Source organism: Anomaloglossus baeobatrachus, chromosome 5 (assembly GCF_048569485.1).
Source record: "Anomaloglossus baeobatrachus isolate aAnoBae1 chromosome 5, aAnoBae1.hap1, whole genome shotgun sequence".
Taxonomy (NCBI): Eukaryota; Metazoa; Chordata; class Amphibia; order Anura; family Aromobatidae; genus Anomaloglossus; species Anomaloglossus baeobatrachus.
Window position 1 is genome coordinate 27,624,726 of NC_134357.1, and position 288,358 is coordinate 27,913,083.

Genomic DNA, 288,358 nt, shown 5'->3' on the forward strand with positions numbered 1-288,358 from the left:
CACTTGCAAACGTGCTCCATCCGCCATGCTGCGCACTCCTAAACGTGCTCCATCCGCCATGCTGCGCACTCCCAAACGTGGTCCATCCGCCATGCTGCGCACTTCTAAACGTGCTCCATCCGCCATGCTGCGCACTCCCAAACGTGCTCCATCCGCCATACTGCGCACTCCCGATCGTGCACCATCCGGCATGCTGCGCACTCCCAAACGTGCTCCATCCGCCATGCTGCGCACTCCCAAACGTGCTCCATCTGCCATGCTGCGCATTCTCAAACGTGCTCCATCCGCCATGCTGCGCACTCCCAAACGTGCTCCAGTGCGCAGTATGGCGGATGGAGCACGTTTGGGAGTGCGCAGCATGGCGGATGGAGCACGTTTGGGAGTGCGCAGCATGGCGGATGGACCACGTTTGGGAGTGCGCAGCATGGCGGATGGACCACGTTTGGGAGTGCGCAGCATGGGGGATGCAGCACGATGGGGAGTGCGCAGTATGGCGGATGGAGCACGTTTGCTCAGCCTCTCTTCTTCCAGCCTCCCTCAGCATCAGCCTCCCTTCCTCAGCCTTCCTGAGGATCAGCCTCTCTCGTCCCAGCCTCCTTCCTCCCAGCCTTCCCATCCCAGCCTCCTTCAGCATCAGCATTCCCCTCTTCCCCATGATCAGCCTCTCTGTTCCCAGCCTCCTCCAGCACGGCCTGCTCCTCTGCCGACACTCACACACCCGATCGCATCCACTCACACACACACCCGATCGCATCCACTCACACACACACCCGATCGCATCCACTCACACACACACCCGATCGCATCCACTCACACACACACCCGATCGCATCAACTCACACACACACCCGATCGCATCCACTCACACACACACCCGATCGCATCCACTCACACACACCCGATCGCATACACTCACACACACCCGATCGCATACACTCACACACACCCGATCGCATACACTCACACACACAGACACTGACGATATCGCACTTACGCGCTCATACTCACAACATCCGGGGATATCACATGCTTCTGGCCATGTGATCCTCCGTCAGGTCCTGGAAGATCACAACAGCACATTTTCGCCGCCGAGAAGCAAGCGATATCCCAGGATGTTGTGAGTATGTGGATGCGATGTGAGGTGTGTGTGAGGTGTGTGTGAGGTGTGTGTAAGAGTGAGTGTGAGTGTGATCTGATGTGTGTGTATGTTTGTGTGTGTGCGTGTGGATCTTCTGGCGCAGCAGGACCTTGATGGGCTTGATACCAACGTATCCACACCACTCCCACCACTGCCGTGCGAGCGGGGGCCGGGGGGGGGAGGGGGGGGGGGGAGGGAGTACAGTACTCACCTCCGTGACAGCGCTTGTAACCATGCGAGCATGGTTAGCAACGTATCCACACCAGTCCTGTGCGAGCGGGGGCGGGGGCGGGGGCGGGGGGGGAGGGGGGAGGGGTGGGCAGGGAGTACCGTACTCACCTCCGTGACAGCCGTGTCAGTTCGAGAAATGCGCGGGAGGAGGGAGGGGGTGGGGCCAGAGCTAACGTGCATTGCGTGAGGGGGGCGGGGCGTGGCGTGGCCGAATTGCCAATGCCTGCAGGGTGCCGGGGCGAGAGGCCAATCTGTGGGGGGGGCGGAGCCTGGGCGAGCGGCTGGCCAATCCGTGTGGGGGCGCAGCCTGGGCGAGCGGCCAATCCGTGTGGGGGGGCGGGGCCATGGCGAGCCCAGCGGCCAATCAGCTTTGTGTCACCGTAAGGACACAATTTCGGAGCATGACAGACAGACAGACAGACAGACAGACAGACAGACAGACAGACAGAATAAGGCAATTATATATATAGATGGAAACAAAAAACAATGTAACCTCAGCCCTTGTGTCCTGTGTACAATCTCCTTCTCTTCCCTTCCTGTTGGTATCACTAACACCGAGAGGAGAGAGAAGCAGACAGTAAGTGACATAAACACTAAAGAAGGAGGAGAACGCTAATGGATCTGGTGTAACAGTGCCATACGAAGATGCGCTACATCTACTAACTTGGAGCACGGAATGTTCGTATTTACGTTGTGTATGTTCTGCGAAAGCCCTCTACCCAAATAGTGTAGGCACACTACAATATCACCACAGTATACCGCTGCCAATATCCATGTCACAATACAGAATTCAGTCACTATGGCTTCACACAATTACCAATGGGTTATTAATCATGTATTTTTGGGCAGAAAACAACTTATTTCTACTCATGAATTTATTTCTTGGTCATGTTCTTTACCATCATCTCCATCGATCATTCAGTACAAGATAGACTATGCAGAATTATTTTCGGTTTTTATTTTAGGTTTTACAATTTTAAGACAAACACATTTAAAATATTGAAAAATATAAAATTAAAAAATATATAAAATTATGTGTAAAGAGAGGTGCTTACTTTTTTAACATGAGGTTCAAAACAATGGAAAAGGTTCCAAAATTAATTAAAGTGTATTTAAAGGTAATCTTTCACCAGGTTTTTGGTACCTCATCTGAGAGCAGCGTAATGTAGAGACAGAAACCCTGATTCAAGCGATGTATCACTTAATTTACTGAATGCAGCCAGTGTGACACAATTGGACTTTTTAGATGTGTCAGACATCAGATTGATAACCTCACTCACACTACAGATTTCTATGTACATTGTCTATTGACAGTGAGCTGATTATCAGAGGAGGGGTGTGGTTAGACTAACAGGCACGTGAGCTATAGTCCAGGCAGTCATAATGGCAGTGATAATGAAAACAACAGTACTGTCATGCACTGTCAGACTCCGCACCCATGGAGTACTACTACAGCATCGGACTCTGTTCACATAGCAGAGTCTGACATGCAGCCTTGTCTCTCTTAAGTGCTCAGCTTGACAGGGTGTCGGCTGAGTTGTTACACTGTACACTGCTCCGAGCTGTGCAAGAGTTAATCCTTTTTGGAGCAGTGTGCAACTTTTCTGAGAGCTAGGCTTCTAATTACCATCTCCAGCTGGTCTCTGCCTTTTTAAGACTGAGAAGTGTAGTAGGAGACCGCCGAAGATAGATCCTGTTTCAGTAACAAAATCCCGGTGTCCAAGTCAGTCTTTAGTTGGTGACCAGTGACTTGTTGTCTGCTCTGTTTGAGAGTGCCCTGGTGTGAATTACTCCTTCCCCTTTTGGTTTATTCCCTCTGGTGTCATTTTATCTCTCCTCTGTGGTTGTTTGCAGTTTGAGTATGTTTTGTTTTATCCCCTTTTCTATGTCTTTTTGAAGTGGTTACTGTTAGTATATGCAACAGATCAGGACTTCTTTGGCTGTGTGAAGGAGGACTTTATACTGATCTAACAGTAGATGGCCATGTTGTGTAATGTTTCCTTACTCTGTATCTGTAAAACGTCTTTTATTTTCTAGTTTTGCTTTCTCTTCCTGATGTATTCTGTATGACTGCATACAGTATTTACGTCATGTTCCAGAAGTAAAGACCTTGTTAACCCATGTAAGCTGCTCTGTGAACTTTCTCGTGCAACTGGGAAGCTAGAAGCTGTGCAACAGTTACTTGGTGTCCTACCCTTCCTGGAGTTGGTGGTGCTGGGAGTACTAGGACAGGGTCGGACAGGAGACAGGGTCTAAGTTGGTGACCTGGACCTCCCTACCATCAAGGGTCAGGAAGAGCGTAGGACCCCAATATTAGGGCCAGCATAGCACCCCCGTGTAAAGTACACAGCCTGACAAGTGAAACATAGCTGAATTCAGTGTCTTAACCCCTACATCATGTTGTCCTCAGATTACTTAGCTAAAATCTGCTGACATATTTCACGTCTCCAGATTGAAAACAATTAGAAGCACTTTGTATATTTATATGCACAGATAATGACTGGTGACTGGTTCATGCAGCCTTAAATAATACCTTTACTATACTGGTGGCTGGATTGTACATGACAAGTCCATTTATTTTTACCTTTGTGTCAACCCTATTTCTTGATAGATTATAAGCTTGAGAGCAGGAACCTTAGGCTGGGTTCACACATAGCGACAGCGACGTCGCTGTTACGTCACCATTTTCTGTGACGCAACAGCGACCTTGTAAGTCGCTGTTATGATCGCTGCTTAGGTGTCAAACACAGCAGATGCAGCAGCGATCATAATGACACACGTCGCTGTGCTACTTGTGCAGAGAGCAGGGAGCCGCGCACACTGCTTAGCGCTGCTCCCTGCACTCCTAGCTACAGTACACATGGGGTTAATTACCCGATGTGTACTGCAGCCACATGTGCACAGAGCAGGAGCCGGCACTGGCAGCGAGAGCGGCGGACGCTGGTAACGAAGGTAAATATCGGGTAACCAGGGAAAGGTCTTCCCTTGGTTACCCAATGTTTACCCTGGTTACAGCTTACCGCAGCTGCCAGATGCCGGCTCCTGCTCCCTGCTCGCTTCATTTCGTCGCTCTCTTGCTGTCACACACAGCGATGTGTGCGTCACAGCGGGAGAGCGACGACCAAAAAATGAAGCTGGACATTCAGCAACGAGCGGCGACCTCACAGCAGGGGCCAGCTCGTTGCTGGATGTCACACACAGCGACAGCGACGGGACATCGCTGCAACGTCACAGAAAATGGTGACGTAGCAGCGACGTCGTTGTCATCGTCGCTGTGTGTGACACCACCCTCACTCCTTATATTAATTGTTGAATTATGTGTTACTCTGTAATGTCTTTTTTGTCTGTATATGCCCTGTCTGAATTGTACAGCGCTACAGAATATGATAGCTCTATAGAAATAAAAGATTATTATTATCCTATTAGATATCATAATTAATAATAATATTCCTTATCTTATACCTTTTTCTATATAATATGGAAATAAAGGGCACAAAGTCTGACGCATCTTCAGCAGTAATGTAAATACTACAACCCCTGGCAAAAATTCTGGCCTCCCCTGGCTGAGGATGTTCATTTAGTTGTTTCCTTTTTTTAAAAAAAAATCAGATTACAGGCGGCACAAAACTAAAGTCATTTCAAATGGCAACTTTCTGGCTTTAAGAAACACTAAAAAAAAAATATATCATGAAAACATAATGTGCAGCCAGTAACTGTTACTTTTCAAGACCAAACAGAAAGAGACAAAAAAATATGGAATCACTCAATTATGAGGAAAAAATTATGGAATCATGAAAAACAAACAAACAAAAGAACCCTCCAATACATCACTTGTATTGTGTTGCACCACCTCTGTCTTTTATAACAGCTTGCAGTCTCTGAGGCATGGACTTAATGAGTGTCAAACAGGACTTTCCATCAATCTGGCTCCAACTTTCTCTGATTGCTGTTGCCAGATCAGCTTTACAGGTTGGAGCCTTGTTATGGACCATTTTCTTCAACTTCCACCAAAAATTTTCAATTTGATTGAGATCCGGACTATTTGCATGCCATGTCATTGACCTTATGTGTTTTCTTTCAAGGAATGTTTTCACAGTTTTTGCTCTATGGCAGGATGCATTATCATCTTGACAAATGATTTCATCATCCCTATATATCCTTTCAATTGATGGGATAAGAAAAGTGTCCATAATTTCAATGTAGACTTGGGCATTTATTGAAGATGTAATGACAGCCATCTGAGTGCCTTTATCGGACATGCAGCCCCATATCATCAATGACTGTGGAAATTTACATGTTCTCTTCAGGAAGTCATCTTTTTATTGTTTAGCTTTTCTGTATGTATATCCCATTTCCTTTAGGCGGTTTCTTACAGTTCGGTCACAGACATAGACTCCAGTTTCCTCCCATTCGTTCCTCATTTGTTTTGTTGTGCATTTTCTGTTTTGGAGACATATTGTTTTAAGTTTTCTGTCTTGACGCTTTGATGTCTTCCTTGGTCTACCAGTATGTTTGCCTTTAATAACCTTCCCATGTTGTTTGTGTTTGGTCCAGATTTCAGACACAGCTGTCTGTGAACAACCAACATCTTTTGCAACATTGCGTGATGATTAACCCTCTTTTAAGAGTTTGATAATCCTCTCTTTTGTTTCAATTGATATCTCTCATGTTGGAGCCATGATTTATGTCAGTCCACTTGGTGCAACAGCTCTCCAAGGTCTGATCACTCCTTTTTAGATGAAGACTAATGAGCAGATCTTATTTGATGTAGGTGTTCGTTTTGGGAATGAAAATTTACAGGATGATTCCATATTTTATTCCTCATAATTTAGTGATTCCATAATTTTTTCCCCCTGTTTAGTCTTGAAAAGTAACCGTTACTGGCTGCACATTATGTTTTCATGATTTTTTTTAGTGTTTCTTAAAGCCAGAAAGTTGCCATTTGAAATGACTTTAGTTTTGTGCCGTCTGTGATCTGCTTTTTTTAAACAAAAGTAAACAACTCAATGAACATACTCAGAGCCAGATGAGTCCATAATTTTTGCCAGGGGTTGTATACATAGAGATGAGTAGATCTGGATAGATTTGAATTCTCCAAATTGTGCAGATTTTAAATGGAAAAGAAAATTCAAAAGCCACAAAGTCCTAGATACTGTCGTGCAGTGTTTTGCGTTGCACTCGCTAGGTGTGATGGCGTCATCGGACTATGATCACACTGTAGAGTCTAACAAACTGCCTTCGATTCTTTAGTTGCGTAGCCTGTCTTGGGTGTCAGCTGGTTCTGGCTTTACTGCTCTCCAGTTCAGTTAATTTCTGCTGGCCTGTGATCATCTGCTGGAAGTTCAGGCTGCTGATTACCATCTCCAGACCTTATAAAGTTCTGGATCCTGGGGCTGTTTGCCGGATATAGCTCTTTGTTTCCTATTGCTATCCAATTATATGGTGATTTTCAAGTTGCGGTCCTGCGTGGTGTGAGTCCTTCAGTTGAGTAGTTATTTTCTACCCTTTTTTCGTTACTCCCCAGTTCACATATTGTTCCTCCTTTGTGTTTAAGTGCAGTGTGCACGAGTTTTCGTTTACCCTTGTCTGTGACTATTTGTGGGGTGTTGGTTACTGAGTTTCCGGCCTGCTCCCAGGGTGGGGGGAAGTAGTATCAGGGCTTTGACAGAAGACAGGGCCATGTTGGAGGCTTCAGCCTGACTACCATCAAGTCTACCCTCAAGATTAGGCACAGCGCAGGGGCCACAGTCTTACGATCAGCCTAGGAGCCCCTGTTCCATCCATACACCCCCATGACAGATACAGAGAGAAAACTGAGAGCATCCAATGTCACCGGTAGTCCAATGCTTGTCCGGCTTTCAGAGAACTAGTCAAAGACAACACAATGCTCAGGGGATGAACTGATTTTTTGATGTACAATGGGTAAATCATAAGATGCATTCTGCATGAGTGTTCATGATATTATAATTTCTTGTGTGACTGCCGGTGTAAGAAATATAATTCTTGTATCCAAGTTATTGGGGTCATTCTAATCACTGAAACGAGGAGCCGAAGAGTAGAGTTGAGCGCGGTTCGCGGTTCGAGGTTCTCCAGTTCGAGGCTCGAGTGATTTTGGGGGCTGTTCTAGATCGAACTAGAACTCGAGCTTTTTGCGTTCTAGATACGTTCGAGAACGGTTCTAGCAGCAAAAAAACAAGCTAATTCCTAGCTGGCTTTCCGCTGTAATAGTGTAAGTCACTCTGTGACTCACACTATTATGAAATTTCAGTTTATAGTGTGCGGGAACAGCGCATTCAGATCACTGCTTCGCCATTTTTTTTTTTCCTTGTCTTCCTTCCCTAAGCGCGCGCGTGTAGTGGGGAGGGCCAGCATGTCAGCCAATCCCAGACACACACACAGCTAAGTGGACTTTTAGCCAGAGAAGCAACGGCATGTGTGATAGGATGTCCATGTCACATGTCCCTGCATTATAAAAATGGACATTTTCCTCCAGCACGCCATTATCTGCCTTCTGCGTCCTTGGTGTCAGACATCACTGGCGCAGCTCTGTCCTGAGTCCTATCGCCGATACTGCTGTATGCGCGATCCATACACAGTGCTGTACAGCATAGGGATAGCACTTTCTATCAGTCCTTTTAAGGGCTCATACCGGCAGGGTCAGAGCCATAGGTGACAGGTCCTGAAAACAGAGTTTAACAGCTACACAAGATGACAGTGTCTGTGTAGCTAAGGTCAGGGATTTCCTCGCTGCATTTCCCCATTAGGAGGGATAGAAAGGCAGGCTTCCTTTCCTCTACCCAGAGCCCCACAACCTTGACACTGTACCCTCCTGCCCTTTGCACACTCCAACTCATTGTTACTAAGCCATTATACTAGCAAACACTGAGTGTACCTAGTGGCATCCTAAATGTGGCTATTGGACTTCTGTATAGTCCCACTAGTGCACAGATATTTGCAGCACGTCTGCCTGCATTGCACACTCAAACTCATTACAACTAAGCCATTATACTAGCAAACACTGAGTGTACCTAGTGGCATCCTAAACGTGGCTATTGGACTTTTGTCTAGTCCCACTAGTGCAAAGATATTTGCAGCACCTCTGCCTGCATTGCACACTCAAACTCATTATAACTAAGCCATTATACTAGCAAACACTGAGTGTACCTAGTGTCATCCTAAACGTGGCTATTGGACTTCTGTATAGTCCCACTAGTGCAAAGATATTTGCAGCACGTCTGCCTGCATTGCACACTCAAACTCATTGTAGCTAAGCCATTATACTAGCAAACACTGAGTGTACCTAGTGTCATCCTAAACGTGGCTATTGGACTTCTGTATAGTCCCACTAGTGCAAACATATTTGCAGCACGTCTGCCTGCATTGCACACTCAAACTCATTGTTACTAAGCCATTATACTAGCAAACTATGCTGCCAGTTTAAGGGCCGTAGTTGCATTGTCAGTGATAATTATTGTTGTTTATTCTGCTGTTAATAAAGATAGACCACCGCTGCAATCTAAACCACCTCTCAATTTTTACTACCACATTTTAAGTGCACAATCTTGTCGCAATCAACATGAGTGGCAAAATGACAGATGCTGGTGGAAAGGGTAAGAGGCGTGTTGGAAAAGGAAAAAAAGGGTTTGTCCGTGGTGAAGGTGGCAAAGCTCCATTAACATCTGCTAAAGATAGACCATCTTCCAGCAAAAGTAAGATGTCTACTACTTACCGTGGACAATCCGATGTGCTCCCTTTTTTACGGACACGGACAACTGGAACAAAGGCCAAATGATGATGGCCAAAAAAGGAAAATGCTTGAATGGATCTCAAGTGGTCCAACAAGTGCCCTCTCCGCCACCTCAACTACCGCATCCAAAAAACACCAGTCCTCTGAGTTGTCATCCCAATCAAACTTGCTTTCTCCCAGCTCTGAAGTCTCCATCCGCCCTGCACAGTATGGTAGAACTGAGATGGCTGAGTCTGCAGAGCTGTTCAGTCACACTATAGCCTGGGAATCAGAGGTCTGCTCCCAAAGCTACAGTGAGTACAGACCAGGAAATGTTCTGTAGTGATTCCCAGAACCTTTGTGACTCTGATTCAGGCCGTGAGGACCAAGTTTCTGAGCATAATGTTGACCCTTTTTCACCAACTGTAACACCTGTTGTTATAGACAATGAGGAACATACTGATGATGATGAGACGCAGATACCAGATTGGGATGACAACTTAAATATTCGGTCAGGGCAAGAAGAGTCTCGGTCTGAGGGTGAGGGGAGTGCAAACACAACAATTGATGAGGAAGTTCTAGATCCCACCTACTGTCAACCCACAGTCAGGCACTCGAGGAGGTCAACAGAGGTGGTGGAGGAGGATGCAACTGATGACGAAGTTACCTTGCGCCTTCCTGGACAGAGTCGGAGTACTGGTAGCACGTTTACAACTGCATCCTCAGCCACCACTCTGCCTCTGAGCACTAGTCGATGTGGATCAACAGGTCGCATGCCCTCTAAGCCTTGCCTAGCCTGGTCCTTTTTTGACATAGCAAAAGATCGCCCAAATTATGTGATCTGTAAAATTTGTCATGGTTCTCTTAGTAGAGGTCAAAACCTCAGCAGTTTGACAACTTCTTCCACGAATCGTCACATGAATAAATATCATATGTCCCGGTGGGAAGCTCACCGTGCTGCAATGCGGCCTAGCGGAGCGAACCATCCACCGCCTGCCCCTTCCAGTGCATCCGCGCGCTCTTCATCTTCTAGGACTGTGGGGACAGCTGTCACACCTGGTTTTCCACGCACAACTTCCACCACTGTAACCGCAACAGGCAGTTTGCTTGGTAGGTCGTCAGTTGGTTTGGAAGGGGAAACAAGTGCGTGTGTACAGCTCTCTGAGACATCGATAGCACCAACGTTGGATGAAGGCGACATCATGTCTCCGCCTGCACTTTCCTCACAAAGCTGCATTTTTCCAGGGACACCCTACTCAACAACGTCTACACACAGCAGCCAGATCTCTGTCCCTCAGATGTGGACAAATAAAAGGCCATTTCCTGCGACCCATGACAAAGCTAAGAGGTTGACTTTATCCCTCTGTAAGCTCTTGGCTACCGAAATGCTGCCTTTCCGCCTGGTGGACACACAGGATTTTAGAGACTTTATGTCTGTTGCTGTGCCCCAGTACCAGATGCCCAGTCGCTACTACTTCTCTAAGAAAGGTGTGCCTGCGCTACACCAGCATGTCGCACACAACATCACCGCTTCCTTGAGAAACTCTGTGTGTCAACGGGTGCATTTCACCACCGATACTTGGACCAGTAAGCATGGACAGGGACGTTACATGTCGCTGACTGGGCACTGGGTAACTATGGTGATAGATGGTGAAGGGTCTGCTGCACAAGTCTTGCCGTCCCCACGACTTGTGTGTCAATCCTCTGTCTGTCCAAGTTCCGCCACTGCTTCTGCCTCCTCCACCTCATCTGGGTCCTCCACCTCCGCTCAAGCCTGCCTGGTCAGGCCACCAGCGTTTGCACTGCGCAGAAGGAATCACGCACCCCTCATTACTATGCTGGCAGCAGAGCGCAACGGCATCAGGCGGTCTTTAGCTTGACATGTCTTGGGAATAGGAGTCACACAGCTGAGGAGTTGTGGTCAGCTCTGCGGTCCGAGTTTAATAAATGGTTGTCTCCACTCAACCTGCAGCCTCGTAAGGCCGTGTGCGACAATGCTGCAAACCTGGGTGCGGCCCTTCGCCTGGGCAAGGTGACACACGTGCCTTGTATGGCTCACGTGTTGAACCTTGTTGTCCAGCAATTCTTAACACACTATCCCGGCCTAGATGGCCTTCTAACCAGGGCACGAAAACTGTCTGCTCACTTCCGCCATTCAACCGCCGCAGCTGAGCGACTTGCATCGCTCCAGAAGTCTTTCAGCCTGCCGGTTCATTACCTGAAATGCGATGTGCCGACACGCTGGAATTCGACTCTCCACATGTTACAGCGACTGTGGCAGCACCGTCGAGCCCTGGTGCAATACGTCATGACGTATAGCCTGGGCCAACGAGATGCAGAGGTGGGGCAGATCACCCTGATGGAGTGGTCTCAGATCAAGGACCTATGCACCCTTCTGCACAGTTTCGACATGGCGACGAATATGTTTAGCGCTGACAATGCTATAATCAGCATGACAATTCCAGTCATTTACATGCTGGAGCACACGCTAAACACTATTCGGAGTCAGGGGGTGAGACAACAGGAAGGGGAGGAACTACAGGAGGATTCATATGCGCAAGACACAACAACATCACCAAGGTCCAGACGTTCATCATCACCAACACGGCAGGCATGGGACCATGGGGGACAGAGATCAACAAGGGCGCATGGTAGCAGGCGAGATGTTGAGGAAGGTGCAGGAGAACATGAAGAAATGGAGGACGAACTGTCCATGGACATGGAAGACTCAGCGGATGAGGGAGACCTTGGTCAAATTTCAGTTGAAAGAGGTTGGGGGGAGATGTCAGAGGAAGAAAGAACGGTTAGCACCTCTATGCCACAAACACAGCGTGGACTTGGTCCGCATGGCCGCGCAAGACACATGAGCGCCTTCTTGTTGCACTACCTCCAACATGACCCTCGTATTGTCAAAATTAGAAGTGATGATGACTACTGGCTTGCCACACTATTGGATCCCCGGTACAAGTCCAAATTTTGTGACATAATTCCAGCCATAGAAAGGGACGCACGTATGCAGGAGTATCAACAGAAGCTGTTACTCGATCTTAGCTCGGCTTTTCCACCAAACAACCGTGCAGGTGCAGGGAGGGAATCTCCCAGTTGTAACTTGACAAACATGGGACGGTCTCGTCATCTTCAACAGTCTACCCGTACCAGTAGCACCGTATCTGGTGCTGGTAACAGCAATTTTATGGAATCTTTTCATAATTTTTTTAGACCGTCCTTTGCAAGGCCACCAGAGACAACAAGTCTGACACATAGTCAACGGCTGGAGAGGATGATACAGGAGTATCTCCAAATGAACATCGATGCCATGACTTTGCAAATGGAGCCTTGCTCATTTTGGGCTTCAAATCTTGAAAAATGGCCAGAGCTCTCCACTTACGCCTTGGAGATTTTGTCATGTCCAGCTGCCAGCGTTGTCTCTGAACGTGTCTTCAGTGCTGCTGGGTGTGTGCTGACAGATAAGCGCACGCGTCTGTCCAGTGACAATGTGGACAGACTAACGTTCATCAAAATGAACAAGTCATGGCTCAACAAGGAATTTACTACCCCTGTGTCATCCTGGGGAGAGTAAATGCTTGTGGATTTGGAATGTGCTTGATGCAAATCAAAACATCCTGTTTGCAACTAGGGCACAAGTGCTGCCACTGATGGGGAGTATGTGTGGCCCAATTTTTGGAAAAAAAGGGAGACTCCGCTTGGAGTAACCCTTGATTGCTGTGTTTTTTATAAATGATCCAAGATGAACAGAGCTGGGATCAGGAAAGACTTTGCTACCTACCCCGGTGTCATCCTGGTGACGGTTAATTATGGCGTATTTTTGAATGTGCTTGATGCAAATCTAGCTGTGAAGTGTACAACTGGGGCACAACTGCTGCCACTGAAGGGGTGGGTGTGTGTAGGGCCCAATTTTTGGAAAAAAAGGGAGACTCCGCTTGGAGTAACCCTTGATTGCTGTGTTTTTTATAAATGATCCAAGATGAACAGAGCTGGGATCAGGAAAGACTTTGCTACCTACCCCGGTGTCATCCTGGGGACGTTTAATTATGGCGTATTTTTGAATGTGCTTGATGCAAATCTAGCTGTGAAGTGTACAACTGGGGCACAACTGCTGCCACTGAAGGGGTGGGTGTGTGTGTGGCCCAATTTTTGGAAAAAAGGGAGACTCCGCTTGGAGTCACCTTGCGGTGTTTTACATGATTTTAGAAGGGCGTGCTGTGTCTCCTCCTCTTTTTCCTTGTCCTGCTCTTTTGTTTTCGCATGAGTATATGTCCTTGTCACTTTCCCATATGTTTGTGTTGTGTTTTGAGTTGTTTGTCACCTTTTGGACACCTTTGAGGGTGTTTTCTAGGTGTTTTTATGTGTTTGTGAATGCCTGCCATTGTTTCCTATGCGGTTCGAGTTTGGTTCGTCGAACGTTGGACGAACCGAACTCGAACGGGACCTCCGTTCGGCGAACCGACCTCGAGCCGAACCGGGACCGGTTCGCTCATCTCTACCGAAGAGCAGAACAATCGTCTGTGGTGGTCAAATTGTTACACTCTATTATATCCGGCTGCTGTGCTCACACCTCTTGTGTCATTCTTCATTTTAAATTTTATTTTGCAATATTTGTGAGTTCTGAAAGCATAAAACCGTGAATAGCCAGTGTATAATAGTCATGTTTCAAACTAACCCCAGATGCCCATATGTCTATGGTGTTATGCCAATGTCCTGGTATACACCCCCCTTTAGTTGCTCCTATTGCGAACGTTTCCACTGACATTAGACAATCTTCTATTTTTCACAATGTGACAATTATACTGATGTCATATCCTCACGGCTTTCTTTACACAGATCCATCTTTTAGTATAATTACAGTGATTTTGATAATAATCTGATCCAGTCATTGTTACGCAGCCTCCTGATGTCCATGTCTTTATCTGGAACCTGAGGAACAAGAGAAGGAAGCAAGAGGAAATGATGAGAAATCAGTGATTATAAGGGAGGTCCAGACCCCGGTGATCAGATGTATCACACAGTAATGACCGGTGAGTGCTGGTGTCAGGAGTCACTTACAAGCTGCTGTTATATTGTTCTCCATCCACCCATCTCCAGACGTCTCCATCACGGTGAAGTCCGATCCAGTATGTGTTATCTCCCCATTTTTTGATAGATCTCTGTATAATCTCCTGTAACAAAGAAGAACATTCATCATATCAGATAATATCATCTAGTCCATATTATCCTTGTAAATGAGGCCAGTCATCTAGTCCTATATTATCCTTATATATGGGGCCGGTCATCTAGTCCTATGTTACCCTTATATATGGGGCCGGTCATCTAGTCCTATATTATCCTTATATATGGGGCCGGTCATCTAGTCCTATATTATCCTTATATATGGGGTCCATCATCTAGTCCTATATTATCCTTATATATGGGGCCGGTCATCTAGTCCTATATTATCCTTATATATGGGGCCGGTCATCTAGTCCTATATTATCCTTGTATATGGGGCCGGTCATCTAGTCCTATATTATCCTTATATATGGGGCCGGTCATCTAGTCCTATATTATCCTGTATATATGACCATAGACATCACACCTGTTGTTTCCGGTCCTTTATGACCAGTAGATCGGCTCCCATCATCTTACAATCCTCCCGGCTCTGGCTCCAGGTTCTGTCTGGTATATCTGAATAGTAATAACACTGATCTCCATGAAGACGCCAATCAGGAGGACACAGGAGACAACCTGAAATACAACAAACACAAAGTGCACACGTTTCCAGCTCATAATATATAATAAAAGAAAGAAAAAATAATACTTGTCAGGCACCATTCTTCACACTGCTAAAGCATCAGAGAGCGGAGAAATGTCTTTTCATGTGAGAACAGTGTGCACAGTAGAGTCACTGAGTACATTTCTCTCTCCTGCAGAGTGTAAGCTCTTTTGGGCAGCGGGGTTCTCTCTCTCTCTCTCTCTCCTGTATAATGTAAGTTTAGAACCCACGGGGCAAGGGGTTAAATATACTCGTCGCCGGGCTTGATGATGTCAGGTCTGGGGATGTAATGGGTGGCTCTGCCCGGTTCCGTGGCCCTGAGGCGTACAATAAAAGGGAAAGTTGGAAGGATGGTGGAGGATAGGGGTACTAGTTGGAGGTGAACATTGTCGTGATGCCACCTGTGGTATGGGGCCAGGGATTTGGACGCCGCTGCTGTCGCCATCCTACAGAGGTGATGGTAGCCCAGATGTTTTTGCTCTCCACAGGTGGAGCGGGCCCTGGGGGAGGATGATGAGGGGAGTAATAATGGCGGGCACTGAAGTGCGAGGCGCCGGCGCTGGCAAGGAAAAGCGGACACAGTCTCTGCGGGTCCAGGGTCTCTTTACTTACAGTCCTGGTCGTTACCCGGAAGATGCCGGTCACCGCCGTGGTGGGCCGCAGCCAATCCCGAATCTGTTAAAGGTCAGAACCGATACAGTGGATCCTTGCGTGCCTAAATGTGGATCCCCGTGGCTTGAAGCTTCTTGGGGACCCTGGTTCTTTGTAAGTGTCTTTTCCCCTCGTCCCGTATGCAGGTGCCGCGGTTCCGATGTGGGGCCTGCCTTTCAGCACAACCCCGGATCCTATATGGCACTGTCCTCCGGGATCTCTGTGGTGGCCGGAGGGAAGTGAAATCCCTCTGGCCCGCAGATTTTGATGAACAACCTGAAGTAATGTCCACCCTAGGTTTCTGCACCCTGCTGTGTGTACCGTAGAAACTCCTGTGTCCCACCGGAGAAACTGGTAAAATCGACTGTTCCTCACCTCTCCTGATGGAGAACTCTCTCTAACTGTTGTGTTGGCTCCTAACTCCCCCTGGTGGATGCCTGCCCCTCCCTTCCCAGGTTCCCGCCACTAGTGGGCTGGGGGCATCATGTGTGGTGGCATCCTATAGATCCAACCACGGTAGTAAACCCTCTCTGCCCAACTAGCCTGGTCCACGGTAAAGGAGGGGTCAACTGGCTGTTGTGTGTGAATGATGTGTGTGATGGAACCGGTACCGACCTCCTCCGTATTCAGGATGAATACTGCACCTTAAATGAGGTGCAGTACCCTGTGGCGACTGAAGCCTTAGGGATGCCACATAAGCTCTTATGGTCAGCGGGGTCCCCTCTCTCCTGTAGAGTGTAATCTCTTATGGTCAGTGGAGTCCTCTCGCTCTCTCTCTCTCTCCAGTAGAGTGTAAGCTCTTATGGTCAGCAGGGTTCCTCCCTTTCTTCTGTAGAGTATAACCTCTTGTGGTTAGCGGGGGTCCTTTCTCTCCAGTAGAGTGTAAGCTCTTATGGTTACCGGATTCTTCTCTCTCTCTCGTAGAGTGTAAGCTCTTATGGTCATCAGGGTCCTCTCTCTCCTGTATAATGTAAGCTCATATGGTAAGTGATGTCCTCTCCCCTGTAGAGTGTTAGCTCTTATGGTCAGCAAAGTCCTCTCTCTCTCTCCAGTATAATGTAAGCTCCTATGGTCAGTGGCGTCCTCTCTTTCTTTCTGTAGAATGTAAGCTTATGGTCAGCGGGGTCCTATCGCTATGCTGTAGAGTGTAAGCTCTTGTGGTTACCAGAGTCATCTCTCTCTTGTAGAATGTAAGCTCTTATGGTCAGCGCTGTCCTCTGTCCTGTAGAGTGTAAGTTCTTATGGTCAGCAGAGTTCTCCCTCTCTCTCCAGTATAATATAAGCTCTTATGGTCAGTGGGGTCCTCTTTTTCTTTTCTGTAGAGTCTAAAGCGGGGTTTACATGCTGCGACATCGCTAGCATCGGCTAGCGATGTTGAGCGCAATAGCACCCGCCCCTGTCGTACGTGCGATATTGTGTGATCGCTGCCGTAGCGAACATTATCGCTACGGCAGCATCACATGCACATACCTGCTCTGCGACGTCGTTCTGGCCGGCAAACCGCCTCCTTTCTAAGGAGGAAGTTCGTGCGGCGTCACAGCGACGTCACACGGCAGGCGTCCAATAGAAGTGGAGGGGAGGAGATGAGCGGTACGTAACATCCCGCCCACCTCCTTCCTTCCGCATTGCTGGTGGAGGCAGGTAAGGAGATGTTCGTCGCTCCTGCGGTGTCACACACAGCGATGTGTGGTGCCGCAGGAACGAGGAACAACATCGCTAATTAATAGAAACGATTTTTTGATTCAGGATGACCTCTCCGCGGCAAACGATTTTGCCCACTTTTGCGATCGTTTAAGGTCGCTCAAAAGTGTCACATACTGCGATATCGTTAATGACGCCGGATGTGCTTCACAAACACCGTGACCCCGACGATATTTCATTAACGATATCGTAGCGTGTAAAGCCCGCTTAAGATCTTATGGTCAGCAGTGTCCTCTCTTTCTTGTCTGTAGATTATAAGCTCTTAAGCCTGCTTTACACGTTACGATTTAGCATACGATATCGTATGCGATCGTAACCGCCCCATCGTATGTGCGGCACGTTCAATTTGTTGAACACGTCGCACAAACGAGTAACCCACTGTCACACGTACTTGCCCGTCCATACGACCTCGATGTGGGCGGTGAACATCCACTTCCTGAAGTGGGAGGGACGTTCGGCGTCACATCGACGTCACGCGGCAGCCGGCCAATAGAAGCGGAGGGGCGGAACTGAGCGGGACGTAAACATCCCACCCACCTCCTTCCTTCCGCATAGCCGGCGGGAGCCGCGGGACGCAGATAAGCTGCAGTTCATCGTTCCCGGGGTGTCACACACAGCAATGTGTGCTACCCCGGTTACGATGAACAACCTGACGTTCAATTTTTAGGAATTGAACGACGTGCATGCGATGAACGTTTTACCGTTCAATCGCACGTAGCTGTTACACGCTACAATGTAACTTACGATGCCGGATGTGCGTCACTGACGACGTGACCCCGCCAACACATTGTAAGATATATTGTAGTGTGTAAAGCACCCTTTATGGTCAGCGGCGGTCCTCCCTCTCTCTATCTGTCATCTCCTCCACATGTATATTCTGAGCAATTACAAGCTTCTAGTATCGAGGTTTCTGTAAATTTATTTGTCACAAATCAAATTCGAATTTCAAAAGATCTGCTTATCTCTAATTACATTTTATCAAAATTGTATTAGAGAACCCTTTTAAAGCAAATGATCTGTATCTGCAATTTACATTTTATAATTTAATTTTGCTTAAGTCAGTAATATATAATTCATCTTGTAATATATCTTATTATTACATGGAAGCTCTTCTGTATTCTAGGAATCCATGGATGTAATGAGAAAACCCTTTCATGAATAAGGTTTTTTTTTAATTTTCCTTTGACTTTAGTCTGTATTTGTGATAATAAGAGATGTAGCGTTACTTTATTGGTGGTTGGTTGATATAGCATCATATCTTTTCCTTTTGCTCAGGCAGGCGCTCATGTATTTCCTATGAGATTAGCCACGCTGCACAAATAGCGCAGGGTCCAGTGTACAGGAGACGCTTTCTACATCTGTGAGGTCTTTTATAACAGGTTTTAATACTCTCTTACTTTATCACTAAAGTAAGTTATCAGATCACTGCTTAATTTAAGCACTTTCTGAGCGATCACACAGATAATTTTTTACTCACCTGAAGAATTGTCAGTCTTCCCCATACAAAGCTCCTTAGATAATTCTTTCCTATATTTCTCTAGGTCCATGCGCTGATTACCTGAAGGAAACAAAGGGAACCTGAACATGGAAAAGTGAAAATAACTGTTCCTCAGTTGTTGTTACAAAGACTCAATAAAATAAAGTAATGTTCCATTGATAATATGAACAACATTTATGAACTCTTAAAGACAAAAACGTCTCTCTCTCCTGTAGAGTGCAAGCTCTTATGGGCAGCGGGGTTCTCTCTCTCTCCTGTATAATGTAAGTGTTGCATCCATGGGGCAAGGGGTTAAATATACTTGTTGCCAGACTTGATGATGTCAGATCTGGGGATCTCACGGGTGGCTCTGCCTGGTTCCGTGGACCCGAGGCGTACAATAAAAGAGAAGATTGGGAGGATAGGGGTAGTAGTTGGAGGTGAAAGTTGTCGTGATGCCACCTGCGGTACGCGGCCAGGGATTTAGCTGTCGCAGTCTTCTGAAGCTGATGGTTGTAGTGTGACGCCCTGGCCTATCAGGTCGTCACAGGGTATTGTGCAATCTGCCCTTCTGTGCAATATCCACCTCCTCCTTGGTTATGGGTTCCCAACTTATGGTGTTGCCAATACCAGCCAATCGAAATCCTAGGTACACTCTGCACCACACCCACCAGACACACCAGTGGACGGCCTAAGGGGAATAGGGTCGCCCACTTGGGGGGTTGGTAAGGGGAGGTCAGGAGTGTCAGGAGTAGGTCAGTGAAGTGTAGGAAGTAAAGGAGAGAGAAGGTCAGGAGCCAGGTTCCTTGGAAGTAACTAGGTGGCAGACGGTGGTCTGGGCCTAGTAGGAGCTGGACCCCCGGTTTCAGGGGGTCGTGACAAGGAACACGGAACTGTCGAGGAGGAGAGCCGGCAGCCTTGTACCATCACCGGGCTGGGACCAGGGCACGACGGGGTACGTGGACCCTAGGTCAGGGAGTAGTTTCAGGCAACCTGACAATTCACCCGACGAGGATGGAGCCTTCAAGATCCGCTCTCCACCCGCTCCAGAATTGGGATACTAGCGCAACGAGGGGGATAGGACTATCCACAAAAACGGTCCAGACAATCCCAAGCATGAACCCTGAGAGCAAGCTCCCACAGTTAGCCACACTGGGGAGCGGGACCCGACTAATTTTACACTATAGGGGCCAACTAGCAAGAGAACTCAGTGCCAAGGGAAAGGTCACAGATCATCGGGCAACACCAGTGAGAGCGGGACCCAAACTAGCTCCCCTCGGCGGCAGCGGTGTCCAGAACTTTGGTTTACCAAGTTGTCGTGTAAGCTTTATGGACTGAGTGAGTACGCAATTGACCCTTTCACCCCCAACGGCACTTCCCAACTACATCACCGAGTCTCGGGGCTTCCCCCCCCGTACCCGTGGAGGGTTGCAACACCTGGCTGCCCCCGTCATCACCCCGGGTACTCCCCAATGGCAGCGGTGGTACTCCACCTTACCACACACCACGGGTGGCATCACGAACTTTAACTATACAACCCCCTGTAAATATCCCCTTTATTTGAGTGGCCGCATGACCCCCCCCCCCCCTCCTTCCTATTTGGCACCCAGCGTCCCTTCGTGTGGCGCCACAGTGAGTATATATACTGTTTGTCTTGATTATGGTGGGAATCTTCCCAGTTATGTTATATGTACACGCAGGGCTATGGCACGGGGTGCTCTAGTGACATCTAGTGGACCCTCCTGATATTTCCATAGTAAAGGTGCCTTATCATTTAGCATGTCTAGCAGCTATATATTTGTGGGTTCTGTGACCTTGTTTGGGGCTTTTAAGTCCTGTATTATTCCTGTTTCACCCTTTACATGTGCACTTTTCTAAAATAAACTCTTTATATATAAAAATTATCTGGGCGTTTGGTCGTTTGTCCTCCTTTTGTTTTCTGTTAAATATTGCGACTAGCCCTTAAAAGTCCATATCTGCACAGTGGTAGTTTTTTCATATATCCACTAATCCTATGTACTATTCATGTACTGGGCAGCAGTATACTATCTACCATGTGTAGTAGGTTGTTGGTAATTAATTATAAGGAAAGGCGGACACAGTCTCTATGGGTTCAAGGTCTCTTTACTAACAGTCCTGGTTGTTACTGGAAGATGCCGGTCACCGCCGTGGTGGACCCCAGCCAATCCCAATCCGTTAGAGGTCTGAACCGATACAGTGGATCCTTGCGTGCCTAAATGTGGATCCCCATGGCTTGAAGCTTCTTGGGGACCCCGGTTCTTGGTAAGTGTCTTTTCCCCTCATCCCATATGCAGGTGCCGCAGTTTCGATGTGGGGCCTGCCTTTCAGCACAACCCCGGATCCTATATGGCACTGTGGTCCGGGATCTCTGTGGTGGCCGGAGAAACGTGAAATCTCTGGCCCGCAGATTTTGATGAACAACCTGAAGTAATGTCCACCTTAGGATTCTGCACACTGCTGTGTCTCGGTCCCAAGTGAGCAATGAAGCTCTCCTTTCGGCGACCGTAGAAACTCCTGTGTCCCATCGGAGTCACTGGTAAAACCGATTGCTCCTCACCTCTCCTAATGCAGAACTATCTCTAACTGTTGTGTTGGCTCCTAACTACCCCTGGTGGTTGCCCCTCCCTACCCAGTTCCCACCACTAGTGGCCTGGGGACCCCATGTGTGGTGGCATCCTATAGACCCAACCACGGTAGTGATCCCTCTCAACCCAACTAGCCCGGTCCACGGTAGAGGAGCAGGCAACTGACTGTTGTGTGTGAATGATGTGTGTGATGGAACCGGTACCGTCCTCCTCCGGATTCAAGATGAATACTGAACCTTAAATTGTTGGTATATGCAACAGATGAGGACTTCTTTGTATGTGTGAAGGAGGACTTTATGCTGATCTAACAGTAGATGGCGATGTTGTGTCAAGTTTCCTTACTCACTGTATTGTAAAAAGTCTTTTGTTTTCTTCCTGGTTTTAGTTTCTCTTTGTGATGCAATGCTGAATGACTGTGCATATTTTTACCTCATGTCCTCAGAAGTAAAGAGCTTGTTATCTCATGTAGTCTGCTCTGTGAACTTTCTTCTGCAACTGGGAAGCTAGAAGCTGTGCAACATAAATGAGGTGCAGTACCCTGTTGTGACTGAATCCTCAGGGACGCCACATAAGCTCTTATGATCAGTGGGGTCCTCTCTCTCTCCTGTAGAGTGTAAGCTCTTATGGTCAGTGGAGTCCTCTCTCTCTCTCCTGTAGAGTGTAAGCTCTTACGGTTAACAGGGTCCTCTCTCTCTCCTCTCCTGTAGAGTGTAAGCTCTTGTGGTTTGCGGGGTCCTCTCTCTCCAGTAGAGTGTAAGCTCTTATGGTCACCGCTGTCCTATCTCTAGTAGAGTGTAAGCTCTTATGGTCAGTGGGGTCCTCTCTCTCCTGTATAATGTAAGCTCTTATGGTCAGCTCTGTCCTCTCTCCAGTAGAGTGTAAGCTCTTATGGTCAGAAGAGTCCTCTTTCTCCAGTATAATGTAAGGTCTTATGGTCAGGGTGTCCTCTCTCTCTTTCTGTAGCGTGTAAGTTCTTATGGTCAGCGGGTTCCTATCTCTCTCTATGCTGTAGAGTGTAAGCTCTTGTGGTTAGCAGTGTCATCTCTCTCTTGTAGAATGTAAGCTCTTATGGTCAGTGGGGTCCTCTTTCTCTCTTCCGTAGAAAGTAAGATCTTATGGTCAGCAGCGTCCTCTCTTTCTTGTGTAGATTATAAGCTCTTATGGTCAGCGGCGGTTCTCCTTCTAGCTTTCATCTCCTCTACATGTATATCCTGAGCAATTACAAGCTTCTAGTATCGAGGGTTCTGTAAATGTATTTGTCACAAATCAAATTCAAATTTCAAAAGATCTGCTTATCTCTAATTACATTTTATCAAAATTGTATTAGAAAACCCTTTTAAAGCAAATGATCTGTATCTGTAATTTACATTTATGATTTAATTTTGCTTAAATCAGTAGTATATAATTCATACTGTAATATATCTTATTATTACATGGAAGCTCTTCTGTATTCTAGGAATCCATGGATGTAATGAGAAAACCCTTTCATGAATAAGTTTTTTTTAATTTTCCTTTGATTTTATTCCATATGTGTGATATGAGATGTAGCATTACTTTATCGGTAGTTGGCTGATGTAATATCACATTTACTTTATCTAATTTAAGTATTTTATGAGCGATCACAGATAATGTTTTACTCACCTGAAGAATTGTCAGTCTTCTCCATACAAAGCTCCTTAGATAATTCTTTCCTATATTTCTCTAGGTCCGTATGGTGATTAACTGGAAGAAACAAAGAGAACCTGAACATGAAAAAGTGAAAATGACTGCTTCTCAGTTGTTGTTACAAAGACTCAATAAAATAAAGTAATGTTCCATTGATAATATGAACATTTATGAACTCTTAAAGACAAAAACTTTCACCTACCAGAATTGTCAGTCTTGTTCTCCTGATTGTTATAATTTCTTATGTTGTTTTCTTTCTCCATGTGGTGATAAACTGAAAGAAATAAAATAAACCTGAGCATTAAAAGTGAGACTGTTTGTCATGGTCGTCTCTCTGCTGTCTTAGAGACTAGTGACAGCCTCAAGCGGGCTTTAAACGCAACGACATCGCTAACGAGATGTCGTTGGGGGTCACAGAATTCGTGACGCACATCCGGCCTCGTTAGCGACGTCGTTGTGTGTAAAACGCACGATGATCAAAATTACTCACCTAATCATTGATCGTTGACCGGTCCTTCTAATCCCGATTATCGTTGCTGTTGGATGCATGTTGTTCATGTGACAGCACACATCGCTATGTCTGACACCGCAGGAAGGAGGAACATCACCGTACCTGCGGCCACCAGCAATGAGGAAGGAAGGAGGTGGGCAGGATGTTCCACCCACTCATCTCCGCCCCTCCACTTCTATTGGGCGGCCTCTTAGTGACGCCGCTGTTACGCCGCACGAACTGCCCCCTTAGAAAGGAGGCGGTTCGCCAGCCACAGCGACGTCGCTAGGCAGGTAAGTATGTGTGACGGGTGTTAGCGATGTTGTGCGCCACAGGTACCGATTGGCCCGTGACGCACAACCGACGAGGGCAGGTGCGATCGGCAGTGACATCGCTAGCGATGTCGCTGTGTGTAAAGCCCGCTTTAGGACCGGAGCCTCGCATTTCCATCTTGACTCCTCATTTAAATGAGGTTTCCTTTCCTTTGGCGTCTCATGAGTTAATGTTAGTTTTTGTTACCAGCAGCTCTGAGCAGTGCAGGTCAGCTATAGCTGCTTTGAGCCCACACCAATTTAAGTCTAAATACTGGAGCTTTCCCAGCACTCCTTGCTGCTGTTAGAATTCATTCTACTCTGGCCATCCTGGTGGAAGGAACTGCTGAGGAATTTTCCTGTGCCCATCCCTCTGCTACTTTGGAGTCTGTCTGCTGCCGTGATGTTCGTTGTTTGTATCCTTCTGTTTATCCCCCTGTCTGTCTTACTTTACCTTGTGTCTAGTTAGTGCACTGGTGGGGTACAGTGAACCTCACTGACCCTTCACTAGCCAGAGCATCTATAGTGTCTTCTCAGGGTTTCAGGTTCCTGTTCAGCTACAATTGCGGAGACTGTATAGGGACTGGCTAGGAAAGTAGGGTCAGCTGCAAGTGAGGACAGGAGGTGTCCCACCTACCCCTCTCACTAGTTCCAGGGCCCCCCGCTGTTATTGTGTCCCCCTTGTTTGTTGAGTTTTTATAGTGCATCAGACGCCCGTCAGTCTGAACGCATGTATCATGTGATACATATGGACATCTCCTACTCCATGGGTGACAATGTTTGTCTGGTGTCACAATGACTCTTTAAACTGTTATGTGAACAGCTTATAGGCAATTAGCAAAACACTTCCGGGGCACGGTGGGCGGAGTTTTTAAAAAAATTCTTTTGGGGGGGCAGTTTGTATATGTACACTACATCTGATCACGCTGATTTTACCCCAAATGTGAGCCGATCAAACACTAAACATGGCTCACACAGGACTGAGCATCAGTCATACCCAAGCACAGCGCTGCTCGCATGAGTGGTTCATACTCGTCACTCACTCGAACCTCGAACCTGAACCTTTGTTTTTTTTTAAGTCGGTTTCACAACCTAAACCTCGAACCTCAGGTTCGCTCATTCCTATTTGCAAGCTAAAACCCGGAGCCTTCCAGCAATGATGTCAGCAACACCCCCATTGCTGTTTGAGCTGCTCATAGAGTAAAAGTGATGGCAGCCGCCAATGGAGACAGATGGAACAAGACTGCACCCAGGTAAATATGGGACAGAATCGTACCTATCAATTCATTTTTTTTCTTAAATAATTAGTGCAGGACAATATTTGAAATTGAACTATATATCTTTTGGGAGGAAAGTGACATCTTCCTCACAATCCAGCAGCCTGTAATTCCTCAAAACTCTGCACAAGGTTCTTTATAAATGTTCCTAAACCTAACTCAAAAATATGTCTATAGTAGAACAGTAGATTATAGACAAGAACAATGGGAGGAGGGGGAGGAGTAAGATGCAATGGTGAGATTGTTCGCTGAGAGAGGGGAGGAGGAGGGATTACAGTACAGAGACTGTGTGCTGAGAAAGGGGAGAAGAAGGGATCATGTTACAGAGGCTGTGTAATGTGAGAAAGGAGTAAGAGGGATCATGTTACAGAGACTGTGTGCTTTGAGAAGTGAGGAGACGGGACCATGTTACAGAGGTTGTGCGCTGTGAGAGGGGAGGAGGAGGGATCACATTACAGAGACTGTGCGCTGTGTGAGGGGAGGAGGAGGGATAATGTTATAGAGACTGTTCACTGTTAGAGGGAAGGAGGAGGGATTACATTACAGATACTGTGCTCTGTGAGAAGGGAGGAGGAGGAATCATGTTACAGAGACTATGTACTTTGAAAGGGAAGGAGGAGGGATCACAATATAGAGACTGTGCGCTGTGAGAGGGGAGGAGGAAGGATCACATTACAGAGACTGTGCACTCTGAAAGGGAAGGAGGAGGGGTTACAATACAGAGATTGTGCACTGTGAGAGGGGAGAAGAGATCATATTACAGTTTTTCAAAGTCAGCCTGTGTACGAGTCAGATAGGAGGAGGAGTAGGGCAGACTTCACTAGGATTAGAGAATGAGCATTATCTGCATAATAACATGTGTATATGGTAGTTCTTGTCAATCAAAGCTTCATAATTGCAGAACACTCAGATTCTGAAAGTGAAAATAATAAAATCTGACAATCTCCCTTCCATAAACCAGGCAGGAAAAAAATACACGAAGATCAGACAAACTTTTTGAAGATGAGACACACTTTTTGTTTGTGACATTTCCAAGAAACAAATAGAAATCCATTGGGTAAAAATGGAGCACAAAGTGCAAGTTATCTGAAGGACATGTAGCGCCCCTGAGATCCTCAGGGCAGTACAGGGAACTGCATCCTCTTGGGGATGCAGGACCTACCACCTGGGACCTGGAGTATCAGTGCCTTTTCCATCCAAACACAATCTAAATCCTAGTTCTCCACTACACACTGGGCATAGAGGGTTAAACACGTAAGGGGATGGTCACCATGGGAACGAGCCCCTGGGTATAGCCAGCCTGGTGGGAGGGGTCAGTCAGTCAGTGGGAGCCAGAGGAGAGTGAAGCACACAGAAGAGGTGTGCGGATGTGCCTGAGCTCGGTCCGTGTAACGGTGACCCTGGGGACACAGGAGAGAGGTCACCAGGACGGGTACCGAGTTACCGCTGGGACAGGAGCACGCACGGGGCACAGGGCCCTAGGTCAAGCGCAAGTTTTAGACTGTTTGGCAATTACCTGCCCGGTGAGGACACCTTCATGTACTTCACCGAACCAAGTAATCCAAAAGCATCAGCAGTAAACTAGGATCGGGGTTCGAACACTTTCCTCCCCGCAGGGTCCGCACTGCCTGCCGTACGGAGAAGGAGACTGTACCCCAAAAGGGACAGTCGGGGTCCCCAAACACTCCATGCTACGGGGACTCAATCTACAGAGAGTGCCTTGGACAGAGCAACCTGGGTCACTACATTGGCACTGATACTCCTGGGACCTGAACCAGCAAGCCGAGGGTCCACAGTGAGTAGAGACTGTTGAAGACAACCTGGTGTGGTCGCCATTATTGCCCCTACTACATCTTCCAAGCACAGCCCTACCTGCGGTACTCCCACTACCATCAGCCCTGGGAGTACCTACATTCAGCAGCGGCGGTTCTCCATCATTAACCGCAACCTGCAGGTGGCGTCACATGACAAAAACTCTTATCTCCCCTGTAATTACCCCCCCATTAACAAAAGGGGCCCAGAGCACGGACCAGGCAACGGCCACCAGAGTGACATTCCCATTTGTTACCGCCCGGGACCGAGTACCCTCTTCTCTGGGCGCTACAGACATTTATAAAAGCTGCTGTGCCAAGAATCGTGAGTGCTCTCAGTAATACCGTGCATAGCGATAAAATCAGTCTATAAGAGTTGTCATACATACCAAGTGCTTCAGTCATGCGGACGAGAATAATCATGACTCCTAAGACAACAGTGACAATCAGAACTTTCCAGAAAGGCGTCCAGATCTTCTGCTTATCTGTAAGAATGAGGAAAAAATGTAATCCTTATGAAATCTGTGGTGCTGGACTCACAGTTACATTGCTCATTACTGCTATATAATGTCCTCCATGCTATTGCTGCTTTTCTGAGCTTGTGCTTTATGGGCACAAGGGAGCAGGAATCCCTCATGTCTGTGTTATGGAAAAAGAAGCAATCATCAGTATAGGCCCCGTCACACGCTACGATATATCTAACGATATGTCGTCGGGGTCACGGATTCTGTGACACACATCAGGCATCGTTAGAGATGTCGTAGAGTGTGACACCTCCGAATGACTGTTAACGAGCAAAAATACTCACCTTATCGTTGCTCGTTGACACATTGTTCATTTTAATAATGTCGTTCCTCCTTCTGCGCGCCGGTTGTTCGTCGTTCCTGAGACAGCACACATCGCTACGTGTGACACCCCGGGAACAACGAACACAGCTTACCTGCGTCCCACCGACAATGTGGAAGGAAGGAGGTGGGCGGGATGTTACATTCCGCTAATCTCCGCCCCTCCGCTTCTATTGGGCAGCCGCTGTGTGACGTCGCTGTGACGCCGAGCGTCCCTCCCCCTTCAAGAAGAAGATGTTCGCTGCCCACAGCGACGTCGTAAGGGAGGTAAGTACGTGTGACGGGGGTTAACGACATTGTGCGCCACGGGCAACGAATTGCCCGTGACGCACAAACGACGGGGGCGGGTGCGATCGCTCATGCGATCGCACGATATATCGAAGCGTGTGACGGGGCCTTTAGTCTCCACCCAAGAAAAACTTATACTGCACCCAGCAGTTAGAATCCCTTCTTGAAGTGTGATATACATGTACATTACACCCTAGATGTAGATGTATGAAGATGGCTGATGAGCCAAGCCCTTACATACCCAGCAGATGCCAAATGTGTGATACAGCCGCCATGTGCCTGTTACAGTAGTGACCAGAGCTGTCAGACATTTTTTTGTCATCGCAATTTTGCACAAAATGCAATACCAGGTGATCAAAACGTAGCATCTGCGCAAAAATGGAACCATTAAAAACATCAGCTTGAGACACAAAAAATAAACTATGATTGAGCCCGGTATCCCAAAAAATGAGAATGCTACGGGTCGCGGAAAATTGCTCAAAAACTGTGCCACTTTTTTAACAAACTTCTGAATTTTTTTAACCCCTTAGATAAAAGTAAATCTATATGTGTTTAGTGTCTATGAACTCGTACCGACCTCAGGCATCACACTCACACATCAGTTTTACAATATAGTGAACACGGTGAATAAACTACACCAAAAACAATTGCAGTTTCTTTGCAATTTTTCCATACTTGGAATTTTTTTTGCCGTTTTCCAGTACACTATATGGTAAAACTTATGGTTTCATTTAAAAGTAAAACTCATAACGCAAAAAAAAAAGCCGTCATATGGCAAGATTGACAGAAAAATAAAAAAATTACGGCTCTTCGAAAAGGGGAGTAAAAAAGCCCACCAAAAAAATGGAAAATCACCAATGAAAATCAAAGCCCTCATATTGCTTTGTTGATGGAAAGGTTAAAAAATAGTTTCCTGTTCTTAAATGAATGGGAGGAAAAAAAGAGTTCAAAACTCTAAATTGTCCTTGGATAAAGAGTTTAAAACAGCACGCTGATAAACATGTGGAGAACCATCTACAAATCGAATATAATGGGTGATATATTTTGGATCCAACAGCGAGAATACATGATTTCTCTGATGACATGTGATCGTCAGCAATAGTATGTAGGATGCAGGACACCGAAAAAATATCTACTGTATTTCAAATACTACATAGCAGAGAGATCTGGATTTACAAGACTGAAACCAACCACGAACTATTGAATGAACTGACAAAAGGCTGACTTGTAACATTAAAGAACTGGTGAGTGATACAAATATGAAGGGTAAGAACTAGTGATGAGTGAGCTCTCAAATGCTTGAGTGCTTGTTACTTGACTTGAGCAGGTCGGACACTTGGACAGGCTTGTCTTGCGTACTGAGCATAATAGAAGACAATGGGAAGCTCGAGCATTTTTCCGGAAACTGTGTTTCTCATCTCCCGCGTGGGAAGTCAAGCAAGATACTCAATCGAGTGCCAAGTCTTTCGAGCACCCTGATTCTCATTTGAGTTTCAAGCAGTGCCGAGCACGCTCACTCATCACTCGTCAGAACATCTAATGAACTTTTATATAGATGATTGAATAGCTGTTTCGATTTGTTTTCTATCTGTCAACATTGCCTTGAACATCCCCATCCTTTCCCTCCATAATTTCCGATTGGCCTGACTTCCAATCTCTGTTTATCCGATCCTCGTACATTAAAAGTCCAACTTGTATAATGTTACCTTGAACTTAGCTAAGAAGCATCAACCTTTGCACATCTTTATCAGATTAGTTAAGAAGTAGACTTTCTCTTTTCATCCTCACTAGCTAGACGAAGAACCCAAAAAGAAACGCATTGCTAACTCTTTTAACCACAAGGCTTAGTGCTTAGTATATCTTTTCATTTGTCGTAAAAACTCCATGTTTTTGTATATTTTTTTAGATTGTACTAAAGAATAAAAATAAATAAGTTTTTTGTTAACATACCTGTTGTCTCCATGTATTTAAAAAGTTCAGTGTAATTCTCTGTGTGCTGTAAATGTTCTGGTCCTTCTCAGCGTAGTGACTGTGGTCTATCGGTCAGTGTGGTCTATCGGCCTGCTCTTCCTGTGTAAGGTCTCAGAATAACATGGTGCTACACAGGATATCTGAGAAGTGGTCAAAGACCATGTTGCACCCTTAAAAACCAGTGACGCTCACTGAGCACAATGTTTTAAGTGGCTTAAAGGGAACCTGTCATGTCGGGGGGTTTTTTTATATTAAACCACATGTAATGTGTTTTAAATGATGCAATGTGCATCACTAACATGGTTTAAAAAAATAAATTCCAAGTATTTATCTTAAAAAAAGACTTTATATGTTTTTGTTAATACAGTACATACCTGAGGTTTCAGTCATAGGGGTGGCACATTTGTTGGGTTCAGTCACTGTCACTAAAGTTCAGGCATAATTCTTTTTTGAACTTAGTCACACCCTCAGCATTGTAATTGATTACACCAGAGATTCTTCACACCACTTCTCTGCTGAACTCCACCCATTATGGTCACATAGTCATGACATCACCCCGGGTCCTTCACCACCACTGCTCTGCTGAACACCCATTATGGTCACATAGTCATGACATCATCACAGGTCCTTCACCACTACTTCTCTGCTGAACTCCACCCATTATGGTCACATAGTCGTGACATCACCATAGGTCTTTCACCACTTCTCTACTGAACTCCACCCATTATGGTCACATAGTCGTGACATCATCACAGGTCCTTCACCACCACTTCTCTGCTGAACTCCACCCATTATGGTCACATAGTTGTGACATCATCATGGGTCCTTCACGACTACTACTCTGCTGAACTCCACCCATTATGGTCACATAGTCGTGACATCACCCCGGGTCCTTCACCACCACTTCTCTGCTGAACTCCACCCATTATGGTCACATAGTCGTGACATCATCACAGGTCCTTCACCACCACTTCTCTGCTGAACTCTACTCATTATGGTCACATAGTCGTGACATCACCACAGGTCCTTCACCACCATTTCTCTGCTGAACTCTACTCATTATGGTCACATAGTAATGGCAGCACCCCAGGTCCTTCACCACCACTTCTCTGCTGAACACCACCCATTATGGTCACATAGTCGTGACGTCACCACAGGTCCTCCACCACCACTTCTCTGCTGAATTCCACCCATCATGGTCACATAGTCGTGTCATCACCACAGGTCCTTCTCCACCTCTTCTCCTCTGCTGAGCTCTGCCCATTATGGTCACATTTGCCTCTTTATACATAAGGGTCCTCTTAAAGGAAAATAGCTAGGAGGACACTGGCACTCGGATATTTGCACATCTGGAGGTGGGCACAGAGAGCATCACTCACACATAAAACTACAATACAACTTGTGATGATGATATATTATATTAAGTGTAATGTTTTCCTGACCTCCACCACACATTAGAACGAGGTAGGTGGACAAACCCTTTCAATTCTTTTAATTAACTAATTACAAAATCGTACCAAAGCCGGATCTGATTTCAGATGAGCTTAAAGGCTTTATTCACTTTCACACAGAATTTTTTTATTGTTTGGCCGTGATTTTTTAACTATGCTGGTTATCACAAATAAGTCAAGACAAGAGAGAAAATTGATCCCCAGATGATCAAGTTTGAGTCTAATTTTCTAATATTTGTGGTTCCATGCAAAGTCCAACACTTTGAGGTCGTAACAAAAACAAATTTGCTCGGCACAGTTTCTCACACGGCTGAAGCATCAGAGAGCGGCTAATGAATTGTGTTAAAATAGCAATAAAAAAGTACAATTCTGCAATGCTTTTTTTATTTTTTTTATTTACAGCGTTCATTTTACCATAAAATTGACCTGACATGATCACTCTCCAGGTAAGCATGAATACACAGATACCAAACAATCATGTATTATTGTGACGCCCTGGCCAGGCCAGGTAGTCACAATTAGGCCCCTGCACTACACCGTTCCCCCACTAGGTGACACACAGCCAACCATTAAACCCTAGTCACCCCCCCCCCTTAGGGAAAGACAGACACACCACTGGGCTTGACCAGGCGGTTGGGACACGCCCACCCAGGGGTCTAGACAGCCCGGGGTGGGAAAGTAGACAGTTCATTCCAGAGTTGAGTGTTGAAGTTCAAGTCTGGAGAGGAGTGTGGGCTGGAGCTAAGTGTAGCTCCAGCAGGAGAACCCAAATTGAATGATACCAGGGTAGGAGCCCTGGTGCCACTGGCTAGGAGGCAGATGGTGGTCTCCGTCAGCAGGAGCCGGGAAGACGGCTCGGTGGAATCGAGGTGGACCGGGAAAGGGTTGTAGCCCGCCGGTACCGACCTGGGGAACCGACCCGGAAACCGGAGCACAAAGGGGGGTACTCGGACCCTGAAGCCAGAAACCGGAATCAAGCGGACTGGTTAATAAACTGATTGAGGCCAGGATTATAGGTCCTGTCCAACCCAAAATCCCTCATAGAAGACAACAGCCCACCGATTCGGGATAAGAGGTCACCGGCAGGGCCCATAGATCCCACGGGCAAGCGTCTGCGGGCACGGCTCCTTAGGCCACATCCAGCCGGGAGAGGACTCCTGAAGTTTCACACTAAGGAAGTCCACCTTACACAAACAGTGCAGGAGAAGGATAGAGACCACCAGCCGGGTGGGGGACTAGAACGCAGCCGGCTGCGGGCACCGACCACCATCACCTTGGCTTACCAGAGACTTGTGTGTTTTACTAACAGTGAGTACACCAGCACCCCCTGTGGTCGCCATCCTCCTGCATCAAGCCATCGGGTCCCGGGGCCACCATCCCTGCCCACAGATGGGTTAACAACTTGCTGCACAACATCTCCCCAGGTGCCCCGTCACAGCAGCAGTGGTGTCCTACCTCACCACACACTGTGGGTGGCGTCACGAACTTAATATGGCCCAGCCTTTACATATACGTCTCCCCATTTATTCGGCATGTCCGCGAGACCCCTGGGTCCGGAGACCCTCGAGTCACCAGTCCCTGAAGGTCCGGATCCGAGCAGCGGCGGCTGCTGGCACGGGGACGGCACATTATTAATACTTTTTTTTTTTTTGCTTGTGTCACGACTTTCCGAGAGCAAGGGCTTTTTTGTGCCCTGAACCAATATTTTTACTAATTTTTATTTAATTTAATTTTAATTTTAATTTTTATATATCATTTTGGGACATATACGATGTTTGGATCGCCTGTTATCATATTAACTTAATTAATAATTAAGTTAATCCGGGTGTTTTGATTTTATTTCTCTTTGTGCTGCTAATCTGCTGATCAGATTTATTTATTTTAGATTTTGATAGATCAGAAACTTCCAAAAACAGCGATACCAAATGTGTGTATTTTTCAGTTTTTTATTTGTTAATTTTTAATTGGATATATAAGGGTGATTTAAACCTTTATATATATATATATATATATATATATATATTGTGAGGTAGCGTGGTCGGCTGCGCAGCAGAAGACACGGGATCCAGGCATTAAGGTTCACAGCACACGGTTTAATGTCCAAACAAAAGTCCACAACAATATACATGTGCCTCTCCAGCAGAGAACTCAGGGAGTTCTGTTCACTCCCTCACACCCGGCACACCTGCCCTTGTTCCTGTTTCCATTTAACCCTTCCTTCAGCCTGTAGGGAAACAGCATTAACCCTAGAGTGGATTTACTTTCTATCATGGAGTGAGCACAACCGGGGCGAGACATACCGGCCGTCATAGATAACCCCGGTCACAGTCTCACATACCCCCCCCCCTCAGTTCAAGCGTGCGGGGTTGAACTCCCGCCATCAAACACGGTCCACGGGACAAGGCATCGGCGTTGCCCTGCAACCCACCGGCCCTATGTTCAACCGTAAACCGGAAGTTCTGCAGAGAAAGGAACCACCGGGTAACCCGGGCATTCCGTTCCTTGGCGGACCTCATCCAGACCAGTGGAGAGTGATCCGTCACCAAGCGAAACTGCCGTCCCAGCAGGTATTAGCGTAGGGACTCCAAGGCCCACTTGATCGCCAGGCACTCCTTCTCCACTATGCTATAATTCCGCTCGGGAGGGGTGAGCTTCCTACTTAAGAAGGTGACGGGGTGTTCCTCCCCCTGAACCACCTGAGACAACACTGCCCCCAGGCCGACCTCTGAGGCGTCAGTCTGTACTATGAACTCCTTCCGGAAATCAGGGTGTACGAGAACGGGCTGTCCGCACAGGACCCCCTTCAGGGCCCGGAAGGAGTCCTCGGCCTGCGGAGTCCAGCGCACCATGACGGACTTCTTGCCTTTGAGAAGGTCCGTCAAGGGGGCTGATAGTCCTGCAAAATCCTTTACAAACCTCCTGTAGTACCCCACGATACCCAGGAAGGCCCTAACCTGCTTCGTGGTCAGGGGTCTAGGCCACTTCTGGATCGCCTCAACCTTGTTAATTTGGGGCTTAATCACTCCTTGGCCTATCACGTAGCCCAAGTAGCGGGCTTCCGTGAGTCCCAACGCACATTTCTTGGGATTGGCTGTCAATCCGGCTGTTCGAAGCGCGTCCACCACCGCTTGTACCTGTTCCAAGTGGGTCTGCCAATCGGAGCTGTAAATAATGATGTCATCAAGGTACGCTGATGCATACGCCTGGTGGGGTTCCAGCACTAAGTCCATCAACCTCTGGAACGTGGCCGGAGCGCCATGTAACCCAAAAGGCAAGACAACATAGTGGAAGAGACCCTCCGGCGTAACAAAAGCGGTTTTCTCCTTGGTGGACTCCATCAGTGGCACCTGCCAGTACCCCTTGGTCAGGTCGAGCGTGGTAAAATACCGCGCCTGTCCCAGCCTATCAATCAGCTCATCCACCCTGGGCATGGGGTAGAGATCGAACTTGGATATTTCGTTCAATCTCCTAAAGTCATTGCAGAACCTTAAGGAGTCATCGGGTTTTGGTATTAGGACAATCGGACTAGCCCATTCACTCCGGGATTTTTCGATGACCCCCAGGCGTAACATTGTCTTTACTTCCTCCGATATGGCTTGTCGTCGAGCCTCCGGTACCCGGTATGACTTCAGGCGTACCTTCAGGTGGGGCTCGGTGACAATATCATGTTGTATCAGACTGGTCCTACCGGGCAGCTCGGAGAAGACATCGAGGTTCTGCTGAACCAACCGTCTGGCCTCTCGCCTCTGAGTCTTGGTGAGGGCTTCTCCAATCCTTACTTTCGGTTCGTCCTCTCCGGAGGTCGCTGGAGCCGGAGGTGAACGACCCGAAGAGGAGGGAGATGGGGAAAAAACAGCCATCAGGCTTTCCCGTTCCTGCCAAGGTTTTAATAGGTTGACATGGTATATTTGTTCAGGTTTCCGCCTACCGGGCTGCAATACTTTATAGTTAACCACCCCGACTCTTTCCTTTATCTCGTAGGGGCCTTGCCACTGAGCCAGGAATTTACTCTCCGCCGTGGGGATTAATACCAACACCCGATCCCCGGGTTTAAAGGTCCGCACGGTGGCTTGTCTATTGTAGCGGCCGCTTTGCGCGGCCTGAGCCTCCTGTAAATGGTCCTTCACAATTGGCATGACCGCGCTTATGCGGTTCTGCATACCCAAAATGTGTTCAATCACACTTTTATGGGGGGTGGGCTCTTGCTCCCATGTTTCCTTTGCCAGGTCCAACAATCCCCGGGGATGTCGCCCGTATAACAATTCAAAAGGCGAAAACCCCGTGGATGCCTGTGGCACCTCTCGTATGGCAAACATCAAATAGGGAAGCATCATATCCCAGTCTTTCCCGTCTTTGGAGATCACCCTTTTGAGCATGGTTTTCAGGGTTTTATTGAAACGCTCGACTAAACCGTCCGTTTGAGGATGATACACAGACGTACGCAACTGCTTGATCTGGAGTAGCCGCCATAGCTCTTTGGTCACTTTAGACATGAATGGGGTCCCCTGATCCGTAAGGATCTCCTTGGGCAACCCCACCCGGCAGAACACAGCAAACAACTCCCGAGCTATAAGCTTTGCTGCAGTATGTCTGAGAGGTATCGCCTCGGGATACCGGGTGGCATAGTCAACAATCACTAGGATGTGTTGGTGCCCTCGAGGGGCCCCACCAGATCCATCCCTATCCGTTCAAAAGGGACTTCTATAATGGGTAACGGTACCAACGGACTGCGAAAATGGGTCAGGGGTGCGGTAAGCTGACACTCCGGGCAGGTTTCGCAGAACCGTTTTACCTCCCCAAAGACTCCGGGCCAATAGAACCTTTGCAATATTCGCTCCTGCGTTTTCTTGACCCCTAGGTGGCCACTCATCAGGTGTTTATGAGCCAAGTCGAGGACCCGCCGACGATGCGGCTGGGGCACCACCAACTGCTCTACCCCCACGCCCCGTATTTCATCTACCCGGTAGAGTAAAACCTGCTTAAGAGCGAAATGGGGGTACCTTACCTGGGCACCGGGCAGCTGTGCCACCCCGTCAATTACTGTCACCCGACTCCGGGCATGTATTAATGTAGGGTCCTGGAGTTGGGCAGTCCCAAACGTATCCGGGGACGCCTCCAACTCCGGGATGGGTTCGACCGTCTCAGCCTCTCCTGCCAATACCTCTAGGGGCGACCTATCGGGTTCACATTCTGTCCCTATCATGGGGACCCCTACGGCAGGTGTCCCGGATTCAGGATTGTAGGGCTCAGGTCCCGGACTGACCAATATCTGAGGAGACTTAGGGGGTCCCTTCCATAAAGTCCAAAAATAGGGCAGATCCCTTCCTAGGATCACGTCATAGGGAAGAGTGTTAAGAAGTCCCACCTCATGTTGCACCTGACCGCAAGGTGCTGTGATGGTGACAATCCCTGTGGGATAGTCTCGGCGGTCCCCATGTATGCAAACCACCCCCACGGTACGTCCTGTGGCCTTTACTTTAGCCCTCAAGGTGGATCGCACAAGGGTCACTAAGCTTCCGGAATCCAACAATCCTGTAACCGGACATCCATTCACCTGTATTTGGCACAAGTGGGGCTCCGTCTCTGGGGAGACCAGGTCAGCGGTACACACCACCTGAGCATACATTGAACCCCGCCGGGTAACCCCACAATCCATGGGCTCCGTGGTGAGTGGACACTGGGCTTCCATATGTCCCACCCGCTGGCATCGCCAACATCTAATGGGGACGGAAACCCCCTTGACGGGTTGTCGTTTAGGGTACAGAACCTTCCGGACCTCAGGAATGGCGGCCGCGGCCTCAGACGGGACGGTAGGGGACTCCTGCACCGTTGTCAGCGGTGGGTCCTTGGCCCTAGGCTTGGAGGGGCCGGACCGACGGGCGGTATGCAAAGTCTCAGTGTCCCGTATCAAGTCCTGCGTAGCCACATGCCGCTCTACCAGGGACACTAATTGGTCGAGGGTACTCGGGTCACCCTGTCCTACCCACCGTTGAACGGTGACGGGTAAAGTGCGCACAAAACGATCCACTACTACCCTTTCCACCATTTGTGCCGGGCTCAGAGTGTCAGGCTGCAACCACTTTTTTACAAGATGCAACAAGTCATAGGCCTGGGAGCGTACGGGTTTGGCTTCCTCATAGAACCACTGATTTACCCGCTGAGCCCGTACATAGGTATTCACCCCCAACCGAGCCAGTATTTCGGCTTTCAGGGTCACATAGTCAATGGCGTCCTCGGTACAGAGTTCCAGGTACGCTTTTTGGGGTTCCCCCGTCAGATAGGGTGACAATACCTCAGCCCACTGGGGGGTCGGCTGCTTTTCCCACTCGGCCACCCGCTCAAACACCGCCAGGAACGCTTCCACATCATCCCCCGGGGTCATCTTTTGCAACGCTTGTCTCACCGCTTTCCGGACGCTGCCGTCGTCACCCGGTCCCGGGGTTGTTGCTGCCGGTCCGGCCCGGATCGACTTGGCCAGGAGAACCATCTGTTCTTGATGTCTTTGTTCCTGCAATTGCAAGGCTTGCTGCTGACGTGCATTGGCCTGAACCAGCTGTTCTTGGTGCCTTGTGTCCTGCCCTTGCAAGGATTGCTGCTGACGTTCCAACGCCCGGAGCAGGTGTGCATTGGTCTGTTGCTGCTGTGCATTAGCCTGAGCCAGCTGCTTTAGTATGTCCTCCATGGCGTCACCGGGTTTGGGCTGTAGTATAGCCGCTCGAATCCAGGACATGTGCTACTGGGTCACCAGGGATGGATGCTACACCTCACCGGCTGGCATGCCCACCGATTCTCCACCATATGTGAGGTAGCGTGGTCGGCTGCGCAGCAGAAGACACGGGATCCAGGCATTAAGGTTCACAGCACACGGTTTAATGTCCAAACAAAAGTCCACAACAATATACATGTGCCTCTCCAGCAGAGAACTCAGGGAGTTCTGTTCACTCCCTCACACCCGGCACACCTGCCCTTGTTCCTGTTTCCATTTAACCCTTCCTTCAGCCTGTAGGGAAACAGCATTAACCCTAGAGTGGATTTACTTTCTATCATGGAGTGAGCACAACCGGGGCGAGACATACCGGCCGTCATAGATAACCCCGGTCACAGTCTCACAATATATATATATATATATATATATATATATATATATATATATATATATACATATAGATATATATATATATATATATATATATATATAGATATATATATATATATACAGTCATATGAAAAAGTTTGGGCACCCCTATTAATGTTAACCATTTTTCTTTATAACAATTTGGGTTTTTGCAACAGCTATTTCAATAACCTGCAAAGCAAATGTACTAAACAATTGTGGTCACAATTAAAAAGTAACTTTTAATATCCAAGTTAAAATTTTTTACCACACAACATAAACGGTTGTAAAACCAACCAAAGATTGGAGCTAATATTAGGCTCCTGTCATTACCCAGTTCAGGACACTGTATATCCGGTAGTTACAACTCTACCGAAATAACATTAGTTGAGACAAGTAAGAAAACTGTCCCATATATAATGTGTATAGTTAGTAATCCACAGCAAGATGTACATTCGGTAAGAGTCACCCCACCGAAATAATAATTGAGACCAAAGTGTGAAATTGTCTCATGAATAGTGTGTACCATCTGTAATTCACAGCGATCAATAACAATAACAAAGGTCTCACTGTAAAAAATGAAGCAAAAATAGTTGTCCAGTAACAGGGGGGGGCACCAATCAGCCTCACAATACCCCTTAGCTGGCAACAATCTGACCTGATACTTTCTTAGACCTCCCGACGCGTTTCTTAATTTAGCTTAATCCTCAGGGGACTGTGGTCAAGAAATTACAGCTTCATTTAGAAGACGGACATCCAGCATACTGTGTCCGGGCTGGCATAAAGCTGGCTGGCTTTATGCCAGCCCGGACACAGTATGCTGGATGTCCGTCTTCTAAATGAAGCTGTAATTTCTTGACCACAGTCCCCTGAGGATTAAGCTAAATTAAGAAACGCGTCGGGAGGTCTAAGAAAGTATCAGGTCAGATTGTTGCCAGCTAAGGGGTATTGTGAGGCTGATTGGTGCCCCCCCCTGTTACTGGACAACTATTTTTGCTTCATTTTTTACAGTGAGACCTTTGTTATTGTTATTGATCGCTGTGAATTACAGATGGTACACACTATTCATGAGACAATTTCACACTTTGGTCTCAATTATTGTTATTTCGGTGGGGTGACTCTTACCGAATGTACATCTTGCTGTGGATTACTAACTATACACATTATATATGGGACAGTTTTCTTACTTGTCTCAACTAATGTTATTTCGGTAGAGTTGTAACTACCGGATATACAGTGTCCTGAACTGGGTAATGACAGGAGCCTAATATTAGCTCCAATCTTTGGTTGGTTTTACAACCGTTTATGTTGTGTGGTAAAAATTTTTAACTTGGATATTAAAAGTTACTTTTTAATTGTGACCACAATTGTTCAGTACATTTGCTTTGCTGGTTATTGACTATTTGGTAAGCAACGACACATCTTTACTTCAACAGCTATTTCAGTTTCATATATCTAATAACTGATGGACTGAGTAATATTTCTGAATTGAAATGAGGTTTATTGTACTAACAGAAAATGTGCAATCCGCATTTAAACTAAATTGACTGATGCAAAAGTATGGGCACCTCAACATAAAAGTGACATTAATATTTTGTAAATCCTCCTTTTGCAAAAATAACAGCCTCTAGTCGATTCCTGTAGGTATTAATGAGTTCCTGGATCCTGGATGAAGGTATATTTGACCATTCCTGTTTACAAAACAATTCCAGTTCAGTTAAGTTTGATGGTCGCCGAGCATGGACAGCTGCTTCAAATCATCCCACAGATTTTCAATGATATTCAGGTCTGGGGACTGGGATGGCCATTCCAGAACATTGTAATTGTTCCTCTGCATGAATGCCTGAGTAGATTTGGAGCGGTGCTTTGGATCATTGTCTTGATGAAATATCCATCCCCTGCGTAACTTCAACTTTGTCACTGATTCTTGCACATTATTGTCAAGAATCTGCTGATACTGAGTTGAATCCATGCGACCCTCAACTTTAACAAGATTCCCGGTGCCGGCATTGGCCACACAGCCCCAAAGCATGATGGAACCTCTACCAAATTTTACTGTGGGCAGCAAGTGCTTTTCTTGGAATGCCGTGTTTTTTGCCTCCATGCATAACGCCTTTTTGTATGATCAAACAACTCAATCTTTGTTTCATCAGTCCACAGGACCTTCTTCCAAAATGTAACTGACTTGTCCAGGCTTTTGCATACCTCAGGCGACTCTGTTTGTGGCGTGCTTGCAGAAACGGCTTCTTTCGCATCACTCTCCCGTACAGCTTCTCCTTGTGCAACGTCCGCTGTATTGTTGATCGATGCACATTGACACCATCTGCTGCAGGTCTTTGGAGGTGGTCTGTGGATTGTCCTTGACTGTTCTCACCATTCTTCTTCTCTGCCTTTCTGATATTTTTCTTGGCCTGTCACTTCTGGGCTTAACAAGAACTGTACCTGTGTTCTTCCATTTCCTTACTATGTTCCTCACAGTGGAAACTGACAGTTTAAATCTCTGAGACAACTCTTTGTATCCTTCCCCTGTACAACTATGTTGAATAATCTTTGTTTTCAGATCATTTGAGAGTTGTTTTGAGGAGCCCATGATGCCACTCTTCATAGGAGATTCAAATAGGAGAACAACTTGCAAGTGGCCACCTTAAATACCTTTTCTCATGATTGGATACACCTGCCTATGAAGTTCAAAGCTCAATGAGGTTACAAAACCAATTTAGTGCTTTAGTAAGTCAGTAAAAAGTAGTTAGGAGTGTTCAAATCAAGAAATTGATAAGGGTGCCCATACTTTTGCACTGGTCAAATTTTGTTTAAATGTGGATTGCACATTTTCTGTTAGTACAATAAACCTCATTTCCATCCAGAAATATTACTCAGTCCATCAGTTATTAGATATATGAAACTGAAATAGCTGCTGCAAAAACCCAAATTGTTATAAAAACAAAAGGTTAACATTAATAGGGGTGCCCAAACTTTGTCATATGACTGTATATATATATATATATATACAGTATATATATATATATATATATATATATATATATATATATATATATATATATATATATACAGTACAGGCCAAAAGTTTGGACATACCTTCTCATTCAAAGAGTTTTCTTTATTTTCATGACTCTGAAAATTGGAGATTCACATTGAAGGCATGAAAACTATGAATTAACACATGTGGAATGAAATACTGAAAAGTGTGAAACAACTTAAGATATGTTTTATATTCTAGGTTCTTCAAAGTAGCCACCTTTTGCTTTGATTACTGCTTTCCACACTCTTGGCTTTTTCTTGATGAGCTTCAAGAGGTAGTCACCGGAAATTGTCTTCCAATAGTCTTGAAGGAGTTCCCAGAGAGGCTTAGCACTTGTTGGCTCTTTTGCCTTCACTCTGCGGTCCAGCTCACCCCAAACCATCTCAATTGGGTTCAGGTCTGGTGAGTGTGGAGGCCAGGTCATCTGGCATGGCACCCCATCACTCTTCTTCTTAGTCAAATAGCCCTTACACAGCCTAGAGGTGTGTTTGTGGTCATTGTCCTGTTAAAAAAAATGATGGTCCAACTAAATGCAAACCGGATGGAATAGCATGCCGCTGCAAGATGCTGTGGCAGCCATGCTGGTTTAGTATGCCTTCAGCTTTGAATAAATCCCCAACAGTGTCACGAGAAAAGCCCCCCACACCATCACAGCCCCTCCTCCAGGCTTCACAGTGGGAACCAGCCATGTAGAGTCCATCCGTTCACCTCTTCTACAAAGACACGGTGGTTGGATCCAAAGATCTCAAATTTGGACTCATCAGACCAAAGCACAGATTTCCACTGGTCTAATGTCCATTCCTTGTGTTCTTTAACCCAAACAAGTATCTTCTGCTTGTTGCCTGTCCTTAGCAGTGGTTTCCTAGCAGCTATTTTACCATGAAGGCTGCTGCACAAAGTCTCCCCTTAACAGTTGTTTCCAGAGATGTGTCTGCTGCTAGAACTCTGTGTGGCATTGACTTTCATCTTTAATCTGAGCTGCTGTTAACCTGCGATTTCTGAGGCTGGTGACTCGAATAAACTTATCCTCTGCAGCAGAGGTGACTATTGGTCATCCTTTCCTGTGGCGGTCCTCATGTGAACCAGTTTCTTTGTGACACTTGTGGACACTTTCAAAGTTTTCCCAATTTTTCGGACTGACTGACCTTCATTTCTTAAAGTAATGATGGCCACTCATTTTTCTTTACTTAGCTGCTTTTTTCTTGCCATAATACAAATTCTAACAGTCTATTCAGTAGGACTATCAGCTGTGTTTCCACCAGACGTCTGCACAACACAACTGATGGTCCCAACCCCATTTATAAGGCAAGAAATCCCACTTATTAAACCTGACAGGGCACACCTGTGAAGTGAAAACCATTTCCGGTGACTACCTCTTAAAACTCATCAAGAGAATGCCAACAGTGTGCAAAGCAGTAATCAAAGCAAAAGGTGGTTACTTTGAAGAACCTAGAATATAAGACATATTTTCAGTTGTTTCACACTTTTTTGTTAAGTATTTCATTCCACATGTGTTAATTCATAGTTTTGATGCCTTCAATGTTAATGTACAATTTTCAGAGCCATGAAAATAAAGAACACATTTTGAATGAGAAGGTCTGTACTGTATATATACTGTATGTATATATATATATATATATATATATATATATATTTTATTTATTTAAAGCATTTATTTCTTACTTTTCACTGTATTTAATAGTTCCCTCAGGGGACGTGAACTTGCGATCATCTAATCACTTTTACTATATACAGCAGTGCCACAGTATTTCGATAAATAGCAGAAATCTGGCTCCTATGAATGTCAGCCATGGGCTGGCTTTCACAGGACCATGATGACAGACACAGGGGGTTTCACCAGATCTCTTGCTGTCATGAAAAAACACATCGGCGTCCTGCAATCACATCGTTGGTGTGCTCATAAAGGGAAAGAACAGCATGCCCGATGGCGCACATTAAGTGCTGCTGTGAGAGACTGACAGTGACATTTAACAGATTAACATCTGCAAACAGTGTTGTTCCACCGGTGGCTGTTGGATAATTCAGCCATCATCTGCTGGAAAAGATGTGGGTTCGGTGTGTGTGCCAACATCAAAGGCGGGGAGACAACTAATGACAGACATAGAAAGTCATGAGTCATTAAGGAGCTAATATGGCGCCCCTGAGGCTTCAGTCGCCACAGGGTACTGCATCTCCTTTAAGATGTAGTACTCATCCAAGGTAAGGAGAGGTTAATCGCTGGTGATCCTCACATTCACACACCACAAACAGTCAGGTGCCTTCCCACTGGGGGAATGCCCTGGGGTAGATAGGGGGGTGGCCATCACGAAGCATGGGACTTTCCCGGCAACTGGGACAGCCACCTGGGGGGCGGGCACCACTTGGGGAAAAGGGAAGGCGCATCTTCACACATACTCAGTTAGCCCCGGGCACAGCTTGGGGTGAGTGGCACCTAGGACCTTCGTCCAATCTTCTTCTAGTTACACTTCTGGGAGCGCCATAGGACTGGAGCAGGCTACTCAGCCCGGGTTCTCTATAGCTACAAGGGATTCCAGAGTTTACGATGAGTGCAGGAAACACCCGCGAACCGTTTTATATTATTTTATTATTATTATTTATTATTATAGCGCCATTTATTCCATGGCGCTTTACAAGTGAAAGAGGGTATACGTACAACAATCATTAACAGTACAAAACAGACTGGTATAGGAGGAGAGAGGACCCTGCCCGTGAGGGCTCACAGTCTACAGGGAATGGGTGATGGTACAATAGGTGAGGACAGAGCTGGTTGCGCAGTGGTGTACTGGACTGAGGGTTATTGTAGGTTGTAGGCTCGTTGGAAGAGATGGGTTTTGAGGTTCCTCTTGAAGCTTTCCACGGTAGGGGAGAGTCTGATATGCTGAGGTAGAGCATTCCAGAGTATGGGGGAGGCACGGGAGAAATCTTGTACGAGATTGTGGGAAGAGAAGATAAGAGAGGAGTAGAGAAGGAGATCTTGTGAGGATCTGAGGTTGCGTGCAGGTAGGTACTGTGAGACTAGGTCACAGATGTAAAGAGGAGACAGATTGTGGATGGCTTTATATGTCATGGTTAATGTTTTGAACTGGAGTCGTTGGGCGATGTTAAGCCAGTGAAGAGATTGGCAGAGTGGCGAGGCTGGGGAATAGCGAAGGGTGAGGTGGATTAAGCGGGCCGCAGAGTTTAGGATAGATTGGAGGGGTGCAAGAGTATTGGAAGGGAGGCCAGAGAGCAGGAGGTTGCAGTAGTCGAGGCGGGAGATGATAAGGGCATGCACTAATGTTTTTGCTGATTCTTGGTTAAGGAAAGCACGGATCTGGGAGATATGTTTGAGTTGTAGTCTGAATGAGGTGAAGAGGGCTTGGATGTGTGGCTTGAAGGATAGAGCAGAGTCGAGGGTTACTCCAAGGCAACGAGCTTGTGAGACTGGGGAGAGTGAGCAACCATCAAGTTTGATGGAAAGGCTTGTTGGAGGAGATGAGTGAGGAGGAGGAAAGACAATGAACTCTGTTTTGTCCATGTTAAGCTTTAGGAATCGCGCAGAGAAGAAGGATGAAATAGCAGACATTGTGGAATTTTGGTTGGTAGAGAGGTAATGTCAGGTCCAGAGAGATAGATCTGTGTGTCATTGGCATAGAGATGATACTGAAAGCCATGGGACTCTATGAGCTGTCCCAGGCCAAAGGTGTAGATGGAGAACAGCAGGGGTCCAAGAACTGAGCCTTGGGGGACACCGACAGATAGAGGGCGAGATGAGGAAGTGGTGTGAGAATTGGAGACACTGAAAGTTCGGTCGGCTAGGTATGAGGAGATTCAAGATAGGGCCAAGTCTTTGATGCCCAGAGATGAGAGAATCTGTAGTAGGAGGGAATGGTCTACTGTGTCAAAGGCAGAGGACAGGTCCAGGAGGAGGAGGACAGAGTAGTGTTGCTTGGCTTTAGCGGTAGTAGTCATTACTACTTTAGCGGTAGTAGGTCATTGGTGACTTTGGTTAGGGCAGTTTCAGTAGAGTGATGTGGTTGGAAGCCAGGTTGTAGCTGGTCAAAGAAGGAGCAGGAGGAGAGGTATGAAGACAATTCAAGATGGACATACTGTTCCAGTAGTTTTGAGGCATAGGGGAGAAGGGATATGGGGCGATAGTTATTCCACATACACCGTGATTGGAGGGACCCCAACCAGAAAGGACTCACAGTGGGAACACCGGTGGTGACCTAAAATTGCTTGAGATCGGTTGGGGCCCATCACAGCGGTGGCCAGTTTTTCGGAAGCGGCAACTGGGTTACTTAAAGAACTGTGAGTAAAACACCTGGAACCCGCAGAGACTGTGTCTGCCTGTCCTTGCTGATGCCGACGCCCCGCGCTTCGGCGCCTGCTGTTTCTACTCCCCTCATCATCCTCCCTGGGGCCCGCTCCACCTGTGGGGAGCAGAGACACCTCGGCTGCTACTACCATCCACCCCGGAGGACAGCAACAGCAGCAGCGGCTATTCTTTGGCCACATACCGCAGGTACCTTTATTGTACAACTCGGGGCCACGAAACCAGGCGAAAGGGCCACCCTGTAACATCCCCAGACCCAACATCACCAGGCCTGGTGACGAGTAATTTAACCCTTGCCCCGCGGGTGCTACAACTTGATGTCATGAACAGGATAATGTGCCCAGGCTAAATGATTACTGTGCACCTTACAAAACTGTGTTGAATTTGTGTTTCTTGAAAAAGGACAGTCACCATTACTCACGCAGAGCGGGAAATGAGGGAGCGTGCTTTTGTTGGCGGAGTCCCAAAAGCATGCGAAAAGAGAGCTCCGCTGCCGGAAACCAGCTGGAAACCCTGTGCCTGCAAGGACATGTCCATTAAGGAGGAAGATCAGCTTACCACAGACACTGCCCTCATGACACCGGAGATGCTGTACTCAAAGCCTTTGCAGAGAGTTGTACCAGAATTTTGCTCAGGAGCGGCCCCTGAGGAGCAACCTGCTCCTGACACTATGGTCAACCTAATACCGGTTTGTCACTGCTTTAAGAAAGCTGGAAATTTTGCCAGGGCATGTCTCATGAGTGTCCAGAGCAAGGGGATGGGACCAGCTCTCTGGCACCACCAGCAGCCAAGCAAGAATAATTGTTTTTCTATGCAATGTTGATGTTTGTATTTCTTGATGCACTTGATAATTTTGCTAACCAGTACATGGTTGAAATGTTTTATGCTGCCTCCCATAAAGGGAAAATTTGTTAACCTGTTATTGCATACAAAAATTGCGATGTACTAACTTTGTTTTTTTGCAGCCCGGGAGTGCTGCCATTTACTGTGGGGGAATGTGGCACCCCTTAAGCTTCAGTTGCCACAGGGTACTGCATCTCCTTTAAGATGTAGTACTCATCCCGGGTAAGGAGAGGTTAATCGCTGGTGATACTCACATTCACACACCACAAACAGTGAGGTGCCTTCCCACTGGGGGGATGGCCTGGGGTAGATAGGGGGGTTGACATCATGAAGCATGGGACTTTCCCAGTCACTGGGACAGCCACCTGGGGGGCGGGCACCACTTGGGGAAAAGGGAAGGAGCATCTTCACACATAATCAGTTAGCCCCAGGCACAGCTTGGGGTGAGACGCATGTAGGACCTTGGTCCAATCTTCTTCTACTCACACTTCTGGGAGTGCCATAGAATCCATGGCTTGGAGCATCCAGCACAGCCCGGGTTCTCTACAGCTACACGGGATTCCAGGGTCTGTGGTGAGTGCAGGAAACACACGCGACCTGTTCCATATTCCACATACACTGGGATTGGAGGGACCCCAAGCAGAAAGGAGTCACAGTGGGAACACCGGCAGTGACCTCAAATTGCTTGGGATCGGTTGGGGCCCATCACAACAGTGGCCAGTGCTTCAGAAGCAGCAACCGGGTTACTTAAAGAACTGTGAGTAAAACACCTGGAACCCACAGAGACTGTGTCCATCTGTCCTTGCCGGCGCCGCCACCCTGCTCTTTGGCACCCACCATTACTACCCCCCTCATCATCCTCCTTGGGGCCCGTTCCACCTGTGGGCAGCAGAGACACCTCGGCTGCTACTACCATCTGCCAAGGAGGACATCGACAGCAGCGGCGGCTATTCCTTGGCCGCATACCGCAGGTGGCATCATGAAATCAACCTCCACCATCATCCATCACCACTCCCTCCTTTATTGTACACCTCGGGGCCATGAAACAAGGCGAAAGGGCCGCCTCGTGAAATCCCCAGACTCAACATCACCAGGCCCGGCGATAAATAATTTAACCTTTGCCCCGTGGGTGCTACTTTAACCATCACTTTGTTGGTACTAAGCATAATTAACAATACCCATGTCTTAATTAGGGTCACCACCCCCCGACTGCTGAACCACATGCCCACCCGGTGTTCACATCAGGGAGGCCGGTGCCAATAAAATACCTGCATTCATAATTACTAACATTTAACATATACTTATAAACTCTCTCATCATAATATTATATTCCCCGCTCTTTCTGCCTCAATTATAGCAGTATTCTCATAAGGCTGGGGCCACACGGGGATTACTGCGATCCCCTCGCATGACACTCGGCTCATGCTGGCAGTACAGGAGAGCTGAGTGTCATGCGAGTGTCCCTGCGACTGAGGTCCGATCGTGCGAGTGGACCTCAGCTGCGTGGGGCAGGCCTGCACTGAGGAGGGGCGGGCTGACGCTGAGGAGGGGAGGGATTTATCTCCCTCTCCCCTACATTGCCGACTATTGCCATTCTCACCCTGCACTCGCGGTACACCGGTGTACCGCGAGTGCAGTGCGATTTTTCTATCGCCCCATAGACTTGAATGGGTGTGAGAGAAACAAAGATCGCATTACAGTCGCAGCATTCTGCGACTGTTTTCTCGGTCCGATTAGGGCTGAGAAAATAATTGCTCATGGGTGCTGGCACATAGGCTAATATTGGTCCGAATGGAATGCGATTTTCTTATCACATGCCACTCACTCCAATTTTCATGCCGTGTGTCTTAGGCCTAATACATCAAAACATGATGAGAGCTGCAATTCTCCACATCCATCACATCTTCTTGGTGCCCCACATACTCCACTGCTCTGTTCCTCCGCTCCTTGGGTGCAAACAGAAACATAATGTCCCCACAGACCCCACACCCTTCCACAATCCTTTCTTCTTCGTAATTACCCAGCTGATATTTAGTTATAGGAAACATGGCAACTCTTTTCTTAGTACTAGAATATAAATCTGATCCAAGGAAAATGGAGCTACAATTCTGAAGCATTTTACTTAGCGAACCTATGTAATAATATCCAACTGCCTAAAGTGATGACAATGTTGATCAACAGAAAAGATTCATATTAATAGGATGTGGTCACAAATTGAGGAGCATCTTCGGGAGGCCTTTGAGTCTTCCTTCAAATGAAAGATGCAAGAGGGTCCATGCAGAATATTCAGTACAACTTTCTTAATACTCATGACATATGGGTCAAGATTCATTTTAGAAGTTGGAAATCGTTGACCTTATACAAAAGCAAGAAAAACAACCAAAGAAAATAAGCTCAAATAAAGTCAAGAAGCAAAGGAACAAAACAACTGACTGATTTAGATATATTCCTAAATTATCCGACTGCTTTGGTCAGATGTGTTCCAATGGTTTTCTTTCCTTCAAATTTAATTAACCTGTTCCTATGTGTCACTTATATTTGTGAGCCCCATGTACAGGAGAAATGTATGCGCTGAACTCTCTGTAGAAGCCCATATTACATTGCCACAATGTCCATTCACTTTTATATAATGATTTAGAGGAATGTACTGTTCTTTTTGGTGATTTGAAATGTGGGAAATTCCTGATAGAATGTGTTCAACTCTATATATTTATCATTGTGTTACTCAGATCCTCACGGCTTTCTTTACACAGATCCATCTGTTAGTAGAATTGCAGTTGCCCTCGTAATATCCAGATCTTGTCATTGATACACAGTGTCCCAAGGATTGTGTCTTTATCTCGAACCTGATTAACAAAAGAATAAAACAGGAGGAAACGATGAGAAATCAGTAAAATTACAGTGGAGAAAATAAGTATTTGATACACTCCTGATTTTGCAAGTTTTTGTACCTACAAAGATTGGAGAGGTCTGTAATTTTTATCATAGGTAACGTCAACTTTGACAGACAGAATAAAAAAATAATCCAGAAAATCTCATTGTATGATTTTTAAACAAATAATTTGCATTTTATTACATGACATAAGTATTTGATACAATAGAAAACCAGAACTTAATATTTGGTAGAAACTTTCGTTTGCAGTTGTAGAGGTCGGACGTTTTCTGTAGTTCTTGACCCAGTTTGCACACACTGCAGCAGGGATTTTGACGACTCCTCCATACAGATCTTCTCCAGATCTGTCAGATCACTCCTCCATACAGATCTTCTACAGATGTTTCAGGTCCCTCCTCCATACAGATATACTCCAGATCTTTCAGGTCACTCCTCCATACAGATCTTCTACAGATGTTTCAGGTCCCTCCTCCATACAGATCTTCTCCAGATCTTTCAGATCACTCCTCCATACAGATCTTCTACAGATGTTTCAGGTCACTCCTTCATACAGATATACTCCAGATCTTTCAGGTCACTTCTCCATACAGATATTCTTCAGGTCTTTCAGGTCACTCCTCCATACAGATATTCTCCAGATTTTTCAGGTCACTCTCCCATACAGATCTTCTCCAGATATTTCAGGTTCCGGGGCTGTCGCTGGGCAACCTTGAGTTTTAGCTCCCTCCAAAGATTTTCTATTGGGTTCAGTACAAGTGACTGGCTTCGCCACTCCAGGACCTTGAAATGTTTCTTATGGAGCTGCTCATTTGATGTCCTGCCTGTGTGTTTCAGGTGATTGTCATGCTGGAAGACCTAGCGATGACCCATCTTCAATGGTCTCACAGAGGGAAGGAGGTTGTTGGCCAAAATCTTGCGATACATGAACCCCTCCTTCCTTCAATACGGTGCAGTCGTTCTGTCCCCTTTGCAGAAAAAAAACCCTCAAGAATAATGATGCCGCCCCCATGCTTCATGATTGGGACAGTGTTCTTGGGGTTGTACTCATCATTCTTCATCCTACAAAAACAGCGAGGGCAGTTGATACCAAAAAGTTCTATTTTGGTCTCATCTGAACACATAACCTTCTCCTATGCCTTCTCTGGATCATCCAGATGGTCATTGGCAAACATCAAATGGGCCTGGACATGTGCTGGTGGGAGAAGAGGCCCTTGCGTTCCCTGCAGGATTTTAATCCATGATGGTGTAGTGTGTTACTAAAGGTAATCTTTGGGACTGTGGACCCAGCTCTCTTCAGGTCACTGTCCAGGTCCTCCCATGTAGTTCTGAGCTGATTCCTGACCTTTCTCTGAAAGGTCATCCTTACCCTACGAGGTGAGATCTTGTATGGAGTTTCAGACCCAGTAAGATTGATAGTCATCTTGTGTTTCTTTAATTTTCTAATAATTGTGCCATCAGTTGTTGCCTTCTCACCAAGCTGCTTGCCTACTGTCTTGTAACCCTTCCCAGCCTTGTGTTGGTCTACAATCATATAACCTGGTTTCCTTAGACAGCTCTTTGGTCTTGTCCAAGGTGGAGAGGTTTGAGTTTCATTTATTGAGTGTGTGGACAGGTTTAGTTTATACAAGTAATGAATTCAAGCAGGTGTCATTAATACAGGTAATGAATGCAGAGCAGAAGAAACAATAACAGGTCAGTAAGAGCAGAATTCTTGCTGGTTGGTAGGTGATAAAATATTTATTTCATGCAATAAAATGAAAATTAATTATTTAAAAATCAACTATGTAATTTTCTGGATTTGGGGGGGGGATTCTGTCTTTCGCAGTTGAAGTGCACCTATGATAAAAATGACAGAACTCTCCATTCTTTGTGTGGGAAAACATGCAAAGTTGGCAGTGTATCAAATACTTATTTTCCACACTGTTTAAGGGAGGTCCAGATGTGTCACAGTAATGACCGGTGAGTGCTGGTGTCAGGAGTCACTTACAAGCTGCTGTTATATTGTCCTCCATCCACCCATCTCCAGACGTCTCCATCACGGTGAAGTCCAATCCAATATGTGTCCTCTACCTGCTGCCTGAGAGATGACTGTATAAACTCCTGCAACAATTGAAGAATGTCCATCATATAAGATATATAATAGATACAGAATGAAGATACAGCCGACCGCGGTCATTGGGTCCTATATTATCCTTATGTATGGGGCCGGTCATCTAGTCCTATATTATCCTGTATATATATTTGGGGCCGGTCATCTAGTCCTATATTATCCTATATATATATATGGGGCCTTTCATCTAGTCCTGTATTATCCTTACATATGGGGCCGGTCATCTAGTCCTATATTATCATTATATATGGGGCTGGTCATCTAGTCCTATATTATCCATATATATGGGGCCGGTCATCTAGTCCTATATTATCCTTATGTATGGGGCTGGTCATCTAGTCCTATATTATCCTGTATATATATTTGGGGCCGGTCATCTAGTCCTATATTATCCTGTATATATATTTGGGGCCGGTCATCTAGTCCTATATTATCCATATATATGGGGCCGGTCATCTAGTCCTATATTATCCTGTATATAAGGACACAGACATCACACCTGCTGTTTCTGGTTCTTTATGACCAGTAGATCGGCTCCCATCATCTTACAATCATCCCGGCTCTGGCTCCAATTTCTGACCGTTATATCTGAGTAGTAATAACACTGGTCTCCATGTAGCCGCCAATGATAAGGACACAGAAGACAACCTGAAATATAGCAATCAGCAAAAGTACAACATTTTTACTATAAATATTAAAAGAAGGTCCAGTATCCAACAATAAATCACATTAATAGGCAATTTGTCAGAAAAACCCCACAGGGTTAAAGAATCTAAAGACCGTTGATCTCCCGCTTTATAGCAATGAAGATGTTTGGAAAAAGTAATAATTTAAAGACCTGTCACTTGGTATAAACACGTAATTCAGGTGATAATATGGCTGTTTATCTTTTGTTCTTGCACCTCCAGGTCCCGGAGACATTGCCTCCTCTTTACTATCTATAAATCTAGTCTTGTTGGACCAAGGAACGTGGTCTTCAGATCCTCTGTGGCGGGCATCTTTTTTAGGACCACACCCCATTGGCTAAAAAGACTGGATTTATATATAGGGAAGAGGAGACCATGTCTCAAGAACAGAAAGGAACAAAATAACAACATTGTCAGGTTCAGGATTTAACCAAGTGGAAAACATATTTAGAGAAAGTGACACGTACTGCTTAAAAAACATTTTGCCAAAATATAGAATAAAAATATATAAATGATAAAGAAAATCACTATAGAAAGAGCCCTTAACTGGAACTGGTTTCAGTCTATACAATGACTATGGGGGCTTTGGGAATATGATAGAAGTCACCAAATCAAACAAACATTTTATTCTATGTTTTATTTTCACATTTATATTTGACATTTATACTCTTACTATTATACTATTTTCCTTTTGGTGGGATCTATCTCTATCAATTAAAAACAGGGGCTTCTGATGATGGCAGCTCCTTCTTAAGGTCTTGGTTCTCAAATGTTTAAAAGAGTTGACCCTTTTCTTAACTGGAAGTTTTGCTGTTATTCTGTTTCTGGGAAAAGGAGAAACCTTCTCCCCACCCATAGTTTATAGTAAATTACATAAACACGCATGTCAACAGGTTTGTTGGTATCTGGATCGGCAAATGCACATGTGCTATTTTCTTCCTCCTACTGGTCTAGCATATGTGAGGATACACTGACACTGGGATTGAGCTTCCGACCATTACTAACTACACTTGTCCTGGTCCACGACAATTAGGAACATCTCAACCTCATATCCAGCCTATTTTACTGGCAGAGACATGCAGAGATCACATCCAGCCTATATTACTGGGAGAGACACACAGACCTCACATCCAGCCTATATTACTGGGAGATATACACAGAGCTCTCATCCAATCTATATTACTGGGAGAGACACACAGAGCTCACATCCAGCCTATATTACTGGGAGATATACACAGAGCTCTCATCCAATCTATATTACTGGGAGAGACACACAGAGCTCACATCCAGCCTATATTACTGGGAGATATACACAGAGCTCTCATCCAATCTATATTACTGGGAGAGACACACAGAGCTCACATCCAGCCTATATTACTGGGAGATATACACAGAGCTCTCATCCAATCTATATTACTGGGAGAGACACACAGAGCTCACATCCAGCCTATATTACTGGAGAGACACACAGAGCTCACATCCAGCCTATATTACTGGGAGAGACACACAGAGCTCACATCCAGCCTATATTACTGGAGATACACACAGACCTCACATCCAGCCTATATTACTGAGAGACAAACACAGACCTCATATCCAGCCTATATTACTGGGAGAGACACACAGACCTCACATCTAGCCTATACTATTAGGAGAGACCCACAGAGCTCACATCCAGCCTATATTACTGGGAGAGACACACAGAGCTCACATCCAGCCTATATTACTGGGAGAGACACACAGATCTCACATCCACCCTATATTACTGGGAGAGACACACAGAGCTCACATCCATCCTATATTTCTGGGAGAAACACACAGAGCTCACATCCAGCCTTTATTACTGGGAGAGACCGACAGAGCTCACATCCAGCCTATATTACTGGGAGTGTCAATCCAACCTCCAGTCCAGCCTATATTACTAGGAAAAACACTCCTACAAGAGAAAAATCTGAAACTTTCATCAGGCTGCAAACTGAATATCAGGAGGACTGAAAATGAATGAAGAAATTTATATACCAGACAACAAAAATGTCAATGTCAAAGGTGTTCATAGATATTTTATTATGGCAAAGTTTTTGTGCCAGTTTTATGTCCGAACTTGGAAACGTATGACTTTAATTAACAGCATTGTAGGCATCTTATTAGCTGTTTTTCCAGTTCACAGTCAGACCAGGATTGGTGAACTTTTCAAGCTTAGACCCACAGACAAGAATATTTGAGGTGCGATCAAATTACGCTTCACCATGAAAGAACTTCAAAGCCTTGTACTCACCTCCAGACGTGTCTGTCGTTTTTATACAGAGCTCTTTCCTAATTGTAGAGCGCTCAACAAAAAGTTCAAGATCATAACCTAGAAGTAAAAACATAGAAGCTAGGACACTAATATAATTAAGGAACAGATCCTCGCAGCCTACAAGAGTCCATAGTACCCATCAGCAGGAAAACTTCACATCTGGGTCTAGTCAATTTTCCTTCATTGGAGCAAAGCAATGACATTTTGGCAATGCCTGATTGTCACATGACTGACGCTAGTGTGCCGCCCCCGTGCCAGCAGCCAGGCTGTTCGGATTCGGATCCACGGTGGCTCGAGGGGTCTCCGGACCCGAGGGTCGTGCGGCCACTCAAATGAAGGGGGTATCTACAGGGGATTGTGTTAGAGTTCGTGACGCCACCCGTGGTATGTGGTAAGGTGGAGTACCACCGCTGCAGTTGGGAGTACCCGGGGTGATGGAATGGGGCAACAAGGTGTTAGAACCCTCCACGGGTAGGGGGGGATGCCCCGGGACTCGGTGATAGTGTTGGGGAGTGCCATGGGGAGTGAAGGGGTCACTTTCGTACTCACTCAGTCCATTAAGCTGACACCAACAAATGGATAAACCAAAGTTCTGGATACCGCTGCCGCTGAGGGAGCTAGTTTGGGTCCCGTTCTCAGTGGTGCTGCCTGATGATTCGTAACTGTCCTCCTGGCACTAAGTTTACTTCTCTGTTGGTCCCGGTAGTATGGAACTTGCCGGGTCCCGCTCCCCACTATGGCTAAGTCTGGGAGCTTGCTCTCAGGGTTCACACTTGGGATTTTCTGGACTGTTTTCAGTGGAAAGTCCTATCCCCTTCGTTGCGCTAGTACCCCGATTTTGTAGCAGGTGGGGAGCGGATCTTGAAGGCTCCGTTCTCGTCTGGTAAATTGTCAGGTTGCCTGAAGCTACTCCCTGACCTAGGGTCCACGTACCCCGTCGTGCCCTGGTCCCAGCCCGGTGATGGTGCAAGACCGCCGGCTGTCACCCTCGACAGTTCTGTGCCCCTTTCCACGATCCCCTGTGACCGGGGGTCCAGCTCCTCTAGGCCCAGACCACCGTCTGCCACCTAGGTAGCTTCCTAGGAGCCCGGCTCCTAACCTCCTCTCTTTTTCACTTCCAACACACTTCTCTGTACTACTGACACTCCTGACACTCCTGACCTCCCCTAACCAACCCTCCAAGTGGTCAACCCTATTCCACTCAGGCCGTCCACTGGTGTGTCTGGTGGGTGTGGTGCAGAGTGTACCTAGGATTTTGATTAGCTGATGTAGGCAACACCATGTAGTTGGGGACTCATAACCAAGAAGGAGGTGGATATTGCACGGGAGGGCAGATTGTACAATACCCTGTGATGACCTGATAGTCCAGGGGCGTCACACTAGCAGCGCCCAGTGGACCTAAATTGCTACTCTCATACTGGACTTCCACCGTGGTGTCTGTCATTTTACTGGATACATGTTGATCTGTTTAATCCTATATCCTACTTCGATATCTGTGACAGAAGTTCTTGGAGATGCTGGTATGAACAAAGACCTAGTAGTAGGAGTACTCACCTTTGGTAACGTTGGTGCTGTTTGGACAAAGATCCTTCCTAATTGCATGGTGCTCAATATTAGAAAGCTTGACATTATAAACTAGAAGAGGAAATTTAGAAAAGAATACAGGATTATACTCAAGGACAACGACCAGGCCGGGGTAATCTATAAGAGCAGTCATACTTACGAAGTGCTCCAATAATGCGGATGAAAACAATATTGCTTCCTAAGAGGGAAACTATAATTACAGCTTTCCAAGATGGCGTCCAGATCATAGTGCAATCTGTGAACATCATGAGATTAGAAAATGTACATATATTAGTATATATTGAGGTAATAGAGTAGATCAGGAACCTGATCTCCTAGTCAGTGTGTAGAGCGGCTACACGAAGCACCTCCTGCTGTGGAGGACCTAACAAGTCCATGTACTACACTATCAGCCTATTGTTTCCAGTGGTATTTACTGTATATAATTATTTCCCCCTGTTGGAGAATAGGGTACTTTCTGCAGTATTAAAGATAATTATTCGGGGCTACTGAAGCACTCAAGAAAGATGAGCAAATCTCTTTGACCTCACTAGATTTAGTGATTTTTTACCAAAAATGTGATCGCAAGTACTCGAATTCCCCTGAAAATGCATGTCTAAAACGGCGAAGCCTCCAAGGACTGCGTCTGACCCCTTTCAGGTTCTTTAATGCAAACTGCAGCCTATCTGGCCATGGGTAAATGGATGGTCACCATTTGCCCAGTTTCTTTACTGTTTTATGGTCATTTTACTCCATATTTCTATAACTGAGCGTTAATGTTTTGATGTTCTCTCACTATCCAGATTCACCATAAAATGGCTGCTGCATTCCCTGCCTTGGCTTTTATACTGTTAGGCTATGTATGGGGAAGTTCCATGCGTGCGGTGACAGTGAAGGGAAACCCTGTGTATAAGGAAGGGGGAGATAGTAACCCCAGATAAAACCTTCCGCTAGCTCCTGGCTCCCCTGGCCAACCTAGATAGGCTCCTCACCTATGTGCCGAGCAAGATACCTAACCCTGGCCGACCCCGACCTGGTTCTTAGGCAGGGAATGGATGGGATGGATGCCTAGTCAACCCCACTATGTTCTAAGGAAAATACAGGGAACACACACAGGGGAAAGTGAACAAACAACTTATATCCAGGATGACTCAGGAAGAGTAACTGCAACAAACAATATTTCTTCCAATTAATACAAGCCAACTGCTTTCATCCAAGGACTGTATAGGAATATAACTCTATCACCAGCAAACACCAAGGGGAAATGCGGGTATTTAAGGACACAAGTGGAAGTGAGGATAATTAATAGCTGCAAGGTGAGGGTATCTGCAGGGTCCTAAAAGGAAAGGAATTACCCCAAGCAGAGAAGAAAGATAGGATACCATTTACACCACAGCAGGAAGAATGTCAGGGAGCAGTTTGTGCAGCCAAATGATGCGACCTTCTACAGCCGGACACCACAGCACTGTCTGTCAACCGTGACAATACAGGTTTTTATAGTCCCTCTTGATTTTCTGTGCTATCTCAAGTGATGTAATAGTGGCATGATGACATTATGAGAAATACGACGTGTCTTTGTTCCATGGCATGGAATTTTCTCTGGCTGATGCAATGACATTCACATCAATTCGATTTGCTCCTCTCTAGCAGACATCATGTAATAACTGATTGTTAGCAAACCTATTAAAAAAAGGGATTATCCATAATATTTTAGAATGAATATCTGGTTGGACTAGGAGCTTGAGAATGTTGCACTTACTTTATAACTATTTCTATCACCTGAACACTGAAGATAAGCTATTAATTGATCCGCTATCATGTATTTCTGGCCAGAACTTTGAGCATGTTTGAGTTGACCCATTAAAGGGAATCTGTCACCAGGTTCTTGTGACCTCATCTGAGATTATCATAATGTAGGGGCAGAGATCCTGATCCAAAAATGTGTCACTAAGTTTACTGGTTGAAGCAGTTGTGACAAAGTCAGAGTTTTTAGATGTAGCATGCAGCAGAGCTCAAAAAGCTAACCTCGGCGACATGACAGCTCTCTATGTACATTGTTTATTGACACTGAGCTGCTTATCAGTGAAGGGGGTGTAGTCAACCAGAGCTCACCTGGACACTAGTCCAGGCAGTGATAATCTCCTGCTAATAAAACACTTATTGTATTGAGACAACAGCATAAACCCTAATCCTTAAGAGGCCCCTACTTTATGCTTCCCTCAGCAAAAACCTGGTGACAGGTAGCTGTGAATTCTTTAATACTCCTTAGAATGAAAAGGAACCTGATAATGGGTACATTTGGCTCAATATATATATACCACGTGTGACCGAGCCGCTCAGGGGACTAGTTGGAAAGTACGATCCCCAGTGTCTTCTCTCCAACTGACAGGTCTGAAAACAAAGGTGAGCGCAAAATAGGGCTTTACCAGATAAATGGTGAGTTACGTAAAATTGAAACCACTCACCTGGCAGGGTTGTGGCAGGCACAACTCCTATATAAGGTATAATTTAATGGCGGTTGCTGCAGCTCCACGTGAATAATCTGGAAGGTACTGGAGAAAGAATGGATGTATCACCGCGCTACCACCAATGCGAAGAAGTATTGATTAACATTAGTAATTTATTTTCCAGGTTGACGTGTTTCTGGGATCAAGTCTCCTTCCTCAGGACCATGGACACTGTTGTTGATTTCCATAGCCCTGAGGAAGGTGACTTGATCCCAGAAACGTGTTGACCTGTAAAATAAATTACTAATATTAATCAACACTTCTTCGCATTGGTGGTAGTGCGGTAATATATCCATTCTTTCTCCAGTACCTTCCAACTGACAGGTCTGTTACTACACAATCATGCTGGGAGAAACCTGTCAATCCAGGGAAATGGGGGGGGGGGAGCCTGTCCCATAGTCTCTTGTGCGGCTCGGTCCCTGGCAACATTTAAAGTGTGTTTTTCTCTGAAACGCGCAGCATATGGCTGAGATAACCAAGCCAGTGTCTGATACATGCAGCTCGTGGATTGAGCTGTCAGTTTCCCTTTAAAATCCATCAGTAATTAGATCAGTAAACAGCAGCTTTAAGGGTTGGGACAAGTTTATTTCTTTATTTTTAATTTTACAAGTAATATAAACTAAAAAATATTTTAAAACAGAAAAGGTAATGAACGGACAGTGCAAGGAGACTAACAAATATTGAGTGTTGCTGACTATATTCCCAGCTTTGGCCTCTTGCATGCGGCGGCACATGTTCATGAATTGTCCTACTTACACCCGCAGCTGTCCTACCCTAGGTCACTGGCTTTCTTTGCTCTTGTACATATGCCATTGGATGAAGCATGGCATATTTTTTTTTTACTGTTAAATTCTAAACAAATTTAAATGAAACCCCCCTTGCTTAAATTTAGAGGGTAACAAGGTACAGAAAATGCCCTTTGCAGCTTTATCGGTGCACTGGACATTAATAAAGGGGCCGTAATGTCTAACAACATTCTTTGAACTCTTCTATTAGTCTTTGGGTATAAATTATTTTCTTTTTTCGAAGACGTCAGTTACTGTTTGTATAAGGAAACATCCAGAGGCCAAGTACAAACCTATCCCAATGATGTCCTGCGTGGTCGTGACAGTGCACTTGCTATAATCTTTTCCATATGCCCATTGATCTCCTGATTAACAAGTTTAAAGTATTTTTCAAATCACTAATGCAAAAATCAATCTTACCGGGTGTCGCCATGTATGTACCGGTCCACTGTGATTCTGGAGATGCTGTGACTGGTGTAAGGTGTTACCAAATGTAGAGAGACAGGCGGGTGCAGGTCCGTGCCCAGGACGTCTGCCTTTCCTGTGTTTGGTTTATACTGAAGGGCATCTTGTCATGAACATCTGAGACATAAGACCGTGGTCAGCCGTTATTCGTCCAGCAGTGCAGTGAAGGCTCAATGACCACAGCTTCTTTCCACTTCTTATTATATGTTTATAGTTAGTTCTAATGTTTAATTTATCAGGGTGTAAATGACACCAGAGACAATAAAAATCACAACAGGTTTGAAAAAAGACTGGAATTCTAGAGTGCAGCTGTATATGTTTTGCAGTTATATTGTGTTTTCAGCTAGCGCCTGTTCACACCTATTGGATCTGCAGGTCAGTCTTTTTTTATATATTTGTAGTGCGTTTATTTGTGACTGAGCACTTCACCCTGTATCCAGGCTGTGTTCATCCTCCTTTATAGCTGCATCCTTTCTGCCCAGACATGTAGGTTTTTAACCCAAATAGGAGCATTTCAAGTTATGGCCCGATATATATAGATCACCTTGGAGGGGTTATCGGGCTCACATGTATTGGCCAATAATTAAGCTAAGGATCTCTTTTTTCAAATATTCTTTTTATCATATATATATTATTTATTCAAATATTATAGCAGTAATGCAATGCCAGAGTTCCCTTATTAATTATTAGCATTCTAGCCTGCAGCTGTAGGTATTTTTGTAGTTCACACAGCAGAGTCAGACACTCAACTTTTGAGTTCCACAGACAGGCTCGGGAGAGACAATAAAAATCACATCGGATTCCAATATTTATTCATTTTATTCTAAACAGTTAAATCTGATGTAACAAACCAAACGGCAAAGACAGGGTTTCAGCTCATAATTTATATAAGTATAATATTGCGTTAAAAGAAAAAAACTAGCAAAGATATAAAATAAGATGGTCTCTTTGGTCCCAGAAATACATGCCAAACCTTGTTTTGAATTAGTTCCTTGACATTATCTAAATAATATAAATGTAATATGTTATTTCCGAATGTGTTTATATTCTGTGCTAAATGAATATGAGTTTATAATCTTGCTTGACTTTGAAACTTAACAAATTGCCTCAATGTCTTCCTCCTTCCCTTTCTCCTCCCCCTTTATATTCCCTAACTCCTTCCATTCCCACTTCCCCTCCAATACCCCTTCCCATCCACTTTTAGCCTACCCTTTCTTCCCTTCCTCTTCCCTTTCTTTGTTATTTCAACAATATTTTTAAGAATGCATTTTAAATACTTCAATTACCCCCTCCCCTGTTATTGTAAACCCCTTAAAATTTAATAAAGTATACAAACCAAACGGCAAAAAGTGAGTACACCTGTCACATGTTGTTTTGCTCAAAACTCATCTGACCCTGTTTACACAGCATAGTCAGACACTGCACATGATGCTGCTTTTGAGTTGCACAGAGAGGCTCAGTCGTCGACCAGCAGTTCTCTTGTTAGTAATCGGGCTTGCAGGAGTTTATTTCTGCTAGCCTGTGGATTGCTGCTTATGTCAAATATTCTAGGAGACCTATCACAGTTGCCTTAGCCCTTTTTAATTTGGTGGAGCCTGTTCTCCCCCCTGCTGATGATAGTTTTATGCAATCCCGGTCCTTGTGCTTTGATTCCAATTGCTGGTGAACTTCTGTGTGCTGTTTGTTGTGTTGTGGAAATACTGTTATCTGATTATTTGCTTTGTGAGTGATTGCTGTGAGTTTAAGTTTTGATTTTTCACCCGTCTCCATATTTGAGTTGTACTGAATAAAAATAAAAAAAAAGTATTTTTAAAAGTCATTGGGCCCTGAACTTCTTAAGTAGAATAGTAGACATACTGTAGTTATCTGGGTTCATTTTGCATAGTGGAAAGTCGTTTGGTGGTATACCATCACTTCGCTTCTGTATGAGTCCAAATCATCCCCAAATTATAATAAGTCACAAAACATTTCTTTGGTATATCAATTAATTTACTACTTGTGGTCAATGAGTTTCACTGCTTTGTTAGGGCGGATCATGGTCTCTGACCGATGCACTTATTTCCTGTGTAATATCTGTTCTGAGACAACACACAGGAAGAGTAGACAGTGTGCGCACTGACCATCACCCACAGTCACTGTACTATCAGAAGGAGCACACCAGATACAGCCGAGAATTACATTGTGTTGCTACATACATGGAGGCAAAATGGAGGCAAAAGGTAAGAAAACAGAAAATAATGGAAATAATTTATCAGAAAAATAGTAAAAATCATCATAAAAGGGAAATTTAAAGTTCTTCTACATTCTGCAGCATTTTACATATTTGTAAACGGCATAAATTCTAAATTCTAGAATTTAATTAAGGCAAATGAAGCAGGTTTTGGATGGTTTTATTAATCAGATACGAGAAAATGCAAAAAGCTGAAATAAGTATTTTCTAAAACAAATTCACTGGAAAAGTAATCAGGATTCGGTAGGTTTGGATGATAAAAATTAGGATTTATTAAATAGATCACAAAGGAAACAATTGAAAAAAGTAAAACAACATTAAGATATTATGGAAATCCATACAGTATCGTTGAATATTAATCATAGCAAATATGTTACATTTAAATTCATTGATAAAGATTGATGGGATTAGATGATTAGAAAACTTTGAGCGTAAATTGATTTTTCAAAGTTGAATTACTCTGCATTTTTATAAGTTTTTAAAATATTTTAAAAGTCTGGCATCTAGAGAACATTTATCAGATTTTTTTTATTAATCTATACTAATAATATGATTAGAGGCTCATTCTGAAATCTGTTTAATGCATAACAATGATAACCTTGTTTTCACGGATAGCCCTCGTACCTATAATAGTGACTAGGGCTGTTCACATTTCTGTGATTTTTCGTGGATCAAGCACAGAGACAAGTCCGATATTGATTTGAGTGTAGGATAAATATTGGCATTGCAAGTCTATGGGTTCATGAAAAAATTGGGCATCCCTCCATTGCCATCCAAGTCCGGTCTTATTTTCACAGACTGTAAAGGGTACTTTACACGCTGCGATATCGGTACCGATATCGCTAGCGAGCGTACCCACCCCCGTCGGTTGTGCGTCACGGGCAAATCGCTGCCCGTGGCGCACAACATCGCTAACACATCGTCACACGGACTTGCCTTCCCTGCGACGTCGCTCTGGCCGACGATCTGCCTCCTTTCTAAGGGGCGGTTCGTGCGGCGTCACAGCGACGTCACACGGCAGCCGTCCAATAGCAGAGGAGGGGCGGAGATGAGCGAAACATGCGCCCACCTCCTTCCTTGCTCATTGCTGGTGGACGCAGGTAAGGAGATGTTAATTGTTCCTGCGGTGTCACACATAGCGATGTGTACTGCCGCAGGAATGACGAACAACATAGTACGTGCAGCAGCAACGATATTTGGGAAAGGAGCGACGTGTCAACGAGCAATGATTTTTCACGTTTTTACGCTCGTTGATCGTTGCTCCTTGGTGTCACACGCTGCGATGTCTCTAACGGCGCCGTATGTTCGTCACTAAAGACGTGACCCCGACGATATATCGGTAGCGATGTCGCAGCGTGTAAAGCACCCTTAAGACAGGAGAAGATTTAAAAATTTATTGTTTTAACTTTCAAGGAAAACTGATGAAAGTCGGGCAAAAACTCTGGTGAAACTTTTTCTTGTATGTGAAAATACCGGAGCATTAATGAGCCCTTATTCATGAGAATACAATTTTTAAGCATTAGAAGACAACTATTTTTTGTGAAGACGATGAAATGCAGTTTTTAATTACAGAACAGCAAATTAATTAGCGTTATGATGGTTTTAATGAATTCAAAAAGAACAATGGAATTAAGTGAACCTATCAGGTGCAATATCCAGCCAGAACCACGAGCAGCTCTGGGTGCATATTACCGTGTTTCCCCGAAAGTAAGGCCCTGTCTTACATTAATTTTACCCCCAAAAGTCCCACCCTGCCTTACTTTCGGGGGAGGTCTTACATTGGAAAAAAAATGACAATCCTCCCCCCTGCAGCCTCCCCATTGTTTGAGATCCGGCATCCACCCCTTCCTCCCCCCTGCAGCCTCCCCATTGTTTGAGATCCGGCATCCACCCCTTCCTCCCCCCTGCAGCCTCCCCATTGTTTGAGATCCGGCATCCACCCCTTCCTCCCCCCTGCAGCCTCCCCATTGTTTGAGATCCGGCATCCACCCCTTCATCCCCCCTGTAGCCTCCCCATTGTTTGAGATCCGGCATCCACCCCTTCCTCCTTCCTCCCCCCTGCAGCCTCCCCATACAGTGGTTCTGCCCCCCACTCTGCCACCACACACACTGACACATACGGTACCGGTACAGCCCCACACGGCACCCACACACATATCGTACCGGTACCGTACACACACACACACACACACACTGACACATACAGCCCCATACGGCACCCATACACATACCGTACACACACACACACACACAGAGTTTCGGAACTTACCGAAATCGGAGCGAGCCTGCAGGCGGTGACGTCGCGGCTGATTTCGGCCAATCAGCTGCGAGCCGGCTGACTGGCCAATCGCAGCTCGAGCTGAGGGCCAATCAGCTGCGAGCCGGCTGACTGGCCAATCGCAGCTCGAGCTGAGGGCCAATCAGCTGCGAGCCGGCTGACTGGCCAATCGCAGCTCGAGCTGAGGGCCAATCAGCTGCGAGCCGGCTGACTGGCCAATCACAGCTCGAGCTGATGGCCAGCAGGGAGCCTTGCGGGGGCCATTCACCGGAGGCGGACCACGGGTGGCACGAGACTGGAGAAGGCCTGGATGGAGCGAGGGAACAGCGGCAGCGGTAAGTTCCTGTACTTTCCCCAGGGACCCCCACCCATATGCGGCCTTACATTACGCCGCGACCACCACCCATAGGCGGCCTTACATTCCCCGGCTCCCCCCGCTACCCTGCCTTACAATCGGGGGGTGCCCTACATTGGCGGACCCCCCCGAAACCCCCACCCTGCCTTACTTTTGGGGGGGTCCTACTTTCGGGGAAACACGGTAGTAATCCCTGCCTAACTGTCCCTGTATCTAGTAGCACGGATAAAGGGATCTTTAGAAAAAGTATTTGTAAAGATTCTATATACTATGCTAATGAGGCCAGTGATTTGTCATAAGGGTGTTAGTTTCCTTGACTAGTCGTCCTCCTTAGCATGTAAGCACTACCCTGTGGACGTACTAACTTCCTAATGAATGCACAGCATCAGAGGTATGGTTGCTCTCACCTCAGCTGCCACCTCTGGTTTTTAAGGCTCCGTTACACGCAACGACATTGCTAACGAGATGTCGTTGGGGTCACGGATTTGGTGACGCACATCTGGCCTCGTTAGCGACGTCATTGCGTGTGACACATACGAGAGATCGCTAACGATAAAAAATACTCACCTAATCGTTGATCGTTGATACGTCGTTCATTTCCATAAAATCGTTGCTGGTTCAGGACGCAGGTTGTTGGTCGTTCCTGAGGCAGCACACATTGCTACGTGTGACACCTCAGGAATGACGAACAGCAACGTCCAGCCAGCAACGAGGTGGGCGTGACTTTCATGCGGCTGCTCTCCGCCCCTCCGCTTCTATTGGACGCCTGCCGTGTGACGTCGCTGTGACGCCGCACGAACCGCCCCCTTAGAAAGGAGGCTGTTCGCCGCCCACAGCGACGTCGCTAGGAAGGTAAGTCCGGGGGATGGGTTCTAGCGATATTGCGCACCACGGGCAACGATTTGCCTATGACGCACAAACGACGGGAGAGGGTGCTTTCAACAGCGACATTGCTAGCGATGTCGCTGTGTGTAAAGCCCCCTTTAAGCTCAGTGCGCATGATCAGAATGTGCCAGTACTTCCGGTCATGCACACTACACCAGTTTGAAGCCGGGCCACATACACCCGGTTTCATAGTGTGCATGACTGCAAGTCTGGGACTTCTGATCAAGCACTCTGAGCAGAAATCCAGCATTGGGGGCGGTGAGATTGACCATACCTCTGACGCTGCACATTCATTAGCATGTTAGCATGCCCACAAGGGAGTGCTTACATGTTAAGGGGGCTGACTAACCAAGGGAGGTAATGCCCTTGTGACTAGTCCCTGCGCTCATTAGCATATGATAAAATATCTTTAGGAATACTTTTTCTAAAGGTCTCTTTATCTATGCTAGTGTATACACGGACAGTTAGGCAGGAATTAGCAATATACACCCAGAACTGCTTGTGGTTCTGGGGGCACATTGCACCTGACAGGTTCCCTTTAAGGAATTAGATCACTGGAAAAAATTGTAAATGTAAAAAAAAAAAGTGAATTTGGTTATTGAACACTAAAAAAAATAGGTTTTTTTTTCCAGTTAATATAGCAAAAAATACTTGTAACATCCAAAAAAGTAAATCTTGTAGGGGGTTAAGGAGACCCTGGTGCTTATTAATATTACTTGGGGTGAAACTATAGTCAATGTTATATCCACCATAAATATTAATCACAGAGTTCACAATTATTGCGTTATCTTCACAATCCTCACAGATAAGCGGAGGGTCTGGACGCCGTCCTGGAAAGGTGCGATTATTACCGTCCTCTTAGGAGTCATTATTATCCTCATCCGCATTATTGAAGCTCTTGGTAAGTGACAGTTCTTATTATTTCTTATTATTCACACCAATTATTGTCAATTTTCTCTTAACTGACCTGCATTTAATCTGCGATTCATTTTTTACCTATTAGTGTGATTGGTACCTGGATATCTCATATAAGCTGCAACTAAAAAACAGGTATTTGGCTGTAGATTACAATATCTCTATTTTTTTTTCTCCAGTTTATAGGATTGGAGATTATAAATCTACACTTTCAGAATTGAAGAGCGCTCCGAATGAGGAGCTGTGTGTGCCCAGAATTAACATGTCCATAGGTAAGTAAAGGATAAATCTTATTCTCTATTTATACCCGAGTCTCCCCTGCTTCCCCTCACCTCTCATGATATTGCAGTTTCCTCTTGATGCTGATACACATAGACTGTAACGTGATCCCTCCCAATCACTCAGTCTCTGTAATGTGATTCCTCCTCCTTCCCTCTCACAGCACACAGTCTCTGTAAGATGATCCCTACTCCTCCTCTCACACAGCACACAGTCTCTGTAATGTGATCCCTCCTCCTCCCCTCTCACAGCGCACATTCTCTGTAAGATGATCCCTACTCCTCCTCTCTCACAGCACACAGTATCTGTAACATGATCATTCATACTCCTCTCTCATATCACACAGTCTCTGTAACATGATCCCTTCTCCTCCCCTCTCACAGCGCACAGTCTCTGTAATGTGATCCCTCCGCCTCCTCTCACACAGCACACAGTCTCTGTAATGTGATCGCTCCTCCTCCCCTCTCACAGTGCACAATCTCTGTAATGTGATCGCTCCTCCTCCCCTCTCACAGTGCACAATCTCTGTAATGTGATCGCTCCTCCTCCCCTCTCACAGCACACAGTCTCTGTAATGTGATCGCTCCTCCTCCCCTCTCACAGTGCACAATCTCTGTAATGTGATCCTTCCTCATCCCCTCTCACAGTGCACAATCTCTGTAATGTGATCCCTCCTCCTCCCCTCTCACAGTGCAGTCTCTGTAACATGATCATTCATCCTCCTCTCTCACAGCACACAGTCTCTGTAACATGATCCCACCTCCTCCTCTCTCACAGTGCACAGTCTCTGTAATGTGATCCCTCCTCCTCCCCTCTCACAGTGCAGTCTCTGTAAGATGATCCCTCCGCCTCCTCTCTCACAGCACACAGTCTCTGTAACATGATCCCACCTCCTCCTCTCTCACAGTGCACAGTCTCTGTAATGTGATCCCTCCTCCTCCCCTCTCACAGTGCAGTCTCTGTAAGATGATCCCTCCGCCTCCTCTCTCACAGCACACAGTCTCTGTAATGTGATCCCTCCTCCTCCTCTCTCACAGCGCACAGTCTGTAATGTGATCCCTCCTCCTCCCCTCTCACAGCGCACAGTCTCTGTAATGTGATCCCTCCTCCTCCCCTCTCACAGCGCACATTCTCTGTAAGATGATCCCTCCTCCTCCTCTCTCACAGCGCACAGTCTGTAATGTGATCCCTCCTCCTCCCCTCTCACAGCGCACATTCTCTGTAAGATGATCCCTCCTCCTCCTCTCTCACAGCACACAGTATCTGTAACATGATCATTCACACTCCTCTCTCACAGCACACAGTCTCTGTAACATGATCCCTCCTCCTCCTCTCTCACAGCGCACAGTCTCTGTAACATGATTCCTCCTCCTCCTCTCTCACAGCACACAGTCTCTGTAACATGATCATTCATCCTCCTCTCTCACAGCGCACAGTCTCTGTAACATGATTCCTCCTCTCTCACAGCGCACAGTCTCACTACTGCATTTCCATCTTCCCTGTATTTTTATGTATCGTTGATTTTTTAAAAAAATAAAAACAAAATATAAGGATAAGTACACTTCAAGATTGGTTGTAACCCCTCACTTGCTGGAGGGACAGGCATTTCCTCTTTTCCCTATTCAGGTTTACTTGTTTCTTTCACATAAAGAGAAATATAGAAATGAGTTATATGAGGAGCTCTGCATGAACAAGACCGACAGATCTTCTGGTAAGTCAATAATTATCATGTAACAGCTCATAAATATTCACAAGAAATAGTGAAGTGGTAATTTACATTAAAATGATTGTCCAGCTGCTTTGCTGAAGTGAATAAAAGTTGACTTGCAATACCAAGAATGGCCACTACGTAATGTATGGCGCTGTGATGTTAAAAAATTTGTAGTCCTGCCTTTATTTTCAATTAATTCTTTAAAATAACATTGCTATCTATACTCATCGTTCACCTGTAAATGTCAGTCTACAATTAAAGTTTGGACATTTGTACATTATGGGCCCGATTCATTAAGATTGGCGTTTTATACTCTAGTTTTAGTGATGGATGCGCCAGACTAAGATGCGCTCAATTCATTAAAAGGTGCACCGCAGCTAATAAATTAGGTCCATCTTATCACTGTTGTGTGTCTATGTGCACAGTAAATGATTGGAGTACATTTCTAGCCTAAGTAACATTTGACGAATATTCTTGGTGGGCTTCCCCTCGCCAGTCCTGGTTAAATCTGTCAATGGGGCAAAATGTCACAAGTTGCAAAATTTGTATGAAAATTTGAGTTGCACAAAAGTTTTGCAAATTTTCAAAGTGTCATACATCAGAATTCTGACCAATATATCTTGATAAATTGGGGTCTTTATATTTGGTAAATTTTAGGTTGTCTTCTGTGTCCTTATCTTTGGCATCTACATGGAGATCAGTGTTATTACTACTCAGATGTAACAGGGAGAACCTGGAGCCAGAGCCGGGAGGATTGTAAGATGATGGGAGCCGATCTACTGGTCATAAAGGACCGGAAACAGCAGGTGTGATGTCTGCGTCCATATATAAGGATAATATAGGACTAGATGACTGACCCCCATATATACAGATAATATAGGACTAGATGACCAGCCCCAAATATAAGGATAATATAGGACTAGATGACCGGCCCAATATATAAGGATAATATAGGACTAGATGACCGGCCCAATATATAAGGATAATATAGGACTAGATGACCGGCCTCATATATAAGAATAATATAGGACTAGATGACCAGCCCCATATATAAGGATAATACAGGACCAGATGACCAGCCCCAAATATAAGGATAATATAGGACTAGATGACCAGCCCCATATAAAGGATAATATAGGAACAGATGACCGGCCCCATATAAAGGAAAATATGGGACTAGATGACCGGCCCCAAATATAAGGATAATACAGGACTAGATGACCGTCCCCATATATAAGGATAATATAGGACTAGATGACCGACCACATATATAAGGATAATATAGGACTAGATGACCGGCCCCATATATAAGGATAATATAGGACTAGATGACCGGCCCCATATATAAGGATAGTATAGGACTAGATGACTGGCCCCATATATAAGGATAATATAGGACTAGTTGACCAGCCCCATATATAAGGATAATATAGGACTAGATGACCAGCCCATTATATAAGGATAATACAGGACTTGATGACCGACCCCATATATAAGGATAGTTTAGCACTAGATGACCAGCCCCATATATAAGGATAATACAGGACTAGATGACTGGCCCCATATATTAGGATAATACAGGACGAGATGACCGGCCCCATATATAAGGATAATATAGGACAAGGTGACTGGCCCCATATATAAGGCTAATATATGACTAGATGACCGACCCATATATAAGGATAATATAGGACTAGATGACCAGCTACATATATAAGGATAATATAGGACCAGATGACCGGCCCCATATATAAGGATAATATAGGACTAGATGACCGGCCCCATATATAAGGATAATATAGGACTAGATGACCGGCCCCATATATAAGAATAATATAGGACTAGATAACTGGCCCCATATATAAGGATAATATAGGACTAGATGACCAGCCCATTATATAAGGATAATACAGGACTAGTTGACCAGTCCCATATATAAGGATAATATAGGACTAGATGACCAGCCCATTATATAAGGATAATACAGAACTAGATGACCGGCCCCATATATAAGGATAATATAGGACTAGATGACCAGCCCATTATATAAGGATAATACAGGACGAGATGACCGGTGCCATATATAAGGATAATACAGGATTTGATGACCGACCCCATATATAAGGATAATTTAGCACTAGATGACCAGCCCCATATATAAGGATAATACAGGTCTAGATGACTGGCCCCATATATTAGGATAATACAGGACGAGATGACCGGCCCCATATATAAGGATAATATAGGACAAGGTGACTGGCCCCATATATAAGGCTAATATATGACTAGATGACCGACCCATATATAAGGATAATATAGGACTAGATGACCGGCTACATATATAAGGATAATATAGGACCAGATGACCGGCCCCATATATAAGAATAATATAGGACTAGATAACTGGCCCCATATATAAGGATAATATAGGACTAGATGACCGGTCCCATATATAAGGATAATATAGGACTAGATGACTGGCCCCATATATAAGAATAATATAGGACTAGACGACCGGCCCCATATATAAGGATAATACAGAACTAGATGACCAGCCACATATATAAGGATAATATAGGAACAGATGACCGGCCTCATAAATAAGGAAAATATAGGACTAGATGATCGGCCCCATATATAAGGATAATACAGGACTAGATGACCGACCCCATATACAGTATAAGGATAATATAGGACTAGATGATAGAGATCTGCTGTATCCTCATATCTATTATATGTCTGATATGAGGGACGTTCTTTATTTTTTACAGGAGTTTATACAGTCATCTCTCACACAGCGGGGAGAGGACACATATTGGATTGGACTTCACCGTGATGGAGACGTCTGGAGATGGGTGGATGGAGGACAATATAACAGCAGCTTGTAAGTGACTCCTGACACCAGCACTCACCGGCCATTACTGTGATACATCTGATCACCGGGGTCTGGACCTCCCTTATAATCACTGATTTCTCCTGATTTCTTCTTGATTTTTTCTCTTATTACTCAGGTTCCAGATAAGGACACGGAGATCAGGAGACTGCGTAATAATGACCGGATCTGATTATTATCAGGTCACCTGTAACTCTACTAACAGATGGATCTGTGTAATGAAAGCCGTGAGGATCTGACATCAGTATTATTGTCACATTGTGAAAGATGTAAGATTTTCTATGGTAATGTTCACACAATGGACAAGAAGCAGATGATTCATGCCAGGAAATGGGCATTATACCATAGATCAATGCTCCACAACTCCAGCCCTCGCGGCCCCCAACACGTCATGTTTTCAGGATTGCCTCAGCATTACACAGGTGTAGGCATCATCACTTTTATTAATATATTTATTATCATTTGTACAATATTAAAGAGCTCCTGAAAACATGATCTGTTGGCAGCTCTTGAGGACTGGAGTTGGGGAACACTACCATAGACAATGGGCAAAAGACCAGGAAAATATAATCAATGTTTTAGAGTGTAGCTTTGATATATGGGCCTTTCCTTCTGCTAAACTTTATGCTTTAAGCCAGAGATTACAAACATTGGAAAATAAAAAAGGAATATGCATATAGTTTATAGAAGAATGACATGACGTGATGTGACCACAGCGGCCAGATATTATATGAGTGTCGCTATTTCACCAGCACTGACTCCGGTTCTGCTCCTCGGCTCCATGTGTCAATGCCGAAAATGACCCCAATCATTTATATACGAGGCACAATATCTCTAACATCGGCAATCACACATCAAGAAGTTAAAAGACTGTGATACTAAACATATCGTAGTATTTTCTTGACAAAGACTGAAACGATTCAATGTTTCCCCCATCCCTCATCAGTAGAGATGAGAGAATATATTCGAGTGGAATTTATTTTTATTGGAATGTACAAAAAGATTGTTGTATTTTTGAAAATACAGAATATTTTAAATTTACTTTGTTGTCGGTCATCAGTTTTCTGAACCATAGATGGTTGAAAAAAGTTGTTTTTTAAAAAAAAAAAACCCTTACGCTAATCTGTCCGGCCGTTCTGCATCTCGTCTGGTCCTTAGAGCCCCCTCATTTTCCCCCCATCATGAGCTGCATCCCTTTCACCCTGGGATGGCTATGACCAGGCCTCAGAAGAAGACATCCTTATACGGGCATCACACGATACGATATATCGGGCAATATGTCATCGGGGTCACGTCGGTAGTGACGCACATCCGGCATCGTCTGATATATCGTAGCGTGTGACAGCTACGTGTGACGGTGAACAAGCAGGAATACTCACCTTCTCATTCATCGTTGACACGTTGCTCAGTTTAAAACTATCGGCCGTCCGTTTGTTCATCATTCCCGTGGCAGCACACGTCGCTCCGTGTGACACCCCGGGAACGATAAACACAGCTTACCTGCATCCTGCCGCTAATGAGGAAGGAAGGAGGTGGGCGGGATGTTTACGTCCCGCTCATCACCGCCCCTCCGCTTCTATTGGCCGGCTGCCGTGTGATGTCGCTGTGACGGTGAACGTCCCTCCCCTTTCAGGGAGTGGATGTTCGCCGCCCACAGCGACGTCGCCTGGGAGGTAAGTACGTGTGACGGGGGGGTTAACGACTTTGTGCGCCACGGGCAACTAACTGCCCGTGACGCACAAACGACGGGGTTGGGTACGATCGCTCGTGCAATCGCACGATAGATCGGCTCGTGTGAAGCCCGCATTAGGGCCTCTTCCTTTTGCCATCGCTTTTTTGACCGAGAGTGAACAGGCCAGGAGAAAGAAGAGGTAACTTTGACTACCGGCCGGCAAAGGGGGTTGAACAGGTGAGCTGAGGATAGGTTCCTTTTTGGGGGTTTTACATATTATGTTTATTATGCTCCGAGGTCTTCAAAGATTCAGTTCAAAATGTGTAGAATAAGTTTCAATATTTTTCTAGAAACTGGGAATGTTCTGTTTCATCTAATTCTACAAATAACATTTTTGACATTTTTTATCCAAAAAATGGGATATCCTTACCTCCTTTCTAAGTGATGTGTTATGTGTCATGTTAGGTTTTGCTACATCTTTATGTAAAGGGAATGAAATCCATAAATGTTTGTCAGATCGCGGGTTTCATACAGTCATGTGACAGATCGGTCACAGAACGTTAAAAAATGGAATTAGGTAAATCACTGATATACATCAATTTTGCTGACTATAAGATAATGTGATCTATATGAATTTTAATGTACTGAATCCAAAAATCACATCCGTTTCTTCCAGTCATGCCCATTTTTCTTGCAAAAAGCTGTTTACAAAGGAACTATCACAGTAATAACATAACATTATATATAATTTTAATTTTATGATATAGATATTGTGAATACGCAATAAGAAATGCTGAATATGCATAACTATGGTATAACTATTAAGCAGTTAAAAACTGACGACGTTGGAATTTCATGGCATATGTAAGCCACGTGAAAACTGTCAGCAGCATTCAGTTATTCAAGAGGCTTACAAGCTGCAGATGATTCATCTCTTTTATAAAGGTTGACTATGCCATCCGACACTGGAACAGTTTGTGGATGGTACATGAATGATCCTAATGTATTCTGTTACATTTGTGGTTGTTTGACAAGACCCAAAGACAGGACGAATAGGTGACTTTGTGCGCAAATATTATATTTCGGGGTTAAACTGAGTGACCAGGAAAAATCTCAGACACCAAATAAAGTGTGCAGGACTTGTTGAAAACGGGAGACATAGAAGTAAGGGTCAGAGAAAAAGTCTCAGCTTTGGAGTTCCAATGGTGGCGAGAGCCTCAAAACTGTGTCAATGGCTTCTACTTCTCATGGTAAACATTACAGGTATGAGCACAAAGACGAAATCTTCCATACAATTCCCAAACCTCCCCTGAACCGGAAACTTCTACACTACTTTAGAAAACCCTGATCATAACTGTTACAAAGCACCCAAAAAGAGAAAATTTCTCCCAAACAATTAAAATGTACACAACTGTTGCTCTCTTGGATAGATGATAGACTAGTTATTTGCATGTACTGTATGTGTATATGTAATATGTACCATACTTTTTGTTTCATAAGACGCACCAGATCATAAGACACCGCCCAAACTTAGAGGAAAAAAAAGCAGGGGGGAATATGGGGTCCGTGTTTTGTAATCTGGTGGTGTCTTACCGGAGGGAGGGGGGAAGCAGTGGTAGAGCGGGGTCACAGGAGGCAGGGGCAGTGATGGAGTAAGGCGATGCTGCAGGCAGTGCTGTGGGTGTCCGAGATGCTCACTGCTGGCAGTGTGAGGCAGGAGGAGCATCCAGAAACTGTCGACTGTGCCGGCTACAAAGAAATAGTGCCCGGAGTCGGCGCATGCACATATGGAGCTCTCAGCTCAATGACAAGCAGAAACTCCTCTGCTCACGCGCCACCTCTGGGCGCCATTTTCCTTAAGTCCACTGCAGGGAGATCAATGGGCCAGAAGCGGTGCGTGCACAGATGAGATCCTGAGCCAAGAGCTCCATCTGTTCACACACTAATTCCAGGCTCCATTATTTGAAGCCCTCACCGCTGACATTTTCAGAATGGTGGCCCTGCCTCACAGCCCACAGCACAGCCCGCGACCCCTGTACACCTCCCCGGTAAGCTATATTCGTATTATAAGACGCATTCCTCATTTTCCTACCAAATTTTTCAGAGGGAAAGTGAGTTTTATAATCCAAATAATACGGTATATTACCTGCTATCGCTTGTTCTGAATTTATTATTACCCTTTTATATGCTTTATGTATGTAAACCACTCAATTGAGCATCGCTGTGCTCATCCAGGATCAGAGCTCAGCCCGCTTGCAGTATTTGATTGGTTCACACTGGGGTAACAACAGTGTGATCGGATGTAGTGTGCACCAAACAAAAAAGTGGAAAAGCCTCACCTACCCTCCTTCGGAAGTGATCTGTTAATGGCTGGCTGCATGTGGGCGGAGACCTAAACTGACCAATTAATGACTTCTATTGGGGTTCAGGTCAAGTCCAGGTCCAAAACGGACCTTTTCCAAAAGTTTGGCTGCACCCTCTGAACTGGACTTCCATGGGTCACGGGCCTGCTCATCTCTACCTGAGACACCGGGACTGTAGAGCTAATCATTGGGACACCATGATCTCACTTATGAAGATAAACTCTGCTAAAAATGTTAGATACTAATAATGTCCAAAAATAGTGTTATTTCTCCTATGCACTCATGTGTCGCCCTGGGCAAGCCAGGGGACACAGGTCATCACACCACCACACCCTACATCCCAGTTAGGAACACCAAAGCTAACCAAAAATCCTTGTTGCCTTCCTCCAGAGGCTGATGATTCACACCAGGGGGTGGGCCAGGCGGTTGGCTCCGCCCACCGAGGAGTTCACAGCTCTGGAGGAGGGAGAAACCAGGCAGATTAGCTCAGGGGGAGCTAGAGTGAGGAGCTAAGTGGAGGAGTAAACAAGTGAAGTAAAAGAAGTAAAGTGGTAAAGGAGGAAAGCAAGAGTGGTGACAGAAAGAAAGCCTGAAGTAGTCCAGCTGTGTGCAGGAGAGGTCAGCAAGGTCAGCAACGGCGGTGACTGTCTGGAGGGGGACCGTTTGGAAGTTCCTGGAAGGACCGCGGACGGGTAGTGGCCCGGCGGTCTAGAGCAGTGTTCCGAAGGACAGTCAGCACCAGAGCAGGGGCCTCTCGGACCCCGGCAAGGCTAGGAGTCACCATAATTTGCCTAATCCGTCAGTGAAGGGGACGTAGATCCCCCAACAACCAAGTCCCAATTGAAGGCAACAGTCCAACCAGTGTAGGAGAGACACCGCCACCGCCAGGGCACCAGTCTCTCAGGGCCAGCGCCTGCGGGCAAAGAGTAGAGCTCCTCCGGTCCAGCTTGAAACCGGGGAGCGGGTTACCGGTGGGAACCCATCGATACCAACACAGAACAAAGGTGCAAGGAAAAGGGACATCACCGTCACCTACTGGGAGAGCAAGTGCAGCCGTCCGTGGGAACCGTCTTTCCAGCCGTGTGGTTTACCGTAAAACTGTGTCAACGTCTCAGGCTGAGTGAGTACCACAGTGCCGCAAGGCACAGCGCTGCCCCCGCGTCCCTGCGCCCACCAGGCCCTGCACCTCCCTCACCATCACCGGGCCCCGGGATCACCAACCCCTACCCACGGAGGGGCAACGCAACATCTCGCTGCTACACACCATCGTCCCCGGGCCTATAGAGCAGCGGTGGTGAAATCACCACAACCGTGGGTGGCGTCACGGACAATAATCATCCCCACACCCGACAACCCCCTTTCACTCACGGGCGAGGAGTGTCGCTCGAGAAACCCCGGGATCCGGCCCACAGCTCGAGCCACCACTGAGCAGCAGCCACCGGACCCGAGCAGAAGGGGTGAGTGTAGTGTGCTGACACCCTCCTCCCCGCCCGCGACAACTTGGCGTCACGAACAGGATCTTACCGCTCTGCCGTTTGGTAGAGGTGCGCCTTGTGACCGCCGGAGGTGTCCGGCAGAAAAATTTCAGAAGTCGCCATCTTTGGCGCGAAAAGTTCCCGCTCGAGCGTCTTCTCGAGTAGCAGAGGCGCGAAGGCCGAAACCCCGCCCCGAGAGAGGAGGGGCCGGAAAGAGCTAAAGGGGACGCGATGGCGGCTGGCTGCATGTAGCTGCAGCTATAAAAGCAGGGACGCCAGGACTCTGCAGCAATACCAGGTTCCTGGAAGGCACAATTGCCAAGATGTACGACCCAGCTCCCAACGAAGAAGGCCCTGCGCCCGGCACGGCGACGTGGTTGAGGGACCGGACTGTCCCGCTGAGTAATCGTCTGCAGGCCCATATGCAACTCCTCTTGGAGTAGTGGGAGACCGACATGGCGGATGTGGTGGCTGCTATGCGGAGACGCGAGGCTGAAGAGGATTTGGAGGAGCGGGTAAGCGACCCACGCCCCTGTATTCCTGAAGGATCAGCCGTTGGAGCTGAGGGGCCCGGCCGGCTTCCGCTCACCCTGCCTCTCTCCCTGCTACCCGTAATAGCTGCTGCCGCCCCGCCATTAGGCCCGCTACTTGCCCAACTGGTAGCGACACCCTGCCCAGCCGCTCCGGCGGACCAGCCGGCTGCAGACGTCCGGGACGTCCCTGAAGTATACCAGGGGGAACCGCTAGAACCGCGGCCCCTCTACAGCATGGTGCCAGAAGTCCCAGTGGAGGCTGTGCCAGACCCTGAGCCCGAGACCGTGGCCTGGATGAAGGCCCGGGTGATGCAATTCCACCAGCGTCAGCAGGATCAGATCTTCTGGATGATGGAGCAGTGGACCAACGAGGTGGAGGAGCTGCTTACAACTGCCCCGATGTACGGAAGGGGAATGGATGTAGCAGAACCGACTGGTGACCCACGTCCCTATGTCCTACCAGGAACGGCCGCTGCGGCTGAGGGGCCCGGCCTAGTCTCGGCCTATGCATCACCCTTGCCGTTCCTTATGGGGCGCCTTAATGTAAGCTCGCCTAATCTGCTGCTTCGTGCTACCACAGAAGGGGCTGAAGTGCTGGATGTTGGAGGCCAGGAGGCTGCGACAGCTGGCGGCAACCCGCCTGACGCAGGAACACGAGATGACGACTCCGGCCCTAGTCCCGGGTCTGCTGCTGAGTTGGAAGAGGCAAGTGAGCGTTCCCGCTATGTAGAAGACCCCGTGGTTGTCCATACCCCGCGTGTAGGTGGAAATGGGTACCGGGTGCCCCTGTCACCGCAGGCATGTCAGTGCATGTTTGATGTGCCGGTGGCAGAAGACGGGTCCGCCTCAGTAGAAAAGTACGAGTAGGGCAGTGGATGCCCGCTGCAGCAGTCCCCGTTGGGACCACCCCTTTTGTTTGTTTGACAGTTCTGCTAAAGTTTTAAAGAATGATAAGAAAATGATGACCGAGTACTTTACCTGATTTACCGAGATTTGCAACCGGCTGGAGCCGGCACCGTTGTCCCCGTAGGGACCGTTCAAAAGTTGTTTTGCATGGGAACTATCCATGGACAAGCCCGTGAACTTGCAGGGCAACCACAAACGTTAAGTGGCTTGTAAATAAGTTGTTTGCCGTTACCGTTTTCCGCAATGCCGCCTCCGGAGAGGCAGGTTGGAGGGAGGGCCCTCAGCAGAGCAGGCTGGGGCCCAGCCACCAAAGGAACCGGTGGCTACCCTCTGGAGGGAAAGGACAGATCCCGCTCGGGTGACTTGTGCTGGACTGTGGGACAAGGGGTACTGCCTGGGCTTTAGGGGCAGTGTGGCGCCCCAGGACCTGGTCGCCACAACAGCATTGCCCTCCCAAAGGGTTAATGCTGAGCCTGGAGGTAATTGGGAGATCTATTGGCCAGTAAGTTAACACTCAACACAATTCTCCCTCCGGCCAGCAGAGGGAGCTCTGAACCTGGAACTTCAGGGAGGATTCCTTAAGTCTGGCTGAAGGGAGGAAGTAGTGGTTAGTCTGGAGACAGGAGTGAAAGAGTGCAGACGCAGGGTAGTGCTGCCTTGTGAAACTGGGGCCTAGAGCTGGAATAGCTTGGCCCAGTGAAGCAAGGGGAGCAGAGAGGCACAGCAGAGACTCGGACATCGGAGTCTGTAGTTGCCAGGGCATAAAATCCATCCCTGGTAGCTGAATCCGGAGGGCAGGAGAGCTGCAAGCCCCCTGTCCCAGAAGCAATCTGAAGGTACAACTGCATCCCAAGGGCCTGGTGTGGGCTCCAGCAGAGAAGCACCAGAGAGGGCCTGCGCAGTCTACCACACAGAAAAGGGTACGAACAACAAGTCCCAGCAGCAAGAGGGCAATTGCCAACCTAAAGTGCAGTGTCCTAAAACAGCAGAGAAAGATTAAGGAGTAGGCCTCATACTCAACTGGCCAAAGATCACCCCAGGCACTTCCAGGCCGGCCGGATCATCTATACCATCTGTGACGGTCTCCCTGGACTAAGTTTCTGCCGAGTAAAAGAGGAGAAGGTAAAGAGACTACTGTTTGTGCCTGTTTCTTTCATTGCTTGTCGGCCCTGCACCGTGTTAGTCACACAGCACCATAGACTTCCACAAGCACCAACTGTGCCCCGGGCATTGCTCCACCTGTGGGGAGCAGTACCACCATTGCTGCTATAACATCATCCCGGTGGCCTCACACAGCAGCGGCGGCTTAATAGCCGCAGACCACAGGTGGCGTCACGAATACAAACTTAAAGTCATCCGCCACATATTCAACTGACACCCACCAGGGCCACGGAGCCGGGCCCAGCCACCACTGACCACCACCGGACTAGTCCGGCCCGGCACCGGGTGTCCCATAGCCCTGGGGTGGGCGAGTCAACTTTTGGCGTCACGAACAGGATTTCGTGCCCGGTCACACCGGGTACTGTGCGCCTGCAGGAATTGTGCTTCAAAGACTGTGTACTGTCTGTAAACCGCCGCCGCCATTAGCCTCGCCGAGCGCAGGAAGAAGGGGGGCGTGCCTGAAAAAGAGCGCGAAGGGAGCGCGCCATCAGAGCAGAGCGCTGTTAACCCCGCGCGACCCAGAAGGAAATTTGAAAAGTGAACGGAGCCTGGTAAGGTTCACTAAGGGGGAGGAAGATGTCCGACTCAGAGGGAGAGCAGGTGGCTGCCATCGCCCAAGGCGCCGCAGCACCGGCCGAAGCAGTCCCAGTCGCCGTCGCCCCGGCCCCCACTGTAGCGCCGGTAATGCCGATCACCATGCCGTACATACCGGGAGCAGAATGGCTGCCGCAGTACTCCGGGGAGTCCCATACCTTGAGTGACTTCAGAGAAAGCCTGCACAGCTTATTCCGGGTGTATCCGCTGACTGAGAGCCAGAAGGTGGGCATATTAATGGGACAGCTAGCCGGCGCGGCCCAGCGTGAAGCGAAGTCCTGGCCTGATACAGATAAAGGGACAGCAGCCCAGATACTGGCCAAGCTAAAGAGTACGTTTGACACCCGCACCGCAGCAGAGATAAAGATGAGATTCTTTGGGTGCAAGCAGCGGGCCACAGACAGCATAAGGGACTATGCCTTAAACTTGCAGGAGGCCCTGAAAGCAGTTAAACAGGTGGACCCAGAGAGTGTACGTGAGGAACACAAACTCCTAACTGAGCAGTTCATAGAGGGGCTCCTGTCAGATGCCCACAGGACCCAGCTGCGTATCCTGGTCCTGCAGAACCCTGCTCTGGACTTTGCCAAGTTTAAGGACCAGGCCATCAGGGTACTGAGAGAATCTACACCGAATGACCCAGTACCCCTCCGGCCTCTTGCTATCACGTACCCCGGGGTGGTGCCTGCAACCCGAGCCACTGCAGGGGCTGAGGCGCAGTCCCTGGATAAGGATCCCACTGCAGAGCTCAGACAGCAGTTCCAGGAGCTGACCAAGACTGTGGCTGCCCTTGCCAAGACCGTGCAGTCTCTACAAATGACCCCCTCGCCTGCAAAAATCGAGTTGGCCTCCAGCCCAGAGGACGTCCCATGGATGCGACAGAGGAGGATTCCGCCGACCCGAGGCAGAGACACAGACCGGTATGATTCAACAGGACAACCGATCTGCCGCCACTGCAACCAGGCGGGCCACATTGCACGACGCTGTCCTTTAAATGGGCTGAGCCTGGGGCCAGGAGCCAACCCCCAGGTGTAAGGAAGCCCGGCTCAAACCCCAGCCGCAGCAAGTATGTGGGAGGACGACCGGTCCTTCCCATTGTGCTGGATGGGATCCCTTTGAATGCCCTCCTGGATACGGGGTCCCAGGTAACAACCATCCCCCACAAACTGTACAAAAGATATTGGGCTGATTCAGACATTGACCATGGCCCAGATGATGATTTAACAATTGTGGCCAGTAATGGTCAGCCCTTACCTCAAATTGGGTACAAAGAAGTAACCATTAAAGTGGGGCGGGTGGAATTGCCATGTCAGGGGATGATAATTGTAGATATTGATCGCAAAGAATCTGACCCACTGCTAACCATTGGTACAAATGTGATAGAAAATTGTATTGCCGAAGTGATAATTTTGTTGCAACAGGCGTCTGAAACTGCCAGCTCCGGGCAGCAGCGTGTCCTACAGAGGGAGATCAGAGCCCTGATGAGGAGGCAGCAGGTAGAGCTGGCCGGAGGAGAAATTGGCAGTGTGAGGGTAAGTGACCCCCTCCCCATTGTAATACCCCCAAGAAGTGAAATGTTGATATGGTGTCGGGCAGCAATAGGCCTCAAGGGTCAGGATTACCATGCCTTGGTAGAACCGGTGTATTCAGACAGTAGGCCTGGAGTCCTGATAGCCAGAGGGGTAGCGGACGTCCGCAAGGGGAGAGTGCCCGTCCGTGTCTTGAATTGTGGGGAGGAGGAGGCCAAATTGCCCCGGTACGCCACTGTAGCAAAACTGTACACTGTCAGCAACAATACCATTAAAGCAGTGGAACCCTTGATCCCGTCCGACCAGGCGGAAGACAATGGCTCCAAGGGGCAGCCGGAAGACTGGTGCCAAAAATTACATGTAGGCACCGACTCCACCCCCTCGCACCAAAAGCATGGGGTTTACCGGGTGGTACAGGAGTACGAGCGGGTCTTCAGCAAACACCCCCTAGATTTTGGGCAGGTGAAAGGGGTTAAACATCAAATCCCCACGGGTGATCATCATCCCATTAAAGAGAGATACCGCCCTGTACCCCCCGCACAGTATCAGTGTGCCAAGGAAATGTTACGGGAAATGAAGGAGGCTGGGGTTATCAGAGATAGTTGTAGCCCCTGGGCAGCTCCACTAGTGCTCGTAAAGAAAAAAGATGGTACGATGAGAATGTGTGTAGATTACAGGCAAATTAACCGCATTACACATAAAGATGCTTATCCACTGCCCAGAATAGAGGAGTCACTAACAGCCTTAAAGTCAGCTAACTATTTCTCCACCTTGGATCTCACCAGTGGGTATTGGCAGGTTCCCGTGGCAGAGGCGGACAAGGAGAAGACTGCATTCACGACACCAATGGGCCTCTGTGAGTTCAATTGTATGCCATTCGGGCTCTGCAACGCCCCAGGGACATTCCAAAGGTTGATGGAGTGCTGCTTGGGCCACCACAACTTTGAAACCGTGCTGTTGTACCTGGATGACGTCATAGTCTACTCCAAGACTTATGAGGACCACCTGAAGCACTTAGCAGAAGTGTTTGAGTCCTTGTCGAAATATGGCCTGAAGATCAAGCCGTCCAAATGTCACCTCTTGAAGCCAAAGGTACAGTACCTGGGTCATGTGGTCAGCGCAGAAGGTGTGGCACCTGATCCGGAGAAAGTCACTGTAATCAAGGACTGGCCAAGACCCACCACAGTGAAGGAGGTGCGGCAGTTCCTTGGACTGGTGGGCTACTACCGAAGGTTCATTGATGGTTTCACCAAGATAGCAGCGCCCCTTCAAGATCTCCTGGTGGGCCAGCCAAAGCAGGCTAAGAAGCAGAGCCCTCCATTTGAATGGAGCAGCCAACTGGAAACATCCTTTGTCCGGCTGAAAGGGGCTCTCACGGGAGAAGAAATTCTGGCCTACCCTGACTACAGCCAACCGTTTGTACTGTATACAGACGCCAGCAACGTGGGACTGGGAGCAGTTCTGTCCCAGGTACAGGGAGGCAGAGAGAGGGTGATAGCGTACGCCAGTAGGAAGCTTCGGCCCACAGAAAGGAATCCAGAAAACTACAGTTCCTTCAAGCTGGAGTTCCTCGCTATTGTTTGGGCAGTGACTGAACGCTTCAAGCACTATCTGGCATCGGCCAAGTTCACCATCTTCACGGACAACAATCCATTGACACACCTGGCAACAGCCAAGTTAGGTGCGATGGAACAGCGATGGATGGCCCGGCTGTCTAACTTTGACTTTACCATCAAGTATCGGGCTGGCAAGAAGAATAACAATGCTGATGCGCTGTCCAGAATGCCTCACTTACCCGAGTCTGGAGAAGACCTGGATGAACTCGAAGAGATAGAGTTACCGGCTTTCCATCACCAAGGTGTTTCCCAGTGTGAGCATGCTGTGGGAGTGAAGCGCTCAAGCCAGCACGAGGTCTCGGTCAACCCATTACTCCACCATAATTGGGAAGAAACACAGAATGGTGACCCGGCCGTGCGATTGGTCAAAGAGAAGCTAGCGCAAGCTGAGACCCATCTTGGCCCAGACGCTCCAGAGGAAGCCCAGCAGCTGTGGAAGGAGAGGGGACGACTGTTCACCTACCAAGGCAAGCTCTGCAAGAGATATGTCAACTGGCGAACAAATGAACTTGTCTGGCAGATAGTGGTTCCGCAGAGGGATGCTCCAATGGTCCTAGCAGCGTATCATGATAACGCAGGACACTTCGGGTGGAAGAAGTTGGAGGCCCTACTCCGTGATCGGTTCTATTGGGTGCACATGAGAAAGATGATCGAGAAGTGGTGCCGAGACTGTGGCCCGTGTAACCTGAGGCGGAAGGATGATGCCAGCCAAAGGTCTCCCCTACAGCCAATTGTCACGAAGCAGCCCCTGGAGTTGGTGGCCCTGGACCACGTGAAGCTAACACCAAGCCGGGCAGGCTATGTGTACGCCCTCACCATTGTGGACCATTACTCTCGTTTCCTGGTAGTAGTGCCTGTGAAGGACCAGACAGCCAGGACAGCAGCTAGAGCGTTCCAGGCATCCTTTTGTCGACCTCACGGCTATCCGGAAAGGGTACTGACTGATCAGGGTCCTGCATTCGAGGCTGAAGTGTTCCAAGAGTTCTGTAACATGTACGGTTGTAAGAAAATCCGAACCACACCGTACCACCCCCAAACCAATGGACTGTGCGAGAAAATGAACCATGTGGTTATTGATATGCTGAAGACCCTACCGCTGGAGGAAAGGAACCAATGGCCAGAAAAGTTGCCAGATCTGGTAGACCTGTACAACCATATCCCAGTGAATTCGACCAACTGCAGCCCCGCTTACCTGATGCGAGCCAGGCCTGGCAAGTTGCCTGTAGACTTTGAGATGGGGACTGTGTCGCCTGAGGCGGTTCAAGAAATAGAGGATTGGGATACAGAACGGCAGCAGCGGTACCGTAAGGTCCAGGAGTGCGTAGAGAGGAGCCTGTCTCAAGCAAGAACGAGACAAGAGCAGCATTACAATCAAACAGCCCCAGCAACTCCCTTAGCACCTGGAGAACAAGTCCTCAAGAAGAAGCGGAGGACGCATAAATTGGATGATCAGTGGGAAAACGAGCCCTACACCATTATCCCCTCCAACTTTGACAATAGTAAGGTATGCCTCATAAGCAAGGATGAAGGCAAGACCTATCAAGCAATTTCCCGAGACCGCCTGAAAGCGTGCCCTGAACGGTGCAGAATCCAAAGAGAAATGGAAGGAGTACAAGGAAGTCCCCAAAGTCAAGAGAAAGAAGGGGAGATGATTCAAACCATCCTTGGAAAGTTCCCCAAAACTTGGACCCGAATAAACAATGCTATAGTGGTACCAGTTTTGACGTTTCCGCAGTTGGTCGAGCCAGAAACAGAAAAGGTTCCGGATCCACCTAAAGAACCGTCCGCGCCAGCACGAGATGACACGCCAGCAGTGGAACAGGAGGATCAACCCCCTGTCAGTGGTGAACCTGTCATACCCTTGGCGACTCTTAGCCCACAAAGGCAACCATCACGCTTACCTATTGGGGTTAGGCCCACCTGTAGTGCTGAGATAGAAGACGCACCACGTAGTCAGGGGCAAACACCAGAGCTACGTAGGTCCCAGCGCAGCACTCGGGGACAACCCCCTCCAAGGTATAGAGAGTCAACTGTATAAGGGAAAAAGACGGAGTATTTATTAGAATGTACATAGTTATGCAAAATGTCTGTAAGGTTGTGTACAAAATGTTTTTCTTTTCTTTGATTGCGAAAATGGACAATTGGGCCACTGGACTATGGGTGGCCAACACCTAAATTGTTCATAGTTAGCACCAGTGTGCTCGACACCCCTGAAGAAAAACCCGTCCGGCGTGCATAGAGTGGGGTCATCAATGCTCTGACGCACGCCCAGAGCCTACGTTGGGGGTTTGATCGCGGCGGGTCCCCCATGGAGCAGTGTAATGGACACCCGGCAGGGAGCCACACTGGACTCTTATAGTAATGTTTAAGTTTGTAACGTTAAAGTAATTGCGCCTCCCATAATGGGATGAAATGTTCTAACATGTCATGTTTGTTTCTACAGTCCGGGAGTACTGAAATTAACTAAGGGGGAGTGTGGCGCCCCAGGACCTGGTCGCCACAACAGCATTGCCCTCCCAAAGGGTTAATGCTGAGCCTGGAGGTAATTGGGAGATCTATTGGCCAGTAAGTTAACACTCAACACAATTCTCCCTCCGGCCAGCAGAGGGAGCTCTGAACCTGGAACTTCAGGGAGGATTCCTTAAGTCTGGCTGAAGGGAGGAAGTAGTGGTTAGTCTGGAGACAGGAGTGAAAGAGTGCAGACGCAGGGTAGTGCTGCCTTGTGAAACTGGGGCCTAGAGCTGGAATAGCTTGGCCCAGTGAAGCAAGGGGAGCAGAGAGGCACAGCAGAGACTCGGACATCGGAGTCTGTAGTTGCCAGGGCATAAAATCCATCCCTGGTAGCTGAATCCGGAGGGCAGGAGAGCTGCAAGCCCCCTGTCCCAGAAGCAATCTGAAGGTACAACTGCATCCCAAGGGCCTGGTGTGGGCTCCAGCAGAGAAGCACCAGAGAGGGCCTGCGCAGTCTACCACACAGAAAAGGGTACGAACAACAAGTCCCAGCAGCAAGAGGGCAATTGCCAACCTAAAGTGCAGTGTCCTAAAACAGCAGAGAAAGATTAAGGAGTAGGCCTCATACTCAACTGGCCAAAGATCACCCCAGGCACTTCCAGGCCGGCCGGATCATCTATACCATCTGTGACGGTCTCCCTGGACTAAGTTTCTGCCGAGTAAAAGAGGAGAAGGTAAAGAGACTACTGTTTGTGCCTGTTTCTTTCATTGCTTGTCGGCCCTGCACCGTGTTAGTCACACAGCACCATAGACTTCCACAAGCACCAACTGTGCCCCGGGCATTGCTCCACCTGTGGGGAGCAGTACCACCATTGCTGCTATAACATCATCCCGGTGGCCTCACACAGCAGCGGCGGCTTAATAGCCGCAGACCACAGGTGGCGTCACGAATACAAACTTAAAGTCATCCGCCACATATTCAACTGACACCCACCAGGGCCACGGAGCCGGGCCCAGCCACCACTGACCACCACCGGACTAGTCCGGCCCGGCACCGGGTGTCCCATAGCCCTGGGGTGGGCGAGTCAGCAGCATCAGGGCCAGGTTGCTTGGGTGGGAGAGAGCGGAAACCGTAACCATAAACCGTTTGCAACGTTTAAGAAATGTGCCTCCCATTGTGGGAAGAGTTATTAAAAATGTGAATGTTATTTTACCCTGTTATCTTTTTCAGAAAAATAAAACCGGTGTTGGACGGCAACCCGCGGACGGTCTGCATTTTGCTAAGGGGGAATGTGTCGCCCTGGGCAAGCCAGGGGACACAGGTCATCACACCACCACACCCTACATCCCAGTTAGGAACACCAAAGCTAACCAAAAATCCTTGTTGCCTTCCTCCAGAGGCTGATGATTCACACCAGGGGGTGGGCCAGGCGGTTGGCTCCGCCCACCGAGGAGTTCACAGCTCTGGAGGCGGGAGAAACCAGGCAGATTAGCTCAGGGGGAGCTAGAGTGAGGAGCTAAGTGGAGGAGTAAACAAGTGAAGTAAAAGAAGTAAAGTGGTAAAGGAGGAAAGCAAGAGTGGTGACAGAAAGAAAGCCAGAAGTAGTCCAGCTGTGTGCAGGACAGGTCAGCAAGGTCAGCAACGGCGGTGACTGTCTGGAGGGGGACCGTTTGGAAGTTCCTGGAAGGACCGCGGACGGGTAGTGGCCCGGCGGTCTGGAGCAGTGTTCCGAAGGACAGTCAGCACCAGGGCAGGGGCCTCTCGGACCCCGGCAAGGCTAGGAGTCGCCATAATTTGCCTAATCCGTCAGTGAAGGGGACGTAGATCCCCCAACAACCAAGTCCCGATTGAAGGCAACAGTCCAACCAGTGTAGGAGAGACACCGCCCCCGCCAGGGCACCAGTCTCTCAGGGCCAGCGCCTGCGGGCAAAGAGTAGAGCTCCTCCGGTCCAGCTTAAAACCGGGGAGCGGGTTACCGGTGGGAACTCATCGATACCAACACAGAACAAAGGTGCAAGGAAAAGGGACATCACCGTCACCTACTGGGAGAGCAAGTGCAGCCGTCCGTGGGAACCGTCTTTCCAGCCGTGTGGTTTACCGTAAAACTGTGTCAACGTCTCAGGCTGAGTGAGTACCACAGTGCCGCAAGGCACAGCGCTGCCCCCGCGTCCCTGCGCCCACCAGGCCCTGCACCTCCCTCACCATCACCGGGCCCCAGGATCACCAACCCCTACCCACGGAGGGGCAACGCAACATCTCGCTGCTACACACCATCGTCCCCGGGCCTATAGAGCAGCGGTGGTGAAATCACCACAACCGTGGGTGGCGTCACGGACAATAATCATCCCCACACCCGACAACCCCCTTTCACTCACGGGCGAGGAGTGTCGCTCGAGAAACCCCGGGATCCGGCCCACAGCTCGAGCCACCACTGAGCAGCAGCCGCCGGACCCGAGCAGAAGGGGTGAGCGTAGTGTGCTCACACCCTCCTCCCCGCCCGCGACACTCACATTAAAACTCATTTTGTGAAGTCACCAGAAAGTGAGTTACTTTTTGAAGGAAGTTTAGAGCTTCTGATGACATCTCCATATTTGTAGTCACATTCTAATTGTATGTACTTGTTGGGTGATTAATCTTCTATTAATCATCATTGCTGTATTATATCGTAGAACATTGCAGTGTCCAGAATGACTTCCTCCATTGTGATGACTCTCAAATTGAAAAATGAATAATGAAGCACATGACTTTTCTTAATGTATTTATATTTTTGGACTATAAATATACAAAAAGACTGACCCGCACATGCAACAGGTGTGAGCAGGTGCTAGCTGAAAACACATTATAACTAGTGATGAGCGAGTACTAAAAAGCTCGGGTGCTCGAAGCTCGGGCCGAGCCTCCCAAGATACTCGTGTACTCGGGCCGAGCAACGAGCCCAATGTTATCCTATGGGAGACCCGAGTATTTTTGTGAAATGACCCCCCGGCAGCATGGAGAAACCCTAAAAATGTCACAAAAATCTCAGAAGAGTGCTCAAATGACATGGCAACAGCATGGGGAAGACCCCTTGAAGCATTTATCACTGAAAAGTCACAGCTGTGAACAATTTTGTCCGCGTTTTACGCCATTTTTACGGACTCACCAGAAAACCTTCCAAAATGACCCCAAAATGATTTTTCATGGCAGAAATGTTAAGGGCACATACGCAATAGTGAGATAGAGCTGGTGTATGTTACTTTTTGAGATTAATACATGAAAGATTTTACGTGAAAACATTGTGTGGCACTCCGATGTCCCTGAGAAGAGACGTACATGAAGGCCTCTTGAGTCTAATGTGCCCATTTTGAGGAAGTGAGTCTTTGTAGTATTTTCCTTTGCCAGGGCAGTCCAAAATTGTGAGGTTCACCAATGCCCCTGCATACAGACGTGCATGAGGGCCTGTAAACCTGAAGTGCCCATTGTAAGGAAGTGGGTCTATTTTAGTATAGCCCTTAGGCAGGGCAGCCAAAAATTGGGAGGCTCCACGTTGTCCCTGGATAGAGACGTGCATGATGGCCTGTAAACCTGAAGTGCCCATTGTAAGGAAGTGGGTCTATTGTAGTATAGCCCTTAGGCAGGGCAGCCAAAAATTGGGAGGCTCCACATTGTCCCTGGATAGAGACGTGCATGATGGCCTGTAAACCTGAAGTGCCCATTGTAAGGAAGTGGGTCTATTTTAGTATAGCCCTTTGCCAGGGCAGCCAAAAATTGGGAGGCTCCACGTTGTCCCTGGATAGAGACGTGCATGATGGCCTGTAAACCTGAAGTGCCCATTGTAAGGAAGTGGGTCTATTGTAGTATAGCCCTTAGGCAGGGCAGCCAAAAATTGGGAGGCTCCACATTGTCCCTGGATAGAGACGTGCATGATGGCCTGTAAACCTGAAGTGCCCATTGTAAGGAAGTGGGTCTATTTTAGTATAGCCCTTTGCCAGGGCAGCCAAAAATTGGGAGGCTCCACATTGTCCCTGGATAGAGACGTGCATGATGGCCTGTAAACCTGAAGTGCCCATTGTAAGGAAGTGGGTCTATTGTAGTATAGCCCTTAGGCAGGGCAGCCAAAAATTGGGAGGCTCCACATTGTCCCTGGATAGAGACGTGCATGATGGCCTGTAAACCTGAAGTGCCCATTGTAAGGAAGTGGGTCTATTTTAGTATAGCCCTTTGCCAGGGCAGCCAAAAATTGGGAGGCTCCACGTTGTCCCTGGATAGAGACGTGCATGATGGCCTGTAAACCTGAAGTGCCCATTGTAAGGAAGTGGGTCTATTGTAGTATAGCCCTTAGACAGGGCAGCCAAAAATTGGGAGGCTCCACATTGTCCCTGGATAGAGACGTGCATGATGGCCTGTAAACCTGAAGTGCCCATTGTAAGGAAGTGGGTCTATTTTAGTATAGCCCTTTGCCAGGGCAGCCAAAAATTGGGAGGCTCCACGTTGTCCCTGGATAGAGACGTGCATGATGGCCTGTAAACCTGAAGTGCCCATTGTAAGGAAGTGGGTCTATTTTAGTATAGCCCTTTGCCAGGGCAGCCAAAAATTGGGAGGCTCCACGTTGTCCCTGGGTAGAGACGTGCATGAGGGCCTCAAAACATTAAGTGTCCATTGTCAGGAAGTGGGTGTATTATAGTATAGCCCTTAGGCAGGGCAGCCAAAAATTGGGAGGCGCCACGTTGTCCCTGGGTAGAGACGTGCATGATGGCCTGTAAACCTGAAGTGCCCATTGTAAGGAAGTGGGTCTATTGTAGTATAGCCCTTAGGCAGGGCAGCCAAAAATTGGGAGGCTCCACATTGTCCCTGGATAGAGACGTGCATGATGGCCTGTAAACCTGAAGTGCCCATTGTAAGGAAGTGGGTCTATTTTAGTATAGCCCTTTGCCAGGGCAGCCAAAAATTGGGAGGCTCCACGTTGTCCCTGGGTAGAGACGTGCATGAGGGCCTCAAAACATTAAGTGTCCATTGTCAGGAAGTGGGTGTATTATAGTATAGCCCTTAGGCAGGGCAGCCAAAAATTGGGAGGCTCCACGTTGTCCCTGGGTAGAGACGTGCATGATGGCCTGTAAACCTGAAGTGCCCATTGTAAGGAAGTGGGTCTATTTTAGTATAGCCCTTTGCCAGGGCAGCCAAAAATTGGGAGGCTCCACGTTGTCCCTGGGTAGAGACGTGCATGAGGGCCTCAAAACATTAAGTGTCCATTGTCAGGAAGTGGGTGTATTATAGTATAGCCCTTAGGCAGGGCAGCCAAAAATTGGGAGGCTCCACGTTGTCCCTGGGTAGAGACGTGCATGAGGGCCTCAAAACATTAAGTGTCCATTGTCAGGAAGTGGGTGTATTATAGTATAGCCCTTAGGCAGGGCAGCCAAAAATTGGGAGGCTCCACGTTGTCCCTGGGTAGAGACGTGCATGAGGGCCTCAAAACATTAAGTGTCCATTGTCAGGAAGTGGGTGTATTATAGTATAGCCCTTAGGCAGGGCAGCCAAAAATTGGGAGGCTCCACGTTGTCCCTGGGTAGAGACGTGCATGAGGGCCTCAAAACATTGTTCCCATTGCAAAGGAGCGGGTCTCCTGTCGTTGTAATGTCCATTCTGCAAAGAATGGGCGAAAAAATTTACCACTGGGGGTATACCTGAAACAAAGGCCTAAGTATTGCAATTTGTAACGGTCATCATCATGGTGGCGCATGAGGAGAAGGAGGAGCAGTCCAGCGATTATCCAAAGTCCAGAAGTGTGTACCCATGGGTGAGTGGAGGTACATGGCAAACTTTAAATTCCGCTCTCATTTGCTGGTGGTGTGGTGAAGTCTGGCCCAATCCAACCCTTGTTCATCTTGATCAGAGTCAGCCTGTCAGCATTTTCAGTTGACAGGCGGGTGCGTTTATCTGTAATGATTCCACCTGCGGCACTAAAAACACGCTCTGACAAAACGCTAGCAGCAGGGCAGGCCAGGACTTCCAAGGCGTAGAGAGCCAATTCATGCCACGTGTCCAGCTTGGATACCCAATAATTGTAAGGCACAGAGGAATGTCGGAGTACAGTTGTTCGATCTGCAAGGTACTCCTTCAGCATCTGGGCAAACTTAGGATTTCTTGTGGCACTACCCCGCACCTCAGGGGCTGTGGTACGTGAGGGGCTGAGAAAACTGTCCCACATCTTAAAGACTGTTCCCCTACCTCTGGCGGATTGGACTTGTGCCTCTCTCGGCTGTACGCCTCGGTTGTCCACTGATTCCTGACCTATGCCGCTAGCGTTTTGTGAGGGGAATGCTTTGCCTACTTCCGTGACTATGGCCTTCCGGAACTGCTGCATTTTGGTTGACCTCTCCTCCACGGGAATAAGAGACAAAAAGTTCTCCTTGTAGCGTGGGTCTAACAGTGTTACCAACCAGTAATGATTGTCGGCCAAGATGTTCTTAACGCGAGGGTCACGAGACAGGCAGCTTAACATAAAGTCAGCCATGTGCGCCAGACTCTTAACAGCCAGGACTTCAGTAGCCTGACCAACAAGATGACTGAACATGCTGTCCTCCTCCTCCTCCTCCTCCTCCTCCTCCTCATCTACCCTGTCCTCTGGCCAGCCACGCTGAACCGAGGATATGACTGGTGTGCATGTCATATCCTCAATTTGGCCGGAGAGTTGCTCCATGTCTTCATCCTCCTCCTCGTCATAGTCCTCCACTGCACGTTGTGATGAGACGAGGCTGGGCTGTGCGTTATCACCCACACCCACTACTGTTTCTTGCTGCAACTCATCGCGCTCCGCCTGCAATGCATCATGTTTGTTTTTCAGCAGAGACCGTTTTAGAAGGCAGAGTAGCGGTATGGTGACGCTAATAATGGCGTCATCACCACTCACCATCTTGGTGGAGTCCTCAAAGTTTTGGAGGATGGTACATAGGTCTGACATCCATCTCCACTCCTCAGGTGTTATGTGTGGAGTTTGACCCATTTCCCGACGGCTTAGGTGATGCAGGTACTCAACAACTGCCCTCTTCTGCTCACATATCCTGACCAACATGTGCAGAGTTGAATTCCAACGCGTGGGGACATCACACACCAGTCTGTGAGCCGGAAGATGCAAACGGCGCTGAAAGCCGGCAAGGCCGGCTGAAGCAGTAGGTGACTTTCGAAAATGTGCAGACAGGCGGCGAACTTTTACCAGCAGATCAGACAGCTCTGGGTATGACTTTAGAAACCGCTGAACCACGAGGTTGAGCACATGGGCCACGCATGGAACATGTGTCAGCTGGCCTCGCCTCAAAGCCGCCACCAGGTTCCGGCCATTGTCACACACGACCTTTCCTGGCTTTAGGTTCAGAGGTGTGAGCCAGTGATCTGCCTGCTGTTTCAGAGCTGTCCACAGCTCTTCTGCATTGTGGGGTTTGTCACCTATGCAGATTAGCTTCAGCACAGCCTGTTGCCGCTTTGCCGAGGCAGTGCTGCAGTGCTTCCAGCTTGTGACTGGTGTGGAGGGTACAGTGGATGAGGATGCGCAGGAGGAGGAGGAGGCTGAAGAGCATGACATTCCGGAGCTGTAGAGTGTGGGTGAAACACTGACTGAGGTAGGGCCTGCAAACCTTGGTGTGGGAAGGACGTGTTCCGTCCCTCGCTCAGACTGGGTCCCAGCTTCCACAATATTAACCCAGTGTGCCGTCAACGAGATGTAGCGGCCTTGCCCACAAGCACTTGTCCACGTGTCTGTGGTTAGGTGGACCTTGGGTGAAACAGCGTTGTTCAGGGCACGTGTGATGTTTTGTGACACGTGGTTATGCAACGCGGGGACGGCACACCGGGAGAAATAGTGGCGGCTGGGGACCGAGTAACGTGGGACAGCTGCCGCCATCAGGTCACGGAATGCTTCTGTCTCCACCAGCCTAAAAGGCAACATTTCCAGCGCAAGCAGTCGCGAAATGTTAGCATTTAGAACTGTGGCATGTGGGGTGTTGGCAGTGTATTTGCGCCTGCGTTCAAAGGTTTGCTGAATGGATAACTGAACGCTGCGCTGGGACAAAGACGTGCTTGATGATGGTGTTCTTTCTGCGTAGGCAACTGCAGGTGCAGGAGTGGAGGAGGCTTGTTCGCAGGCAGCATGGACAGGGGATTGGCTCGCATGCACAACCAGCGAAGACGTAACAGTGACATCAGCAAGCACTGCTCCTCGACTCTGTTGTACTTCCCACAAAGTCGGGTGCTTGGCTGACATGTGCCTGATCATGCTGGTGGTGGTCAGGCTGCTAGTTTTGGTACCCCTGCTGATGCTGGCACGGCAGGTGTTGCAAATGGCCTTTTTTGAATCATCTGGATCCAACTTAAAAAACTGCCAGACTCGGGAAGACCTAACATTTGTACAGGCACCTTGTGTCGTCGTGTTGTTCCGGGGAACGGTTGCCTGACTTCTGCCTGGGGCTACCACCCTGCTTCTTACTGCCTGTTGTGATGCTACGCCTCCCTCCCCCTGTGCACTGCTGTCCTCGCTCTGCATATCCTCCTGCCAGGTTGGGTCAGTTACTGGATCATCCACCACGTCGTCTTCCTCTTCCGCACCCTGCTCCTCCTCCTGACTTGCTGACAATTGTGTCTCATCATCGTCCACCACTTGTTGAGACACGTTGCCAACTTCGTGAGAACGTGGCTGCTCAAATATTTGGCCATCTGTACAGACGATCTCCTCATGACCCACTTCAATATGAGGTGGCGAGAGGCCAGAATGTGTGAATGGAAACGTGAACAGCTCTTCCGAGTGTCCAAGTGTGGGATCATTAATGTCCGAGGAGGACGTGTACTCAGCCTGGTGGTAGGAAGGAGGATCAGGTTCAGAAATGTGCGGTGCAGTATCACGGCTACTGACACTTGACCGTGTGGAAGACAGAGTGTTTGTGGTGGTGCCAATCTGACTGGAAGCATTATCTGCTATCCAACTAACAACCTGTTGACACTGGTCTTGGTTCAAGAGCGGTGTACTGCTGTGGTCCCCAAGAATTTGGGACAGGACGTGCGAGCGACTAGATGTGGCCCTTTGTTGTGGCGAAATTAGAGCTTGCCCACGACCTCGGCCTCTGCCTGCACCACCATCACGTCCACTTCCTTGTTCCTTGCCAATACCCTTGCGCATTTTGCAATGCTGTGCACTGCTGACGTGTATATTCACTACTTGTGCGTTATATCAAAGTTTGTGGAAATTGCACACAAGTGCACCTGTACGCTGCCACCGACAGGCACACACGTGCGGTTTTAAAAACCAAGCACGGACGCAATAAGAACCTAACAGGTTTTTTTGGGGAGCGACAATTACAGACAAGTCAGACACTATCTGGACTGTTTTACACTGTGTACACCAGCCCCAGATATGATGAAGGCTGGTATACGGTCACCACTACCCTGCCTGCCTGCCTGCCTGTATACTGGTACAATAGTCCTGACAAGGACTCTTTTGGTCACTAGCCTGTATTCAGACCTGGCTATACCCTGCCTATATATAGCAACAATAGTCCTGAGAAGGACTCTGCTACTGTACTCCGACCTGGCTATACCCTGCCTGCCTGTATACAACTAGAATAGTCCTGAGAAGGACTTTTGGTCACACTGTTTGCAGCCCTGCAACTGAAAAAGCTATAAAGGGCCGCAAAGCTTTCCCTGAATCAGCGACACTCTCCCTGCACTGACAGTCTGGATAGCTGTGAGCAGAGCACAGCGCGCCGGCCGATATAAAGGCTCGGTCACGCTGTGCAGGCCGGCCAATCACTGCAATTCCACAACTAACAGGGCTGTGGCATTGCAGTGGTCTGCCAGCCAATCCCTGCATGAGGGCTGGCTCTAAAAAGAGCGCCAACATGCAGAAATGAAGACCACGAGTACAGCACGAGTATCGCGAGATTACTCGGTCCCCGCCGAGCAGCCCGAGTACAGCGATACTCGTGCGAGTACCGAGTAGTTACAAGCATGCTCGCTCATCACTAATTATAACTACAAAATACATACAGCTGCACACTGAAATGCTAACAATGAATAAGGGAACTCTGGTATTGCATTACTGATATAGAAATATTTGAAAAAAGAGAGAAATTTAGCTTATGTATTGGCCAATGTATGTGAGCCCGGTCACCACGGCAAGGTAATCTCTGGGTACTGGGAACCTAACCTGAAATGCCACTATCTGGTTTAAAAACCTCAATGTCTGGGCAGCTAGACTAAAAACCTAACTTGAAATGCCACTAACTGGGTTAAAACCTCCATGCCTGGGCAGCTAGATTCCAGCGATAAAGGGAAGTGAACACTGCCTGGTTATAGGGCGGAATGCTCAATCAGAAAGAAACGTGTTTTTCAGCTGACACCTGTTCACACCTGTTGGATGTGCGGGTTAGTCTTTTTAATATATATTTGTAATGCATCTCTTTCTGATTGAGCATTCCGCCCTATAACCAGGCTGTGTTCATTCCCCTTTATAGCTGGAATTAAGCTGCCTAGACATGGAGATTTTTAACCCAGTTTCGTTCCCGGTATACAGAGATTACCTTGCTGTGGTGACCGGGCTGACATGAATTGGCCAATACATAAGCTAAATATATCTCTTTTTTAAAATATTCCAATTGCAGTAATGCAATACCAGAGTTCCCATATTCATTATTAGCATTTCAGTGTGCAGCTTTATATTTTTGGATTTTTTGTAAAATTGTAAAAGCCTAAATTAATCCTACCAAAAAAATCCTGCATGGAGACGATGATGAAGAAAAAAGACAATCACATATAGAAATTGATAAAAATGATTGGTATGATAGGAATAAGGGGGACTAAACAATTGATGAACTGATCAGTAGGAGTCCAACTTTCATCAACCTCATTGATCGGCAGAAATAGGTCATCAATTATTTAGTGTTGGACAAACCCTTTAAGCATGTCCTTTCTCAGTCTACGTGATGATGTTAGATAACAGGTAATCTTATAAAAAAAAAAAATAACGTCACCTATCGTCTCATGGTGACACCTCCGAACAGAAACTCTTATTTTGAGCCTTGGAGCATGTCATTAGTAGGGAGGTTAATGAGATCATAAACAACATCACAGAGATCTGCTGTGCAGAGCAGACCCAGGACCAGGCAAAGAAGACGCCTCCTGCTCTTACTATTTACAGTATTTGCTGTTATCGTTGATCTATATGTACAGTCATCAAAGATAACAAGTTCTTTGCTCTCCTGAGCCCCTCTAATTCCATATCAATATATTTGGTTGTTCCAATGCAAAAAAACCCATCAACCTTCCAAAAGGCCTAAACTCATCTGCACCAGAGGAGAACATCCAGCATAAGACAAATGCCTCTTACATGGGCGTTACATGTCCTCAGTATTATTATGGATGGAATATAGGTTACCCTAAAACATACTATACAGTTTCTCCACCTATGATTTTTTTTACAGCACTGACGTATCTGCCTTTGCTGCTTCACTAAAAATTTCTATCCATACGAAGACAATTAAATTATGTTGTGTTTTTGACTAAATTCGTGAAAAAGAATATCCTTCACATTATAGGAATTTTAGCTTCAATTTTAGTTTGTTAAAAATTCATATGACTCACACCAAAGGGAAAAAAGACGTTGAGGTGCAGATACCCTTGGACTACAATGGGTTAAATAGAACTTAATTTTCGGACTATCTAGTGATTTTAAAACTTGAGGTCAGTGAGCCTCACTGCTCTGACAGGACGGAACTTGGTCATCAACCACGGCACAAATATCCTGTGTAACATCATGTTCTCCGACAGTGTGCGCACTGACCGATAGACCACAGTCGGTGCACTCCGAGGAGGGCGACACCAGATACAGCAGAGAATTACATTGTGCTGCTAAATACATGGAGGCAAAAGGTAAGAAAATGGAATTTATTCATCAGGAAAATAGAAAGAAATTCATCATAAAAGATAAATTCATAGTTAGTCGACGTTAGAAAGCATTTTACATGTTTGTGAAGGGCGTAAAATCCAATATTTAATCAGGACAAATTAAGGAGATTTAGGATGATTTTATTTGAGCAACACAAAGTTATAAGATTTATTAACCACAAGAAATAAATGTGAAAAGTAAAATAACTCTGTATATCATAAAAGAAATCCACATGAAACCTAATCAGTGTCAGATACATGCTAAGGAAGATATAATGTAGATGTTTATTACAGAGTAATGTAAAGTTTGTGAACAACAGGCGAATTCAGATTTAATTAGAGAAAATTAATTAGACTTAAATAGCGTAATTAATAAAGATTTATGAGATTTATTCTTTTGATAATACGAGGAGCAAAATCATTTTTCTTAGTTTAATTAATTCACAATTTTACAAATTTTTTAAATTTAAAATAAAAATTATAACAAGTGAACATTTATCGGACTTGCAATTTTACAATAAACAAATAATATGATTTATTCATCAGAATGCAATTTTTTAAGTAAAAATTAAAAAAAACAAAAAAACACTTTTTTCTTTTGTGAAGATGACTAATCAGTTCTATCCTCACAGATGAGCGGAGGGTCTGGACGCCGTCCTGGAAAGGTGCGATTATTACTGTCCTCTTAGGAGTCATCATTATTCTCCTCCGCATTATTGAAGCTCTTGGTAAGTGACATTTCTTATAGGGCCTGATACTGACATAACTTGTAGCTTGTGAGCCGCAATACCAAATATCCAACAGGGTCCAACTATCACATATCACAGGGCTTATAGTTATATTATTTACAGTATATGGGGCAAAGGGATATTTTTGGGCCCCCTCGTCTTCAGGACAGTATATGATTGTGCCCCCTGCACTTATAGATAAACCCTGGGACCTGACCCCAGTCCCAGATATCACGTGTCCTCCACTCCTCGGACTATGCACTTACTCTAGAGCAGCAGCTTTCACTCTCCTGTACATGATGTACATGTAACTTGCCCTCCATACATTTATCTTATATATTTTTATATTTATATATTACAATATCTGTCTGGCTCCAAGCTACACTGCCAGTGTCTATGTTTTTTTCTAGTTTATAGGAGGGGAGATTATCAGATTTGTGAGTCTTCCTTTTCCGAATTCGAGCGCTTTCCAAATGAGGAGCTGTGTTTGATCAGTATCAACAAGTTCACAGGTAAGTATAAGATGTCATTCTCTATTCATACCGGGGTCTCCCCTGCTGCTCCTCTCCTCTCTGTCCCCGCTCACAGCACACAGTGTGTGTAATGTGATCCCTCCTCCTCCCCTCTCACAGTGCACAGTCTCTGTAATGTGATCCCTCCTCCTCCCCTCTCACAGCGCACAGTCTCTGTAATATGATCCCTCCTCCCCTCTCACAGCACACAGTCTCTGTAATGTAATCCCTCCTCCTCCTCTCTCACAGCGCACAGTCTCTGTAATGTGATCCCTCCTCCTCCCCTCTCATAGTGCACAGTCTCTGTAATGTGATCCCTCCTCCTCCTCTCTCACAGTGCACAGTCTCTGTAATGTGATCCCTCCTGCTCCTCTCTCAGTGCATAGTCTCTGTAATGTGATCCCTCCTCCTCCCCTCTCATAGTGCACAGTCTCTGTAATGTGATCCCTCCTCCTCCTCTCTCACAGTGCACAGTCTCTGTAATGTGATCCCTCCTGCTCCTCTCTCAGTGCACAGTCTCTGTAATGTGATCCCTCCTCCTCCTCTCTCACAGTGCACAGTCTCTGTAATGTGATCCCTCCTCCTCCTCTCTCACAGTGCACAGTCTCTGTAATGTGATCCCTCCTCCTCCTCTCTCACAGTGCACAGTCTCTGTAATGTGATCCCTCCTCCTCCTCTCTCACAGCGCACAGTCTCTGTAATGTGATCCCTCCTCCTCCTCTCTCACAGTGCACAGTCTCTGTAATGTGATCCCTCCTCCTCCTCTCTCACAGTGCACAGTCTCTGTAATGTAATCCCTCTTCCACCTCTCTCATAGTGCACAGTCTCTGTAATATGATCCCTCCTCCCCTCTCACAGCACACAGTCTCTGTAATGTAATCCCTCCTCCTCCTCTCTCACAGTGCACAGTCTGTAATGTAATCCCTCTTCCACCTCTCTCACAGCGCACAGTCTCTATAATGTAATCCCTCCTCCTCCCCTCTCACAGTGCACAGTCTCTGTAATGTGATCCCTCCTCCTCCTCTCTCACAGTGCATAGTCTCTGTAATGTGATCCCTCCTCCTCCCCTCTCACAGCACACAGTGTATGTAATGTCATCCTCCTCCTCCCCTCTCATACTGCACAGTCTCTATATCGTAATCCCTCCTCCTCCCTTCTCACAGCACAGTGTGTGTAATGTGATCCCTCCTCCTCCTCTCTCACAGCACAGTGTGTGTAATGTAATCCCTCCTTCTTCCCTCTCACAGCGTATATTCTCTGTAATGTGATCCCTCCTCCTCCCCTCACACAGCACACAGTGTTTGTAAAGTGATCCCTCCTCCTCCCCTCTCACAGTGCACAGTCTCTGTAATGTGATCCCTGCTCCTACCCTGTCACAGTGCACAGTCTCTGTAATGTGATCCCTTCTCCTCCCCTCTCACAGTGCACAGTCTCTGTAATATGATCCCTCCTACCCTGTCACAGTGCACAGTCTCTGTAATGTGATCCCTCCTCCTCCCCTCTCACAGTGCACAGTCTCTGTAATATGATCCCTCCTCCTCTCTCACAGCACACAGTCTCTGTAATGTGATCCCTCCTCCTCCTCTCTCACAGTGCACAGTCTCTGTAATGTAATACCTCTTCCACCTTTCTCACAGTGCACAGTCTCTGTAATATGATCCCTCCTCCCCTCTCACAGCACAGTCTCTGTAATGTAATCCCTCCTCCTTCTCTCTCACAGCGCACAGTCTCTGTAATGTAATCCCTCTTCCACCTCTCTCACAGCGCACAGTCTCTGTAATGTGATCCCTCCTCCTTCCCTCTCAGAGTGCACAGTCTCTGTAATGTGATCCCTCCTCCTCCCCTCTCACAGCGCACATTCTCTGTAATGTAATCCCTCCTCCTCTCCTCTCACAGTGCACAGTCTCTGTAATGTGATCCCTCCTCCTTCCCTCTCACAGCGCACAGTCTCTGTAATGTAATCCCTCCTCCTCCTCTCTCACAGCGCTCAGTCTCTGTAATGTAATCCCTCTTCCACCTCTCTCACAGCGCACAGTCTCTGTAATGTGATCCCTCCTCCTCCCCTCTCACAGTGCACAGTCTCTGTAATGTGATCCCTCCTCCTCCCCTCTCATAGCACAGTCTCTGTAATGTAATCCCTCCTCCTCCCCTCTCACAGTGCACAGTCTCTGTAATGTGATCCCTCCTCCTCCCCTCTCACAGCACAGTCTCTGTAATGTAATCCCTCTTCCTCTCTCACAGTGCACAGTCTCTGTAATGTGATCCCTCCTCCTCCTCTCTCACAGTGCACAGTCTCTGTAATGTGATCCCTCCTCCTCCCCTCTCACAGTGCACAGTCTCTGTAATGTGATCCCTCTCTTCCCCTCTCACAGTGCACAGTCTCTGTAATGTGTTCCCTCCTCCTCCTCTCTCACAGCTCACAGTCTCTGTAATGTGATCCCTCCTCCTCCCTTCTCATACTGCACAGTCTCTATATCGTAATCCCTCCTCCTCCTCTCTCACAGCACAGTGTGTGTAATGTGATCCGTCCTTCTCCCCTCTCACAGCGTATAGTCTCTGTGATGTGATCCCTCCTCCTCCCTGCACACAGCACACAGTGTGTGTAATGTGATCCCTCCTCCTCCCCTCTCAAAGCGCACAGTCTCTGTAATGTGACCCTCCTCCCCTCTCACAGCGCACAGTCTATGTAATGTGATCCCTCCTCCCCTCTCACAGTGCACAGTCTCTGTAATGTGATCCCTCCTCCTCCCCTCTTACAGCACAGTCTCTGTAATGTAATCCCTCTTCCTCTCTCACAGTGCACAGTTTCTGTAATGTGATCCCTCCTCCTCCTCTCTCACAGTGCACAGTCTCTGTAATGTGATCCTTCTCTTCCCCTCTCACAGTGCACAGTCTCTGTAATGTGTTCCCTCCTCCTCCTCTCTCACAGCTCACAGTCTCTGTAATGTGATCCCTCCTCCTCCCTTCTCATACTGCACAGTCTCTATATCGTAATCCCTCCTCCTCCTCTCTCACAGCACAGTGTGTGTAATGTGATCCGTCCTTCTCCCCTCTCACAGCGTATAGTCTCTGTGATGTGATCCCTCCTCCTCCCTTCACACAGCACACAGTGTGTGTAATGTGATCCCTCCTCCTCCCCTCTCAAAGCGCACAGTCTCTGTAATGTGATCCCTACTCCTCCCTTCTCACAGCATATAGTATGTAATGTGATCCCTCGTCCTCCCCTCTCATAGCACACAGTGTATGTAATGTCATCCTCCTCCTCCCCTCTCACAGCACACAGTTTCTGTAATGTGATCCTCCTCCTCCCCTCTCACAGCACACAGTCTATGTAATGTGATCCCTCCTCCCCTCTCACAGCGCACAGTCTCTGTAATGTGATCCCTCCTCCCCTATCACAGCACACAGTCTCTGTAATGTAATCCCTCCTCCTCCTCTCTCACAGTGCACAGTCTGTAATGTAATCCCTCTTCCACCTCTCTCACAGCGCACAGTCTCTATAATGTAATCCCTCCTCCTCCCCTCTCACAGTGCACAGTCTCTGTAATGTGATCCCTCCTCCTCCTCTCTCACAGTGCATAGTCTCTGTAATGTGATCCCTCCTCCTCCCCTCTCACAGCACACAGTGTATGTAATGTCATCCTCCTCCTCCCCTCTCATACTGCACAGTCTCTATATCGTAATCCCTCCTCCTCCCTTCTCACAGCACAGTGTGTGTAATGTGATCCCTCCTCCTCCTCTCTCACAGCACAGTGTGTGTAATGTAATCCCTCCTTCTTCCCTCTCACAGCGTATATTCTCTGTAATGTGATCCCTCCTCCTCCCCTCACACAGCACACAGTGTTTGTAAAGTGATCCCTCCTCCTCCCCTCTCACAGTGCACAGTCTCTGTAATGTGATCCCTGCTCCTACCCTGTCACAGTGCACAGTCTCTGTAATGTGATCCCTTCTCCTCCCCTCTCACAGTGCACAGTCTCTGTAATATGATCCCTCCTACCCTGTCACAGTGCACAGTCTCTGTAATGTGATCCCTCCTCCTCCCCTCTCACAGCACACAGTCTCTGTAATGTGATCCCTCCTCCTCCTCCTCTCTCACAGTGCACAGTCTCTGTAATGTAATACCTCTTCCACCTTTCTCACAGTGCACAGTCTCTGTAATATGATCCCTCCTCCCCTCTCACAGCACAGTCTCTGTAATGTAATCCCTCCTCCTTCTCTCTCACAGCGCACAGTCTCTGTAATGTAATCCCTCTTCCACCTCTCTCACAGCGCACAGTCTCTGTAATGTGATCCCTCCTCCTTCCCTCTCAGAGTGCACAGTCTCTGTAATGTGATCCCTCCTCCTCCCCTCTCACAGCGCACATTCTCTGTAATGTAATCCCTCCTCCTCTCCTCTCACAGTGCACAGTCTCTGTAATGTGATCCCTCCTCCTTCCCTCTCACAGCGCACAGTCTCTGTAATGTAATCCCTCCTCCTCCTCTCTCACAGCGCTCAGTCTCTGTAATGTAATCCCTCTTCCACCTCTCTCACAGCGCACAGTCTCTGTAATGTGATCCCTCCTCCTCCCCTCTCACAGTGCACAGTCTCTGTAATGTGATCCCTCCTCCTCCCCTCTCATAGCACACAGTCTCTGTAATGTAATCCCTCCTCCTCCCCTCTCACAGTGCACAGTCTCTGTAATGTGATCCCTCCTCCTCCCCTCTCACAGCACAGTCTCTGTAATGTAATCCCTCTTCCTCTCTCACAGTGCACAGTCTCTGTAATGTGATCCCTCCTCCTCCTCTCTCACAGTGCACAGTCTCTGTAATGTGATCCCTCCTCCTCCCCTCTCACAGTGCACAGTCTCTGTAATGTGATCCCTCTCTTCCCCTCTCACAGTGCACAGTCTCTGTAATGTGTTCCCTCCTCCTCCTCTCTCACAGCTCACAGTCTCTGTAATGTGATCCCTCCTCCTCCCTTCTCATACTGCACAGTCTCTATATCGTAATCCCTCCTCCTCCTCTCTCACAGCACAGTGTGTGTAATGTGATCCGTCCTTCTCCCCTCTCACAGCGTATAGTCTCTGTGATGTGATCCCTCCTCCTCCCTGCACACAGCACACAGTGTGTGTAATGTGATCCCTCCTCCTACCCTCTCAAAGCACACAGTCTCTGTAATGTGACCCTCCTCCCCTCTCACAGCGCACAGTCTATGTAATGTGATCCCTCCTCCCCTCTCACAGTGCACAGTCTCTGTAATGTGATCCCTCCTCCTCCCCTCTTACAGCACAGTCTCTGTAATGTAATCCCTCTTCCTCTCTCACAGTGCACAGTTTCTGTAATGTGATCCCTCCTCCTCCTCTCTCACAGTGCACAGTCTCTGTAATGTGATCCCTCTCTTCCCCTCTCACAGTGCACAGTCTCTGTAATGTGTTCCCTCCTCCTCCTCTCTCACAGCACACAGTCTCTGTAATGTGATCCCTCCTCCTCCCTTCTCATACTGCACAGTCTCTATATCGTAATCCCTCCTCCTCCTCTCTCACAGCACAGTGTGTGTAATGTGATCCGTCCTTCTCCCCTCTCACAGCGTATAGTCTCTGTGATGTGATCCCTCCTCCTCCCTTCACACAGCACACAGTGTGTGTAATGTGATCCCTCCTCCTCCCCTCTCAAAGCGCACAGTCTCTGTAATGTGATCCCTACTCCTCCCTTCTCACAGTATATAGTATGTAATGTGATCCCTCGTCCTCCCCTCTCATAGCACACAGTGTATGTAATGTCATCCTCCTCCTCCCCTCTCACAGCACACAGTCTCTGTAATGTGATCCTCCTCCTCCCCTCTCACAGCGCACAGTCTATGTAATGTGATCCCTCCTCCCCTATCACAGCGCACAGTCTATGTAATGTGATCCCTCTTCCCCTCTCACAGCGCACAGTGTGTGTAATGTCATCCCTCCTCCTCCCTCATTATCTAATATCTATTTTCCATCTATAGACAGATTTGTGAATCTATGAAGAGGTTTAGGAAATGCTGGTTATCCTTAATAAAATATATTGTAAAGTTATCTGTATTTACTTGCATTGATTTAGAAGAATGAAATAAAAATACAGCTTCACTTGTGACACCTTTATGTGGCGGTAGACAGACGTTCACATTCTATTCATGCTCAGGTCTTCTTTTTTCTTTCAGTTTATCACCACATAGACAAATCCAGAAATAAATTATATCAGGAGCTCTGTCCCTACAAGACTGACAATTCTCCAGGTAAGTAAATACAGTGCTGGCCAAAAGTATTGGCACCCCTGCAATTCTGTCAGATAATACTCAGTTTCTTCCTGAAAATGATTGCAATCACAAATTCTTTGATATTATTATCTTCATTTAATTTGTCTTCAATGAAAACAAATAAAAAAAATTGTCATAAAGCCAAATTGGATATAATTCCACACCAAACATAAAAAAGAGGGTGGACAAAAGTATTGGCACTGTTTGAAAAATCATGTGATGCTTAACAGGTGCTGGCAATAATAAATCACACTTGCAGCAGGTGACATGGATTAAAGTTGACTCAACCTCTGTCCTGTGTCCTTGTGTGCACCACATTGAGCATGGAGAAAAGAAAGAAGACCAAAGAACTGTCTGAGGACTTGAGAATCCAAATTGTGAGGAAGCATGAGCAATCTCAAGGCTACAAGTCCATCTCCAAAGACCTGAAAGTTCCTGTGTCTACGGTGCGCAGTGTCATCAAGAAGTGTAAAGCCCATGGCACTGTGGCTAACCTCCCTAGATGTGGAAGGAAAAGAAAAATTGACGAGAGATTTCAATGCAAGATTGTGTGGATGGTGGATAAAGAACCTCGACTAACATCCAAACGTTCAAGCTGCCCTGCAGTCCGAGGGTACAACAGTGTCAACCCGTACTATCCGTCGGCGTCTGAATGAAAAGGTACTGTATGGTAGGATACCCAGGAAGACCCCACCTCTTACCCCGAGACATAAAAAAGCCAGGCTGGAGTTTGCCAAAACTTACCTGAGAAAGCCTAAAACATTTTGGAAGAATGTTCTCTGGTCAGATGAGACAAAAGTAGAGCTTTTTGGGAAAAGCCATCAACATAGAGTTTACAGGAAAAAAAAAGGCATTCAAAGAAAAGAACACGGTCCCTACAGTCAAACATGGCGGAGGTTCCCTGATGTTTTGGGGTTGCTTTGCTGGCTCTGGCACTGCACTGCTTGACCGTGTGCATGGCATTATGAAGTCTGAAGACTACCAACAAATTTTGCAGCATAATGTAGGGCCCATTGTGAGAAAGCGGGGTCTCCCTCAGAGGTCATGGGTCTTCCAGCAGGACAATGATCCAAAACACACTTCAAAAAGCACTAGAAAATGGTTTGATAGAAAGCACTGGAGACTAATATAGTGGCCAGCAATGAGTCCAGACCTGAACCCCATAGAACACCTGTGGAGAGATCTCACAATGGCCGTTTGGAGAAGGCACCTTCAAATCTCAGGGACCTGGAGCAGTTCGCCAAAGAAGAATGGTCTGAAATTCCAGCAGAGCATTGTAAGAAACTCATTGATGGGGACCGGAAGCGGTTGTTCACAGTTATTTTGGCTAAAGGTTGTACAACCAAGTATTAGGCTAAGGGTGCCAATACTTTTGTCTGGCCCATATTTGGAGTTTTGTGTGAAATGATCAATGATTTGATTTTTGTTTCATTCTCTTTTGTGTTTTTTCACTGCAAGCAATGAAGATAATAATACCAAAGTATTTGTGATTGCAATCATTTTCAAGAAGAAACTGAGTATTATCTGACAGAATTGCAGGGGTGCCAATACTTTTGGCCAGCACTGTACTTGTCTCAGGGGCCAATCATAAACATTCACATTAACTGACAAACTGATCATTTACATTGAAGGCTCCCGCACCCAAGTAAATAAGTGATGAGCTGCAATATTGGGAACGGCCACTACACAGTTAATTCCCCCATTTATTTTCAATTTTAAGGGAATTTGTCAGCAGTTTTTTTGCCACATATTGAGAAAGCAGCATAATGTAGGAGAAGAGACCCTGATTTCAGCAATGCTAGGCTGCTTGATTTAGTTTTTATAAAATCACAGTTTTATGAGCAATAGATAATCAGTAGAGGACTAGTAAACCTGCTGCCATGTAGTCCTCTATATTCATGAGCTCTGTATAACCCCACCACTGATTGTGCATAGAGAGAAAACTGCCAATCAGTGGTGTGTTATACAGAGCTCAGCAGAGAAATGCTAGATCTTCATCAGAGAAAACAGGGATTTATCAAAACTACAGGAACCTGCAAAATAAGTGACACATCGCTGTGATCGGGGTCTCTTTCTACATTATTATGCACTTAGATGGGGAAGCAAAACCTGATGACAGATTCCTTTAAATTCAATAAATTACATGAAAATTCATAATCACGTCTCAGCTGTCAGGATCAGTAATTGTAGTTTTTAATATTGCTGCATATAATTATATAAGAAAAACTTAGAAAATTAACATTTTTTTGTGCTATTCCAGGTTGTCTTCTGTGTCCTCATCATTTGCAGAAACATGGAGATCAGTGTTATCACTACTCAGATGTAACAGGAAGAACCTGGAGCCAGAGCCGGGAGGATTGTAAGATGATGGGAGCCGATCTACTGGTCATAAAGGACCGGAAACAGCAGGTGTGATGTCTATGTCCTTATATACAGGATAATATAGGACTAGATGACCGGCCCAATATATAAGGATAATATAGGACTAGATGACAGGCCTCATATATAAGGATAATATAGGACTAGATGACCAGCCCCATATATAAGGATAATATAGGACTAGATGACAGGCCTCATATATAAGGATATTATAGGACTAGATGACCAGCCCCATATATAAGGATAATATAGGACTAGATGACCAGCCCCATATATAAGGATAATATAGGACTAGATGACCTGCCCCATATATAAGGATAATATAGGACTAGATGACCTGCCCCATATATAAGGATAATATAGGACTAGATGACCGGCCCCATATATAAGGATAATATAGGACTAGATGACCGGCCCCATATATAAGGATAATATAGGACTAGATGACCGGCCCCATATATAAGGATAATATAGGACTAGATGACCGGCTCCATATATAAGGATAATATAGGACTAGATGACCGGCCCCATATATAAGGACTAGAAGGTGGCCTGATTCTACGCATCGGGTATTCTAGAATTTACGTATTGTGTAGTTAATGTATGATTTTTGTTATATATATATATATGTTGTTGTGTGTAGTTACCAAGTGTTTGTGTAGGGCGCTGTACATGTTCTGGGTGTTGTCTGGGTGTGACGGGGGGTGAGAGCGGTGTTGTATGTGTGTTGCGTGTGTTGCGTGTTTGTGGAGCGTTGTGTGTGTGTTGCGCGGTTTGTGTGGGTGTGGTGTGTTTTGGGGGAGGTATGTTTTGTGCAATGTGTGTGTTGTGCGGTATGTGCGTATATTTATGTATGCCGCGGTGTTCGTGTGTTGGGTGTTGTGTGTGTGTGTAGCGTTGTCTGTGTGTGTGGGTGTCTGTGTATGGCGGTGTTTGTGGTTCCCAGTGTGTGTGTGGTGTGTTGTGTGTGTGTGTGTGTGTGTGTGTGTTGGGGGGAGGTGTGCACCTCCCATCGTGCTCCATCCCCCATGCTGCGCACCCCCCATCATGCCCCATCCCCCATGCTGCGCACCCCCCATTGTGCCCCATCCCCCATGCTGCGCACTCCCCATTGTGCTACATCCCCCATGCTGCGCACTCCCCATCGTGCTACATCCCCCATGCTGCGCACCCCCATCGTGCTACATCCCCCATCGTGCTACATCCCCCCATCGTGCTACATCCCCCATGCTGCGCACCCCCCATCGTGCTACATCCCCCCATCGTGCTCCATCCCCCATGCTGCGCACTCCCCATCGTGCTCCATCCGCCATGCTGCGCACCCGCCATCGTGCTCCATCCGCCATGCTGCGCACTCCCCATCGTGCTACATCCCCCATGCTGTGCACTCCCCATCGTGCTACATCCCCCATGCTGCGCACCCCTCATCGTGCTCCATCCGCCATGCTGCGCACTCCCCATCGTGCTACATCCCCCATGCTGCGCACTCTCCATCGTGCTACATCCCCCATGCTGCGCACTCCCCATCGTGCTACATCCCCCATGCTGCGCACTCCCCATCGTGCTACATCCCCCATGCTGCGCACTCCCCATCGTGCTACATCCCCCATGCTGCGCACCCCCCGTCGTGCTACATCCCCCATGCTATAATAGTTCTCCTATTATACTCAGAGAGGAGTATAATAGGAGGACTGTAATAGGAGGAGTAGTCCTGGGGGGAGAGGAGTATAATGCCGGCTCCCTGCACATGTGTACCGGGAGCCGGTGTACGCTGGTAACTATGATACACATCGGGTAACTAAGGGACCTTAGTTACCCGATGTGTATAATGTTGCCAGCGCTCACCGGCTCCGTCACGATCCCAGCATCGCAAGTTTATGTCTGGCGAGGCATGCGGAGGGCCGGGGCGAGCAGCCAATCCATGCGGAGGGCGGGGCCAGGCCGAGGCGAGCGACCAATCCGTGGGGGGGCGGAGCCGAGGTGAGGCGAGCAGCCAATCCGTGTGGGGGGGCGGGGCCATGGCGAGCCCAGCGGCCAATCAGCTTTGTGTCACCGTAAGGACACAATTTTGGAGCAAGACAGACAGACAGACTCCTTCGTCCCAGCCTCCCCCAGCATCAGCCTCCCCCTCCCAGCCTCCCCCAGCATCAGCTTCTCTCCTCCCAGCATCAGCCTCTCTCCTCCCAGCATCAGCCTCTCTCCTCCCAGCATCAGCCTCTCTCCTCCCAGCATCAGCCTCTCCTCTCTGTCCCCAACATCAGCCTCTCTCCTCCCAGCCTTCCCCAGCATCAGCCTCTCTCCTCCCAGCCTATCTCCTCCCAGTCTCCCCCAGCATCAGCCTCCCCCAGCATCAGCCTCTCTCCTTCCAGCCTCCCCCATCATCAGCCTCTCTCCTTCCAGCCTCCCTCAGCATCAGCCTCCCTCTCCCAGCCTTCCCCAGGATCAACCTCTCTCCTCCCAGCCTCCGTCCTCCCAGCCTTCCCCAGCATCAGCTTTCCCCTCCCAGCCTCCCTCAGCATCAGCCTTCCCCAGCATCAGCCTCTCTCCTCCCAGCCTCAGCCTCTCTCCTTCCAGGCTCCCCCAGCATCAGCCTCTCTCCTTCCAGCCTCCCTCAGCATCAGCCTCCCCTTCCCAGCCTTCCACAGGATCAGCCTCTCTCTTCTCCCAGCCTCCTTCCTCCCAGCCTCCCCCTCCCAGCCTCCCTCAGCATCAGCCTTCCCCTCCCAGTCTCCCCCAGCATCAGCCTCCCCAAGCATCAGCCTCCACCAGCATCAGCCTCTCTCCTTCCAGCCTCCCCCAGCATCAGCCTCCCCCAGCATCAGCCTCTCTCCTCCCAGCCTCCCTCGTCCCAGCCTCCCCCAGCATCAGCCTCCCCCTCCCAGCCTCCCTCAGCATCAGCCTCTCTCCTCCCAGCATCAGCCTCTCCTCTCTGTCCCCAGCATCAGCCTCTCTCTTCCCAGCCTTCCACAGCATCAGCCTCTCTCCTCCCAGCCTCTCTCCTCCCAGCCTCCCCCAGCTTCAGCCTCCCCCAGCATCAGCCTCTCTCCTTCCAGCTTCCCTCAGCATCAACCTCCCTCTCCCAGCCTTCCCCAGGATCAGCCTCTCTCCTCCCAGCCTCTGTCCTCCCAGCCTTCCCCAGCATCAGCTTTCCCCTCCCAGCCTCCCTCAGCATCAGCCTTCCCCTCCCAGCCTCAGCCTTCCCCAGCATCAGCCTCTCTCCTCCCAGCCTCCCTCAGCATCAGCCTTCCCTTCCCAGCCTCCCTCAGCATCAGCCTTCCCCAGCATCAGCCTCTCTCCTCCCAGCCTCAGCCTCTCTCCTTCCAGCCTCCCCCAGCATCAGCCTCTCTCCTTCCAGCCTCCCTCAGCATCAGCCTCCCCTTCCCAGCCTTCTCCAGGATCAGCCTCTCTCCTCCCAGCCTCCTTCCTCCCAGCCTCCCCCTCTCAGCCTCCCTCAGCATCAGCCTTCCCCTCCCAGTCTCCCCCAGCATCAGCGTCCCCCTCCCAGCCTTCCCCAAGATCAGCCTCTCTGCTCCGTGCCTCCTCCAGCACGCCGTGCTCCTCTGCCGACACTCACACACCCGATCCCGACACTCACACACACCCGACCGATCGCATACACTCACACACACCCGATCGCATACACTCACACACACAGACACTGACGATATCGCACATACGCACTCACAGTCACAACATCCGGAGATACCACATGCTTCTGGCCATGTGATCCTCCGTCAGGTTCTGGAAGGTCACAACAGCACAGTATCGAGGCCGAGAAGCAAGCGATATCTCCGGATGCTGTGAGTGTGTGGATGCGATGTGTGTGTGAGGTGTGTGTGAGGTGTGTGTGATCTGATGTGTGTGTATGTTGCCAATGTATGTAAAGTGCTATGGAATTAATAGCGCTATATAAATGAATAAAATTATTATTATTATTATGTGTGTGTGTGTGTGCTGTTATGTGTGTGCGTTTGGATCTTCCGCCTTTGCAGGACCTTGATGCGCTTGTAACCATGCTGGCATGGTTACCAACGTATCCCGTCCCCCGCTCGCACGGGAGCCCACACCACTCCCGTGCGAGCGGGGGACGGGGGACGGAGGGAGTACAGTACTCACCTCCATGACAGCCGTGTCAGTTCGGGGAATGCGCGGGGGGGGGGGCGGGGCCAGAGCTAGCGTGCATTGCGTGAGGGGGGCGGGGCGTGGCGTGGCCGAATTGCCAATGCCTGCAGGGTGCCGGGGCGAGAGGCCAATCTGTGGGGGGGCGGAGCCTGGGCGAGCGGCTGGCCAATCCGTGTGGGGGCGCAGCCTGGGCGAGCGGTCAATCCATGTGGGGGGGCGGGGCCATGGCGAGCCCAGCGGCCAATCAGCTTTGTGTCACCGTAAGGACACAATGTCACCGGAAGGACACAATTTTGAAGCATGACAGACAGACAGACAGACAGACAGAATAAGGCAATTATATATATAGATAGGACTAGATGACTGGCCCCATATATAAGGATAATATAGGACTAGATGATCGGCCCCATATATAAGGATAATATAGGACTAGATGACCGGCCCCATATATAAGGATAATATAGGACTAGATGACTGGCCCCATATATAAGGATAATATAGGACTAGATGATCGGCCCCATATATAAGGATAATATAGGACTAGATGACCGGCCCCATATATAAGGATAATATAGGACTAGATGACCGGCCCCATATATAAGGATAATATAGGACTAGATGATCGGCCCCATATATAAGGATAATATAGGACTAGATGATCGGCCCCATAGCTGGAAATACATGTTATACAGATTGAAATACACGGGTAACTATTATTTGTGGCGATCCAGGCACAGAAAACCACACTATGGTGCCCCATAATTTGTATGTACGCCGCTGTCTGATATGATGGACGTTTTTCTTTGTTACAGGAGATTATACAGAGATCTATGATACAGCAGGTAGAGGACACATATTGGATTGGACTTCACCGTGATGGAGACGTCTGGAGATGGGTGGATGGAGAACATTATTCCCATAGCTTGTAAGTGACTCCTGACACCAGCACTCACCGGCCATTACTGGGATACATCTGATCACCGGGGTCTGGACCTTCCTTATAATCACTGATTTCTCATCATTTCTTTTTTATTTTTGTTCCTCAGCTTCCGAATAAAGACACAAGAATCAGGAGGCTGCGCAGTAATGACTGGATCTGGATATTATGAGGATCACTGCAATTCTACTAACAGATGGATCTGTGTAAAGAAAGCCGTGAGGATCTGACGCCACTAATGTCACAATGGACGTCACTTGTATCCTGTAACATCCACATATTTGGTGCCGGCTGGAGAATGGGCGACACTATGGAGTCTGGGCCTCCGCGGATATTGCAGGATATAACTATTACACACCGGATCTTCTCTCACAGTTTTATAAGGTCCCAAATATAAGAAACTAATAAAGAAAATAAGAAACTCCTGAAAAGAAAGGGAACTCCAGCTCCGATTATAGAGGAATGTGATAATTTGTGACCAAAGCAGCCGACATTATACACGCGTCACTGTCACTATCAGAATATTTCTCTGATCTTCAAATCCTCGTTTCAATGATTGAAATAACCCCTAATATTCTGTATATATGGAAAATACAGCAAGAAATTAAACATGATAAACATAACATGGTGTTAGTCTGTGTGAGGCGGCAGAGCTGAGACTGATGGGAGATAACAGCGAGTGATGATGTCACAGCTGGAGTTTATATAGGAGATATAGCACGAGGTCGGAGGTCCTGTTCTCTGGTATCAGGGGGACTCGCATCTGTCACCGATGCCATTAATGACCAGAACGTGAACGATAAGAGCTGAATCGATCCTCTGTGATTAGCTCCCTCTAGTGGTGGCTGATGGCAACACAATATTATTCTGCTCTTTGCCCATAGTAATATCACGCGGTTCTATCCTCCATTGGGCGTCATAAAAAGGGTAACAACAACAAAACAACACTAAACCTAGATGGATTTTTTTTCTCATTTTTTAAAACAGCATATAATAAAATAAAAAGTGTCATTTAAAACCACAACTCATCCCGGGAAAAATAACACTTCATAGGTTTTTATGTCTTTGGAAAAAAAAAAAGAAAAGTAAGTAAATATATATATATATATATATATATATATATATATCAGAAAATACAAAAATATATGGCAATTGAAAAATATTGGGAAAAAAAGCGAAAAGTCAAATACAGAATAGAGTTAAAATAGGAGACTCCCTGTAAATGATGAGTCCGGTACAGGGGACAATCCACCACTTTGATAACCTGCTGACCTCACCTCCAAACCGGTCACTGGACGGAGCAGGGGTGCCGGAGAAATCCTCTACCGTTTTCCTCTGTAACGGGAATAATAGGAGATAAGACATGTAGAGGAACATTTACACAGGATCCGTCATCTCTACTGACAGGTTGTAGCAGATATTTCTATTCCTTGTCAGTTATCCGTTAACTCTGTTGTTCCTCCTGGAATTTTATCAATTAAGTGACAACTGGGTGTTACAAGTCAGGGGTGTGTCCTTGCACATAATGACACTGGCCAATCAGTAAGTACAGACACGCCCCTTTAATAAAGGGAATGGTAATGCCCAGTTGTCAATTTATTCAGAATTATTCAGGAGGAATAACAAAGGAATATAAAGCACAATTTTTCTTCTGCAGCCGAATATTTTATTACACAAGACAATAGACAGCTTTCCTCTTTTCAAGAATTTATTATTTAAAGAGTTTCTAGACTCCTCCGAGGTGGTGATAATAAAAGACGTTTACTGACAAGAGAGGCGTTTTAGATTTTTAATTTGGGTCTAGAGTTCCAAATGGCATGATTTTAAGGAATGAATTAATGTATCATTATTAGTATGTAATTCTCTAGATTTAATGTTCATGTTTTTTATTGTATTCCTATTGTTCGTATTTTAATATATTGTTTTCATATGTGTATTACATTCTTTTTGGCTATCTAAACTATTTAAGTTAGTCCGGAAGTTTGTCCCATCAGGCTCTGCCAAATCACGCTGTGTTCGAAATGCATCGTCATATTCCTACCCCCACGCTTGTTTTGCTGGAAATTTTAATCTCAGAATCCTTTAGAAAATAAATTATTTTATGAATTTTTAATTAGTATCTGGACCTGGAATGTATGTTTGTCAAGCTATGTTTGGGGAAGTACCACATGTACAGAGACAGGGAAGGAAAGAGAAATCCTGTGTTTGGGAAGACGGAGATGGTGACCCCCAGACCAAACATTCAGCTGGCCTCTAGCACACCTGACCACCCTAGACAGGTTCCGCACCTATGTGTCGAGCAGATTACCTGGCCTTGGCTGACCCTGAACTGGGCCCTAGGTAAGGAACGGATGGGATAAGCACTTTGTCAACCCCATTAAGCTCTAAAGAGGACACAGGGTGCACAAATAGGGGGAAGTGAACAAATAAGTTATCTCCATGAAGACTCAGGGAGAGGAAGAGCAGCAAACAAAAATGTTTCTTCAGATGAATACAAGCCGACTGCTTACATCTAAGGACTGTATAGGAATATAATTCTATGATCAGAAAACACCAAGGGGAAATGTGGGTATTTAAGGGCACAAGGGGAAGTGATAATGATTAAAAGCTGAAAGGTGAGGATATCCACAGGGTCCTAAAAGAAAAGGGATTAAAACCAAGAAGAGAAGATATATAGGATACCATTTACACCACAGCAGGAAGAATAAATTGTCCGGGAGCAGTTTGTGCAGCCGAATGCTGCGACCTTCTACAGCCAGACACCACAGGACTGTCTGTCAACCGTGAGACACCTGGGAAATGTTAAAGTCCAAGTTCTGCAGCATTTTTCATGTTTGTGAAGGGCGTAAAATCCAATATTTATTCAGGGCAAATCAAGTAAATTTGGGATGGTTTTATTGGAGCAACACAAAGTCATAGGATGTATTAATTCGATTGCTCGAATCTGATTTCATTGAAAGATTAAATTATACCTGATGCCTTTAGAAGTCTATGGAGAGGTGGTAAGAGCTTGAGGAACATGGAAGCAACACTTGAGACTTATTTATTTTACTTACTTAATTAGCACCATCATATCCCGCAGGACCACAGCACTTCTCACACATCATCATCTCTGTCCCCATTGAGGCACACACACTAAATTCCCAATCAGGATGTCTTTGGAGTGTGGGAGGAAACCAGAGAACCAAGAAAAAACCCTCTCAAACACGGAGAGAACATACAAACTCCCAGGACACCAGAGCTACATTGCTAACCACTTGGTTATCAAGCCTTTTAATCTAAAGGGGAAACACTGCTAAATGATAAAATAATAGTTATAATGGGGCTGTCGAGGAATAAACAACTGATGACCTGATCGGTGGGGGTCCAGCATTTGCCAACCTCATCGATCAGCAGAAATAGGTCATCAATTGTGTAGGGGTGAACAAAGCCTTTAAGCATCTTCTCTCTTAGTCTACATGATGATGTTAGATGACCGGTAATCTTGTAAACCTACAATAACATTGCCTGCCTGCCTCAGGACGGCACCTTTGCACCTAAACTCCTTATTTTAAGAAATGTGTATCTGGAGCCTGTGGTTAGTAGGGAAGTTACATAGATGACATCACAGGGATCTGCTGTGCAGAGGAGACCATGAATCATGCTAAGAAGATGCCTCCTGCTCTTGCTATTTGTTTGCTGTTACCATTGATCTATAGGCACGGTCATCATAGATAATATGTTCTTTGCTCCCCTGGGCGCCTATAGTTCCATATCAGTATATTTGGTTGTTCCAATGAAAAAAAAGCCTCCACTTCCTTCCAAAAAGCCCAAACTCATCTGCATGAAAGTAGAACAACCAACGTAAGACAACTGCCTCTTACATGGGCGTTATATGTCCTCGGTATTCCCTACGAAGATGATTAAATTATGTCCTGTTTTTGACTAAATCCCTGGAAAAAAAAATATCCTTCACATTATAAGAATTTCAGGTCCAATTATAGTTTGTTAAAAATTCATATGAATCTCACACCAAAGGGAAAAAAAAAATCCATACGGTGAAATTTCACTCAAGTCGTAGAGGTCCACATACCCAAGGACTTCAACAGGGTAAATAGAAGTTAATTTTTGGAGTATGTAGTTTTTTTAAAACTTGAGGTCAGCGAGTCTCACTGCTATGACAGGACGGATCTTGGTCACTAACCACGGCACAAATATCCTGTGTAACATCATGTTCTTCTGAGACAGAAAAAGCAGACAGTGTGCGCACTGACCGATAGACCACAGACACTGCACTACGAGGAGGGCGACACGAGATACAGAGGAGAAATACAACGTGCTGCTACATACATGGAGGGAAAAGGTAAGAAAATAGGATTTATTCATCAAAAAAATAGAAAATATCATCATAAAAGATAAATTTATAGTTAGTCGACGTTAGAAAGCATTTTACATTTGTGAAGGGTGTAAAATCCAATATTAAATTAGGGCAAATTAAGTAGATTTAGGATGATTTTATTGGAGCAACACAAAGTTCTAAGATTTATTAATCAGATTACACAAAAAATAAATGAAGAAAGTAAAATAACAGTATATTATAAAAGAAATTCACATGGAACCGAATCAGTGTCAGATACATAGTAAGGAAGATATAATGTAGATGTTTATTGCAGATTAATGTAAAGTCTGTGAACAACAAACGAGATCAGATTTAATAATTCATCAGAATGCAAATTTTTAAGTAAAAAATAAAAAAAAAAACACAAAACACTTTTTTCTTTTGTGAAGATGACAAAAATCAGTTCTATTCTCACAGATGAGCGGAGGGTCTGGACGCCGTCCTGGAAAGGTGTGATTATTACTGTGCTCTTAGGAATAGAGTTGAGCGCGGTTCGTGGTTCGTGGTTCTCCAGTTCGCGGCTCGAGTGATTTTTGGGCTGTTCGAGATCGAACTAGAACTCGAGCTTTTTGCTAAAAGCTCGATAGTTCTAGATACGTTCGAGAACGGTTCTAGCAGCAAAAAGCAGGGCTTTTTACAGCTACAGTGAGCAGGAGCCATCGCTGGCAGCCTGCCACAAGCTGGTAACCAAGATAAACATCGGGTATCCAAGCAAAGCGCTTTGGTTAGTAACCCGATGTTTATCTTAGTTACGTGCAGGAAGCCCACACTTTCCCGCTCAGCTCGCTCCACCCCCTCCTGCCCGCGGCATGTACACATACATACACATACACAAACACACACACATCCACCCGCCCGCCCGCCCGCTCGCTCGCTCGCTCGGCTTACCTGCGGTGATGAAGTCCCGCCATCCCGACCTCAGCGCTGTCACTGTCCTCCATGGCCGCCGCTTGTCACATCACCTCTCGCTTCCGACCCGAGACTGACACTGGCGGTGACGTCACGGACCTCTCGCGATACTTGATGTGAAGGCGCCGGTCATTGACCTCAGTGACAGGGGCTGTCAGTGTGCTGGAGATCAGCGCAGGTAATGTACCTCGCTGACAGCAGCACTTGTCATGCCCTGCAGTGACCTGGGCTGACCCATTGATGTTAGCTCAGGTCACTGCACTGCTCTCCCAGCCAATGGGGAACATCCTGCTCTTCATTGACTGGGACAGTGTGCATCGTCATGGCAACCCCTTGGATTTCACCAGACCTGGATTTGTTTTTCAATCTAATAAATTGGTTAAAGAGGGAATGTTTTGGGGAGTGTTTTTTCAAATAAAAATGTGTTTGTCGTGTATTTTTTTTTTATTACTGACTGGGTTGGTGATGTCGGGTATCTGATAGACGCCTGACCTCACCAACCCCAGGGCTTGATGCCAGGTGACATTACACATCTGGTATTAACCCCAAATATTACCCCGTTTGCCACCGCACCAGGGCGCGGGATGAGCTGGGGCGAAGCACCAGGATTGGCGCATCTAATGGATGCGCCACTTCTGGGGCGGCTGCGGCCTGCTATTTTTAGGCTGGGGAGATTCCAATAACCATGGACCTCCCTAGTCTGAGAATATCAGGCCCCAGCTGTCTGCTTTACCTTGGCTGGTGATCCAATTTTGGGGGACCCCTACGTGTTTTTTTTTTTTTAATTATTTATTTAATTTAAAATAACAGCGTGGGGTGCCCTCAGTTTTGGATTACCAGCCAAGGTGAGGTTGCCAGCTGTGGTCTGCAGGCTGCAGCCGTCTGCTTTACCCTAGCTGGCTACAAAACTAGGGGGAACCCTATGTCATTTTTTTTTTCATTTTTTTGGCTAAATACAAAGCTAAGCACCCCTTAGTGCCACATGAAATGTACCAAAGGGTGTTCCACTTTTTCTCCATTTTTTTCTCCACTTTCTCTCCACTTTTTCTCCACTTTTTCTCCATTTTTTTCTCCACTTATTCTCCACTTTTTCTCCTCTTATTCTCCACTTTTTCTCCACTTTTTCTCCACTTTTTCTGCTCTTATTCTCCACTTTTTCTCCACTTTTTCTCCACTTTTTCTCCATTTTTTTCTCCACTTTTTCTCCACTTTTTTCTCCACTTTTTCTCCTCTTATGCTCCACTTTTTCTCCTCTTAATCTCCACTTTTTCTCCACTTTTTCTCCACTTTTTCTCCACTTTTTTCTCCACTTTTTCTCCTCTTATGCTCCACTTTTTCTCCACTTTTTCTCCACTTTTTCTCCACTTTCTCCACTTTTTCTCCACTTTTTCTCCACTTTTTCTCCTCTTATTCTCCACTTTTTCTCCACTTTTTCTCCACTTTTTCTCCATTTTTTTCTCCACTTTTTCTCCACTTTTTTCTCCACTTTTTCTCCTCTTATGCTCCACTTTTTCTCCTCTTAATCTCCACTTTTTCTCCACTTTTTCTCCACTTTTTCTCCACTTTTTTCTCCACTTTTTCTCCTCTTATGCTCCACTTTTTCTCCACTTTTTCTCCACTTTTTCTCCACTTTTTCTCCACTTTTTCTCCACTTTTTCTCCTCTTAATCTCCACTTTTTCTCCTCTTATGCTCCACTTTTTCTCCACTTTTTCTCCACTTTTTCTCCACGTTTTCTCCACTTTTTTCTCCACTTTTTCTCCTCTTATGCTCCACTTTTTCTCCACTTTTTCTCCACTTTTTCTCCACTTTTTCTCCACGTTTTCTCCACGTTTTCTCCACTTTTTTCTCCACTTTTTCTCCTCTTATGCTCCACTTTTTCTCCACTTTTTCTCCACTTTTTCTCCTCTTAATCTCCACTTTTTCTCCACTTTTTCTCCACTTTTTCTCCACTTTTTTCTCCACTTTTTCTCCACTTTTTCTCCTCTTATGCTCCACTTTTTCTCCACTTTTTCTCCACTTTTTCTCCACTTTTTCTCCTCTTATGCTCCACTTTTTCTCCACTTTTTCTCCACTTTTTCTCCTCTTATGCTCCACTTTTTCTCCACTTTTTCTCCACTTTTTTCTCCACTTTTTCTCCTCTTATGCTCCACTTTTTCTCCACTTTTTCTCCACTTTTTCTCCACTTTTTCTCCTCTTATGCTCCACTTTTTCTCCACTTTTTCTCCACTTTTTCTCCATTTTTTTCTCCACTTATTCTCCACCTTTTCTCCTCTTATTCTCCACTTTTTCTCCACTTTTTCTCCACTTTTTCTCCTCTTATTCTCCACTTTTTCTCCACTTTTTCTCCACTTTTTCTCCATTTTTTTCTCCACTTTCTCCACTTTTTCTCCACTTTTTTCTCCACTTTTTCTCCTCTTATGCTCCACTTTTTCTCCACTTTTTCTCCACTTTTTCTCCTCTTAATCTCCACTTTTTCTCCACTTTTTCTCCACTTTTTCTCCACTTTTTCTCCACTTTTTTCTCCACTTTTTCTCCACTTTTTCTCCTCTTATGCTCCACTTTTTCTCCACTTTTTTCTCCACTTTTTCTCCACTTTTTCTCCTCTTATGCTCCACTTTTTCTCCACTTTTTCTCCACTTTTTCTCCTCTTATGCTCCACTTTTTCTCCACTTTTTCTCCACTTTTTTCTCCACTTTTTCTCCTCTTATGCTCCACTTTTTCTCCACTTTTTCTCCACTTTTTCTCCACTTTTTCTCCTCTTATGCTCCACTTTTTCTCCACTTTTTCTCCACTTTTTCTCCATTTTTTTCTCCACTTATTCTCCACTTTTTCTCCTCTTATTCTCCACTTTTTCTCCACTTTTTCTCCTCTTATTCTCCACTTTTTCTCCACTTTTTCTCCACTTTTTCTCCATTTTTTTCTCCACTTTCTCCACTTTTTCTCCACTTTTTTCTCCACTTTTTCTCCTCTTATGCTCCACTTTTTCTCCTCTTAATCTCCACTTTTTCTCCACTTTTTCTCCACTTTTTCTCCACTTTTTTCTCCACTTTTTCTCCTCTTATGCTCCACTTTTTCTCCACTTTTTCTCCACTTTTTCTCCACTTTTTCTCCTCTTAATCTCCACTTTTTCTCCTCTTATGCTCCACTTTTTCTCCACTTTTTCTCCACTTTTTCTCCACTTTTTCTCCTCTTATGCTCCACTTTTTCTCCACTTTTTCTCCTCTTAATCTCCACTTTTTCTCCTCTTATGCTCCACTTTTTCTCCACTTTTTCTCCACTTTTTCTCCTCTTATGCTCCACTTTTTCTCCACTTTTTCTCCACTTTTTCTCCTCTTATGCTCCACTTTTTCTCCACTTTTTCTCCACTTTTTTCTCCACTTTTTCTCCTCTTATGCTCCACTTTTTCTCCACTTTTTCTCCACTTTTTCTCCACTTATGCTCCACTTTTTCTCCACTTTTTCTCCACTTTTTTCTCCACTTTTTCTCCTCTTAATCTCCACTTTTTCTCCACTTTTTCTCCACTTTTTCTCCACTTTTTCTCCACTTTTTTCTCCACTTTTTCTCCACTTTTTCTCCTCTTATGTTCCACTTATTCTCCACTTTTTCTCCACTTTTTCTCTACTTTTTCTATGGTCGGTCTACCCATTAGCTCTGCCATGCATAGTGTAGCTCTACACCTACTGCACATGTTACTTTATGATTGACATCTCTTTCGTACCAGAGCTGTCTAAGTCTACTCTGACCCCATATTTGTCATTACTATATTGTCCTTGTACTGTATTATGACATTTGTATCATGTGTTTCATTTCTTGCTGTGTTGCAATTTTTTTGCTGCATCCCAATTGTACCTCTACATTGTTCGAGTTTATGTTATTGTTCTCTCACTCTTATGTGATACTGATTATTGTCATTTTTCATGATTACATGCAGATAAGTCCAATCTGACGAAGGCTCAGGCCGAAACGTCATTTGTAACTTGTTTTGGACAAAAACATATATGCTTATGAAAAAAAAATTTTCTTAATACGGACCAATAAAGAGTGATTTTGCATTACTATCCGTTGTGACTTACTGACTTAGTCTGGGAGATATAGAGTGCCGAGGTTACTCACTAATTTTATCTATTATTACCTCTGAGCACCTATATACCAGTGAGCAGAGCTTCCTCTACAGTAGTTCTCCTGATTAGGCATGCCCTTACCTCATGAGCAGGGCATTGCAGCTTTGGTAGCAACCATTACGACATGGACTCTGCTGCTGTGGACCCGGGGAGAGTGAGTGCAGATTCATTGCACCCACACTCCTCACATGAAGGGTCCGCACTCCTAGAAAATGGGGGATACGTTCCCTGAGTGTCTCCCCCCCATATTCTAGACGGTCCAGAGTCGTCGTGGGACCCCTTTATTTTTTTTCTTACAATAAATTGGTGAAAGAGGAAATGTTTTGGGGACTGTTTTTTCAAATAAATTTCTTTTGTCGATTTTTTGTTTTTGTTAGTACTGACAGTTTATGATGTTGGGTATCTAATAGACGCCATGACATCACAAACTGCTGGGCTTGATCTCAGGTGACTTTACAGCTAGTATCAACCCGATTTATTACCCCGTTTGCCACTGCACCAGGGCACGGGATGAGCTGGGGTGAAGCGCCAGGATTGGCGCATCTAGTGGATGCGCCACGTCTGGGGTGCCTGCGGCCTGCTATTTTTAGGCTGTGAAGGCCCAATAACTATGGACCTTCCCACCCTGAGAATACCAGACCACAGCTGTCCGCTTTACCTTGGCTGGTGATCCAATTTGGGGGGTCCCCTACTTTTATTGTGTAATTATTAATATTTATAAAATAATTATAAAAAAGAGCCTGAGGGGACCTCCACATTGGATCCCCAACCACGGTAAAGCTGCCAGCTGTGGTTTTCAGGCTACAGCCGTCTGCTTTACCCTAGCTGGCTATCAAAAATGGGGGGACCCAACGTAATTTTTTTTTTTTAACTATTTTTTAAATAGAAAAAATTAATGGGCTTCCCTGTATTTTGATTGCCAACCAAGGTAACGGCAGGCAGATGGGGGTGGCAACCCATAGCTGTCTGCTTTATCTGCGCTGAGAATCAAAAATACCGCGGAGCGCTACGTCATTTTTTTAAAGATTTATTTTTACAGCACTGTGATGTCCAGCAATCAAAATACAGGGAAGCCCATTTTATTTTTAGTTATTTAAATAAATAATTAAAAAAAATATATGTTAGCTCCCACTGCATTTTTTGTATTGCTAGCTAAGGGTAATCCAAGCAGCTACTGGCTGCTAACCCCCACTGCTTGGTGTTACCTTCACTGGCAATGGAAAATCCAGGGAAGCATTTTTTTTTTTTTTTGCCAAAAAGCTACAAAAAAAGGACGTGAGCTTCGCCATATTTTTGTATGCTAGCCAGGTATAGCAGGCAGGTGCTGGAAGAGTTGGATACAGCGCCAGAAGATGGCGCTTCTATGAAAATGCCATTTTCTGAGGTGGCTGCAGACTGCAATTCGCAGCAGTGGGGCCCAGAAAGCTCAGGCCAACCGGTGGTGCGGATTCCAATCCCAGCTGCCTAGTTGTACCTGGCTGGACACAAAAATGGGGCAAAGCCTACGTCATTTGTTTTCTAATTATTTCATGAAATTCATGAAATAATAAAAAAAGGGCTTCCCTTTATTTTTGGTTCCCAGCCGGGTACAAATAGGCAACTGGGGGTTGGGGGCAGCCGTACCTGCCTGCTGTACCTGGCTAGCATACAAAAATATGGCGAAGCCACATAATTTTTTCAGGGGGCAAAAAACTTCTGCATACAGTCCTGGATGGAGTATGCTGAGCCTTGTAGTTCTGCAGCTGCTGTCTGTCTGTATGGAGAAGAGCAGACAGCAGCTGCAGAACTACAAGGCTCAGCATACTCCATCCAGGACTGCATGCAGAAGTTTTTTGCCCACCAAAAAAATGACGTGGGCTTCGCCATATTTTTGTATGCTAGCCAGGTACAGCTGGCAGCCACGGGCTGCCTCCAACCCCCAGTTGCCTATTTGTACCCGGCTGGGAACCAAAAATATAGGGAAGCCCGTTTTTTTTAATTATTTCACTTATTTCATGAAATAATTAAAAAACAAATGACGTGGGCTTCGCCCTATTTTTGTGTCCAGCCGGGTACAACTAGGCAGCTGGGGATTGGAATCCGCAGCACAGGTTAGCCCGAGGTTTGTGGGCGCCTCTGCTGCGGATTTCAGTCCGCAGCCGTCCCAGAAAATGGCGCTCTCATAGAAGCGCCATCATCTGGCGCTGTATCCAACTCTTCCAACAGCCCTGGAGCCGGGTGGCTTGTTGGGTAATCATGAGTTAATACTGGCTTTGTTTTACCAGCCAGTATTAAGCCAGAGATTCTTAATGTCAGGCACGTTTGACCCGGCCATTAAGAATCTCCAATAAAGGGTTAAAAAAAGACACCACACAGAGAAAAAATACTTTAATAGAAATAAATACACAGACACATTAGAGACTCCATCTTTATTACCCCCTGTCAGCCCTCCACGATCCTGCTCTTCTGTCTTCTTTCTTTCTAGTGTAGTAGTAGTGACGATTGTAGTGAGGGGCATCACTTGGGGCTGGGGAACCTCCATCCTAACTACAATGCTCACTACAATCGGGAAGCAGCGTGCAGCCTTCACTCCGTGAGTGATCACTGCTGGCTGCTAGCGGTAACAGCGGTAACGCTGACAGACGCGTTACCATAGCAACGGTGCTCCCGGAGCCGCGGTTAGCGGTGACGTCACCGCTAACTGCGTTGCTATGGCAACGGTGATCTCCGTTAATGACCGGCTGTGTCAGCCGGTCCCTAACGGAACGGGGAGTCGACCGTGTGCTAGAGCATGTCGCCGGTACACGGCGATACACATATGTGCACCGTGTACCGGAGAGATGCACTCGCAGGTCCTACATGACGTGTCATAGTCATGTGACCAGTCTGTAGCCAATGAGATAATAGCCACGTGACTGGTCACATGGCTATTTTGACGTCACGATAGGTCCTGCTTCTCTGCTGGCAGTGCAGGTCACCGGGAGGATTCAGCGATCATCGGATGGAATAGCGGCAGGAGACAGAGTGCAGAAGGGATCGCGAGGACCGGTAAGTGTTATGGCAATGTTTATTAACTGTTTGTGTACATTTATAATGCATTTTTATGTGTTTGTGATTGCCTCCCATTATAGCCTATACGTTCGAGTTCGGTTCGTCGAACGTTCGACGAACCGAACTCGAACGGGACCCCCGTTCGGCGAACCGGCCTCGAGCCGAACCGGGACCGGTTCGCTCATCTCTACTTAGGAATCAATATTATCCTCATCCACATTATTGAAGCTCTTGGTAAGTGACATTACTTATAGGACCTGAGAGTGACATAACTTGTCGCTTGTGAGACGCAACGCAAAATCTCCAACCTCAACTATCACATATCACAGGGCTTATAGTACTATTATTTACAGTTTATGGGGCAAAGGGATATTTGTGGCCCCCTCGTCATCGATGCTCAGTACGATTGTGACCCCTGCACCTATTATAGTTAACTCCCTGGGACCTGACCCCAGTCCCAGATATCACGTGTCCTCCACACCTCGCACTATGCACTGACTCCTTTACAGCAGCAGCTTTCACTCTCCTGTACATGATGTACATGTAACTTGCCCTCCATAAATTTTTATCTTATATATTTTTACATTTATATATTAAAATATATATCTGACTCCAATCTACACTGCCAATGTCTCTTTTTCTAGTTTATAGGAGGGGAGATTATCAGATTTGTGAGTCTTCATTTTCAGAATTCGAGCACTTTCCAAATGAGGAGCTGTGTTTGATCAGTATCAACAAGTTCACAGGTAAGTATAAGAATACGTCATTCTCTATTCATACCAGGGTATCCCCTGCTGTTCCTCTCCTCTCTGTCCCCTCTCACAGCGCACAGTCCCTGTAATGTGATCCCTCCTCCTCCTCTCTCACAGCGCACAACCTCTGTAATGTGATCCCTCCTCCTCCTCTCTCACAGCGCACAACCTCTGTAATGTGATCCCTCTTCCTCCCCTCTCACAGCGCACAATCTCTGTAAGGCTGGAAACACATCTATGCGAGTAAAATCGGTCCGACTGGGCTGAAAAATACTCGGCTAATTTTAGTTCACGTTAGGTGCGAGTGCAATGCAACTGCGATGCTTTTTGCTCGCGTGTGTGTCGCGTTTGCGATGCTAGTTTCATGCAACATCTTAATTATATAAAAGCTATTACACATGTGTCATTTAATTTACCTTTGGGAATGTGATGTCACATTCATTTGTTGAATATTTCATGAGCGAAGTTACTGCCACACTCGCAAATGTGAACGCTGGTGCGCGTGTGTGATCCTACTTTTAATTCCCTTCCATAGGAAATCATTGGGACAAATGGTGCAAGAAACTCGCAAAAAAGCAGCATGCTGCGATTTTTTTCTCAGTCCGATTTGGACTGAGAAAAAGATCGCAGATGAGAGCTGAATCATTGACTAACATGTGTCCGATTCCAATGCAAGATTTTCTCGCATTGCTCTACTGCGAGAAACTCGCAAGTGAGAAGCAGCCCTAATGTGATCCCTCCTCCTCCCCTCTCACTGCGCAGTGTGTGTAATGTGATCCTTCCTCCTCCCCTCTCACAGCGCACAGTATGTGTAAAGTGATCCCTCCTCCTCCCCTCTCACAGCGCACAGTGTGTGTAATGTGATCCCTCCTCCTCCCCTCTCACAGCGCACAGTCTCTGTAATGTGATTCCTCCTCCTCCCCTCTCACAGCGCACAGTCTCTGTAATGTGATTCCTCCTCCTCCACTCTCACAGCGCACAGTCTCTGTAATGTGATTCCTCCTCCTCCCCTCACACAGCACACAGTCTCTGTAATGTGGTCCCTCCTCTTCCTCTCTCACAGTGCTCAGTCTCTGTAATGTGATCCCTCCTCTTCCCCTCTCACAGTGCACAGTCTCTGTAATGTAATCCCTCCTCCTCCTCTCTCACAGTCTCTGTAATGTGATCCCTCCTCCTCCCCTCTCACAGTGCACAGTCTCTCTGTGATCCCTCCTCCTCCCCTCTCACAGCGCACAGTCTCTGTAATGTGAATACTCCTCCTCCCTTCTCACAGCGCACAGTCTCTGTAATGTAATCCCTCCTCCTCCCCTCTCACAGTGCACAGTCTCTGTAATGTGATCCCTCCTCCTCCCCTCTCACAGCACGCAGTCTCTGTAATGTGATCCCTCCTCCTCCCTTCTCTCAGTGCTCAGTCTATGTAATGTGATCCCTCTTCCTCCCCTCTCACAGCGTACAGTCTCTGTAATGTGATCCCTCCTTCTCCCCTCTCACAGCGCACAGTCTCTGTAATATGATCCCTCTTCCTCCCCTCTCACAGCGCACAGTCTCTGTAATGTGATCCCTCCTCCTCCCTTCTCACAGCGTAGTTTCTGTAATGTGATTCCTCCCCCTCCCCTCTCACAGCGCACAGTCTCTGTAATATGATCCCTCCTCCTCCTCTCTCACAGCGCACAGTCTCTGTAATATGATCCCTCTTCCTCCCCTCTCAGGGCGCACAGTCTCTGTAATGTGATCCCTCCTCCTCCCTTCTCACAGCGCACAGTCTCTGTAATGTGATCCCTCCTCCTCCCTTCTCAAAGCGCACAGTCTCTGTAATATGATCCCTCCTCCTCCTCTCTCACAGCGTACAGTTTCTGTAATGTGATTCCTCCCCCTCCCCTCTCACAGCGCACAGTCTCTGTAATATGATCCCTCCTCCTCCTCTCTCACAGCGCACAGTCTCTGTAATGTGATCCCTCTTCCTCCTCTCTCACAGCGCACAGTCTCTGTAATATGATCCCTCTTCCTCCCCTCTCAGAGCGCACAGTCTCTGTAATGTGATCCCTCCTCCTCCCTTCTCACAGCGCACAGTTTCTGTAATGTGATTCCTCCCCCTCCCCTCTCACAGCGCACAGTCTCTGTAATATGATCCCTCCTCCTCCTCTCTCACAGCGTACAGTTTCTGTAATGTGATTCCTCCCCCTCCCCTCTCACAGCTCACAGTCTCTGTAATATGATCCCTCCTCCTCCCTTCTCACAGCGCACAGTCTCTGTAATATGATCCCTCCTCCTCCTCTCTCACAGCGTACAGTTTCTGTAATGTGATTCCTCCCCCTCCCCTCTCACAGCGCACAGTCTCTGTAATGTGATCCCTCTTCCTCCTCTCTCACAGCGCACAGTCTCTGTAATATGATCCCTCTTCCTCCCCTCTCAGAGCGCACAGTCTCTGTAATGTGATCCCTCCTCCTCCCTTCTCACAGCGCACAGTTTCTGTAATGTGATTCCTCCCCCTCCCCTCTCACAGCGCACAGCCTCTGTAATATGATCCCTCCTCCTCCTCTCTCACAGCGCACAGTCTCTGTAATATGATCCCTCCTCCTCCTCTCTCACAGCGCACAGTCTCTGTAATATGATCCCTCTTCCTCCTCTCTCACAGCGCACAGTCTCTGTAATATGATCCCTCTTCCTCCCCTCTCAGAGCGCACAGTCTCTGTAATGTGATCCCTCCTCCTCCCTTCTCACAGCGCACAGTTTCTGTAATGTGATTCCTCCCCCTCTCACAGCGCACAGTGTGTGTAATGACATATCTCCTCCTCCCTCACTATCTAATATCTATTTTTCAATTATAGACAGATTTGTGAATCTATGAAGAGGTTTCTGAAATGCTGTTTATCCTTAAAAAATATATTATAAAATTATCTGTTTTTACTTGCATTATTGATTTAAAAGAATTAAATAAAAAAATAGTTTCACTTGTGACCCCTTTATGTGGCTGTAGACAGACGTTCACACTTTATTCATGCTCAGGTTTTCTTTCTTCTTTCAGTTTATCACCACATAGACAAATCCAGAAATGACTTATATCAGGAGCTCTGTCCGTACAAGACTGATAATTCTCCAGGTAAGTATATACTTGTCTCAGGGACCAATCATAAACATTCACATTAACTGACAAACTGATCATTTACACTGAAGGCCGCACCCAAGTAAATAAGCAATGAGCTGTAACACTGGGAACGGTTATTAGGCTAAGTTCACACTTCAGTTGTTTTGCATCAGTCACAATCCGTAGCCTTGAGGAACTACGGAATCCTGCAAAATATTTTGCAGGAATCCAGTATTTTCCCATAGACTTCTATTAGTGACGGATTGCGACTGATGACCCTGCGTTGCATCCGCTGCATCGCAGTCCGTCGTTTTTGACTGACCGCCGAGCGGGGAGCAACGCAGAATGTAACGTTTTTCGGGCCGTCAAAATAAACGCGCCCTGCAGGAATCCGTTGCCATCCGTCAAGCTTGTAATGTATGTCTATGGTGCTGGATTCCGTCGTAATCCGTCTTACGACGGAATCCAGCGCAGGATTCCGTCATGCTCTACTGAGCATGCCCAGCATGTTTGGCACACCCCCTGGGCTGTCCCAAACACATACGGATCATGACTGATCCGTCAAAAAATGGACGCATAACGGATGTAACGGACACAACGGATCAGTTTTTTCACAGGATTCCTGTGAAAGGAATCCTGTATAAAACACATCCGTTGCATCAGTTGACATCTTGAAAACGACTGATCCGTTGCTGACGGACCTGACGGATTTAAAACAACTGAAGTGTGAACTTAGCCTCACACAGTTAATTCCCACATTTATAGTATACTAGCTGTACTACCCGGCTTTGCCTGGGTTAATAACTGTTGTTAACAAAATAGAATGTATAAATAGAATGTATTAACGCCCGGGATAGTAACTGTCTCTCTGTTTCTCTCCCATTCTCTCTCTGTCTCCCCCTCTGTATTTATCTCTTTGTCTCTCTCTCTCTCTATCTCTTTGTCTCTCTCCCTGTCTGTCTCTGTCTCTTTCTCCGTCTGTCTATCTATCTCTTTCCCTGTCTATCTCTGTCACTTTCCCTGTCTGTCTCTTTCCCTCTTTCCCTCTGTCTCTTTCCCTGTTTATTTGTCTGTCTCTTTACCTGTCTTTGTCTGTCTCTTACCCTGTCTGTCTCTTACCCTGTCTGTCTCTTACCCTGTCTGTCTCTTACCCTGTCTGTCTCTTTCCCTGTATGTCTCTTTACCTCTCTTTCCCTGTCTCTTTCCCTCTGTCTCTTTCCCTGTGTCTGTCTCTTTGTCTGTCACTTTACCTGTCTTTGTCTGTCTCTTACACTGTCTCTTTCCCTCTTTTTCCCTGTCTGTCTTTTTCTCTGTCAGTCTGTCTCTTTGTCTGTGTCTGTCTCTTTGTGTCTGTCTTTTACCCTGTCTATATCTGTTTCTTACCCTGTCTGTGTCTGCCTCTTTCCCTGGCTGCATTGTGACACGCCAACATTCCATATAAGGTCGTGGCTGCGCATTCTTGTGAAGTTCTGGCTGCACTGTGGCTCCCAGCTCCATTCGCTTTAATGAAGGCAGGTTTTTTGGCGAATAACTGTAAAGCGCGGGGTTAAAATTTCCCCTCAAAATATAGCCTATGATGCTCTCGGGGTCCAGACGTGTGAGTGTGCAAAATTTTGTGGCTGTAGCTGCGACGGTGCCAATCCCGGACATACACACATACATACACACACATACACACATTCAGCTTTATATATTAGATTAAAGGGAATCTGTCAGTAGGTTTTTGCCACATATTGAGAAAGCAGCATAATGTAGGAGAAGAAACCCTGATTTCAGCAACGTATCACTTACTTGGCTGCTTGCTGTAGTTTTGAAAAAATCACAGTTTTATCAGCAATAGATAATCAGTAGAGGACTAGTAAAGCTGCTGCCATGTAGTCTTCTATATTTATGAGCTCTGTATAACCTCACCCCCACCACTGATTGGCAGTTTTCTCTCTATGCACAGTGTAAACAGAAAGCTGCCAATCAGTGGTGCGTTACACAGAGCTCAGAGAAATGCTAGATCTGCATCAGAGAAAACAGGGATTTATCAAAACTACAGGAACCTGCAAAATAAGTGACACATCGCTGGAATCAGGGTCTCTTTCTACATTATCCTGGGGAAGCAAAACCTGGTGGAAAAAATTATATGAAAATCCATAATCATGACTCAGCTGTCAGGATCAGTAATTGTAGTTTTAACTATTGCTGTATATAACTATATAAGTAAAAACTTAAACAAATTAACATTTTTTTGTTCTATATCAGGCTGCCTTCTGTGTCCTTATCATTGGCGGCTACATGGAGATCAGTGTTATTACTACTCAGATGTAAGAGTAAGAACCTGGAGCCAGAGCCGGGAGGATTGTAAGATGATGGGAGCCGATCTACTGGTCATAAAGGACCCGGAGCAGCAGGTGCGATGTCTGTGTCCTTATATACAGGATAATATAGGACTAGATGACCGGCCCCATATATAAGGATAATATAGGACTAGATGACCGGCCCCATATATAAGGATAATATAGGACTAGATGACCGACCCCATATATAAGGATAATATAGGACTAGATGACCGGCCCCATATATAAGGATAATATAGGACTAGATGACCGGCCTTATATATAAAGATAATACAGGGCTAGATGACCGACCCCATATATATGGATAATATAGGACTAGATGACCGGCCCCCTATATAAGGATAATATAGGACTAGATGACTGGCCCCATATATAAGGATAATATAGGACTAGATGACTGGCCCCATATATAAGGATAATATAGGACTAGATGACCGGCCCCATATATAAGTATAATATAGGACTAGATGACCGGCCCCATATATAAGGATAATATAGGACTAGATGACCGGCCCCATATATAAGGATAATATAGGACTAGATGACCGGCCCCATATATAAGGATAATATAGGACTAGATGACCGGCCCCATATATAAAGATAATACAGGACTAGATGACTGGTCCCATATATAAGGATAATACAGGACTAGATGACTGGTCCCATATATAAGGATAATATAGGACTAGATGACTGGCCCCATATATAAGGATAATATAGGACTAGATGACCGGCCCCATATATAAGATAATATAGGACTAGATAACCGACCCATATATAAGGATAATATAGGACTAGATAACCGGCCCCATATATAAGGATAATATAGGACTAGATGACCGGCCCCATATATAAGGATAATATAGGAGTAGATGACTGGTCCCATATATAAGGATAATACAGGACTATATGACTGGTCCCATATATAAGGATAATATAGGACTAGATGACCGACCCCATATATAAAGATAATACAGGACTAGATGACTGGTCCCATATATAAGGATAATAGAGAACTAGATGACCGGCCCCATATATAAGGATAATATAGGACTAGATGACCAACCCCATATATAAGGATAATATAGGACTAGATGACCGGCCCCATATATAAGGATAATATAGGACTAGATGACCGGCCCCATATATAAGGATAATACAGGGCTAGATGACCGGCCTCATTTATAAGGATAATATAGGACTAGATGACCAGCCCCATATATAAGGATAATACAGGACTAGATGACCGGCCCCATATATAAGGATAATATAGGACTAGATGACCGGCCCCATATATAAGGATAATATAGGACTAGATGACTGGCCCCATATATAAGGATAATATAGGACTAGATGACCGGCCCCATATATAAGGATAATACAGGGCTAGATGACCGGCCTCATTTATAAGGATAATATAGGACTAGATGACCAGCCCCATATATAAGGATAATACAGGACTAGATGACCGGCCCCATATATAAGGATAATATAGGACTAGATGACCGGCCCCATATATAAGGAAAATATAGGACTAGATGACTGGCCCCATATATAAGGATAATATAGGACTAGATGACCGGCCCCATATATAAGGATAATATAGGACTAGATGACCGGCCCCATATATAAGGATCATATAGAAAGATGAGTGGCCCCATATATAAGGATAATATAGGACTAGATGACCGGCCCCATATATAAGGATAATATAGGACTAGATGACCGGCCCCATATATAAGGATAATATAGGACTAGACGACCGGCCCCATATATAAGGATAATATAGGACTAGATGACTGGCCCCATATATAAGGATAATATAGGACTAGATGACCGGCCCCATATATAAGTATAATATAGGACTAGATGACCGGCCCCATATATAAGGATAATATAGGACTAGATGACCGGCCCCATATATAAGGATAATATAGGACTAGATGACCGGCCCCATATATAAGGATAATATAGGACTAGATGACTGGCCCCATATATAAAGATAATACAGGACTAGATGACTGGTCCCATATATAAGGATAATACAGGACTAGATGACTGGTCCCATATATAAGGATAATATAGGACTAGATGACTGGCCCCATATATAAGGATAATATAGGACTAGATGACCGGCCCCATATATAAGATAATATAGGACTAGATAACCGACCCATATATAAGGATAATATAGGACTAGATAACCGGCCCCATATATAAGGATAATATAGGACTAGATGACCGGCCCCATATATAAGGATAATATAGGAGTAGATGACTGGTCCCATATATAAGGATAATACAGGACTATATGACTGGTCCCATATATAAGGATAATATAGGACTAGATGACCGACCCCATATATAAAGATAATACAGGACTAGATGACTGGTCCCATATATAAGGATAATAGAGAACTAGATGACCGGCCCCATATATAAGGATAATATAGGACTAGATGACCAACCCCATATATAAGGATAATATAGGACTAGATGACCGGCCCCATATATAAGGATAATATAGGACTAGATGACCGGCCCCATATATAAGGATAATACAGGGCTAGATGACCGGCCTCATTTATAAGGATAATATAGGACTAGATGACCAGCCCCATATATAAGGATAATACAGGACTAGATGACCGGCCCCATATATAAGGATAATATAGGACTAGATGACCGGCCCCATATATAAGGATAATATAGGACTAGATGACTGGCCCCATATATAAGGATAATATAGGACTAGATGACCGGCCCCATATATAAGGATAATACAGGGCTAGATGACCGGCCTCATTTATAAGGATAATATAGGACTAGATGACCAGCCCCATATATAAGGATAATACAGGACTAGATGACCGGCCCCATATATAAGGATAATATAGGACTAGATGACCGGCCCCATATATAAGGATAATATAGGACTAGATGACTGGCCCCATATATAAGGATAATATAGGACTAGATGACCGGCCCGATATATAAGGATAATATAGGACTAGATGACCGGCCCCATATATAAGGATCATATAGAAAGATGAGTGGCCCCATATATAAGGATAATATAGGACTAGATGACCGGCCCCATATATAAGGATAATATAGGACTAGATGACCGGCCCCATATATAAGGATAATATAGGACTAGACGACCGGCCCCATATATAAGGATAATATAGGACTAGATGACCGGCCCCATATATAAGGATAATATAGGACTAGATGACCGGCCCCATATATAAGGATAATATAGGACTAGATGACTGGCCCCATATATAAGGATAATATAGGACTAGATGACCGGCCCCATATATAAGGATAATATAGGACTAGATGACCGGCCCCCTATATAAGGATAATATAGGACTAGATGACCGGCCCCATATATAAGGATCATATAGAAAGATGAGTGGCCCCATATATAAGGATAATATAGGACTAGATGACCGGCCCCATATATAAGGATAATATAGGACTAGATGACCGGCCCCATATATAAGGATAATATAGGACTAGATGACCGGCCCCATATATAAGGATAATATAGGACTAGATGACCGGCCCCATATATAAGGATAATATAGGACTAGATGACCGGCCCCATATATAAGGATCATATAGAAAGATGAGTGGCCCCATATATAAGGATAATATAGGACTAGATGACCGGCCCCATATATAAGGATAATATAGGACTAGATGACCGGCCCCATATATAAGGATAATATAGGACTAGATGACCGGCCCCATATATAAGGATAATATAGGACTAGATGACCGGCCCCATATATAAGGATCATATAGAAAGATGAGTGGCCCCATATATAAGGATAATATAGTCCGAGTGGCGATGTGGCTTTACCGGGCGTGTGCGACAGGCTTTTGTGATAGGGGTTAAAAAAATTATAATAAAAAAGGGGAGAGGAAAATAAAAAAATAAATAAACAAACAAATAAAGAGTTTGTGATGCCGGTTGGGATGTTTGGCTTTGGTATGGTCGGGCACTGCTGGAGTTAGGTGGTGATGCACAGTGCCAGAGGGATGTCCCTTCACACCCCCAATTAGGACTGGTTCCTGGGGATGGTGAGATAGGGATGGCTCAGCAGAGAATAATTCAGCCAGAGACAGGACAGGGAGCTATTACCTGTTACTGAAGTTCTGCAGAACAGTCCGGAACATTTTTTACAGCCTTCACAATGATGGTGGTTCTTCCTGCGCCAATGAGAGTTTGGTTTCTCTGCTGTGTGGTGGTCGTGTATGACTTCTGCCGCTACTTCCCTACCTGGGAAAAGGAGTCTTGGAATCCTGGGATTTTCAAGACAAGAGAACTCTGAATCTTTAAACCCCTTCAGTAAGCAGGCGACTTGAATCCTGAAGGAAAACTCACTATTTCTTCTAGAAGTTTCCAGACTCAAATGTGTCACTGTGCTCAAAGACAACTCACTGCTCCTTATAAAAATGCCAATAGCAGTATGCCACTGACCTTGAACATCCTGGTGGCCTAGGGACTGATATCCTGCCAATATGTAACTGTCCCCTCTAGAGGTATAAGCAGTCACCTCAGCACAGGACGTCTCCATATTACACTCCTCACTTCACCTCACTCCGATTTCAACTTCAATTTACACTGTCTGAATTTACCTCACACACAAGCTCCTCCCCTTTGTTTTTCTAGGGCGCACACACAAGCCTTGTTATTATCTCATGTGAACAGCCCCAGTAAGGGAGTGTAGGAACAAGTGTGTATGTGGCGAACAGCAGAGAAAACCGGATGTCATTAATTACAGCTGGCAATACTTGTTATGTAGACTGAAATACACAGGTAGCTATTCTTTGTGATGTCCCAGGCACAGGGCGCCACACTATGGTGCCCCATAATTTGTATGTACGCCGCTGTCTGATATGATGGTTGTTCTTCTTTGTTACAGGAGATTATACAGGGATCTTTCACACAGTGGGGAGACACATTTTGGATCGGACTTCACCGTGATGGAGACGTCTGGAGATGGGTGGATGGAGAACAATATAACAGCAGCTTGTAAGTGACTCCTGACACCAGCACTCACCGGCCATTACTGTGATACATCTGATCACCGGGGTCTGGACCTCCCTTATAATCACTGATTTCTCATCATTTCTCTTTATTCTCATGTTCCTCAGATTCCAGATAAGGACACAAGAATCAGGAGGCTGCGTAACAATGACCGGATCTAGATATTATCAGGATCACTGTAACTCTACAAGAACATGGATCTGTGTAAAGAAAGCCGTGAGGATCTGACGCCATTAATGTCACAATGGACGTCACTTGTATTCTGCAATATCCACATATTTGGTGTCGGACGGAGAATGGGCGACACCATAGAGACTGGGCCTCCGCGGATATTGCAGGATATAACTATTACACACCCGGATCTTCTCTCACAGTTTTTTAAGGTCACAAATATTAGAAACTAATAAAGAAAATAAGAAACTCCTGAAAATAAAGGGAACTCCAGCTCCGATTAATGACAGAATATGTGACCAAAGCAGCCGACATTATACACGCGTCACTGTCACTATCAGAATATTTCTCTGATCTTCAAATCCTGGTTTGAACTATTGAAATTAACCCCTAATATTCTGTATATATGGAAAATACAGCAAGAAAATAAAACTGCTAAACATAATGTGATGTTATTAGTCTGTGTGAGGCGGCAGAGCTGAGACTGATGGGAGATAACAGTGAGTGATGATGTCACAGCTGGAGTTTATATAGGAGATATAGCACGGGGTCGGGGGTCCCGTTCTCTGGTATCAGAGGAAATCGCATCTGTCACCGATACCATTAATGACCAGAACGGGAACGATAAGAGCTGAATCCATCCTGTGTGATTAGCTCCCTCTAGTGGTGGCTGATGGCAACACAATATTATTCTGCTCTTTCCCATAGTAATATTACGTGGTTCTATCCCTCATTGGGCGCCATAAAAAGGGTAACAACAAGAACACAAATAACACTAAACCCAGGGGATTTACAGTCCATCCATGTAGACAGATCTGGTTTCACCAATATAAACCGTGAGGACACAACATACAATATAACACTGAGTATTTATTAGTACAGGGGATATTATACACAAGTCTTCAGGAGCTGGCGGCCATCAGGGTGAGGTCATGGAGGCAGGTTTTTGTATAAGGTCCAAATCTAGCAGAGAAGAAGCTTCTTGTTCAGCTGTGGACAGAAACAGAAACACATGATTTACTATTAATACCGATGTAAAAGGCCAGAATCTGCCACAGTCCAGACTATACCGGGGGCTAAAGTGGCCGAGGTCAAAATATTAACCCCCCCAGGCAAGAGGCGTAACTACCGCAGTCACAGAGGTCGTCACTGCGACTGGGCCCCAGCCCCTGATTCAGATGGATGTGTGTCTGTGGGCACGCATCCAGCTGAAATGCATCGCGGCACAGAGATCCGTCAGGTCTCTGTATTGAGATGTGCCGGCCGCCAATTAAAGCCAGGAATATTCATTGCTCCCCACGCACTCAATCCTGCGCATGGGGAGAAGAGAATACGCTGACAGCTGCCAGTGCTGTAAGTGGCTGCGCATGACACTGACGTCATGCACTGCGCCGCTTACACCCTGGTCAGTTCCCAATTCCCAGCGTCGCAGGAGGATGCCGGGGGAACGCAGGGTAGGGGAGTACCATGGCCACCAGTGGCACAGGGACCCTTCCGGCAGACAGCAGATGGGGCGCCGCAGGGAGCAGCAGTTCATTGTCATTTGCTCCTTCTGCGGTGCACAGGTGCTCCTCCCCCCTCTCTCTGTGGTGAAGTCGGGAGCAGACAGTACACAGAGCACACAGGAGGGGACGGTGCGATGTATCAGGTCTGCTCCCGTCTTCACCACAGAAAGGGGGGGGAGGTGCGCCTGCACTGCTGTAGACAGATGAATGGGGGAGGTGCGCCTGCACTGCTGCAGACAGAGATGAAGGGGGGAGGTGCGCCTGCACTGCTGCAGACACAGATCAAGGGGGGAGAGCGTCTGCACTGCTGCGGATGGAGAGATGAAGGGGGAGGGGCGCCTGCACTGCTGCGGATGGAGAGATGAAGGGGGAGGGGCGCCTGCACTGCTGCGGATGGAGAGATGAAGGGGAGGGGCGCCTGCACTGCTGCGGATGGAGAGATGAAGGGGGAGGGGCAACTGCACTGCTGCAGATAGAGATGAAGGGGGGAGGTGCGCCTGCACTGCTGCGGATGGAGAGCTGAAGGGGGAGGGGTGTGACTCGCCCACCCCAGGGCTATGGGACACCCGGTGCCGGGCCGGACTAGTCCGGTGGTAGTCAGTGGTGGCTGGGCCCGGCTCCGTGGCCCTGGTGGGTGTCAGTAGAATATGTGGCTTGCTTGTTAATGGTGGTGTTCGTGACGCCACCTGTGGTATGCGGCTAATAAGCCGCCGCTGCCGTGTGAGGCCTCCGGGATGATGTTATGGCAGCAATGATAGTACTGCTCCCCACAGGTGGAGCAATGCCCGGGGCACAGTTGGTGCTTGTGAATGTCTATGCAGAGGAATTCAAATTGTCTCTCCAGTAAAGGAGACAAACTCTAGCACAGCGCCACCTATTGGAAGTAGCGATCCTAAAAGTCACAAGTGGATTTTCGACAATCCTTTGCAATATGACTCAGGATATATAAGCCAGATCAGAATCCCAATTTGCAGACACGGTGTTTCGGGGTGCTTGCCCCTCGTCAGTGCAAAGTATGGGGGGTGTCTGATCTGGCTCATGAGAAAGCTATGTGGGGACCACGGGGGAACACTATTCTCCTTAAGGAGACTTTGCAAGCCAGTCTGGCTGCCAGGTAAGGGGACTTATAGCTGCAATGCCCCTAAAATTCCACGGGGGAACACTATTCTCCTTAAGGAGACTTTGCAAGCCAGTCTGGCTGCCAGGTAAGGGGACTTATAGCTGCAATGCCCCTCTGGGAAATATTCAAATTGTCTCTCCAGTAAAGGAGACAAACTCTAGCACAGCGCCACCTATTGGAAGTAGCGATCCTAAAAGTCACAAGTGGATTTTCGACAATCCTTTGCAATATGACTCAGGATATATAAGCCAGATCAGAATCCCAATTTGCAGACACGGTGTTTCGGGGTGCTTGCCCCTCGTCAGTGCAAAGTATGGGGGTGTCTGATCTGGCTCATGAGAAAGCTATGTGGGGACCACGGGGGAACACTATTCTCCTTAAGGAGACTTTGCAAGCCAGTCTGGCTGCCAGGTAAGGGGACTTATAGCTGCAATGCCCCTAAAATTCCACGGGGGAACACTATTCTCCTTAAGGAGACTTTGCAAGCCAGTCTGGCTGCCAGGTAAGGGGACTTATAGCTGCAATGCCCCTCTGGGAAATATTCAAATTGTCTCTCCAGTAAAGGAGACAAACTCTAGCACAGCGCCACCTATTGGAAGTAGCGATCCTAAAAGTCACAAGTGGATTTTCGACAATCCTTTGCAATATGACTCAGGATATATAAGCCAGATCAGAATCCCAATTTGCAGACACGGTGTTTCGGGGTGCTTGCCCCTCGTCAGTGCAAAGTATGGGGGTGTCTGATCTGGCTCATGAGAAAGCTATGTGGGGACCACGGGGGAACACTATTCTCCTTAAGGAGACTTTGCAAGCCAGTCTGGCTGCCAGGTAAGGGGACTTATAGCTGCAATGCCCCTAAAATTCCACGGGGGAACACTATTCTCCTTAAGGAGACTTTGCAAGCCAGTCTGGCTGCCAGGTAAGGGGACTTATAGCTGCAATGCCCCTCTGGGAAATATTCAAATTGTCTCTCCAGTAAAGGAGACAAACTCTAGCACAGCGCCACCTATTGGAAGTAGCGATCCTAAAAGTCACAAGTGGATTTTCGACAATCCTTTGCAATATGACTCAGGATATATAAGCCAGATCAGAATCCCAATTTGCAGACACGGTGTTTCGGGGTGCTTGCCCCTCGTCAGTGCAAAGTATGGGGGTGTCTGATCTGGCTCATGAGAAAGCTATGTGGGGACCACGGGGGAACACTATTCTCCTTAAGGAGACTTTGCAAGCCAGTCTGGCTGCCAGGTAAGGGGACTTATAGCTGCAATGCCCCTAAAATTCCACGGGGGAACACTATTCTCCTTAAGGAGACTTTGCAAGCCAGTCTGGCTGCCAGGTAAGGGGACTTATAGCTGCAATGCCCCTCTGGGAAATATTCAAATTGTCTCTCCAGTAAAGGAGACAAACTCTAGCACAGCGCCACCTATTGGAAGTAGCGATCCTAAAAGTCACAAGTGGATTTTCGACAATCCTTTGCAATATGACTCAGGATATATAAGCCAGATCAGAATCCCAATTTGCAGACACGGTGTTTCGGGGTGCTTGCCCCTCGTCAGTGCAAAGTATGGGGGTGTCTGATCTGGCTCATGAGAAAGCTATGTGGGGACCACGGGGGAACACTATTCTCCTTAAGGAGACTTTGCAAGCCAGTCTGGCTGCCAGGTAAGGGGACTTATAGCTGCAATGCCCCTAAAATTCCACGGGGGAACACTATTCTCCTTAAGGAGACTTAGCAAGCCAGTCTGGCTGCCAGGTAAGGGGACTTATAGCTGCAATGCCCCTCTGGGAAATATTCAAATTGTCTCTCCAGTAAAGGAGACAAACTCTAGCACAGCGCCACCTATTGGAAGTAGCGATCCTAAAAGTCACAAGTGGATTTTTGACAATCCTTTGCAATATGACTCAGGATATATAAGCCAGATCAGAATCCCAATTTGCAGACACGGTGTTTCGGGGTGCTTGCCCCTCGTCAGTGCAAAGTATGGGGGTGTCTGATCTGGCTCATGAGAAAGCTATGTGGGGACCACGGGGGAACACTATTCTCCTTAAGGAGACTTTGCAAGCCAGTCTGGCTGCCAGGTAAGGGGACTTATAGCTGCAATGCCCCTAAAATTCCACGGGGGAACACTATTCTCCTTAAGGAGACTTTGCAAGCCAGTCTGGCTGCCAGGTAAGGGGACTTATAGCTGCAATGCCCCTCTGGGAAATATTCAAATTGTCTCTCCAGTAAAGGAGACAAACTCTAGCACAGCGCCACCTATTGGAAGTAGCGATCCTAAAAGTCACAAGTGGATTTTCGACAATCCTTTGCAATATGACTCAGGATATATAAGCCAGATCAGAATCCCAATTTGCAGACACGGTGTTTCGGGGTGCTTGCCCCTCGTCAGTGCAAAGTATGGGGGTGTCTGATCTGGCTCATGAGAAAGCTATGTGGGGACCACGGGGGAACACTATTCTCCTTAAGGAGACTTTGCAAGCCAGTCTGGCTGCCAGGTAAGGGGACTTATAGCTGCAATGCCCCTAAAATTCCACGGGGGAACACTATTCTCCTTAAGAGGAAATAAGTGAGGCGACTTCAAAGGTGCAGTTCCAGTTCTTTACTCACAGTTCTCGTCAGGGCAGAAGGACCCTTGGACTGCTGGAACCTCTGTCAGGGACCTCCGTCTTCTGGGTGATTCAGAGTGTGAAATCCGGTACCCTTCTCTTAGTGTCTCCTTCTCTGCTGTCTTCACTAGCCTTGCCTTAGTTAAGATGGACCTGGCTCGGCCTCCACTACAGCCTCCAGGCTGGGGGGTCACCTGTCGGCTGATTACCCCTTTTCTGAAGGTCTGCTATGGGTTCTGGCCCTGGGAGCTTACAACGTCCCTGGGCCTCGGTTTTTACTGTTTGGAGATTGTCTTTGCACTCCTCCAGTCTCTAGGGACCGTCCCCTGTCGCAGCTTAATCACTCCACCGATGTCAATGTGGACCAGGCCACCGCAGCCTGCAACTACTCGTAGCGCCTCTAGGCCCTCGGCTTCGGTACCCAACAAGGACTGCTCGTGGTACCTACAGGACTACCCGCGGCCCTGCAACCCTTTCTGTCTCCTACGTGGTGTCACCTGGACCTCTGGGTCCCAGGGTCTTCACCAGGAAGCGTCTCTTTCAGTTCCTCTGCTCCTGGCTGACTTGGAGCTTTCTTTCCTTCTTTCTTTCTTTCTTTCCTCCTCCTTGCCTGCCTCCAGCAGGCCTCCTCCTCCCTCCTTTCTCTCGTTCTTCTCCTCCAACTACATGCTGCTTCTCTCACTCCCTGAGGTAAACTGAAACTAACTTGACCTTCCTTTCTCTATCTGCTCTCTGGTGGCTCCTCCCACCTCCCCAGTTGCTAAGCTACCTCCCTATGGGAGCAGGGATGGGTCTTACAGCCCCTCTCAGCATGCAGCATGGGAGGGTTGCCTGCCACTTTCCCTGGTCCCAGTATGTACCTAACAATGGGTGTAGTGTGGATTTACCAGGGGACCGGAGTTCACTCTCTTCCTCTCCCAGAATGGGGCATCACACCGCTGGTGGGGTGCAATGACCTGTGGCGACGGAAGCCTCAGGGGCGCCACAGGTGCCTGCACTGCTGCAGACAGAGATGAAGGGGGGAGGTGAGTCTGCACTGCTGTGGACAGAGATGAAGGGGGAGGTGCGCCTGCACTGCTGCGAACGGAGAGATGAAGGGGGAGGGGCGCCTAATCTGCTGCGGACGGAGAGATGGAGGGGCGCCTGCACTGCTGCGGACGGAGAGATGAAGGGGGAGGGGCGCCTGCACTGCTGCGGCCGGAGAAGCTTCTTCTAAACAACCTCTGAACTCCAGGAGGCCAAGAAGGAGGTGAGTGTAATGTGAATCATGTGTTATGTATAAAATGTGTGCGTCCTGTATAGTGTGCAATAAGTAGCTGTCTGTCTGTGTATGCTGTCTGTATGTGTTATGTATAAGATGTATGTGTGCCCTGTATACTGTGCAATATGCAGCTGTGTATACATTCTGTCTGTCTGTCTATCCATCCTATCTATCTATACAGAATTCCATATGCCTCATTATGAAAGTGAACACATAGTATAATCATATTTATTTATTTTTTTACACTGTGCAGAGTGATGGAGGGCTAGATACCAGGATGGGGGACTATATACCACTATGGAGGGCTATATTCCTGGATGAGGGGGCTATATACCAGGATGGGGGCTATATATCAGGATGGGGACATGCTTGGGACATATAGCAGAATGGGGCTATATACCAGGATGAGGACATGATGGAGTCATATAAACTAGGATGGGGCCATGATGGGAACATACAGTATATACCAAAATGAGGCTATGATGGGGAATGTAATAAACAGAAACGGTTCCGCACTGAACCGTGCAATACCTTACACCGAAAACCTTAGAACAGCCTCAGTCCTCCTTTTAGAAGAAATGGTAATGGGTGCACCTGGACAAGAAGAGGAGATATCCAGAACAGAGGTCCATAATGTAGAAAACCACGGCATACACCATCCAAGATCCAGAAAGTGATTTTATTCCATATAGCATGCAGGTAAAATAACGGGGAAAAGAGATTCGTAGAAGCACATGTGGCGCCCCTGAGGCTTCCGTCGCCACAGGTCATTGCACCCCATCTGCGGTGTGATGCCCCATTCTGGGGGAGGAAGAGAGTGAACTCCGGTCCCCTGGTAAATCCACACTACACCCATTGCTAGGGACACACATGACCAGGGAAAGTGGCAGGCAACCCTCCCATGCTGCATGCTGAGAGGGGCTGTAAGACCCATCCCTGCTCCCATAGGGTGGTAGCTTAGCAACTGGGGAGGTGGGAGGAGCCACCAGAGAGCAGATAGAGAAAGGAAGGTCAAGTTAGTTTCAGTTTACCTCAGGGAGTGAGAGAAGCAGCATGTAGTTGGAGGAGAAGAACGAGAGGAAGGAGGGAGGAGGAGGCCTGCTGAGGCAGGCAAGGAGGAGAAAGAAGAGAAGGAAAGAAAGGGTCACAGGGCCGCGGGTAGTCCTGTAGGTACCACGAGCTGTCCTTGTTGGGTACCGAAGCCGAGGGCCCAGAGGCGCTACGAGTAGCTGCAGGCTGCGGTGGCCTGGTCCACAGTGACATCGGTGGAGTGATTAGCTGCGACAGGGGACGGTCCCTAGAAACTGGAGGAGTGAAAAGACAATCTCCAGACAGTAAAAACCGAGGCCCAGGGAATTGCAAGCTCCCAGGGCCAGAACCCAGAGCAGACCTGCAGAAAAGGGGTAATCAGCCGACAGGTGACCCCCCAGCCTGGAGGCTGTAATGGAGGCCAAGCCAAGTCCATCTAACTAAGGCAAGGCTAGTGAAGACAGCAGAGAAAGAGACACTAAGAGAGAGGGTACCGGATTTCACACTCGGAATCACCCAGAAGACGGAGGTCCCTGACAGTGGTCTCAGCAGTCCAAGGGTCCTGCCTGCCCTGACAAGAACTGTGAGTAAAAGAACTTGAACTGCACCTCTGAAGTTGCCTCAGTTATTTCATCTGCATAGACATTTACAAGCACCAACTGTGCCCCGGGCATTGCTCCACCTGTGGGGAGCAGTACTACCATTGCTGCCATAATATCATCCCGGAGGCCTCACACAGCAGCGGCGGCTTATTAGCCGCATACCACAGGTGGCGTCACGAACACAAACTTTAACTTAAGCCACTTATTCTACTGACACCCACCAGGGCCACGGAGCCGGGCCCAGCCACCACTGACTACCACCGGACTAGTCCGGCCCGGCACCGAGTGTCCCATAGCCCTGGGGTGGGCGAGTCAACTTTTGGCGTCACGAACAGGATTTCGTGCCCGGTCTAACCGGGTACTGTGCGCCTGAAGAACCGTGTGACAGACTGTGTACTTTACTGAGAAACCACCGCCATTAGCGCTGCTGAGAGCGGGAAGAAGGGGGGCGTGCAAGAAGAAAGGGCGCGAAGAGAAGCCCCGCCCCCTTGTCCAAGAAAAGCGCGCGAAGCGGTGCCCGCCATAGAAAGCGGAAGAAAAAGAAATGGCGACTAGATAAGCTGGCAGGCTGGCAGAGAGAGTCTAAATGCCAGACCAGCAGATAAAGAAAATGTACCTTATCGCAGCGAAGGTGATGCAGCAGATCCGGCAAGCGACGCGCGGAGCAGCGACCGCCAGAACACCGGAGATGCTACTGAGGGGTGAGTCATTTAATGCCCCTGCCGGCGCGGGTGCCCCAACCCCCGCTGCCATGCCCGCGGTCCCTGGAGGGACGCCCGGCGCGGCGACGCCGATCCGGGCCGCAGCCACGCCAGGTGCGGCCCGCCAAGATTTTGCCGCCGGAGCGGCGCCCATCCACACCGCAGCAGCGACTCCAATACAGGCCGCCGCCATGCCAGGCGCGGCCCGCCAAGACCAGCAGACGCAGACTGTGCTGACCGCTGTCTACCTGCTGCCAGGTGGGGAGCCGGAGAAGAATCCCTACAAGTAAAGATGAAGAGATGCTGAACTGTAGATAGCCCCTGTCTGCCCCTCAGTCTTTTCGAAGACGACACCCTTTCCTGCTGTGTTTTGCCCCTTATTCTTTTTGAAGACGTCACCCCCCATGTTATGTGCTACCGGGCCACTGAACTGGAATGTGGGCCCCGGTGGAAGTGTATGTGGCATGTCATACCAGGCCACTGGACTTAGTGGCTGGTATGTTGTTTATGTGTCCTATGTAACCAGGCCATTGGACTTAATGGCTGGTTGATTATGTCATTTTGTTTGATTGAAAGAAACGAACTGCCGGGCTACTGGACTTGTTGTAGCCAAAAATGTAATTAGTTGCACCTGTTGTGCCCCCTACCAGAATTATGGGGGATTTGCCAAACCGTGCAATGGACTGGAAGTGCACACTTAGAGTTTTCTTTATAAGAAGTTCGCAACGTTCATGATATGTGCCTCCCATAAAGGGAAGAAATGTTTTACAGTTTATGTTATTGCATACCAAAAATGTTTTGCAGTTCTCCATATGTTTTTGTTGTTTTTCAGCCCGAGGACGTGCTGGGATTTGCTGTGGGGGAGTGTGGCGCCCCTGAGGCTTCCGTCGCCACAGGTCATTGCACCCCATCTGCGGTGTGATGCCCCATTCTGGGGGAGGAAGAGAGTGAACTCCGGTCCCCTGGTAAATCCACACTACACCCATTGCTAGGGACACACATGACCAGGGAAAGTGGCAGGCAACCCTCCCATGCTGCATGCTGAGAGGGGCTGTAAGACCCATCCCTGCTCCCATAGGGTGGTAGCTTAGCAACTGGGGAGGTGGGAGGAGCCACCAGAGAGCAGATAGAGAAAGGAAGGTCAAGTTAGTTTCAGTTTACCTCAGGGAGTGAGAGAAGCAGCATGTAGTTGGAGGAGAAGAACGAGAGGAAGGAGGGAGGAGGAGGCCTGCTGAGGCAGGCAAGGAGGAGAAAGAAGAGAAGGAAAGAAAGGGTCACAGGGCCGCGGGTAGTCCTGTAGGTACCACGAGCTGTCCTTGTTGGGTACCGAAGCCGAGGGCCCAGAGGCGCTACGAGTAGCTGCAGGCTGCGGTGGCCTGGTCCACAGTGACATCGGTGGAGTGATTAGCTGCGACAGGGGACGGTCCCTAGAAACTGGAGGAGTGAAAAGACAATCTCCAGACAGTAAAAACCGAGGCCCAGGGAATTGCAAGCTCCCAGGGCCAGAACCCAGAGCAGACCTGCAGAAAAGGGGTAATCAGCCGACAGGTGACCCCCCAGCCTGGAGGCTGTAATGGAGGCCAAGCCAAGTCCATCTAACTAAGGCAAGGCTAGTGAAGACAGCAGAGAAAGAGACACTAAGAGAGAGGGTACCGGATTTCACACTCGGAATCACCCAGAAGACGGAGGTCCCTGACAGTGGTCTCAGCAGTCCAAGGGTCCTGCCTGCCCTGACAAGAACTGTGAGTAAAAGAACTTGAACTGCACCTCTGAAGTTGCCTCAGTTATTTCATCTGCATAGACATTTACAAGCACCAACTGTGCCCCGGGCATTGCTCCACCTGTGGGGAGCAGTACTACCATTGCTGCCATAATATCATCCCGGAGGCCTCACACAGCAGCGGCGGCTTATTAGCCGCATACCACAGGTGGCGTCACGAACACAAACTTTAACTTAAGCCACTTATTCTACTGACACCCACCAGGGCCACGGAGCCGGGCCCAGCCACCACTGACTACCACCGGACTAGTCCGGCCCGGCACCGAGTGTCCCATAGCCCTGGGGTGGGCGAGTCACACACAAGGTGCGAAACGGCCGTCGTCCTTGGGGGGCCTGCATCCGGCTCTCTCTTCCCTGCTATTTTATCTTAGATGGTGTATGCCGTGGTTTTCTAATTTATGGACTTCCATGATGGAGAATATCTACCAGGATGGGGCCATATATACCAAGATGGGGCCATAAATACCAGGCTATTTTCATGATCGGGGTCATACACCGGGATGGGGTCATGATGGGGACATATACCAGGATGGGGCCATATATACCAGGATAAAGGCATAATAGAGGTCATACACCAGGATGGGGCCTTGATGGGGATTTATATACTTGGATGGGTTCATGATAGCGGACATATATACCAGGATATAGCCTTGATGGGGTCATACACAAGGATGGGGCCATGATGTGGACATATGCAGGATGGAGGACATAGTTACCAGGAAGTGGCCCAGGATGGGGGACATAACTACGCAATGAAGGGTGAGGGGTGACAACGTGTATGTTTTTATAGGAGATATTAGAATGCTACAATAGCCCATACATGTGACGGGGGCGGGGGGCCCTCTCAATCTCTGCACCGGGACCCATCAGACTTTAGTTACGCCACTGCCCCAGACCATATTATACCCCCATCAGTAGCACTGAGTGATACACACAAGAATTACTGAATTTTTCAGCATTTTATTGTGGATTCAGCTTTGTCTGGTAATTTACGTGATCTCAGAAGCCGCTCAGAGTCTCCCATAGTTGTCAGAACTGGAAAAAGTTTGGTGTCATCGAGAGAAACAAGTCCCAATACATAACATTACCTATGCACTGATGGGACAGAGCCACCTACTGGCAGCTCAGTGTAAGCACTGGACAATTTTATACCCTCTGGTATAGAGTTTACCCCCGGTGTATACTGTGGCCTGGGCCAGACATACCCGGGTTCCACATTAGATGGGTATATTCTGGCCTGGAGGGGTATAGTTTGGCCTAGGACATGGTATAATCCGGCCTGGGGCAAACTATAGCCGGGCTTAATCTGGGAAGGGGTACATTTGGCCTGAGACCTGGGAAAAACAAACATTCTCACAGGTATTACAGACGGGACTGCCCCCCAAAAAATGCACCAAAAAAGATCAAAATATTGTACATAGATCCAAAATGGTGTCGATAAAATACAGCTTATCACACAAAAAACATGACAGGTCTCGGAGAATACAGAAAAACCCTCCACCACTTTGATCACCCACTGAGGATTTATCGCGTGATCTCACCTCCAAGCCGGTCACCGGACGGAGCAGGGGTGCCGGAGAAATCCTCTACCGTTCTCCTCTGTAACAGGAATAATAGGAGATAACACATGTAGAGGGACATCTACACAAGATCCGTCATCTCTACTAATTACCCATACTTATCAGGTAACTCTGTTGTTCCTCCTGGAATTTTATCAATTAACTGACAACTGGGTGTTACAAGTCAGGGGTGTGTCCCTGCACACACTGACACCGTCCAATCAAGGCGGAGTAATTGTAGACATGCCCTTTTAATTAGGCTGGAGTCACACTTATGAGACACTTGCGCGAGTCTCGCATTGCAACACCTGGCACGGCCGCACTCTCTAACAGGAGCGGGTTGGATGCATGTATTTCTATGCAGCTGAGACGCTCCTGTCTGGGCCATGCCGGGTGATGCAATGCGAGACTCTCGCGAGTCTCTCACAAGTGTGACTCCAGCCTTAGGGGAATGGCAATGCCCAGCTGTCAATTTATTTATAATTAATCAGGAGGAATAACAGAGGAACGGCACAATACAGAGTCATGAGAAAAGATGATTCAGAGTTGTAATTCCATGCTTCTGTTTACTAAAACTGCTTATTAAGATGTTCTGCAGCAGCTGAGGCCAGCAAGGGAGCGGCTCTTACCTTTCTCATAGTAGTCCCAGACTAGAACAGATTTTGGTTGATAGTTCTGCACCCGTGTGGTCATCTCTAGCGTCATTTTCAAGGACATAATATCTCTGGAGACCTGTCCGCGGATAGAAGAGAGATGTCAGTGCGGTGTACAGGGCGCGCGGCCGTGAGACAGAGGAGGAATCTGTAGCGCTACTGAACCCCTTAGAGCACTACTAGGTACTGCATCCTGACAAAGATGCAGGGCCTACCCCCAGAGACCTGGAAGACCAGTGCCGGTACCACCAAAACACACAACATCCCCAGTTTCCCACTCCCAATTAGGGGTGACTGACTAGTCCGGGACCCAATGGATGGCCGCCCAGAGGTGGAGCCAGTCCACTAGACGACAGCCCAGTGGGAGGGGACAGACAGACACACAGACAGATCGACAGAGGAGTCCGGTAGTAACAGTTGAAGGGGATGGACATGTCTCCAGACAGGGTTGTGTCATAGTGACCTACAGTGCCTTGCGAAAGTATTTGTCCCCCTTGATTTTTTCAACCTTTTCCCACATTTCAGGCTTCAAACATCAAGATAAAAAATTTAATTTTATGGTGAAGAATCAACAAGTGGGGCACAATTGTGAAGATGAACGATATTTATTGCTTATTTAAAATTTTTGTAACAAAGAATAAACTGAAAATTGGGGCGTGCAATATTATTCATCCCCTTTACTTTCAGTGCAGCAAACTCACTCTAGAAGTTCATTGAGGATCTCTGAATGATCCAATCATGTCCTAAATGAATGATGATGATAAATATAAGCCCCTGTGTGTAATCAAGTCTCCGTATAAATGCCCCTGCTCTGTGATAGTCTCAGGGTTCTGTGTAAAGCACAGAGAGCATCATGAAGGCCAAGGAACACAACAGGCAGGTCCATGATACTGTTGTGGAGAAGTTTAAAGCCGGATTTGGTTACAAAATGATCTCCAAAACTTTAAACATCCCAAGGAGCACTGTGCGAGCGATCATATTGAAATGGAAGGCGTATCATACCATTGCAAATCTACCAAGACCCGGCCGTCCATCCAAACTTTCATCTCAAACAAGGAGAAGACTGATCATAGATGCAGCCAAGAGGCCCATGATCCCTCTGGATGATCTGCAGAGATCTACGGCTGAGGTGGGAGAGTCTGTCCATAGGACAACAATCAGTCGTACACTGCACAAATCTGGCCTTTTTGGAAGAGTGGCAAGAAGAAAGCCATTTCTCAAAGATATCCATAAAAAGTGTTGTTTAAAGTTTGCCACAAGCCACCTGGAGACACCAAACATGTGGAAGAAGGTGCTCTGCTCAGATGAAATAAAAAAAAAAAAATCGAACTTTTTGGGCACAATGCCAAACGATATGTTTGGCGTAAAAGCAACATAGCTCATTACCCTGAACACACCATCCCCACTGTCAAACATGGTGGTGGCAGCATCATGGTTTGGGCCTGCTTTTCTTCAGCAGGGACAGGGAACATGGTTAAAATTGATGGGAAGATGGATGGAGCCAAATACCCAAATACAGGAACATTCTTGAAGAAAACCTGTTGGAGTCTGCAAAAGACCTGAAACTGGGATGGAGATTTTAAAAAGTGTCCCCAGGGTCACGGAACCGGGCAACAGCCATTACACAACTGTGATACAGCATCCCAGTACATATACAGCCTGGGACCGAGTACCCCATAGCTCTGGGGCATCACAATTGCAGCAGGAATACGGAGGAAACATTAGTCAATTGGGCAATTCATGCAGCTGAGAAACGAACAGCGCCGCCGTTGCACAGTGACCGTGTCTAGTATTGCAGCTCAGCCACATTGGCTTAAAAATTGCAATACCTGACTCCTCCTGTGCATAAGTGTGGCGCTGTCTTAAACAGAGTTGTATCATAAAGGCAAACCCTTTAGTAAAATGTACGGGCTGTCACTTTACACTGCATTGTGAAGGGCAGAGGCAGCAGGGAATCCACAGCATCTGTGCAGGTCACCGGTATCAGTTGGTGGAAGTCTGACACATGGCATTCCTGCTGGTCAACTGTTTGCAGCCAGAACAGCACAGCACTGTAAACTGTGTAGTGACCATTCCGGGTACTGAAGCTCAGCTCCTATTTGTCACGCTGTGACTACTGAGGTTCTCCCAGATATAAGGGAATTCCCATCAAGCACCGCAACACACAGGCTACACCAGGAACATGATACAAAGGTGAGCCCTGGCGCTATGGAGAGGAGAGCGGTCACCTCCTAACACTCACCTGAAGCTGATCCCTGCAGTCCCTAATGTCCCTATATGGATCCTTTCCCCTTTCACCGATTCCATGCCTAGGTCTTTGCTTACCCTGAACTGACCCTCACTAGTGAGAAGGCCAGTGAGAGTACTAGTCTCACACTGCAATTATACAACAAAAGCGAAGGCAGACAGTGGAAAATAGACACAAAATGATAACTCTCAAAGCTCCTCTAATGCAGTTAAACATCACAGCTGCAATTGCCACAACTCCTCAGCTTCTTCCAGAGACTGACCCCTTCAAAAATGGTCAGCATAAGAATGACCGGCATCAGATGGTAAGACACGTGACTTTTTATAGTGAAGGGGTGTGATCACAAAGAGCTGCACCTGAGATTAAGGCTACAAAGGACAGCCAGATAGGAAAGCTCCTTTAACCCCTATAGCACCAAAGAAGGTAGATTCCCTCAAACACAAGCTGCAGACCTACGCGTAATAAGGCGTTGTGACCTTCTGGACCAGACTCGCCAGAGATCTCCCCAGAGTGTAACACACTCCTGACACTATTCACTTCCATAAGAGCTGAGCTGCAGTAAGTGAGCACTACGCAGCACACAGAGGTGTACTATTCCACCGGAGGATCCTATGGTTCTCTGATGGACAAGTTTGACCCATTTACTGGAAAAGGAAGGAAACTTACGCTGTCCAGATACATGATGATGAGATTGTTCTTCTCTTCCACTTTGGGCACTATGCTTCTCAGCTGTAAGAAAAGAAAAGTAAAAAATATCAGGTGAGAAACAAATACAAAATATAGTAATTCTTGCTCACTGGTAGAGTCCATTCAATCTGCGAGGTGGCGTCAGGTCTATGTTAGTGGTGCCCTCTGCTGGACAAGTGAAGTAATGAATAATGATAAGCAAACCTACAAAAATTCTAATTTGCAGATTTGCTTTATCTGTCTAGGAAATTTGATTTGGATTAAATTTATTAGATGCTAAGAAAATATTTCTGTATCACATCCTGGGATCTCACATTAAAGAGTATTGAGTCTTCACCTGTGTTAGAGACTGGTACTCCAGCTTGTATCCAGATGGCAGCGATAGCGATATAAGAGCCATGTTGGACTGATTGCGGAGGCCATTATAACTGCGGAGAGAAAAAACAAAATAGGAAAAATGATGTCGGACCTCCCTACCTTCAAGAGTACTTCCGGGTTTTAGGGTGAGTGCAGGGGCCCCAGCTTTAGGGCCATAATAGGTTTCCCTATGTTCCCTTGGCACCCGTGACCAATAACTAATTTATGAAGATAAGAATTAACCTTTAAGTATATTATAGTCATGGAAACAGCCAAAAAGACCGGCACATTTGTGACCACAACCCCCATAGAGCTGAATATAGAAGTCAGTGCCAAGATGTGGCCGTCAACGGCCGACACTGAGTTGCACCGGAGTCAACATTTCACAGATTTCACTGGATCCGATGGATATGTCATATCTCTGGGAGGGGAAGATGTGCCGCATACCTGAGATTCAAGTGCACAGGGAAGGTAAAGGCCACCCCATCCACACAGCTCTCCGGAGGGGTATATACCGACAGAAGGAAAGCGGAGTCTTGCTCGTCCACAGGAATATTGAACTCCACAGTGGACTGCAGGAAAAATCAGAACATTAGTGACTCGATTGTTGGCTATATGCCCCCAATTCAGTTTTTTGAGTTAATTTGGAGGTCAACATCAGAATAGAGCAGGCACGCATAGCAGCCAGTGTAGTCCAATCCAACCAATGTTCTCCTGCAGTGCTCAACCGAAAACATCACTAATAAAGAAGTTGACCAATATTGTAATGGCCTAAGATGTGTTTTATATATTATAAGAGCTTGGGAAATCCATGGTCACGTCACCATTTCTGGTCTCCTATGAAGAACCTTTCCTTACCTGCAGCAGGACACAGCCTTTCCCACTGACGCTCAGACTGTAATCTCCGGGGATGTGGGGCAGAACTTGGGTCTGCAGCAAGATCTGGTTGTCAGAGTTGATGATGAACTCGTTGACCAATTCATCTCCATAATTGACTTCCACTGTATAATTGACATTTTTTTGGTGCACCAAGGCTCCGTAACTACACAAGGCTTGTAGAACCGCCACAGTGTCCTGAGGAAGGCAAAAGTAGGAGATGAACAAGAGCGATGGTGGCCATGCACATCAAACTGAGGTCAGGACAGGGCAGCCAGCTAATGGCCGTTAGCTCTTCAGACAACACATGTTAAACTTAAAGGAGATACCCCGAGGAAACAAGTCTGACCTATACTCATCCAAATAGAGCAATGTGCACGCTTAATATACCAGGAAGGGGCCCAGGATGGGGGACATACAGTGTCCACCCATATCCTGTTCACCGCCATTAACTTGAGAACGTTGGCAGCTATAGGCATAGAAGCGGTGTCTAGGTATAGTAAAGTAGCCATGCGCTACACAATGAAACCACCTATAGCGCCACCTGGTGGAAAACAACGGAGTTAGCATTATTATCTTGAAAATGGAACGAGATAGAGAAAAATAAGTGAATTACAAAGTGGCAGGGCATCATCATCTGTGATAGATAGACCATTATTTTTAATTTTCTCAGATTCCTTAATAACAGGGTCGGTACCGCAGGACTGGCGCATAGCAAATGTGGTGCCAATATTCAAAAAGGGGACAAAAACTGAGCCGGGAAATTATAGGCCGGTAAGTTTAACCTCTACGGTTGGTAAAATCCTTGAGGGTTTCTTGAGAGATGCTATACTGGAGTATCTCAAGAAAAATAACCTTATGACAGAGTATCAACATGGGTTTATGAGGGATCGATCCTGTCAAACTAATTTGATCAGCTTCTATGAAGAGGTAAGTTCAAGCTTGGACCAGGGAAATGCAGTGGATGTTGTGTATATGGACTTTTCAAAAGCTTTTGATACGGTGCCACACAAAAGGTTGGTACATAAAATGAGAATAATGGGGATAGGGGAAAATATGTGTAACTGGGTTAAAAACTGGCTCAGTGATAGGAAAAAAAGGGTGGTTATTAATGGTACGTACTCGGACTGGGTCTCAGTTCATAGTGGGGTACCACAGGGGTCAGTATTGGGCCCGCTTCTTTTCAACATATTTATAAATGACCTTGTTGGGGGCATGCGGAGTAGAATTTCAATATTTGCAGATGATACTAAACTCTGCAGGGTAATCAATACAGAGGAGGATAATTTTATATTACAGGGAGATTTATGTAAATTGGAGGATTGGGCTGAGAAGTGGCAATTGAAGTTTAATGTAGATAAATGTAAGGTCATGCACTTGGGTAGAGGAAATAACATTTATGATTATGTACTTAATTGTAGAACACTGGGTAAAACAGACACAGAAAAAGACTTGGGTGTATGGGTGGATGGTAAACTTCACTTTAGTGGACAGTGTCAGGCAGCTGCTGCCAGGGCTAATAAAATAATGGGATGTATTAAAAGAGGTATAAGTGTTCATGAAAAAAATATAGTTCTACCTCTGTACAAGTCACTAGTGCGACCGCACTTATATACTGTGTACAATTCTGGTCACCGGTATATAAGAAGGACATAGCTGAACTGGAGAGGGTGCAGAGAAGTGCGACCACGATTATTAGAGGAATGGGTGGGCTGCAATACCAAGACAGGTTATTAAACTTGGGGTTATTTAGTCTGGAAAAACGAAGGCTTGGGGGGATCTAATCACAATGTATAAATATATGAGGGGACAGTACAGAGACCTTTCCAAAGATCTTTTTACACCTAGGCCTGCGACTGGAACACGGGGGCATCCGCTACGTCTTGAGGAAAGAAGGTTTAATCATAATCACAGAGGAGGATTCTTTACTGTACGAGCAGTGAGACTGTGGAACTCTCTGCCGCAGGATGTTGTAATGAGTGAGTCAGTACTAATATTTAAGCAGAGCCTGGATGCCTTTGTTGAAAAATTTAATATTACCAGTTATGTATATTAGATTTTATGACAGGGCATTGATCCAGGGAACTAGTCTGATTGCCGGATGTGGACGAAGGAAGGAAATTTTTTCCCCATTGGAACTTGTTTGCCACATTGGGGTTTTTTTGCCTTCCTCTGGATCAACATGTTAGGCTAGGGGTTGAACTAGATGGACTTAGAGTCTCCCTTCAACCTTAAAAACTATGATACTATGATACTATCAATTCAATACGAATCGACACCTTGCATACAGAAATGCTATGATATGAAACCCATGACCCCCCCAAAACATTGAATGCTGGTCACGCATATGGCGCTCATTTAACTTTGATGCTCAAAGTTGCCACCGTCAGCTGCAATGCACATCTGGACTCTGCACAGCATACTGTATCTTGCGGCACGCTGTGCAATATGGTAGGTGACACGTTTGCACAAGCATCTGTGATACGTCGTCGTAGGTCCTGCAATGTTGGTGGAGAGGTCGCATACACCTGCTGTTTATGTGACCTCACAGAAAGAAGTCCAATGGTGGTCAGGTCAGGTGAGCGTGGAGGCCACTCCACACAGCCACCATACCCAATAACTTGTAGGAAGGTCTCCATGAGGTATCGCTTCACGTCCGCAGCCTTGTGAGTTTTACACGTTCTAATCATACCATTTCTGTATGCAAGGTGTCGACTTGTATTGAATTGATGATGCTCTACAACTTTGTAATTTACTTTTTTTCTCTATCTCGTTCCGTTTTCGAGATAAAAATACTAACTCCGTTGTTTCCACCAGGTGGCACTATAGGTGGTTTCATTGTGTAGCGCATGGCTACTTTACTATACTTAGACACCAATTCTATGCCTATAGCTGCCGCCGTTCTCAAGTTAATGGCGGTGGACAGGATATGGGTGGACACACTGTATATGGGCTCCTTCCAGGTATACATGTCCCAAATTGTAGACCCCTTCCTAGAGATTGGTACAGGATGGAGAGCATTAATACATAAAGGGGAGGTAGAGCATGGATGTCTTGGTAGGACTGCTTTAAGGACCTTTGGTGATGTGACCATGATGTCACCAAAGGTCCTTTAACTGCAGGAGTCTAGAAGAATTGAGGAGGAGACAGGCTGGTATGTATGGGCTGTGTGCATATGTGAATTATGTTTATCTTACTCCAGCTGTTCCATCCATTAAGACGGACCTGCACGTCTCCAGTCTTAATGAATAAGGGCCGCTGTTCTCAGTAGCCTATGGCTCGGTGTAAGCAGGAGATGTGCTGACATGATATGTTTGGGGGCAGAATGATCTATTGATGATCGTTCTAACCGTATCATTCTTCATCAGCTTACATAAAGGGATCAGCTTGATTAAAGGTCTGAAATCGGCTCCTGTAAATGCAATCTTTTTGTGTGAGACGGTGCAATATGTTACCAGTTGGGGCCCCACTTTTTAGTTTTGAATAGGGCCAAACTTTGTCTAAAACCGGCTCTGCCGGCACTTCCAATAATCAGATGATTTTTCTTCTACCATTGGCCGGATATAAACCCTTTCAATGGAGCTGCTGAGCCACAGCACAGCTTCTATGTAAAAGAACAGGACCAGCAATGGCCACGACACTTTGATCGGAGCTGCACTCAGCTGCTCCATCCAAAGTATCTACATCCTGCCACCATCGAAGCAGAAAGCAGCTGATCAGTGGGGGCCACAGGTGTCGGACCCCCACCAATCTATTATTGGTGACTTATCCTGCAGATAGGTCACCTATACTGTATGCCTGGACAACACCTTAATTGATAAATTCTGAATGCCTGCAGCCACTAGGGGGAGCTCCTTGCAGACTGTGTATCCTTACAATTCAATAATAAGCTCCTGAGCGCCCCTAGTGGTGGATAAAGGAAGCGTAAATCTATAACTATGGAGGGGATTCAGAGCTTTTTGTCCGAAAAATGATCTCTATACCTAGTTGGCTTCAGTGCCCCCTTCAAGAAGCAGCATATGAGATCACAGAGTGTGAGTCAGTGTCTCCACCATGTCTGTGAATCATCAGAAGCACATTACCCCTCCCAGCAGGCAGGAAACAGTGAGGCAGGGGAGCGGTGCGCTCCTGAAGAATGATCATGAGAACAAACACTTTATTTATACTTTACATGTTTTTAAATCCTCATTTTAACAATTACGTCATCCTTTCCCAAGCTCATGTCTTACCGCCGTCGTGCTGTACGACCCTTGTGCATTCTGCTGCCTAGTGAACCATTTAGCAACCTGAGACGTGTAGCTGAGATTCACCAGCTGAGGTGTTCCAATAATTAAGGACTCTAATACATAGGCCGTGATCTCTAAATCTGCAGATGCAGCGCGTGCCGGGAATATGTAGGACGTGGGCTTGTTTGGTTTGATGGGACGCTCCCAGTGAATGGTCCCCTCTGTAAGATACAAGTTACAGAGGGTAAGTGAGTAATTTATTTTGTATATAACACTTTTCAACATTATTCACAATAAGTCTATATAAATATCATAAATGAATAGTACACATAATAATGAGCAACTTTGTAATATATCTTATCAGATAAATCTGCTTCTTTCTCCTTCTGGACAGATTATTCCTTCTTAATTCATGGGTAAAATCTGTATTCAGTGAAGACAAACTTTTCCATTACTAAGATAGGAGATGATACTTGGTGCTCATAAGATTCTATGGAGAGGGGAGGAGGGAGGAGCTAGAGGCAGGAAACAGACATTCTGCTGCAAGTTCTCCTAAAATGACAGTTACAGTTTAATTCTATGGTATAAAAAAGTTAAACTGTAACTGTGATTTCAAGAGAACTTGCAGCAGAATGTCTTATGTTTTTATAATGAATTTCACTAAATGAAATTTGCAATATGATAAAATATATGGTCGTTATATTTTTTGCATTTTTATTACTGGGATAGGTTTGTTGGGTTTGCAGAGCAATATCTGTGTCTATTTCTAGCTCCGCCTTCCATAGAATCTTATGAGCACCAAGTATCATTTCTCTATCCTATCTCAGAAATGGGAAAATCTGTCTTCACTTAATACATATTTTACCAATTGAGAATGAAAAATCAGTCCAACAGGAGAAAGAAGCAAGTTTATCTGATAAGATATATTGCAAAGTTTCTTATATTCATGTGTACTATTGATTTATGGAGAAAAAAAATGAAAATTATAGTTACACTTTTAGTTTAGGACCTGCAGTGGAACACACACTCACACATCCGGTGATTTCATACTGCTCTGTGGACCTGCGATGTGTTCCACTGCAGGTCCTCAAGCGTTCCACCGCAGGTCCTCAATGCATTCCACCGCAGGTCCTCAATGCGTTCCACCGCAGGTCTTCAATGCGTTCCACCGCAGATCCTCAATGCGTTCCACCGCAGATCCTCAATGCGTTCCACCGCAGATCCTCAATGCGTTCCACCGCAGATCCTCAATGCGTTCCACCGCAGATCCTCAATGCGTTCCACCGCAGATCCTCAATGCGTTCCACCGCAGATCCTCAATGCGTTCCACCGCAGATCCTCAATGCGTTCCACCGCAGATCCTCAATGCGTTCCACCGCAGATCTTCAATGCGTTCCACCGCAGGTCTTCAATGCGTTCCACCGCAAGTCCTTAATGCGTTCCACCGCAGATCCTCAATGCGTTCCACCGCAGATCCTCAATGCGTTCCACCACAGGTCCTCAATGCGTTCCACCACAGGTCCTCAATGCGTTCCACCACAGGTCCTCAATGCGTTCCACCGCAGGTCTTCAATGCGTTCCACCGCATGTCCTCAATGCATTCCACCGCAGATCTTCAATGCGTTCCACCGCAGGTCTTCAATGCGTTCCACCGCAGATCCTCAATGCGTTCCACCGCAGATCCTCAATGCGTTCCACCGCAGGTCCTCAATGCGTTCCACCACAGGTCCTCAATGCGTTCCACCACAGGTCCTCAATGCGTTCCACCGCAGGTCTTCAATGCGTTCCACCGCATGTCCTCAATGCATTCCACCGCAGGTCCTCAATGCATTCTACAACATCCCAGGTCCTCCTGCCGGCCGGAAGTAGTGCTGTATCACCAGAAGTATGTCTGTATGCTACTGTAAGTGGCTGTAATGCGCAGCCACCGCAGACCTGCAAATCCACTGTGTGCAAACTGTGATGTTTGAAGTTGAAAAATTGATGTATTGAGTACAAATGGCCACAATGTGTAAACTGCTTCCATGGTACTCTCGGGCTAGGGAGAGCTAATGGCAGGGAGGAGTTTAGGTAGTATAAAGGTTAGAAACACAGGTAGTAGGAGGAGTGTCCCCAAGGGAGAGTAACAGACTGCGTCTGTGTGAGATGTGGTAGAAGGAGAACCCAGTTAGCTTTAATTTGGCGTGACCTTCGGGTCAAATCCGGGCAACGGACATGCAGGGTCCTAGTGAAAAGAGCACTGTTCTAACTGTGTCCGAAGGTGTGGGTCGAGTCCGTGCGGCCCATGTGGTTGCCATTCCATGGCGGATACCCAACGAACCCCCTTAGTCAGCAGAAGGTCAGTGGGCTCTTAGGAGAAGAGTAGGTCCTGACGAAACCAGGCAGAAGAGTGCTGTCACAGAAGGCCCCATCTATAGCTACCAGCTAAATCCCTGTGGGTGGGATGAGGGGGTGTACTTATTGATTCTGCCATTTACAATGAAGCTGAAGGAGAGAATGAGGGGCTCAGGGACTCCAATGGGAGCCGGTACCGGAGAAGTGGTCGATGGAAAAATAAAGTATATTCCTGTTGCTATCGGTAACCCTTTTTGGGGGTCAAAAGTGTGCCCGTTTAAGGCGCGATGAAAGATTGTGTTTGGAGTTTACAAGTAAAGGCATTTTGTTTAAGGAACCTGTGAACGTGTCAGTGTTTGTGTCACAGCAAGAGAAAATACCCTTAAGGCCGGAGTCACACTTGCAAGTGACTCGTGCATGACTCGCATCACCCAGCACGGCCTGATGCTCTTCGTACACAAGCGTCTCAGCTGCACAGAAATACATGCAGCCGACCCGCTCCTGTCAGGAGAGTGTGCGGCGGTACCAGGTGATGCAGTGAGAGTCACGTGAGTCACTCACAAGTGTGACTCTGGCCTCACACTGAGTTGCACTAAAGCGGCAATCAGGGTGCTGAGGTATGACACCGGGCTGTGGTGAAGCCGAACTGCAGTCTCTGCCAACTATCAAGGCCCCCGACCGTCCCTTTAATATTACTGCGATGTGATGTGATGTGACTGTGTGTGAGTGTCGGCTGGAAACAGGTTAGAACCGCTGTGGAGCACACAAGGACCTGCTGGAAGCATCCGCTGTGGATCGCAGGAGGACGTGGGAGCGACGCAGATGTCCGGGATCTGGTAAGTATGATTCTCCTGGGGTTGTCTGCCTTTTTGAGGGGTAAACTTATCCCAACCTGAGTTTTCTCAAAGATAAGCCCTACCCCAAAAATAAGACCTAGCACATTTTTCAGAGCAAAAAATACTATGAGGCTATGTGCGCACGATGCGTTCTGCCATGACAAATATTCTGCAGCATTATGTCACTGCATGTGCGTTTCAAAACGCATCCAAAACGCTGCGTTTTGGATGCATTTTGAATGCATTTTTGACAGTGCGTTCCCACTCGGCTCTGCTACTTCCCCATAGAGCCGAGTGTGAATGCTCTGTCTAGCTGGCTGCTAGACTGAGCCGTGCGATCAGACTGAACTCGGATGAACTTCACCCGACTTCATTGTGATCACGCGGCTCTCTGTGGGTGCCGCGGCCTGATTTGCAGTCACCGGTGACCGCAAATCCCCTGAGTGACTGAAGTGAGCCACGTGATCAGCTGTGCCATCACTTAGGTTACCCGCGGCCAGCTGGAGTCCTCCGCCCGATCACCACAATTCATTTGAGTGAGGGCACCGCTGATCACGGGTCTCACTTCAGTCACTCGGGCAACTTGCTGTCACAGTTGGAGGACTCGAGCTATGGCCACCCACGGGTCAGCTAAGTGACTGAAGTTAGCCGTGCGATCAGCGGCACCCATCACTCAGGTGACCCGCGGCCACAGCTGTATTCCTCCACCTAGCCGCGGGTAACCTGAGTGACGTCATCGCTGACAGCATGACTCACTTCAGTTGCTGTGTGGAGCTCACAGCTAGTGGTCGTGCTCTACGGCCGCTCCTGTCAGCTCCCGATGTAGCAGAGCTGGATGCGTCGTGGGACCTCGTATGGATTACGTCGGACCTGGAGGGCTGTTTGGGGATTTTAATAAAGTGGTGAAAGAGGGTTATTTTTTTGTCTTTTATTCCAAATAAAGGATTTTTTTGGGTGTATGTGTTTATTTTCTTTAACTTACAGGTTAATCATGGGGGGTATCTCGTAGACGCCTGCCATGATAAACCTAGGACTTAGTGGCAGCTATAGGCTGTCATTAACTCCTTATTACCCCGATTGCCACCGCACCAGGGCAATTCGGGATGAGCCGGGTAGAGTCCCGGGACTGTCGCATCTAATGGATGCGGCACTTCCGGGCGGCTGCTGGCTGATATTTTTAGGCTGGGGAGCTCCCCATAACATGGGGCTCCCCATCCTGAGAATACCAGCCTTCAGCCATATGGCTTTACCCTGGCTGGTATCAAAATTGGGGAAGACCACACTTTTTTTTTTTATTATTTATTTATTTTACTGCACGATATAGACCCGCCCACTGGTGGCTGTGATTGGTTGCATTCAGAAGAGCCCCCACGCTGAGTGACAGCTATCTCACTGCAACCAAAGGTGGGCGGGGGAAGCAGGGAATATGAGATGGAATAATGAGCAGCCGGTATTTTCAAAAGCAAGAGAAGCCGCCAGAGCAGTGTGACAGCCGTGCAGCGCCGCGCCCGTGATCAGTGAGTATGAAAGAGAGAGGGAGAGACCGACTGACAGAGAGAGAGAGACCGACATCGACAGAGAGCGAGACCAACCAACAGACAGAGAGAGATTGACATCGATTTCAATGGGTGGAAAATGCATCCAGAAATTTCTGGTAAATGGCAACGCTGGAATCATTATGAACCAGAGGAATCAGACTCTGTCTGATCGTCTAAAATAAGATATGAGAATTCAGCATCACTTGGGGTCTTTGGGGCGCTGGCAATGTGACAATTTTGGGTACTGGACTCCAGAAGGTGCCAAAAAGCCTAAGCCAGAACATTTAGATATCAGGAACTAGATCTTTGCCACAGGTGAAGGAAAGCCTAAGATCAGGTCTTGGTGATGGACGGATTGGTGACAGTAATTTTGGACGTACCTTCCTCAATCTGCAGTTCTTTCAGCTTGTTAAACATTGCGTTGCTCCTCTCCTCATTCCCAGCCACCCGGAACACATAGAGCAGCATAGCCAAATTGTAGACACTTTGTTCTTTCTCAGACTCGGCAGCCAGGTAACTCATGGCTTCACGGAGCAGAGTAGGCTTCATAAAGATAAAAAAACAATGAAATTCAGTGTCATGATGTCTCTACAACTGTGTAATACAATTATTAGGCTATGTGCGCACTAGAGCAAAATACCCGCGGATTTACCCGCGGATTTGCCGCGGAAAATTCTTGAGAAATGTCTGCAATCTTTGTGCAGACATTTCCCATGAAATTCTATGAGAAAAAAAAAAAGCTGTGCGCACTGGTGCGGATTTTTCTCAAGAAAGTTTCTTGAGAAAAGTTTCTCGAGAAAGTTTCTTGAGAAAATGAACATGTCCATTAAATCCGCAGGTATCCCGCGGATTTCTGCAGTACAGACTGCAAAAATCCGCAGGGAACCACCCGCGGGAAAATCGCGGCAAAATCGCGGCAAATCCGCGGTAAATCCGCGGCTAATCCGCGGCAAATCCGCATGCGGTTTTGCCGCGGATTTTTTCCGGAGGTCAGCAAATCTTTCACTCCCAGAAGTTTCTCGAGAAGATTTTCTCGAGAAACTTCACATCTCTAGTGCGCACATAGCCTTAGAGGGTTAAGGCCATCTTCCTGGATGGATATAGTCAGAAAGCGCTGGAAAAACAAGTACTTTTGCAATTTACTGCTTGTTAAAATTTGCAATCATTCGAGATTTTAACATTTTTATTTCTTATTGTTTATAGCTTGTTGCCTTGGAGACCGACCACCGCTGTTGTGTAGCCTGTAAGCACTGCGTTATAAATGGATTAGGAGGTCATAGTGTGCGCCAGCGATCCCAGACAGTTTTAAAATACAAAATTTCCTGCAAGCTTAAGCTCATAAACACTGCACATTTCTGCTGTTTAGCCGCGGTGGTCGGTCTCAATGGCAAAGAAGGTAAAACAATAGCAAAGTGCTAATATCTCAAGAACGACTGAAATTTTTAAGAAGCAGTAAATTGCAAAAATGCTTTTATTTACAAGAGCTATCTGACAATTTCCATCTTGAAGATGGGACTAAAGGCCCCATCACACAGAGATAAATCTTTGGCAGATCTGTGGTTGCAGTGAGATCATGGACATATTGTTCCATTTGTACACAGCCACAAACCTGGCACTGATTGTCCACAATTTCACTGCAACCACAGATCTACCACAGATCTACCACAGATCTACCACAGATCTACCACAGATCTACCACAGATCTGCCACAGATCTGCCACAGATCTGCCACAGATCTGCCACAGATCTGCCACAGATCTGCCACAGATCTGCCACAGATCTGCCACAGATCTGCCACAAGGCCCCTTTACACACTGCAACATCGCTAATGACATCGCTGTAACGTCATCGTTTTTGTGACATAATAGCGACCTCCCCAGCGACATTGCAGTGTGTGAAACGCATCAGTGACCTGGCCCCTGCTGTGAAGTTGCTGAACGCTACAAATCTTTCAGGGCCATTTTTTGGTCCTTTGTTTCCCGCTGCGCAGCATGTATCGGTGTGATTGACACCATTACAACGACTTCGTTAGCTACTTCCCTTTCAAATAACTGCTTTGACACGTCCCCAATGACCAGCTAGGTCGTTCTGCAGGTCCAGGATCGCAAGAAAGACTCTAAACGCTGCTGCGTCGTTGGCCAGGTATGCCTGTTTGACAGCTCACCAGCGACTCACTAGAGACTTTGTAGCGATCCCGGCCAGGTTGGGATCGCTGGTGGGATCGCTAGAAAGTCTCAGTGTGTAAAGGGGCCTACAGATCTGCCACAGATCTGCATCAGATCTGCCACAGATTTATCTGTGTGTGACAGGGCCTTAACCCTTTAAAACAGAACAGGTACAATTACAAACTCCAGAACAGATGTCATGCCGTGTAATGGCCAATATTTTTGGTGACACTGGGATGAGCAAGCACTACCATGCTCGGGTGCTCGGTACTTGTAACTAGTGATGAGCAGGCACTACCATGCTCAGGTGCTCAGTACTCGTAACTAGTGATGAGCGGGCACTACCATGCTCGGGTGCTCAGTAATCGTAACTAGTGATGAGGGGGCACTACCATGCTCGGGTGCTCAGTACTCGTAACTAGTGATGAGTGAGCACTACCATGCTCGGGTGCTCAGTACTCGTAACTAGTGATGAGCGGGCACTACCATGCTCGGGTGCTCAGTACTCGTAACTAGTGATGAGTGGGCACTACCATGCTCGGGTGCTCAGTACTCGTAACTAGTGATGAGCGAGCACTACCATGCTCAGGTGCTCAGTACTCGTAACTAGTGATGAGCGGGCACTACCATGCTCGGGTGCTCTGTACTCGTAACTAGTGATGAGCGGGCACTACCATGCTCGGGTGCTCTGTACTGGTAACTAGTGGTGAGCGGGCACTACCATGCTCGGGTGCTCTGTACTGGTAACTAGTGATGAGCGAGCACTACCATGCTCAGGTGCTCAGTACTCGTAACTAGTGATGAGCGGGCACTACCATGCTCGGGTGCTCAGTACTCGTAACTAGTGATGAGCGAGCACTACCATGCTCGGGTGCTCTGTACTCGTAACTAGTGATGAGCGGGAAACCATGCTCAGGTGCTCAGTACTCGTAAGTAGTGATGAGCGGGCACTACCATGCTCGGGTGCTCAGTACTCGTAACTAGTGATGAGTGAGTGCTCAGTACTTGTAAGGAGCAGTCAGACGCATGGATGGACGCTTTTGAGTGTAAATCTGTACTAAATATTATATCAGATTTAATGCTTTTGGGATTTTTGTCCCTGGTTCTAGAATCTTTGCATTTTCTTGCTACAGTACAAGACACATAAACATCTAAAAACTAGGGAAAATGTAGTAACTTACAGCGGCGCTGTATTCGGTCCGGAGCAGGAAAGCGGCTGTAGCTGCGGTAAAGCTGACATCATCTTCAGCCCCACCCTGAATAATGACACATAAGTAAGATATGGAAACTCTCTGGTGCACTGTACTGAATCTACTGCTCTCATATAAAGAAAAGTGTCTATGACCTCCCTGGAATATGGTCACTGTTTTCTGCACCCAGTTATGGCTCGTTACCTTCCCTCTTAACATAAGGAATATCCTGAACTCTATCAAATTACCCTCAGTCCATTGTTAAACAGGGTCCCTTGTGGTTTGAAGCCCCCGGTTCTCCTGTCCCTCAGGCTTTCCAGGTACACCAAGGCTCCCTGTATTATTCTGTCTTCTACAGGGTAGTACTTCTTAATACGCAGCAAGGTTTCCAGAACCTTAAGAGTCAACCTGAAGACAACAGAAACCAAACAGACGTGTGAGGACTGGATTTAGAGGGTAATTCCATCCAACATTATATTTTCCATTATGTATTTAAAATATTCATCTCATCTTAATGTTTACAGAGGACCTGTCACTTCTCATAAATATGTAACTTTTTAAGTCACTTTTTTAGGTATTATTCCAAGTCATTATTTTCCCTCCGGACTAGTCAGGAATAGCTGAGACGCCATCTTGGTTTCCAAAATCTTTTTCTCCACTCATGGTTAGTGGTTGGTGAAGCCATTTATTGTCAAACTACTGTGTTTTCTCTTTTTAAAATCATAATGACAACCAAAAACATCAAAATAACTCTGATCAAAAGTTCACACACCCCAGTTCTTAATACCGTGTATTGCCCTTTTTAACATCAATGACAGGTTGAAGTCTTTTGTGGTAGTCGTGGATGAGGCTCTTTATTTTCTCAGATGGTAAAGCTGCCCATTCTTCTTGGCAAAAAGCCTCCAATTTCTGTAAATTCCTGGGCTTTCTTGAATGATCTGCGCCCTTGAGTTCTCCTCAGAGTGGCTCAATTATATTGAGGTCAGGAGACTGAGATGGCCACTCCAGAACCTTCACTTTGTTCTGCTGTAGCCAATGACAGGTCGACTTGGCCTTGTGTTTTGAATCTTTGTCATGTTGGAACGTTCAAGTACGTCCCATGCGCCTGTATTTGCTGATAACGTGCTGCATTCATCTTTCCTTCGACTTCGACCATGTTTCTCCCCATCATCAGCGATCCACCTTTGTGCTTTATAGTAGGAATGGTGTTCCTTTCATCATATGCCTCGTTGACTCCTCTCCAAATGTAATGTTTATGGTTGTGGCCTAAAAATTCAATTTTAGTTTCATCACTCCAAATTACCTTGTTCCAGAAGTTTGGAGGCTTGTTTCTGCTGTTTGAAGTATTGTAGGCGAGATACTTTGTGGCATTTGTGCAGTAATGGCTTTCTTCTGGTGACTAGACCATGCAGCCCATTTTTCTTCAAGTGCCTCCTTGTTGTGCATCTTGAAGCAGCCACACCGCTAGGTTTCAGAGAGTCCTGTATTTCAGCTGATGTTATTTGTGGGTTTTTCTTTGCATCCCGAACAATTTTCCTGGCAGTTGTGGCTGAAATTTTTGTTGGTCTACTTGATCATGGTTTGGCTTTTACAAAGTCCCTGATTTTCCATTTGTTAATCACAGTTTGAACACTGCTGATTCCTCAATTCCTTGGATATATTTTTGTATCCCTTTCCTGTTTTTCACAGTTCAACTATCTTTTCCCATAGATCCGTTGACAATTCTTTTGCTTTCACCATGACTCACAATCCAGAAAAGTCAGTGGCTGGATAAAAGATGCAAGAATCTGTCTGGATCCCAGAAACTCACTCAGCTTTTATGCACACACACTGATTACAAGCAAACAGGTCACAGGTGAGGGTGTCCATGTGTGTCAACGTCTCTGCATGTTATCAGGCCACAATCACCAGGGAATATGAACTTTTGATCAGGATCATTTGGATGTTTTTGGTTGTCATTATGATGTAAAAAGAGAAAACACAGTAGTTTGACAATGAATGGCTTCACCCGATCACTAACCATGATTAGTGGGAAAAAAGATTTTGTGTTATCATTCATATTCTCTGAAAAAAGGCCAAGAAAGCAAAAAATCTACCTGGGTATGTAAACTTTTGAGCACAAATGTACGTTCCTTTGACAAGATGGACAATCTACTTTCTGTCTTATGCTCTCACCATGAACTCGGTTGTCCGTGTGGGAATGCGCTGAAACTTCCATCTGGATTTCGGTACCGCAGCTGCTGCCTGTAACCTATAATAAATAAGGGAAAAGGACTATAATTTTGTTTCATTTTGGCATATGGCGGCCGAATTGTTGGCATTACTTTTCTCCTACTATGGAATAGTACCTGTAATGCATGCCTGGATCCACAGACTTAGACGGGCTGTAATGGACAGGCTAGAAGGAAGCCACTCACCAAGCAGGACCCCTAGAACCCTGAAACCCTTTAACCCCTATACATGGATTTGGATGATCACTACCTGTGGAAGGCTGCAGTCCGATGAGAGTAGTAGTCAGGCAGGGTCAAACCGGGAAATGCAAAACAAGGACAGAATCACGCAGGCAAGGATGTAATCAGAAAACAAAGCAGAGGTCAAATCCGGATCGAGCAACGAGATACAAAAATAGCAGACAGGAGGGTAGTCAGGAAACAAGCAGAAGTCAGAACACCAGAATCACTAAACAGAACAGGGCGGAACAAGAACCAGGAATACAGAACTATCTCTGGCAGTGGTCAGCAGACAGGAGGGGAAATAAGAATGGTGTGGTGTCTTCCCATTGGTTGTAGCTGAATCATGGAAGACACACGCCACCTACAGTCAGCCGGTGGTACTGCAGATCATTAGGAAACCCAGCCCAGTGGATGAGCGGAGCCTGCGCCCACCAACGCCGCTGGCTTTGACTCCTCTCGCATCACCAGCACAGTCCACGGCAGGAACACGGCGCCACCTGGTGATCGAAGTAGAAGTCGCTGGAGCGGACGTAACAGTACCTAAAGGGGGCTTTACACGCTACGATATCGTTAATGTTTTATCGTCGGGGTCAAGTTGTTAGTGACGCACATCCGGCGTCATTAACGATATCGCAGCGTGACACTGACTAGCGACCTTAAGCGACCTCAAAAATGGTGAAAATCGTTCACCATGGAGAGGTCGTCCCAAACTCAAAAATCGGTAAGGGTTGTTTATCCAGGTGGTTCATCACTCATGCGGCAGCACACATCGCTATGTGTGACACCGCATGAGCAAGGAACGTCTCCTTACCTGCCGCCGGCCGCAATGCGGAAGGAAGGAGGTGGGCGGCATGTTACATCCTGCTTATCTCCGCCCCTACGCTTTGATTGGCCGGCCGCTTAGTGATGTTGCGGTGACGTCGCTGTGATGCCGAACGTCCCTCCCCCTTGAAGGAGGGATTGTTCGGCAGTCACAACGACGCCGCCGACCAGGTAAGTGCGTGTGACGCTGCCGTAGCGATAATGTTCGCTACGGCAGCGATCACAAACAATCGCATGCGTGACGGGGGCGGGTACTTACACGCTCGCTATCGCTACAAATTGCCAGCGATATTGCTACCGTGTAAAGCCCCCTTTAGTCTATGCCAAAACATCCGAAAGTGAATGTATAATCCAACACAACTATTTTTTTTTTTACCAGCGAGACATATTCCATCCACTGCAATGGTTTTGTGGCGCCCTGGACAAGCCAGGTCGTCACAGGTACTGCAACAATACAACCCACACCCCGGCTAGGCACACCTAGGTCAAAACACAAATCCTTGTTGCCTTTCTCCAGGAGCTGATGTCCACACCAGGGGGTGGGCCAGGCGGTTGCCCCCCCCCCCACCGAGGAGTTCACAGTCCTGGAGGCGGGAAAAGTAGTCAGATCAGTTAGAGAGTTGAAGAAGTGAAGTAGTAGAGGAGACTGACCGTGTCCGGGTGCATGGCCCGGGCACATACAGCAAGGTTGGCAGACAGTGGTGACCGTCTGCAGGAGAGGCTGATTGAAGTGAACCGTAAGGACCGAGAACGGGCGGTGGAGTGAAGAGAAGCCAGCACCATTTGGCAGGGCCTACGGACCCCGACCAGTCTAGGAGTCGCCGTAAAACTGGTCCGTTAGCAAAGGGAACCTCCGGGGTTTCCCAGCAGTCAAGACCCGATTGAAGGCAACAGCTCAACCCGTGAAGGGAGACACAGTCACCGCCAAAGCTACAGTTCCCAGGGCCAGAGCCTGCGGGCAAAAGGGGCTCCCTCAGCATCCATCTAAGCTGGGGAGCGGGTTACCGGTGGGAAGCCACCAGAACCGAGAACACAACACAGGTGCAGGGAAAGGCAGTCACCACCAACCTACCGGGAGAGGAACAACCGCAGCAGTCTGTGGGACCCGTCCATCCAGCCGTTTGTTTTACCGGAGACTTTGTGTTCATCATTAGCTGAGTGAGTACCACTGTGCCGTGCGGCACCGCACTGCCCCTGCGACCCTGCACCTCACCAGGCCCCGTAACCCGCCTGCCATCCCTCCCCTCACTGGGCCCCGGGACAACCAACCCCCCTACCCACGGAGGGGAAAAACAACATCCAAGCTGTTCCCTGTCATCGCTCGTGGGATCCCTGTTCAGAGCAGCGGTGGTGTCACAACCTCACCACAACCGTGGGTGGCGTCACGGACAATATCCCTAAACCAAAACCACCCCCCCTTTCACTCACGGGCGAGGAACGCCGCTCGAGTCCCCGGGATCCAGCCCACCGCTCGAGCCACCACCGAGCAGCAGCAGCAGCCGGACCCGAGCAGTGGGTGAGCGCAGCGTACCCTCCCCACCCGCGACAACTTGGCATCACGAACAGGATCTTACCGCTTTGCCGTCTGGTAGAGGTGCGCCTTGTGACCGCCGGAGGTGTCCGTCCGAAAAATTTGAGAAGCCGCCATTTTGGGCGCGAAAAATCCCCGCTTAAGAGTCTCCTCGAGCAGTGGAGGAGCGAAAGCCGAAACCCCGCCCCTGTAGAGGAGGAGCCGAAAAAAGACTAAGGGGGACGGAAACAAGATGTCCGCGCCCGACGGAGCCGCTGGAGGAGCGGCGGTCGCAGCCACAGCGGCACCCGTGGACGGGAATGGGCCCGCCCAGGTCCCGGCCGCCCTGGCGGGGGGGCGCCGCGGTCCTAGCTGTCGCTCAGGTGATGCCGTTCTCCTTGCCCTATGTGCCCGGAGCTACCTGGCTGCCGCAGTACGATGGGAAGCCTGACGCGTTGCAGGTCTTCCGGAAGAAGCTTAGCCCGCTGTTAGAACTGTACCCCCTGACTGATAAGCAACGGCAGCGGTATTGCTAGGGCAGCTAACCTGCGCAGCTGAGCAGGAGGTGGAGACCTGGGCCGAGGGGGACCGGGCCTCTGTAGCCACCATCTTTGAGAAGCTGCAGACTGCCTTTGAGACCCGTACCGAAGCCGAGCTGCGGATGCAGTTTTATCAATGCCAGCAATGGCCTGCGGATAGCATTCGGGACTACGCCTTGCGTCTGCAAACCGCCCTCCGCACACTAAAGCGGGTAGACTCCATTAATGATGCGGACAGCAACAAAATGTTAGTTGAGCAGCTTGTGCTGTGGGCCCTAGAACACCCTGATGTGGACTTTGCCGTGTTAAAGGAACGGGCCATTAAAGTGCTGCAGCCCCCAGCATCGGAAGTCCTTGAGACAGCCCCATGGCCAGCTGAGATGGCTCCCGTCGTGGTGGCCCCTGCTCTCTCAACGCCCCCAGTACCTGCAGCCCCAAGTGGAATGATGGAGGAACTGGCTGCCCAGGTACGCCGCATGGATGGGGACCTCGCCAAGATCCTCGCCGCACTCCAGCCTCCGACCAGGTCCCAGCCCCCGGGGAAGATGCAGCTCGCCGACATCCCCGAGGACGTCCCCTGGATGCAGCGGAGAAGGGCCAATGACTCACGGTATGGACCTCCGATTTGTTACAAGTGCAGCAAGCCCGGCCACTACTCCCGACGGTGTCCGTTAAACGAGCAACCCCTGGGGCCACGGGCCAATCCTCAGGAGTAGAACCCAGTGGCCCCCCTGACTGGCGGGACCGGTACATCGGAGCCCGGCCCATCACCTCACCCTGGCAGTGGACGGCATCCCGCTGATGGCTCTCCTGGACACTGGATCTCAGGTAACCACAATACCATATACACTGTATCAACGGTATTGGGGGAAGGACGAACTAGCCCCAGATGGCAGCATGACACTGATTGCCGCTGATGGATTCCCATTGACCCAAGTGGGGTACAAACAAGTGGCCATGACTGTGGGACGAGCTGAACTGCAACACCAGGGGTTGATTGTGATAATGAATGAACCCAGTGATCATAACCCAAAAGTAGTGCTAGGGACTAATGTGATGGAGCACTGTATGAGTGAGGTGCTGACCATACTGCAGCAGCTGGCTGCCACAGCGGCGGGGAGCCGACAGAGAGCTGTGCAGCGTGAGATCCGGGCCCTGATGTATCGCCAGCATGTGAACTCGACAGGAGGAGAGATTGGAGGAGTGAGAGTGATGGATGCGGCCCCTTTGCTTGTGCCTCCCAGGAGTGAGATGATGATTTGGTGTAGGGCAGCGGTAGGACCCCAAGGGCGAGACTACCCTGCCATGATAGAGCCCATGCCCTCCGAACACTGGCCCACAGTAATGGCCGCCCGAGGGGTGGTAGACGTCAAGAAAGGGAGAGTGCCCGTAAGGGTGTTGAACTGTGGGGAGGAAGAGGTTAGGCTTCCCCGGTACGCTACCCTTGCCAAGTTGCTCACTCTAGATCCCCACACCATCCATGAGGCCGTCCCCCCGATCTCACCGCCTACCGCCAATTCTCACCCATCCCTGGGGAAGTTAGACGAGTGGTGTCAAGAGCTACACGTCGGCACTGATGATACCCCCACACATCACAAGGAAGGGGTATACCGGGTGGTACAGGAGTATGAGCGGGTTTTTAGCAAACATCCTCTAGATTCTGGGCAGATTAAAGGGGTCCAACACCACATCCCTACCCCCTACATCCCCCTATTAAAGAGAAATACAGGCCTATTCCCCCTGCACACTACCAATGCGCCAAAGACATGTTGAGGAACATGAAGGAGGTGGGGGTTATTAGGGACAGCTGTAGTCCCTGGGCCGCCCCGTTGGTGCTGGTTAAGAAGAAGGATGGCACCATGCGGATGTGTGTTGATTACCGGAAGATTAACCAGATAACGCATAAGGATGCATACCCTCTGCCCCGTATTGAAGAGTCCCTGGCCGCGCTGAGAACCGCTACCTACTTCTCTACCCTTGACCTCACCAGTGGGTACTGGCAGGTGGCCGTGGCACCTGAAGACCGAGAGAAGACTGCCTTCGCCACTCCTATGGGACTATGTGAGTTCAACAGCGTGCCGTTCGGGCTGTGCAATGCCCCCGGAACCTTCCAACGGCTGATGGAATGCTGTCTGGGGCACCAAAATTTCGAGACCATCTTGCTGTACTTAGATGATGTGATCGTGTACTCACAGACATACGAAGCCCACCTGGAGCACCTAGCCGAGGTGTTCGCGTCCCTTGCCAAGTATGGGATGAAGTTGAAACCCTCAAAGTGTCATCTGCTGAAGCCCAGAGTGCAGTACCTTGGACATGTCGTAGGTGCGGAAGGCGTCGCCCCCAATCCCGAGAAGATCACTGCCATCCAAGACTGGCCGAGACCGACCACAGTGAGGGAAGTGAGGCAGTTCCTGGGCCTGGTGGGATATTACCGTCGCTTCATTAAGGGGTACACGAAACTGGCTGCCCCCATGCAAGACCTCCTCGTGGGACAGACCAAGGGTGGTAGACCCCTAGGAGCCCCATTGGTGTGGGAAGAAAAGGATGAAGAATCCTTCCGCCAGCTGAGAGCGGCTCTGACCGGGAAGGAAATCCTAGCGTTCCCCGACTACAGCCGCCCATTCATCCTCTACACCGATGCCAGCAATGTGGGCTTGGGGGCTGTTCTATCCCAGGTCCAAAACGGAAGGGAGAAGGTGATTGCTTATGCTAGCCGAAAACTCCGACCGACTGAAAGGAATCCTGAGAACTACAGCTCTTTTAAGCTTGAGCTCTTAGCACTGGTGTGGGCTATCACCGAGCGGTTCCGCCATTACCTGGCGTCAGCCAAGTTCACCGCTTACACGGACAATAACCCGCTAACCCATCTAGATACAGCCAAGCTGGGCGCGCTGGAGCAGTGGTGGGTGGGTGGGTGGCCAGGTTAGCCAACTATGATTTTGTTGAGGATAAAGAATTGAGTATCCAAAAATACTTAATTCAGCCATTTCATAGACTCAGTTATATAGTTCAGTAGATGTGAACTAACACACATATTTGTGAATGCTTTTGTTTCTTATTAATATGTATATATGTATATTGCATATTCAGTGTATTTTCCTTAAACTCAGTATATACTAGGATATATATGTATAGCTTGAATATGGCCACCATTTCCTGGTTTACACCCAAGACAGATGGACAAAGAGAAATTCCTGGATCCTAGACTGACCAATCAACGGAGAATATGTAGATCTCTCTACGTCATGAAGCCCTGACTTACGATACTTGATTGGACTAAAACTTTTGTTCACACCCCCTTACTGTTTGGTCTAGAGTCTCTTTCAAACAATAAAGAACACACTTGGTTAAGAGCCGGTCATGGAGATAGATGTAACTGACTTGCTGTGCAGTTATTTTTCATTCTCGTGTGCACCCATGACATTTTAATTAGAAGCAGCAGCCGGATATCAAGAGATCCTTTGAGTCTCATCATCATCGTCATTCTGACCTTGACAACTGGCGACTCTGGTGGGACTACCGTAAAGGGTGAGTCAGAGCTTCCATTTTCCGGACGTCTGGGGGCTACTCCACAAGTATCCAGGTGTCGCTTGATAGGATTGATCACCCTTCATTTCGCAGGTAACCATCATATACATTGTGTGTGCTGTTTTACCTGTGGATCGAGAGACGCCTGGCGAAAGTGGGTGGTCACTAGTCCGGAGAATGGTAGTGCACCGGAGACCTAACGGTGTGACTGTCACCCGCCGGTGGGCTAGAAGGACCCAGCTCCCATAGGGGCTAGGGGTAGGTTGTAAAGTATCCGGCTGTCTGTAATTAGAAATGGGGTGTTTTCTTGAGTAGCTGTTTTTATCTGTATATAGGTGTATGGTTAATCAAGCTTGTGATTTCTCTGTTTGGTTCTCGGAGAGTTAATTGCCTGTAGTTTTTTTCTTCTTCGCTGTGAACAAAGGGAGAAGGGGGGTCTGGTTAAGCCCAGGGATATCCATGACAGTCTTTCTATTGAGAACAAGGAATGCGAGAGGGGGGAGCACATCCTTACATTCTTACACTCAGAGGAAGCAAAAAGGTGGGGGCTATATGTCCACCAGCTGCTTGAGGCAGAGCGGAGATCAAATTGCATAGCTATGTCCCTGCTGTCTTTTAGCTAAGAAACAGGGGGGTGGAGGGTGAAGAGGCAGATACCGGGAGGTAAAACAGCGCAGCTCTTTGGAGCGAAGAGAGAGGAGGGGTCAGTGGGCTGATATACAGGAGGTGGCTGCAGTCTTTGTATAGTACATTAAGTTGTAATGATTTGAAAGAAAAACAAGTGTTATTTCGGTTTGTATTAGAGAGATATTAACGGGTTCATGCATTTTTCAGTTTTTTTAACTTGTTTGTTTTTGAACAGAAGTATGAGAACTAGCGATTCCCCTGTGTTGCGGACACAGCCACTGTTTGTTAGATATTAGACATCAGATATTAAATATTGAATATTAAATATTAAATGTTGAATATTGAATATTGAATGTTGGATAGATAATAAACGAGGCGGGAAGGGTTCTGTTAACTTAAAGTGGATTTAGCGTATTCCTCTGCGTTTTAAACGCGAGCCACTGTTATGAGCAGGTAGGTCTTCATAACGAGGCAGGAAAGAAACTCACTTTAGTTGAGGTAAGGGTGCTGGAGTTAGCGGATTCTCATGCGTATTAAACGCGAGTCACTGTCAGCGTGTTACAAACGCGGACGAGACGAGAAAGGACTCCATTGGAACGGCCGATCCAATTAAGCACTGTATACTCTGTTCAAAAGATAAATATGTTGTTTTTTAGTAGGAGCTGAGAACGCTGTCGCCCTAGTTACAAAAAACGGAAAAAATATAAAAGATTGCAAAAAAGTTGTGTAATATCGTTGGACTACCACTAGATGGCAGGCTGCAACCCATGTATTGAAGTTCAGATTAATCTGTAGTGAGTTTATAATGAAGAACAAAGACCTCATTCACTGTCTGTTGCTGTTTGTAGAATCACTAAATGTGTTTCTCTAGCGGTAAACTCATTGTTCTTCTCTAGAAGTCATTATATCTGGTGCTAATCATATCTCTCCTTTGTATGCTGAAATGCAAATTTACAGGCATCAAAAGTATCCCTGGTTTACTACGTAGTTACAGCCACTCCCAGTACACCCAGGGAGTCACAACATGGATGCTGCACCCGGAAGTCAGGTGCCTGGAACTTCCTGTGGCAGCCGTCTTGCTACACCCACTGATGGCAGTACACCTCATAAGCCACACCCCTCGCAATGGCTCTTTGTTCAAAGCTCTCCACCCATCCCCGGTGGGAGGTGTTCTCTGGTATATATGACTAACACATTTGAATAAGTATAAATTGTATATTTGTTTACTCAGTTATCCCATAAGTGCAAGTCAAAGATAAGTAAGTGAAACTTTTACAGAATTTTCTGTTCACATAAAATCAATTGGTATTTTAGAAGTCCTGCAGTATTATATCATAAAATAAAATAGAGGAAGGTAAATATATATATATATATATATATCTTTGTACTGTGTTAGTTAATTTAAAACAAAAATTGTAAACGACTTACCCCTACTGATGTCAAAATATATCAAATCCATTTGTAAAAAAGGAATTAGGAAAAATGTATAATGCATTCAATGTAGAGATGGGTAATGAATGTGTTCACTGCTACGTCTTTGTTATAACAAAGGATGAGTTTTTTTTTTTTTCTTTTCTTCTTCCTGTCTCGCTTTTAAAGAGACAGGGATGGAATGTGTCTTGATGGAATGTGTCTCTCTCCAATAGTGACGTAAGTTTGGTTTAACCCTTAGAGTTCAGGATTTCACATTTTTAGTTTGCTGTTTATACCGGAATAGGGAATATTAAATTTTATGGGATGTGCGATATAATTTGTGTTGTTTTGTGTTTAATGGCGATTTATTTGAACAATATATTTTTATTTTGTGACTCTATCACCTTTTCTGTTTTTACGATTATTTCTAAACCATTCATATATTTTTTGCCAGTTAGTCGCCCAGTCACAGCTGTCATTTCATCATGTCTCAGTCGTTTCTACTATGAAAGGTTTTTCTTTTCTTTATGGATACAGTGTTGTTTATTGTAAAGTTTTAAAATTCCCCAGTAATGTATATTGTTGTGAGATGTACGTTATTTTCAGTGTTTGTTCCTTTTAGTATGTGGCTAATTTATTACCTGCTATTTTATTTTTTTTTTTTTTTTTTTTTTTAGGGAATACCAGTATACAAATGCTGAATTTTGCCATATTGGTAAATAAACAATTAAACAAGGGGGGAATAAGGTATTAATTATATTCTCCAGTTTCTTGGAGGGTGCAGTAGGTATATTAGATAGGTTTTGAAGCTGACCTTTTTTCCTTTTTTCCCATAGGTTATGTTTATTAGATTACTATGAGGTATATCTGTTAACTGAAATAGGAAAGTCTTGTCTTATATGTTTATTTGTTTATTTGTTTGTTTATTTATTTAGTATTCTCAGTCATGTGAGGTATAGATGACCACTAACTGTATTATGATCAGAGATGAAGTTATAAGAATGATCTAATGTATATTTTTTAGTTTTTGTTTTTATAGATGAAACCAGATGGTGGTCGATTCTGCACTGGATATGCTGCTGTTTACACCACATGAGGTAGATCTAAATTCGACCACTCCCTCCAATCCTATTGATACAGGAGACAGTGATGCATTAAATGCCCTCTCTAGATGGGTAGAACAGGAGTGGGTAAGAGTCTTTAGAGGTGTATGTAGGTTGTAGATTTTCTTCCTGTTGTCAAATGAATTAGGTATGCCGAAAAGAAAGTCTAGATCTGAGCTGATGGATTCGGATGGAGATCCTCGCACAGGTGCAGCTGACCAAGAAGCAGTGAACGGGCCTAGAGTTGAGAGTCTTTCACCAATACCGACCATGCCTTGGTGACATTGGTCACGTCAGTGACTTCTGTTACTCCTTGTGTTCTTACATCCCTACAGGAACAAGCGATACAACAAGGAATGGAGTGTGACATGCAGGGAGCCAGCTGACTGAGGAAGGTCTGTGGACAAAGGGTGGTAAGCTTTCTCTGCCATGAGAGCTCTTCTTAATGATGGCCCAGGTAACATCTGTGAAAGACAATTGTCAGCGTGTGCTTTGGTGACACCGGGTTCAGTACCCAGGTGGGCAGATTCACCCAGTCTTGTGAGACAAGTGCCTAGAACGAAGTGAGAAAAAAACTGTAAAGAGTCCGTAGAAACACCCTGCACCTGCTCTACCCATTCTTAGAGACTGCAAACTGATTATAGATGTATATCATGAGCACGTTGTATGCAAGTCTGTGCGTGTTGTGTAAATTTCTTTCCAGGTTTGGTCAGAGGTATTCCAGTGCAGAAAACGACATTATTGTTGAGAAGCACATGAAGGTGGTATGTAAAGGAAAATGTGTTTACAAAAAGTGTATATTTTATAGAAAAGTGGAAACTAGTAAATGGTGTATAAAATGTATATGTTCTGTTTTCTTTTTGCAATAAGCAGGTCTTTATGTAAGATGTTTTTTGGTTTAGCATAGACATGTATATTTTTATATAATTGACTGAATAGTGTGCTAAACAGGTGTATTCTCCAATTCCAGATCTTAAATCAGAGCTATTAGCATATGGTCTCCAGGCAGGAGACTGATTGATCCTAAAGGACAAGCGAGAAAGAGCTATGAGTCAACACTAGAGGAGCTGATCCAACCACAGAAACATCTATGGATCCACACCTCGCATTGTAGAAGGGTTAATCAACCAGAGCTGCACTGAGCGTTCTGCTCATACTTATCCTTTCCAGAAAACCCTGTACAGTTTTAGACCAGTATTGCCAGAACAGTTAGAAGAGAGGACTTAGAGAACCTTGAGACATGGGAAAGTCCAACTACAAAGGGTGAGGACTCGCCTAGGAGTCCTTGGTCTCAAACTGGTGAAGAAAACCCCTTTCCCCTTTCCGCCCATGTTTCAACGTTCAGTTAGGCAGGTTTTTCAACAGATCTTTCTACCTCTCTTCCTAAGGGAACACAGTACCCTTAGAATTTAGAAATGGCAGAAGTAAGTTTTTAGGGGGGACTGTTGAGGATAAAGAATTGAGTATCCAAAAATACTTAATTCAGCCATTTCATAGACTCAGTTATATAGTTCAGTAGATGTGAACTAACACACATATTTGTGAATGCTTTTGTTTCTTATTAATATGTATATATGTATATTGCATATTCAGTGTATTTTCCTTAAACTCAGTATATACTAGGATATATATGTATAGCTTGAATATGGCCACCATTTCCTGGTTTACACCCAAGACAGATGGACAAAGAGAAATTCCTGGATCCTAGACTGACCAATCAACGGAGAATATGTAGATCTCTCTACGTCATGAAGCCCTGACTTACGATACTTGATTGGACTAAAACTTTTGTTCACACCCCCTTACTGTTTGGTCTAGAGTCTCTTTCAAACAATAAAGAACACACTTGGTTAAGAGCCGGTCATGGAGATAGATGTAACTGACTTGCTGTGCAGTTATTTTTCATTCTCGTGTGCACCCATGACATTTTAATTAGAAGCAGCAGCCGGATATCAAGAGATCCTTTGAGTCTCATCATCATCGTCATTCTGACCTTGACAATTTCACCATCAAGTACCGGGCCGTCCGTACCAACGTTAATGCCGATGCACTCTCCTGGATGCCCCACCTGTCGGAAGAGGGGCCAGAGGATGATGACCTCAAAGAGATCGAATTGCCTGCGTTTCACCGGCCGCTAGCTGAGAAGGTGCATGTCCATCAACAACGGGTGAACCTAGACCCGCTGCCCAGCCAGGAGTGGCAAGTAGCTCAGGACCAGGCACCTGCTGTCCGTCTGGTCAAGACCCTGGTGGAACAGGGTTCTGCTGGGATAGACCCTGCCGCCCCTGCCGAAGCCCAACGTCTGTGGCGAGAACGGACCCGGCTGTACCTACACCAGGGGAAATTGTATCATGAGCTGATTAACCCGAAGACCCACGAGAAGGTTCGCCAGCTAGTGATTCCCCAGGCTAACGTACCCACCGTCTTGCAAGCCTACCATGATGGTGCTGGGAACTTTGGGTGGAAGAAGCTGGAGATGTTGTTGAGAGAGCGGTTCTATTGGAGTGGAATGCAGGAATCTGTGGAGGCCTGGTGCTGAGAATGCGGCCCCTGTGCATTGAGAAGAAAGGACGAGGCCAGCCAGAAGGCACCCCTACACCCGATCATTACGCATCAACCGCTGGAGCTGGTTGCCCTCGACCATGTGAAGCTCACCCCCAGCCGAAGTGGGTACACCTACGCTCTGACCATTGTAGACCACTATTCAAGGTTCATGGTGGTTGTCCCAGTTAAGAACTTAACCGGCCGTACCGCCGCTAGAGCATTCCAGGCTTATTTCTGTCGACCGCATGGGTACCCCGAGAGAGTGCTTACCGACCAGGGTCCGGCCTTTGAAGCGGAGGTATTCCAAGAATTCTGCCAGTTGTATGGCTGCAAGAAAATCCGGACCACGCCTTACCATGCCCAAACCAATGGCATGTGTGAAAAGATGAACCACTTGGTCCTGGGCCTCCTCAAGACGTTACCGTTGGAAGAGCGGAACCTGTGGCCGGAGAAGCTACCTGACCTGGCCGATATGTATAATAACATCCCTTCCAGCTCCACGAAATGTACTCCAGCATACTTGATGAGGGCTCGCCCCGGCAGGCTACCAGTGGACTTAGAAATGGGGTTGGAAGCCCCAGAAGCACTCGCTTCAACAGCTGGATGGGACACCCGGTGGAGAGCACAGTACCGACAGGTCCAAGAATATGTTGAAAAGAACTTGTGCCGGAGTCGGGGACAGCAGGAGCAGTGCTTCAACAAAAAGGCGCCTGCCAGTCCCTTCCAGCCTGGGGATGTGGTATTAAAGCGGAAAAGAAGGACCCACAAGCAGGATGATCAATGGGAAAGGACCCCGTATGTTGTACAGCCCACTGGATGGGAGAATGGGAAGGCCTACCAGATCAGCCGTGACCAGGGGAGGACTTTGGCCACGGTTTCCCGGGACCATCTAAAGCAATGCCCACCACCATTGAGGGAAGCAGCTGAAGCTCCAGTTCCCCAACCGGCGGAGAAAGAAAAATAGGTGATCCATACCATGATGGGTGATTTCTCGGCAGACTGGCCTACGCAGAACGGCGCGGTAATTCTTCCAGTGATACTGTTCCCACAACCAGTGGATGAAGAAGTGATGGAAGTTATCGACCATGAGCCAGTGCCCAGGGATGTACCTGTACCCAGATCCCCTACGCCTCTGCCTGCCCCACACGATAGCAGGGAGGAGGAACTAGTTATTCCCTCTGCCCCACTGCCTGCCACCACTTACACTGGGCCCCGAAGGTCCACCCGTCCCAACCTAGGTAGACCCCCACTTAGGTACCGGGAAACTACTCTTTAAAAGGGGGCTTTGTGTGTTGAGTGTAAAGTTAAGAAAGTTTGAATGATAAGATGAATCAACAGAAGATGTAACCTGATTAGCACCTTGATTAAACCGGCCGTTGCCGGCAACTAGTCCCCGTAGGGACTTCCTGCAACCGTTGCGTAAAAGACTTCTTACGGACAAGCCTGAGAACTGGCAGGGCAACCACAAACTTAGTGGGATGTAAATAAAAATGTTTTGGCTTGAAACCGTTACCGCCTCCGGAGAGGCTGATTTGGGAGGATGGGCCTGGAGGAAAGGGATGGCCCAGGCCCGCCACTACCATAACCGGTGGCGATCCTCCGGGGGTTCAGGGGTCCCCATGGACGCGGGTCCCCTGAAAGAGACAGTACCCGCTCGGGCAACTTGGTTCTGGACTGGGGCAAGGGGTGCTGCCCACTTCTTTGGGGCAGCATCAGGGCCAGGTTGTTTGGGTGGGAAAAGAGCGGAAGCCATTACCGTTTGCAACGTTTAAGAACTGTACCTCGCTCCCCGATCCGGTACCGGCGTGCCACCGCCCATCCTCGGTCCTTACGGTTCACTTCAATCAGCCTCTCCTGCAGACGGTCACCACCGCCTGCCAACCTTGCTGTATGTGCCCGGGCCACGCACCCGGACACGGTCAGTCTCCGCTACCACTTCACTTCTTCAATTTTCTAACTGATCTGACTACTTTTCCCGCCTCCAGGACTGTGAACTCCTCAGTGGGCGGGGCCAACCGCCTGGCCCACCCCCTGGTGTAAACATCAGCCCCTGGAGAAAGGCAACAAGGATTTGTGTTTGACCTAGGTGTGCCTAGCCGGGGTGTGGGGTGTGTTGTTGCAGTACCTGTGACGACCTGGCTTGTCCAGGGCGCCACATTCCCCCTTAGTAGAATGCAGACCGTCCGCGGGCAGCCCGCGGGAGATGAACAACCGCAGCCGTCTGTGGGACCCATCCATCCAGCCGTTTGTTTTGCCGGAGACTTTGTGTTCATCATTGGCTGAGTGAGTACCACTGTGCCGTGCGGCACCGCGCTGCCCCTGCGACCCTGCACCTCACCAGGCTCCGTAACCCGCCTGCCATCCCTCCCCTCACCGGGCCCCGGGACAACCAACCCCCCTACCCACGGAGGGGAAAAACAACATCCAAGCTTCTCCCTGTCATCGCTCCCGGGATCCCCGTCCAGAGCAGCGGTGGTGTCACAACCTCACCACAACCGTGGGTGGCGTCACGGACAATATCTCTAAACCAAACCACCCCCCCTTTCACTCACGGGCGAGAAACGCCGCTCGAGTCCCCGGGATACGGCCCACCACTCGAGTCACCACCGAGCAGCAGCAGCCGGACCCGAGCAGTGGGTGAGCGCAGCGTCCCCTCCCCGCTCGCGACAGTTTCACCTCAGCCCACCAGTTTTTAAAATTTTTTTGCAGACTATTCTATAAATTCCCTTTACTGTCCAACAAAGTAGTGAAATGCCAAATAAAAAAACAAATCCTCACAAAGAATGCTAATACATTTTCCATTGCACTTGTGGTCATAAATCACATTCTAATCGTTGCTATGCCCACTTTTGTCATATTAGAAAACTGTCATCACAAATATTAGTAAAATTCAACATTTACATTTTTTAATACTTTAAAAAAAAAAAAATTCAAAAATATGCTCCCGGTAGGCTTTACAATGTCAGGGAGAAAAACAAAATAAAAAAATCAACCTCACTTGCAGACACATAAATCCCTAATTTATTTCACATTATAGCAGTGTTGTTCTATTGAATAATCCAACATCTTGAATATAGATACTAGGCATAACCTTTGGTCAACATTTCTACATCAAAAGGAGTGGGCAGATCACATCTATTACAAGCCATAGTTCTATAGGTCATTGCAGGTCCTGGAGAGACACATATTTAGGTCTCAGGCCCAGGAGAGGCGAGGCTGCGCAATGTGTCTACGCAGCTGCGCTCCTCTCACAAGCAATGTACAAAAGCCTGGAGAAAATTCAGTGCCAATAGTAAAATACATTGGTCTGTTGTGTATAAAGGTCCTGTGATATCAAACATATTACAGAAAACATAAATGGTTTTCCCTTCCATTAATTCAAAATGAAAACTAAACAAAAGACATGATATAATAATAACTATAAGAGATTATTGACATCGGGATTACAAACTGATAAAACGGTGAGAATGAGCTATAAAGTTAGGAAATGTATTTATAAAACAGATATATTACCATTCCCGATAAATTGGACGCCTTTGGATCTAGTCTCCTCCGTCAGGCGACCGGTTAACTCCAGGTAATCAAGAACCAAAGCTATTGGTGAGAGAGTGCCGAGATTCTGCTCACCACACCCTGTGGGGTCATTTATCAAAGACTCCGGGTTCATGACTGCATGACCCAAAATATCCCCTGTGAAGAGAAAATAAGAAATAACATAGTAAAAGACAAAAATAACAATATTCTACTCTTTTTTGGAGTTGATCCTTTCCAAAAGCCTCTTGAAAAACTGCTTTAAAAACTCTGTGTGCATGTGCCGCCCCCATGCCAGTGGCCGCTGCTGCTCGGATCCGGATCTACGGTATGGCTCGAGGGGCTTTCCAGACCCGGGGATCGCGCGGGCACTTCGACTAAAAAGGAGGACGTAATTGTACGGGATTTGTTAGAAACTGTCTGTGACGCCACCCATGGTGTGTGGTGAGATATAGCACAACCGCTGCTGTTATCGGGTGCCCGGGAAGATGTGATGGCAGCTGGATGTTAACCCCTCCGTGGGTAGGGATGGATGCCCCGGGGCCCAGTGTTGTGCAGGGTTGCAGAGATCAGCACACTAAGGCGGGCTTTGCACACTACGACATCGCAGGTGCGATGTCGGTGGGGTCAAATTGAAAGTGACGCACATCCGGCATCGCATGCGACATCGTAGTGTGTAAAGCCTAGATGATACAATTAACGAGTGCAAAATCGTCGTAATCGTATCATCGGTGCAGCGTCGGCATAATCCATAATTACAATGACGCGACGGTCCGATGTTGTTCCTCGCTCCTGCAGCAGCACACATCGCTGTGTGTGAAGTCGCAGGAGCGAGGAACATCTCCTACCTGCGTCACTGCGGCTCCCGTCGGCTATGCGGAAGGAAGGAGATGGGCGGGATGTTTACATCCTGCTCATCTCCGCCCCTCCACTCCTATTGGCTGCCTGCCGTGTGACGTCGCAGTGACGCTGCACAACCCGCCCCCTTAATAAGGGCAGGTGAGTGCATGTGAAGCCGGCGTTAATTTTCGCTACGCCAGCTTTCACAAGATATTGTACCTGCGATGGGGTTGGGGACTATTGCGTGCGACATCGCAGTATCGGCTTGCGATGTCACAACGTGCAAAGCCCGGCCTACAGTTCAGTTGTCCTGGTGCTGGATGAGGTTGCACTCATGTCTGGAGTCACTGGTTATCGTGGTGCTGGATGAGGTTGCACTGATGTGTGAGTCAATAAACACAATATTCTTTTGGTAAACCAAGGTGATGGTGGCCGGCCTCCGCAGACTGGTGTATCAGGTCCCATACCCGGGCTAGTGGTCAATGTCCCTTTCCTCTGCACTTTTGTAGTTTTCAGTGATGGACTGGTGGGCGGTGTAGTGCATAATGAAACTGCCCCAGACTGTGCAGCAAGGGGTTTACCCTCAATGCTGTATTTGTCCAGCCCCCTCTCCCATCCAGGCCCTGCTCTTCCTGTGTTTGGGAGGGAAAATATAAAAAAGATTCAGAGAAATGGGTTAAATGCTGCGCTAGAAACCACAAATCCAGGACATGTAGTAAATTCCTTTTTCTTTATTTTCACAGGTCAACGCGTTTCAAAGACATATTCATCTTCTTCATCAGGACAAACAAAAGGAACGGCATAGCCTTTGTTTGTCCTGATGAAGAAGACGGATATGTCTTTGAAACGCGAAACGCGTTGACCTGTGAAAATAAAGAAAAAGGAATTTACTACATGTCTTGGATTTGTGGTTTCTAGCGCAGCATTTAACCCGTTTCTCTGAATCTTTTTTATATGTTACCGCTTGTATCAGGGCTGCTGCTTACCACTATTCTATTTACATTGCGCTTCAAGGAGTTGTGCCTGTCACAACTGCAGCAGGTGAGTACCCATCCTGTTCCCTGTGTTTATCTTATATCGGATAAGACCCTATGTGTGCTTCCTTTCCACAGTTTTTCAGCTGTGTTTGGGAGGGGACACCGTCCCAGCGCCTCCCGATTTCTCAATCCCACCTATAGGGTGTAATTTCTACCTATATATTGGGGTCCGGGGCGGTGTCCGGCCTCTTCCCCTGGTATCCCAGGATCCGGCAGCAGTTCTCCCTCCCTCCCTATTGTTAATGCTTGTTTTTACTTGTTTTTCTTTTTGTTAACAGTTTCTAAATGTTTGTACAGTGAAGTCACAGCAGCATGTGTCAACAGCATTCTGGTGAGAGAGCGGAAGTCCTTGGTCCTGTGGTAGAGTGTCCCTTCTCACCTGGAGTCAAGTTATGTTTTACAAGTTCTAAAGAGTTTGGAAAAGTTTGTAAAACAATAATATATCAGTAAAGCTGTGACCGATATCTGCCAACAAAATGGTGTTTGTGTTTATTTCATTAGGACGGGCCTTTATTTGGATGCAATGGTTCTTTGTTTTTGTCTGTGCAGTCTTCCCGGTGTGTAACACGGAAGTCCGCTCCTGGTCCTTTGGTTGGGAGCTGTGCCCGTCAGACGCTGACCCGTGGGATCTACCGGGCACTGGCGGATGCCCTATCCCTCTCTGTGGGTGGTTGTCGACTTTTCGGGACTTAGGTTGGGACAGGACCTAAAATCCTGCCCTCAATTGGTTAATTAGCTAGGCTGTTGGTGCCGGTCCTGCCTTCAGGGTCCAAGTACCCCCTTTGTGCACGGTTTCCGGGTCGGTTCTCCGGTGTCTGTACAGGCGGGCTACAACCCTGCCCCGGTACACCTCGGATCTCCGGCAGCCATCTTCCCGTCTCCTGCTGGCACTGACCACTGTCTGCCACCTAGCCAGAATGTCAGGGCTCCAACCCCGACACCTGTCAGCTAGCACCTCCACTCACTACTAACTCCAAACTTAACTCACTCTAAACTCTAAACTGGTGGGCGTTCTCCTTCCGCCTGGTCCTGCCCACTGGTGTGTCTGTCCCTCCCTGAGGGGGTGACTAGGGTTTCAGGTCGGCTGGTTTAACCCTGTGCGGGAGCGGTGTTGTGTGGGGCTAAACTGTGTGACTACCTGGTTCTGCCAGGGCGTCACATGCACGTAGTAAAAAAAAAACCCCTCGATTTTTTTTTTCTATGGGAAATACACTGAAATTTTTTTTTAGCGTCTTTATATTCCTAGAAAGGTTTTTGAAAAGCACCTGGTGTAAAAAAGCAAGTGTATGTTACTTTTTAAATGAGGATCCCGCAGGAAACCGCTCCACACTTCTTCAAAAAGAAACGGTGAAAAAATTATTGAAAAACACATCAGGAAAATTTTTTGGAAAACACATCAGTGCAATTGGGAAGAGCTGGGTAATGCACCGGGATTGTTGCATCTAATGGAGTCGATAATTTCGGGGCGGCTGCAGGCTTCTATTTTTAGGCTGGGGGGGGCTCAATAACCATGAGTATCCCCAGCCTGAGAATACCAGCCCCCAGCTGTCGGGCTTTATCATGGATGGGTATCAAAATTGGGGTCACAGCATGCTGTTTTTTTTAATTACTTATTTAAATAAAAAAAAGTTGCATGTGGTTCCTTCTATTTTGATACACAGCCAAGATAAGCGCACGTTGGGGGCAGCAGCCTGTAACCATAGGCTTTATCTGTGCTGGATATCATATAATAGGAGGTACCCTACGCTAAATATTTTCTTCATTTATTTATTTTTACTGTACGATATAGACCCGCAGATATGATGCCCCTGGACTATTCAGGTCGTCACAGGGTACTGCACAAACTGCCCTACCCGTGCAGTATTCATCCCCCATGGTTCTGGTTCTCTATCCTACAGTGCTGCTTCCATCAGCATTCACAAATCTTAGTTACACCTCGCACCACACCTGTCAGGCACACCAGTGGGCTGCTTAAGCTGGAATAGGGCAGTTCACCTAGGGGTCAGACAGAGTGGTGGGAGGGGGGAAGTCAGCGAGGGAGGAAGTGAGCACAGAGCAGAGCTGACAGGCAGAACAGAAGTAGCTCCCAGTGAAAGAGGAGATGGGAGTAGCAGCTCCCTGGAGTTGAGGAGTGACCCTCGAGCTGTGAGGAGCTCTAAGAAGGTGGGAGTTGGAGCTCCCAGGGGAGAGAAAAACTAGGTCGCAGATGGTGGTCTGGACCTAGAGGAGTCAGACCCCCGGTCGCAGGGGATTGAGGCTAGGTGCCTGGAACCCATCGAGGAGGACGGCCGGCAGCCTGGTCCTATCACCGGTACGGGACCGAAGGCACGACGGGGTACACGAACCCTAGGTCGGGGAGAAGCTTCAGGCAACCCGGTAATTAACCTGAGGAGAATGGGGCCTTTATGGACTGTTCCCACCAGCTCAGAGATCGGGGGCATTAGTGCAACGAGGGGGATAGAGCTTTCCTAGCAAGCAGCCCACTGAAATCCCAAGCGTGAGCTCCTGAGAGCAGGCTCCTTCACTTAGCCACAATGGGGAGCGGGGCCCGGATAGCTCCAAGCTACCGGGCTACAATGGACAATCTAAAACTTACTGCCAGGAGGCAGGTTACAGACCAACAGCAGCACTGCAGGGGACGGGACCCGGACAAGCTCCCCTTGAGAGGCAGTGGCGTTCAGAGACTTGGTTTACCCTGTTGTCAGCATCTGCTTCATTGATGAGTGTGTATCCGACTGACCCCTGCACTGCGTCCCCGCATCTCACCCAACAGAGTCCCGGGGCCTGTCCCTACCCGTGGAGGGCAACGTCACCTAGCTGCCTCACTCCATCACCCCGAGTACTCCCAATGGCAGCGGCGGTACTCCTAATTACCGTAAACCATGGGTGGCATCACAAACTATACCATATCCCCTGTAAATACCTCCTTTTACATTCAAGTGTTGCCCTTAAGCCCCCGGTTCCGGAGACCCTCAAGCCACGAACAAACATCACCCCCTGATCCGAGCGGTTCAATCCGCTGCTGGGGCAGCACACAGACAGCACCTGTGATTCGTTGCAGGCAGATGCTGTACCACAGGCTGGGGGTGCGTCTGACTGCAACCAATCCCAAATGCTAGAACGGCCGGTGGGCGGGGAAAGCAGTGCATATGAAATAAAAGTAATGAGTGGCCCTTGAAGTGAATGAGCGGCCTCGAAGCAGCGTACTGCCATACCCGGTAAGTACAGGCCTTGGTGAGTACAGTGTGCACTCCTATCACCCATCCGTTCTACCACCAGTTTTAATCACCGGATTCTGGTCCCCATAGACTTATATGGGAATCAGAATCTGGCCTGGATCCAGATATTAAAAACCAGATAACAGTGACCCGCCGGTCCCGGTTATCTGTGAGTCTGCTCATCACTATTAAGGTTATGTGCACATGAGGTCTTTAATATGCCAGCATACATACCAAGTTTTTCAAGTATGTGAAAAATGGAAAAAGAACAGAAACTGTCCAACGTTTTGAGGAGTTTTGAGATTTAGAGGAAGATTTGGAGAAATTCTGCTCAGCGTCTGCTGTAAAAATTTTTACAAAGAAAACCCTTAGGGTATGGACAAAAGCTGAGTGGGAAATAAGCGGAAATTCTCCAATCTTTCTTCAAATTTCTAAACTCCTTTTAAACTTGGAGGGTCTGCTCAGTTTCTGCTCCAAAAACTGAGGAAAAGGACTCAATGTGAAACATTTTGTAAGTTGTTTTTCTTTACTGATGTGTTCTTTGCACCCTCCTGGAGTTTGGAGCGCATTCTATAAGGAGCGGCTTTAAAGAAGCGCACTTTCTTTTTTTTTCCGTGAGCTTTTCAAAACCCAAACCTTAAAAGTACATGATGAAAATTCTGAACATATCAGCAAAGTGTTTTTTCAATATAAATCATTAGGAAGAGTGTCCCAAGTATTATTTTAAGTGATTTAAAAAAAAAAAAAGAAAAAAAAAAAACCTCAGGATCATCCTGAAATTTCACCTGAAAGCCAAGTATCCAGGGTCAGACTTGGCTGGCAGGACAGTGGGGGGATCCCCCGGTGGGCCTTGGGTCCTTGAGGCCACCGTTCTTGATATGCACATATCCCTAACTTTTTTTTTTGAGTAGTGTATATACAGCTCTTCTGTACTCACCTATGAGAGTAACTTTTGCTGATATGGAATCAACCACAGAATTTTCGGGAGGCGAAATGCTGATAGGAATCACTTCAGTTGTATCTGAAATACACAAATAGGAAAGTAAATCCTCACCAGGCAGTATAGAGGTATGGTGATTACAGGGGCTAGGAGCGGAGGAGGCTCATCTCATCTGTTAAAGGAATCTCTAAGATGAGGTTAATGGAATTGGAAAATAGGGGGAAAGGCAAAACCACCGCCATGTCTGTCCATAGGCCATTGGTTATATTGCCACCAAATCTTAAAAAATGAATGGAGCAGAACAACAAAAAAACAGACAACTTTTGGAAACACAATGTATTTTCTGTTAAAAAAAAAAAAATAATTTATTTTCTTGCATGGATTAAACTCAGTAAAGGAAGTTAATATTAGGCGTTAATATAGGAAGTTAATATAGTGAGAGAGGAGCGCAAAATGAGCAAGGAAGATATGGGAAAATGACGCTGCACTGACCACAAAAATTTTAAGGCCGGGGCCACACGGGGCACTACTGCAATGCTCGCATGACACTCGACTCGCGCTGGCAGCACAGCAGGAGCCGAGTGTCATGCTTGTATCCCTGCGGCTGCGGTACGACTGCGAGCGAGCCTCAGCTGCGGGGGGCGGCCCGGCTCTCAGGAGGGGCGGGCCAGTGCTGAGGAGGGGCGGGCCAGCACGGCGGAGGGGAGGGAGGGATTTTTCTCCCTCTCCTCTGTAGCCGGCTATTGCGATTCTCGCTCTGCACTCGCGGAACACCGATGTACCGCGAGTGCAGTGCGATTTTTCTCTCCCCCCATACACTTGAATGGGTGCGAGAGAAAAGAGTCTCGCATTACAGTTGCAGCATGATGCGATTGTTTTCTTGGTCCGATTAGGACTGAGAAAATAATCGCTCATGTGTGCTGACACAGGCTAGAATTGGTCCGAGAGGAATGCAAAGTTTTATCGCACTCCACTCACACCGATTTTCTCGCAGTGTGGCTTAGGCCTAACCCTTTGATTAAATTTCGCACATCCCCAGTTGATGGTCACTGAAGATTTGGCCCCTCTTACTAGTTTTGCTAGGAGGCCTCTACAACAGTGAAAAAAAAAACATATTATGCCACTTTGATTTTTGTTTACATTAGAAGCCATGGTCTTACCATTTACACATACTAGGACGCTCTTAGTTACTTCTTTGTGAATGCCCTCCAGCTAAAATAAAGGGGAGAAAAAACAGTTAAAAGCTATAACTGTATATTTTGGAAAAATTCAAAAGGACATAATATTTCTAGATGGACATCCTATCAGAGGAGGCACAGTATATGATAGGATAGCATAGCATCCAAAAGAAGCTTCTAATTCAGTGTTTGGGAGGAAACAGGACTCACAGGCTTTCTCTATGAGTAAGTGAGGAAGCAGGGCTCACAGGCTCTCTCTATGAGTAAGTGAGGAAGCAGGGCTCACAGGCTCTCTCTATGAGTGAGTGAGGAAACAGGACTCACAGGCTTTCTCTATGAGTAAGTGAGGAAACAGGACTCACAGGATTTCTCTATGAGTGAGTGAGGAAGCAGGACTCACAGGCTTTCTCTATGAGTGGGTGGAGGAAGCAGGACTCACAGGCTTTCTCTATGAGTGGGCAGGAGTAGCAAGACTCACAGGCTTTCTCTATGAGTGGGAGGAGGAAGCAGGACTCACATGCTTTGTCTATGAGGGGGTTGGGAAGCAGGACTCACATGCTTTGTCTATGAGTGGGTGGAGGAAGCAGGACTGACAGGCTTCCTTTATGACTGGTGGAAGAAGCTGGACTCACAGGCTCTCTCTATGAGTGGGTAGAGAAGCAGGACTGACAGGCTCTCTCTATGAGTGGGTGGAGGAAGTAGGACTCACAAGCTTTCTCTATGAGTGGGTTGGGAAGCAGGACTCACAGGCTTTCACTATGAGTGAGGGGGGAAGCAGGACTCACAGGCTTGTTGTATGAGTAGGAGGAGGAAGCAGAACTCACAGGCTCTCTCTATGAGTGGGCAGGAGTAGCAAGACTCACAAGCTTTCTCTATGAGTGGGAGGAGGAAGCAGAACTCACATGCTTTGTCTATGAGGGGGTTGGGAAGCAGGACTCACGGGCTTTCTCTATGAGTGGGTGGAGGAAGCACGACTCACAGGCTTTCTCCATGAGTGGGTGGAGGAAGCAGGACTGACAGGTTTTCTCTATGAGTGGGTGGAGGAAGTAGGACTCACAGGCTTGCTCTATGAGTGGGTTGGGAAGCAGGACTCATAGGCTTTCACTATGAATTGGTGGAGGAAGCAGGGCTCACAGGCTTTCTCTATGAGTGGGTGTAGGAAGCAAGACTCACAGGCTTGTTCTATGAGTAGGAGGAGGAAGCAGGAGTCACAGGCTTTCACTATGAGTGGGAGGGTGAAGCAGGGCCTGAAGGCTTCCTCTAGTTGGAGGAGCAGGAATGTTAAGTTATTCCTCTGAATAGAATAGAGAAAAGGAAGCTCAGTAGCAATATTATGAATTAGAAGCAAAATACCTCTACAATGATGGATCGTATTATGGTATCCTTGTAAGAGACCCCCCCTTGATCAGCTGGACCATCGCAGGTTTCTCCAATATGGACAGTTTCACCTGTTATATTGATTGACACCGTACCTGCAGCAGATTGAAGCATAGACATTTACAGACTGAGTAAACTTTAGCGTAATCATCGATGAATGTATGAAGGATTTTAAAGTATTTTTTAGAAATAATAATTTGACAATTGGTAAGCGCCTACTGAAAAAAGTAAGTGGACTCTGTAACCAGCCATATAATAAAAGGACTGGCGGGATCCATTATTTCATGGATCATGTTTTCTAGCAGCTCTTATCCCTCTGTCTCACAGAGAGAAATCCTTACACCCCACTATAATTTCTATCTTAAATTATGCAGAAATATCTGTGCTGTTCTAGTCCGGCATCCAATTTGCAACTGCTTGGCAGCCAAAAAAAGGGAGATAACTTAGACATCTTTTACCTCGCATCCTGGGTGCCTCTTGAGGTTGTTAAAGTAATGACAAAGTTAATGTCTTCAGGCTTGTCAAAAAATTCTTAGAGTGTGGGATTTCACTTTTGGTACAAAGACTTGTTTAAGGGATGTAGTTAAGATGGGTGGATGCTGGGAGTGCCTGTACTTATTATGCAGTTATGTATTCTACTATTTGCTGTCATGATAGGAACACCCAAAATTCCTAAACTCATGCATAGTACACCCATATTTCTGAAGAGTATAAAAGATCTGAATCTCATTAAAAATTATTTGGAGAGCTTTGGAAATCACATGCCTGTGTATCTCTTTAATTTTCATGGCGGAGTCGAATGAATCCCAGAAACTTTTAATTAGAGTAAGAATTACTTGAACAAGCTCATGACATTGAAGAAATAATGCATAGCATGCGTAGGGTTAGTAAATGCAAGAGGTGCCAAGGATCCTAGGCCAAGGCTATCAGGCACAAGAGGACTGCAAGCTGGGCCAGGGCAATAAAAATCATTTTGCTCATTTCTAGTAAGAGGTTGTTTCATCTTCTGATTATGGACCGCCAATATAAGATTTTCTAACCTTGTCAGATATGATCCAAGTAATCTTGAAAGCAGGCGAAAGTAATGGAGCCTTCAGAATAAGATTACACATATTTGACCTTGACTTACCTACTGATATGGCTTCCAAACTAAAGTAGTAAGAGGCCCTTTCCCCGGAGCAAACACATTTCTCACTGTCCTCATCCAGTGCATTTACTGTGTAGTCACTGGAGGGTTGCAGTGTTGCACGGACCTGCACAGATGGGAGAACAGAATTAACAGATCACAAGTAGTGTTCATGCAAAAGTGCCTATCTTCTGCCCTCCTGCTTTTCTTTAGGCACCCCATAAAACACTAGGAAAGTTCTCCACCAGACCCCTAGCTGCAGTCTTGTCTTCCCAGTGCAGTGTTTTTGGTTCTACCTAAAAAAAATCCAACGCTGTAAAAAAACAAACAAGTTTTCTACATAGTAAGAAGTATCTGTGTTTGAACGGAAAAAAAGAGTACTAGTTTTCAGGTGCAGCAGATCATTTACCAATATGGCCAGTCGATGCCAAGGAGGACACCAACCAACCACTCTACTCTCGCTAGGGCATATAGCTAGGGTAGTAACCTTCTTCGCCACAGTGAAAAAAGCCTTTCTATGACTCTGATTCCCACAAATCCCATAATGAAAGAGGCATAGTGTGTAAGCAACTCAACTTTTCAATCCAGAAATATAAGCATATGATCTGGAAGCCCCCTCACCCTAGAACTAAGGGGTACTTTACACGTTGCGACATCGCTAGCATCGGCTAGCGATGCCGAGCGCGATAGTACCCGCCCCGTCGCACATGCGATATGTGGTGATTGCTGCCGTAGCAAACATTATTGCTACGGCAGCTTCACACGCACATACCTGCTCGGCGACATCGCTGTGACTGTCGAACTATCCCTCCTTCAAGGGGGAGGTGCGTTCGGCGTCACAGCGACGTCACCGCGACGTCAGTAATCGGCCGGCCAATAGAAGCGGAGGGGCGGAGATGAGCGGGACATAACATCCCGCCCACCTCCTTCCTTCCGCATTGCCGTCGGGATGCAGGTAAGGAGATGTTTGTTGCTCCTGCGGGTTTACACACAGTGATGTGTGGAGCTGCAGGAACGACAAACAACATCGTACCTGCAGTCGACCCGACATTATGGAAATGAACGACGCTACACAGATCACCAATTTTCGACGCTTTTGCGATCGTTTATCGTCGCACCTAGGATTTACACGTTGCAATGTTGCTACCAGCGTCGGATGTGCATCACTAACGACGTGACCCCGACGATATTTGGGAAGCGATGTCGCAACGTGTAAAGCCCCCCTTAGGAACACACAACAGATGGCGAATCCTCACCTTGGCACACTTGTTCAAGTAATTGGAAACCACAACTTTTACAATCAGGATTTCTCCTCGGACAAAGGAATATGGAAGAAAGTCGGATACAAAGAACTCCTGGAAAGAGGTGAAGTTGGCCGGCTCCTTGCTCATTCCAAAACCAGTGGCAGAACCAAAACAGACAGAGTCAGCTTTCCACTGAGTGATAGTGCCAGGAACAACCAGAGGTAAATAGCCATGGCCATTTTCACTACAAGAGATTAAAAATAAACTTACTTCTTTATACAGAATAATTCCCAGAAACCAATTAGATGCAATTGATTTTACTATAGTTCAGTGTCTTATGCAGATAGAGCAAGAATCGAGAAATTTTCATCAACATATTGTCAGATGGCGTTGTGTCAGACTAATGCAGCACCAACTAATGCCCTAATGGAAAAAGCAATTTCAAGCAAGGTTGTGCTCATCATGTGTAAAGATGGACCTTTATCACATACTTGACATTATTTTATTCGTATGCAAGTAGCCTCTTCAGAGAGGAACATGTCAGGCACTCTAGAGCCATATTCCCAGGGAAACCACATGTCTATAAGTCTACCTGTCCTAGCCTGCTGCTCTCCAGAAGCTGTTCTTCTGTAAGTGTTCAGACATCTTCTCAGTCCCCCTGATATCAGTTTAGACTCGTAAAGCCCTCCATACAAATTAGACAAAGGCTGGAAGAATGATTTGACTGACAGCTATCTCTCCTGAATCCCCCCATACTCAGCAAGGAGTTCCCTATGATAGAGGCTGTCACACTACTGACAGTGGCTTAAAATTATTGTCCACTGACATTCAGCATGCCGGATCCTTCTCTATCCCAACATCACCTGTCTAGAAAGTCTGGAAGACCCCATACATATTAGACTGACCTCTGATATAGCTGTGTTTGACCCAATTTAGTCTAATGTGTATAGGGTCCTTAAAAGAGGATTCTCATCGTCTTATCTGCCTCTGGCTTCTTGCTTTCCAGAGGTGGCACGCTCCTGGTCAGACTCCACCTGGAATACTGTGTACAGTTATGGGTGCCCCAATTCAAGAAAGACCAATTTTTTTGGAGCAAGTCCAGAGAAGAGGAGCCAAGATGGTAGAAGGTAGAATGTCATATGAAGACCGGCTAAAAGAACTAGGAATGTTTAGTTTGCAAAAGAGAAAGCTAAGAGGAGACTTAATAGCGGTCTACAAATATCTGAAAGGAAGTCACAGTGCAGGGGGAACCACCCTATTCTCATTAGCACAAGGAAGTACAAGAAGCAATAGGATGAAACTAAAAGAAAGGAGATTCAGATTAGACATTAGGAAAAACTTTCTGACAGTGAGGGCAGTCAGGGAGTGGAACAGGCTACCACGGGAGGCAGTGAGGGCAGTCAGGGAGTGGAATAGGCTACCACGGGAGGCAGTGAGGGCAGTCAGGGAGTGGAATAGGCTACCACGGGAGGCAGTGAGGGCAGTCAGGGAGTGGAATAGGCTACCACGGGAGGCAGTGAGGGCAGTCAGGGAGTGGAATAGGCTACCACGGGAGGCAGTGAGGGCAGTCAGGGAGTGGAACAGGCGACCACGGGAGGTAGTGAGCGCTACATCAATGGAAATCTTCAAGTGGGAACTGGATAAACACATAGCTGGGATGATTTTAGAAAACCTGCACTCGCAGTGGGTTGGACCCAATAGTCCTCGAGTCCCTTCCAACTTTACCATTCTATGGTTCTATGATTCCTGAAGATTGACAGTTGGGTCAGCAGCATGGTTGCAGTGCGGGTCTGAACTGAATTATTTTTGTTATACAGCTGCAGAGGTAGTTTTGACTCTGCAGTACTGGGGGAGCGCAGGGGGATGACACTCACCGGATTCATTGATCCCGCCATGTTAAAGCAGGAGCTTGCATGTTCTAAATCTTAGAAGCTGCAAGTGGCATGTGCCCTTGTGAGTCACACGGATACCTGGTCCATGTGGAAAACACCATAAGTTATAATGGCTACATGTGGTATCCTTGAAAACAACGGATGCCACCCGTAATGGGAAAATACTGACGTATGAAGGAGGCGTAAATTAGAAAGACATCTGAAAACCCATATGTGCTAAATCCGATACGCATCTATCATTCATTAAAGGTGTTTTAGAATTAGAAATACATGATAACACGAGACCAGTCAATCGCCGGTGTTTGGAACGAATCTATAATACGACATGTGAAGAGGGAGAAAAGCAGCCATGTTTTTTTAATTATGGGCAATTCCTTTAATGATTAAAAAAAAAAAAATACATTTCAGGGGATGAATACCAAAACTGTTGACGGTTACTATCAGTTATTGAATTCTTACGTAATATAAACTTTATCAAACCACCATAGTTCAGGAAAACTTGTTCGAAGACTTTGGATCTCAGCAGTCGCACCGCTATTGGTCGTTGTAGTCATTGGACCTGACAAAAAATATATATATATATATATATACACATTGTTACAAAACATTAGCAGATCCATCAGTGAGCTCCTCTGATAGCGGGATCCGTAACCCTTATCTCTTTCCAGAGTGATCTCAGCAGATCTATATCTAGAACTGCTCAAACTTTAGCTCTGGAGAGAAGAGATAAGGGTCACCGATCTGGCCATTAAATGGGGATAGTTATTTCTAAGACATTTATGGTAAATCCACAGGTCATGCCATACATATCTTACAGATGTGTGCTCCACCTTTGACACCTGCATCTTTTTCGAGAACACGGATCCATGGTCCCACAAGGCTCTTCTGCTGTCAGTGGAGGGGTCGTTGTGCATGTGTGGTCCTCTCCATTGACTTCTGGGCAAGTTACAAATATAAAGCTAGTTCAGCTATTTTTGGGACTACCATAGAAGTCAATGGTGAGAGTCCAGAGTGTGCTAGAACCTCTCAACCAGCAGCAACTATGGGACGGGGATCTCCACTTTCAAGGTATGTGTGTATACCAAAAGCTTGGACACGCATCCTTCAGAAATTTATGGCATAGCTTGTGGAAATACCAATGACCTAAAGGATGTCCATAATGGAGCCAAAGAAATGATTGTGTGAAGATTGTATTACCTTCCGTGGTTGTAAACATTGGGCGAAATGTATTCATGAAGGCACCATCCCATGAAGTTATTCCTCCAAAATTATAAGGCTGCCCACATACTGTAGGTTTTGTTAATGATGTATTTGTAAGAATAAGCAGGCCGATATCCTGAAAGACAGAATCAAACGCGTATCGCCATGGCATATGGATGACAGAAACAGACAACACGTCAGCACCAACCAATGTCTGTTGATGGTCCATGCAATACTTATGTCCTCTTGAGCTTCCATACCCATGGCTGTTATTGGATAACACCATGAGAAAGGGTCGCTTTGGCAGCCAGACGTACTAATAGGCTATCAGCTTCTAAACTCTCTTGGCCTGGGTTGTCTGTTATTGACATGTGTGCAATGGCACTTTGATGGCAGAACTTGGACTTTATGGACTCACAGAATTTCCTAGGCCCATGTGTTACCAACTGTGGCAGCAGGTTGTGTCAAGAAAGGCACACCAACTAATGAGGGAAGTGTGGTTTGATGAAAACTCCAGTCACCCGCAGAGGTGCCAAATAGTTCCATTATGTATTTCTAAGGATAAAGCCCAACCAACAGCCAAGGATACTACTATAGTCATCCAAGGAGGAACACCCCTTACTCTTGACTTAGCCTATATGTCAGCAGGTGGGGAAACTTATGGGTTAAATTCCCCCCAGGTTGACTTTCTCACCCACAATTTTGCTGTTCAAGTCATTGAGGTTAGCATGGATAATTTCCTGTGTTATTTACATCCGGGGTAGCGGCTCATCCCAATGTGTGCCTTGGTACTAGGGGTGTAACAATCACAGTCGCAGAGGCCCAAGGGCAAAGTGAGCACGCTGACCCTAGCACCTATTTTAGATGAATGTGCATCCAAAATGCATTGCGGCGCAGAGACCAGTTGGGGCTCTGTACTGAAATACATGCTGCTAGCCAATCAAAGGCAGGTGACATCAGTGTCCCAGGCATTGAAATTGCATGGCAGTGACATCATACTTTGCAGTAGCAGGCACGCCAATGTGAGCTGCCAGCCACTCCACTGGTTACGATGTTGGATGTCACATGACGTGGTAAGGAGGGAGTAGAATTTTTTTTGTTTTTTTTTGCATTAGAGGCATAATGGAGAACATATATAACAGGAAGGGGCCCAGGATGGTGACATATATACCAAGATAGGGAGACATAGTTTCCAAGAAGGGGCCCAGGATAGGGGAACTTATATATGTCCTCCATTCTGGTATACAGTATACCAGGATAGGTGTCATATTTACCAGGAAAGGGCCAAGGAAAGAGGAACATATATACCAAGATTTGGCCCAAGATCAGAGACATATATATATGGAAGGGACTCAGGATGGGGCACATAACTACATAATGAAGAGGAGTGGAGGGCAACATGTATATCTTCATAGGATTTAGAATGTTACAAGAGGCTCATTCATCTGACCAACATGCGAGAGAGGAGGCCAGGTCCAAATTTTGCACCAGGGCCCATCGGACTCTAGTTACACCACTGTTTGGTATATAGATTGACGGCCTCTATCTTCAAGAGGCTAATAAAGTATATTAACATTGAAACTATTAAAACGTTTCTACCCTGTACTCGGCTATTTAAAAAACTTTAAAATAAAAAACTGAAGGTGAAGGACTTGCTCATCTCTCTCGATATTGCACAGGCTTTGAAATCCAAACATAAACATGCTCTATGCAACATGGCCGACCCCATCCTATGAAAGCTACTAATGACACTTCTTTAGAGAAATTGCACCAAAACGTTTATGTACTTATTCTTTATAAGTCTTGATATACTCTGACTTATTAATCAGATGCATACAATTTTTTTGCAATAATTTGAAGCAAGGAAGAGAAAAATGAGAAAATGTCTAACATTTTTAGCAACATGTGCCAAATTTATCATATTGTGTGCTTCACTGACTAATTTAGGACAATTTATGCCTGTCCAGATAAGGTTTAATACTCACGGTCAACTGCTGGGTGGAGTCTCCTTCATCGGGGAAGCCGACAGGTGAATAGTACACACCATTGAACTTGATATGCTTATTTGAATCAATACAAGGAGGATCAGGTGGAGCCACGTTGTATCCTTCATAGTAGTATCCATACAGATTGGTGTATTGGAGAGATGAATATACCTAAAACACATCAAGATAGTTTCTTCAAAAACCGTAGTCAATAAGACAATTGCAGTCAAATAAGTGCAATGTCAACCAAGGTCAACCAGAAGACAATAACCTGGAGAACACTTTCAATCAATATAGACTATGCACAAGTCCACTTTTGTTTTTTTATGTAGAATATATTCTGCTGATAAGATGCTGACAAGTAATTGACTAACTTTGGTGGATTTTTGTGGCCGATTTATAGAGTATAGACTCATTGGAGGATCCTTTGATATTATGGTGGCCAGTTTGATAGCATTTATCATGTGAAACCTAAACATTTCTGGAAGCAAAGTCCTCATTGATCTCATATCAGTTGACGTAACTTCAACCAGAATATTTTCAGCCGGTGGTGGCCAACCAATGAATGTCTGTCTCCATCGGAGAATGGTTCACTTTTGCAGCAGAAGGCTCCATTACATGCTGCAACTTTGCAAACCAGGGAAAAACAATTGGTAATTTGGAAACACATTGCCGAAAATCTGACGGACATGAAAATTCTTATGGCTGGTTGGAAAGAGTCTCATCCCAGCCATCATTTTTTGCCCGGCAATGTGTGCTAGTAAATAAGGCCAAATGTAATTATTTTGGAAGGTGGCATGATTGATTAAGATCAATGAGGAATGAACAAATTGTGTGGACATTTTCTATAGTATATAGACCAAAAGAGTATCTGGGGAGGAGATTTTCCAAAAAGGTATCACAGAGGTTACAGTTATTAGGTCATTTAAGGGATATTTTTACTGGGTGAGGAAAGATGCAGACACAATCGAGTGTATTAATAACCTGAACATGTTGGAATCCACATTGCTCCATCGTTTCTTCTCATGGGATATAAGTGGCCTCCAAAGATGTCTGTCAGAAGCTTACTCCCCTCTCCCTAGTAGGAGCATTCATGATCAGCTAAGGACAGGGCGTCAGAAGATTTAGTCTAGGTCTATGGCCTTTTTCATCTCTCATCACTGTTTTACTCTATCGTTCAGTTCATCCAGAACAAGAACAACAATTTTGGAGCCATGGAGACAATAATTAAAAAAGTGAAAACATTATATCATGACTGTGGGGTCTGGTTGTAGAAGGTCGCAGTGTTTGTCAACACAAACTGCTCTCTTACATTCTCTTTTTCTCTGCTAGGGGTTTATCCCTTTCCCTTTAGGACCCTTCAGATTCCCTCACCTTTCAGCTGTTAATCATCAGTACTTCCCTTTGTGTCCTTAAATACTGTCATACCCATTGGTTTTTGCTGGTGATAGAGTTAAAAACCCCTACAGGCCTTGGATGCAATCAGTTGGCTTGTATTCATCTGAAGGAAGATTGTTTGTTGCTGTACTTCTCCCCGAGTCCTCCTGGAGGTAAGTTGTTCATATGCTTTCCTCTGTGTGGCTCCCGGTGTCTTCTTTAGAGCTTAGTAGGGTTGACTAAGTGCTCATCCCATACGTTTCCTTCCTAGGACCCAGTTCAGGGTCAGCCAGGGCCAGGTATCCTACTCGGCACATAGGTGGGGAACCTATCTAGGGTTGTCAGGGGAGACAGGGGCCAGCCGAAGGTTTGATCATGGGTTACATCTCCCCTTTCCCTAGACACAGGGTTTCCTTTCCCTTTCCTGTCACTGTACGCGTGGTTCTTCCCCATACCTAGCGTGACAGACTGCTGGTGCCTACAGCTTTTATGTTTTTTTATGTATCGATAGCAAAGTCAACAATACAGGCAGTTTCTGAGAGATAGAACAAAGAATTTGCAAAAGGGAAGATATGAGTAGAAGAGATCGTCAGTGCGTTACACTATTCGCAAATAGATTAAGCTTAGTATGAGAACATTATCTAAACTTTGTAGCTTTCAATGTACAAAAAAGTTCTAACAACTGAAAGGTGGAGCCCATGTGCTATTGGTAAATCCTCCACTTTTAGATATATTCTTACCATTTCAGGTGTAAGAGACTGGTCTTGGCCAAGTAGTAGAAGGCTTGAATCGTAGACCCTCACAAAACACATGGAACGTGATTCTGATAAAATTTCCAATTCTATAGAAGAACCTGGTTTTGCTTTGTCTACTGAGAATTGCAAGGCTGCCTAAGAAAAAAAGACATTAATATTGAAATTAAGAATGGTGTCACTTTTTTTTATACAACCGCCTCTGCTTTATAACACCAACATCTTGATGTTAAGTGAAGAACAATTTGGCTAAAAATTGCAAAGTTAGTATCAGAGTTGACTTGTGAGTGCTCTATTTCCAGAGCTATCTCTATCCTCTATGTATCTACCCTCTACTGTATTAGTTCAAACTAATGCACAACATGAGACGGATGAGGCAAGCCATGTTCAGTCAAAGATCGAACGACAAAATGTTCCTGGAAAGTCAACATTCCACACATTATATCTATTAAATCAAGCTTAAAGAGCTTGACAGGTACTTCAGTATTGTTGGCTTTTCCTTAGGGTAGGTCATCAATACCAGATCGGTGAGGGTGTGACCCCTGGCACTGTCTATGAACAAAAACACTTATAAAAGTTGCTAATGAGATCTTGAATGGGTCTACAGTTGACTTTGATGGCTGATGGATCACATAGAAATCATCATTACCTTGTTACGGAAACATTTCTCAGTTTTAAGGTTAATCTTATGTAGCACAACCTCTTCTTTCAACATGTGGTAGACAACAACATCAAGAGCTGGAACATGGTCTGGAGTTATATCTACAGTGATGGTGAATTCTCCTTGTAGAGCTGAAAAGTGGAGTAGAAATGGACCAGTCAATACCGTACATATAGAAAGAGGCTAAAGTTGGCAGAATCATTGACCTATGCATAAATAATTTTTTATTATTGCATTTCTTTAAGTCAACCAGAAAATAGTGACACTTACAGTTGGTCAGATCTACTGGCACGCTGCCCGAGTCTATGATATTTGCCCTTGACATCACCTATGGTAAAACAAAGAAAAACAACAGAATTGATCAGAACTTAAGAGTCATAACATGTAGGTCAGTGTACATTTTCCTCCCAGCCTTTATACTCTACAATTTAATATTTCTTCATTTCTTCTATTAATAATGTTTTACAAATCTAATTCGCATTGAATTTTTAGGAGTTTGCTGAACCTTGCAAATTAAAACTCGCCGTAAGTTAAGAAAAATTGCCCATGGCTAATTTAACGGAGGTTTTGTATCATCCAGAGAAGCTCATAAGACCTCGGGGGTGGTGCTGCTGGGTGAATTTAATTTTGAGGAAAAATGTGACCAATTTGTGCAATTTCAAATTTCAATAGATTCAGTCATTTGCAGTTTTAATCAATTTTTTTCCCCAAAAGTCCAATTTAGACTAATTTTCTTGGATTGTTAAAAGGGGTTATCTGCCACTTAACCTAATAGGAAAAAAAGCCTAAGGTCTTATTGGCAGGCAGTTGCTAATTACCGTATTTTCTGGATTTCCCCCAAAAATGGGTGTAAAATGGGGGTGAATGTTACAATGCGGATATGGCTTACCGGGGTGGCAATGGTGGAGTGGGTCATAAGAGGCAGGGTCGGCAATATTGAGGGTGTCACTGCAGTGTTGCAGCGGCAGCAGGTGCCTGATCTGACTACGGGCATTATTGAGTCGCCCGTGGTTAACACGGTGAACTTAAAAAAAAATAGCTGCGGAGGCGGCATGAGTGCAGATTGATGCGATGGACGTCAAGAAAATGGCTGCAGAGACCCTTCTGCGCACTTGCCACCTCCGCGGCCATTTTCTTAAAGTCCATCACGTCAACCGCCGGTGATCAATGGAGCCTGCATTTAGATCAAGCAACCGCCGCCACAGCGACACCCTGACATCTCGTCATGTGACCCTCCTGAGTCGCTCCACTGCAGTGACACCCCCGCAGCACGCTGACAGATCAATGGCACCCACCGCTACGACACCCTCGAGGTCGAAGCATTGCCAACCCTCCGTCCACTGACCCTCCTGAGACGCAATATCCCCTCCTCTGAGCCCGCAGCATTGCTGACCCTGATTCCTGTGACCTTCCTGAGGTGCTCCACCACCGCCGCACCACCTGGTATTCATTAGGATTAAGACACAAGGATTATAAGACGGACCCCCATTTTAACACTAAAAATTATTTTTTCCTATTTTCTTCCTTTAAATTTGGGGTGCATCTTATAATCCGGGGTGTCTTATTAACCGAAAATACGGTATCTTCCTGTTATTCCCCGTGGAGATCTCTCCCTGCTCAGGTGGTGATTCTCCTACTAGTGGTGACCTCAAAGCAGCTGTTACTCTTCTCTATTGATGGGGCGTCAATACAGCAAAACAGGCAAGTACTTAGCAAGTACCTGCCGCTAACTGCTTAGCCCAAAAGAAAAAAATTCCTAAGTCCCAGGTTTTTTTTATTTCATGTCAAATAAAGGCTACGGGGGAAACTATGAATTTTTGATATTTTAAATAAGGCGTTTTCGTCCAGAATGACAACTTTCAGAAACTAAATGTGAACGTGGGACATCCGAAATCCCAACTGTGTAGCCAGTTTTAGAATTAATTGGTGATCCAATATAAAATCAAATATTAGAGATAAGCCTTTTGATGATTGAACTGTAGGGAAATTTTGCAAATTTTCTGTTAAATTAGTTGTATCATCAGAAACAACCCCTTTTAGGTAGTTTATTTTGTAGGATATCTGGACCTTGAGTCATCCATCAATCCTGGGACTATAGTACTCAACTGAGAAGTGGCACAGTGTCTAGTTGTCACGTCTCTTGCTACTTCTGCTTCGATCACCAGACAATGCCACATTCCCGCCGTGGACAGTGCTGGTGATGGGAGAGGAGTCAGGGGCTCTGGTGGGCGCAGGCTCTGCCCATTAGCTAAGCTGAGTTTCACTAGGACCTGCAGTACCACTAGTTGACTCTGGTGGCATGTGCCTTCCAGCTGTTACCACCTTTCAGCCAGGTCCAATGAGAAGGCACCACACACTTCTTATTCCTCCCCCAGACAGCTATAGTCTTGTAGTTTACTGCTGACTCTCTGGTTCACTTCCTGCTTTTGTACTATTGATTTCCATGTATTAACCTCTGCCTGCTCTCTGACTACTCTCCTGCCCAATGTTTTTGTACTTCGTTGCCATCTCCAGTTTGCCCTTAGCCTGATTACCTGACCACTCTCTTGCCTGCCAATTTTGTCCATGTTTTACCTCCTGGTTTGGACCCTGCCTGGCGGCTACTCTTCTCTGAATTGCAGTCTTCCATAGGCAGCGACCTCCTGGGCCCTGTAGTAATTCCAGATCCCTGTACAGGGGTTAAAGGGTTTTGGGCCATTGGAATCCTGTTGAGTGGGCGGTTAGCCACTAGTCTGTCCGTAACAGCCATCCTAAGTCTGTGGACCCGGGCAGACGTCACATTAGTTCCTACATGCATTTGTACCTGGTGAATATATTTTTAGGCTTCTACCGTCTCCAACGAGACAAAAACAGACCTGAACTAAAAAGGTTGCTAAATCTTCAAGATGTTTAACCATTTGAAGGTTTTTAGTTATTGTCATCTCCATAACCTATAGTATCTGCCCCCCTCAGCCATCAATACTCACCATGTAACTGAAATTTGCAGAGGTTTCACCTTCTTCAAGACCGGACTGACCAAATATGTACTTGACTGTAAAATTATATGTTTGTTCGCACTGAAGCTCCTCTTTAGGGCCATCTATCTGCACAAAGCTCCCAGATCGAGAATAGAACCGTGTGATTGAGTAGTAGTCATTGGAATAAGTGGGCACAACATAGCTGTAATCATAACATTGTGCAGAATTTTTGTAAATCACCTGAGAACAAGTAAAGAAGAAAGACAAGTCAAGACCATTTTGAAAAAAACTGTATCTTAAGGCCAAGTCTTATATGTAATCATGCACTGGCCCTACGTTGGTTGGTGCCCATGCATGACTGGCCCTATGTTGGTTGGTGCCCATGCATGACTGACCCTACGTTGGTTGGTGCTCATGCATGACTGACCCTACGTTGGTTGGTGCCCATGCATGACTGACCCTACGTTGGTTGGTGCCCATGCATGACTGACCCTACGTTGGTTGGTGCCCATGCATGACTGACCCTACGTTGGTTGGTGCCCATGCATGACTGGCCCTACGTTGGTTTGTGCCCATGCCTGATGGGCCCTACGTTGGTTGGTGCCCATGCCTGATGGGCCCTACGTTGGTTGGTGCCCATGCATGACGGGCCCTACGTTGGTTGGTGCCCATGCATGACTGGCCCTACGTTGGTTGGTGCCCATGCATGACTGGCCCTACGTTGGTTGGTGCCCATGCATGACTGGCCCTACGTTGGTTGGTGCCCATGCAGTACCTTCTATTTTGTCCCTATTATAACCAACACCAGTGTTGGTAATTACAAGATACCATTATTATAAATGGTGCATTGACTGTACAGGTGGGAAACCTGTTAGAAATATTGCATTTGGGCCCAGGGATTCAAATGGCATCTCTGACCCTTACCAACAAGAAACCATGCAGGTGAACATTGTTGAATCTCATCTGCTCACCTGAATATTGGCCGATGATTGCTCCAGATTAGATGTATCAATGTAGTCCTTCATTTTACCATTGGCATCAGTGGTCAAATTCTTAACAGTTATCCCATTGACTTGCAGTTGTATTATCTGGCCACTCAGTGGATTTCCAGCACCGTCTACTGCAACAGCCTAAAAAATTACACACAGAGGATATTGTAGAAAGTGAAAATCAGTTAAACAACAATTGGAAAAGCCCCCCCCCAAAAAAAAAAACAAAAAAAAAAAACAAACCACGGATAAAATTACTTTTTTTATAAAACAATTTATGAGACATGACCTAAAGATTCTTTGTTATTCTGGTGGGTAATGTCCTCATAGGTTTGGATGGCTGTGGATTGTGGGTGGGATGGGGTGAGCAGGTATCTGTGCTTCTATAGTTTTTCAGTTATGGAAATTATACAATAAATCCATAGTTATGGTGAATGCAGCACCAAAACCTTTAAACCTTTCTAAAATCCATTCAAGAGAATCTGTCTAAAGGTTTTTACCGGAATCTGAGAGCAGCTGTCACGAGTGTGCAGCGTCAACAGATTACATCTTGTGTTGGAGTGGATTTACTTTCATTTGATGCTGAAAGGGGTTAATGACTCTTTTCTTTCCTGCTGAGATTACTCAGAGCCTTAATCACAGCTGTGGCATCTTGTCATCCTGCCAATATGTTTACCCACTGCTGGATTTATTCCATGCCAGTGATAGAATCTTTATCAAGAGCATTTTGAAGGAGCTAGTCTCTGGAGTAGCTGAGGTGTCGTTTCAGTTGCAGCTGTGAAGTTTCCTGCTGAACAAACCTAGTAGTGTTATTTGTTGTGTCTTACCCTACCCTGTCTGTCTTACTTTCATTGTATTGCTTTATTGTAGTAATGGAGTAGTGGGACTAGTGTCTCATTGATCTACTCACTAGTCAGGGTAAGTTCAGGATCAAAGTGGGCCTAGGCATGCAATGGTGCATGGGATAAAGGACATTAGGAAGCTTAGAGATCAGTCACAGGTGGGTGTGAAGTGGTGACCCCTCTCCCTATCACCAGGGCATTCCTCTACATCATCCATGGCTTTCCCCATGTGTGTTTCGCCGAATGTTAGGCATTCCCTTTCCCCTACATGACAGCAGCATAATGTCGAGATAGAGACCCTGATTCCAATTATGTAACTTACTTGGCTGATTTCTGTAAATTTGATAACCCCACTAGGAGGACTAGTAAACCTGCTGCAAGGTATTCCTCCATATTCATGAGTTCTGTATAACCATGTCCCCACCACTGATTGGCAGCTCTCTGTGTACACTGTGCATAAGCAAAAAGCTGCCAATCAGTGATGTGGCCGGGGTTATGTAGAGCTCAGTATTCAGAGATCTGGTAGACCTGCAGCAGAGAAAACAGGTATTTAACTATTAAGTGACCCACAGGTAGAATCAGGGTCTCTGCCCCTACAACATGGTGTACTCAGAGCAAAACCTTAGTGACAGATTCTCTTTAGCTAGTGTGGCGCCCCTGACCTGGTCAGGCACCACTGAGTACTGTACCCATGCTGGGACAGTGCTACCAGGTAACCCTAAGGGCCGGAAAGAGGTGTGTACGCACAGACACATAGCAACCAGGTCTCCCACACCATTAGAAGGGACCCTTGGGTAGTCTCTATAGGAGGCTAGCCTTCAATTCTTTTCAAGGGGTGTAGCGGAGAGGCTGGGAGCTACAGTGCAGAGGCTGTCAGGAAGTAATGAGAGCCAGTATGGGAGTGGAGCGTGGTGGTTGCTAGGAGACGCAGACGCGCGCTCTCACCCTAGTCAGATCCTGCGCGCGTGTAGCGACAGTTGTCGGGGGAGAACGGTTACCAGTCAGTCAGAAAGACAAAAAGAGAGTCAGTGGAGTATGGGGACTGCTGCTGATTAGGCACGCACGGGGAACAGGTCCCTAGAGTAGACGTCCATTTATTGATCTGGTAAACCTGCCGGTGAGGGGGAACTACAAGTCCCTCACCAACCAACTAGAGTCCGAGCCTTAGCAGCAACGAAGGGGCCAATAAGGGGATTGAGCCTGGAGCCATCTCACTTGGTTCGCCTGCCGGCAAACGGGCCAAAAAGGGAGAAAAGGCAGTAGCGACTCCCTGGATGAACCCCACGGTACTTCAGGTCAGGGGTTATCCGAACAGAGAAGTGCAAGGAAGGCGAGTTAATGGTTACCCTTAGACCGGCCTGAAGGAACTCCTGGTTTCAACCTGGTTAATCTCAGCATCGCCCGGGTCAGATCACAAAAACAACTAAAGTGAGTAAAGATCAGTGGAAAGACATTTTGGACTCTGACTGGATTATTCCTGGACCCACTACCTCACACACCCAAGCCCCTGGGGCCAGCCTCACTCACGGGAGGCCACACCATCCGACTGCAGACTCCATCAGCCCCAGACGCTCGTTAAAATTTGCAGTGGCGGTCACCCATATCCCTGACCGCAAGCCGTGAGTGGCGTCACGACAAATTAAATAAACTAAAATTACCTGTTGCCTTGCCATATCGAACAAGAAAACCCTGTGGCGTTCCTGAAGGTGGATCAATGTCCCTGGGACGACCGGGCTTTACACTAGCTGTTCACAAGCTTTGATGATACATTTCAAAGCTAGAGGATTAGAACCAGCAGGATGGACATTGTTCCCCTAGAACCAAAGTGTTTCTTTAAGAACTGACTCACCTCTACATAATATGGAAGTCCTACTTTGAAAAATCTATCCATATTGTTATAAATAAAGCGCACACTGCCCATCTGGTTAGTAATGCTGATGGACTTTGTCTCCATCGTTTGGATTCCTATTAAAGAGAAGGAATGGAGATGAGATTAATATAATAGGTCACTGGTGCGATGCATTTATTGAGCTTCCATACATAGGCTAATAAATGTAAATCTGTATTATAAGATAATGATAAATCTAAAAGGATCTAATAACCAAGGATGATATGATCCAAAGCCAACATTGAATACAATCATTGAACCTGAACCTGAAGTCACTCCTCCACTTACCTGAGCCTTCTTCAGTCACAACTGCTTCCATACCAAGTGCCATATTGTGGCCTGACCTATCAAGTTGGAAGGTGGTCAGGTCAAGTTCTCCACTAAATGATCCATTGGAATCCAACTACAAGGCAGAATACATCATTAATATATTGCCAAGAACAATGGAGAAAGTCATATATACTCTAGAACTCTGCGCTCACATCAGTCCTCGACTTCTCTGCTTTTCTAGAGGGTAAAACTGTGGTTGATGCTGATGGTAGTGTGGTCAAAAAGCCATAAAGCCACTTAGAAACATCGTAGGTTTTATATTCGTTTCTCATTGGCATAATCCAAAAAATAATACTTGGAAATAATCTAAAATTTACCAGGACTATCCCAAATTTTTGGAAATTGTTCAGACATTCATGGTCGTGTTTGAGTATGGAAGGGGGAGTTCTTTATGAGAACCCATCACAAACGTAGACATTCTCATTTTGTTTTGGGTGTTCTTGGAGTTATTTTGGAAGGTGTGAGTGAAATACACAATTTTAACAACTGAGATGTTGAAAAATACAATATACAGTGGGTATGGAAAGTATTCAGACCCCTTTAAATTTTTCACTCTTTGTTTCATTGCCGACATTTGGTAAATTCAAAAAAGTTCATTTTTTTCTCATTGATGTACACTTTGCACCCCATCCCCCATCTTGACAGAAAAAAACAAATGTAGCAATTTTTGCAAATTTTTTAAACCAGAAAAACTGAAATATCACATGGTCATAAGTATTCAGCTCCTTTGCTCAGTATTGAGTACAAGCCCACTTTTAAGCTAGTACAGCCATGAGTCTTCTTAGGAATGATGCAGCAACAAGTGAACAAGTCCTGCACCGCCTGCTCTCAGATTACCTCCAGGTTCAGTGGCTCACGTGCTGATGACTGCCATATAGCGCTGGTTTGCAGGCGCAGCGTGCTGGTCGATAATGAGCAGCTAGGAGATCCAACAACAGGAAGATGAAAAATCGACCGCAAACAGCTGCTATGCCAAACAAATTCTTTTTTTATTCAAGCGTTCATTTCTACGGGACCCGTAGAAGTCTGGCTTACAGACGAAACGGCCGTCGTCCTTTGGAGGGACTCGCATCCCAGTCACCTCCCGCATTTTTATCTGCACCGATGAAATGAACGCTTGAATAAAAAAAGAATTTGTTTGGCATAGCAGCTGTTTGCGGTCGATTTTTCATCTTCCTGTTGTTGGACTTCTTAGGAATGATGCAACAAGTTTTTCACACCTGGATTTGGGGATCCTCGGCCATTCTTCCTTGCAGATCCTCTCCAGTTCCATCAGGTTGTATGGTAAACTTTGGTGGACAGACATTTTCAGGTCTCTCCAGAGATGCTCAAATGGGTTTAGGTCAGGGCTCTGGCTGGGCCGGTCAAGAATGGTCACAGAGTTGTTCTGATGCCGGCCCTTTGTTATTTTAGCTGTGTGCTTAGGGTCATTGTCTTGTTGGAAGGTGAACCTTCGGCCAAGTCTGTGGTCCAGAGCACTCTGGAAGAGGTTTTTTTCCATGTTATCTATGTACTTGGTTGCATTCATCTTTCCTTCAATTGCACCAGTTGTCCTGTCCCTGTAGCATGAAAACACCCCCCTGGCATGATGCTGCCAGCACCATGTTTCACTGTGATGAGGTACCTGGTTTTCTCCAAACATACCGCTTAGAATTATCACCAAAAAGTTCTATCTTCGTCTCATCAGAGCAGAGAATTTTATTTCTCATAGTCGGAGAGTCCGTCATGTGTTTCTTTGCAAACTCTATGCGGGCTTTCATATTTTTTGCACTGAGGAGAGGCTTTTGTCGGGCCACTCTGCCATAAAGGCCAGGGCATCACAGCTGCAGTGACAGCTGACTTTATGCAACTTTCTCCCATCTCCCTACTGCATCTCTGGAGCTCAGCCACAGTGATCTTGGGGTCCTTTACCTTTCTCACCAAGGCCCTTCTCCCATGATTGCTCAGTTTAGCTGGACGGACAGGTCTAGGAAGAGTTCTGGTGGTCAAAAACTTCTTCCCCTTAAGGATTATGGAGGCCACTGTGCTCTTAGGAACCTTGAGTACTGCATAAATTATTTTGTAACCTTGGCCAGATCTGTGCCTTGCCACAATTCTGTCTCTGAGCTACTTGGGCAGTTCCTTTTACCTCATGATTCTCATTTGGTGTGACATGCACTGTGAGCTGTGAGATCTTATATAGACAGGTGTGCGGCTTTCCAAATCAAGTCCTATCAGATTAATTAAACACAGCTGGACTCCAATGAAAGAGTAGAACCATCTCAAGGAGGATCACAAGGAAATGGAAAGCATGTGACTTCAATATGAGTGTCTGAGCAAAGGATCTGAATACTTATGACCATGTGATATTTCAGTTTTTCTTGTTTAAAAAAATTGCAAACATTTCTACATTTCTGTTTTTTTTCTGTCACGATGAAGTATGGGGAGCAGAGGGTACATGAATGGGAAAAAAATGAACTTTTTTGAATTTTCCAAATGTCTGCAATGAAACAAAGAGTGAGAAATTTAAAAGGGGTCTGAATACTTTCCGTACCCACTGTATAGTCATAGTTTATATAGTGCTATCATACAGTGCCTATATAGCACCACCATACCATGTCCAAATAACAGGACCAAGTGCCTATTGTGGTATGAAGCTTAGGCACTTAGCACCCTATGCACTCAATAGAGCGCCTTGATGGGCTTTCCTGTAGAGATGCAAAACGAATAAACATTTGTTGTTCATTTTCTCTTTTTTTATAGCGAGAGTCAATAGACGATGTAGGCCCCTCCATGCCCATACAGTGTATACATCAGCGGTTGTCTTAGGAGGTATGCGTAGGAAAACTCCCCTGCCGTACAGAAGAAGCTGCCATCAATATGATGGTTGTCGCACCAATTCTAGTTAGAATGAACTTTTGTTTCATATGAAATATTGTTGAATACTGATAGAATTTTTTCCTAAATGTCTTTTGCTCTAGAAAAGTTGGGTTATTCGTTACCATGAGACCTTATTTGTTATTAGTAGGACTTACTACTCCAGTGAAAGAAACGCAGAGGCCATCTGGGTTTTGGTGGCAGTCATTTCCCGAGTAATAATAGACCGGTGCTCTACAAAATCTGCCTGAGACTTTTCCGGGGACTCCTTGGCCATAGGTGTACCTAGGATAGAAGGTGGGAAGCTTCATCACTAGCCGACTTACAGTATCTAAAGTGTATAGGGGTCAATAGGTTTCAATGGAATTTGTAGTTCTGGAGTATTGAATCTCAGCCAATGTGTACGGCAAAGTTCAGAGAGAGACAGCAATCTCCTAGCCCTACACCTAAGTGGCCAGGTGTAGGGGCAAAGTTTGAGTTTTTTCATCCCAGTGACAAATATGTAACATGCCACCACCTACCATGTGCCACTGATTATACGGATGTGTCTATGTGGTGGATGGGCCTTCTGGGCCTCCTCAACTACTAGCACTGGTGGTGACCATCATATTTTCACTCCATACAGCTAATGGCCCATTTAAACAAGCTAATTATCAAGGAATGAGTGCTCATAAGAAAACTCATTTTCTACTATTGGCTAGCCTACACAAAACTGTAACAAAAAATTACCGTGACATTTGCTCCCCTAATGCGCTATATTTGAAGCTACTTGGCGCTAACTATTATTATTTTGCTGCAAAAGAAAAACGGACGTCATTAACAATGCAACGTCCGCTCCCCTAATGCGCTATCCCCTACCTATAAAGTTACTCAGTAGTAAGTACTATGGAAGCACAAGTCTGCACCAAAATGTGAGCATGGATGCTCAGAGCAAAATTAAATTGGGGTGTTCATGCAAGATATAAAAAGTGTTCCAAAAATACAATTGAGGAGTGGGGGGATTGTGGGTGATGGGGAATTAGAAAGAATTGCTGCTATGATCACAGTTTGAACACACAGACAAGCACACAGCACAGCAGACGATCGCAGGAGACAGGAACACAGGAGAGAGGGACACAAGAGACGGAGACGCAGGAGACAGGGACGCAGGAGACGGGGACGCAGGAGACGGGGACGCAGGAGACGGGGACGCAGGAGACGGGGACGCAGGAGACGGGGACGCAGGAGACGGGGACCCAGGAGACGGGGACGCAGGAGACGGGGACGCAGGAGACGGGGACGCAGGAGACGGGGACGCAGGAGACGGGGACGCAGGAGACGGGGACGCAGGAGACAGGGACGCAGCAGACAGGGACGCAGGAGACAGGGACGCAGGAGACAGGAACACAGGAGATGGAGACACAGGAAACATGGACACAGGAGACAGGGAAGCAGGAGACAGGGACGCAGGAGACAGGGACGCAGGAGACAGGGACGCAGGAGACAGGGACGCAGGAGACAGGAGCACACAAAACAGGAAAGCATGAGATTGGAACGCACGAGGCAGGAGAACCAGCAGGAATGCACTGGGAACAAATGAATTTTCCAACCCAGGAGCACACAGGGGACCACACAACTGCTCTGCACACCAGTTCTGAGGTAGCGATAGTATTCAGAGCAGAGATCGGCATTTTAAATTAATCTTTTTGCGACCGATTGTTCAGGAACTATCAGCCATTTGGTGCCAAAATGGTTAATAAACAAGGGTGATGCCGCGATCACCCCTTCCATATTTACTGCTGTGATTGGTGCTGTCTCAAACAACACCAAATCACAGCATGTCACATTGATTTTGATTTTTTTTTTTTTACAAACTTTACAGTAAAACTCTGTGATTGGGTGGTCTGTCGACCACGGAGCAATGTGTAATGATGGTATGCTGTTAGAGGCAGCAGCCATCTTAGCACAGTAACCTCGAGGTGTAACGTGGTGACCTGAATTTGTGGCGCCGTACATGTAGGGTGGTTTACGACAAGGCACGGTGGATGTAATGAAAGGGTCAAATACCCATTAATGGGCTTATATGCAGTCGATGGGCGGTCATTTATGGCTTACGGGATGCATCCTATCTAAAATGTAGAGCCCAAGCATTAAAATTGTTAGAAAATTCGACAGTAAAATAAATCTAAACATGAGGCTTTGTTTTAATGTATGTGTCGACTTTATCAGGCACTTACGTGGCATTAATGTTATATGCCATGGTCTTATCCAGGATGGTTATGGACTGGGGAGTCGATAATTCTACCTTAATGTTGGGTAAAACTGAAAGACGAGAAGATGGACAATGCTGTGATAATAATTCAATACAGATGAACTATTGGGATTTGTTGGCTACCACCCGTTTCCAAAAATGCCCTAAAGACAGGACTTCACTAAGCCAGTACATACCATATTCCTCAACACGGAATGATTTGGCAACGGTGTCACGAGACTCCCTTTCAATGTTTATCTGGTAATTTCCAAATTCTGGATCATCAGTTAGAATAAATGATAAGCTAAGTAAGCTAGTCGATGTCATCTGGTGCGTCCACTGATAGAGACGGTTTCCAGAAGGATCCTATTTACAAATCGTTAAATAGAAGAAAAGCAAGTTTTCCATAAAAAAAAAAAAATCATCAATATATCGTCACCTACTGGAACAATAGCACATTACAGTAAAATCTGTGATCAGTGAAGACAGGTTTAAGAGATAGCAATTCGTGTTAACGAACTTAAATGGCTGATGAGGTGACGTGGGAGGGGAGCTACATGAAGACACAGATACTACTGCAAGTTCTCCTGAAACACTTACTGTTCTCCATAGAACTCTATGAGCAGTAACAAAATATAAAGAAAAGGAGCATACACTGTCCATGCGCAATGTTCAAAGACCATTACATTTTCTTACCATTACGTAGATATTAGGATACTAAAGAAAAAAAAAAAAGAAAACAAAACATTAAAACTATAGTAAAAATTTTAAAATTACTATAATTCCTGCTTTCAATGAGCAAGATGCAGGAAAATGCTTAATACTAATATAACTATAAAACAGCAATAATATAAGAACATAACTACTATAATACTGCTCCCTATGTACAAGAATATAACTACTATAATATTGCCCCTATGTACAAGAATATAACTACTATAATACTGTCCCCTATGTACAAGAATATAACTACTATAATATTGCCCCTATGTACAAGAATATATCTACTATAATACTGCTCCCTATGTACAAGAATATAACTACTATAATACTGCCCGATGTACAAGAATATAACTACTAATATACTGCTCCTATGTACAAGAATATAACTACTATAATACTGCCCCTATGTACAAGAATATAACTACTATAATACTGCCCCCTATGTACAATAATATAACTACTATAATACTGCCACCTATGTACAAGAATATAGCTACTATAATACTGCCCCCTATGTACAAGAATATAACTATAATACTGCTCCTATGTACAAGAATATAACTACTATAATACTGTCCCTTGTGTACAAGAATATAACTACTATAATACTGCCCCCTATGTACAAGGATATAACTACTATAATACTGTCCCTTGTGTACAAGAATATAGCTACTATAATACTGCCCCTATGTACAAGAATATAACAACTATAATACTGCTCCTATGTACAAGAATATAACTACTATTATACTGTCCCTTGTGTACAAGAATATAACTACTATAATGCTGCCCCTATGTGCAAGAATATAACTGCTATAGCAGTGCTTTCAGCCCCTGAATCTTAATGACGGTGCTCAGTTGTATGAGTACGCTTTCTGTTGCTTTGATGAGGAAGGAACTCTGCTTTATATGTGATATTGTGAGGCACCTAGATGAGTTGACAACTCCTCTGGGAGTCTGAAAGGTTCCCCGTTTTTTCTAGGGGGATCTCACAAACACTTCAGGATAAGCGGAAAGTATCATATAACTGGTCTCTGCCAGGCCCAGCATCAGCTCCTAGCAAACCTGGGCAGATTTAAGGGGCCCATGGTGACCTACATAATAAGCTAATAAGCTTTATGCTCATCAAGCCTGGGTGTCAGTAGACCCACCCAAATCTGAAGCTGATCTTGGCCCCTAGTGAAATCTAACATCTCTTATTTTTGCTGAATTTGAACAATTATTTGCACAGTGGTGAAGAATGGACACAATTTAATCCTTCAGGACAAAAACCAAGAGTTGTTCACGGCAGAATACTGCTTGAGTTACGAGGAATCAATTTACATATATTTACAGCATTCCTAGGAGTGGTGAATACTCACAACATCATCCAATAGTTTTAAACGATTATTCAAAGAAATCACATTGAAGTTCACTGTAAAATAAATGGATAAATCAGTCACGAGAAACAGAAAACTGCATGAAATGTTGCATTTTCTTGTCTAAGCTCTAAAAATAATAATAATTCATAATTTCGGAAGGACTGATGTTACGATGTTGTTCCTCGTTGCTGCGGCAGCACACATCACGTGTGTGAGCCGCGGGAGCAAGGAACATCTCCTACCTGCGTCCTGCGGCTCACGCTATGCGGAAGGAAGGAGGTGGGCGGGATGTTTACGTCCCGCTCATCTCCGCCCCTCCGCTTCTATTGGCCATCTGCCATGTGATGCCACACGACCCGCCCCCTTAGGAAGGAGGCGGGTCGCCGGCCAGAGCGATGTCGCAGGGCAGGTAAGTGCATGTGAAGCTGCCGTAGCGATAATGTTCGCTACGGCAGCGATCACAAGATATCGCATCTGTGACGGGGGCGGGGACTATCGGGCTCGGCATCGCTACAATCGGCTAGCGATGTTGCAACGTGCAAAGTACCCCTAAGAGTTGAGTAATAGTGAACCGGATTATAGAACATACCGAGCAGAAGTTGAACAGAAGCTCCTTTGATGTGAAAACCTTTCTTCCTTGATGTGGGCACATGTCTTGAAGAAAATGGGACTTTTGTGAGCTATCGCATACCTGATGTGACTCGCCCCAGAACTATGGGGTACTCAGTCTCGGGCCATATATGTACGGGGATGCTGTATCACGGGTGTGCAATGGCCGTTGCCCGGTTCTGTGACCCTGGGAGTCACTTTAAAAGGGGATTTATATATAGGGGAAATGAAAGTTTGTCGTGACGCCTCTTGCGGGTTGCAGCCAGGTAGTTGGAGCCGCCTTTGCACAGTCTATGGCCACTGGGGCTGGTGGTGATGGCAGCTTGGATGTTGGCCCCTCCCCAAGTAGGGCTGAGCCCCAGGGGGTAGATGATGGTGTGCGGCGTGGAAAGAACGGAGACCACACGATGTGAATGCAGTGCAACTGTTGTTTACTCACAGAGATGGTAATGCTGGATGGCTCGTTCAGACCCCTGGTCCCTGTAGTCCTGTAGTCCCAGTGCCAGTGTGGTAACCTGGTGGCTTCTTTCCCCTGCACCTCTCAGTAGTTTTGTGGAACCCCATGGCTTGGAGCATCTGAGGGTCCCCCTCCTGTTTGTCGGCAGTCTCTGGTACATACGGCAGGAAGTGTGACCCCTGTAGGATCGGTGTTCTGTTCCGGTCCCTGGCTCTCTTGTTACTGCTGGTGCCTGTGCAGATTTTATCAGGTCTGCCTGGAGCGTTCACTTAACCTAGGGCTCTGTGCCATGTCGGTGCTTTGGTTCCAGGTGTACCTCGTCGTACCCTCCTTGGTAACCACTCTCCTGTACCACTCAGGTCACTGCTACAGGACCCCGTCTCAAGACACGTCTGTCTCCTACTACTGTCACTCCTGACTGACTTACTGTCTATCTCCTCCCCCCTGGGTGGTTGGCTAGTGGACTGGATCGACTGCACCCCTAGGTGGCCATCCATTGGTTCCCCAACTAGTCAGTCACCCCTGATTGGGCGAGGGAACTGAGGATATGTGTTTTGGTGGTACCAGCACTGGTCTTCCAGGTCCCTGGGGGTAGGCCCTGCATCTTTGCCAGGATGCAGTACCTAGTAGTGGCACTACAGATACAAATTAACAGCAAAATCTTCATGAGTTACATATACTCAAATTTTGATGAGGTTCTTGCATGACCCTTCCAATTGTAATCCCATAATAATTGTATTGATCCCATAAATTGTTCACCAAAGATCTGCTATAAATCCACCCCATCTTAGACCACCAACCAAAGTATGTTTTAATCACTCTCTGCAATTTTCTGGGGTTTTTTTGAAGCGCAGCCATGGTTGTCATTTTGTTAATGTAGCTCTCTTAGCGGACGACACTCATATATAGTTCATGAATAAGTTAATGAAATAGAGGTAACCGATATGGCTACCCTTCCTGTTATTACCATTGGAAGAAATGTGTCATGATTAGTTATGAAAGATTGAAAAATCAAGCAAAATGGAAACATACCTGTTTCTCCAGGCTTGTAAATGCTTTTTTCCAGCTGGATTAATGTAACAGCCCCAACTGGAGCCACCACCACAGCCCTACGAGCTTCATAGTTAAAGTTGGCAGCAACTGCAGTGATTGTCAGAAAGACTGGAGCAGGCTTAAGTATATCAGGTACCTAAAAAGAAAATTAAAGGAAACAAACAAAATGTCCAAAATGAGAGGATGTTCCTATTTTGACTCCAGAAACAATAATTAAGAGGCTTCATTCATGCATTAGGCCTACATACATAAGAAGTTGTCATGAGAGTGATGGGTAACTGAAGCAGGGGCACCTAGACTGGCCCTGTGACTGGGTACCCTGCACTGTCCCTTATCACAGAGGTACGCGTGATGGTAGCAAGGTTTGGACTGCCAGCATGACCCTAACTCCTGTCCATACCCTGGTCAAACCCCTTCTCCCCACCCATGGGGAGTGCCGGGACCGAAGTAATAAACCCCACAAATAACACAGACAGGGGAGAACCAAAACACAAACACACGGCAATCAGACCTAGGAGAGAGACAAAATCGTGCACAGAAAGAAATAACATACAGGGAGGAAATAAACTGACAACAGAGATATTTCCAAACCACACAAGATCATAAAATATATCATGAGTAAGTGGATCACATGTTAAGAGCTATTATCAGCAATGAGGAACCGGATCCAGTGCCTTATAAAGGGTGGAGGCCGCTGTGAGTGGTCATTAGCAACCTTAGCTCCAAGCAGTAGTTTACAAACTAGCAGGGATTAATTCCTGCACTGATGAGCAGTGAACATGAAACAGCCGACGCCCGGCTCTGGCTAAACAACTAAGAGATCTCAGGTTGCCTGTCAGACTCTGCAGTGTGACTGGAGTCTGACGCCAACATGACACCTAGCGAGTGCAGTGCAGAACACCGCATGGCAAAAGGTTGCTATTTAAAAACATGTTGAAGCGTATAGTCCTCAGATGATAGGGGAGACCTCTAGCTCTCTGTCCCTATTCAGGTACCATTAACACTGTGGGTGCATTAGTGAAACTAATTCCCCATATCATGAGGGTTGACCCATCTTCCGGAAATTTTCTGAAGAGATCTAGATGAAATATTTAACTAGAGATGAACAAATTTGCCAAAATTTGGGTTGACAGATTTGTTTGAATTTGGACACAGAAAAGAAAAATTGTATTTGGTGCAAATCTAGTTGCTGGTCAAAGCTGTTATTATGCCCTGAACATAAATGGAGGGGTGAAAAATGTGTTTTACTAGTTTCACCTCTCACCTGTTCTAACACCATCTAACACCACAGTTTCCTGCCTGGTGCTCCAATGGCTCACTACTACCTCCCTCCCGCTCCAGTCTTCTTTTCCATCTTGAGTCTCCTTCACTTTTTGTCATGTCTAGCAGAAATGAGCAAACCCGAAATGTGAAGTTTTAGGTTCGTACTGAACAATGATTCTTTAAAAAAACTCAGTGTCCGAGTTCAAATGCTTTACATATGCTTACCACTTGATCAATCACTGGGAGACTCAAGTCTACTTGGTGCATATGTGGCGCCCCTGAGGCTTCAGTCGCCACAGGGTACTGCACCTCACTAGTGGGGCAGTATTCATCATGGGTACGGAAGTATTCATTGCCGGTAAACCACCACAATCCACTACAACACACAGTTAGATGCCCTCTCACTGGGACTGGGATAGCGTAGAGACATAGGGGGTGGCCATCCCTAATGTAGTGGAACCTCTGCTTACTAGTTCAGAAACCCGGGGGGAGGAGCTTGACACAGGGGAGCAAGGTGACACACGCACAATCAAGCAGTTAGACGCTGACACTAGATAGGGACAGACATGGAACAAGTGAGAAATGGGGAGCACACGATCGCTGAGGGGAGAGCAGCGCCATAGCTCCCTCAGGACCAAGCGCACAGAACAGGGGGCAAAGCCCTAGGCTGGTGGGCACTGCACGTCCAACCAGCAGAATCCACTGGGCAGAGGATTTCAAGTCTTCTAGCCCACACAAAGCTCCTGGGGCACAGCAGCATATAGAGCCAGGAGTCGTGACAAAAGAGCGGCACCAGTAACGGACTCGTGCTGCCTGCTATACGGGACAGGAATGGAGTCCAGCCAAAGACTCGGGTCCCAGCGTAGCTTCAAGTCACAGGGACCCACACCACACGGCGCAAGTAGGAAGGACTCACATAAAAAAAACACCGGTTCTGACCTCCGAACTATCCGGGATTGGCTGGAGCCCATGACAGTGGAGTCCGGCAGTCCAAAGGTGGCAACATTTCAGTGAGTAAAGAACTTAAACTGCAACCCCTGTGTCGTCCAATCCTTCTCACGCCCAGTGCTCTTTTTTTTTTTTTTAGAGTGGACTACTACTACTCCGAACCTCCCTGTGGGCCCGAGCTCTGCAGGTAGAGAGCTGTACCAACCTAGCTGCACTATCACCGGCCCTCAGAGGAAACCCCTAGCAGCAGTGGCTCCCATATAATAGCCACACACCAGAGGTGGCGTTACGAAGAGCTACTATCCCCATCATCATCCCCCCCATTTATTGACACCGCCAGGGTCACGGAACCGGGCCTAGCAGCTGTGACATCCCACTCCCTACACTGTCCCGGTGACAAGTAACCCCTCAAGACCCCGTGGGCACATCACATATCCCAGTGAGAGCCTCTTGCAGCTTCTGAATGACTTTCACTGGGGTTAAAAGCAACGTTTTCGATGCTGTGCCTAAAAAAAAACCCCAGCCCTCCTTTCCCCGGAAGTGTTCTGTTTATGGATGGCTGTGGGCGGAGAGCCAATCATTGACTTCTAATGGGGTTCGGATTCTGGGATCAAGTTCACGTCAAGTTTGGGGTCCTGAACTGGGCTTTATGTAAAGTATGGCTGAATGTCCATGGGTCTCCTCATCTCTAATTTTAGGCCTCACACATGTCATGATATGCTTTGTCCCACGATATCACAATGTCACTTGAGGCCAAGTTTGCACTAGAAAAATGAAAATGGAACAGAAGACTGGAGCCAATCGGAGAAAGCAAGTAACGGCAGGGAAGCTGTGGTACCAAGGCAGCTGAAGGGAGAAATGAGAATAATTTTCTTTTTTTTAGTTTACAACCCCTCCTCAGCCCTAAATAGATTGAAAAGGTCAGTGAGAAGGCCACTATTTTGTAATTCTAATTGAAAAAATTTCGGTCCTAGAGAGTCCAAATATTTTATGAACTGCAAAGTATCTTCATTTTGACTTTAATCAAATTCTCATCTCTACCCTTGACGAAATGTGAAGAAAACAAGGACAAAATATGGTTATGACTGCTCAAGATACCAGGCTGGGGAAGAAAGTCATAAACATACGGTAGGGTTGGGATTAGCAGCACCAACCAATTAGGGTTAACCTTGGGGCTTTTGTAGGGCTTTTGTAGGTCAGTGCAGAGCACTGCTCCCAATAATAACTGTCCACTACGCCATGATTTAGGTGACTTTATACCATTTGTTTAAATTTTACAATTTATATCAATCTTCTGCTTCCAATAACCTCAACAACATGTAATAATTCTTTATCTATTTCATGATATCTCACAAAACGTTTATTTGCTAAAAAAAATTATTCAAAATTTTCCGAATTTTTGAAATCTGATGAAAATCTAAACCTTGGACCAACCTGGAATTCTGGACACTGGAAGATGTCCCCAACTGGGAACTGTTCGCTTAGGATCGTGTGGTTCACACCGTTGACCTCTAGGTTGATATCAACATTGACAGGTTGTGTGTGGCGTTTGACCTCCAAGCATCCTTTGGTCATCTCTCCACTCTTCAGCAGAGCCAGGATGGAGAAAGCACATTGTCTGTAGAGAAATAATAGGACCTATAAAGTGGTTTGGGGTTTGGGGTAGAATGAGTCATCAGTCCGACATTTTTGAACTTTTAGGTATAAAACTTTGCAGTATTGTAATATTGTGGGGAATTGATTAGCTGTGAATTAAATTTTTGGACTTAAAATTGGTCAAACGAGGTGAATTTCAAATTCAAAACATTTGATTATCACTACCATCTATAAATGTATTAAACCCCATATAAAGGTTGGGACACCATATAATTACAGTGATTTACACTAAAGGCTACTTTACACGCTGCGATATCGGTCCAGATATCGCTAGCGTGAGTACCCGCCCCCATCTGTTGTGCGACACGGGCAAATCGCTGCCCGTGCCGCACAACATCGCGCAGACCCGTCACACATGCTTACCTGCCCGGCGACGTCACTGTGACCGGCGAACCGCCTCCTTTCTAAGGGGGCGGTCCGTGCGGCGTCACAGCGACGTCACTGAGCGGCCGCCTAATAGAAGCGGAGGGGCGGAGATGAGCGGGACGTAACATCCCGCCCACCTCCTTCCTTCCTCATAGCGGCCGGGAGGCAGGTAAGGAGAGCTTCCTCGTTCCTGCGGCGTCACACTTAGCGATGTGTGCTGCCGCAGGAGCGACGAACTACATAGTTACTGCAGCAGTAACGATAATCGAGAATGGACATGTCATCGATAAGCGATTTTGCACGTTTTTGCAACGATGCAAAATCGCTCATCGGTGTCACACGCAGCAACATCGCTAATGCGGCCGGATGTGCGTCACAAATTCCGTGACCCCAACGACTCCACATTAGCGATGTCGCAGCGTGTAAAGCCACCTTAAGTCAATAAAATCCAGCATAATATTAATAGAAGCTCTGGAGAACAGGATTTCCGCTTGTAGATTGTATAACATGTAGGATCAATTCTTCTGCAATTACAAGTTTTTATTGCACAGTAGCAAATAAATTCTAAATATAAAGATTCAAGTGGTTCAATATCTTGCATTTGACAACTAGAACAGGAGTCTTGAGCTCTGGTAGGACTAAGGGGTACTTTGCACGTTGCAACATCGCACCTGTGATATCGTCAGGGTCAAATCGAAAGTGATGCACATCCGGCGCCGGTAACGATATCGCAACGTTAAAGCCTAGGAGAGAACATGAACGAGCGTGAAACAGTCAAAAATCGGTGATCTGTGTCACATCGTTCATTTTCATAATGTCGGTGCGTCCGCAGGTACGATGTTGTTTGTCGTTCCTGCAGCTCCATACATCGCTGTGTGTGACACCGCAGGAGCGACAAACATCTCCTTACCTACGCCCGGCGTCCACCGGCAATGCGGAAGGGAGAAGGTGGGTGGGATGTTTACATCCTGCTCATCTCCACCTCTCTGCTGCTATTAGCCGGCCGCTTACTGACGTCGCGGTGACGTCGCTGTGACGCCGAACACACCTCCCCCTTGAAGAAGGGATTCTTTGGCAGTCACAGAGACGTCACCGACCAGGTATGTGCGTGTGAAGCTGCCGTAGTGATAATCTTCGCTACGGCAGCTCGCACTACATATCGCATGTGCGACGGGGGCGGGGGCTATCGCGCTCAGCATCGCTAGCATCGGCTAGCGATGTCGCAGCGTGCAAAGTAGCCCTAAGGCCCCATTCAGAAGTCACATGTGAAAAAACGGCATTAATCACAGTTTGCTCACAGTGTGGTCTGAGCGCCATCAGTTTTTGTCGTACATGGAGAAAAAAAATAAAGTTTTTCCACCACAGGACAGTCCATGAAAATCAGACCGAACTCAGATGTCATCCAAGTGCTGTCTGATTCCTTCACGGACCCATTACCTATTCTGAGTAGACCGTCGGATAAAAATCAGACATGTCTCCATGAATTTGCAAGGAGCACTCGGTCCGCGGAAAGTTACAGACATGTGTATGGCACCATAGACTATCACAGGTGAGAGGGCTGTCCGTGAATAACACATAGAGCACTTGTATGCAAAAATTAATATCTGAATGAGGTCCAATGAGGTCAACAGCAGGTTAAGAGGTTTTTGTCCAGTCCCAATAAAATATTACACTTAATCTAAAATGTGGTGGATTGTAAGAAACGCTCAAATCATGCGCCAATTACTCCAACTAGAAAACATCTTAGTGTCTAGAGAAAAAAGAGTCCTACCCCAAAAGTAAACCCTAGCAGGAATTTACAGGATTTTGGAGTATGCTTGAAGTATAGGCCCTACTCCAAAAATAAGCCCTAGTTATAGTCAGGGCTGACATTATGGGGCAGTTCTAGATAGATAGAGGGATAGATAAATAGATAGATAGAGGGATAGATAGAGGGATAAATAGATAGATAGATAGATAGAGGGATAGATAGATAGATAGATAGATAGAGGGATAGATAGATAGAGGGATAGATAAATAGATAGATAGAGGGATAGATAGAGGGATAAATAGATAGATAGATAGATAGAGGGATAGATAAATAGATAGATAGAGGGATAGATAGAGGGATAAATAGATAGATAGATAGATAGATAGAGGGATAGATAGATAGAGGGATAGATAGATAGAGGGATAGATAGATAGAGGGATAGATAGATAGAGGGATAGATAGATAGAGGGATAGATAGATATATAGAGGGATAGATAAATAGATATATAGAGGGATAGATAGATAGATAGATAGAGGGATAGATAGATAGATAGAGGGATAGATAGACAGATAGATAATAGATAGAAAGAGGGATGGATAGATAGATAGAGGGATAGATAGAGGGATAGATAGATAGAGGGATAGATAGATAGATAGATAGATAGAGGGATAGATAGATAGATAGATAGAGGGATAGATAGATAGATAGAGGGATAGATAGAGGGATAAATAGATAGATAGATAGAGGGATAGATAGATAGAGGGATAGATAGAGGGATAGATAGATAGAGGGATAGATAGATAAATAGATATATAGAGGGATAGATAGATAGATAGAGGGATAGATAGATAGATAGAGGGATAGATAGACAGATAGATAATACATAGAAAGAGGGATGGATAGATAGATAGAGGGATAGATAGATAGAGGGATGGATAGATAGATAGATAGGTAGATAGAGGGATAGATAGATAGATAAAGGGATAGATAGATAGATAGATAGAGGGATAGATAGATAGATAGAGGGATAGAGGGATAGATAGATAGATAGAGGGATAGATAGAGGGATAGATAGATAGAGATGGATAGATAGAGGATAGATAGATAGACAGATAGATAGACAGATAGATAGATAGAGGGATATATAGATAATAGATAGAGGGATAGATAGATAGATAGATAGAGGGATAGATGTATAGATAGATAGACAGAGATAGATAGATAGATAGATAGATAGATAGATAGAGGGATAGATAGATAGATAGATAGATAGATAGAGGGATAGATAGATAATAGATAGACAGATAGATAGATAGACAGATAGATAGATAGGGGGATAGATAGATAGATAGATAGATAGAGGGATAGATTGATAGATAGACAGATAGATAGATACTGTAGATAGTTTGATGATTGATAGATAAATTTATAGATAGTCTTGGGTACAAGGAGGCATTCCAGCCATAATTACATTATAAGGAGGCACTCGCACCATTATAACATTATTAGCTGGCACTATTTACTGTATAAGGGGGCACTCTGCTAACTATAGTGATAAAAGGGGGCTTCTAAGATTTATTCGTATTGAATGTGATCCATGTCCATTTTGCGGAGATGAATCCAGGACCCTGATTGGCGCTAATCATTCCTAATTCTGACGAGCTAATAAAGCGAGATACTGTTTGCTGTGGTTGGGTATTTAACCCTGTGTGATACTATCTCAGAGTATCACTGCAGTTCCTATCATATGGTGCACAGTGACAGAATTATCATTGATGTGAATGGATGTAGCCTGTGCCTTGCTGGGATTTCTGGTTCTTGCCTCTCCCCGCTCTCCTCCCCGTTGCCCTGTGACTTACGGCTCTGCTCTCCCTCCATTGATGAGGCACAGGAGGGCCAGGCTCAGGCTGATCCCCGTCAGGTGCATGGTGCAGACCGGCAGAGCTCTCCTGCTGCACCTCAGTGCACTCCACCTGTCTATATGCACCTGTGATTGGGGCGGAGACTTCCTTGTTTCTCGAGGCGTAAATTCTGCCCAAAGGAGACTTGTCAGCACAGATCTTGTCAGCACACAAGGAGCCTTGTCGGTAAAGAAAGGATCTGTTCATAAAGCTTCTGTTCATGAGAAATGAAGCTGCAATTACAAAAATAAACCCCGAATATCTGGAATTTGCTTTTGTCACTGCAAAAAAATGTATTAGATCTGAATTTGGAAAAGTCAAACCAGGATGAAAACTCACTCATTGTACACACATACAGTGACATTTCTGGATGTGGGCATCCGATTATCCAGAAATTAGGACTTCTGTATTAATGCACGGATATAATCAGGACATTAATTGACATTTTCTATTTCTTTATTTTTAGATGTTGCATGCGATCAAGGCTACGGGGTGCAAAGTCGGACTAAGGCCTATTTTTTCAGTTCCCTTTAAATATTGCTTGTTCAGGCCGTATTTGGATTAAGATTGATGATTACCTCTTGGCTAAAAATATGGTAGAGACCTCTATACCATATCTAGGGTCCAGATCCCACCTAACAACTACATACCTCCCAACTGTTAAAGAAGGAAAAGAGGGACAAAGTTTGCGGCGCGCGTAGCAAATTTTTAGGCCACGCCCCCTAACCACACCCATTTCACAGTCACGCCCATATCCACTCCCCATCCACACCCATTCAGCATGGACACGCAGGCAGCCGGCGGGCCTCCAGCATGGGCACGCAGGCAGCCGGCGGGCCTCCAGCATGGGCACGCAGGCAGCCGGCGGGCCTCCAGCATGGGCACGCAGGCAGCCGGCGGGCCTCCAGCATGGGCACGCAGGCAGCCGGCGGGCCTCCAGCACGAGCACGCAGGCAGCCGGCGGGCCTCCAGCACGGAGACACAGGCAGCCACAGTGAGGCGGCTGGTCGCCCGCACAGTGAGGCGGCCGGTCGCCTTCACAGACAGGCGGCCGGCCGCCCGCCTTCACATACAGGCGGCGGGCCGCCCGCACAGACAGGCGGCGGGCCGCCGCACAGAGAGGCGCGGGCCAACCGCACAAAGAGGCGCCCGCACAGACAGGCGGCGAGAGGCGCTCGCACAGACAGGCGGCGGGGGGCGCCCACACAGACAGGCGGCGGGGGGCGCCCGCACAGAGAGGCGGCGGGGGGTGCCCGCACAGAGAAGCGGCCATCCGCCTGCAGAGACAGGCGGCCGTCCGCCCGCAGAGACAGGCGGCCGTCCACCCGCACAGAGAGGCGGCCGTCCGCCCGCACAGAGAGGCGGCCGTCCGCCCGCAGAGACAGGCGGCCGTCCGCCCGCAGAGACAGGCGGCCGTCCGCCCGCAGAGACAGGCGGCCGTCCGCCCGCAGAGACAGGCGGCCGTCCGCCCGCAGAGACAGGCGGCCGTCCGCCCGCAGAGACAGGCGGCCGTCCGCCCGCAGAGACAGGCGGCCGTCCGCCAGAACAGAGAGGCGGCCGGCCGCACGCACAGAGTGTGCTGTTTCTATTTGTCTTAGTTAAAACTGTTATTTAATGTTTTTCATGCTTGTCTCTGCTGCCAGCTACTGGTCAGACCTTTCGGCTCCTCTGTTTCTTTTGTCCAGCTCATGGGAGTGTCTGATGACCCTCTTGCATCACTTCCTGGGATATTCATTGCAGCCAGAGCTTTTGTGAGAGCAAGATCCCTTATAGGAGCTACTAGAAGCAAAGTCTTCTGACCACGTAGTAGCTACAGAGGCAAGCATCACTGGAGAAATACAATGCCAAGTACTTGGATTACTGCACTCTGCATGTCCTAACCTTTGGAGAAAATAAACCACCATTGTTTCATCTCAGCTTGTGCATGTTTTCACTCTGGAGCGCTCTGGTCCTGTCTGCCCCACCTATAGGAAAAAAGAAGGTAAGACTCTCACAACCTCTCACAACTACGCACCTTCCATCGCCTTTAAGTGGGGACAGAACAGTCAGAAGACTGCTTAAGAGCTCAATACCCCGGCTACAGATCCCTAAGAGCCCTGTAACTTCCCATGTAATCTGCCTAGCAACAAGCCTTGTGCACTAGTCTGCCTGCAAAGTGCATGCCTGGACAAGCCTAAGGGGAAGCTCTCCCATCTGCCACGTCCTGTGTCACCTCTGCTTGCATTGTAAAGGGACAGTTTATGCACCTGCTGTTTCTCTCTTGCTATACTCCTTCTATAGACTTGCAGTACATTATACCCCATTACTGCACATCGCTGCACTGCGAACCCCAAGTTTTACTGAAGACACCTTGGGAATCTCATCAGGGAGTCCTTGCAGAGCTGCACAACGATTTTTGGACCCCTAGTCAAAAGTCAAGTTTCTTAAAGAGACAGTACACCTTAAATCAAAATGGCTGAAAAAGACCTTGGACAGTTCCCCACTGCTGAAACAGAGCAAATACAATCTGATACTGTCCATTATGAAGCCCAGGAGGCAGAGCCCACGCTTTCAGCAGACCAAGTTGTCCGACCAAAGCGCTCTTCCAAACCCACGATAAAGGCCGCTGAAAACTATCATACTATGAAAGATGAGCTATGTGAACACCTGGAAGAACAGTGGGAACGAGTCACCTATTACATGTCAAGACTTGAATCCTCATCAGGTGATGCCACATGCTTACAAGCCGCTCTGAAACGGCTGAACACAGCTCATGAAAGATACAAGAGACTGTCAACAAGGTGCATTACCTTTCTAAAAGACTCTAAAATTGATGAAGCTCTTTCAGACCTGAGCAAGGCAGAAGAGGTGGACAAGGAAAGATGCCAAGGTGCAAGATGCCATAGACAAGGCCGAACACCGTATCTCTCACCAGCAAGAAACCAGATCACACCGATCAACCTCATCTAGACGTTCCTCTCGGTCATCCGGGTCATCATCCTCAAGAAGCTCAGCCCTGAGCGACAGGATACTAGAGGCCCGCATAAGAGCAGAGGAATCCAAGGTGAGACGTTCCTTCACAGAAAGAGAAGTAGAGGAAGAAGCCAAAAGGGCAGAAGCAGAAGCCAAAAGGACAGAAGCAGAAGCCCTTGCAAAAGCAGAAGCCGCTAAAGCGGAAGCCAAAAGGGCAGAAGCAGAAACCAAAAGGACAGAAGCAGAAGCCAAAAGGTCAGAAGCAGAAGCCCATGCAAAAGCAGAAGCTGCTAAAGCGGAAGCCAAAAGGGCAGAAGCGGATGCTCGGATAAAGATTCTTCGGTCACAGATGGAAGAGGAAGTTGCGCTAGCTAAAGTGAGACTACTTGAGCAAGCATTGATCCAAGGTCCTGATCCAGCTCACTCGCCACCACTGGAAGCAGACAATCCAGTTGATTGCACAAGAGACTATGTACTGAATCAGTTACCTGTAGCAACCCCGGTTTGCAGTACCGTCCAAGCCGACAACACCGAAACCTCCAACTTACCTCTACCAGTGCCAGCGCCACCTAAAGCACCCGAGCAAATTAATAACAGTCACCAAGAGGTGCCCTCTCAAACACAGCCACCACAGCAAGATGGCAACTAAGTGTTTCCTGACCCACTTCCACAGCTCAAGCAGCGGTCATCAGAATCTACAGAGGCTAAACCACAGCTCAACCCTGCAGCAACGTCATTTTACCCGGGAACATCTCATCCATTCATGCCAGGCAGCCCATACGCCCCAGGGGCATCACGAGTCGTCGTGGCAACAAGTGGTGAGAAATCAGATATGTCTGAGTTTGCCAGGTTCATGGTGAGCAGAGAGCTAATCAACACTAGTCTCACGAAATTCGATGATCGTGCAGAGAGCTACAGGGCCTGGAAAGCAACTTTCAAGGCAGCCATCGCAAATCTCAACTTCACTGCGGAACAGGAGCTCGACCTCCTGATCAAGTGGTTGGGCCCAGGCTCTACAAACCGTATCAAGAGCCTCAGAACCGTCTATGTGGGACAAGCAGAAGCAGGTCTCGCTGCTGCATGGCAAAGACTGGAACGCACCTTTGGCAGTGCAGAAGCAATAGAGAAAGCCCTATTCAAGAGACTGCAGGACATCCCAAAGATCAACCTTAAAGAAGTCCACAAGCTTCAAGACCTAAGTGATCTGCTCATGGAGCTGGAGCTCGCCAAAAGAGACCCTCGTCTGTCTGGGCTGTGCTACCTGGATACAGCCCATGGAGTGAACCCAATCGTGGTGAAGCTGCCATACAGTCTGCAGGAGAAATGGGCAACGTCAGTCTCAAGGTACAAAAGAATGAATGACGTCACCTTTCCCCCATTTATTCAGTTCTGCAAGTTCATTGACGAGCAGGCCCAGATGAGGAACGACCCCAGCCTCGACTTCCTAGAGTTCAACACTTCGGCAGCTGCAAAATCATCATCATTAAGGTATGAAGGTGCTATACACAAACGCAGAGACATTAAGAACACTGTGAGTGTCAGGAAGACTGAGCTACCATCACCTGCAGCACGCACAGATAAACAGAACACCATCTTATCACGAGAAGTCTTTCAATCAAGAATGTCCCATCCATAAAAAACCGCATTCACTGAACAAGTGCAGAGGGTTTAGATCTAAAACCCTACAGGAGCGCAAGAAAGTCCTCACAGAGCTTGGGATCTGTTTCAAATGCTGCACATCACTTGAGCACATGGCCAAGGACTGTAAATCCATTGTCAAGTGTGAGGAGTGTCATAGTGAAAAACACGTTTCAGCCATGCACCCAACCCAGCTAGCTAGAGACACACCGGCTGCAGTCACCACCACTCCCACTCCAAGTCATGGCGGGGAGCCCAAGAATCAGACTGACACCACCACAGCCATCTCCTGCTCATGCTCAGAGGTATGTGGAGAGGGCCAAACACAGAAATGTTGTGCCCGAATATGCCTCATCAAGGTTTATCCCGAGGGACATCCAGAAAAGGCAATGAAGGTGTATGCCATCATAGACGACCAAAGCAACCGGTCCCTAGCAGGAACCAAATTCTTTGAAGCCTTCGGAATTAATGGACCATCAGAACCCTACACCTTGAACACCTGCTCAGGTCGCATTGAGACTAGCGGCAGAAGAGCCCAGGGATTCATTGCTTCTCCTATCAATGGGAAGACTGAAATATCTCTACCAACGCTCGTTGAATGTGACCAGATACCCAGCCACAGGAATGAAATTCCTACCCCAGAAGCTGCATTTCATCAACCACACCTAAGACACCTCGCTAGTGTTATCCCACCTCTGGACAATAACGCAGAGATTCTACTCCTGCTCGGCAGAGACAATCTAAGGGTACACAAGGTGCGACAGCAGTGTAATGGGCCTGACTATGCACCATACGCCCAGAGACTGGACTTGGGATGGGTAGTCATAGGAAATGTGTGCGTTGATCGATCAGAAATTGATTCCTTCAAGACTTATGTGCATGGAGATGGGCGCACAACCTGCTTAAAGCCATGTCCTCATCACTATGAAGTGAAAGAGAAGTCTCCAGACACAATACAGCTACCTGACATCGCTTCTTCTCTGCATATCGACAACTTGGGAAGATCAGTCTTTCTCACAACCAAGGACGACGATAAAGTAGCCTTGTCAGTAGAGGACAGAGAATTCATCGGAATAATGGACTGTGAGTTTTCTAAAGACAAAACCAACCACTCTCCATTACCCTCCCAATCTACCAGGGGAAGACTCCCAAACAACCGAGCTCAAGCTCAGACCAGATCTAACTCTCTTCAGCGTTCCATGAACAGCAAGCCTGAAATGAGAGAACACAGCGTCGCCTTTATGGACAAGGAAGTCTGCAACAACCTAGCAGAACCTGTACCATCTGAACTGAATCCAGCAAATCACGCAACTAGACCTATGTCTATAAGTTCTTTTGCAAACTCTTCTTGGCTTACAGGTCCAGAGTTCCTGCTGAGACAGTCAGAAGAAGGTGTCCAGGAAGCCTTCAGCATCCTAGATCCAGACAACGATCCAGATGTCCGAGCTGAAGTCAATACCCTGGCCACCAGTGCAGAAAAAACTTCCAACCTCGGTTGCCAACGTTTTGAACGTTTCTCCAGCTGGATGAGGCTCATCAGGACTGTCGCTAGGTTAGTGCATATCGCCAGATGCTGTCGTACTGACCTTAAAAACAAAGACTGTCATCGCTGGCATGTCTGCCACAAACCCCTTTCTGCTGAGGACATCTCCTATAGCGAGTCCCTCATAATACGCCACCTCCAACAGAGTGAATTCGCCATAGAATGGAAGTGTTTATACAACAAACAGCAGGTTCCATTAAGAAGTCCTCTCGCCAATTTAAACCCAGTCATCGACAGTTTCGGCTTACTGAGAGTTGGTGGTCGTTTAAATCAGGCTCATCTTGGAGTTGCAGAACAAAATCCTCTCATCATTCCCAACAAACACCATGTTACAGTCTTGCTGATCCGACACCACCATGAAAAGACTGAACACCAAGGCAGGCAAATTACAGAAGGTGCTTTACGGTCTGCAGGCCTCTGGATTATTGGAATGAAGAGACGTGTAGCACAAATACTACACGATTGTGTGCACTGTCGTAAAGCGAGAGGAAAACAACTTTACCAGCAAATGGCTGACTTGCCTACAGACAGACTTTCCACAGAGCCACCTTTCACCTACGTGGGCCTAGACGTTTTCGGACCATGGATGGTGTCCACACGCAGAACTCGCGGAGGCCAAGCAAACAGCAAGCGGTGGGCTGTGTTATTCACCTGCATGAGTGTTCGAGCCGTTCACATTGAGGTGTTAGAGTCCATGGATACCTCCAGCCTAATCAATGCCTTGTTCCTTGCCATCAGAGGACCAGTGAAACAGCTGAGGTCTGACCGTGGAAGCAACTTCGTCGGTGCATGTAGAGAACTGAACATCGACACCAAACCTATCCAAGATCAGCTGGCAGAGAAAGGTTGCACCTGGATCTTCAATCCCCCTCACAGTTCTCACATGGGAGGCTCCTGGGAGAGGATGATCGGGATTTCACGCAACATCTTGAACTCCATGCTAATGGACGTCAATTCCTCAAGACTCACACATGAGACTCTAGTCACTCTTTTAGCTGAAGTCTCAGCCATTATCAATTCAAGACCCCTTGTGCCGGTGACCATGGATCCAGAAACACCAACCATATTAACTCCTACTATTCTCATTACCCAAAAAACTGACAACGCGGTAATGCCCAGCGGAGAGTTCACCCACGCGAACACTTATCAAAAACACTGGAAACGGGTTCAATACTTGGCTGACTACTTCTGGAACCGATGGAGGAAGGAATACCTCACCATTCTTCAAGGAAGAAAGAAGTGGCGACATCCCAAGCCAAACCTCAAGGAAGGAGACCTAGTCCTCATGAAAGATCAGACCACAGAAAGGACTGACTGGCCTATGGGACTAATTACTAGGATACTGTCTAGTCAGGACGACAATGTTCGGAAGGTGGAGCTAAAGGTCATCAGGAAAGATGAGACGAAGACCTTTGCAAGGCCAATCCACGAACTTGTTCTGCTTTTGCCCATAGAGAGCGTCCCTACAGGATGAACGCTACCGGACCTGAACTTTGAGCCATCCTTCTTGTTTTGGACTCAATTTAGCTTGTTTTTGCATTTAACATGCCTTTCCTTTCAGGTTGTATTATGGACTCAATAGTGAAATCCCCAAAGTGAATTTCAGACGGGGAGTGTGCTGTTTCTATTTGTCTTAGTTAAAACTGTTATTTAATGTTTTTCATGCCTGTCTCTGCTGCCATCTACTGGTCAGACTTTTCAGCTCCTCTGTTTCTTTTGCCCAGCCCATGGGAGTGTCTGATGACCCTCTTGCATCACTTCCTGGGATGTTCATTCCAGCCAGAGCTTTTGTGAGAGCAAGATCCCTTATAGGAGCTACTAGAAGCAAAGTCTTCTGACCATGTAGTAGCTACAGAGGCAAGCATTACTGGAAGATTTCAATGCCAGGTACTTGGATTACTGCACTCTGCATGTCCTAACCTTTGGAGAAAATAAACCACCATTGTTTCATCTCAGCTTGTGCATGTTTTCACTCTAGAGTGCTCTGGTCCTGTCTGCCCTACCTATAGGAAAAACGAAGGTAAGACTCTCACAACCTCTCACAACTACGCACCTTCCATCGCCTTTAAGTGGGGACAGAACACAGAGAGGCGGCCGGCCGCACGCACAGAGAGGCGGCCGGCCGCACGCACAGAGAGGCGGCCGGCCGCACGCACAGAGAGGCGGCCGTCCGCCCGCAGAGACAGAGAGGCTCCGGCCGGGGGTGGGGGGGGGAGGGAGGGGAATCAGCGCTGGGGAGATTCTACATACCTTAGCAGCAGCACAGAGCAGACAGAGACTAGTTTCGGGCAGCGCGCTCCTCTCTGTTATGCCACGTCACGTGTTAGGATGGTAGGAGGGAAAAGCAGGGAGGCGGGGAGAGAGTGGGTGGGCGGAGCCCGGGAGACGGCCGTCCCGCCCGTGGCAACGGGACAAACAATGCAAAGCGTGATAGTCCCGCTGTATCCGGGACAGTTGGGAGGTATGCAACTATTGCACTAATGATGTTGTGGGTTATATTAATCACCCAGGCAGGGGTCACAATTCAATTTTTATTTTTCTATCCAAGGTCTATCAGTAACTCTGAGTAGATGACCAAAATGAGATGAGCCCAGTCAACAAGATCCAAAACTGGGACGGTAGCTCTAGTGCCCCTGTACCAAGAGATACCCACTGTCTGTCTGCTTTTGGTTGGCCCACAGCTTTTGTATCTCCCACCAGTATGGTCTGCAGTCACAGCCTTTGCTCCTCCAGACTACGGATACCATAACTGTAGCACATGTATCAAGCCTTAGCCGCCAACAAACCCCAACCCCTTGTCGTTGTCATAAGTACCCCAAACCACCTCTCGGGTTCGAGCCTGGAATCACCCTTCCAATACTAACTGTGCATTAGCGGAGGTATTTTCCTGAGTTTAACCCCCTCACCTGGGACTGCATGTAAGACCCCCTTTGATCTACAATCCTCATCCACATAATAGGTCTAGTGGCTGCTAGATCAATTGCTTAATTGAGGTCGCTGAGACACTAACAAGAGTAAAGGAATAATTGCTTTACTCTAATTACCAATCTCATGACTGGCCTTCTGTGTACCTTAAACTGAAAATAAAAATAGCAACAAAAAATATCCTCCAAAATTTATTTAAGCATTACTTACAGCAAAGAAGGGCAGTAGTTGTACATCGCCCAGGCCAAAAACTAGTACTCTAGCAGGATGAAGCTAAGCCCCCACTAAGAGAGGCATCACAGGTGCAGGAGGAGCAAATCACACACACACTTCCAAAAAAAGGAGGGGACGATTGCTGAATGGTAAAACTGCGCACTGATGGCTTATATACCAACTAAAACCTCATTTTTTTGTACAGAAAGCAGCCAGGCCCCTTTCTGTCAGACCTTGCATATCCTGTCCATGGTGCATAGATGGAGTTCAGCTTGGCAGCCTGCCTGATCTAATAGTATGGGCATCACCTAATAGGCTGCAGGTTTGTCTCTATGCATCTGCATGTGTGAACAGCGCTCTATGCAAGCCATAGAGCACTGTTAACACATCAGATACTTGTATTGACCTCAATCATTTATGAAGGACAGCAGATCACCAATGAATTCCACGAGATACTTGTCTTGACCTCAACAATTGGTGAAGTACATCAAGGACATCATATTATCAATGTAATCCATCAGATACTTGTCTTGAGCACAATCATTGGTGAAGGGCATCAGATTACCAATTAATTTTCCATTAGATACTTGTCTTGACCTCAATCATTGGTGAAGGACATCCGATTACCAATTAATTCCATCAGATACTTGTCTTGACATCAACCATTGCTGAATTACATCCGATTACCAATTAATTTATCAGATATTTTTCTTGACCTGAACCATTGTTGAAGGACATCTGATTACCAATGAATTCCAGTAGATACTTGTCTTGACCTGAACCATTGTTGAAGGACATCTCATTACAAATGAATTCCATCAGATACTTGTCTTGACCTCAGCCATTGGTGAAAAATATCCAATTTCAAATTAATTCCATCAGATACTTGACTTGACCTCAACCATTGTGAAGGACATCAAGGACATCAGGTTAAAATGAAATCAATCAGATACTTATCTTGAGCACAATTATTTGTGAAGGACATCAGATTACCAATGAAGGTGCCTAATGCTATCTGGGTCTGTACTGTGCTATATGAGGCTGTATACTACATGAAGGTACCTAATGCTATCTGGCTCTGCACTGTGCTATATAGGGGCTGTGCACTACATGAAGGTGCCTAATGCTATCTGGGTCTGTACTGAGCTACATGGGGCTATATACTACATGAAGGTGCTTAATGCTATCTATCACGCTCCCGGCGTTGCCCGTCACTCACCGATCCGGTCCCCGGGCACCCTGGTCACTGCTGCTGCTTACGCTCTCCCTCCTGTGCATCCTCCATGCCCTCCGCCCGTCAGCCCCGGCGTCCCGCTGCGGCCCGGGTCTCAGCTTCAGTCCTCCCTGCTTCTCCTCCGCTCTCTCCCCTGTGTCCTGTGCTGATCTCCGGCGCTCGGGCCTCGCGCATACGTACTAGAGCACGGGCGCGCTCACTCACCTCTTCTCAAAGGGCCAGCATCATTGAAACAGGATATGGCTGATTACAGGTACAGGGTATATAAGACTTCCTGTTTCTTGTGGGCGGTGCCTGTTCAACGTGTTCTTGTAGTTTATCTCTTGCACTAGATGTTCAGGTCCCTCTGTGCTTAGTACCCAGGTTAACCCTATCTCTGCCCATGGTGTCCGACTGCCAGCCCGAGTGTGTCCAGCCTGCTGCTTTCCAGGAGTTGCCCTGGTGACCTTCAGCTGTGGATCCCATCATCTTCCGTCAGCCTGTACCCGTCACCGGTTCTGGATTCCATCTGGTCACATCGGCCTGCACTCCTCGCTGAACCTGGACTCCGTCTGCTGTTTCCACTCGGCACCTATACCCAGTTCCTGTCTTCCGTCCTGCCTACGGCTATCGCTGGACTAGTTGTCATATCCCGTACGGACATCTGAAGGACACAAAACCCGAACTCACTTGTGTCCCGGCTGCTGTGCATCTAGGCCCTCTGGGGAGGCCGCTAGACAGTCCCTGTATAGGGGTTCGCTCCTGGTTGTCTCTCTGGGGGAGTCCGGTGAACGGTCCCATGGATCCACCTCTGGACTGAACGTTACAGTATCTGGCTCTGCACTGTGCTATATAGGGGCTGTGCACTACATGAGGGTGCCTAATGCTATATAGGGCTGTATACTACATGAAGGTGCCTAATGCTATCTGGGTCTGTACTGTGCTATATGGGGCTGTATACTACATGATGGTGCCTAATGCTATCTGGGTCTGCATTGTGCTATATGGGGACTGTTTAATGTTATATGGGGGTTGCATAGTGCCATATGGTGGTTGCATAGTGCTGCCATATGAGGACTGCATAGTGCCATATGGGGACTGCATAGTGCCATATGGGGCTGCATAATGCTACATGGGGGCTACATAATACTATCTGTAGGACTATGGGTGCTTCATAACACTATATGGAGGAATATGGGGGCTGCATATATACATATATATATATATATATGCACTATACCCCCAGAGTTTTATGTCCCCTCCACCCCGATGCTGAATACCCCCCCAGAGCTGTATGTAACCCCCCACCTCAGAGCCACTGTCCCCCTCTAGAGCTGTATGCCCCCTCTGGAGCTGTATGTCCCCCATTTCTGTATACCCCTTTCCTCAGTAATATGTATGCCCCCCAGTAATGTGTATGTCCCCAGCCTCTCTTGTGATGTATATACAGCAGTGTTTGTATTCTCCATGTGCGGCCATGTCTGTTACTGACTGCCACCAATCTAGGAGGAGCTGGATGGAGACAAGCCGGGAGGTGAATGAGGCTGTTGCCGGCTTCCCAATATTAGAAATATCTCTAATGTGTCCGTGTGTGTCTGTGTGTGCATGTATGATGTGTATGTATGTATGTATGTCAGTGTATATGACTGTGTCTACATTTATGTCTATTTATGTGTTTTTGTGAATTTCTCTTTAAATATATATGTGTATGTATGCCTGTATGTGTATGTATCTGTGCATGTCTATGTGTGGATGGGGCCCAATGAGACTCTTTCGCCCGGGGCCCACAAAAACCTGGAGCCGGCCCTGGTGAAGGACATTAGATTACCAATGAATTCCATCATTTACTTGTCTGGATCTTACCTATAGAGGATGAACCTAACTGTATCCATGAATCTGGATAGCCACTTGCTTTGACTTCAACCGTCTTTGGCGGACTTACCTTTGAATTCCAATAGATACTTGATCAATGGGGATATTGTTCTTGTGCTAAGCTATGTGTGGTTCTACAATGATCTAGTGTGGGTTGTTTTCCTTGGAGGGGACAATTGATCCCATATACAAAACTCAATTAATATCCTCTATAATAAATATTGTTCTATAGGATTATGAAATTAGGTTGCATAACCTCAGATGTGTTCATCTTATTTGCAAATGTTCTTTGTGAGCAATGGTGTTAGATTTTTTTTTTTTTTATAGTTTAGTAATATCATCTCTGGGAAAACACCTGAGTAGTTACACATCAATCATTTCTTTCTCTCAATTGTTTTTAGAGGACAATTTGTGCCCAAGGCACTTGTGACATATTGACATTGTACTCTGATTTGTGACTGTAGTGGCGATGAGACATCAGAAGGGACGATGTCCTCTAAATCATTTGATTTCTGCAGCTATCATTCACTAGTCTTCCCCACTTGTATGAAAAACAGTGTACGGCTATAGGGTCCGAGTGCTTCAGGGGGCTTTGTTATATATTTTGCACTTGGACGAAGAATCTTCAAGATGCGTCTCTGTGTCTTTGAAATATGACGGCTGGTATAAATCATAAAATGTGTAATGTTTATGAAATATAATGTTGGCAAGACAGGACAATTAAAACAACTAATGACACAACAAATAAAATAAATTAAAAGGTGATAGAGGGGCAGGAGCACAACGTATAGACAGCAGCAATATGGTAAACCAGCAAGATAACGATAATATTAAAGTACTAGCTGTACTACACGGCTTCGCCCGGGTTAATAACTGTTGTTAATAAAATAGAATGTTTGAACAAAAATGTATTCTGGAGACAAAAACCACAAAACAAATAGATAGAAATGTAATTATTAAAAGGCAAAAACTAAGCTAATAGAAGCATTTCACAACATATATTTCAACACCACAGATATTCCACACAGATTTAACTAAATTGGCCAAGTAATGTGCTCCGTCTGTCTCTTTCCAGGTCTGTCTCTTTCCAGGTCTGTCTCTTTACCCGTCTGTCTATTTCCAGGTCTGTCTCTTTCCCCGTCTGTCTCTTTCTCCGTCTGTCTCTTTCCCCGTCTGCCTGTCTCTGTCTCATTTTTTGTCTGTCTCTATCTCTCTGTTTCTTTCCCCATCTGTCTCTTTCCCAGGTCTGTCTCTTTCCCAGCTCTGTCTCTTTCCCAGTCTGTCTCCCCGTCTCTTTGTCTGTGTCTTTTCCTGTCTGTCTCTTTCCCTGTCTGCCTGTCTCTGTCTGTCTCTTTCCTTGTCTGTCTCTATTTCTCTATCTCTTTCCCCGTCTGTGTATATCAAGGTCTGTATCTTTCCCCATCTATCTTTGTCTGTCTCTCTGGTTGTCTCCTCCTTCCCTGTCTGCCTGTCTCTGTCCCTGTCTGTCTGTCTCTTTCCCCATCTGTCTCTTTCCCCGTCTGTCTCTTTCCAGGTCTGACTCTTTCCAGGTCTGTCTCTTTCCAGGTCTGTCTCTTTCCAGGTCTGTCTCTTTCCCCGTCTGTCTCTTTCCCCGTCTGTCTCTTTCCCCGTCTGTCTCTTTCCCCGTCTGTCTCTATCTCTCTGTCTTTTTCCCTGTCTGTCTCTCTGTCTGTCTCTATCCATCTCCCCACCAACATCTTATTACCTCACATATAAGCTTCTTATACTATGAATGTCTTTTGTTCCTATAGCAACCAATCACAACTCCTACTAATAACCTGTAGTTCCAGGCTCCATTTACTTTAATGGAGCCATGTTTTTTGGAGAGTAACTAAAGCGCAGGGTTACATTTTCCTGTGAAAACATAGTCTACGACGTTCCCTGGGTCACATGAGGTGTCTGTGCAAAATTTCGTGATTGTAAATGTGACGGTGCGGATACACTTTTCGTTTCACTTTTTCCCCATTATGTAGATAGGGGCAACATTGATTGATAAATTGGAACGCGCAGAATTAAAATTTCGCCTCACAATATAGCCTATGACACTCTCCGGTGGCTGTAGCTGCGACGGTGCGGATGCCAATCCCGGACATACACACACACACACACACATTCAGCTTTATATATTAGATATAATTTAGGCAAGACTAGAAATAAAGTGCATGGTGCACTTATCATTATTATTATTATTATTATTATTATTATTAATAAAGAACATGATACAATGCATTAAAATAACACTAAGGTGCATAAACCACTTCATATATAGTGCAAATAATCACTTCAAAGATCAGTAATAGAAATGTGAAATAATAAAATGTCAGTGCAAAAATAAATTGCATAACTGGTAATTCATAAGAGTCTCCACAGTAAAAAACCACATGAAAAGAAATATTATAATGAAAGGTAATCTGCTGATATTGATTTTATTAATTATTCTATATCGGTCATATCAAATTGAAAGTGTAAAAATTATTGGAAGTAATAAAATGCATGTAAAGATGGCGGAGGGTGTGTGTCACGAAGGTGGTGTAAACCTGGATGTCCTCTCTGGTATATATAGTACCACAAGGCTTAATATTTTGTTCCAGGGACAGGTTTTACGGATAGCTGGAGAGATGGGTGGGTTTGGCTATCCACATTCCTCCACCCATGCGTGTGCCTCATATTCTGATATCGATATAATGGTGTTTGTTTGACACATGGTCAGTGCGTGGAGGTTTATGACACCTCCAGAAGGAACCTCAGAGAGAGGGGTTGTGTGTACTGACTGGGGTCAGTGAGTGGAGAGGTAGATACCTCCACTGGGATACTTCTGCAGAGAAGGAGTATCCGAACCTGTGTGGTCATACCATGACTTAAACAGACTGTATACCGTCTCTGTGTCCTGTGAAGCCAAAGGAAAGCCTTTGAGTGTGGTTTATGTGCTGTACAATAAACTGGCTAACCTTTTTAAGTAAGAAATGGTCTTGTCATTACCTTGTGGAGCAATCAGAGCGAGTAACCCCATCACAGGTAATACAGATCCAATGCATTTCAGATTTTTATTCATCATGTGATGCCCTCAGGGAGGCATTCAACTGGCACCAAATTTATTCTGCAACCAGACAACAACCTCAAACATACAGCCAATGTCATTAACAACGAGGTGTCCTGGAGGTGATGATCTGACCCCATAGAATCCTGATCTCACATCATGCTGTCTGTCTGGGATCAAGAGACAGAAAGATCCGCACAAGCCTCATACACAGAAGATCTGGGGTTGGCTCTCCAAGATGTTTGGAACAACCTCCTGCCGAGTTCCTTCAAACACTGTGTAGAAGTGATGAGAAGTGATGGAGGCAAAGACTGGACACCGAATATTGATGCAATTCGGATTTACCATTGTCCATTTACTTTACATTTTGTTAATTGATAAAAATAAAATAACAGTTCTGTTATTCAATGCTTCTTACTTTGCAGCATTATTTCCACACCTGCCTAACACTTTTACATAGTACTGTATAGATCATGACGTAACCCCTACTATTGCAGAAGATAAGACTTCTACAAGTAACAGTTGTACCCCTGATGCCATCGGAATAGGTTTCTGCTGCTGACACTTTTGTTTTGAAGAGTTTTTACGTCTATGACCAATATTTCAGCAGCTCCTGGTAAAACAATTGCGACATAGTCAGATTCCGTCCAAAGTTACATGCCAGTGGTTCAATGGACAAATTGTTAATGTAGACATATGAGATTCCCTAATAAAACAATGACTCCTTAAAGTGGTAAATAACCAGCTCCTGACAAGGAAGCAATTAAGGATTCCCTTGTTCCTGCCCACTTTAATTAAAAGATGACTCCCAAACAATTATACTAGAAGATTATCATCAAGTTTTTTTTAATGTAATTGATAAATAGTTTTTCCCAAGGTCACAGTACAGATGGATTATCATTCAGTTTCATTACAGTTGATTATACAGTGAATTCAGGAAGCTATGAGAGGTCCTCATATAGGACTATCTGATCCTACAGAACCTCCAGCTCTCCAGTCTGAGCAGCCTAGCAAACAACACCCCAATCTTAGCTTTCCACATGATGGGGTCTCCTGATGACACGCCCGCACCGGGGCTGGTGGAACGGGGCAGCTAGATGGGATCCCCTCCACGTGTAGGGGAGGTGTAGTCCCGGGGCCCTGTGTCGGTACACGGGAGTGATGGCTGCTGGAGGTGGCCTGCCGGTTGTACTCACAGTTCAGTAATTTCACACAAGTCCAGTGGTAAGCCAAATTGCCAGTGACCGGCTGCCGTTGGAGGGTGTATTCGAGTCCCACATACTGGTTAGTGAATGGGTGTCCCTTCCTCCTGCACGCTGTGTTTGTCTCTCCTTTTGGACGACTTTGCATGGAACGGAGAAGTCCACTCCCGGCTCTGTGTGTATTTGGGAGCTGTGGCCCGCGAAATCTGACTCTTGGGATCTCTGTGGGTTCTGACGGACACCCTATCCCCCGCGTTGGGCTTCCGTTTCGCTCTCTGGGCTTCTATAGAACAAGGCCTGAAACCTTGTTCCCGGCTGGTCAATTGACAAGGGGCTTGCAACCTTCCTCGCCCTAGGGTCCAGGTACCCCGACAGTGCACGGCCTCCAGACCGGATTCCCGCTGTCGGCACCGGCGGGCTACAACCCTGCCCCATTCCACTTTAGGTCTTCCGTGACCGTATCTCCGTCGCCTGTGGCCCTGTTCACTGTTTGATACAAAAATAGCAAATAGCCCTGGGGATCCACAGTAGCAATAGTGTAAATAGCTGAATCCAAGAGGAGCAGTGAACAATAGGATAAACAAGACCTAAAATATAACGTTTAATAAATATACATATAAAAATGAGCAGCAGCTCACAAGTGAGTAAGAGCAAAACAGCACACCGTATATACCAGTGCTATATCAGGGCATATCTAGATGAGCCCAAATCAGATCAACCTTGGTAATAGGAATCCAAGATGGCAACCTTCAGAAGAAATAGGGAGCCTCCTACAGATTACCCAAGGGATGATCAGAACAACAAACAGAGACACATACCTTCTTGTTGCCAAATACTAGAGACCACAATGACAAGCAATAGTGTCTCAAGACTGCTTCATAAGGATCAGGGAAAACGTATTTCTCATTGGATCCCCTATAGGGAACGTTCTTACCAGATCCTGAAGAGATGGCAGGGCGACTGTATCAAAGTACTTAGGTCTCCTAGGGGAGCTGTCAATCAGCTCTTCAGATCCCACAGGAATGCCACAGAATGAAACTCCACATGTCTGTCAGAAACACTCACTCCCAACGCGTTTCTTGGGATCAATCATCAGGGGAGTATGGGTGAAAGGCCTTGGGTACTGCCTCAAAAATCGCCAAAGGTGCAGTAAATGTCATGCCCAAGATACTAAAAAAGACAAAGTGTATAAAGTAAGCCCTAAGCAGTATATTATAAGGGCCTATCAATATGCCCCATAGACAAAGAACTCACCGCACACAGCGTGTATCATAGTGAACCTTTTGAAAAGTGCCGCGCTAGCGTCCCGGAAGCATGCTCCATTTATATCCCGGCGCATGCGCAATGGCACGATACCACTCAGTGACGTGCATACCGAAACCGGAAGTGCACGTCATCGGGCGCCGCGTCTCAGGAAGAGAGCGTAGCCCAGTCCAGTGACATCATATCCTGGAGAACCGCTCGCACTGGAAAGCAGGGACGCGTTGCCATCGCAACCAAGATGCGACCTCACAGATCCAGAGCGGCGGTTCACAAAATTTAACACATGCTGACGATCAACCGCCGCATGGTAGGCAAAAGGCCATACATGGCAGTGTATCAAAAATGAAATTGACACTGGTAACCACATAGCAGGTAGGAGAGATATACCTAGTGAAATAAATGAGCAGTAATTAAGAACAGAGGATCGGAACACAGGTTGTCCCAAAAGGGTCACACAGAGAGCCATATGGCCTAAAGCAGTATACCTCTATAGATCAAAAAGGAAAAAAGAGGAAAACATCTCTTATAAGATAACTTGGAGGAATCACCTGGAATCCTAAAGGGGTGGCCCACACGTTACCCCTCGTTATATCGAAACATCCAGATCTAAGGGTAGATAACACCCTATATAGATTGAAGGCTGGCCAGCGACCACGTAGGGGACTGAAGGGGCAACAGACACAGCATGTAACCACAGGAACAGAAAGAAGCAACTAAGGTGCCCGCTAACGAACCCCTATAGTAAATCCTCTCCCTACCTATCATGTGGGGGTCGGCACCCTAAAAGAGCCCGCAAATATGGTGCCCCCACTCGGCCGTCGTCTCGCCCTCCTATACTTACCCTATAGGCTAAAGTGCTCCTACAGGAACGAGTTTGAGTATCTCTTGCCAGTCTTTCCGGTGGTGGCGACCTTCTATATTTTGCCAAAAATACATAAGGGCTTGAGTCCCTTGAAGGGTCGCCCCATTGTTTCGGGCATCGGTGGCCTAACGGAGAAACTCAGTGTGTATGTCGACAAGATCCTGCGTCCCTTCGTGCTGTCCCTGAATTCCTACCTCAGGGATACAACTGATTTTTTACGCAGGATAGAAGACATTTTCCTTGAGGAAGGGATGTTACTGTGCTCCATTGACGTGGAAGCCTTGTATTCATCGATCCCGCATACGGCGGGAGTAGAGGCAGTTAGATACTTTCTGGGATCAAGAGGTAGTCAGTTCTGCCAACATAACGACTTCGTTATAAAAGCTTTGGAGTTTTGTCTCACCAGGAACATTTTCACATTCGGAGGGAGGCTCTTTCACCAGCTCAGGGGGACTGCGATGGGGAGTTGCTGTGCCCCATCGTATGCTAACCTCCTCCTGGGCTGGTGGGAAGAGACGGTGGTGTTTGGTGGCCTTCTGGACACCGAGGACGTCGTCTTGTGGCTAAGGTACATTGACGACGTCTTCGTGGTCTGGAAGGGCCAGACTGAGTGTTTCCACCGCTTCATCGCCAAACTCAATGATAACACCATTGGCTTGAGATTTACCAGCGAGGTGGGTACTAACAGCCTGGCCTTCCTTGATGTGTTGGTGGAAAGAGGGACAGACGGTCGCCTCTTGACTACAACATTTAGGAAGGCGACGTCCTCAAATTCTTTACTTAGGTGGGAAAGTGCCCATCCCGTCCCACTGAAGAGAGGAATCCCGAAAGGGCAATTTGTAAGAATGAGGCGTAACTGCTCTGAGGAAGCAGGCTTCAAAGAACAGGCCCATGATCTAATGGGACGTCTAAGGGATAGAGGCTATCCTGAGGGTATTATCCATAGAGCGTATACCTCTGTACACAATATGGATCGTACTAAGTTATTGAACCCTAATGAGAGGAAAAAAGAGCCTGAAGACGTCCTGAGGTTCATCACGACCTACAATAATGGAGCGGGGTGCCTCAGGGGAATCCTCTCAAGACATTGGCATGTTTTGCAGATGGACCCCTTGGTTGATAAACATTTGCTAGTGCAGCCGTCTGTCACCTACAGGAAGGCTAGATCCCTGGGTGACAGACTGGTGCATAGCCACTTCAGCGATGGCGGGCCAGCGACGGCGAGGGACGTAATTAGGGGCTGTTTCAAATGCCACGACTGTGTGAATTGCAGGTTCATTGAGGAAGGCAAGGAATTTTCGGACCAAAAGAACAGTAGGAGTTTTCCCATAAGATCATTGATCACCTGTAAGTCAAAGGGGGTCATTTATAGAATGAAATGTGTTTGTGGAAAACTCTATATTGGGAAGACTATTAGGGAGCTGCGACGAAGAGTGGGGGAACATAAGAATGACATCCTCAAAAAGAATGACACCCCGGTTGCCCGACACATTAACAACTTCCATAATGGTGATCTGAGAAGTTTGAGAATTATGGGGATTGATCTTATTCATCCCCCGCCCAGGGGTGGAAATTGGGACAAAAAGGTACTCCAGAAGGAGTGCTATTGGATCTACCACCTTGACACGATGGCACCAGGAGGTCTGAATGAGTCACTGTCCTTTACACCCTTCTTGTAGGAGCACTTTAGCCTATAGGGTAAGTATAGGAGGGCGAGACGACGGCCGAGTGGGGGCACCATATTTGCGGGCTCTTTTAGGGTGCCGACCCCCACATGATAGGTAGGGAGAGGATTTACTATAGGGGTTCGTTAGCGGGCACCTTAGTTGCTTCTTTCTGTTCCTGTGGTTACATGCTGTGTCTGTTGCCCCTTCAGTCCCCTACGTGGTCGCTGGCCAGCCTTCAATCTATATAGGGTGTTATCTACCCTTAGATCTGGATGTTTGGATATAACGAGGGGTAACGTGTGGGCCACCCCTTTAGGATTCCAGGTGATTCCTCCAAGTTATCTTATAAGAGATGTTTTCCTCTTTTTTCCTTTTTGATCTATAGAGGTATACTGCTTTAGGCCATATGGCTCTCTGTGTGACCCTTTTGGGACAACCTGTGTTCCGATCCTCTGTTCTTAATTACTGCTCATTTATTTCACTAGGTATATCTCTCCTACCTGCTATGTGGTTACCAGTGTCAATTTCATTTTTGATACACTGCCATGTATGGCCTTTTGCCTACCATGCGGCGGTTGATCGTCAGCATGTGTTAAATTTTGTGAACCGCCGCTCTGGATCTGTGAGGTCGCATCTTGGTTGCGATGGCAACGCGTCCCTGCTTTCCAGTGCGAGCGGTTCTCCAGGATATGATGTCACTGGACTGGGCTACGCTCTCTTCCTGAGACGCGGCGCCCGATGACGTGCACTTCCGGTTTCGGTATGCACGTCACTGAGTGGTATCGTGCCATTGCGCATGCGCCGGGATATAAATGGAGCATGCTTCCGGGACGCTAGCGCGGCACTTTTCAAAAGGTTCACTATGATACACGCTGTGTGCGGTGAGTTCTTTGTCTATGGGGCATATTGATAGGCCCTTATAATATACTGCTTAGGGCTTACTTTATACACTTTGTCTTTTTTAGTATCTTGGGCATGACATTTACTGCACCTTTGGCGATTTTTGAGGCAGTACCCAAGGCCTTTCACCCATACTCCCCTGATGATTGATCCCAAGAAACGCGTTGGGAGTGAGTGTTTCTGACAGACATGTGGAGTTTCATTCTGTGGCATTCCTGTGGGATCTGAAGAGCTGATTGACAGCTCCCCTAGGAGACCTAAGTACTTTGATACAGTCGCCCTGCCATCTCTTCAGGATCTGGTAAGAACGTTCCCTATAGGGGATCCAATGAGAAATACGTTTTCCCTGATCCTTATGAAGCAGTCTTGAGACACTATTGCTTGTCATTGTGGTCTCTAGTATTTGGCAACAAGAAGGTATGTGTCTCTGTTTGTTGTTCTGATCATCCCTTGGGTAATCTGTAGGAGGCTCCCTATTTCTTCTGAAGGTTGCCATCTTGGATTCCTATTACCAAGGTTGATCTGATTTGGGCTCATCTAGATATGCCCTGATATAGCACTGGTATATACGGTGTGCTGTTTTGCTCTTACTCACTTGTGAGCTGCTGCTCATTTTTATATGTATATTTATTAAACGTTATATTTTAGGTCTTGTTTATCCTATTGTTCACTGCTCCTCTTGGATTCAGCTATTTACCCTGTTCACTGTTTGCCACCTAGCCCTACCCCTGACTCCTCTGCACATTTAGCTCCTCTCACTTCAACTGTCTACTTCAACTACCCAAACTGATGTGTTGTCTTCCCGCCTCTGACACCTCAGGACCCCTAGGTGGGCGTTCTCATCTGCCTGATCCCGCCCACTGGTGTGTTTGTGATGCCCTGGAGCCACCAGGTGGTCACAAAGATGCAGTACACCCCACACAACACCATCTCACATCAGGTACCATCTGCCACTAAACCCTAGCCACCCCCCCAGGGTAGAAAGGCACACCAGTGGGCGGGACCAGTTGGATTGGGAGCGCCCACCTAGGGGTCTTGAGGATCCGGGTGAGGGAACCAGTCAGTTGAGTTGAGTTGAGTTGACTTTCAGTTGGAAGTTGAAGTTGAAGTTGAAGTTCAAGTGGAAGTGGAAGTCTGAGCCTAGTGAAGGGTAACCAGGGTAGTGGCCCTGGTCTACTGGCTAGGTGGCAAGCAGTGGACAGTGTCCAAAGGTGACAGGAGTCCGGTCGCGGGAAATCCAAAGTTGACCGGGCAGGGTTGGAGCCCGGTGGTACCGACAGCGGGGATCCGGTCCGGAAACTGTGCACAGGCGGGGTACCTGGACCCTAGTTAGAAGACAGTTGCAAGCTCCTCTAATTAACCAATAGTAAAGGATAAGCTGGGCTCAACTACTTCGGACCTGGTGCTCGGGAGAAAAAATAGTCCATATACAAATAGAGAACCCCGGCACACAGTATGGAAGGAGGATAACAGTCAATGGTTTTTGTTGTATGTTCTAGTTTTATTCAAAAAAATGTTTTCACAACAATAGGAAGTTGCAATACAGTCCTTTCATGACAACAAGGAGTTGCATTAAAGTCCGACGTTTCGGCTCTTAATCGAGCCTTCACCAGGGACATAAAGGTACTAAATTTAAACAGACAAGATCACAGAAAACATAATTACAATAACATCATGTTCAAAGTGAAAACATAACAACAAAGTTTCTCCAAGTGGTGTGGTTTTAGGACGTGAAATAATATGTGCACGTGTGAAAGTGTTACCTAGATGTACATCCGATAGGGGGGGGAAGGGGGGGGAGGGGGAGGGGAAATTGAGAGGTTAAGAATAAGAGTAAGAGGGGGAACTGAGGAAAGGATGGAGTATAAGGAGGAGGAAAGAAGGAGAGGAAGCAACGAGAGAAGAAAAAGAGGGGAAAGAAAGAAGAAGAGAGACATACCTGTACTGATGTTGTACAGAATGGGTCCTATGCACAACACTAGGAGATGAGAAACTGAAGACTGGAAAGGAAAAGGGAATTATGATCACCATTGTATCATAGTCTATGTTAATGTATGATTAGGAAGAATATAGCTTACATTCAAGAGATCAAGGGTCTTCGTGGCTCCAAGTAAAGAGATTATAGTAGCTGGATGTAGGTAAGTACTAAAAGAGGCTAATAGAGAAAAAAAGAGAAGATGTTGGAAAGGCTGTGGAAGTGTTAAGAAGGCATTATATGTGAGAAAATATAAGTTAGGGAATATGAAGTGTTGGTCACATACCAGTGAAACTCAACGTATTATATGAGTAGGCAGTGGCTCATATATGATGGAGGTATAAAGTGTGCTTGGGGCACTTAAGTGATACCGCTATGAAGGAAATAGACATGAAATAGAATTAGTGGTAGAATGATCAATAGTAAACAATTATGGACAAAGGGGAATAAGTAAAACATACCGCTCTATGAAAAGAGGTTGCTTCAGGGGTAAAGCATGGGTCTGAATTCCATGACCAGGCAGTGAGATGACTGCCCAATAGATTATAAGAAAGAGGGGGCTGCAATATAACATGTCAGTATTATAGCGTTGTAAATATAAGACAGATGAAATAAAGTATAGAAACATATGGTCACATACCTACAATGGCAGTGAAACGGTTAATGACCGAGGAAAACGCCCAATGCCCTGAAGAAAATATAAGCAGGTAAGAAGAAGTTATGGGTTTGAAGGTGACTTGACAGAGTCATAGAAGGACCTTACCTAGAAAAGCCTGTGGTTCGCTTTGTGGGAGCCCAGGGACAGAATGAAAGAACCCGGTATATACGGGCAGTGTATTGAATGGCGTCTGATGTCATATCCGGGTCTGGGAATGCTGGGAGGTGATGACGTGTGGGCGCATGCGCATTGCGCCATACTCGCTCTGCCCTCCAGACTTGGGATCGCAGGCGAGCGATGCGCAATGTACGCATGCGCAGTGCATAAGGTGGCGTGCGATCACATGGTGCCTTCCTATTCATAAGCGTGAAGTCCAGGGTGACGTCAAGGCAGTGGTGGAGCGTGCTGCAGGTATAAGGAGGTGTGTGCACGCTATAGGACCAGTGAAAAGGTGTTCTAGGTTATCTGGGGAAGAAAAAGAGAAAGTTATTAAGATCATTATAGTGACATACAATACCAAGAATTCTCATTATGTAAATGAGGAGGATATTCGGAGATGCAAATTACAGACATATTAATATAGCATATGCATGTACATACATAAGGGTTATATCTCTGATAAGGAGAGATAAATAATCGTGTGATATATATTGAAAGCGCCATCATGGTGCAGGAAGAGTATCACTTGGATCAAAAGGTCTCCAGTGGATAATACTTACATTATGAACAGTTATTAAAGCTGTTGTAACAAGTATTACAAGCATAAAAATAAAAGTAGAATTCAAATAAAACCTAACAAATAACCTCATATTCCCTATTGAGACCTGAAGGTTCCAGGGTTTTGAGTGTATGGATCCAGTAGGCTTCTCGTGTATTAAGTTTAGTGATCCTATCACCCCCTCTCCTGATAGGGGGGACATGTTCTATGACTTGGAACCGTAATTGAGATATGGAATGATTGTGAGTAATGAAGTGAAATGGTATGGGTAAAAGTGTTTGTTTACAGCGAATTGTGGATTTATGTTTACTAATGCGGTCTCGGATATGCTGGGTTGTTTCCCCAACATATCCGAGACCGCACGGACACTTGATCAAATAAATGACGAACGAGGACTCGCAGGTAAAAAAACCCTTAATAGGGAATCGTTGGCCTGAATGGGGGTGCGTGAAGGAGTCACCCTTAGTAATGTTAGAACATTGAGTACAATTCAAGCAGGGGAAGGTGCCCTTGCGTTGTGTTGTTAGGGTGAGTTGAGTAGGAGTGGGTGTGGCTGATCCGATGTCAGCTCGTACTAGACGGTCCCTTAGATTTTGAGGTCTTTTATGGCAAAAGAGTGGTGGTTGACTAAAAGCAGGAATGGAAGGGTAAGATTGCGACAAAAGAGGCCAGTATTTACGTATAGTGTCTCTAATGGGGGTGTTGAAAGGATGGTAGGTTGAGACAAATGGAATTCTAGAGACCTCCTTGTTAGTCTGTAAATTCCGTGTAGGTGACGGAGATTGTCGGGAAATGTGTAAGGGATAGCCTCTTTCTTGGAATTTGCGAGACATCTCATCATGGCGGGCTATGCGAGTATCGGGGTCAGTCACAATACGGGCAATTCTGTGGTGTTGTGAGAGTGGTAGAAAGTCCTTTACATGCCTAGGGTGGCAGCTAGTGTAATGCAAAAGACTGTTTTTGTCAGTGTCCTTAGTATAGAGATCAATGGAAATAGTACCTGTGCCATCCAAAATTACGGTAGTGTCCAAGAAATGGATGGAAGTGGGATCCTGATGGAGGGTGAAAGTCACATTAGGTATACAACAATTTAGAAAAATTAGGAAATTATTCAAAGTTTCGGCTCTGCCTCGCCATATGACGAACACGTCATCTATATACCTTTTCCATGTTACGACATGTGTTAGGAAGAGTGGAGAGTTATAGATATAATGTTCCTTGAACCAGGCCATAAAAATATTGGCATATGGGGGTGCCATATTAGACCCCATCGCTGTGCCTCTCCGTTGTACATAGAACTGGTCTCCAAAGAGAAAAAAGTTTTGTTCAAGGACTATGTGCAAAAGATCCTGACAAAAGGTATGTTGATGGTCGGAGAGGTTACTGTAGTGTTCAAGGAACCAGTTAACAGCCTCTATGCCAAGATGATGATCTATACTGGTATAGAGGCTGTTGACGTCAAGTGTGGCTAGTAGGCAGTCAGCCGGTATGGGGCCCAAAGAGCGAATATGGGTCAAAAAATCAGTAGTATCTTTTAGATAGGAAGTGATACTTGGGACCAAGGGGGACAGAATTTTGTCGAGAGTAATGGCTAGGGGAGAGAGAATCGAGTCTGTGGACGCCACAATCGGACGGCCTGGTGGTCGCGTGAGATTTTTATGAATTTTAGGAAGTACATAAAAGACCGGTGTAATGGGATTAGATTTGTGCAAAAACTCAGATAGTTTTTTATCAATGGTACCGGTCTGTAGATGGTAATTGATGGTAGTGGAAATCATCTGCCGTATTTTGGAAGTGGGATGTCTGCTAATGGGTGTATAAGTAGCGGTATCATGAAGCTGATTGTGGATCTCCGAAAGGTAGTAGGTTTTATCTAAAACCACAATAGCCCCACCCTTATCGGCTGGCTTGATGATTATTTGGGGATTATTTTTCAGATTAGTGATAGCGCGCGACTCATCAGGAGTGCAATTGTGTTTAAGATGAAATTTACCCTGATGTATGTCATTGAGGGTGCGATCAATCTCAGTTGTAACTAAGGAGATATATGTTTCTACTGGGTGGTAGTTCTTAGGAGGGCAGAAACTACTAGGATTACGTAGGCCTAGGGTATTCAACTTAAACATTTCAGTGGACCCAGAACTGTCAGGTTCGGCAAGACAATGTTGGGAAGTATTGAAATGTACTTTAAGGCGGAGATTCCGAAAAAATCTCCTAGTTTCCTGATCTAATTTGAAGGAGTCGAAAGGCGGGGTAGGGCAGAATGATAGTCCTTTCTGTAGTACGGCTGATTCACTGGGGGAAAGGTTATAGGAGGAGATATTGTAGACCAGGTTGGTCCTACCTGTGATCGAGTCGTGATGGTTCGTGGTCCGAAGTCTCTTGCCCCGCCGCGTCTTCCTTTTGGAGGATGTCTTGGGCCTAAAAAATGAGAAGAGCGAGATTGATTGTGTTCGCTGTCGGAGCTGTTGGATGATGAGTAATGTCCTTGATAAGGAGTACGTCGTGGTTGACTGTAACTTGAGGAACGCCATGTGTAGACTTGTTTTTTCTGATAGTCCTCTTGGTCTCGCTGGAATTTCGTACGTTTACGTATTTGTAAAGATTTCCTAAATTCCGAGATTGTTGCCTCAGTCTTGGTCTTGATATTGTTATACTCAGTGGGTGATAAGGTATTCTGGAACTGATGTTCGATTGTAGTGATGTTAGCACCGATGTCCTCGATCTCTTTATCAAGATATTCGATGGTCAGTAGTATGAGGTCCATGGAGCATTTATTTAAAATACTCTCGTACTTGTCACAATAAGAAGTATTCTCTGAAAACAATGTTGGGCGAAGGGGAATACGTAGTCCACGTGGAATCCTTTTGGCCTTGTGGTACTCCGCCAAGGTAATGTAATGTAGCTCTAAAGCAGTGTGTCTGCGTAATTCTTTCTCGTAATCCTTGCTTCTGATCTCTTTAGTTGGAATTGAGAGAAATTGGTTTGAAGCGGTTACTTTAGAGAGAATAGCGGATGTAGCTTCATCATTATATGAAAATGTAGAGCCCCCGGGTGCTCCCCAACAGCAGCGGTGGTACTCTACCTTACCACATACCGTGGGTGGTGTCACGAACAATCTACAACAATCCCCTGTACATACTACATCCCCTTTTTTATTTGAGTGTCCGCACGACCCCCGGGTCCGGAGACCCCTCGATCCACTGCGGATCCAGATCCGAGCAGCTCGGCTGCTGGCGTCGGGGCGGCACATGTCCTTATTATCATGAGGGGGTGGCTAGGCTTTAATGGCTGTGTGTTGTACCTGAGTGTGGGTTTCTGGTGGTAACAAGGAGGATGTATACTTTTGTGACTACCTGGTTTTGCCAGGGCATCACAGCACCAACTCCTCCCCCATCACCAGCACAGTCCACAGCGGGAATACGGTGGCGCCTGGTGACTGAAGCAGAAGTCGCAGGAGCGGACTCTGGTGAGGACGTGACACTTGTCTTTCAAGAAAAAAGCAGGTGTATTCGATGGACCTCGAATTCGAACCCTCATACATGACAAAGAATTTGCCAAAAAGATGAATAAAGAGGAGAAAGCAGCATGGCAGTCTTTTGTGGCAGTTACAAAGAACTTCCTTCACAACAAAAAAGCAGAAAACTGAACTTCTGGTTCAAAGGATGCTGTTGACTTTCCGCGACATTGGAAGTAACATGAGCGTTAAGATTCACTTCCTGAACAGTCACCTTGATAAGTTTCCCAAATATCACTTTTCTGGAATCAGGAAACAAAATGACAAATGTTCACTAAAAAATGCATCCAAAACACGTAAAAAACTCAATGTAAGCACAGAGACTACAGATGTCCAGGCAGGGATGAAAGTCTGCAGTTACTCACTGTGACTGAAGGCTTCTGAGTCCTCACAGTGTGTGCACCGCACATTGTAAGGATTATCCAGTGCCAGCAATTTGCATACAGCCAGTCACAAGCTGACTAGACGTGCACAGCCTTGCTCAATTCACTTGTATTGAGTGAAGCTGTGTAAGTCTAGTCGGAATGTGGTCAGAAGTATACAATACTTGTGGTCATGCGACTGCCCGCTCTTGCAGCTGCCACTGAAGAATTCTGACAGCGTGTAGTGCACACTGGAATCACTAATCCTAAATTTCATCCTAAACATGGCCACCCCCTTTAATTAATCTTAACAAGGTCCATGGTTTGTTTAGGGAAGGTCTTGTAATGGACATCAGTATTTGAAAAGAGTAATGAATAGGGATGATCGAATACCACAAATATCCGACTTCGCGAATATTCGCCGAATAATTTGCCGCTATTCGACTATTTGCGAATATTCGATGCGCAATGTAAGTATGGGAAACCCGAATTATTTGGCCTTCCCATAGACTTACATTGCTCATCGAATATTCGCATAGCGGTGACCTATTCGTCGGATATTCGTGAAGTCGGATATTTGTGGTATTCGATCATACCTAGTAATGAAACATATTGCAAGTTTTTTATAGTATTGGTCTTTTCCTATAGAGGTCGACCCCTGCACCTATTATAGTGACGCCCCTTGTCGAGGGTCTGCGGTTTTCCGTCTTCTGCTTTTTCTATACTAGGATTTTCTTTTTCAAACACGGAAGAAAGGAATTATTTTCTTAGGAGCCTTGTTTTTATGACCCATTTCCATAAGTGCCAACAGTGGAGGAAATGTCAGTGAGTGTTCAGTTGTGCGTACAACCAAAGAACAAGGACGTACTGTTATTCCAATCATCCCAGATGCTAAACTTCTACACTTTTTGAAGAATGGCACATACTATGCCTTTGACGGTTGGCCAAATGGGACAGTTTAATTACTATTTTGGCAAATTTTCAATGGTGGCATTGACGTAAAGGTAAATATAAGAGCCGTAGACAAGAGGCCTTGGATTGTAATTGTAATATATAGTCATATGTTAAGGCAATTATAATTGTTCTTGTTCGCACGTTCCCATAAAGAGTAGGAACTGTGCAGTTTTATAGTGTATGTTATCATTTTGAAAAAAAAAACACATTTTATACATTATTGGGGCTGTATATTGCTGCCGATGAATGGAAATCTGGATCCTGAGACCCCCAGTGATAAGTTGAAGCACCGCATCGCTCTGCTGGATGCAGAGAGTGGTGTACAGGAACTATTGTAACCTAATGGGTCCATCCAGTCTTACAAAGTTCTCCACAGTGCGGCACAACCCTATATCTCCACCCTCATCTCTGTCTAACACCCTGCCTGTTCTCTATACTGACATCCACACTAATCCGAGCCTCCCTCTCCCGACTCCAAGACTTCTCACGAGCTGCACCAATCCTCTGGAATGCTCTACCCCAAGAAATTAGGACTCACCACAACTTACACAGTTTTAGACGTTCCCTAAAAACACATCTTTTTAGGGTGGCCTATCACACTCCCTAATCAAAGTCCTTTTATATACAGCCCGTTCACTCATTCTCTGAACATAATTCTACATCAAAACTCCACAAAAGAATTACAAAGATTGACTGATGACTGATTCATGCAGCCTTTATCTATCCTCCATTTCTTCAACATGGCTGGATCATCATTGTAAATAAGCACCTGTACCTTGTGTCACCCCCACCAGGGCCGGACTGGGACAAAATTCAGCCCTGGCATTTGGAGGTGCACAGGCCATTTGTCGAGTGTTGAATGTGTAATATCTTTGTGCACTTGTAGGTTACAAGAAGTGATGTGAGTACACGACCATATAGCATATTGTCACAGCTGTGTCCTATTTATTGCTCTTAGTTGCAGGATCGAGGTATGTCGGTTTTGCTTGAGTTTAAAATATTTTGTGTGCACATACCCTTAAAGCGGTTTTCCGATCTTGGAAACCCATTTCCTGTATTTTTTGTTTGTTTTATTCACTCTCTCAGGTCTGCTATTGTCTGCAGTGCTGATGTCACTTCATAATGACAGTGCTGCAGCCAATCAAGGAGCTCAGTAGCTAACTGATTGTCTACAGCGCTATTGATGTGGTGTCAGAGATGCAGACAATTATAGACACTAGATGCAACAGCAGTTTGTAACAAAAAGAACGCATCAGACATCAAGAGGATGTGAGCAGTCAGCCTCATGTGAGGGGTACTTACATGAATACATCACCAGAACCACCATCAGTACATTAATTCATCACTAGAACCAAGTTTTAAATATTTGAGAAGGATTTGGAGAGGGTTTCTGCTTCAAAAATATGTGTAAATATATGCTAATTTATACTATTTTTGGAGTAGAATCTTGCAAATTCTCACCATATTCTCAAAACAAAGTTTTGAGGATTTTTAAGCTTTCACATAACCATGAAACTTGTTTTGGATTGTTAAATGTGTACAAGTTCAGTACCAGAGTCAACATAAGAATGTAGTGCCAGAACCGTCATCAATACATGAATGCTGCACCAGAACCATGAGCACATGAATGCAGCACCAGAACCCCCATCAGTACATGAATGCAGAACCAATATCATAATCAGCACATAAATGCAGCACCAGAACCATCATCAGCAAATGTATGCAGCACCAGTAGTACCATCAGCACAGGGATGCAGCACCAGTACCACCATCAGCACATGGATGCAGCACCAAAATCACCACCAGTACATGAATGCAGCACCAGAAAAACCATCAGCACATAACTATAGCTTCAAAACCACTGTGAGTACATGAATGCAGTATCAGAACCACCGTCAGTACATTACTGCAGCATCAGAACCACAGCACATGAAAGCAGCACCAAAACCACTGTCAGTACATTAATGCCTCGTCACAGCCACAGTCAGTATATGAATGCAGTGTCAAAACCCTCTGTCAGTACATGCATAAATCACAATACTTAGCCCCATGAACAATTGTATTGCATGAATCTACAACTCCTAGTTTGTCCTTAACAATGGTAACAATATGCTGGGAGTTGTTCTTATCAATAATTATCAGACTGCAGACCATACAGGAACCACAGTATTGACAAAATGCAGGCAGTATCACAAATAAATATTTATATCCAGGCACGTTATAGATAACATCTTCCCTGATCTGAGTCATTCCCGTCCTTTTGTCTCCACATATTACAGATGCCATGATTAGATTTCATGTCCACAGCTCTGAAGACCTCCCTCTTATTTCTTCAGCAGCACTTCCTGACACAGTGCCTTTAAAATTAAAAGTATCATTATACTTAACAATAATATCTCCCATGCTGTGCCCCTGAATAAATAATTGCTGTGCTTCTTTCATAAAACACCTCCACCCACATACACACTGTCCTTATCCAAAATATCCTCCCCTACACTGCCCTTCTTCATAATAAACCCCCAAACACTGTCCCTCTTCAAAATATCCCTCTTCATTGCCCTCCATAATATTCCCCCTACACTGCCTCTCTGAAAAATATTCCCCAGGCTACTCCTGTCCATAATATACCCCTGCTGCCACTCTCCAAAATACCCCCATGCTGCCCCTCACCATAATATTCCCCAATGCTGCCCCTCTCCCTAATATACCCCCCATGCTGCCTCCCTCTATAATATGCCTCTACGTTGCCACTCTCCACAATATACACCCATGCTGCCACTCTCCATAATATACTCCCTCGTTGCCTCTCTCCATAATATACCCCCACATTGCCTCTCTTTATAGTATACCCCCATGCTGCCACTCGTCTTAATATCCCCCCATGCTGCCTCCCTCCATAATATCACCCCACACTGCCTATCTCCATGATATAACTTCATGGTGCCACTCTCCATAATGTACCCAACAATGCCACTCTGTATAATATACCACCACGCTACCACTCTCCATAAAATGCCCCTATGCTGCCTATCTCCATAATATACCCCCCACAGTGCCCTTCTCCATAATATACCCCACACTGAATATACCCCACACTGCCACTCTCCAAAAAATTACCCCATGATGCCTCTCTCCTTAATATACCACCAGGCTGCCTTGCTCCATAATATACCCTATGCTGCCTCTCTCTATAATATATGCCTGCTGCCACTCTCCAAAATACGCCCATGCTGCCCCTCTCCATAATATACCCCACACTGCCCCTCTCGATAATATTCGCCCATGCTGCCACTCTCGATAATATTCCCCCATGCTGCCCCTCTCCATAATATAACCCCCATGCTGCCTTCCTCTATAATATGCCTCTACGCCGCCACTCTCCATAATATACACCCATGCTGCCACTCTCCATAATATACTCCCTCGTTGCCTCTCTCCATAATATACCCCCACACTGCCTCTCTTTATAGTATACCCCCACGCTGCCACTCGCCTTAATATCCCCCCATGCTGCCTCCCTCCATAATATCACCCTACACTGCCTATCTCCATGATATAACTTCATGGTGCCACTCTCCATAATGTACCCTCCCACAGTACCCCTCTCCATAATATACCCAACACTGCCACTCTCCATAATATACCACCACGCTGCCACTCGCCATAAAATGCCCCCATGCTGCCTAACTCCATAATATACCCCCCACAGTGCCCCTCTCCATAATATACCCCACACTGCCACTTTCCATAAATTACCCCATGATGCCTCTCTCCTTAATATACCACCAGGCTACCTTGCTCCATAATATACCCCATGCTGCCTCTCTCCATAATATACCCCCCACGCTGCCTCTCTGCATAATATACCCCTTACGCTGCCTCTCTCCATAATATTCAGCCAGGCTGCCTATCTCCATAATTTACCACCAGGCTGGCTCTCTTCATAGTATTTATCTGATGTGTGTGGGTGTGCGATCTGATGTGTGTGGGTGTGCGATCTGATGTGTGTGGGTGTGCGTTCCGCCGCAGGTCCTCCCGTTCGGCGTCTGGTGAGTATGATCACGGGGTCATCTGTCTGCTTTCTTCTCTCTTTCGGGGGTGTCTGCTATCTATAATGAAGTGTCCTGCAGTATTCTTTAACTTTTTAAACTGCATGGACACTTCGTTATTGAACCGCAATTAGGTCTTCTTTTCAGGGTAGGCCTTATTTTTGAGGAAACACAGTAGTGGTGTATTCTCATTACCGGTGGACCGGATTGCTACCGAACTGCCCCCTCCGTTCATCCACCTAGCTCTGCAACCTGCTCATGAGCACCCGTTCAATAAGCCACAGAATCTACTGATCTTTCCGGCCAACTTCTTCTATTCGCAATGACACCAATGATTTTTTTGGAGGCTGTTGGGCCCAGTTTGGACTTTTGCTATGATGCCCCATGATATGTGTTTGCCGCTGTTTGATATGATGAATGATAGGAGATTATACAGGGATCTATCCCACAATGGGGAGAGGACAAATATTGGATTGGACGTCACCGTGATGGAGACGTCTGGAGATGGGTGGATGGAGGACATTATTCCCATAGCTTGTAAGTGACTCCTGACACCAGCACTCACCGGCCATTACTGTGTGATACATCTGATCACCGGGGTCTGGACCTCCCTTATTATTACTGATTTCTCATCATTTCTTCTTTATTCTTGTTCTTCAGGTTCTAGATACAGATACCGACATCAGGAGGCTGCGTATTAATGACCGCATCTAGATATCACGATCACTGCAATTCTACTAAAAGATGGATCGTATAAAGAAAGCCGTGAGGATCTGACGCCATTAATGTCACAATGGACGTCACTTGTATCCTGTAACATCCACATTTTTGGTGCCTGCTGGAGAATGGGCGACACTATGGAGTCTGGGCCTCCGCGGATATTGCAGGATATAACTATTACACATCCAGATCTTCTCTCACAGTTTTATGGTTTCACAAATAATAAGAAAATCCTGAACAAAAGGGAACTTCACGTCCGATTATAGAGGAATGTCAGAATATGTGACCAAAGCAGCCGACATTATACACGTGTCACTATATCACTATCAGAATATTTCTCTGATCTTCAAATCCTCGTTTCAATGATGGAAATAACCCCTATTCTGTATGTATGGAAAATACAGCAAAAATCAAACAATATAAACATAATGTGATGTTATTAGTCTGTGTGAGGCGGCAGAGCTGTGACTGATGGGAGATAACAGCGAGTGATGATGTCACAGCTGGCGTTTATATAGGATATATGTTACAAAAGTCAAGGGTCCCGTTCTCTGGTATCAGAGCAACTCGCATCTGTCAGACACCGACGCTATTAATGACCAGGATGGGAACGATAAGAGCTGGATCCATCCTCTGTGACTAGCTCCCTCTAGTTGTGGCTGATAGAGCAGAATAAGATTGTGTTTTCTCATAATAATATCACGCGGTTCTATCTTCCATTGGGCGTCATATAAAGGGTAACGCCAAGAACACAAATAACACTAAACCCAGAAGATTTCCAGTCTGCCCGTGTAGACAGATCTTGTTCCACCAGTATAAAATGTGAGGACACAACATACAATAAAACACTGAGTATTTATTAGTACAGGGGATATTATACACAAGTCTACAGGAGATGGCGGCCATCAGGGTGAGCTCACAGAGGTTTATGTATAAGGTCCGAATCTAGAAGAGAAGAAGCTTCATGTTCAGCTGTGGACAGAAACAGAAACACATGATTTACTATTAATACCGGTGTAAAAGGCCAGAATCTGCCACAGTCCAGACTATACCGGGGCTAAAGTGACCGAGGCCAAAATATTAACCCCCAGGTCATATTACACCTCCATCAGTAGCAGTGAGTGATATTATACACAAGAATTACTGAATTTTTCAACATTTTATTGGGGATTCAGCTTTGTCTGGTGAGTTACGTGATCTCAGAAGCCGCTTATACAGTTGTTCTTCCAAAGTTGTCAAAAATGGAAAACGTTTGGTGTCATCGAGAGAAACAAGTCCCAATACATAACATTACCTATGCACTGATGGGACAGCGCCAACTATTGGCATCTCAGTGTAAGCACTGGACAATTTTACACCCTCGGGTATAGAGTTTATCCCCCGGGGCATGGGCCAGATTATACCCGGGTTCCACATTAGATGGGTATATTTTGGCCTAGGGCAGTTAGTCCCAGGGACACCTAAAGAAGAAATTGAGTTCTATATTTCTCCTTCTTGGCAGGTTCTGCTGTAGATAATTAGGAATATGTCCCTTTGGATACATTTGAAATAATACTTTGTGTAACATCTATTTTTGTATAACTTTATGTGTTCCAGACTTTCTTCTTTTTTACATCCCACTGTTGGGTCTGTGCAATATATATTTCTTGTCCTATATACCTCTTGGAATTTGTGCAATACATATTTATAAACATTTTTGTTGTGCGAGCTGTGCAATATATTTAAAAATTATTTATTGTATTTCCTAACATTAGGTTGAGCACACACATACTGCATATACAGTGGGTACGGTAAGTATTCAGACCCCTTTAAATGTTTCACTCTGTTTCATTGCAGACATTTGGTAAATTCAAAAAAGTTCATTTTTTTCTCATTAATGTACACTCTGCACCCCATCCCCCATCTTAACAGAAAACCCCCCAGAAATGTAGAAATTTTTGCAAATTTATTAAACAAGAAAAACTGAAATATCACATGGTAATAAGTATTCAGACCTTTTGCTCGGACACTAATATGTAAGTCACATGCTGTCCATTTTCTTGTGATCCTCCTTGAGATGGTTCTACTCCTTCATTGGAGTCGAGCTGTGTTTAATTAAACTGATAGGACTTGATTTGGAAAGGCGCACACCTGTCTATATAAGACCCCACAGCTAACAGTGCATGTCACACCAAATGAGAATGATGAGGTCAAAGGAACTGCCCAAGGAGCTCATAGACAGAATTGTGGCAAGGCACAGATCTGGCCAAGGTTACTAAAGAATTTCTGCAGTATGCAAGGTTCCTAACAGCACAGTGGCCTCCATAATCCTTGAATGGAAGAAGTTTGGGACCACCAGAACTCTTCCTCGACCTGACCATCCAGCCAAACTGAGCAATCGTGGGAGAAGAGCCTTGGTGAGAGAGGTAAAGAAGAACCCCAAGATCACTGTGGCTGAGCTCCAGAGATGCAGTAGGGAGATGGGAGAAAGTTACACAAAGTCAACTATCACTGCAGCCCTCCACCAGTCGGGCCTTTATGGCAGAGTGGCCCGACGGAAGCCTCTCCTCAGTGAAAGACATACTGTATGAAAGCCCGCATAGAGTTTGCAGAATAACACAAGAAGGACTCCCGGACTATGAGAAATAAGATTCTCTGGTCTGATGAGACCAAGATAGAACTTTTTAGTGATAATTCTAAGCAGTATGTGTGAAGAAAACCAGCCCAATACAATCCCCACAGTGAAACATGGTGGTGGCAGGATCATGCTATGGGGGTGTTTTTCAGCTGCAGGGACAGGACGACTGCTTGCAATTGAAGGAAAGATGAATACGGCCAAGTACAGAGATATCCTGGAAGAAAACCTCTTCCAGAGTGCTCTGGACCTCAGACTTGGCAGAAGGTTAACCTTCCAACAAGACAATGACCCTAAGCACACAGCTAAAATAACAAAGCAGTGGCTTCAGAACAACTCTGTGACCATTCTTGACCGGCCCAGCCAAAGCCCTGACCTAAACCCAATTGAACATCTCTGGAGAGACCTGAAAATGGCGTCCACCAACATTCACCATCCAACCTGACGGAACTGGAGAGGATCTGCAAGGAGGAATGGCCGAGGATCCCCAAATCCAGGTGTGAAAAACATGTTGCATCATTCCCAAGAAGACTCATGGCTGTACTAGCTGAAAAGGGGCTTCTACTCAATACTAAGCAAAGGGGCTGAATACTTATGACCATGTGATATTTCAAGTTTTTCTTGTTTAATAAATTTGCAAAATTGTCTACATTTCTGTTTTTTTTCTGTCTAGATAGGGGAAGGGGGCAAAGTGTACACTCATGAGAAACAAAAGGAAGTTTTTTTTAAATTTACTAAATGTCTGCAGTGAAACAAAGAGTGAAAAAATGTAAAGGGGTGTGAATATTTTCCATAATCACTGTATATCTATTTGGTTAGATGTATTATATGGAGTGACCTTTTGCACGATAGTGCCCCTAGTGGCAATATTTATATCATCTATATTTCAAGTGTTTTTAATCTGTACCTGCAACAATGAACTGTTTTATCCAACAAACACGTGCTTAATAATGGGATTCTATGAATAAGATGGAAATGTTCCTCGCTTATTCCCAAATTTATTTATTTTTTTTTGTCTGTTCTATTTTTAATATGTTCAATAGCAAATATATTTTTTTTAATCAGCAGTATGTTCTTGGCTGTGAACTCAATTTATTCTGTAGGAACTATAAGTGAATGAGCCAAAAGAACTAAAAATATATATTTTTATTGAGACATTTCTTTAAAAACATACATCTTTTTTAAACAGCTATATGTTGTTCTGTATATGATGGTAGCTTTCTAATTTCTCCCTTGGCCCCTTGAGTCATAGGCCCTTTTGACACATACCTTACTGTGCATTATGCTAGTTATAGCTCATTATTACTTTTTGAGCACCTGAGGATTGCTGTTTGTGACCTCATGTCCGTTGTTTTTATTTATTTTATTTTTATTTATGTATGTTTTTATTTTTTTATTTATGTATATTTTTTATTTTTATTTATTTATTTATGTACGGTTTTAATTTTTTATTTATGTATATTTTTTTATTTATTTTTATTTTTTTATTTATGTATATTTTTTTATTTATTTATTTATGTATGTTTTTAAAGAAATGTCTCAATCAAAATATATATTTTTATTTCTTTTGGCTCATTCACTTATAGTCCTTATAGGTTTCATGACTGAGTGGAGCCACTTATTTTTGACTTTCACTAGCCTTTAATTGTTTTTTTACAATTTATTCTATGGGTGTCGCTGTTAATGGGTTATAGCCAGTATATTGTTTGGCCATTTTGTGGTGCAGTTAATCCCAGGGGTGTACTCTGGCCTGGGGCAAACTATAGCCAGGATTAGTATGGGAAGGGGTTAATTTGGCATTAGACACCGGGAAATACATTCTCACAAGTATTACAGACGGTATTCTGCCCCCAAAAAAGGAACAAAAAATGATCAAAACATGGTACATAGACCCAAAATGGTGTAAACAAAAATTACAGGGTGCCGAAACCCCCCAAAACATGACAGGTCACAGAAAACAGAGAAAAAACCCTCCACCACTTTGATAACCCATAGAGGATTTTTTCGTGATCTCACCTCCAAGCCGGTCACTGGACGGAGCAGGGGTGCCGGACAAATCCTATACCATTCTCCTCTGTAACGGGATTAATAGGAGATAAGACATGTACAGGAACATTTACACAGGATCCGTCATCTCTACTGACAGGTTGTAGCAGATATTTCTATTCCTTGTCAGTTATCCGGTAACTCTGTTGTTCCTCCTCGGATTTTATCAGTTAAGTGACAACTGGGTGTTACAAATTAGTGGTGTGTCCCTGCACACACTGACACTGTCCAATCAGTGCTGAGTAAGTCCAGACACGCCCCTTTAATAAGGGGAATGGCAATGCCCAGTTGCCATTTTCTTCATAATTATTCAGGAGGAATAACAGAGGAACGGCACAATACAGAGTCATGAGAAGAGATGACCCAGAATTGTAATTTCATGCTTGTGTTTACTAAAGCTGCTTATTAAGATGTTCTGCAGCAGCTGAGGTCAGCAAGGGAGCGGCTCTTACCTTTCTCATAGTAGTCCCAGACTAGAACAGATTTTGGCTGATAGTTCTGCACCCGTGTGGTCATCTCAAGGGTCATTTTCAAGGACATAATATCTCTGGAGACCTGTCCGCGGATAGAAGAGAGATGTCAGCGCGGTGTACAGGGCGAGCGGCCGTGAGACAGGAGGATTACAGCAGGAATATGGAGGAAACATTAGTCAATTAGGCAATTCATGAAGATGAGAGAAGAACAGCGCCATCATTGCACAGTGACCGTGTCTGGTATTGCAGCTCAGCCACATTGGCTTAAATATTGCAATAACTGACTCCTCCTGTGGACAAGTGTGGCGCTATCTTTAAAAGGGTTGTATCATAAAGGCAAATATAAGGGCTGTCACTGCAGTGTGAAGGGTGGAGACTTCAGGGTATCCACATCTTCTGCGCAGGTCACCGGTATCAGTTGGTGGAAGTCCGACCAATGGAGTCCCAACTTATTAGCTGTTTGCAGCCAGAACAGCACAGCACGCTATACTGTAGTGGGTTCTGTCAAGTATAAAGGAACTTCTGGCAAGTGCCGCAACACACAGGGTACACCGGGAACATGATACAATGGTGGGCTATGGCGCTAGAGAAAGGGAAACGGGGTCACCTCCTAACACCCAGCTGAGGCTGTTCATTGCACTCATTAAACGTCCCTATACAGGTCCTTTCCCCTGTCCCTGATCACAATGCCAAGGTCTTCACTTGCCCTGAACTGACCCTGGCTAGAGAGAAGGCCGGAGAGAGCCCTAGTCTCACCACTACAATAATACAAAAAAGGGAAGGCAGACAGACAGTGGGAAATAAACATAACAGGAAAACTCTCCAAACTCCTCTAACGCAGTTAAACACCACAGCTGCAATTGTCATGACTCCTGAGCTCCTTCCAGAGACAGGCTCCTTCCAAAGTGGCCAGCAGAAGAAAAAAGTTCTATAACCGACCTCAGATGGTAAGACACGTGACTATTTATAGTGAAGGGGTGTGATCACAAAGAGCTGCACCTGAGATTAAGGCTACAAACGACAGCCAGATAGGACATAGTCCTACTCCTTAACCCTTAAAGCACCAAAAAAAGGTAGATTTCCTCAAACACAAGTTGCAGACCTGCGCATAATAAGGCGTTGTGACCTTCTGGTCCCAGACTCACCAATGATCTCCCCAGTGCGGGGTACACCCATGACACTATTCACTTACATAAGAGCTGAGCTGCAGTAAATGACTGATAAGCAGCATACGGAGCTGTGCTGTTCCATAGTTTGAACCCTCCGGAGGATCCTATGGATCTCTGCTGGGCGAGTTTGACCATTTTAATAGGAAAAAGAAGAAAACTTACACTGTCCAGATAAATGATGATGAGATTGTTCTTCTCTTCCACTTTGGGCACTACGCTTCTCAGCTGTAAGAAAAGAAATGTAAAAAATATCGGATGAGAAATAAATAAAAAATTAAGTAAATCCATTCAATCACCGCGGTGGCGTCAGGTCTATGTTAGTGGTGCCCTCTGCTGGAAAAGTGAAGTAATGAATAATGATAAGCAAATCTACAAAAATTCTAATTTGCAGATTTTCTGGAATTTATCTAGGAAATTTGATTTGGATCCAATTTATTAGATACTAATAAAATATTTCTGTATCACAGCCTGGGGTCTCACATAATAATGAAAGAGTATTGAGTCTTCACCTGTGTTAGAGACTGGTACTCCAGCTTGTATCCAGATGGCAGCGATAGCGATATAAGAGCCATGTTGGACTGATTGCGGAGGCCATTATAACTGCGGAGAGAAAACAAGATAGGAAAAATGTTATTGAACCTTTGATTCATATAAAATCCAAACTTTTGGTTTCCCCTATGCCATTTCTAATGTAATAAATGGACCCAAGATAGTACCAGCAGAACCTGGCCAGGACTAGGAGGTGACAGTGTGACGCCCTGGACCAGCCAGGTAGTCACAGATAGAGCCCCGCACAACACCAGTCCCCTAACAAGGTGTCAGCAGCCAAACCATTAAAACCCTAGTCACCTCTCTCAGTGCTGGATGGACACACTAGGGGGCGGAGCCAGGCGGTTAGCACGCCAACCGAGCAGTTCAGAGAGCCTGAGGCAGGAAAAAGTAAACAGTTGAGTTTAGGAGTCAAGTTTGAGAGTTGAGTAGAGGAGGTCAGGCCTGTGTGACAGGCCTGTAGCAGACTGACAGGTGCCAGAGTTGGAGGCCGGGCACCTTTGGCTAGGAGGCATACGAAGGCCTCTGCCTGCAGGAGCCGGGAAGACGGCTCGGTGGAACCGTGGTGGACCGGGACAGGGTAGTGGCCCGCCGGTACCGACACGGGGATCCGACTGGAAACCGGAGCACAAAGGGGGGTACTCAGACCCTGAAGCTAGGTCCAGAAGCTACTGGGGGCTAGCTAATTAACTGATTGTGGCCAGGACTATTGATTGGGTCCTTTCCCACCCAAAGTCCCAACTGAAGACAACAGCCCAACGAGGGGGATAGAAAGCCACCGCCACGGCAGAGAGATCCCACGGGCCAGTGTCTGCGGGCAAAGGGCTCTTCCGACATCTACAAGCCGGGGAGCGGACTCCTGTATTGCAAGTTCAGGTAGTCCATCATCACAAACAGGTGCAGGAGAAAGGCAGAGACCACTAACCGGGTGGGGGACCAGACTGCAGCCGGCTGTGGGCACCGACCACCATCACCTTGGTTTACCAGAGACTTGTGTGTGTTTCTAATTGTGAGTACACCAGTGCCGTCCGGCCGCCCATCTCCCTGCACTGCCAAACAACAACCCCCCAACGGGTCCCGGGGCCACCATCCCTACCCACGGAGGGGTTAACAACTTGCTGCGTAACATCTCCCTCGGGTGCCTGGTAAACCGCAGCGGTGGTGTCTCCTTTCACCACATCCAGTGGGTGGCATCACGGACTTAACCACGGCTCCGGCCGTACACCTACGTCCCCTAAACCGCCAGCGCCTTTCAAATCGAAGTGACCACAGGGCCCCCGGGTCCGGAGACGCTCGAGCCACCCACCAGCGAGCTCGGATCCGAGCGGCTCAGCTGCAGCCGAGAGCGGGGCGGTACAACAGCGTGCTCCAGTGATCCAGGCCAGCTTGAGAACTGCACTTACACGCTCTATAGACAGGAGCTTGTAAATGTGTTTCCCTGTGCCTAGTGACCACAAATAATAACTGCATGTGTATTTCAGTCTGTATGTGAGAGTGCTGATTTGCTGATACTTTAGCTGCAGCATCTTCTCCTGTCCACCAGGGGGGTGTCTGCAGAGCTGCAGTGCCTGCTTCTATGCATCAGAGGGATGTGGGCTCAGTTTTGGAGGAGGATTCTGTGAGGGGCAAGAGACAAGAAGTAGGAAGGAGAGGGAGAGAGAGATTGAGAGAGACCCTGAAGTGTGGTGGCTGCCTTTCCCTGCTATGGTTTCAAATCCCTGGACTGCTGGAGACAGCCTGCTGATCGCTGTGCAAAGAGGCCACGCAGTTAACTGAGTACGTCCATAGACTGTTGCCAGGGAGAGAGAAACCTGTGATTGAAGCGGTTTCCCTGGTGAACTGTGGCCTTCCTACTGCTGCGGAGCCAAGTCCTGAGGTGATCTGCATCTGAGGCCTCCCTAGGAGACTGTGACTTGAGCCTGAGGAGGCCTGTCCCCGTGATTGTTAGTGCCAGAAAGAACTGCTATGGAGCGAAGCTTTGCAGTGACCTGTCCCCATGATTGCCGTGCCATAGAGAACTGTTGCGGAGCTGGACGCAGAGTGGATACCCCTTTGCCCGGATTTTTTCCTGGATAAATACGGTGTAACAGTGAGTCCTGAGCTCAGGCCTGGCCTATATCTTTTTGTTTTGCAGACAAATGTGCACACTGACTCAGTAGTGGTTTGGTGCCAGACCAGGACTAATATATACCACGCAGCAGTCACCTCTGCAGTACTGAATCTTACTGTTTGTGTATTGGTCTTAGTGGGTGTTTAACCGCAGGGTACTTTACTGTGTTGCTTATATGTGTGGGGGAAGGGCGGGGAATTAAAGTTTCTGTTAAGATTGTTAATTGGTGTGCTGGTCCAGGGACAGCTCCTTCATACACCCAGGGATTTACACCTTGTAGTGTTTCCAGACATTCCTGGTTAAGTAAATTGTTCCTGTTGGTTCCTGTCCCACTGGAATCGGTCCTTGCTCAGCACTCTGATCCTGGTTTGGTAACCGGGTGTTTGTACATTTATTGGTGTCTATATTCACTTCGCATTTTGAGTTTCACCTCCTGTTTCCCTCACCGGGTTATAAAGAGTTTGCTGTTAAACTTAGGGCGGCTTTGTACGTTGCAACATCGCACGTGCGATGTCGGTGGGGTCAAATCGAAAGTGACGCACTTCCGGCGTCACTTTCGACATTGTAGTGTGTAAATGCTAGATGATACGATTAACGAGCGCAAAAGCGTCGTTATCGTATCATCGTTGCAGGCTCCGACTTTTTCATAATTATGCTGCCGCGACAGGTACGATGTAGTTCCTCGCTCCTGCGGCTGCACACATCGCTGTGTATGAAGCCGCAGGAGTGAGGAACATCACCTTACCTGCCGCCGGCGTCTATGCGGAAGGAAGGAGGTGGGCGGGATGTTTACATCCTGCTCATCTCCGCCCCTCCGCCGCTATTGGCCGCCTGCCGTGTGACATCACTATGACGCTGCACGACCCGCCCCCTTAGGAAGGAGGCGGGACGCCGGCCAGAGCGACGGTCGCAGGGCAGGTGAGTGCATGTGAAGCTGGCGTAGCGATAATTTTCGCTACGCCAGCTATCACAAGATATCGTACCTGCAACGGGGGCGGGGACTATCGCGTGCGACATCGCAGCATCGGCTTGCGATGTCGCAACGTGCAAAGCCCGCCTTAATCTGGTCTTGTTCCTTGTTCGTGGCTCGCTGTATCCTGGAAGTAACCTCTCAGTTTCACATGTAAAACGTGTTGGCAGCTGTAATGAGATTTAGTTTTCTCTGCTGTTCACTACAAACACACATTTGCTCACACTCCCTTACTAAGGTTGTTCACTTCAGATAAAAACAAAGCTTGAATATGTGCCCTAGAAGGAGAAAGGGAAGGAGCTGAGGTCTGAGGTAAATTCAGAGACAGTTGAAGTTGAAGTCAGTGTGAGGTCAAGTGAGGAGTAAAACATGGAGACAGTCCTGTCCTGAGGTGACTGGTGAAACCTCAGGAGGGTCAGCTACAAATTTGCAGAGTATCAGTCCCTAGGCCACCTGGATTTCAAGGTCAGTGACAAATTGAGAGACTGCCATTAGCCTTTTTTATAAGGAGCAGTAAAATTTGCCCAGGAGCACAGCGACATGTTTGAGTTTGGAAACTTCTCAAAGAGATAGTGAGTTTTTCCTCAGATTTCAAGTCACTGGCTCGCTGGAAGGGATTAAAGATCCAGAGTTTTCTTGACTTTAAAATCCCAGGATTTCAAGACGCCTATTCCCAGGTAGGGAAGTAGTGACAGGAGGAATACACGACCACCACACAGCAGAGAAACCAAACTTTCCTTGGGGCAGGAAAATCCACCAGTATTATGAAGGCTGTAAGGAATGTTCCGGAATGTTCTGCAGAGCGTCAGTAATAGGTAATAGCTCCTGTCTTGTCTCTGACTGAATTATTCTCTGCTCCATCATCCCTACCTCAACATTCCCAGGAACCAGCCCTAGTTGGGGTTCGGGTGGACGAGGGGACAATCCTCTGGCACTGTGCATCACCACCTAACTCCTGGGGACCCCCAGCAGTGGCTGGCCATACCAAAGCCGAATATCCCAACTGGCGTCAAACGGTTTGTTTATTTATTTTATTTTTCTTTCCCCTTTATTTTAATCCCCATCACTAAAGCCTGTCTCTCGCGCCTGGTACGGCCACATTGCCACTCAGACCCACCACCGTGACATCAGAGGTCTACCGGGGGTGGCACATAGGTGCAGCACATATTCTGCTGTCAGTTTCCAAGACAATGAGATGTAAATGAAAGAAAAATGTTCATATCACAAGATCCGCTGAAAAATTATTATAAGCAGTAACTTGCAAAATTGCTTGTGTTTGCAAGATTTATCCAACAAATACCCAATTTATGAAGATCAGACTAACCCTTTAAGTATATTTTAGTTATGGAAATAGTCAAACAGACCTGAACATTTGTGACCACAACCCCCATAGAGGTGAATAAAGAAGTCAGTGCCAGGACGTGGCTGTCAGCGGCCGGCCCACTGAGTAGCACCGGAGTCAAGGGAACTCTGTACTGCTGGGGACACAGATTTTAAAGGATCTGATGGATACGTCATATCTGTCTAGGAGGGGAAGATGTGCTGCATACCTGAGATTCAAGTGCACAGGGAAGGTAAAGGCCACCCCATCCACACAGCTCTCCGGAGGGGTATATACCGACAGAAGGAAAGCGGAGTCTTGCTTGTCCACAGGAATATTGAACTCCACAGTGGTCTGCAGGAAAAATCAGAACATTAGTGACTCAATTTTTGAATATATGCCTCCAATTTATCCAAATATTTCAGTTTATTGAGTTACTTTGGAGGTCCATATCAGAATAGAGCAAGGACGCAGAGCGGCCAGTGTAGTCCAATGTACAGAGTATGGTCTACTGCAGTGCTCAGCCAAAAATGTCACTAATGAAGAGGTTTCCCATAGGGGTGGTCCAATCAAATATATAAAATTGGTTTAGAATTCAACCTTTTTTCTTGTTGTTCTATCAAATTTATTCAGTACAAATCAAATGGACCTTATTACAGTCTGAGGTATCTTCAAATCACAGGGCCAAATAAATGTAAGGTCAAAAAATAATACCCGCCTGGCCTCCACCCTCTCAAAGCAACTCCCTGCCCGATCCTCACAGATCCGGATTGATCTTCGGTCATAGCAGGTCTTTGGTCTTCTCTATAAGACCTTTTCAAGCCTCCATCGCTGACTTAGCCTTGCAATATCATAATGTCACTAGGCCCAGTAAGTGCGGGAAGTGCCAAATACTGGATGGGACATGTGAAGAAGATAGTGGGGATCGGGAAGGAGCTGCACTGAAATGGTGGGTGCCTTGGTTGTATTATTGTTTTTTTTACTTTTTTGAGATTAATAAGTATCACAAATCTAAGTCAGCTCTTAGCACTCAGAAATGTCAATGCCTGGGGTAAGGATTTAAAAAATATTTTAAAATACACAAAGCTTGATAAATTCTGGGCATTTTACTGTAAACGTTTTTAGACGGGTACATGTAAATACAGTCGTAATACAGTGTCCCACGTAGACTCCATGCTTACTGAGAAGGTGACCAGGATCTCAACCATTTCTAAAAACTGAGGTTGGCCGACATTGTAATGGCCTAAGGCATGTCTTACATATTATAAAATCTTGGGGAATGGACTTGTCACCATTTCTGGTCTCCTATGAAGAACCTTTCCTTACCTGCAGCAGGACACAGCCTTTCCCACTGACGCTCATACTGTAATCTCCGGGAATGTGGGGCAAAACTTGGGTCTGCAGCAAGATCTGATGGTCAGAGTTGAGGATGAACTCTTTGACCAATTCATCTCCATAATTGACTTCCACTGTATTATTGACATTTTTTTGGTGCACCAAGGCTCCGTAACTACACAAGGCTTGTAGAACTGCCACAGTGTCCTGAGGAAGACAAAAGTAGGGGATTAACAAGAGCAAAGATTGGCCATGCACATCAAACTGAGGTAAGGACAGGGCATCCATCCAAAGGGTATTAGCTCTTTAGCCAACACATGTAAGGATTGGATGTGTTGAACAAAAAGGGGATAACCAGAGAAAACAAGTCTGACCTATAGTCATCCACATAGAGTAATGTGCATGTTGTATATACCAGGAAGGGGCCCAGGATGGGGGACATATATATATGGGCCCCTTCCAGGTATACATTACTTCCATCATAGACGCCTTTCTAGACATTAGTACAGGATTGGGGCTGGGGGACATTACTACATAAAGGGGGGTGTCTTATAGGACTGCTTTAAGGACCTTTGGTGACATCATGGTAATGTGACCACGATTTCTCCAAAGGTCCTTTAACTGCGGGAGTCTAGAAGAACTAACGAGGAGACAGGCTGGTATGTATGGACTGTGTGCATATATGAATTATATAAATATTACTCCAGCTGCCCCATTCATTAAGAGTGGCCTGCACGCTGCCAGTTTTAATGAATCAGGGCCATTGTTCTTAATAGCATTTGGTGCAAACAGGAGATGTGCAGACATGAAATGAATTGGGACAAATGATCTATTAATGATCGTTCTAACAGCTCTCTCTCTCTCTCATTTGGCATGAAAAAAAGTGGTACAACGGATCCATTTTTTTGAAGGGATCCGACGCATCAGTTTTCCAACAATCTACGACGGATCTGTCACATCAGTCACCAAACGGATTGTGACTGATGGAAAAAAACCCTGAAGTGTGAAAGGGGCCTTAATTGAAAAATTCTGACTGCCTGCAGCCACTAGGGGGAGCTCTCTGCAGACTATGTATACTTTCAATTGAATAATAAGCTCATGAGTGCCCCCAGTGGTGGATAAAGGAAGAAGTGGATAAATCTATAACTATGAAGGTGATTCAGGGCTTTGTGTCTGAAAAATTATCTCTATATCTAGTTGGCTTCAGTGTCCCTGTGCTCCTTCAAGAGGCAGCATGTCAAATCACACAGTGCGAGCCAATGTTCTATTCTTGTCTCTGAATAATCAGAAGCGCATTACCCCCCCCCAGCAGGCAGGAAACAGGGAGGCAGGGGAGAGGTGCGCTCCTGAAGAATGATCATGAGAACAACCAGTAAGTTCATATTTTACATTTTTTTTATTTATTTTTTTTAAATCCTCATTTTAACAATTACATCATCCTTTCCCAAGCTCATATCTTACCGCCGTCGTGCTGTATGACCCTTGTGCATTCTGCTGCCTAGTGAACCAGTTAGCAACCTGAGACGTGTAGCTGAGATCCACCAGCTCAGATGTTCCAGTGGTTAAGGACTCTAATACATAGGCCGTGATCTCTAAATCTGCAGATGCAGCGCGTGCCGGGAATATGTAGGACGTGGGCTTGTTTGGTTTGATGGGACGCTCCCAGTGAATGGTCCCCTCTGTAAGATACAAGTTACAGAAGGAAAGTGAGTAATTTATTTTGCATATATCACTTTTGACCATTATACACAATGAATCCATATAAATATTATAAATCTATAGTACACATAATAATGAACAACTTTGTAATATATCTTATCAGAGAAATCTGCTTAGTTCTTCTTTGGGACTAATCATTCCTTTTTAATTCATGGGTAAAATCTGTATTCAGTGAAGACAAACTTTTCCATTGCTAAGATAAGAGATGATACTTGGTGCTCATAAGATTCAATGGAGATGGGAAGAGGGAGGAACTAGAGGCAGGAAACAGACATTCTGCTGCAAGTTCTCCTAAAATGACAGTTACATTTGAAATCTAACGTATAAGAAAGTTAAAATATAACTGTGATTTCAAGAGAACTTGCAGCAGAATGTCTTAAGTTTCTACCATGCGTTTCACTTAATAAAATTTGCAATACTGTATAATCAAATATATGGTCGTCATATTTTTTTTGTATTTTTATTACTGGGCTAATTTGTTGGGTTAGTAACTTGCAGCAGAATGACTGTGTCTGTTTCTAGCTCCTCCCTCCTCCCCCTCCTCTTTCCATAGAATCTTATGAGCACCAAGTATCAGTTTCCTATTTCAGAAATGGGAAAAGCTGTTTTCACTGAACACAGATTTTACCCCTGAATTGAGAACAAAAACTCAATCTAGGAGGAGAGAGAAGCAGATTTAGCCAATAAGATATATTGCAAAGTTTCTTATTTTCACTTGTACTATTGATTTATGAAATAAAAATTGAAACAATAGTTACACTTTTAGTTTTTAATTGGCATGAACAATCAAAGGGATCATAAAAACATACCTAGTCTCTCCCAGAAATAGCGCCACACCAGTCCTTGGCTTGGTATTAAAGCTCAACTCTTTTGAACTGAATGGGGATGAGCGGCAATACCACTTAAAGTCAGGGGTGGCACTGCTTAAGGAAGCCTAATAAAATACTGTTTCCCGGAAAATAAGCCCTAGCAGCAATTTTTGGCCTTTTTCAGGGAAAGACTCAAATATAATCCCTACCCCAAAAATAAGCCCTAGTTGCGGTTCAATAATGAAGTGTCCATGCAGCTAAAAATGTTTAAAGGGAACCTGTCATCAGAAATTTCGCCCAAAAGCTAAAAGATTCCCCCTCTGCAGCTCCTGGGCTGCATTCTAGGAAGGTCCCTGTTATTATTGTGCCCCATGTGAGACCAAAATAAAGCCTTTATAAAGTGCTACCTTTTTGTATGCAGCTTCTGTAAATGTGACATGGGGGCGGGCTTTCTGGCGTCCGTTATTCTGCCCCCTGGTCCTGTATGCCGCCCCCATCGCTCCTTTCCATATCTGATGCACCGCCCACTGCTCCAGCCATCCCCGCGCATGCCCAGTGCCAGTCTCACAGGACTGAGCAGTGTGACCGCTGGTGACGTGTGCGCAGGCAAGTGATTATGGGCGGGACTGTGACTGTTATCAGCAAGTACCCGCCCATAATCTCGTGAGCGCACAAACCTCTCCAGCGGTCACACTGAGCTCAGTGTAGATGCTAGACTGTATGGGCTGCTTCCAGGGATGACGTCCCTTTGTCACGTGATAGGGGCGTGTTCAAAATACTATCACGTGACAAAGGGACGTCATCCCTGGAAGCAGCCCATACAGTCTAGCATCTACACTGAGCACAGTGTGACCGCTGGAGAGGTTTGCGCGCTCACGAGATTATGGGCGGGTACTTGCTGATAACAGTCACAGTCCCGCCCATAATCACTTGCCTGCGCACACGTCACCAGCGGTCACACTGCTCAGTCCCGTGAGACTGGCACTGGGCATGCGCGGGGATGGCTGGAGCAGTGGGCGGTGCATCAGATATGGAAAGGAGCGATGGGGGCGGCATACAGGACCAGGGGGCAGAATAATGGACGCCAGAGAGCCCGCCCCCGTGTCACATTTACAGAAGCTGCATACAAAAAGGTAGCACTTTATAAAGGCTTTATTTTGGTCTCACATGGGGCACAATAATAACAGGGACCTTCCTAGAATGCAGCCCAGGAGCTGCAGAGGGGGAATCTTTTAGGTTTTGGGCGAAATTTCTGATGACAGGTTCCCTTTAAAAATACTGCAGGACACTTTATTCGAGAAAGCAGACACCCCTGAAAGAAAGAAGACAGACCCCGCAATCATACCGACCAGACCTCGAATGGGACACTGTGGAACACAAGGACCTGTGGTGGAACACATCGAGGACCTGCGGTAGGACAAACACACACACATCTGGTGATTCCGTACTGCTCCAGGAACCAGGGATGCAGTGGAAAGTGAGGACCTGCAGTGGAACACATGAGGACCTTCGATGGAACGCATTGATGCATTCCACCGCAGGTGCTCAATGCATTCCACCGCAGGTCTTCAAGGTCCGCTGCATCCTAGGTCCCCCTTCTGACCAGAAGCAGTATGGTATCAGTGGATGTATGCGTGTGTGATGTTAAGGACCGCTGTGGCGCACACAAGGACCTGCTGGCAACATCCGCTTGGGATTGTAGGAGGATTTAGGAGTGATGCAGGTGTCCGGAATCAGGTAAGTATGATTGTCCTGGTGGAGTATCTGCCTTTTTAGAGGGGTAAACTTCCACCAACCCAATGTCATGGGTGTGTCACAGGAGACAGATAGTGAGGTGTTTTCAGGTCATAGAAGGTCATATGTATAAGTAGCTTTCCTGCTGAATTCATCTGTCTCCTTTTTAGACCCAGCCGAAGCTCAACTTGCACCTCACTGTTGATTATATCAGTATTTATATACCTCTTCCTTGAAATGAACTGTGCTGGTGATATTTTCAGTTCATTCAGGCTGTAGTGGCAAGCAGGTGGATTGTTCTCCTTCGTTGTATCGTTGCTGGAAGCTCTGATGAACTTCTAACTGATTCACCAAATTATAAGTAGTTCATGCCTTTTCCCCCCATGTGTCCCACTTGTGTCTTCTATAGTGTTTAGTGGGGTTGACGAAGAGCTCATCCCATCCGTTCTCTATTTAGGGTCCAGCACAAGAGATACCTAGGGTCAGGTATACGGCTTGGCGCATAGGTGCGGAACCTATCTAGGGTGGTGAGGGACCCCAGGGAGTCAGGACCAGCAGTAGGATCGGTCAGGGATATCCATCTTCCCTCTCCCTCGACACTTGGTTTCCCTTCCCTTTTGCTGTGCACTTGGTACTTCCCCGTACCTAGCATGACACCCAAGTTTTCCCAAAAATAAGCCTTACCCCAATAATAAATGCTAGTGTGACGCCCTGGCAAAACCAGGTAGTCACAGTTAGGCCCCTGCATAATACCTTCCCTCATTAGGAAACACAAATCCAACCAGAAAACCCTAGTCATCCCCCCTTAGTGAAAGATAGACACACCAGTGGGCGTGACCAGGCGGTTGGAACACGCACACCCAGGGGTCTAGACAGCCTGGGGTGGGAAAAATAGCAGATAAGTTTTAGAGTTCAGTTTGGAGAGGCGTGTGGGCTAGAGCTAAGGGTAGCTCCAGCAGTGAAGTTCAAGTTGAACGGTACCAGGGTAGGAACCCTGGTGCCTCTGGCTAGGAGGCAGACGGTGGTCTCCATCAGCAGGAGACGGGAAGACGGCTCGGTGGAACCGAGGTGGACCGGGACAGGGTTGTAGTCCGCCGGTACCGACACGGGGAACCGACCCGGAAACCGTAGCACAAAGGGGGGTACTGGGACCCTGATGCCAGGACCAGAACCAATTGGAGCTGGTTAATTAACCGATTGAGGCCAGGACTAGGAGGTCCTGTCCCACCCAAAGTCCCTCATAGAAGACAACAGCCCACCGATTAGGGATAAGAGGTCACCGCCAGGGCCCACAGATCCCACGGGCCAGCGTCTGCAGGCACGGCTCCTTAGGCCACATCCAGCCAGGAGCGGACTCCTACGTTTCAAACTGGGAAGTCATTTCTACTTAAACCAGTGCAGGAAAAGGATAGAGACCACCAGCCGGGTGGGGGACCCAAACGCAACCGGCCGCAGCACCGGCCACCATCACCTTGGTTTACCAGAGACTTGTGTGTTTTACTAACTGAGTACACCAGCAACCCCTGCGGTCGCCATCCCCTGCACGCACCAACCGGGTCCCGGGGCCACCATCTCTGCCCACGAAGGGGTTAACAACTTGCTGCACAACATCTCCCCCGGGTGTCCCGTAACAGCAGATGTGGTGTCCCACCTCACCACACACCGTGGGTGGAGTCACAAACTCAATACGGCCCAGCCCGTACATATACGTCCCCCCATTTATTCGGCGTGTCCGCGAGACCCCTGGGTCTGGAGACCCTCGAGCCACCACCTCTGAAGGCCCGGGTCCGAGCAGCGTCGGCTGCTGGCTCGGGGGCAGCACACTAGCACATTTTTCAGATCAAAAAATACTATAAGACATTGTCTTACTTTTGGGGAAACACGGGTATGACAACAGTCTTTTAATCCAGAGAACCCAATGATCTGGTTCTTACTTCCACCATAGAAATTTCTGGTAAATGGCAATGCTGGAATCATTATGAACCAGAGGAATCAGACTCAATATCCGTCTGATTGACTAAAATAAGATATGAGAATTCAGCGTCACTTGGGGTCTTTGGGGGGCTGGCAATGTGATAATTTTGGGTGCTGGACTCCAGAAGGTGCCAAAAAGCCTAAGCCAGAAAATTTAGATATCAGGAACTAGATCTTTGCCACAGGTGACGGAAAGCCTAAGATCGGGTCTTGGTGATGGACGGATCGGTGACAGTAATTTTGGACGTACCTTCCTCAATCTCCAGTTCTTTCAGCTTTTTAAACATTGCGTTGCTCCTCTCCTCGTTCCCAGCCACCCGGAACGCATAGAGCAGCATAGCCAAATTGTAGACACTTTGTTCTTTCTCAGACTCGGCAGCCAGGTAACTCATGGCTTCACGGAGCAGAGTAGGCTTCATAAAGATAAAAAAACAATGAAATTTAGTGTCATGATGTCTCTACAACTGTGTAATACAATCATTAAAGGGTTAAGACCATCTTTATACATGGATATAGTCAGAAAGTGCAGGAAAAGCAAATACTATTGCAATTTACTGCTTGTTAAGATTGGTAATCGTTCTTGAAATTTTAACATTTTTATTTCCTATTGTTTACGGCTTGTTGCCTTGGAGACCGACCACCGCTGTTGTGTAGCCTGTAGGCACTGCGTTATAAATGGATTGGGAGGTCATAGTGTGCGCCAGCGATCACAGACAGTTTTAAAATATTTCTTACCAGCTCAATAGAAAAGTGCTCATAAACACTGCACGTTTCTGCTGTTTAGTAGCGGTGGTCGGTCTCGACGGCAAAGAAGGTAAAACAATAGCAAAGTGCTAATATCTCAAGCATGGCTGAAAATTTTAATAAGCACTAAATTGCAAAAATGCTTTTATTTACAAGAACTATTAGACAATATACATGTATGAAGATGGAAAAAGGCCTGTTAAAAAACAGAAAAGGTACGATTACATACTCTTCCAGAACAGATCTGTCATGCCGTGTAATGGTCAAGATTTTCAGTGACACTACAGTACCATAACAATGATATACAGTGCCCATTAGTGATGAGTGGGCACTACCATGCTCAGGTGCTCAGTCAGTACTCGTAACTAGTGATGAGCGGGCACTACCATGCTCGGGTGCTCAGTACTCGTAACTAGTGATGAGCGAGCACTACCATGCTCGAGTGCTTGGTACTCGTAACTAGTGATGAGCGGGCACTACCATGCTCGGGTGCTCAGTACTCGTAACTAGTGATGAGAGGGCACTACCATGCTCGGGTGCTCGGTACTGGTAACTAGTGATGAGTGGGCACTACCATGCTCGGGTGCTCGGTTCTCGTAATTAGTGATGAGCGGGCACTACCATGCTCGGGTGCTCAGTACTCATAACTAGTGATGAGCGGGCACTACCATGCTCGGGTGCTCAGTACTCGTAAATAGTGATGAGTGAGCACTACCATGCCCGGGTGCTCAGTACTCATAACTAGTGATGAGCGGGCACTACCATGCTCTGGTACTCTATACTTGTAACTAGTGATGAGCGGGCACTACCATGTTCAGGTGCTCTGTACTCGTAACTAGTGATGAGTGAGCACTACCATGCCCGGGTGCTCAGTACTCGTAACTAGTGATGAGCGGGCACTACCATGCTCGGGTGCTCAGTACTCGTAACTAGTGATGAGGGAGCACTACCATGCCCGGGTGCTCGGTACTCGTAACTAGTGAGCAGGCACTACCATGCTCGGGTGCTCGGTACTCGTAACCAGTGATGAGCGGGCACTACCATGCCCGGGTTCTCAGTACTAGTAACTAGTGATGAGTGGGCACTACCATGCCCGGGTGCTCAGTACTCGTAACTAGTGATGAGCGGGCACTACCATGCTCGGTACTCGTAAGGAGCAGTTGGACGCTCTGATGGACGCCACTCGAGTTTTGAGTGTAAATCTATATTAAATATTATGTCAGATTTAATGCTTTTGGGATTTTTGTCCCTAATTCTAGAATCTTTGCATTTTTATGTCAAAGTACAAGACACCTAAACATCTAAAAACAAGGGAAAATGTAGTAACTTACAGTGGCGCTGTATTCGGTCCGGAGCATGAAAGCGGCCGTAGCTGCGGTAAAGCTGACATCATCTTCAGCCCCACCCTGAATAATGACACATAAGTAAGATATGGAAACTCTCTGGTGCACTGTACTGAATCTACTGCTCTCATATAAAGACCCTTTGGTGTCTATGACCGCCCTGGAATATGGTCACTGTTAGGGCTTTTCTGCAGCCAGTTATAGCTCGTTACCTTCCCTCATTCCCTCTTAACATTAGGAATATCCTGAACTTTTTCAAATTACCCTCAGTCCATTGTTAAACAGGGTCCCTTGTGGTTTGAAGGCCCCGGTTCTCCTGTCCCTCAGGCTTTCCAGGTACACCAAGGCTCCCTGTATTATTCTGTCTTCTACAGGGTAGTACTTCTTAATACGCAGCAAGGTTTCCAGAACCTTAAGAGTCAACCTGAAGACAACAGAAACCAAACAGACGTGTGAGGACTGGATTTAGAGGGTAATTCCATCCAATATTATATTTTCCAATATTACATATTCAAAATATTCATCTTATCTTGATCTTTATAGAGGACCTGTCACTGGTCATAAATATGTAACTTTTTAAGTCCATTTTTAGTCTGTATTCTAAGTCATTATATTATATTTGGACTTGAGACGTCGTCTTGGTTTCCCTATACATGCATCATTATGATTTCCTTCTTATGGTTTTATGGTGCTAATGAAAGTCTCTTAACGGAGAACTCTATCGGTAAATTTATATTCCTTTGCCAAGATGTACAATCTACTTTTTGTTTTATTGTCTTACCATGAGCTCGATTGTCCGTGAGGGAAAGCGCTGAAACTTCCATCTGGATTTCGATAGCGCAACTGCCGCCGGTAACCTAGAATAAAGGAGGGAACAGGAACGTAATTTTGTGTCTTTGGCATATTCCGATCTACAATAGTTGGCATTCATTCCTTACTTTATGGAATTATTCATTAGTCTATGCCAAAGCATCCAGAAATTAATGTATACAGTCAAATGAGTGTATTTTTAATTATTTTTTTTTTACCAGTGGGACGTATTTAGAGTTGAGCGAGTACATAACTATTTGCACTCGCTATACTCATAACGAATACTGTCTTTTACTTGCGTATTCATTCCGAATAGCGTATGCAATGCAAGTCAATGGGGCAAAACTCACAAAGTAACGAGTAATCCGAATGTCATACTATTCGTGCGAGTAGTAAATAGTGCCGCATTCAGGTTACTCGTTACTTTGCGAGTATTCCCCATTGACTTGAATTGCACACGCTATTCAGAACGAATATGCGAGTATAAAGGCTACTTTACACACTGCGATATCAATCCCGATATCGCTAGCGTGGGTACCCGCCCCCATCTGTTGCGCGACACGGGCAAATCGCTGCCCATGTCGCACAACAGCTGTCACACATACTTACCTGTCCGGCGACGTCGCTGTGACGGGCGAACCGCCTCCTTTCTAAGGGGGCGGTCCGTGCGGCGTCACAGCGACGTCACTGAAGCGTCACTGAACCGCCGCCCAATAGCTGCGGAGGGGCGGAGATGAGCGGGACGTAACATCCCGCCCACCTCCTTCCTTCCGCATAGCGGCTGGGAGGCAGGTAAGGGGAGCTTCCTCGTTCCTGCGGCGTCACACACAGCGATGTGTGCTGCCGCAGGAACAAGGAACAACTTCGTTACTGCTGCAGTAACGATTTTTGAGAACGAACCCCCGTGTCGCCGATTAGCGATTTTGCACGTTTTTGCAACGATGCAAAATCGCTTATCGGTGTCACACGCAACGGCATCGCTAATGCGGCCGGATGTGCGTCACAAATTCCGTGACCCCAACGACTCCGCATTAGCGATGTCGCAGCGTGTAAAGCCCGCTTTAGACAGTATTCGTTATGAGTATAGAGAGTACGAATAGTTAGGTACTCGCTCAACTCTAGACGTATTCCATCCAATGCAATGGTTTCACCTCAACCCGCCAGTCTTTATATATTTTTTTGCAGACTATCCTATAAATTCCCTTTACTGCCCAACAGACTAATGAAATGGCAAAAAAGAAAACAAATCGTCAAAGACAATGATAAAAAATTTCCCCTCTTCCCTCCTTTTCTTCTCCTTACTCTCATATCTTCTCAGGCATCAAAGCTTCTTTCTTTTGTACTCTATTGATATAGAATCATATACGTCGCAATGTGTATCACACTCCGTGTATGTATATTATGTTATATCTCCTAAAAGATTTGTTAAGATGCCATTCATTTTCTTTCTTGTCTTATACCTTGTTATGACTTAAAAAAATTTAAATAAAGAATTTATAAGAAAAAAAAAAAAAATTCCATCGATCTCATGGTCATAAATCACTATTTCCACTTTCGATAAAACGCGTTTACGCTACGCCTCATATTAGATCACAGTCTTTGCAAATGTTAGTAAAATTCAACATTGACATTTTTTAATACATTTCCAAAAAATTTCAAAAATATGCTTCCGGTTAGGCTTTATGATTTTGGTAAAAACAAATCAACCTCAACTTACAAAAGACACATAAATCCCTAATTTGTCTCACATTATAGCAGTGTTCTTCTATTTTCTGTCTTGCTTTGTAGAACAGAATAATCCAACATCTTGAATAGAGATACTAGGCATAAGCTTTGGTCAACATTTGTACATCAATCAAGACAGAAGGAGTGGACAGATCACATCTATAACAAGCCATAGTTATATAGGTCACTGCGGATCCTGGATAGACACATATTTAGGTGTCAGGCCCAGGAGAGGCGAGGCTGCGCAGTGTGTCTACGCAGCTGCGCTCCTCTCACAAGCAATGTGCAAAATCCTGCCCAGGATAGAAATAATTGGAGGGAGATGGTATAAATCTGGAAAAAACCTGGGGAAAATTCACTGCCAACAGCAAAATAAACTGGTTTGTTGAGTATAAAGGTCCAGTGATGTCAGACATATTACAAAATACATAAATGAGAACAGTGGTTTAGTTTTCATCCAGTTTCCATTCCAAGGTGAAAACTAAATAAAAGCCATGATATATCAATAACTATTAGGGCGGCTTTACACGTTGCGACATCGCTTCCGAAATATCGTCGGGGTCACGTCGTTAGTGACGCACATCCGGCGCCGGTAGCGACAGCGCAACGTGTAAATCCTAGGTGCGACGATAAACCATCACAAAAGCGCTGAAAATCGTTGATCTGTGTAGCGTCGTTCATTTCCATAATGTCGGGTCGACCGCAGGTACGATGTTGTTTGTCGTTCCTGCAGCTCCGCACATCGCTGTGTGTAAACCCGCAGAAGCGACAAAAATCTCCTTACCTGCGTCCCGACGGCAATGCGGAAGGAAGAAGGTGGGCAGGATGTTATGTCCCGCTCATCTCCGTCCCTCCACTTCTATTGTTAGTGACGTCGCGGTGACGTCGCTGTGACGCCGAATGCACCTCTCCCTCGAAGGAGGGATAGTTCGGCGGTCACAGCGACGTCGCAGAGCAGGTATGTTCGTGTGAAGCTGCCGTAGCGATAATGTTCGCCATGGCAGCAATCACCACATATCGCATGTGCGACGGGGGCGGGTGCTATCGCGCTGGACATCGCTATCAATTGCTAGTGATGTCACAACGTGTAAAGCCCGCCTTAGAGATGATTGACATTGGAATTACAAGCTGATAAATCGGTGAGGACAAGCTATCACTTTAGGAGCTATATTTATGAAACAGATATATTACCATTCCCGATAAATTGGACGCCTTTGGATTTAGTCTCCTCCGTCAGGCGACCGGTTAACTCCAGGTAATCAAGAACCAAAGCTATTGGTGAGAGAGTGCCGAGATTCTGCTCTCCACACCCTGTGGGGTCATTTATCAAAGACTCCGGGTTCATGACTGCATGACCCAAAATATCCCCTGTGAAGAGAAAATAAGAAATAACATAGTAAAACACAAAAATGACAATATTCTATTCTTTTTTTTGGAGTTGATCCTTTCCAAAATCCTCCTCAAAAACTGCTTTAAAAACTATGTGTGCACATAGTCAAAAATGCCAACTTTGTGCGCTCAAAGCCTAAGGTTATGTGCACATGTGAAAAATTGAAAAAACAACAGAAACTACCCAACTTTTTGAGGAGTTTTAGGATTTAAAGGAGTATTTTGGGCAGTTCTGCTCAGTTTCTGCTCTAAAAACGCTTAAAAAGAAAACCCTGTATGGACAGAAACTGAGTGGGAACTAAGCAGATATTCTCCAACTCTTCCTCCAGATTTCAACACTCCTTTAAAACTTGGAGGTTCTGTTCAGTTTGTGCTCTAAAAACTCCGGAAAAAGACTTTTTGTGCAGCATTTTGGAAGAGATTTTTCTTTTTCTGATGAGTTTTTTTTGCATCCCACTGGAGCCTTGAGCGCATTCTATAAGGAGCAGCTTTAAAGAAATGCACTTTTTTGTCCAAGAACGTTTCAAAACCCAAATTGTAAAATGCTTAAAATTCTGAACATATCAGCAAAGTGCGTTTGCAATAAAATTCATTAGGAAGAGCGTTTCAAGTATTATTTTTAAGTTATTTTACAAAAAAAAATAAAAAAATTTCCAGATCATCCTGAAATTTCACCTGAAAGCCAAATATCCAGGGTCAGGCTGGGCTGGCAGGACAGCGGGGGATCCCCTGGTGGGCCTTGGGTCCTCCATCTTTGATATGCACATATCCATAACTTTTTTTGAGTAGTGTATATACAGCTCCTCTGTACTCACCTATTGCAGTAAATTTTGCTGATATTGAATCAGCCACAGAATTTTCGGGAGGGGAAATGCTGATAGGAATCACTTCAGTTGAATCTGAAATAAAGAAAAAGGAAAGTAAATCCTCATCAGGTAGTATAGAAGTATGGTGACTACAGGGGCTAGGAGCGGAGGAGGCTCATCTCATCTCCTCTGTTACAGGAGTCTCTAAGATCAGGTTTAGGGAATTGGGAATTAGAAAAAAAAAGGCAAAAACAGCGACATGTCTGCCCATAGGCAAGTCTGTTGTATTGCCACCAAACCCTAAAAAACGAATGGAACTACAAAAAACAGACAACTTTTAGTAAAACTTAATGCTATTTCTGTAAAAAAAATATCATTTTTTGCATGGAGATTAGAGATAAACGAACCTGTTTGATAAAAGGTTCGCCAATTTTAAATTTGGTACGAGCCTGAGCTTGTTCGGTTGGGCTTGGCAAACCTGAGCACTTCCCCCAAAAGTCGGAAATGTTTGTTTTAGTTCGTTTTCAGCCTCCGAACATTGGCCACGTTTCCAAAAAAGCTTTAATATAATTTGGAGCTTTTGTATAGGATTGTGGTGCTGTTTAATGTGGGGATGGGTAAAATCAGCAGAGGAGGTGCTGACATTGCCCCGGGAGAAGGCTTTTAGAGCGCCATTGTTTTTTTTTTACTTTTTTTTAACTTTATTTGTGGCTGTTGCTTCAGCCAATGAAAGCACAGTAAACATCCACAAGGTTCAGACAGAAGGTTTTCTGTGATTGGCTGCCTACTGTAAGGGGTACTTTGCATGTTGCGAGATCGCTACTGCGATGTCGTCGGGGTCAAATCGAAAGTGATGCACATCCGGCGCCGGTAACGACGTTGCAGCGTGTAAAGCCTAGAAGCACCGATAAACGATCGCAAAAGCGTTGAAAATCGGTGATCTGTGTAGTGTCGGTCATTTCCATAATTTCACTGCAGTGACTCGTACGATGTTGTTCCTCGTTCCCGCGGCAGCGCACATCGCTGTGTATGAAGCCGCAGGAGCGAGGAACATCTACCTGTGTCCCGCCTGCAATGAGGAAGGAAGGAGGTGGGCGGGATGTTTACGTCACGCTCATCTCCGCCCCTCCGCTTCTATTGGCCGCCTGCCGTGTGACGTCGCTCTGAGGCCGCACAACCCGCCCCTTTAGGAAGGAAGTGGTTCGCCAGACAGAGCGACGTCGCAGGGCAGGTAAGTGCGTGTGAAGCTGCCGTAGCGATAATGTTCGCTACAGCAGCTATCACAAGATATCGCATCTGCGACGGGGGCGGGGACTATCGCGCTCGGCATCGCTACAATTGGCTAGCGATGTCACAGCATGCAAAGTACCCCTAATTCACATGTCTGTGTGCATATACAGTGCAGACATGTTAACTCGTTGCCATTTTGTGAATGTGAAGGTATAGGCAAGGTGCTGCTGATTCACAGTGAGATTAGAGGTTTAATGCTAGGCAATTTAGCTAGATAGGAC

The 288,358-nt window shown here is 46.4% G+C and overlaps 7 protein-coding genes across 7 annotated transcripts in view; 3 read left to right on the plus strand and 4 right to left on the minus strand.

Moving 5' to 3' along the window:
• Positions 1-13,909: 13,909 nt before the first annotated feature.
• On the minus strand, positions 13,910-29,353 carry LOC142312591 (C-type lectin domain family 7 member A-like). Its single transcript, XM_075351583.1, has 6 exons — positions 29,302-29,353; positions 27,221-27,339; positions 22,942-23,029; positions 14,689-14,837; positions 14,160-14,272; positions 13,910-14,030 (listed from the first exon to the last, which is right to left on the minus strand). The coding sequence occupies exons 1-6, from the start codon at positions 29,351-29,353 to the stop codon at positions 13,910-13,912; spliced, it is 642 nt and encodes a 213-aa protein (XP_075207698.1).
• A 20,114-nt stretch (positions 29,354-49,467) lies between these two features.
• On the minus strand, positions 49,468-56,538 carry LOC142312592 (killer cell lectin-like receptor subfamily B member 1B allele B). The gene is made up of 6 exons (XM_075351584.1): positions 56,451-56,538; positions 56,282-56,362; positions 54,707-54,784; positions 52,245-52,393; positions 51,623-51,735; positions 49,468-49,588 (listed from the first exon to the last, which is right to left on the minus strand). The coding sequence occupies exons 1-6, from the start codon at positions 56,536-56,538 to the stop codon at positions 49,468-49,470; spliced, it is 630 nt and encodes a 209-aa protein (XP_075207699.1).
• A 5,649-nt stretch (positions 56,539-62,187) lies between these two features.
• LOC142313240 (C-type lectin domain family 7 member A-like) lies at positions 62,188-72,561 on the plus strand. The gene is made up of 7 exons (XM_075352225.1): positions 62,188-62,266; positions 66,601-66,696; positions 66,890-66,982; positions 68,641-68,700; positions 69,358-69,506; positions 71,472-71,584; positions 71,712-72,561. The coding sequence occupies exons 1-7, from the start codon at positions 62,254-62,256 to the stop codon at positions 71,830-71,832; spliced, it is 645 nt and encodes a 214-aa protein (XP_075208340.1). The 5' UTR covers positions 62,188-62,253; the 3' UTR covers positions 71,833-72,561.
• A 25,206-nt stretch (positions 72,562-97,767) lies between these two features.
• On the plus strand, positions 97,768-112,968 carry LOC142312593 (killer cell lectin-like receptor subfamily B member 1B allele B). Its single transcript, XM_075351585.1, has 7 exons — positions 97,768-97,780; positions 98,428-98,523; positions 98,934-99,035; positions 105,205-105,279; positions 107,561-107,709; positions 112,614-112,726; positions 112,848-112,968. Exons 1-7 carry the CDS (start codon positions 97,768-97,770, stop codon positions 112,966-112,968), a joined length of 669 nt encoding a protein of 222 aa, XP_075207700.1.
• A 1,938-nt stretch (positions 112,969-114,906) lies between these two features.
• On the plus strand, positions 114,907-137,026 carry LOC142312594 (killer cell lectin-like receptor subfamily B member 1B allele B). Its single transcript, XM_075351586.1, has 6 exons — positions 114,907-115,078; positions 125,822-125,923; positions 128,955-129,029; positions 131,265-131,413; positions 136,300-136,409; positions 136,532-137,026. The coding sequence occupies exons 1-6, from the start codon at positions 114,907-114,909 to the stop codon at positions 136,650-136,652; spliced, it is 729 nt and encodes a 242-aa protein (XP_075207701.1). The 3' UTR covers positions 136,653-137,026.
• A 419-nt stretch (positions 137,027-137,445) lies between these two features.
• Positions 137,446-227,033, minus strand: LOC142310726 (ovostatin-like). Its single transcript, XM_075348351.1, has 36 exons — positions 226,905-227,033; positions 222,707-222,890; positions 219,041-219,197; positions 216,943-216,995; positions 215,555-215,575; positions 215,056-215,224; positions 214,845-214,929; positions 212,787-212,913; positions 209,731-209,845; positions 209,404-209,519; positions 206,695-206,853; positions 205,733-205,963; positions 203,037-203,094; positions 202,755-202,897; positions 202,094-202,243; positions 199,977-200,147; positions 197,989-198,127; positions 197,251-197,350; positions 194,912-195,143; positions 193,659-193,782; positions 192,506-192,624; positions 191,135-191,186; positions 189,972-190,055; positions 183,922-184,098; positions 168,045-168,120; positions 166,118-166,277; positions 165,861-165,935; positions 162,895-163,057; positions 157,810-158,027; positions 153,563-153,778; positions 153,152-153,276; positions 152,685-152,775; positions 152,327-152,389; positions 149,389-149,491; positions 148,742-148,799; positions 137,446-137,585 (listed from the first exon to the last, which is right to left on the minus strand). The coding sequence occupies exons 1-35, from the start codon at positions 226,970-226,972 to the stop codon at positions 148,753-148,755; spliced, it is 4,371 nt and encodes a 1,456-aa protein (XP_075204466.1). The 5' UTR covers positions 226,973-227,033; the 3' UTR covers positions 137,446-137,585; positions 148,742-148,752.
• A 35,010-nt stretch (positions 227,034-262,043) lies between these two features.
• Positions 262,044-288,358, minus strand: part of LOC142310727 (ovostatin-like) — a 60,759-nt gene continuing 34,444 nt past the window's right edge. The window contains exons 23-36 of the mRNA XM_075348353.1: positions 286,857-286,940; positions 285,844-286,020; positions 282,899-282,974; positions 282,382-282,541; positions 282,106-282,180; positions 280,281-280,443; positions 275,256-275,473; positions 273,786-274,001; positions 272,689-272,813; positions 268,019-268,109; positions 267,672-267,734; positions 266,320-266,422; positions 265,838-265,895; positions 262,044-262,179 (exon numbers count right to left, since the gene is read on the minus strand). Of these exons, the coding sequence (XP_075204468.1) occupies positions 265,849-265,895; positions 266,320-266,422; positions 267,672-267,734; positions 268,019-268,109; positions 272,689-272,813; positions 273,786-274,001; positions 275,256-275,473; positions 280,281-280,443; positions 282,106-282,180; positions 282,382-282,541; positions 282,899-282,974; positions 285,844-286,020; positions 286,857-286,940 (1,598 nt within the window). The 3' untranslated portion in view covers positions 262,044-262,179; positions 265,838-265,848. The remainder of the gene's footprint in view (positions 262,180-265,837; positions 265,896-266,319; positions 266,423-267,671; positions 267,735-268,018; positions 268,110-272,688; positions 272,814-273,785; positions 274,002-275,255; positions 275,474-280,280; positions 280,444-282,105; positions 282,181-282,381; positions 282,542-282,898; positions 282,975-285,843; positions 286,021-286,856; positions 286,941-288,358) is intronic.

Excerpts from the sequence above, each read along its gene's own strand:
- LOC142312591 (XM_075351583.1), bottom strand. The coding sequence starts at position 29,353 with ATGCTCAGTACGCAAGACAAGCCTGTCCAAGTGTCCGACCTGCTCAAG. Across the intron at positions 27,340-29,301 it reads GTCCGACCTGCTCAAGTCAA|ATAAGCAGAAGATCTGGACG; the intron begins GTAACAAGCACT and ends TCATTCTTACAG. Across the intron at positions 14,838-22,941 it reads GAAGACTGACAATTCTTCAG|GTTGTCTCCTGTGTCCTCCT; the intron begins GTGAGTAAAACA and ends GTTGTATTTCAG.
- LOC142312592 (XM_075351584.1), bottom strand. The coding sequence starts at position 56,538 with ATGATCTGGACGCCATCTTGGAAAGCTGTAATTATAGTTTCCCTCTTA. Across the intron at positions 54,785-56,281 it reads CAGCACCAACGTTACCAAAG|GTTATGATCTTGAACTTTTT; the intron begins GTGAGTACTCCT and ends TTTTACTTCTAG. Across the intron at positions 49,589-51,622 it reads GGACAATATAACAGCAGCTT|GTTCGAGATAAAGACACAAT; the intron begins GTAAGTGACTCC and ends TTTGTTAATCAG.
- LOC142313240 (XM_075352225.1), top strand. Across the intron at positions 69,507-71,471 it reads TAAAGGACCGGAAACAGCAG|GAGTTTATACAGTCATCTCT; the intron begins GTGTGATGTCTG and ends TATTTTTTACAG. Across the intron at positions 71,585-71,711 it reads GGACAATATAACAGCAGCTT|GTTCCAGATAAGGACACGGA; the intron begins GTAAGTGACTCC and ends CTTATTACTCAG.
- LOC142312593 (XM_075351585.1), top strand. Across the intron at positions 98,524-98,933 it reads CCGCATTATTGAAGCTCTTG|TTTATAGGAGGGGAGATTAT; the intron begins GTAAGTGACATT and ends GTTTTTTTCTAG. Across the intron at positions 107,710-112,613 it reads TAAAGGACCGGAAACAGCAG|GAGATTATACAGAGATCTAT; the intron begins GTGTGATGTCTA and ends TCTTTGTTACAG.
- LOC142312594 (XM_075351586.1), top strand. The coding sequence starts at position 114,907 with ATGTACAGAGACAGGGAAGGAAAGAGAAATCCTGTGTTTGGGAAGACG. Across the intron at positions 115,079-125,821 it reads GACCCTGAACTGGGCCCTAG|TTTATAGGAGGGGAGATTAT; the intron begins GTAAGGAACGGA and ends CTCTTTTTCTAG. Across the intron at positions 129,030-131,264 it reads CAAGACTGATAATTCTCCAG|GCTGCCTTCTGTGTCCTTAT; the intron begins GTAAGTATATAC and ends GTTCTATATCAG.
- LOC142310726 (XM_075348351.1), bottom strand. The coding sequence starts at position 226,972 with ATGCACCTGACGGGGATCAGCCTGAGCCTGGCCCTCCTGTGCCTCATC. Across the intron at positions 191,187-192,505 it reads TACGATCCATCATTGTAGAG|CTGGAGGGCATTCACAAAGA; the intron begins GTATTTTGCTTC and ends CCTTTATTTTAG. Across the intron at positions 184,099-189,971 it reads AGCAAAAGTTACTCTCATAG|GGGATATTTTGGGTCATGCA; the intron begins GTGAGTACAGAA and ends TTCTCTTCACAG.